Below are 251,558 nucleotides of genomic sequence, written 5' to 3' on the forward strand. Positions count from 1 at the left end.
CAACAGTGAAAAAGAACGCAGTAGATGCAACAAGCACGAAAGTGCAATCCGCTACTCTATGAAACGATACAGGATGTCTCAGCTAACTTTAGTCGAGCTGTTCACAAAGAAATTATTATTATTATTTGTTTTGAACACATATACACATATACACATATACACAGTTAACAGGAAGGGGAAAGCGAAGAGCGGGCTGGCAACTGCCTCCGGAAGGGGCACAACGCCTGCCTACTCTTATGAAGGGAGGTGACAGCAACACAGAAGTGGAAGATAGGAAGGACGGGAGGAAAGATGAAAGGAAGAGCAACAGCACAAATCTAAAGACCAAAGTAGCTAGAACACAGTACACTAGGCACGTTGCTCTGCCGAGTTTCGACTCTGCAGCCGGAATTAAAGTGACGCCGCGTCGAACAGCCTCCGCAATTATCCATCACATCCATGGCTAGTTCGCTATGCGGCTAATTGTGCGCTCCACGATGAGACGCAACGTATGGCTGCACGCAATCACCGTTTCACCGGTAGTCGGTTCACAATATACACTACAAGGTGTTTGAACCCGCCACCTCCCATCTTCGAAGGGAGAAGCGTTAGGACACAGTACAGATCACACACAAAGAAAAAAGGAAATAGATTTAAGAAACAGGTTGCGTGATACGATCTTAAGACATAAGGTGTTTATTCGTCAGACCACTGACGACCAAATATCGTAGGGTTTTATAATTGTATATCTTGCGCCATGTTTTCTTAAAACCATTCCTTTCGTTGAACGGATTGGCTAAAATTAGCCGGAGCACCCTATATGTATATGTTGTACTATAGTCTAATACACTGTGCCACTACAGATTACGCTATGGTATATTGCACTACATTGTAGAATAAGCTCTATACTGAGCGATGCTATACTATACACCATATGTAAGGCTCGAAGTGTGCGCCTCAAACAGAGTACGTTTCGTGTGGAACTGATTGAATGGGACAATAAAATGTACGCTTGCCTTCACTGAATCCGTAAGTAAGCTCAACAGTGAACAGTATTAAGTACAATTACCAGCTTATTGAGGTAGCACGGCTGCGAGAGTCTGGTGTTATCCACGTAAATTTCCTTAGATATATTTTTGTTATTACAAGTTTTATAAGATAAGGCAACACGTTCTTTCATGGCGTGATGTTGACACTGCGTGCGGAATGGAGATTCGCCAAATTTCTTTGACACTTTCATTGCGCTCGCTGCACGATCGACCAATGCGCGTGAGAGTTGTGAGGGTTTCCCGCCATCGTTTATGCTCAAGTTATTACGACAGCTATACAGAAAAGAGAGTTAGAGAGAGATAAAACAAGAAGGAAAGACAGTGAGCTTAACCAGAGAATTCATCCGGTTGTATACCATATATCTTTCAGAAATGAAAACGGGGTGCAAACGACGAGAAAAAGACAAGTAAGATGTAAGAAGGAACTATCCAGGACTATCTGTGTAGGTGCTGCGACGCACAACTTGTCAAAGTGCGGACAGACAGCGACTGTGTGACACTGTGTGATGCTGCGTGATCACTGACACTGCAGTGCCTGACGACAGCGGTACTTCTCTGATAAAAGCTTGCGGTGCGAATTTTATAAAGTTTGAGATCATTTCAGATTGCCTAACATTACACAGCATCAGTTGAGAGTGAAAAGGCAGTAAGAAGTGATATGTCCTGCAATCGCAAAAGAAAAGAAGGAAAAGAGAAGGGGATGGGATATTTACTAACGAAGCAAGAATTAGCACTCTTTTTATGCGATAGTGTACAGGACAAATGCTCTAAGGCCCCCGTTATGCGGCTACGCAGAATGCACAAAGTCGGTAATCCTTAGATTGGCCATTGTGCTTTTTAACTGTTACATGCACTTGCTCAACTATACATCATCATCATCATCATCATCATCATCATCATCATCATCATCATCATCATCATCATCATCATCATCATCATCATCATCATCATCATCATCACCACCACCACCACCACCATCATCATCATCATCATCATCATCATCATCATCATCATCATCATCATCATCATCATACTCGTCATCATCCTCCTGTTTTTATGCTCACTGCCAGGACGAAGGCCTCTCCCTGCGATCTCCAATTACCCTTGCCTTGCCCTATCTGATTCCAACTTGCGCCTGCAAAATCTCCTAATTTCAGCATCCCCCCCCCCTTCCAGTTTTCTGCCGTACTCTCTCGACTGTGCTTCCTATTCCTCGGAACCCATTCTGTAGCTCGAATCGTCCAATAGTTATTGGATTGGATAAACTTTATTAAAGGTCCTGCAAGACGCGCGTCAATGCGCAGTGGGCGTCTCCCACGCAGGGACCGACAGGGAGTACCTGGCGACCGCTGCGCGAGCCTGCTGGACTCCACCAGTTATCTACCCAACGCATTACATTGCCCGCCCAGCTCCATTTCTCTCTATTAGTGTCAGCTAGAATATCGGCTATCGCCTTTTGCTCTCTGATCCACACTGCTCTCTTCCTGTGTCTTAACGTTACGCATAACACTTTTTGTCCCATCGCTCTTTGCGTAGTCCTTAACTTGTTCTCGGGCTTCTTTGTTAATCTACAACTATACTATATATAGGCTTCTAAATACTGTATAGCTCGTTTTGGATAGCTTGTTTTGGTTTGTCTTACATTAAAACGGGTTACAAGAGTCACCGCTATTTGCGCCTGTAAAATCTCTCTGCCATTGACAGGCAGCTTGGATATTCGGCGTCGCCTCTTTCGTTGTCGTAATGCACCGCTGCACGTCTCTAGGAACCATTTGTGTACGAACGTATTCCTGAATCCGGGCTCGTAAGACAAGTTCTGCAGCGTCACATCGCAACTCGTGAGCTACCGATAGCATTAATTTTTTTTAAACTAAATTTTGGCTTGCTCTAAATGTAACACGTTCTCTCGACATTGATGTTCCTTTACTTCTTCTATAGAAATGTCAGAATTGTGCGTGTCGAATTCCGTGTGTAGTTTGCAGTTGCAAGGAGGTCGATGGGAAGGCTGGGCGGAAACCTCCCAAATTCGAATGATATGGCCGTTTTTTTTTTTTTCATCTCGCTGGTATAATAGACTAGTTAGTGTACATACAAACCATGCTTTTCGAGCACTATTTACTGGTGGCATCTAGTGCCACCAGTTTTATCAAATTTAGGATTTTATAAAATTCTTTTTTTTCGCATTCTTAGATGTTGTAATTTAATTGCGTTGTGTGTTTCTTCCCTGCAACAAAGAAAAATGTTTTAGCGCTGTTTCATTCAGTCCTGTAATTGTCGCGTGAAATGCGATTTTATCTGACACACTGGACAAGTTCTGTCGGACACCACTTTGAAACCGGACATTTGCTTGTTTCTAACCGGCCGCACGGTCAAAGCTTTGTGTTGCCGAGTTCGACAGTGTAATTCGTAACTGTTTGCTGCGACAGGTGAAATGGGCATAAAAACTCGGTATTTGCGAAACTGTGAGCTATCATCCAAGTAAACCAGAAAACCAAAGTGTGCAAACTCTACATGTTTGGTTTGACACATAGCTCGTCGCATTCAAAATTAACTTTCGCCAGTCTCACGTGTCTGCTGGCGGGATCACCAGCATTTTTTTTTCTCGTTTCATAAATGTCATATCCGCGGGAGGGCACTCTTTTCACACCCTCGTCAAAAGCACGACGTAGACTATGAGTTTTTGCTTTTGTTCTTCACTAACTTGCTTGCTGTCGTAGACAGTAACTGTCCATTATGAAAGCAATTCTCGCTATACGCCAACAACAACAGCAACAACAACAACAAAAAAAGCGTTGTGCACGTTCAGTTTTATCACTTCACTTTCAATTTCCTCCCATCAGACAACACGAGGACACGGAACTGAAAGCTATGGCAGAAGCTTGACAAGGGTCCCGGGCTCTTTTACAATCGACATCACAGCACCTTGACTGCAGGTTACTCCTGGTGAAAGTAATAAAAATAAAGCTTCTTTTCTTTTAGACAATACATATGACACAGTACCCTTGAAGTACAACACCTGAAGCATAAATTGATTGTTCAATAACAATTCAGCAAAATAACAAGTTAGCAAAAGTTGACAAGACAAGGGAAACATGGAAACGACCTGCTGCGCATCTTACCTTCTATGGTCTTTCACGACGACTTGGCAGCGCGTGCATAACTTCTCACAGCAACCAATCCGCGTAGTCACTCCTTTCTTTCTTAAATAAATCAATTTAAAAAATAATAAAACGGTTCCGTTCCCCCTGTGGTATAGGTGGATGGTGGCGGTGTCAATGACATCTACGCTTTCCGGCCCTGTCTGGGCCTCGCAGGGAAGGGCTTGCTGCCGGATTTCTTTCTCGCCGGCTTCACACCAACACACACACGCACACAAACGATGATGCACATACTTTCGACATATCGTAAACTATAGCGCAAGTGCGCTGTAATAAGCCGCCGCGCGCTGGCAACGAGATCTCCACCACTTGGTCACGCTTTGGTTCCGCGAAAACGCACTCGTCCAGCCACGGACCGTCGTCTCCTCCTCATACCGCGCACCCCGTAACTTCGACGGGACGAACGGTCGCGTCTTCGTAGGGGAACCGACGATTGGGAAGCCCAAGGAGGGCGCGGACGCTGCTTGGCCACGCAGCGGTGGGCTATGCGAGCCCGCGCTGCGTCTCTGCCCCGATGCATGCCCGCAATGCGTGCTCTCACCCGTCCCAGGGTATGTGTGTTGTGTGTGTGGAGCCTGACCACTGCGCGGTGAAAGGGCTGTAGGGGCCGGACGTCGGCTCCTCGGCGGCTTCTCCTTGGACCTTGCCCGAATGACCGGAAGTCCCCGAAGGGGAACACGAGCAAGGAGGCCGGACAGCTAAGGGAAGGGGGGGGGGGACGAGGTGAAGGGGGTAGAAGGACCTCTCCGTTGCCGCCGTTGTCCCGCATTCACGCGTTCGTAACCTGCAGTGCTGTGCTTCGGCAGCTTTGCTCTGCCTTTGGTCGCTGCGCTTGTAACAAAGTATATACCCGCTTCCGAGCCTCGAAATCGGGAATGTCTCGAATGGACTAAAGTGGCCTGGTTCTGTTTTATCGCGTCTAGTTCTGGCCTTGTCTCGTCTTTCTTTCTTTCTTTCTTTCTTTCTTTCTTTCTTTCTTCCTTTCTTTCTTTCTTTCTTTCTTTCTTTCTTTCTAATAGTAGAGAAATTCGACAGAAAAAGAACTCCGTCGAGTTTTGTTCTGCGGCCCTATTCGTAAGAGAAACAAACATTGCGGCTACTACATTTCACTGGGATAACAAAAGTCATGCGAAAGCGTACTCTAACATAAGCTGTGAAAAAGAAATCAATGCAGCGGCATTTCGGAGCACTACTGTGGATGCACATTCATCTAATGAAGCCCTTCTGCAAGCGAATGCATACGGATAAATGCTCTGTTCGTGTCAACGTTGCTTATTTGTACGACGGCCTTTTACGTTATGCGGTCGTGTCGTTAATGAACGCCTTTTTTTTCTTCCACATTGATGGAATCAACGTTTCTTTATTAGGTTGGTTTTATGGGTATATTCTAATGACGTCGTGCGCGCACTGACTGCAACATACTCGTCTTTGTTCACAAGCTCCGTGCGCGTACTTATAGCAATACGTGTTTACAGTGGCGAACGTGCATTTTTTTATCTCTTGACACGGAGGATAAGGAAACAACCCACTCCAGCGGATGCGTGCAAGTTCCGTGAAACGCAGTATAGCTAGCAGCATTGAGATCCCGACAGTTTCTACCCAGTCTCAATGAATGATATGTCTAACGTTCGATTGCACTTCTTTATGCTGAATTTTAGTCTAAATCTTCCCAACATTTCCTTTTCCGTATTCGACAAAAACAACAACAACAATATTAACAAGTGCAGGTGGAGTTTCCCTGAGCGCTAGCGAGTGCTCTCCTGGTGGTTTCCGTGTCGATTCAAAACGTGATAGCTCTCTCCCGATTATTCGCGCAAGATAACAACGATAAGCAGACTTTATTTTTTTTTCTTCTAAATACACAGATCCAACAGAATGTTTGCAATCTAAGCGACGCGAAGCACGCTTGAGTTTGCGAGGCGTAGTAGAGACGGATGACACGAACATTGGCCTCGTCAAGTGTGGCAGTTATAGCAGCTCCACGAGGACCAAGACAGTGCGTGACGCTTTGCGGGGGAAAAATGTTTATATGACAAGTGTGTGCACAGAGAATTTCCACAGATATTTAAGCCCGTCTAATGATTCTGTATCCAACGTGTCGCAGTGGCACACGCCCGGGGAAAGAAAGCATCGTTCTAAAGCAAAATGACAGCTCGAAAATCTCGCACTATTCTGAAACACGTGCTTGAATATCTTGACGACGGTGGTCAACTCGTTCGTTATGATAACAGTATAACTATAAATCATGCAGAGTAATGGTTTCATGAAAAACGAGTTATATTGCAAGCCTACAAACCCGCCTCATGGCTCGCGTCTTTCTCAAGAGGACCGGTAGGTTACCTCTTGGAAGCTAGCTTATGCGCTTCGGTTTTTCACAGCGACGGCAATGAGAAGCTCCACACTGGCTTTGCCTGTATCCATCTGTATTTCCTTGTTTCCCGTGCTCATGCGTAACTTGAATATTTAGTCTATCTGAATCTCTTATTTTCTGTCTACTCCATCCCTGTGTGCGAATAAATAACTTCTTCCTATACACTGAGCTTATTGTGTAGCCTGTGTATTGGAAGGCCACGTGAAACTGTATGTGTCAAGATAGTGTTCCGGAAAATAAACAACAACAGCAACAGCAGCAGCAGCAACAACAACAACAACAACAACAACGACGACGACGACGACGACGACGACGACGACGACAACAACATCAACAAAGGCCAGCAGTCAAAGTTCTACGTGATTTGCTATTGAGGCCAGTTACTTGAATGATTATGTTTTGGGTTGTGTGTACATGCAAGCTCTATCACGTTGTCTTTCTTTTTCTTTGTTTTCTGTGCTTTCGAATTATTCTTGAAGTTTGGGTACAGGAGAGGACGTGTCTAACTGCACGCGGTGCGCCAGTACGAAAGGGAAACTCCAGATTTGGGGTTATATCCTGTAATTATTTTTTGTTTACTTTTTTCTACGCCAAAAGGAAAATAGCTCCATGAGCTGCATTCATCAATGTGGGGACAGTATGGCAAATAGCTGTTATTGAGGTCCTGACGTATTGTGGTCCATTCTCTTCTGACCTGTTCTGAATGCAGTATTTCTTTTTCTTCCCCCTTTGTCTCAGTTTTGTTTCTTTAAATTGTACGCGGCCTTTAAATGTGTTCTGCTATCTTACATCGAGTTGTTCGCTTTATTTGTCGCTATTGTTCTTGTTTCTTCTTTTTTTTTGCGTATAGTTGCGATTTTCGGACAACCGGCCCCCCGAAACCACCGCCCTTGAAATCCTTGAACGGTACTGCTATCTTTTATTTTTTTAGTTCCTTCTTCAAATAGGACCGGCATACAGGCGCCTATGTGCCTTGATGTTCTCGTAATAAAAAGAAAGAGAAAAGATGGAAAAATAACACTGACGCTAGAAGCAATATCCAGACGGTGACCTCCTGGGGAAAAAGGGTATGGTTATACGTATATCCTTGAGGGCCTCCTTTATTCCCCAAGGCAGAAAATAAGCAGCCAGTTCAAAACAAGGGCAAGAAGAAAAGCGTGGAAGAGAGAGAAATGATGGAAATACGGTAGGAACGCCTGACCGGAAGTCGGACCGCCTCGCTTCCGCCTTCACCGCCGCCGCCGCCCTGGCTGGACGCTAATGGAACCAGCGGCTCCCTTTCTTGGGCGGCACGGAGTGCGGAGACCCCCCCCTCCCCCTCCTTTTCTATTTCCTCAAAGCGGAAGTGGCCCGACGCCCTAGGCCGCCAGAGGGCGGAAGGAGATGCCGGAAGCGCCGAGTTCGCGCTCCTGTGCGCGCACCGTAGGCGCGTGCGCTGTCACCGCCTTCATAGGGAGATGGTGTTGAAAAAAAAAAAACTGTCGCTATCAGGCTTTCCTTCTTTCTTTATTTATTTCTTCCCTCCCATCTTCCCTACATTCTTCTACCTCTTCAAGTTCTTCCCGTCGGGGGAGTGCGCTGGTCATGTGTCCAAGAAAGAAATTTGTACGCGTGACTAAAGTATACCAAACAGACCAAAGCACTTTCAATACCCCGTGCCGATTCCGTAACTTAAGACGAGAGAGAGAGAGAGAGGTTCACTTCCCCCTCGCCCTCACACTTCCACCTTTCTGCATCTTGGCATTTCTAAAGCTCTGACCCGCGGGGAGTATACGTGCGACAGTCGCGCGAGTGTAAGAAAGCACACACCGCACACTGAGTGCCGAAACGTGAAAAGAAGGTCTCGTGGCACATGGCGGATTCCGTAACTTAAGAAAAAAAGAGGATTAGGTGAAAGGAGAGAGCGGTTCACTACAGCGAGAAGGAAGTTTCTTCCGCATACTTCAACGCGGAAGGAAGGAAAAGAAGTTGTGTAGAAGTTTCAGAGAGGAGGCTGCGGGGCACACCTGGGGGGGGGGGGGAGGAGACAAAGGAAGGTGAGCGAGACCTGGTCAATCTTGGAGTGGGCCCTTCGTCGAGGGGGCAGCTATAGCGGCCACCGTGTGTATGTATATACATATACATACGAATGAGGAACGGAAGAAAGAAAGAAAAACGTGCAGGGCTTCACAGTGAGCAGACGTAATCTCACGTTTCGCGCACGAGAGGCGGCGGCATTCACGGTTTGCCTCTATTGACGAGGCACGTGCTCGGAGTTGTCACGTTTGAAAGAAAGATACGACGTGCCACGGTCCTTTCGAGGCTTCATTTTCTATTATTATTGCTTGGTTTGCCGTCAGCGAGTCATTATGTTGAATAGACTGTCAATGTCATGGCAGTCAGCAAAAGCCGGTAAAATAGTGACATCTGTCTCTACAGACTTAATCGGAGGGCGAAGCGAAGTCAAACGACGGAAGGTGCCCGAACAGACGTTTTCGATAACCTACCGCGAAGCGATGTCGCCGCGACGTCGTTCTACTTTTTCGTCGTTAGATACTCTGTCGCTGGGAACAAAATGTAAAAACGCCCGAGTACCATGCGCTGGATGCACGTTAAAGAACCACAGGCGGCCAAAACAAACCTGGAGTCCCCCAATACGGCGTGTCTCATAATCATATACGTAAAACCCCAGAATTTAGTTAATACTTAGTCGTCAGGTGACGCCGCTGTATTGTCAATTTTACAAACACTTAACGTCATCCTGAAGCACGCAGAGCGAAGTACTAAGCAATTCTCATAGATGCTGGCTCTGTGCTCTGTTCATCGAGAACTTCGCAACGAATATGCGAACACGTCTTATTTGTGTGTCCTTCGTTCCGTACTCGTCTTTTGGCGCACTTAGCTCCTTGAAGCAATGAAGCAATTGGCAAAAAACCACACCACCCTTTGTGAGAAAGCAACGCGTTCAAAGGTATCGCCGAAGTTTTCAAACTCGAGACCCGGAATTACCCAGCTACACAGGAAACATTCCACGGCGGCCGCATTTCGGTGGGGGCGAAATGCGAAAACACCCGTGTACTTACATTTAGGTGCACGTTAAAGAACCCCAGGTGGTCGAAATTTCCGGAGTCCTCCACTACGGCGTGCCTCATAATCAGAAAGTTGTTCTAGCACGTAAAACCCCATAATGAAAAAAAAAAAAAAAAACAGGAAACATTCGTATCTCGGTCTACAGGACGACGCTAAGCGAGCGTTTGACTGTAGTTGGACACACAAAGCTAAGATCTGTGCGACAAGTGAAACATTTTAGGAAATATGCTTATAAGACTGAGCGAATTGCTTGTTATTGCCGTTGTGCTCCGCTGACCGGTCGTTACATCACCATTACGTTTAACGACAACAAAAATAGACGCCTGGCCTCCTGCTTCGCCATAATGACACTCAAAAACTTAAGGCCGCGATGTACGAGCATTTTGCCTTAAAATTTCATTTGAACTACATAGTCTAGCAGTAAGCAGCGGTTCGGTATAGATTCGTCCGCAACACCGAACTGGGGTGACACGTTTAGGGAGTGGGGCATTTGTACCGCATCTAGCTTTCCGCATTCCTCTTCTGCGTTACCATCATTCCCTGAACCATTTTGCTACCGAACTACCGATTTGTAGCTTCAGACAATAATTTTGCTTCACGCCGTAGTGGAGTAGTGGCTTTGACGTTGCGCATGCTAAGACCGAGGGCGCGGGATCGAATCCCGGGTCCAGGGTGGCCGCATTTCGACGCGGGCGAAATGAAGAAAGAAAAAGAAAAACACAAGGGTCGTGTACTGTGCACTGAGGACACGTTAAACAATATCAGGTGGTCAAAATTAATCCGGAGTCCCCCCCCCCCCCCCTCGATGGCACGCCCCATAATGATACGGAGGTATTTTGGCGCGTGAAACCCCGGAATTAAATTTTAATTTTTAATGATTCTCGTTATTTTTCTTTTTAGCTCTTATGATAGATGCGTGTCATTCATAGGTCCAAGTATTTTCTTTTTCTCCTCCCGATCTCGTTGGCTGGCAGCCCAACCGTTCACTCCCCGAAAAACATGCGGTGCGCGCAGGAGATCTTAACGGCCTCGAATACGTTCCACTTCGTTCGCCGAACGGTTCGGGAACGCAATCCGTGTACATTTACGAACGCGTATATACCTATACGACCACTCCGGCACAGTACACTATATATACGTATATATGTATGTTCGCAGGAACTGCACTACCTCACGTGCTCGCTACGCACTTCTATACCACAGGCGCGGTAAAGAACCGTTCAGGTCTGCTAAGCACGTTGTTGAGTCGTTCCGTTGGTTGGCTGCTTGGTTGGTCGCCCCTTAAGAGGAGTGGGAGGGGGGGGGGGGGATGCATGTAAAGCCAGCAGCTGTGCAACACATAAAGAAAGCGACCGCGGTCGTATAGTTCACGGTGTGTTTTTGCGACGAAGCCATCGAGCGCGTTCAACGAGAGACGACGTGTATTTATCGCTTCCCTTTGTGGAGAATACGCTGCAAGGAAAGCCCGCTGTTTACCGCGCACAACGCGGAAAGGAGGAGGGAACGACGACTGCCCGTTTCTAACTAGTGCAGCTAATGCACGCTGTGTGCGTGTGTGTGTGAAGCGGCACGAGATGTATGCGGTGGCGGAAACGCCGGGAACCTATTTATGGCACTCTCGGAGCGGGGAGAGCGCGAAAGCGAAACAGGCTCACTGTGGTTAGGCGTATACTTGCTGGGGAGAGCGCGGAGTTAGTTTTGTGCACTGTTTTCTTTTTTTTAGTTCCTTTTCGTTGTTGTCGTTGTTGTTTTCGAGCGCTTGAAACGCGCTCAGAGGCTTCTCGCGCTCGTTGGCAATTAAGAGACGTCGACGGTGCATTGTCAACAGTCGTCGACGGAGTAGACATGTAAACGACGCTAAATAACTTTGGTGGCAGGGACGGGAACTCTGTCATTTAGTGCGTGTCTCAAATGCGCTGCTATGAATAAACGTCGAACAGGATTGTGACGCTCGCGTGAAGACGCTTGACCCCCCTGACAGGGTTCGTATTCTTTATCACTTACTCCGCACCTCAGTCTCTTGTAAGACGGTGGCCGACCGAGGTATACCACACGCTTTATTCGAAAGCAACGCGCCAGCGCTTTCCGTCTCGGCACGTTGCTCGGTGGCTTATAATTTGGGAAATAGGGCTCGCACCACTGCGCACGTAGCCGTTATGAAATTTGGCCACTGCGCCCGCTTCCGATGCGCGCGAGCGGTTCCACTGAACTGGTCCTCTGTGCGTGTAACGCGTAAAGAACGTGAAGGAGTCACTTGAAAGTTGAGCGACCCGATGTATAGCGGCGTAACGGAACACCGAGCTCTAATCGGAGCGGGTGGTCACAACGTCGCGATGTCCCCTTCCCACGTGGACACCCTTCTCTGTGATGACGTCACAATGCCCTACACCTATTGGAATGCATTATGTAGCCGCGCAAACGACAACGGACGAAGAAGGAAACACAGAGCACATGCGCGGATCATGCGCTTCGTCCGTTGTCGTTTGCGCGGTTACCTAATGCCTTCCAATATCGACCACCAGCTGGCGCGCCTCTCCCTCTTAAACCATACACCTCCTCGGAAACGAAACTAAAGACAGGTTCGTAGAAAAAGTTACCATAGTAAGTTAGGTTAACGCGCTTTGACGATTACCAGTATTTCTTTTTCCTTTCTTTCTTGTGTGCCGAAGTTCAGAACCGCTCGGAACACAAACGAAATGAAAAGACCAAAATTTCACGTCAGGTATATACTCCGCCGAGAAAACCTCTCGGGAACGGTGACACCTGTGCCGGTCATTCGCACCGTTTCAGTGCACGACTCGACGAAAACCGAATCGCCGCGCACGTCGGGTATCGGTACGAAATTCGCGCGCCATTGAGTGCGTGCGGAGCGCGATCAGGGAGTGGGGGGGTGGGGGGGGGTCGCATTGGTCGTGCTCCATTCTGTACGCTTCGTTGCCAAGTGCTTGTCGGTTGGGTGTTATGAGCTTCCCTGCCGCACGACTGCGCTCCGATTCTGTTGTTGCGGTCGTTTTGCGTTGCTGCCGGCGCGCCGTGGAAGGGCCTCGATCCCCGTCCGCCGGCGCGGCTCTCCCGTCGGCGCCGGTCATAAATTTGCCCGAGAACCGCCGAGGTCTTCGAAGAACGACGTCGCGATCCCGTTGATCACGCGTTCGACACGCTCCGTCGTTCTACGTGGTCGTGATAATAAACCGAACCCAATAAAAAAAAAAAGAAGGAAAAGAAAGAAGAACAAACCCAATCAAAAAAAAAAAAAAAATAAGAGAGAGAGAGAGAGTGAATATAGTATGTGTGCTAGGGATGTACTCAGCCTCGATTGTACTTTCTTTATGCGCAGTTTACTTAACGGCGCGAGCGTGTCGCGCTGTCGGACAGGAAAGCGCCCTTCTCAGGCGTAGTGCGCCCCGATCACTCTTTTTATATCACTGGAACACTCCACAACGCTTGAAACGCGCTCCGAGGATACTATAGTATCCTTGGAGCACTCCTCTACTTAATGTTTAAAAAAATATCCTCGAAGAACTCCTATCCTTGGCACTTTGATATGCTTGAAGCACTCCTTTGCTCTTTTTATCCTGGTATATATATATATATATATATATATATATATATATATATATATATAATACAGGGTGATCATTCGTCAGTTTCATGGAATTTTTACATATAGGATGTTGCAGATAACACAATTCTAGTCCTTGGGGTCGATTATTCGGAGAGGCGGACATCAGTTGCACGAGAAATCGAGCCTTCTGAAGAAACCTTCTGAAGAAACGTAAGAACACTATACAGGTTATAAGAAAAACAAGCAATCATCGATACTGAGGAAATGTTGTCTCGAAGCTGAGGCTTCCGTTGTTCGACTACGCTGTTTATACCTTGAAATCTCTATTTTCGGGTGAACCCTTTATCCTTTCATCGTGGAGCACATATCAAGACTGATCCTTCCGGGCTATAGTTATAGCCTTAATGTGTACAGTAGAAGACTTCATGGAAGGTGGCTTGTGTTGTCCCAGTGCTGAAGCCCGGCAAAGAAATGACAGACTTGGCCTCGTATCGTCCTGTATCACTGACGTCGTGCGTGGCTAAGCTCACGGAGAAGCTGGCAAGTAAGCGTTTATCTTGGTGGCTCGAAGATAGAAGGGCTCTACCAACATCCATGACTGGATTCCGAGCAGGTTTAAGCGCGCAAGATAGCGTCTTGGACTTGATAAGCCATATTGAACATCATAGAGCTTTCGGTCTTTCAACACTAGTTATTTTCCTAGACGTATCAAAGGCTTATGATAGCGTCCTTCAGAGCTCAATACTAAATAGTTTGCAGGCCATGGGCGTACAGGGTTATCTTCTGCGATTCATTCACTCGTTTATCAGTGATCGTAAAATTCAAGTGCGGTTAGGAAGTACCACAAGCACCGAAAGGGCGGTATCACGAGGTGTACCTCAGGGAAGTGTTCTTTCCCCAACGCTCTTTAACGTTGTAATGGCTGGTCTTCCCGCTGAAGTGCAAAAACATTGCAGGCATGTCCATATGTCGATATACGCGGACGACATTTGCTTTTGGTTAACCGGATATCAACACAAGCGTTTAGCTCTGATTGCTCGACAGGCATTACTTTTAGTTCAAAATTACCTTCAAGGTGTTGGGTTGACTCTCTCGGTGGAAAAATCTGGCTTCATCATGTTTCCAGGTAGAGGGAGAAGGTATGCGCGGCTGAAGATAGACCTTGATCAATCTTGCCTTCGACAATTGAAACACAAGCGCTATTTGGGTGTCATTATTGACTACCGTCTACAGTGGCGACGAGCTGTGGACTCGGTTGTGACATCGATATCTTCGCGTCTCAATGTAATCCGTAGAGTTGCGAGTGAGCAATGGGGAAATCACCCTTCCTCAATGATCAGGTTGCACGATGCACTAGTGACGAGTCGGATAATGTATCAGCTCCCTTTAATTTCCCCCTCGGTATCACAGCTGGAACGACTTGAGGTTCTGCACAGAAAGGGCCTGAGAAGGGCTCTTAGCGTTCCGCAGACTGCTCCTAACAAAGCAGTACTTTGTGAATCTCTATCGAGACCTCTTAGCCTAGTCGCTTCACAAAGGTTATTGATGCAAATTAGCCGCCTCAAACAGACGGCAGCCGGCCGAGCCCTTCTACAGCGCCTTCGAAAGAGATCTGAGTCCCGAGCGTACTTGGCACTAAATACTCTTCGTTACCTGGGTCTTGACAGTAGAGGTCGAACTAAGAGGTTGAAACCACCTTGGTTATTCGCGAGCCTCGATTGTTCGTTGACAATTCCTCACGTACGCGCTAAGCGGAATTCTCCTCTGGCGGCAACGCGTTCGCTGGTACTGGAACATCTTGAGTCTGAATTTGCACGTCATCTTCAAATCTTTACTGATGGCTCTGTGGACAAGGTCAAAGGATCTAGTGCAGCTGCTTTTCACATTCCCTCTTTGAAGTATGATTGGTCTGTTCGCTTCACTGCAGTCGTGTCCTCCACAATGGCCGAAAGCGTTGCCATTGAGGCAGCTCTAAAGAAACTACGGTTTTGTACGCCTCAACCTGTTGTTATTCTTACAGATTCAAAATCTTCCCTTCAAAGGTTAGAGCACGGGTTCCCTACTGATGCCTTATGTCTTAGCTCCCTACGCTCGGTGCACAATCTCCATATCAAAGGCTTCTCCATACGTTTCCAATGGGTGCCCTCGCACACAGGTATCATAGGCAACGAGATGGCGGACAGCCTCGCCCATAGAGCGCTGTCTGGGAATCCATTGAGAAGAGTGCCTCAAGACGACAACAGACTCTTCAGAGAAGCAGTGTTGTGCCACCTCAATTCTTTGTGGAGCTCACCTCACAAGCCATGTGTGATCAAGGGCCTCAAAAGAAAGCAAGCCACCTTACTGCTCCGCATTCGCACGGGCTCTGCTCGAACCCCTGCGTGGATGTATAAGACTGGCCTGGCGTTATCACCATTATGTTCAACGTGTGGTGTGTGCGGTGACATAGAACACTACCTAATGTGCTGTACTGTGTATAACGCGGAAAGGAGGGTGTTATTCGGGTCCCTCAAGAAGACAGGAGTTCCTCACAGCTCTTTTCAAGACATTGTTTTCCCGCGCGGGAACCGGTTGTGTAGGAAGGAGGTATCTCGCCTTCTTTTAAATTACCTACAGGACACAGATTTGGCCTCCACATGGTGAACTGAGGAGTGACCATTTGTATTTTGTGAGGTCTGTGTCTGATTATGTGATTTACTTATTTTAAGTGTCGCTGCGGTGGAGCAATTGCCGGCAGCAACTGCAAGGCTAATCCCACCAGTAGCCTACAACAACTCAACTCAACTCAACAACTCAAGAAGACTGAAGTTCGAAGGCCAGACGCAACGAAATTTCTCTTTGGCTAAATTGATTATAAACGAGCAGCTTGACATGCCACGGTGGCTCACTGGCTATGATGTGCTGTGCACAAGGTCGTGGGTTCGATCCCGACCGAGGCGACCGCAAGAACGCTCGTTCACCGTGCCTTGGGGACACATTAAAGAACCACAGGCAGTAAAGAAATTAATCCGCATTCCTTCCGTTACGGCGTTCCTTATCACCAGCTGCAGCACCGTAAAACAATTTACACCCTTAAAATTGAATAAGGGTATGAATCGGAGAAGAAGAAGAAGTGTATCGGTTCGGTCGCTGTTTTTATGTGGTGCTCTGAGGTTTCTGGTTTTTTGGACATTTACGGTTACCATTGACGACGATTGATTAACAAGACGTCGTGTGAAGATTCAACGAGCCAGGCGCCTTACAGGTACGCCATTTCTTTTTTTGAGGACCTGGCTATTACCCTGCCGCTACGGTGGTTGGAAGCCGAGAAAATCGTCACGAGCCTAATGCTCGTCCAAACGTAACAAGCCATATGAATGATGCTACGGGCCGTAATGAAAAGCCTGGGGCCTTGCAAGCGTCACAAAGCTTCATAAAGCCGACACGTTTGGTTCTCCACAACTCGGAATCAACTTTAGCGAATTCAGGAATAATGGCTGACGGTGAAGCCGAGAGCAAGAAACCTCACCTAGAAGACAGCAAGTACGATGATACAACATGGAATTATGATCTAAGTGATGAAGAAGAGATGGGTGAAGATGCACCATTTACTTTGGTCACGTATAAGAAAAAGCGAGCCGAAGGCATTCCGGTTGTCTTTCGCCCAACAAGTGAAGGTACTACTTTTTGGCAAGTAAATCCAAACCGAGTGTCTGCCGAAACAGTTTCCGCTGCCACAGAAAAAGTATGGTCTTTCAGGACGACCAGAGATGGAAGTTTCAGTGTCAGCGTTGCTTCCTTAGCATCGGCGAAACGCCTTTTGATGCTCTCAAGTGTAGGCGGCCTGGAAGTCAAGCCCTTCGTCCCAGAGTCATACACGTGTAACGTTGGGAAAGTAAAACATGTGACTCTGCAGTATACAAACGAACAACTCCTAGACTTATTGAAAGACGCAGGAGTTATATCGGCACACAGACACATAAGGTATTCCCGCCAAGAAGATGGAGCAGTAAAGTCACATCCACTTCACACGGTAATTCTGACTTTCAGAGACGATCGCCCTATTCCAGAAAGAATTTACTCGGGTTTCACCAGTCACCCCGTCGAGGAATACCTAGGACCAGCACTTCGCTGCTATAATTGCCAGAGATTTCGGCACATGGCGAAAACCTGCCGCATCACACGTCGATGCAAAATCTGCTCAGAACATCATGACCACAAGGAGTGCAAGTCGCTTCTTCAGCATAAATGTGCAAATTGTGCGGGGAACCATGCCGCCTCCTTCTCAGGCTGCCCTCAGAAAAAGGCAGCGGCACAAATGCGTCGACATGAACTAATCCATGGAAGACAACCGCGACGCAATGAACCCGCACCACACCTTGAGATTGTTCATCCAGTGCCAGATCATCCGCCTCAGCGGGCACCGGAACCACCACAGCCAAGTGCACCAACAAGCTATCCCTCCTCTAGAGAACAACCAACAGTGCAACCAAGAGACCAATCAAGAGGATCACAGTCAAGCGCACAGTCTTATGCATCAGTGCTACGGAAACCCAGACGACAGCAGGGAGAAAGTAATACACAAGAAAGCTCCAGTATTCGGACAGGTATCTCTCAGCGACCTTACGCATCTACGGCAGAAGTAACACCAGCTAATAGCGAACATACCACAGCATCGGTGACACAACTGATTTTGCCAATGCTTTTCGCAGCTCTTAAGGCACTCCTAACTGCTCTGCCGGAAGCAAACAACCTACCAGAAGTGAAAGCCTTGTTGCCTCTAGAAGCACTATTGTGTCAAATATCCAGGCCGAAACTGCGGCCGGCAGTACATGAATAACCGCTAGAAAAATGTCTCCATATTTCAGTGGAATGCCAACAGTCTTCGAAGGAAGTGTGCTGACTTTCGTAAACTGCTTGTGCAATACAACTTCCCAATACTTTGCATTCAAGAGGTGGGAATCAATGACGACTTTCGCTTCTCGAATTATGTGATATACAAGACTTCTCGTCAAGGTGCTGTTAGCAGAGTGCTCCTGTGCGTCAGAAAGGACCTACCATCTTATCAAATTCAGTTCAGTGATTCAGACTTCCCGGAATTCATCGCATGTAAAGTATCCTTTGGCAAGCTCTGTATAACAGTGATTAATCTATATCTACAACCTTCAAACCGCATTTCAGTAGAAGCACTAGTAGATATCTTCAAGATAGCTCATTATAATATATTCGTATGTGGTGACCAATGCACACAACATCATCTGGGGCAGTGATCATTGTGATGCACGGGGTAACGTTATTGAGTGCGCCATAGATAAATGCAACTTGACTGTTTTAAACGATGGGTCGCCAACATTCCTTCGTGGATATAATTACTCAAGCTGCATAGATGTTACCCTGTGTTCACATGATCTAGTGAATGGTGTGGGATGGACAACAGATATGGAAACGCGCGGAAGTGATCATTTTCCCATCCTTGTTAATCACCCTAGCATGTACTATGATATCAGGCGTTACAGCAGACTAACCAACTGGCAAGCTTTTCGGTACCGCCTAACGGATCAAATTAATCAACATGCAACAGTGGAAAGATTTACAGAATTTTTGCAGGATAATATGAACATATGCACAAAGAAGGTCCCAATTCCAAAAGATTATGCTGCAGTTGACGGAGAGTATGAACACCTAAGAGCCATCCAACGCCGATCCGGTAGAGCTTACCTACGGAGCGGAAGTTTAGAAGCATACAGAAACGCCCAGAATATACACAATATAATGCGCAGACGAATGGAAAATTTAGGCAAACGGCGCTGGCGCGATTTCTGCGGCACGCTGTCTCCTCACACGTCTGTCCCACGAATTTTTCTAGTAATTCGTTCTTTAACCGTACCTGTAACACAGAGCTTCCCATTTCGTGCTCTCGCTGTAGCTCGGGACACGTGTGAAATAATAGTTGCAGATGAATTTTGTGAGCTTATTTCCAGACCTGCTTTTTCATCGCAATGTGCAGAATTTGATATTTCAGTAATGTTGGCTAAGCGAAAAATTACTGCTTGCTACTGGGCCCAACATCCTCAATTAGATCATACTTTCACATTAAGCGAGCTTCAATGTGCAATTGCATCATGTCGCCAAAAGTCCGCTGCTGGGCCGGATGGCATTACGTACAATATGCTAAGAAACCTGGGACCGACAGGTACAAATGCTCTCTTAGACATCTATAATAATTTATGGATAGAGGAAACTGTACCTGACTCTTGGAAAGTCGCTCGAATCATACCAATTTTAATACCTGGTAAGACGCCCTTGTGCCTTGAATCCTTCCGCCCAGTTAGTTTGACAAGTTGTTTATGCAAAGTAATGGAGAAAATGATTGACGCGCGACTCCAATGGTGGTGTAATGAAACGATTGTGTTGTCCAACTACTTAGTAGGTTTTAGAAAACATAGATGCATAATGGATGCAATATTAGATATAGTAACCTGTGTGGAGCGCGAGCGTGCACGTGGAAACATGACTATAGCAGTATTCCTAGACATCAAGAGGGCATTTGACACTGTTAGTGTCGTTCATGTTCTGCTAAGCACGTTGGAACTTGGTCTGTCTGGCAGGTCCTTGCGGTGGATCTCTGAATTTCTATCAGGTCGCAAAATATTTGTTCAGACGGGTGAAGGAAAGAGTGCTGAACATGTTGTCAAACAGGGAGTACCACAGGGAAGCGTACTCAGCCCCTTCCTTTTTAACTGCGTCATGGCTGATTTAACAAGAAGGCTGCCATCACAGTTAAAGTTTTCACTGTATGCAGATGATGTGTGTATTTGGACATCTGGGTCTAATGCTCAACTACTTTAGATGGCATTGCAAGACGGCATAAATAACATCAACCAATTTTTGAGAGAGAGAGAGGAATGGTACTATCACTCGGAGGCAGTTAAAAAAAATTTTACTCTTAATCTGGAAGGACACCCTCTAATGATTGTCACACAGCATCGATTTCTTGGCATAATACTTGATAGGCAGCTATCCTGGGCACCCCACATAAAAAAACTCGAAAACGAGGTTAATGCCATAGTAACTGTATTTCGCAGACTTGCAGGCACATCATGGGGCGGATCAGTATCGTCCATGCTGACTGTTTACAATGCATTAATACGACAAAAAATTGCGTATTCCGCGCCCATCTTACACGGACTTTCTCACACGTCAGAAGAGCGACTTCAAAGACTTTTAGCTAGAGGACTACGCCTATGTCTAGGATTTCCACGAGCGACTTCTAGTTCTCTTGTAATAGCTGAGGCTTGCCAATCACCATTTCCAGTTATGCGAACTACAGAAATATACCGTCATTGTTTCAGTCTTCAAATCCAGCATAAAAACCACCCATTGGCTCTAGACATAATCAAACGAGACAGAAGTTAAGTTCATATAGAAATTCAAGAAAATCTTCACATATTGCCAAGAAATGAATTTTGGAACTCAGACATCGAATATCCTCCATGGCTGCTTACAGTTCCAAAAACCGGATTGTCAGTAGATGAGACATTCCGAAAAAGAGACATGTTAATCCATGCTGCTCAACAACTAGCACTTTACCAGATATATATGCGGTATTCAGGATACACACACGTCTATACAGACGGCTCCAATACAGCAACCTCTTCAACTTCATCATTCATTATACCGCACCTCAACAAACAAGAATCATTTAAGTTATCTCGTGCGACTTCGTCCACAACGGCTGAACTGTTCGCAATCCTATGTGCGATAAATTTTATATTGTGAGTAAGAGATGCGCAAAAATGGATCATTTTCAGCGATTCACAGGCGGCTCTAACATCACTCTGCAGCACAAAGGGGAAAACATTCAGTGACAGTATAACATATGAAACACTTAAAAACCTCACAAAGGCAAAGCGAAGCGAAACATGAAATAGCATTCCAGTGGATACCAGGGCACTGCAGCATTCCTGGAAACACAGCAGCCGATGAAGCAGCACGACAAGTGCACCTCAAAGATGATATGGTTCCGCTCCCAATATCAAAGAATGAATTACGCTGCATTATAAGGACAACGTCTTTCAACATGTCTAGAAACACTTGGTTTGACCAAAATTCTAAGAGCTCGGACTTATACATTTATTGAATTCAAACTTTCATTCTCATTAGATAGAAGTATGGAAACCCTTATTCATCGATTAAGGCTAGGCACTGCCTACACAAAGCATTTCTTACACAGAATTGGCCGAGCGGAAACCCCCGAATGTGATTGTGGATTTGTAGACGAAGATATATATCACCTCCTTCTAGATTTCCTACATCACAACACACCAAGATGATGACTTAAATCAGCGCTAATTAAATTAGACCGCAGACCTTTCAGTTTAAGGAAACTTTTGGGCCCTTGGCCAACAACGGCCTTGCAGAAGAGCGCTTTAAAAGCACTAAAGACTTTTCTTGACGAAATCGGCATTGTTGGACGTTATTAGCGCTTTCACTGTTCCCTTCATTTCAATGTCACTGTATATATGCATCTGTTTGTGAATTATGTTATGTTGACTGTTCTGTTGTGATTGTATGTGATAATGCATTTACACGATGTATGTACCACCCGCTGACTAGACAATGTGTTATTAGGCGACAGTATCGTTTGTACTTTTGAGACTTTTATCTACATAAGGGTGGAGACATTTACCTTGTATATTGTATGTACCATGTGTTCCTTGCGTCATAGTCTTCCTGTGGAAACGTTGCGTGATAAGTCCTGGTGCTTGTGTGAAAAGATTATTTGATATGTAACCTTGAACCCTGTATGATGTATGACGGAACCACTCAAGAGATAAGGAGTAGCCGGCGCCTTAAATTGTGCGCCAACATCTCCTTATATCATGTCAATAAAAATAAAAGGGTATGAATCGGTCTATAACTTACACCCTTACGAAGGGTGCACTCTAAAAAAAAATTACACATCTTGAGGCTTATCTTTTCCCACGACAGCAATCGTCATCTGCCTTGCTTGCGTTTCCTTTCTTGAAAACTCGGGGCTCGCAACTTTCCTGTCGAGAATGCTGCGTCCAGCTGATAACGCGCAAGCCATTCGTTCGTGACTTGGAGGTACCGGGCTCGCAGCGTTAAAGAAAGGAAATCCGGGCATGCCAGATGACGATTATCGTTAGTGGATAAGATACGGCCCAAAGGTGTAATCTTCTTTAAGAGTGTGTGAGTTACAGGGTGCGAAGGTATAAAGGCGTGCTATGTACTGATTTGCACCTTTGAACAATTTTAAGGGTGTACTTTATTTTACAGTTTGCGAAGTTTCGGGAAGTAAAGCCCGGCCGCAATGTGTGAAAATTAAATATAATAAGTATCTACTAATAAAGTAATCGTGGCAGTAATCGTGGTTGTAGGGCTGGTAGTTGTCTAATTTTCTTATGACAGTGCACCTGGTGGTTAGCCGATATGATGTAAGTCTTAGAACGTCGCCTCCGAGATTTCGAACACGTTGCACGCGCGCTGCCGAATCTCTGAGGTCATACCGAGGAACCGCGCAGCTCATCAGCGTCCTACAGGTTCTGCGTTATTTCCAGCGAGTGGTAATGGCAGTGTTTTTTTTTTTTCGCCTAATGTCGCTATCAAAAAATATTTTTGGAGAGCTATTCACAACGTTTCACTCACATTTCAGCCGTAAAAGCTTGCCCGGAGGCCTGCTCGATCTATATTTGCTCGATCTAGGCTTCTTATGCGGTCCAAATTTTCAGTGCATTTGGTCTTTCCATTAAATGGCTGCGCCGTTTCTTTAAAGCAATAGCTCCGGCTTGTAAACATTATATTCATTCATATGAGTGTGTCGTTACGTCATCCACTGGAGTACTCATTAACACTATAATGTGCGTCTTTCCTTGACCCATTTAGGCACTGCTCATAAAATTTCGTTGCTTTCTTGTGTATGCAGCGCGTAAAGACAGAGGTGCTTTCTTTGATATCAGATTCAAGTAATGCGTGGATATAATTATTGGGAAGAACGGTAGACATTCGCAGGGAGCCAGTCGCAGTTCCACACATCTACTACCAGCAATTTGAGAAGGATATGTGGAACCCGTTTTTAACGAATCAAATGCGCGAAAGCTTATTCGTTATATCTGGTATTTTGATTATTCGAGCCGGCATAGCTAACCTGTTTTGGCCATGGTGAACGGCGAATTCGTTGGACGCGAGGTAATCGTAAAACTAAGACATGAGAAAAATGTTTAAGTTACCGTTTAAAGCGGGGGACTTGTATATCGTGCGTCAAATTGCCGTTCAGATAAAATATCGTTGTTTATTTTTTTGCTTTTTTGCGCTTGACACCTGGCTTTTGAAATTGTGAAATTCAGTTGGCGCTACGTGTGGTGCATATGAATATATCGAAGAAAAATAAATATCTATACTGCATAAAATTAACAGAACAAAAGGAAATACGTTTTACACACAAATCCATGGAATTACATAAAATTCATTTATTATATGCTACCGCAGACGAATTGAACATCAGCAAGGAAGGTTAAAGTACCAACATCTGACGTTAACAAAAAGTTTGATTAACGCTTTGACTTGCCGTCTGCTTTTAATAGCGTAGAACTGTGGCATGCAGTTTAGACTCTCGGTGAAAAGTTAGAAATGTCCTTCACGCGTCTTGCTCTGAAAAGTTCTAGTTCATTTTTTTTTCTGTCAGCGTGGATGTCGACTTAGACGCACAAAGATCAGCAAGCGTAGCAATATTATTTAAACTTCAATAATCTATCTTACTAGAGGTCATGTAACCAGTTAGGTGACTATATCTTCAATCACGCTGCAGTAAAAATCTGAACAAAAAATATTTGTGAAAATTTCGCGGAACAAGATTTATGGGTCAATTGAGTGAGCACTGACGACGGTATATAATGGTTCAGAGTTCACGTCAGTCATACTAATCATAATGTTTAACATTTTGGACTAGTTAAAAGATATCGCAATGTGTGTTCCCGTATTTCCTTTTGTATTCGTTTATCGTGTGCCATTTACGCTATACACCGATTCATTCATTATAAAGCAATGCCTTATCTCCCGACGACATTTTCTAGTTCACCGCCGTAAGTGGCCGAAAATATGGACTTTAACAAAGCTCAGGTCAAAATTGCTTAGACGCGTGCTATTTCTGTCGCAGACAGCGATCGTTAGGGGAAGTTATTTTGACCATTACAGGCCCTATTGAAGTAACTAGCTCCATAGAACGTATCAAACACTTCCGCATGGTAGGCTTAGCGCATATACGCACAGTCGAATTTACACGTTTGGTACAGACATTGGGGGATAAGGACGGCGCCTATACTAGGAATGTCTGTGACCGTCACTTCACTTGAATTCACTTTGGTGTATACCTTACGCAATTCCTTTAATAAACGATGAAAGCGGTAACGCCGTCCCCGCTGAAGCCACAGCCGATGTCTTTAATAATTACTTTTCTGAAAATTTCACTAATGAGTCACCTTCCCAGGCTATCCTTGAGCACACTAATTCGGCTCTTCGTCTCCAATGTACAGAAGTAACCATAAAGCAGCAGGCGTAGCCCATGCTATTGAGCGGTTGCCACTTAATTCAAGCAAGCCCTGGTCGTGACGGGATCAACACTAAACTTCTGAATATGAACGTGCACGTTTCATCCATTTTACTGTCGCTTAATTATCTTTCAACAGTCCTTAGACTGTGGGAGCATTCCCAATGACTGGAAAATGGCACATGTCATTCGCATATTCAAATCCGGCAATAGCACAAGTCCTGAAAATTACCGACCAATAACACTGACCTTTGCAGCAAACTTCTAGAACACATTCTTTTCTCACACATTATGACTCATTTAAATACAAATAACTTACTTTCAGACAGCCAGCATGGCTTCAGGCACAAAAAATCTTGTCAAACACAATTGTGCGAACTAGTTACTGACCTTCACGACTACATACATGAGCAAACGAACACAGACACAATATTCATTGACTGCTTTTGATCATGTTCTTCATAACTGATTAACCAAGAAGTTCAGTAACCTAGGATTAGATTCTAATTAACACAAGCCGTTAGTTTGCCGAATTCTTAACTAATCTACATCAACGAGTTGTTTGTTCTTAAGGAATATACATCTGGAACCACGCATGTCACCTCAGGACTGCCACAAGGGTCAGTTCTGGGACCATTGCATTTTCTCATACATATTAAGGATATAGCTAATAACATTGGTACTCAAATGAGACTTTTTGCTGATTACCGCGTCATTTACAGGCAGATATGAACTCCCGAGGATGTCACTAGCTTACAAACGGACCTAGTGCAACTCAGCCAGTGGTTTGAGGTCTGGCATATGAAGATAAACGTAGACAAAAACAAAGCCTATTATATTATCTACACTTACTAATACTCCTCTAAACGTTTACACAATAAGCAATACAGGTATAGAGAGAATGCAACGTTTCAAGTACTTGGGCGTCTATTTAACCACAGAACTAACGTGGCGTACACACATAGGACATATAACCAAGAAGGCATTTAAGAAATTAGGATTAATCAAACATCGTTTGTATCCTGCCAACTAAGAAACGAAGCTTCGCGCTTACACATCTCTCTTCCGATCTTTATTAGAATACTCAATGATAATATGGCACCCGGGTACCGTTGCATTTCAGAACCGCATCGAAACAGTACAGAATAAGGCGGTAAGATTCATACTTTTCTCATATTCACCCTATAAGAGCGCACTCATTCTTAAATAGCAGCATCAACATTTCCGCTCTCAACACCCGAAGCAAATATTGGCGTTTAACATTCTTTCATTATCTATGTTACGGCGAGTCGACATTTGCAACCAAGCGCATTAAACCGCGCATCACGTTTCATCCAGGCGAGATCATGAAAGCAAAGTGCAGCCCATATTTGCTCGTACACTAAAGTATCAATGTTCGCCTCTAGTGCAATCCATAAACGAATGGAACGCGTCACCAGAAATTATTGTCGCTTGCACTGAGGCAGCTAGTTTTCAAAGGGAACCTCCTCCGCATCTTCATGAATAACGGCTATTTTTGTGTGTAGGCGTCTCTTAGAATTACATAACTGTATTTCTTTTGTTTACTCGTGCACATCTACAGGTGTCACACAACCTTTATATTATACTACAGTGCTTACCAATTCCGAGATTCATTTCAGTGTTGCTGTTATTTATGCGCATTCGAAATTGTGTAATATTTCTCTCGTTGCGCCTGATTTAAATATGAATCGCATCCTTGAAGTGTCGTCAAACTTGCTGTATACCATGGTGTTTTCCTTTTACCCAACTCATATCTTTCTTTTTCTTCTTGTTTGTTCAGGTGTTTCTACATTTTACACAATGATATTGTCTTGCACCCCCCCCCCCCCTCATATGTAATGCCCTTCAGGGCCTTTAGGGCACCTAAATAAATAAATAAATAAATAAATAAATAAATAAATAAATAAATAAATAAATACCCTTTGATAGGGGCATTATACATAAGGGGTTAGGAGTACATAAGCACAATATTTAAGTAATACAATATTTATCACGCAAACAACAACAGAAAGAAAGGAAAAAAATCTACGTGCGCTAAAGCGTTAAGTACGCAATTCCAAATACATAGACCCAAATAATACAAACTAAATATTGCACGAACAGATAAGTGCGTTAACACAAGTCAGTTTCAATGTGAAAAGTGCGCATTGTCACTCTCTGTTAACGTGTAAGGGGGCAAATAATGGCGGAAATTTTGGTGGGGCAGGTTCTTCCACTCTGCAGCGGCATGGCAAAAGAATGAAGTGGAAAAGGTGCGTGGGAGGGTGGCCCATCTGGAAAGTGTGCCCTGGGCGACGAGATGTTCCGGTGCGGGGGGAGGGATACACGGTGGTTCAATAAGCGAGGTGTGATAAAGCTTGTGGAAATGTGAAAGGGCTGCAATGCGTCGACGCGTACAAGTCGAGAGAAAGTCCAATTCTTTTTTTTTTTTAGGTGACATATGCTCACGTCATACGAATAGTTAAACTGAATGAACGTTGAGGCGTGGTTTCGTACGGCTTCGAGCGCGTTGATGAGATATATTTGGGCTCGATTCTATATGGCGGATGGATATTCCAGTTTCGGTCGGACTATTGACTGGTAGGCCGGGGGTTTAACGGGTTTTGGGCGCGCGCTTTATGTGACGCTAGAGGAAAACCGAGTGATTTGTTAGCAGATGAAACGATGTTGGTGGCCTGTGTTTGCCTGGATAAGTCGTTAGATATAGAGACACCTAGGTACTTGTAAGACGGCGCAGCATTCAGGGGAATGTTATTGATTGTGTATTTGTAACGAAATGGGATGGCAGCGACGAGAAAATACCATTAAGTTGCATTTCTTCGGATTAAGCTTCATTAACCAGCGGTCGCACCATTGCTTTCAACAGTTAATCTACTCCTAAGTCTTGATTGGATGTGCTAGTAACTGTTCGGTAAATGAGGCAGTCGTCTGCGAACAAACGAACTTGCAGGACATGTGCAGGGGCAAGTCATTAATGCATATCAAGAAGAGTAGGATCCGAAGAACAGGTCCTTGCGGTACACTGGAATTCGCTGATAGGGGTTTAGATAAGCGGTTGTTAACTCTAACGAACTGAGAACGGTTTGCTAGGAACGCTTCGATTCATTGTAAATTGTCGGATTTAAGATTCAGAAGGGAAAGTTTCAGTAATAGACGTTGGTGGTGGTACCTTGACGAACGCTTTTGCGAAATCTCGAAATATCGCGTCCGTTTGGAGTCTAGAATCTAAGCTGGTGTGAATATCATGCAGAAAAATGGCCAGTTGTGTTTCGCAGCACAAGCTTTTGCGGAACCCATGCTGTGAAGAATGAAAGTATTTATTCGAGTCAAGAAACTTTATGATTCATGTGACGTGACGTGTTCCTTGAGCTTGCAGGGCGCACTAGTTAATGAAATGGGGCGATGATTAAGTGAGTAATTCCTGCCAGCTGCTTTGTGCACGGGAACAACCTTCTCAACCTTCCAGTCATGCGGCATTTCACCAGTTGAAAGTGACTGTGAGAACAGCAAGAATAGGATCGCCGCCGTGGTCACATGTTTAATATTCTTCCTTCCTCCTAAATGCAAGATTCGCACACTGGACATTGCATTACTTTACTAAATATATAACACGTAACGCAGAAAAATGAATTGTACGTGAACAGCTACCGAACAATGTCGGTGAACTCTCGTATGAAGCAAATGCCCTTCAAAACAAAAGAAGAATGAAGTCGGGATGAGCGTCGGTGTTAGAAGGTAACCCACCATGTATACCCCGTACTGAGCTGTAAATCAATAGAAAAATGTTAACACAAATAAATTTATGTCTTTCGGTATATCGCCGTTTCCCCGTCACCTACCCTCTCTCGCTCACATAAGTAGCCCTAATGTCCGCGTTTCCTGCCACCTTTATGAACCAAATATTTCGAACGCTTAACATCCGAAAAATAACCAATCATATCGTCTCACCGTGGAGAAAATCGCAATCTCCAGGAAAAAGACAACCGACGGGCACCACACTGAGAGAGCTATAGGCGTTAAACCGGGGCCTTTAATCTTTCCTCTAACGATCTCTGGGGCGTTCCCACACGATCGGTCCCGTTTATCGGCACAATGGCGCTCACGGGGCCGCCAACAACAAAGAGCACGCGATACCCCTCCAAGTCGACGTCGTCGCCGCCAGCAAGTGCACGCCGAACAATGCGCACCTCGGCGTCTATCCGAAGGCGAGAGAGTGGATGTGGCGAGACGGATGGCGGCAGGGAGCGCAGCCAGGAATAAAGCGCGAGAAAGAGAGAAACAGAAGAGTGAGTGAGAGAAGCGACGCACCGATCGGTTCCACGCCTTCAAATATGGCGGCTTCCTTCCCCGGAGGAGGCTAGCGGGCGCTTTTTCATCGCGTCGCCGTCGCCGTTACGCGAGGAGAGACCGCCCGCGCCGCTCGCTCGCTCGCCCGCAAACTACCGCCATGACGACGACGACCACGACGCCTTGCGGCTGCAAAGCGGAGACGACCCGAAGCGCGCCTGCCTCGCCATCCTCCACTAACGCCGCAGTCGGCGCAAATAAATAAACAAACAAACAAAATGGAGAAGCGTCTCCGACGCCGGCCGCCGCTTCGTCCTCCCTCGCTTTCTCTTTCTTTCAAACGTTGCGCGCGCGCGACGACGCGGCGCAGCGCGCGAAGGGCGCGTGCCGCACGTGCCGTTAACGTGCTACCAATAGCGTTATGGCGCCGGCGGCCATCTCGGCCAATGGCTGGCGCCGCGCGGGCGCCGGTAGCCAATGAAAAAAATGGAAGCGGGAGCGGCGCGGTGCGGTGGGGGGAACGAAATTGAGGCGGGGAGCGCGAGGGGGAGGACGAGAACGCGCCGCGTGCGCGGCCACGCGTCAGCCTCTCGCTCGCTCGCGCGCCGCGGGCCCGCCGGGTCAGGCGCCGGCGAGGTAAAAAAGAAAGAAAGAAAGAAAAAGAGGGAGAGAAAAAATGAAGGAAGGAATAAAGAAAGCAAGGAAAGGAGAGGAAGCGTGCGCGTCGGCCTCCGAAGTCAGAGAGGCGCAAGACCTGTAGACAGCGAGGCGAACGAGCGAGCGTCCGGCCGAACCGCGGAATACCAACGGCGATTGCGGGTTCGGCCACCGAAGGCCCGCACAGGACGGCACAGCCATGAGTCAGCAGGACAAAGGAGGTAAGGACGCCGCGAACGGGGGAGAGAAAGGATTTGGAGTCCCTGAACGCGCGTCGTTTCGAACGGCCGTTTTCCTCGCCTATCGGGGAGGCCTTCCGGAGAAACGGAACGCTAGCCCGGGAAGCGCTGCCGCCGATTGTCTCACGCCTCGCGCCAGCCACGTGACTGGGCACCTTTGTTTTCTTTCTTTCTTTTTTCTTTTTTTTTTTTATCTTTCCCGAGGAGCTTGCGATCGCGCCGGTACGTCGCCTCGTTTCCTTCGAGAATTCACAGCTTGACAATTTGTGCGCGACGCTTTTAGCGTTTGTGCGATTCCAAATAAATTGCGCAATCCCAAAGCGCTGTCGTGACACAGCGTCGAAGGATTGCACTCTGTGATGCATCGCTACGTGTACGAAGCATGTCATTCGAGAATAACGGCAATGTGACCTTGACGTCTTGCGCGTATATGTGCGTGATGTGCTATTACGTCAAACACACCTAGCTGTGCTGGATCTGTTACAAGAAAGAGCGCCAAATACAAAACAACCACAAATCGATGGAATCGAGAAATGAAAGACTTGTGCAGGTATCTCAATTTCATTTATATTTCCTACAAGGCCTATTATATTTCAGTACCCTGCAGTACTTGTAGCTAATGACCTTACGTTTTTCTCTTAACAATATTTAAACGTATAAATCATAAGCGTGGTGGACGTTAAAATGCCCAGAATTTACGGCTGCAACCCCAGCTTCAATTTAGAAACTGGTGCTCAAACGAAGTGTTTCAGGTGCAGGCAGTGACAGTAGTAGCTCCAGCATTGTTTTTTAACTACTACTACTTTTGCCATAAATTACCAATTAGGCTTTACTATTATTATTATTTGGAGATAGCGAAAGCCTATACCACATAATAAAGATGCAGAGTTCGTGGTCGATGTTTATCGAATGCCATAAAATTACCTTGGTTCTCATATATACATGAAAAAACAAACGGAACGATTTGCAGTTAATATACGTGCGTAAGTAGTTGCATAGTGCTATTCCTGTTTATGAATTATCCGTAGCCTTCGGCTATCATGCACTGAATGCAATAGCTGTAGGTTGATTTCGATGGCACTAGCAAATTTGAATTTATTATAGCAAAACACCAAATCGAACATAATTTATGCTTCATGAAAGATAATTACATGTAGCGGTATAATAATGGCACTGCAAATGTTTCGATGTTTAAATGACGAAGCTTATTTAGCGTTGTTCTCTGGCTTTCATGGGAGCGAGCCAGAACAGGTCCGTGCAACTCTTGTGTGCTCCTCCTTTTGCATTGATGTCATGAGGTAGAGTACCCTTGCGGGTTGTAGCGTTTGCATTCTGGAGGCTTTGGAGATCACGTCGATTATCAGATTTTGATACTGTTGATGTTGAACGATTAAAGTAAAATGTGCGTAGCTAAATTCGTGAAAGACCTGCGGTATGTTTATTAGTACACGATTAATGTGCAAAATGCCATTAGGCATACATCGTGAAATACGAGTGCTTTCTTTCTTTTTTCTTTCTTTCTTTTTGAGAGCTCGTTTTGTATTTCAGTTATCATGAAGCGATCAAATAGAGTGATGCGAGCTACAGTATATAACTTGATTTCGAATGATTTCCGTAATTATGCTACTCATAACTATATGTGAGTGAGTGAGTGAATAAACTTTTATTTGGTCCAGCAAAGCGCGATAAAACGGGCACCCGGCTAATCCCACGACGGGACTGACAGATCTAGTCTGCCGGCCCGATCGCGGGCGCGCTGGACGGCCAGGATTTGATCCTCAAAGACAGGACTTCGCAGGAGCGCGTCCCACTCTTCCTTGGTGAACTTCGGGCCCAGCGACCCGCACTCCCAGAGCATATGAGGCAACGTAGCTACCTCACCACAGGCCACGCAAGAACAATTTGGATAAATCTCTGGATATATGCTATTAAGGGACGCCGGATTTGGGTACGAGTTCGATTGCAGAAGTCTTAGTGTGACCGCCTGCGGCCTGCTTAGCTTGGAGTGAGGCGGGGGGAAAACCCTTCTCTCTAAGTAAAAGAATTTCGTGATTTCGTTGTGTGTGAGAGGAGCGTCTCTGTGTCCGGGGAGAGAGTCGCCCGATCCGAGGGCAGCGCGGTCGGTAAAGCCACGCGCAGCCTCGTGGGCAGACTCGTTGAGGTTCAGAGGAACCCCCTCAATCGCCCCGACGTGTGCAGGGAACCAAAGGATCGAGTGCATGGAGGTGTTGCCCTGTTTGGCGCCTTTCAGAATTTGAACTACCTGCCGGGCTACCCAGCCTTTCTGGAATGCCCTGATGGCGGCTTTCGAATCGCTATACACCCTGTCTCTCCGACCGTCTTGCATGGCGAGTGCAATGGCCACTTGCTCGGCCACCTCTGGGTTCGTCGTCCGGACAGAAGCACAGTTGATGACTTTGCCCAGCGTGTCAATGACGGAAACCGCAAAAGCCTTGCCGTCTCGGTATGCAGCTGCGTCCACGAAGCTTGCTGCGATTTTGTCTTTGTTTATTTGCTTTAGTATATTAAATGCTCTTGCCTTGCGACGACCTGCGTTGTGAACGGGATGAACGTTGCGGGGCAAAGGGGCGACCACGATCTTCTCCCCAATTTCTCTGGGGATTTGGGTGTCTTCAGCCAAGTTCTTGGTTGTTGCGAGTCCGATCTCCTCGAGGATACGCCTGCCGGCTGGCGTGGTGGACAGCCGAGTTAGCTGGGCCCGTTCCTGAGCCTCGGCCATCTCCTCCATGGTGTTGTGTATGCCGAGCCGGAGGAGGTCCTCTGTATGCGTTCTGGCGGGCAGCCCGAGGGCTCTCTTGAAGAATTTTCTAATGAGGGCATTAAGCTTTTCCCGCTCGGCTCTGAGCCAGTTGTGCATGGCCACCGTGTAGGTGAAGTGACACAGCACAAAGGCGTGTATATATAACTATATATAACTATATGTGCCCAAAAAACTTCTTGCAATTCTTAAAAAAAAAGGCTTGGCTCAGAAGAACTTGTGCTGTCTCTTGGTCAACCTCTCGGGCGATCATTTTTGTTTACCTCATACTTAAGACAATTTTGCATGACGTTATTTTCATACTTATACGCACACCTGCTTAGTACGTTACAGCCTGCACAGAAGAACAAATCTTGTGCTGCGAAATAAATGTAAAATTGCGGTTGCGATGTGCATAAGTAATACCGCTATTCTGAAGGGCTGGTTGGTTGAAACGTTGACATATTGAACAGCGCAGATAGTCAGGGATAAATGAAGAGGAGTTTTCATAGCACATTATGTGTCTGCAACCACTCATACATGTTTTACTAAGCCAGAGAAACATACGTTTGCGAAACGTTTTCAAGAAAGAAAAAGAAATGATGATAAATCTGTGAAACGGGCATAAGATGTGCAGTTAGATGACTGAGTGTCCAATTTGAAGGCCTTAGTTATGTGTTCATTGCAACACACAACTAAGGTCTTTAAATGCAATGTGTGCTTACGAACGTAAATACCACGTCGCGCTTCAGAGTGGGATGTGTCTCCAATGTTCCAATATCCAAACAGACATTGAGTCCACAAATAGGGCACAATTTCGTGCAAAGTGTGCACAGAAATGAGAAAGAACAATTATTAGCATGAGGGCAAACAGCGGGATTTCTGTAAAATTACAAATCGCGGAGCCACGCTACATCTGTTTTAGCGCGTGCCCGTTAGAAAAGAAATTCGGGATGTGGTAACGCCAATGGGGTAGCCGAAGACATGAACTCTAAACAGAAGTATATCAAAGTGATTAATCTACCTACGTCATTTCTGATGCGTCGTAAAAAGAGACTTGACTACTCATACACGCATGACGAGCGTTTATTGCAGTGAGCATCGCTCGATGAGAGAGAGCTATACTTTGCGTTGTCGTGGACCGGTACGCTCTTTTAAGTTTGAAGAAGCAAAAAGACGGACATTTTCTTGTTTTGTCTGCTCTCCAGCGACATGTTTTCTTATCTCTCTTGAGGAGGAGGCGAGAAGCCGCACCCACGCTGGCACATCTACTTGTGACTTGAGTTAATTTAAATATAGCCACAGCTGGGGCAGTTGCTTCCACGGGACATTTTTTTAGTGTGTTATTTGTGGGATCCAGTACTTAGTGGTATCGTCGTCACGAGCTATCATACCTTCGAGAAATACGTCTCAAGGAGCGTATTTTCTTGAAGGCATATTCTAACGCGGTAGCCCACAGATCAAAACAGACGCCCTGTGTACCTTTCAGCCGCAAGGCCTTCCTGTTTCGTTGTACGTTGTATTATGCGTTATAGATCCTTGTTATACACAAGTAACGGTGGTATGACGTCACTCTAAACTGTCTAACACAGCGAAGAAGATGTGGCTGGTTTAAAGCATGTGTAGCCTCCCGAGTCTCAAGAAAGGATTAGCGACACAATACCTCTTACAAAAAAGTTCTTATTGCGAAGCTCTATCTTTTGAACATGGAAAACCTGCTGGTTGGTTAAGTAGCACGCGAACGTGCACGCAACATCTTCATGTACGTTGACAATGTGACAATCTCTCATGTAATTCGTTAAAAAAAATATTTAAAAAGTGTTCCTAATGGCCTTATTCCAAACTAGAGACGTTATTAACTAGCACAGAAAAAATGACGTCGGACGACAGCGAGAAGCGCAAAGGACACAACGCTAGGCTTCAACTTCTTGTTGGCCTGAACACATATATAAATAGGTGTAACAGAATAGCTGCTGTGTTGCTTGTTCTTCGTAGATAGCGTCCACTCATCACATTATAAATAAACTTCACTCGAATTTTTCGCAGTTTCTGATGATGCAGTTGTATCAAACGAAGTGTTATCTATGTTCTGAACAACCATTGGTAACAAGATGGACAAGTCATTGATATTGGAGCTGCATGCATAAGACTTCAAGTTAGAGCACTTTTTTTTGTTGTCGTTTATGGTAGAATATTGAAAAGGATCAAAGCCAGTGTCCCTGTTGATGCACAGGCTGTCTCGTGTTGTTCGTGTCAAATGTCAGAAATGGCAAGCTGTACACACACAATGCTCACCGAGTAAGCACATTATACCACAGCGGTCCTTGTAAACTGTATAGCAATTTGATAGGGTGACCACACATACATTTATGCGTTGTTATACACAAGTAACGGTAGTATGACGTCACTTTAAACTGCCGAACGTTTTATGCACCATGACCCCTGTAGATCAGACTCGTTAGATCACGGCACTGATATGCATATAATATCGTTAGAGAGTATAATAAGGGAAAACTGAACACATTTTTTTTCTCTTTAGAGCTCTTACCTCTGGCGCTGTATATGGACTCTATTTTATTGGCTTACAATATCCCAAGAAATAGCGAGACGAGCAGACGCAATGTAACGCATAATGCTACCAGCATAATCACTGCAGATGAGTGTGGACTCGACGAATGAAACATATCGCACATATTATTAAGGCAGTGTTATTCAAGTGGCCGAGGATGGTTCTGGTTCATTTTGGCCAGGAACATATAGGAGATGCCCAATGCGCGGACTCTTGTGAATTCAGTGCTTTTGCTTTTTCGTTACGCTTGCGCCTTTGCGAACTCTTAAAACAAAACTCTTCTGGTGCCGCATTTTCAATAGTACGCATGTTATAGAGGGGTGCACACTACCCTGTATGACATAGCGTACAAAAGTCTCGACTTTGCCACGGCTCACTAACACGGCAGGAGTAGATGTGCCCGCTAAGTACAGACGGTCAAACCTGCTCTTATCTTAGGACCCTACTTCAAACGATTATTTCTCGAAGATAATATTTTTGTGAGCAACCTTGTGAAACATTTCGTTTGACGCTTTTTAAAGTATAAATGTTGCTCACCGTGCCACTGGTGCTATGTCAACTTGTTTTCTGCAGGTTTAGAATTCTAACTGCAATAAATGTGCACTTCAAGTGCGAAAGGATAACGTTCTTCGTGAAGAAAACGTATTTTCAGCGATGGGACTACTTTCTCGAAAGATAAAGCTGTAGTATCCAACTGTAAGTAACCCAACACTACAAAGAAAATTCGTACGAGTTGCTGAGAATTCAACTTATTTTTCTCCTTGCCGATCAGCAACTTTCAGGTCATTAAAAGAGTTCTTTCTTATAAAACTTTTTCCACATGGCATATTTCAACAGAACTTATGTTCTGCTTAAATTTTATAATATTTTGCTTAGTCAAGGCAGAGTCTTGGTCAAGGCTACTTTCGTACGCACGAAAACAAAGAGCGTCCTCCTCCTCCCGGTACACTTGTTTAATATATTCATTGTTTAAGCAATTGTTCCTAGATGCAGACGTCTGAGTCAAACGGTCTCTTTCATGGTTACCATTCTATCCTGCCGCAGTTGTGGGGCCTCGAATGTTGCATTTAGATGTAAACGCATTTTAAGAGGTTACCAGCAGTTAACGAAGTTCTCGCCTCATGGTATTTTCGAGAAAAGAAAATGAATGCACTGACTTTCGAAAAGTAGTCGCCTGCTTCATCTGTCCACTATGACCAGTCATAGTACTTACGATAGTCATGCTGACAATGCACGCAAAGCCACATAGATAACCGTACACTGTATCGGCTCCTGAGAGGAATTCACAAAGCTTTTACCATCAGGACTGGCTGGAATTCGCTCTAATGAACAATTCCAGTGTAAGGTATTTTCGTGAATGTGGGCCCAGGGGCCTAGTTGATATACTTTTGTTCTTTAGAACTGCATTATTGGCTGGCCGCTTTCGCTGATAATACATAAGCAACATCGCGACTGGTCGGCATCAGCTATTACGAAATGTTCCAGCGTAAAAACATTTTCTGTGAGCCCAGATTGTAACGAACTACCCTGATTTTGTGTGTTTCTTTAATGAAACAAATAAATCCCAGAAAGTTCTTTTTCTTTCTGTTTGCTTTCGAGTAGAAACTTTGATGCCAGATAGCAATGCGTCACGTTCGCCTTTCCGGTGCTAATATGTATACAAGAATTTGCCTTCTTAGGTGCAATAACGGAATACCTTTATTATAGAAACGAATATTATTACACCCTGAGCGCTGAACAAGCAGCGTTGTGGCTTTTTGGCAGACGCACATGGAATAGCAAAGCGGCAGTGAATTCATAGGGCGTACGTTATCGTTGCTGCTTCACATCTATGTGCACCTGGTGCCAAATCCAAAAAGATTTTTGCTGCGCAAGTTCTCTTTGACATTGACCAGTCGCCTTCGTTTACAATGCGGTCAGCGTCAGGATTGGCTGAAATTGGTTCTTACGAACGTTTCTAGCGTAATAACGTTTTGTGAATAAGGGCCCCTGATCCGAACTAAAAAATAAAGAGAACTCTCAATTTAGTACTTTTCGTAGGAACAGCTACAGGTCAACCGTGATGTTCGGCATATAATTACCAATTGTGGTCGGTCACTGGTAACAAGCACCAACGAAAGAGAATCGTTATGAATTTGTCGCCTGTTCGGCTGTTTGGTTACGTCACTACGATGCACTACATACAGCGAGACGTACAATGCATAACAGGCGGTGTCTAATACGGGTTTCGTGTGTGCACGTTCGCTGACTGCGTGAAATGTTAAATAGCGACTAGCTAACATTGACGAAAAGAAGTTTCCATTGTCGGAGCGTCGGCTGCGGGATTAGGCGTCGATCTTGTTACTTCCACTGTCGAACAGTTCAACAATAGCTGTAGCGAAGGATGTCATATAGCTCCTGTAACACTAAGTCAATTCACGAGGGCTGACGCTAACGTTAGAACAAAGCAATTATGCGAGTCTATGACACGGCTTTATCGTTTTGACGCTAATTCTATGAACCTTGTCATATATGGAGTATTCCCCCATCCACAGTTTCCTATCGCTGCTGCTGCCTGATACAGACCCTCTCATTCATGGTATCGACTTAGAAGTGCTCATATACAGGTAGCTTTTCCTATCGTACCTGTATACTTCGTTGAGCTATGCTTTCTTGCACGTGCGGCCATTCATGGGAGAATGTAGAACACGTTCTGTTAAGCCGGTCTCAGGTTCGATCAGCAAAGTTGTGCTTTGAAGGCAACGTTGATGACCATTGATAATCGTCACTTCAGCATGGAAAAGTTGCTTGATTCCTGGGTTTACGCGTCATTACAGCGATCACCTCGGAAAGCGTTCACAACATGCTTCACTGAAGGCGACAATAATTGTATGTCTGTGTTAACACTTTTGTACGTTCATGTGTGTTATGGTTATGTCGTAGCATTGTGCTTGGGTTGTAGATTCATTTGTATGCTGTTTTCTTTTCTATATTGGCTTGTTGTTGTTAAGCATGTTTACGAAAAGTGCTTTTTTGTTCGCTCGTTCTTTTATTTTTTTTATATTACCTCATGGTTTGACCCTTAACTCATTGGGTATTCTACTGCTTGTGGGGAAGTCGCCAACGTTTCCAATATCGTCAGAATAAATCACTCGCTCACAGTTCAAGTATTCATTTGCAAACACGTTACTTAAACTCATGGGAAATCTAAAAAGAAAATATCCTTTACTTTTGTTTCCCGTTGTAAATAGTTGTTACGTACTACTTTTTAACGCTTCCAAAATTATTTCTTCATGAAATCGTACTCAACATTGTCAAGCCGATTGCCTCTCGTTGACAGACTCGTGTTTTAACAAATATTAAGCAGCCATGTGCCCGTTTAGAAAAGCAGACCAAATGGTGTTCGCCAAATAGCCTGCATTCGGTCTCTCGAAAAAAAGAAACCATAATCATCAGCTATCCGTGTCTTAGGGCCTTGTGTGGAAATATAATGAAAACGTGTAAAAGCACAGCAAAACGTAATATACACAAATAAAAGAAGCGGGATGCATACAATTCAATACGAATAACAGTGAAAGGAGAGCACCAAACTAATTGTGTCTCAAACGAAAATATTTTCGCAGTTATTGTTCCTGTGTATTTCGTGTCTGGGATGTTTGGGGGGATTCAATGTGTAGGCGTGCGTGTTACGTGCTTGAACCTGTAGAACACATGCATAAACTCGTTTTCGGGAAACCGCACAAGCATATTAATTAGCCCGCCGTGAAATACTTACTTCGTAGATTTGATTTTTAGTTGACGAGCACCCGGTTTGCTACCCTACACTGGGGGTGGGGGAAAGGGGAATAGAAAGAAGGAAAAAGGGAGAGAGTAAGCACTGAATGCGTGTGGGAGGATGCGCAGGGACGCTATAAACGGTCTCTTAAGCCGGTGCACTTCAATTATTGTACTAGTGCACGAATCGCTTTTCGCGCCAGTGACGGGTGTGGCCACGGTCCGAGTATCTTTGACTCGGAGAACGATCTTGAGTCCAGTCGGTTTAAAGTTGCCCGCAGAGAGAGGCGTTGTACATCGTAGCGAGGGCAGGTAAACAATAGGAGCTCGATGGTTTCCTCGCACCCACAGGAGTCGCACACCTGGCTCTCGACCATTCCCATACGATTGCAGTAGGCGTTCGGGAACGCCACTCCCAACCACAAGCGGCACAGCAAGGTTGTTTCGCCGGGGGAAAGGCTAGATGGCAGTCGTAGCCGTAGCGTGGGATCCAGTTTATGGAATCGGCCATTGGAAGGCACTTGAACGCTAGAGATCTTGTGATTTATTTCGTGCAAATAGGCGAAGTTCCCTGGCAGCGTCCGACCTCGCCAAAGGTGTTGGATGCGTCTGGGTGTCTTCGTGGGCAGACCGGTCAGCCTTATCAGCAAGCTTCTTCCCGACAATGCCACAGTGAGCAGGAATCCATTGAACGATAATGTTGTGCCCTCTTTCCAGAGCATAGTGGTGCACTTCCCTGATGTCATACATCATCTACTCGTAAGTTCTGTGATGTAATGCAGACTTGACGCTGTGAAAAGCTGCCTTAGAGTCATAAAATACGACCCATTTCTCTGTCGGCTCTTCTGTGACGTATGTCATAGCGGCGTGGAGAGCTGTAAGTTCTGCCGACGTAGATGTAGTCATGTGTGACAATTTGTATCTAACTGTAACCTGCTTAGCTGGAACGACGAATGCAGCAGTTGAGCTGGTAGGTCGGGTCGAACCATCGGTATATATACATATGTATGCGGTCATGATACGTCTGGTGCAGTAATAGGAGCGTCAGTTGCTTCAGAGCCGGCGATGGATGATTGGCCATGATGAATGCTACGATATATATATATATATATATATATATATATATATATATATATATATATATATATATATATATATATATATATATATATATATATATATATATAGTGTGCATCTGTTCGTGCAGTCATTTGTATTAGTATTACAATATGACTGGTACTTTGACGATTCACGGTGTGTTTGTGTTCGACATATGGCTCACTGCACGGACCTTCCCGCTTTAAGCAGTACGGACGGGATTCTGTGCAAATATAATTATACATTTTGGTATGCGTACACCGCAGCAAGTTAAATTTGATCTTCGGTATACCTGCTGTGCTTGAGACCAAGTTTGTAAACATCGTGCAGCGGGCTTAGTGGCGCAAGCCGATCAGCAGCCTACATATACTGATGTGACCATACATTATGAACGTGAAGGACTTCCACGCGCTGAGTGTTTTGCGCATTTAAGGCAGGGGATGTCGTGCACCAGTTTCCATCGCATTCGCTTAAAACTTCGCCTACGCGGAACAATACCTTTCGTTCAAACTTGAAATTAACCAGCCTGTATGACCGCCTGTGAGTGACTCAGTAGTGCTGTATTGTGGGCGTAACAGTGGAGACTGTGACCTTCTTCCTTCCTTCTCCTCTCTCAATCCCCTTTCCCGCTTCCCCGCTGCAGGGTAGCCTACCGGGCTCAGCCTGGTTAACCTCCCTGCCTTTCCCTTATGACTTCTCTCTCTCTCTCTCTCGTTCAAACTGCAAATCACGCGTTCGCCACAGTTGCAATGCGTGTGCCGTCTGTTCGGCGACTTGAGTCGTGTACATACTTTATTCGCTTGCATGGCGGCGCTTTTGACGAAGTTCCTCTGCTTTTACCGAAACCTGCTTTAACTTGCCGCGACAGCTCCTTCGAATCGCAGCGTATTGCTGGACCTAGGGGCAATGCTGGGAGTCTCTTGAAGTCAGCGAAGGGGGCTTTCGGTCATCTACCGGGACATTGACCTCGAACCACACACTCTAGTCGTTTGTTCCCGTCGGGCTTGTGCATGTTGCCTGCTTTCGTGTCACCGTCGTCATCTGAATAACATGTCTAGGCGCATGGCCAGCAAACATCACCAACGTTCATAAAAGAATGTCTCTCTCCCCCACTAGGCCTCTCTCGTTCTCTGGCACGTACTGCATTTCTATCTTTTATTCGAAAAAGAAAAAAAAAGAAAACATCGCCAGTTCTTACTAATTTGGTGTGAACAGTAAAAGAAGAGACAGCGGAGGCGTGAATAATACCTTTTTTTGTACGTTTAACTGCGTCGTAAATGCCTCGTCCTCATGCTCAGGCAGATGCTATTGTTTAATGAATGGGAAGAAGACGTGTACAATCGAATGATGAATTGATGTTCAGTTTGAATGTAGTTTGCTTCCAAATAACTACTTACGGAATCACAGCATTACCAGTTTATTACACAGCACAAGTTATAGGCTGGCTTGACATAGACAAAGCGGCGTTAAATAATTGAAGACTCCGTATTCCTTCTCGGTGGCGCAAAAGGAGGCGTTTCTTTGGCGACTAGCTCCATCTCGTGATCAATCGCGGCAACTACAAGGCAACGGTGCTGGCACACCGAACTACACCCGCTCCAAACGTAATGCGAAGTGGTGTTTAATAAAGAGTTTTGACGTGTAGGGTCATCATTTCCGTCCGGCAAAACGCAGCAAATGCATGGCAAAGGATCACCATATTACTGTAGGCTGAGGCAGAAACAATGCAGTTCTGAGGGAGAAATAGAGAGAGAAGGAACAAGGAAGAACAGGGAAGCTTAGGTTAACCAGGCGGGTGTCCGGTTGGCTACCCTGTACGAAAGAAAAGGAATTGAGGGATCTGAAGAAAGGCTGGAAAAGCAAAAGGATAGAGAGAGAGAGAGATCACGTGCACAGCAGAACGTGTACGTGATTTTACCAAAGACATTAGCGCACGCGTATCTTTCTGGGTTGAAGATGCGTGAGGCGATGACCTACGTATTTCCTGCCTCGTACTTGTCAGTTCCTTTTTCTTTCTCTCACTCACTCTTGAACTACTATGTTGCTGCTTGCTGACGATCTCTAATTGTAGCAGGGGCAGAACGTGCCATTTTGATGCTGCTTCTTTTTTTTTAGTATTTTACTTTCCGTGCAAGTTCTTTTTCTCCCGAGAACTGCTTTATAGTCTGAATGCTTTCATATCGTGGCGTCGATGCTGCTACAATATCTTCTCATAATATTAACCTTTAATCAATATTTCTTGACAGATTTATTGCTTGTGCGGAGCCAGCAACCCACAAAAGTAGTTGCCAGAATTTGCAAGAAAATCCAAGGAAATCAACCAATCAATCAAGCACGGCCGAATCTACTAGGCCTTGTGTGCGTGATTCGCAGCTAGAACAAAACTTGAGTTAACATTTAAGACCTCAGTATAAAGTCGCGCTTAATGCGGTTTTAAGGGCGCAACGTTCAGGGTCACGTTCGATTTAAAATTTACGCGGCGTTTAAGCGGAAGTGCCCCGTGAAAATCCACAAGTTATACTCAGAAAATTTAACTTATTGTTTTTTTTTACCTGAAAATATTCGCAGGTTTTCAGATGAAGTGCGTGGGAAAGGCCAGGCTAGATTGTACCAATTAGCAGTGCAACAGATTTCACAATTTCGTCTTCGCGAATTCATAACTTTCATCGGATGAAAGTATTTCAGCGATAGCCCGTAGGCATGCAACGCTCAGAATATGCTTAAAAACAATGCTGTTCTTTCATCTTCTCCTTCATTATTATTTTTTTTTGCAGCTTGATGGAACATGCAGACGCTCCAGGTTTTTACATCTCCCATGTGAAAATTCGAATTTTAGCTGCAAGGAAACTGGAGCGTTCGCATAATCCATCAAGATGCAAAAAAAGATAATAATAATAATAATAATAATAATAATAATAATAATAATAATAATAATAATAATAATAATAATAATAAAGGAGAAGAACAAAAACAACAGGCATTGTTTTTACGCATGTTCTGAACGTTGCATTTCTTGTGGATCGCTGGTTTCGGCTTCGAAATTCCAGGTGAAGGGCAAGCTTTGCGTTCGCTCTTTGGTTGTTCGCACCATAGTGCACCAACCTTGAATGCTTTAAGCCGCTAATTTTCAGTGATTTTCTTTTTACATCAGTCAATCACTCATTATTTACTGAATTTCTTGCTGCTAAAATCCTCTACATAACTGCCTTGGTGCCTCTTTTTACGTCGACATTCATTTCTCTTTCTACCGTAGTCAGCTGTCCTTGCCTTCTTAACTGTATAACTGTTGTCTTTTCTCGCTGCAAAGGTGATAAACACCGCATCCATTTATTTTAATCTTTGCTGCGACGTATGGTGATGGCATTTTCTTGCACGTGGACTATTGTATGGCCTACCAATCTTTTTCAGCCTTCCACTAAACTGATTTCCTGCGCTGCAGGCAATGTGCTCCGTTTGTCGATGTACTCTTCCTTCCTTTCCATTTTATGTTCTCCCCTTGCCCGCCTCTAGTTCTGGGTAGTAAACCGGATAATCTCATCTGGTTCCCGTATTTCACTACGAAGTTCGTAAGGCATGACTACGGCTAGAACGTTTCGTAAGAACAAATGCAAAGCAATTTACGATTGGCCAATGACAAACCACTCTTACCAACAAAAAGGCTTCGTGAATTCGGCTCCTGGTTAACATCTCTGCATTTCTCTGTATTCCTCTCTCTCTCTCTCTCTTGCTGATCCTCAAACGTACGGGTACTCAGCTTACGGGGGCTTACTTAAAGTTCTTTTACGATGGCGAAATTTTCGCGAGCGTGTGCTTTAAGAGTTTGGTTCTGAATAATCATAACAGTTGATAAGGTTTTATTGAGGCACAACACTTGTTTTGATCTACGGGGGACGCCTTGGTGTGGGGCTTGGGGGATAACTTCGACCTTCTCCGGTTCTCTGACGGGCGCTGTAGTTTCAGTACGCGGGCGTTTTTTCTGCATCCCTCCTCCCTCAGAATGTGGCTGCCACGGATCAGAATCGAACCTGCTACCTTGTGCAAGGTACGAGAACGCCATAGCCGCTAAGGCACAGCGCCGAGTGGAGTGCGATCGTCTACTTAAGCTCGCATAGCACATATTTCGCTTTTCTGGTGCATATAGTTACGAATACTGTTATCATCTCTCACATTTGAGTATGTGCAAGATGCAACCGGATGCGCCTTCGGATTAGCGTATAAAGAAAACGCTGTGAAACTTTCCGAAAGACATGCTGATACATTTGAAGAGCATATTGATCGCCTAGAGGTTTTCCTTTGGTTCGCGGGTGATTTACTTCGTTAAGTAGACCTTCTTTTGTCCACGCAAAGGTTCGCGAGCTGTCCACAGGCAAAAAGAATTGTGACGAGAGCGTTTCCTATGATCTATTCGCAGACTTCCGAGTGGGCCTGTTTTTTTTTTTTTTTTTTATTAGAAAGTATATAGACAACAGTCACCAAAAATTCAAGGGATGTAAGTCCGCTCGCTGTCTACAGACAACTCATTGGCTTCATTTAAAAGCAACTGTAGATTTTTCGTAAAGCTGTCTCACTCACACCTTTTAGGGAATCGCATATGCGAGAGAGAATAGCTGAAGTTTCAACATCCTGAGCTTCCTTGGCATAAATCTTCGCTTTTCTTACAGATGTTAGGCGTGTATGCACTGAGCAATACGGAACATAAAATAGCGCACGTAAGTGAACAACGGATCATACAGGAATTTTACTCGCAGGAGAATACGGTCCTCGTAACGACTTAGAGGTCTCCTAGAATTTATATAACTCTAAAGCTCTGTAACAGCACAGAACGGCTTGGAAGGCAGGCATTGCTGGCAAAACAGAAACACAGGTGTAGAAAACAAAAATATGTTGCATCTAATGTGACATCCAGATCTGTGTACCCAATTGATTGCTTGCAGTTCACCCTGGCGCCACTATCAACGAACAGATGACGTTTGACACGATCTTAGCAGAGCTCTTCCTGCGTTTAAGCGGACGACAAAGAACCAAACAACCAAATTACCTAGAAATCCTACTTGCCGTTACACCGCACGACTCGAGATCTCCCACTGCGCAATCAGTCCTTTGCTTCCTGCCCAGGGAGGAGTGGATCGCCGCACGACCGAATGAGCAATCAGTTCTTTGTGCCGTCTATATTTTGAATGAATTCAAGTTCTTGATCCCGGCTCTTGAATACAACCGCATCGAAACCGATTTAGCCGACACTGAATACAGACGTTACCTCAAGAGTTCTCTACGGCTGTAGAATACTCAGAGGAGTCTACATCACGCGGAATGAAAAGAAGAAAGTTCTACCGGAAGTCTAAACAGGGTACGAGGTTCGCTTTTTCCATTGGACCGTCGACAAACCCTCTCGTTTTCAATGCTTCCCCAAACTTCTCGGGCATCGGTCACGTTGCGCCCCCTCGGTTGTCGCCGCGGTTCCCGTAACGCGCAGCCTAGTTTCCCCGCTGTCCACCAGCAGTCGCCAGCACCACGCTCCGACCCGTGGTCAGCACCCGCTGGAAACGAGAGGAAAGAGGAGGGCAATGGAACGTCACATCCGGTCATCGCTCTTCCGGCGACAAGATGGCGCCCTCCCCCGACGGCTCCGCCACGCGTCGGCGAGAGGGGTGGGGGTGGCGTCGGGCGAGCGAGCCGCGGGTCGGCTGCCGGAGGGAGCGGCCGGTCAGTTCTCCGCGCGCCGCCGACCCGAGCACCACCCAGTGGCCACCGCCGCGTCCACCGCCACGATGACCGCTGCCCTGGCCGCGTCGTGTCACGCCGTCGGTCCGAGTCTCGTGTCCCTGCGCCTGGCTCCTCTGCCGTCGCCGCCCCCGCCGCCTTCTGCAGCCGCGGCGGCTTGCTGGGAGGTCCTCACGGCACACCGCCGAAGCGTCATCATCAGTACGTACACGACGGATGCGCTTCAAGTTTCTTTTTCTCTCTTTTTTGCAAAGCCCAGAATAGGTTCATGTTTTACAGAGCAAGAAATACGGATACAAGCATTAAGTAGGGTCGACACGGACGCTATCATTCGATTGAAGGTTTATTGTCGGCATGCTCCGATACGGCATCACGAAAGAAACGGGACACAAAATGAGACTTTCTTTAAACGAGGTGACAAAATCAGCTGTCACGCGGGGCGAGTTGTATACTTACGTGTCATATAGAAAAAAAATTGCCCCTATTTACTTCCAGCTCGCTCGCGCATTCCATTCCTGTTCCAGATTAGGCTGTTGACAGGACCGCGACGCGCCTCACAGTTGTCGATCTTGTGCAGTATGGAAGACGCTCGGCGCCATGTGCGTTTCTCGAAGGCACCGGCAGATCCTTCCCGCGCCGTGTCTCTTCGTGACGCGTCTCAATTCGTTGTCAGCTGTCGTCTTTCTTTCGCGTAACACTCAGCGCGACATCTTTCGGAACGCGTACGCAAACCAGGCGAGCCGAACTGATGCTACGCTAAACCGTGTCCCTGTTCGTATTGCGCGCTTCGTCGCGTCTCCGTGGACTCGGCGCCAATATTGAAGCGGTGGCTGGGCGCGCGGACGCTCGCTCACTTGTTGCTATAGCTTCACAGTGCGCCTCGTCACAGTGCGGAATTTTGTTGCATTACATTGACAGTGCGCGTTTTGACGCGTGGATTTCGGCAGCAGCTGACTATCGCGTGCCGATTGTTCACTCGCAAGTCTCTTTTCGCGCTGAATCGAGGGCCGAGATCGAGAGAGAGATGCAAATGAGAGAAAGGCAGAGAGGTTGACCAGAGTTATAACCACCGGTTTTCTAGCCTGCACTAGGGGAAGGGAAAGGGGAAATAAAGACGGAGATAAGAGCGGTGACAAAAATAAAAGCGTGAAAAAAAAATGAGAAGGGATGGAACGGGATCATTATAATCTTTCTAATAGTCCACTGCGGCGTAAGAATGTCAACAAAGGGCCGAGATCTAAGTGTAATACTAGTCAATCGACAATCGGCTCGACATCGAAGTGCAATACTAGTCAATCGACAATCAGCTCGCATCCGTCGCACGTTCTCACGACAGTGGTGTCGTAAAAAAAAAAAAAGAAAAAAAGCTGTACAGTCGTTGTCGCGTGCAAATTACGTGTCGGAGGTTTGCGCGCATCTATAGGTGCGAAGACTTGATGTAGTCGGTGTGAAACGTCGGCATATTGATTTTATTTGTTGTCGAGCTCCCTCCCGTGAGTAGAAATCCTAGAACGACAGAAAGCTGAGCTGATTGGTGAGGATTCATGATGCAAAAACGCGTAGGCGTGCAGGCACGGACGCGTCCGAAAGCGTTACGTTTTGGGCAAGTTGGTCGTGCATGCTTCTTATTAGACTTCTGCACGCACAAAGACAGGACGTCGAACGAAGAAGGGACACAAAAAATGCGCAACACAAATGTTCTTGTTGTCCACTTCTGTTCTCTTGTGTCCCTGTCTGCACGCCTAGCGGTTTTTGCATTAGAAATCCTAGTCTGAAAAAGCGAACCCGGCGCTCGCGAACTTAAACGTGAGTAGCGTTTCAAATACACGACTTCCTCGGTCGAAGATTATATTGCCGAGCGGAAAATCGACGTGCCCAATCATTTCAGGTTCACACGTTGCGAACTCACATAAAAAAAATAAAGGAAGTGGCCATGGTGTATGTTACAATGCCTAAGAGGTTGTGATAGGCCACATCATCCACATGCATGCAAAAAAAAAGAATGAACAGATGTTAGAGCAAGAAAATAAGTTTAACGCTCGAGACTTTCTCTTCACTTTCGTTGAATGGTTCTGTAAATAAAACAATTAGAATTCAGTGAATGTTGCATTAGCGTTCAGGTGTTCTCAAGTTGCAATATCTTTTGAATACTCTCTCGGTTCAAAAATACCTTGCGCAGAATTCATGAAACTTTTTCCTTACTAAGTGCTATGAGACGTTGGCCGGCCACCCCCAGTCACAATATGCCCTGCATGACGATTCACTGGCACCTTTGTCGTAAGAAGAGTCTTAGCGTAAGAACTGTTCTCTTAAATAAGAGCCCTGGAGATTTTGCATTCACTTCTCCATTGTGCCCGTATTTGCGGTGTAAAAGTCATGCCTATGCACGGTTGCAACTGTTAACTGTTTTGTAATTATTCGCCGTTTTTTTTTTTCTTTTCTCTTTCGCTTTCTCGTGCTCTGGGTAATGGTTCCTGCTCCCGTTTTTGCAGTGCGCATCAATGTCCGATACGCAGTATTTCACCTTTACTGTTTTGTGCATGTCGCGCAGAATACACGCAATTCCAAAAAAAAAAAAGCAATGTTTGGTTGGTTTTCGCTCAAAGCGGAATCTTGTGGTCATCACGATCCATGATCACAGGCGTCTCACAGCTCTGGAATTTAGGCGCAGTGTAACGTTTAAAATATTCTATAAAAGTAATCGCAATTTCGACGGGCGTGTACGCGTATATATGGCGTTGGTCGCATAGGTATCACTCGGCTATAATTAGTTATCATTGTTGGAAAAATCGTAATACGCCTGTCATAAACGGGTGCTGTTTAGAATGTTTTATTTTTCAGCGCCTTTTTTTTTTCGGCGCTCGGCCAATGAAAACCTATTCGTTACTGAATCGTTGTCTAAATAAGTAAGTTATCGTAAATTATGATCAATATAATTTATTGCATGCTAACTACTCTCGGCTCGCTTGCAGATTTCACCAGCGTTCATCAGCCTGTATACAGCTAGCTGAAGGGGTCACACATTTCAGAAGTTAAAAATAATAATAATAAAGCATTCACTGCAGCAGTTTAAACAACTTGTTAATTGGGTTAGTCGTGTTTCTTCTACCTTTCTACTACTTCGTTTGTCGTCGCCGTATGACAACCTCCTGACTCTCAGCTTCTTCGCCTTCACCATACACGGCAGTGAAAAACAAAACCTCGTCCGCCACTGCTACCACCGCGGGAATCGCAGTTATAACCCTGTGGCAATGTGCGGTTGGGAACCAGACGTACTATAAACTCTGAAACAAGCAAAGTAATAATCTCTCTCTCTCTCTCTCTCTCTCTCTCTCTCTCTCTCTCTCTGTGAGCTTTAGAACAAGATTAGTGTTTGGCAACTTGTGCGGGCCGCGCGGACTCTGCGAATGGTGGCGCCCGCGCGCGCGTTTCGGAGGACACGTGGCAGGCAGTATATACTGTGGCGGACGAGAAAGACGTTGCTGTGTGTCGGGTATAGAATAATGTGTTTTTTAAGATAGTGAGAGAGAGAGAGGACGAAAAAGAAAGCCTTGATCATGATTATAAATACAGCCGCGAAGTGATCGCGAAGACGCCGGTGATGAGAAGCGCTGCGGTGTCTCGTGAATGTATGTAACATGTAAAAGATTGGATACGCGCAGATAAAGCGGTTACAGCGTTGAGGACAGCGCCGTTATTAGAGAAGCGAGTGAGCAAGCGGGTAAATTGGAATAGTGAATCTATTTCTTGGCCAATCCCACCATAGTGGGTAGGAGCCCACATGCTCGACAGGAAGCAGCAACAACAACGACGACGACAACAAGGTGCCAGTGTCCACATTTAGGGCCAGCTGCTACGGCAGCGAACGAGTTCAAAGACGGAAAAAACATCGGAGTCTGTTGATCTTTAATGCGATAGCGTTATAGGCGGACCGCACCCGCGTTGTATACGTATCCGTCTGACGAAAAAAAAAAAAAATGGGCCGAATCCGAAGGCAGTGCGACCTCACACAGCGTCTCGAAACGCTAGCTGTCACGTGGGAATCACGAGAGAAACGTCTCGGAGAGCCACTTTCCCAAGAGAGAAGCGTGCGTGCGATCGTAGCCTAATGGTCCACTGGGATTGGAGAAACAGCAGGATTCGATCGCAACATCGGGTCGCGCATTATTTCACAGCGTTATATAGGCGCACTTCACCCACTCTTGAAAGTACCTAACAGACGACGGACGATGTGCGTTTAAGAGTACGCGAGCGCATCACAAACGTGCGCGAAATCGCAAGCTGGTAAAAAAAAAAAAAAAAAAAGCGATGCGACGTTTATATAGGAACGTCGCCTTGGTAAATGAGAGTGCGCAAGTTTGCCCGTGTGACGCACGCGCGTGAAGCCAGCCGTCGAGGCGTCGTAATCGTGGCCAATCTAAGTAAACGCTATTAGAGAGTTGAAAATTATACCAGCGCTAACACATGCATCCACAAAGGAACAAGGACAAGACACAAGCGCTGACTGTCAACTTGAGTTGACAGTCAGCGCTTGTGTCTCGTCCTCTTTCCATTGTGGTTGCACGTGTTAGCGCTGGTATAATTTTCGAATCTCTGATGGCGTTTCTATAATTTCTTCTTCTTTTGTTTTTGTTATTGCGCTTTCAAATCGGCATGCATGTTTTTTTTTACCTCGTCTGAGCGGCAGAATGCACGCCGATAGCGCGAAATTACCATTGCGACGCCGCCCTATATAATGCGCCGCAAGCCGCAGAGTTTCCCACTAAAATTGTTAGGGCGAAACTGTCGGCGCTGTGATTGTTCAGATACCGTAGGAATAATGGGTTGCCCATGTACTTGTCTAATCTTCGTGCTTGATAGCTTCAGACAGTTTCGTCTCGTCATTTATCACGCTTTTATATTTATTTACTATTTATTGGATCAATTTACGAGGAATCGTGTTTTTTTTTTTAATTTTTTAATACGCCAAGGCAATGAAAGCCTGTGTTCGGTAGGCATGAACAGAATCGCAACGTATCGCGCCGCGCGCGTAGTGCTGTATGCTATGTTACAGAAACGGGCAATTCGCAAACCCACGAAGCCGTTTGAAGTCCGCGAAAGATGAAATTTAAGCCAATTCTCCACGTATAGTGTGCGCACAACATTCCCGCGGTGGTTAAACCGCTATAACGCAAAAACGCTCCATTACCCTCGCGCTGTAGCGAAGTGACGAAGTAAGTAATGGCGCCTACGTTGGCTGGCGCCAATGCCGAGGGTGACCCGAGTGTGCTCGGAGTCTGCACGCGAGCGTATGTATTCGCTTTCAAGAATTCGCATCGTAAAGTTCGTAAAGCGTCAGACAACGCAAAGTCCAATTGTGAATATTAATTATGCCACCTGCTCGTAGCCTAGTGAAAAACAAAAACAAATTGTTGTTGAAGAAGGGTAAAAGCAAGTATATATATAGGCATGCGGTGCCATTTCTGAGTGGCTTTATCGCTCGACAATGATTTCGTTGTTTTTACGGTCAGCAATGTCAACTGTAATATTTTTTAAGCAATCTGCAGGTATTATGATCGCTACAGTAGTAGAGCGCAAATTAGTACACCGCTAGCTTACAGCAAACGTCGGCGCGAATGAATTATCTCTTCCATATACTGGAACATTACGTATAACGAACAGCCAGACCAGTCGAGCTATTCGTATAACGTGCACGAACAACGTTTACAATACTGTGCTACCCGTGAGAAAGCGCGTATTTTTGAGAGACCACTATAGGAGCCGATTTGGCAGAGCTTTCCGGTGGTTATTAGTATGACCGCCATCGTCGTTGTATGACGCCAGCTGCTTTTACGAACAGTTTTTAGCAAGAACAAATGCCAGAAAAAAAAATGCGATTTCGGATATGTGATTAGCCAAGGCGGGCGTCCTATGGCAAACAACACTTGTAAACGAAAAGCTTTGTGAACATCGCGCATGGTCAGTCGCCCCCCGTTAATGGCCTCCACTGCGCTTGCAAACATGACTTCTCCTAACGAAACGACTCGACGTTTCGCCCACAGAATTCAGGCAGAGTTCTTTTTGTTGTTCTCCTGGACAGCTGTTTGTCGCTGGAAAAGCTCTAGTAACCTTAGATATCATAATTTTCACTGCCTCGTTTAGCCTCCCCCGTTACTACACGAACGACTGTCGTATGCACTATCGACTTCGCAAGTCGATTACGCTGTTTCTTCGTATATTTTCCTTTTAATAGCATTTACCCACATTCATCCGTCTGTCACGATGTTATAGCCATTATATGTTAGACGAAATGGATGCAGACTATACGTTATCGATAAATTGAATAGGTTTGCCTTCATGATCGATAGTACATACTTTCGAGAGCCTACAGCCGCGTATTGACAGTACGGCGGTTTTTCCACTGGAAAGTCGGATATAACAAGGCTTGTCGCTGTCTCCAGACCGCACCAAATAAACCCGACGCACTTCGGCGTCGTGAAGTCCGGCGGCTACTACGCACGCGCAGACACCGAGCTGAACTATAAGACTACTACTTCCTTATTATATGCTAATGTTGCTTTGAGATGTTAACTATATGATAACTGTTCTTGTACAGGAGGTCCCGATACAGTCTTTGACTACGGGATCTCCTTCTGCATACTAAATACTTGTAACGTGACCCAACTTCTAATAATAAATTCTGATTCTGATTCACTATACAGAGTACAACACAGCAGGCCGCCGCTTTACCGTCGCGAAGCCGAAGGGGGTAAGAATATATATACCCTCCGCTTCCACGAGAGGACGTATATATTATATAGCATTTACCCATTCGGACTCTTGACTCCGTCTTTTATCCCTTCTCCGAAAGGCACCAGAGACACTTCGACGTTTACCCGGCCCCCAAAGAACGGAACGAGTGTATAAGCCGGAGGCGAAATGAAAATGGACTATACCCCCCCCCCCCCCCCCCCGCGTGCCCGTCCCCGCGGCAGTGCATATAGAAGCATGCGCAGGCGCGCGCATTTAAAGAAAGGGCGATCTCGAGTGATTGCAGCTTGCGCAGTCTCGCATCGATGGCTTTTACGCGATGGTGTTGTCGGTCGCCGCTGTGAGCGCGCGACGCAGGCTTAGAACGAGCAATGTTGGGGGGTGAGGGGGGGGGCGCCCATTCCAATCATTTCCCAGAGGGGAGGGCTCTATGCGAAGGAGGACACAAACGCACACGCACACACACATGCACACACACACGCACACATATATAGATACTCCGCCGGCCACGCGCGAAAGCGCCGGGAATCTGCCGAACAAAAGAAAGCAAGAAGCCAATAACGAGAAGGAACAGATTTGCCTCATGCACGAGAATCTATTTTTTTTTTTTTTCCTATTCGTGAAAGCTTATCTGCGAGATTCCTCGGCGTTTCCACGAAGTCTCTTCGAGTCCCACTTCCAGACTATAGCGTATATATCTGAGATGGGAGTCCTTGTGAAATTGACGACGAGTGGAGCTATCGCGGAGTAACCCGAGCCACCACGTGCAATGGACAAAATGGCGACTGGTCGCTGAGCGTGCGCGGATACTTAAACCTGGCACTTCCTTTGTTTTTTTCAATTGTTTCGCTGTCTAGGCGTCAAAACGCATTCGGAAAATTCAGCTCGCTAAGAGTAACAAACCAGTTAAAAGTTCCAAACTGGGTTTGCTGTGGCCCACCGTCCATCCGCGTCTTGTCTAGTCGTCAGGTCACTAGAACTCCATCCGCAGCTTCACCCTCCCCCCATGGTAAAAAAAAAAATCCTTAAAACAATGCTGATGCACCAGACATAAAGAACCGAGTGATCACGCCATTCGGAAGTATTAGGGGTATGTTTGGTGGCTCTTCTTAGTGATGATTCGTAACGGATGCCCCATGGTCATATATATACGGGCGTGTCGGGCCCCCACGCAGGCAGCGTTGCAACTTGAACCCACGTGATCAGCGTTCTCTCGCTGCCACCATACAAACTCCAAGCGGAGCACCAAGATGGAGTCGAATAAACGCGACGTGAGAAACAAAATTTACAGATTACTCTCAAAAAAAAAAAAGAAAGAAAGAAAAGGAAAGAAACGCGCAGTGAAGGTGTTGTTCCTTCGTGCATGGTACACACAAGGTAACATTTATTTTATGATCATGTTTCACAGTAAAAGTACAGCCTCGAGTTGCGTTTGCTGTCTGTTGTTCTGACGTTTTACGGTGAGCACGCCACTGCACGTTGGCCTTCACCGCCGCACGAAAAACGGTCGCGGAACTAGATTTTTAACAGCTTCGCTGTAACACGAAACACTGCCCGCCGGTGGCGTTAACCAATAAGAATGCCGAATGTCCTTCGAGATGTGTTCATCCGCGCCTTCTGTTCAGCGGACGCTGAACTCGCGGTATACGACGTCCACGCGCAGACGTCCCAACGTTTCGCGTATCGCTGTAATGTGTCACGTACCAAACGAAAACAAACACTCTCTAATCTCACCAGTAATCAGACAGTTACGCCCGGAACTACATTCCGCCGCGCAAGAATGTTGCCAGTGCACGCCTGGTACATCCGGCAGCGCTGCAAGCGGAGCGCGCTAAACACATGTGCAATCGCGCATGCGTTGACGCTGCAGTATATGCGATTTGTGCGAGTTTCTTGTGCGTCACGCAGGCTTCGAGACTTGTGACGTCTGTGCATGTATTTCGGAGGCCATGGCAAAACAATGCCCTATAGCGGACGAAGACGACGTTGTGGGCGTCACAATTGAAGTACCGTGTAAGAGTATGTTAAAAAATGGCTGTGGCTTAGCTAAGGTTAAGCCCAGGATGCGAAGCATACTAGCCTTTATTTTAGTTGTTGAACCACTGTTTAGCCTGGTGAACTGCTGTTGCTTGGCTATATTTGGTTCGGCTAGACGAAGAAACAACTCATGCAGGCGAGCGCACGAGCTGAGACCCGGCTATGTAGCTACGCGGCCGCAAGCGAGCGCACGAGTTGAGTCTCCGCTTTTGCAGCTGTTATGACGTCATATGGTAGCTACGCGGCCGCGCGCGGCGCAGCAAGGAAGAGCGTGGTTGTGCGGCTAGTATGCTTCGCATAAAAGGCGGGAGCGTCCGCTGCGATCGAGTAGCGCTGCTGCTATCGAGGTATAGATGGGTTCAGGAGCCGAACTCACGAAGAAACCTTTCGTAGGCGAGTGACTTTTTCCCATTTCACTCGCCTTCGCTAATAGTAAATCCGGCATCAGGATTGCCTAGAATTCGCTATCACGCCAAATTTTGGCATAAGAGCTTTTTTGTGTGTGCGAATATTTATTTATTTGTTTGTTTATTTATTTCACAATACCGAAAGTGACGCGAACGCCCACGGGTAGCACGGTGGCCCTCACTGACACGACTAGCTACTCTAACTCGTCAGCACCTCACGCTGGCATATATATATATATATATATATATATATATATATATATATATATATATATATATATATATATATATATATATGAATAGGGAAGATGATGTAATCATCTTCCCTCTTCTTCTTAGCGCGTGAGCTGGGGCGTTGCCTTCTTTTGGAATAAACAGCGCTGGACAACTTGATCGGTCTCGGTATTATAATATATATATATCAAGCCTGTATACACATGCCGCAGTCCAATTCGTGACAGTATACTGACGTCACCGGTGCTGCAGTTTGGCGCGAAATTCGAAGAGTGTGGTAAGTTGTTCGGCCTTCACTTTCTCCTCAAATGACCGATGCTATCTCTCTAAACAAATGCAAAACAAATAACCTTTTTTTTTAAGTATTTCTTCACCATTCCAAACCGACTTAGTTTTTCGTTCTCCTCAGTGGCAAACGCGGCCGTGCAGCTGCGTCGTGACATTTCGTTTATATGCATATCATTTTTGTCGTCAGCATCGCGACGTGACGCTGACCGTACAGCAGGGAAAGCTATATACAATGGGTGACTATATACCTATACACGCGATGCCCCCGAATGAAACCGCACCGTCCTTATAGCGTTTGTCGCCGCTGTAAGACGAAAAAAAAAAAAAAGTTATCAGACGACAAACCTCGGCTTCGTGCGTGGTACTGAACAAATCCTCTTTTCGCCGGCTGTCCGAACCAGCCGTCACCATTGCATTCTATTCTGCTGCACGTGTTCCAAGCTCCGCGGTGAGCACCGTGGCGCTGAGTAACGCATCCACTCTCTCTCTCTCTCTTGTCCGGCACAGAGACACACCCCCTCCCTCTCCGTTCTCTGACTTGTCCTCGCTCCGCCGCGTGCTCTACTTCTGGCTTGGAGATGCAGTCGGCCAAAGAAATGCCCTATATATATATATATGTACAAAATGGCATAAAAACAACAACAACAACAATAAGAAAACCCACTGTCATCTTGAGATTGTTGAGGATCCCTTGGAGTTGACTTTTACTTGGGAATCTTGTATATGCAACCCCGATCGCTTCGTTACTTGGACCGTTTAATTTCTTGTTTTGGGTCTTACCCGTTCGGAAGTCCTCGATCTTCGTCTTCAGCCCGAGGGCGGGCAGGGGCTGGAAGTACGATAAAGAGAAATAAAACGAGAGAAAAGAAAGGAAGACACGCTGTTGACGCCAGGAAATGCAAGCGAAATGTAATCTCAACCCCGTGGCGATCAATAAGAAAGACCGCGCGGTTTCAGGCATGCCCGATTACGTAAAATGAATTTCTCTCTGTTTCTTTTTTTTTTTCTTATTTTTTTTTTACTGCCTATCCCGCCTGGGAAGCACGGAGAAGCGAATCGCGTGGTCTTTATATGCGGAAAAATGTTGTAGCACGACATATTTGTATTTCACTTTTATTTTGCTTTGTCTTTTTCTCTTTCTTGAAAGTGTATATGCGACCGGCGTTTTCGTGTGCCAGCGGCGTTGTGCAACACGAACATGTTGGCGGAGTAGTTATACGCTTCGTCGGTCGCGTCGCGCTCCTGCGGCGTCGCTCAACATAATAGATTTTAGGTATACAATAGAAAGCGTAAGGATGAGACAGCACGACGCGAAGGCATATGCTGCACCCGGGATATGCACGCTATACGTAAGCGCGGCATATTTATTGTCAATTTGAATAGAAACAGCTCGCTTCCAGTACTTTGAGAGAGAAAGAAAGAAAAATATATAAGCGACGGTGCAGCCGGCTCGTTACGCAAGTGGCGGGTATGTAAACGAATTCTGTCGCCTGTCGGGGAGAGAAAATGCAGGCCGCGTTGTTCAATGTAGCTCCCTGTGTATAAGAACTCGCGCAATCTTATATTGCACTTATTTATGTCTTCTCGCCTTCGTTTTTTGCATGGCACGCATGTGAAATAAGTGCAGGTTACGGGCTGAATGCATTCCTTGTTTCCGGGAGTAATAACGGAGAGGTTCAGCCTGTTTCGTGTACGTGTGTTGCTGCTCGCGGAACACTGAAAGACTGGATGCGTGGATCGTAGATTATTATTATTATTATTATTATTATTATTATTATTATTATTATTATTATTATTATTATTATTGATTGATTGATTGATTGATTGATTGGCATCCCTTTTGAAACTGGGCGGTGACGAATAGTAATTTAGCCTGCTTGAATTAATCAGGTATGCTATACGTGCTTTTCATACTCACATTTTTTTTTGTATACGTCTCCTTTGTCTTTCTTTCTTTTTGTCTCGTCTTTCGGTGCCGTCGCTCCGAGCGTCGGCATTAGCAGCAACATCCTGTGGCACTTAGCTCAACAACAACAGATTAGGAACGGTTTTCTATGTGGCATGACAGTTCTCGTCCAACGAAACGAAAAAGAAAGAAAGAACTTGTGTTACAATAATAGTTATGTCCCTGCTTCCGGTAAAGAAAAAAAAAAGCACATGCGCTGGGACAGTTCTTAAAAAACAGAAAACAGCCAATCGCGATGACGGACATATCATTAGCGACGGCAGCTGGCCAATGGCAAAAAACTCTTACGAACAAAAAATCTCCGCGAATTCAGCCCTCGATATTCTGCGGTGTGTCGACATTCATCTCCTCCGAAACGGCGTGGGCGACTGCTACGTTTCCTACTGTCTTTACGGCCACCGCACATTCGTTGTTCGGGCTAACAAACGCTTTAGAAGAAATATGTGGCACTACAAAATACGTGTGTCCTGCTCATTTGCGCCACCAACACTCCAGCCGGGTTTTTTTTTTTTTCTTTCACTTTTCTCCAGCACATATTTATTCTTCCATCATCTGACACCTCTAAGCACGAGGCCCCAGGAAAAGTTAATCCGTCCTCATTTATTATTATTATTATTATTAATTATTATTAATTATTATTACTTGGTTTAAATATATAGATGTACTTGAAATAGAGGAAATGGAAAAGCGAGGACCAGGCTAGTAAATGCCGCCTGTCTACTGTCCAGAGAGTAAGAGACAAAAATATACAGATAGAAGATGGGAATTAGGGAATGAAAGAGGGAAGAAAGAGGAAGATGACAGCTGGACGAACAATGAGACATGACAACAAACATGTTCAAGGAAGCTGCTTGCCGCATTACTCCTACAGCCAACACGGCAGCACAGCTAAAGCTCTAATAGAAGTGCAAGAGCCGGTTTCGTATACAAGTCTTCGCCCACGCGCTATTCAGCTCTTACATCCTCAATTCTGCTTTCACCTTTCCTTATATTTTCCCCTTTCTTTCTTGCTTTCGAACGCTCATTTTCCATTCTCACTCCGAGAGAGGTCCTTCCATTTTCTATGCCAGCGACGACAGAGCAAGCCGAGTACCATCAGCATGCAGCTGAAGAATAATAAAAAAAAATAAAAAAAATAGAAAACTGCGAACGGAGAGGCGGCGCACCCGCATAAAGTTTAATAGAACAGGCGCGCACAAGATGCGACGCCGCCGGGGGTTGAGGGGGGGGGGGGGGGGGGAGGGGGCGCCACCGGCGTTTTTCTATTGGTTGAAAAGCTCGCAAGGAGGCGGTCTTGGCGTTATTGGACAACAAGCTCTCTACATGCGGCAGCAGCAGCAGCAGCGGCAGCGACGCAAAGCTATTGCAGTTCCAGGCTTCGCTGCAAGTAGTACAGGCCGTGTAGAAAGAGTGTGCGTTCGGTCGTCGAGAGGGAACGAGAGAGCGCGAGAGATGTGAAATGGAAAAGAGAGGGAGAGGGAGGAGGCAATGTGGAAAATGGAGTACATTGCGAAGGATGGAAAAGGAGAAAAAAAGAGAAATACATGGGCGATAAAGGGCGTTCAGACAGAAATAAGGGGAAATTGGGGAAAAGTAGAAATAAAGGGAAACTCCTGGAAAGGTCTCGAGGAGACGCGTGATCCCCTTTTCCCTCGTTTTTATTTTATCCTGCCGTCCTTCGATTTCATTTCCTCTATCGCCAGAGCCTCCCGTTCGCGCGCGTTCTCTCTTCACATCCGAAAGGAGAGAGGGAAGCGCCGAGCGGCTCTGTTTTCTCCCGCTTCGTATAAAATTGGAAAAATAAGGCCCGCGTCACTTCGAGAAAGGGGAAGTGGAGGGTGAGAGGGGAAAAAAGGGGGAAGCAATAGGAGAAGCGGAGAGAAAGGTTGCAGCTTCGCCGCGGCGCTTGCGTGTTCGCGGAGGAAGCTCGGCTTGTTATTGGGTCGGATCGAAAAAGGAACGCGTCTTTACTTGTTGATTACTTTCTTTTTCTTTTTTTTTTTCGAGATTATTCCTTTCTTTGTATTAATTCTCTCGGTGTTCTTATTTCCACTTTTTTTTTCTATCCTTTCCTGTTCATAGCACGGCGGCTGCAGGCAGCGAAGCCTTACGCTGCGCTCTGTTCATGCTCCTCTTACAAGTTTCGTCTCAACGACGTCTCTGTTTCTTATTATAGTTTCCGCTCTCATCGCTTCAAATTTGTTCCTTGCCGTTCGCTGTCTCTTTCTTATGAGGTCTTCCACCGTACAGCCCATATATGGGCCCGCATGTAGCCTCCTTCTTCGTCTTCTCCACGTGACGCTGCAGCTTGTTTGCGCGTGTGCACCCAAAGCCGATCTCTCCTTGCTCTCTCCAGTCATTGTTTTCTTTGCGTTGCCCCGACGACTCAACGCTCCGCCTGTAGCTCGGATCGTCTCCGGGGGCTTTATTTTCAGAAAAGAAAAACGGGGCCACGCGTTTGGGGAGGAACGGTTCAACCGGGTGAGCATGAACAAGGGGAAGCGGAAGGAGCAAGGGATTGGAAGCAACGAAAAGAGAGGGGGGAGGGTCAGGATGAGAGAGCATATGTGTTTGTGTGTGCTTGTGTGTGCAATATATGTGCCTCTGCAGTGGAAGCGCCCGCCACTTGCTATCTCTCTTCTCTCACCCTCCTCCCATCTCTCCCTCTCTCTCTCGTTTCGTGCTGAGTGGAATGAATTGTGGGCGGATGTCTAACGTCGTCGTCCGCCCAATTATTCCCAGCGAGAAGCTGATCGCCGCTGGAGCGGCCCTCTTGTTTTTCTTCAAACGGGATGGTACTGTGGGAGGACAAGGCATGGTTGACCGGGGATGAATGAACAGCGCCCAGCGCCCGGCCTCTCTGCTTGTGTTGCTCGCCCCGCGCTTCTTCTCCCCTTGTTTATCGAGCAAGACGGACTTTCCGGGGAGACGGGAGTCTTAATGCCGTAGCCCATAGGAGAGCCGCAGGACTGCCGCTTCTCGTTTCGGACCTCTAATCACGTGCGTTTTAATCTCCCTCTAAACTCAAGAGAACTAGCATTGCTTCGCAGTGCGGTTGCTAAAGAGGATATACCTCGTATTAAGCTAGCGCGACTGCGATGGTTTCGACAATATGCAGCTTCTTCAACGCCCGTCGAAAGTGTAGGCGAAATTTGTCTTGCGACTTCAGGCGAAGTGCGTGACAGTTTCACGACGCCTCTGGTGGCCGCTGGAGGAGCATGTGGCAAGCTGAGAGTGGTCCGAGCTGAGGTCTATACGCGCACCCTGAATGCTCAGGTGATAAGAATAGTTTCGCGAGAAGAGGTGGCAAAGCTCGGTTTTTCTGTATGCATGGCCTCGGTGTCATATCTGAGACCGAGAAGCGGCGTCTTACCCCTGGCTCCTATAACGCGGGAATAGAATCCCCGGCATTGAGATTGGGAGAGTCACTCTGTACTGTCTGCTGAGCGCACACTTCCTACGCGCCACGATGTTAAAAATTGGCGCAGGTGTTCAAGTGATAGTACGAAGGGCTTTAACATCGCGGAAAATGTCGCTGAAGATTGAACTAACTTTTTTTTTCTGGCGAGATCACCACGTGTAATTGCATGTTGCAAAGTTGTGGGCCGAAGACGTATCACTACAGTATAAGGTACCGAATAGGGAGCTTTAGAAATATAATCCCCAAGAGACTCTGTGTACCTTTAGAACTCAAACACGTTCGGGCTCTTTCAGTGTTCGTTCGTATTCTTTTTGTGTTATTTTGTACGAGGCCTGACCGATAGCATCCCCTAAATATGGGTCCCCTAGTTTTTGAAACTTCCTAATGAAGCGTGATGGCTGCGCGACACATTGGCGTTCTGTTCACGTGGTTACGGGACAGAGAGCGATGGAAGTCTAAACGACTTTGAAGCGCACTTTAACAGCGGAGCTTTATGATTCGGTGAAATAAACAAATCGGAGCAATGCGAGTGTTTTCAAGCCTCAGCGACGCATCTCAGCACGCATTTCAAACATGACAGCGCCAGAAATAAGACGGTGCCGGCATCAGCCACGACCATCGCGACCCCTACTGTTTACCAAATATTACGCCCGCCGCGGTGGCTTAGTGGCCATGGTGCTGCATTGCTAAGCACCAGGTCGGGGGTTGAAATCGCGGCCGCGGCGGCCGCATTTCGATGAGGACGAAATGCAACAACACCCGTGTCCCGTGCTTTGGGGGCACGTTAAAGATCCCCAGGTGGTCAAGAATTAATGCGAAGTCCCCCACTACGGCGTGCCTCATAATCAAACCGTGGTTTTGGCACGTGAAACCTTCGAATTCAAACCAAATAATATATGCCGCGAGACTCTACGCACGCGCCTATCCTCCACCGTATAGCTCACTCCACCGTATAGCTCATGGAAACAACTGAGACAAAGCATCGTCGTTCGGGTTGCGTCGTTATTGGACAAAAATGCTCGATATCGCCGTCGACATGACCAGTTTGAAGCTCCGTCATGAGACTACGGCTTCTCATCGCAGTGCTTCCTCGAACGATACGTGTTCTACAGCGTTACGTAGCACGCACTCCCGGCTCCTTCAGAATCAAAGAATGCTATTGTCAGTCAGTATTGTACGCGTTTTGATGGGCGCACCACATAAGGAGGGCGCCAGCTACTCTCACACAACGACGTGACCAAATAAGCTCGTAGCAGCGCGCCCATCGAGTGGCTCTCGTGGGAAATGGAGAACTCGGCTATACGTTTTACTGTGTAACCTCTCCGTAATCCGTGGCACAGCATTTGAAAGCGTTCGGGACAAAGTGCAGCGGTCATAGAACGTTGAATGGTCGTTCCTGAAATTACGTCGCTTTAGAAGTGTTGCCTCTTGAGCGTGAGCAATTGTTACTCGTTCCTTCTGTCGATGTACACGGCACGTCTAGGCGTGTACGCACATGCGCGCAACACACTGACGAACGCGCGTTTGCACTACAAGTCCCCCGGGCCGCGGGTTGACTCAACCTTCACGCACCTACCGCCACGCAGCAATTCACTGAGTATACCACGGTGCTGGCCACACCGCAGTAGGCGGCAACTCTGAATTATAAAGAGCGCGCCCACATGGTTTCGCCAAAATCGAGCTTCCTCGCACCCATAAAATTCTTGCGCCGACTGTACGCACATGCACAAACTCTATCCTTACTCTGGGTTCAGTGTCTGTTTTGCTTCATGAGGTCATAACGAAGAAAAAAGAAATCGAGCCCCTCTCTTTCCTCTCATTTTTCTCAGACGTTGCATACGAGGGTTTATGGGTCACTTTACGCGTGCCGCCTGCGGTTGAAAGGATGAATCCGCCACCAAGGCCACGAGTGGCGCTGGCTAACATCCCGAAGGCTAATCCATTAGCACACATACACAGATACCCAATAAATTTGATCGGAGGACGGCCGATGCGGGTTGCTTGACGGTAAAGCACCAAACGCGTAATGCGGAAGATTCGAGTTCGGCTGCCAGCTTCCTTAGGTGGTCTTTAAGTCCCTTATCGTTTCCGTTTGTTTCCACATTTCAATACATTTCCAATACACTGTGTGGCGTAGGACTGTACGGTGACACTGCGTAATACTAGGAATGCCTTTGTGGGCTGCGTGACAGTGCCCACAGAAATAGTTCGTGTGTACGTGCGTGTGTGTGCTTAGGGTTTTTCTTTTCCTTTCTTTTTTATCCTTCTTTCTTTCTCACCTATTGCATCCCCTTTCCCCTCCCCCAGTACAGGGTAGCCAACCGGAGATAATCTCTGGTTAACCTCCCTGTCTTTCCTTTGCCTTTCTCCCTCTCTCTCTCTCTCTCTCTCCACATTTCAAGCAAACGTAACAGTTGATTTCCCCTGCAGTTCGTCTGGCTTCATTGTTTGCTTCAGGCGACTGTCACTGACAAATAATTCTAACGCCTCACCTTTTCCCGCGCTTCCACTTATTCTGCTCACTCGACATACGCGCGCGCGCGCAGCGCGTGCTGTACGTTTTTGTGTTTTCGCGCGTTCTTGTTTTCTTTCACGCCGCACGTGGCGCGGAAACACGCCTTTGCGACCTTGAAAAGGCTGCCTCTCCGATCAGCCGAGGGTCCCGCGCGGTCGGCCTTGCCGGGTCGGCAGCCCCCATCGGTGCCAGGCGTCGTCGTCGGATGCAAAACAACAACCCGCTGCGTGCTGGCCCGCAGATGTGCGACGTCTCGTGTTTGTTGCGGGCTCCCCAGCTGCATCCGCTGTTTACGCGGCACCCCCTCCCTCTCTCTCTCTCTCACTCGCTCCCTATCCTTCTCGCCTTGGTCCGAGCACACGAGGGCCGTCCGAACCGGTGGCCCAGACGCGGGTGGTTCGGCTAGGGCTGGGTGGGTGACGTCCTCCTTTTCCGCCCGTTGACCGTTGCGAGGGGGGCTAGGGAAGAGGCGCCGCGTGGCAATTCTATCCCCGCACTGACCTTCGTTCGTTCCCTCAGCGCCCACCCCTGTAGCCGAGCTCGGTGGGTGAACCTTCCGGCTGACGGATGGACAGACGCGACCAGAGAGCGCGTGCCGCTTACAGCCTTTGCCGCATGCTCTCGCTGTCGTCTTTGTGTTCGATTCTCTCTCTCTATGCCTTCCTAAACCTTTTCTGTTTACTTCTTTCTTAACGAGTTTGTGGGCGTCCATCATTCGCAGGAAATTTTGAAGGGTCGCCGTGCGTGACCTTCCAAGGCGCCCTGGTCGTCTCCTTCTTTCCGCCTGTTAGAATACAAAATGAGCTAAGGAAACAAACAAGCTACGGTAGTTATCGCTGATATCGCTCTTCAATTTTTTTTGCGAGACATCTGGGACTTGGGCGAGGAGTACGTGATTGGAAGAAAGAGCCTCGAAGCATGGTCAGCAATAAAAAAAAAGAAGAGAAAACAGCCCCGGCATCGACTGGAACGAAGACAGCTTGTAGCTTTGAAGAAACGCGCAGGAAAAATAATTAAAGATAACCACCCGTCATGCAGCCTAAGCGATCCGAACTGTTTAAATCCCCTTGTTAAGAACTTCGTGCGCGGGTTTCGCAAAGGCGACGAGTGCGGCTAGTCCTGGCTGATCGGCTCTGCGCGGCCCCGACTGAATGCTTTACTTCGCCGATGGTCTCGCAGGACACGCCGCGAAATCGTGCACAGCCTTACCCGATAGCAAAGAAGCCACTGTAACGCATGACCGCCGTTGACTCCGAGACACTTGGTCGGCAGCATTTTGGTTTGCACACTCCCTCGCAAAAGCTTGTTTAGGCAATAAAAAAAATAGTGATAGATACTTTTCTTTTGGTGCTAAGTCCAGGCATTTTCCATAAGCTGCCTGTCGATTTATGGCCTAACACGCACGTTTTGTCGACTAACGGCAGTTGACACTCTGCGAGCAATCCACCGCGGAATACCGCAATAAACCATCTGTAGGCAAATGTATACTTGCTAGCTACTTGCAGTCTATAGACAGGGCTCATGGTCTACATAGCCAAAGCTACAAGGATTGAAAAAGATGGATAGGTATTAATTTTAGCTACATTAGTCTTTATACGTACATATAATTTTGTCACTCGCGTGTCGACAGCATTTCGGCGCTACTTTGGTTGCTTTCGTTTCATTTTTTTTCCTTTCCCTTTCCGCGAGCTAATTCAATTATCTTAGAGTCGGGGCGATGCATTTTTAGGGGAGGAGATATTGTCACGGGTGAATGGCATTCATAAGTTACATATGCTTAACACATAATCCTCATCATCATGGTCTGAGTCCGTGTTGGGAATGGTTGCACGTAGAAGTAATGTAAAAAAAATAAGCGCTTGTGTTTAGATTTAAGGGCACGTTAAGCAACCTCTGGCACTGAAAATTCATCCGGAGTTGACCATTACGGCGTGCTCCATAATCAAAACGTCGTTCTTGCGCGTAAAGCCCCAGGATGTTTAGCAGACGACGTGAACGACGTTGGTTTGCGGCGTCAGTGGAAAGGTGGCGTTCGCTACCAATGGATTCATTTCTCTGATATTTTCTCTCACGACAATTCGTTTTCAAGTAAGTCAGGAGACAATCGGTGGACTGCCTTAGCTGATTTCACTCTGACAGAGGTTAAACGCTTGGAACAGGGTTTGCTGTGCGCCTCCATCCCTCTTGCCATTTATATGGCGCCACTGTCTTCCGGTCTTTATCGCCATGCCGCCACCTCATCCTTAGCTACAGTCCGGCTAAGAAACTGAAAACTTCGCCCGCCACTACGACTGGGAATTCAAACCCATGCCCCTGCGGCTATGTGCAGTCGGAAACGAGACGCGCTAACCACACAGATATCACACAGCGTCCGCGCTCAGGAATTTCTGCGGCGTTTTGACTCGGCGATGAACGCTTGATTGTGTGTGTACCAGTGCAAAGTGTGAACTTCTTTCTTCCTTCTCATCTGTCAGCCCCCTTGCCCCTTTCCCCAGAGCAGGGTATCCAACCGGGCCCAGCCTGGTTAACCTCCCTGCCTTTCCCTTAAGATTTATCTCTCTCTCTCTCCCCGTGGAATTTGGTGCGCCATCCAGACCCGGAGAAAAGCGGAATCTGTGCATTTATCTCGGCAGCCACAGCGGGCAGACGATCTTATTTTCATGGGCGCCGCCATCTTGGGTTGCGTTACACGGACGATTTCTCAGTGTTGTGCGCAGGGACGTCGAATCATAGTGTTCATAAAATACAGAACGCAGCCGTACAAACGTTTTAGTGCATACTAATCGGCTTGGGTATACCGTGCGCTTGTTTCTTAAGGATAGAAAATGGCAGCGTTAACAGTCCAAGATAGCGGCAGTCAGCCACTTCCCTAAATCCTCCTTGCAAGCGGAGGCGACGTTATTGTGCTGGTCGCAAAAGAAAAAAACGTTATTGAGAAGATGACAACGTGTCTGCTCTGGAGGACCTGTCACATTCATATAGCAAACGTGTTCAGAGCCGTGGGAATCGCTGAACAGGGCTGATACGTTTATAACGCCAGTTCAGAAGCACCGGAGAGCCCTCATCCAAGTCCTCATCCTCAGTTCTCGCATCAATGTATAGTCCACAAAACTCTACGGCCCCGACACGGAAGCCGACGCGACTCCGGAACTCTCAAGCTTTTAGTGGCTTTGTTTTCCGCTTACATGGATTCTACCTGTAAAACAATCAGAGCGTGCCTCTTTTTTATGACCCTACAGACTACATCCTGGCCCGACAAAAGCTCACTGAAGGATTACGAAACGTTTCAAATGAAACTGTCGGAGTGCAGGCACCGGCTAAGCGTATACCCTTTTTAAAATGCGCTTCGATCCAAATTCGAATGGTAGCTCCTCCCACAAAAGAGGTCGATAGCCACGCCTACCGTCCGATTCAAGTGGCCGCGCATGCCTTTTCCTTTATGTAACGGCTCGCCATATTTAAAAAAAAGAAGAAACCTATAAAAATCTGGAAAAGATAAACGCCAACTGGAGACCACAACCTCGACGGTATATACGTTGTCCCCTCTATTCTTTCTTTGCCCGCTCTCTCCGCAACTGTGTCCTGCGTAAGAAAGAAAGCTTTCTTATCTTTTCCGTGCGCGCCCAACCACGCTTTTATTAAAGCTGGCTGAAACCTTAGAAAGCAAAAAATAGCGCCAGAACTCAAGAAAGATGCATCCAAAGACAACCATAGGGAAACTGTACAAGATAAACGTAGTGTTTTTTTTTTTTTTTTGTTGTTGTTGTTGTGGATGGCGACGTAAAATCGATTCGACGGCGGCATCATCCACCCTAGCTGGTTCGCTCACTTTATACCTTTCATAAAAACAGACGAAAACAAAACGTGAAATAAAGAACGTGAAACAGGCGCAGTCGATCTTAGCCGCGTTTCCCTGACCAATGGAAGAAAGAGGACGAGTTATATAGAAACTGGAGCCGTCGTGAAAAGGGACGCGAAAAGAAAGTTGTTAGGCGTATACCACCTCTTATATTATTTATTTATTTATTGCTATTATCGTTGCCATCCTTCCTGGCAATGTTCGAAAGAGCAGAGGGACGCGGTTGTCGTCTTCTCGCTAGCCTCGACTTTCCGCCAACCGAAAGAAACAAGGGGAAAAAAAGGTACTAAAGAACAAAACTAGAAGGTATGACCGTATAGTATAAGTGGGCGAAATTGTGAAACAAGGTGGCCGAAGACGTGAACACGAAACTGCTGTCCTTTTGCTCTACCCTGCCTTCGCCTTCATTATTTTTCTTCGGGAGGACTCGAGAAAAAAAAAGGAGAGGAATGGGGAGTTGGGGAACCGCTCGCAAGACGTCGGCTGCTTGGTGAGTTGCTGCTCGAACTGGCATCGGAGCGCGAACGAATGAAAGTAAAGTAGAATGAAAAAAAATTAAGAATGTACAGGAGTTAGAATAAAGCGACGTATTGCGATGAAAACGGAGGTACAGGAGAAAAGAAGCATCGAGTGGGGAAGAAAACGGGGAAGAAACGCAAGACAAGACAGAGGGACGGCATCGCTGCGAGGAAATGAAAACAGAGGACTTTTGGCGGTATATATAGAGAGCGCTTGCTACGCGCTCCTTAGGACATGGTTGCCGAGCGAGCCGTCGCTCGAGCAGAAGCCCCCGCACCTCAGTTTCTGCCCCCCCCCCCCACCCCAACAACTCCCCTCTTTCCTACAGACTTTTCCATCCCGCTCGTCCAACAAGCCAGGCTGGTTGAAACGCTGTTTCTTTCTTGGCTGAAAAAAAAAAACGCAAGCATCCGTCGCGGGTCCGCTAAGAACAAATCCAATCCAGAAGCAAAGAGGATAGAAAAGCAGATACGGTCTAGGACGGGAAGTATACGAGGAAAAGGGAATAGAGACGAAATTGGGGAAGAAAAACTGGATGCCAGGATAGGTGGGACATCGAGGATTCGCGGGAAGGGAAAAAAATAAAACGGCTGGAAGGGGGCTGCCTCGACGCAGAGGCTAGAAATCTGGAAACGCGGGCCTCTTGGTAAGGTGTATCGGTTGAGGGAAAAAAAGGAAGCATGAGAAAAAGAAAGCAACAATAAGCATAGTGTTCAAAGAAAGATAGGAGTCATAAAAGAACGAACAGCAGGGGTGGGATGAGAAGTCGAAACGGGCCCACCGGATGGCAAGAAGAGATGGCGTTTCGATGTAATTTTAGAGATTCGAGTCACCAGAGGAAAAGGGAAACGTGGGATGGAGGCGCTTGGAACCTCGATGTCTCTCCTCTTGGTCCTTTCGATACCTGATACTTTTTTTTTTTCAATTCGTAGTTTCCCATCTCCACCTTTCTCCATTCTACCGCTTCGATCCTTCTTTTTCTCAGTCCGTGTTCATTCTTTTCTTTGCCGTCCAATTTTCCCCTGCTGCATCGTCTTCCCCTCGCGACACCGACGGTCGAATGAACGCTGTCTTCCCCACGTCTCTCCTGTCTTCTACTTTTTTATATTTGCTTCCCCAGGTTTCAGAAAACTGCCGCATTTCTCTCTGTTCGTCCTCCAATCGCGTGCCTTCTTTCAAACTCCCCCTCTCTCACTTTTCCTTTTGTTCCCAATCTGCGTTTCCACTCTCAAGCGTTTTGTTCTTCGCGGTGCGTTTTTGACGCGCACTCCCGTTTTTCTGTTTTCGAACATGTGCAAGCGCCCTGCTGCTGCTGTTGCTGATGCCGCGCAGCGTCTTTCGTGGCGATATTTATTTTTTTTTCGTTCCTCTGTACCCGCCCCCGCATCATAGCCTCCCCAAAGTTTGTCCCTACCCACCTCTATTTTTCTTTCACTGCCTCGTTCTGCAGTTTCTGCGCCACTCTCTTGGTTTCATCCCAATTCGTTCCCGTGCTCCCTTTATCAGTCGTTCTTTTTATTCTCGTCTGCTAGCTTTCTTTCTTTTCGTCTGCTAGTTTATTCTTTCTCGCCTGCTAGCGGTCCTTTTTTTTCCGTCTGCTAGCCTTATTATTTTTTTCCAAACCAGTGTGCTTGTGTCGGCTCTGGCTGAGACCCGGGCATCTGTTTGTTTTAGCCGCTTCGCGCGCCCTGCGTGAGCGCCCCGGGCTCTTTCTCCGAGCTCACAGGGGCCGGGATAGGATGGGGAATCATGGGAGCGTCTGCCAATAAATGAATTTCTGTTTTCTGTTCGCCCAATTTCATTTTAGTGCTGCGCACCGCGATGCCAGTCCTCCTCCTCCCTGCTTGCCGTTCGGCTCGCGACAGACGTTTCTTGCGCGGATACATCTTCTCGGTGGTTGAGTTTTCTGTCTGTGTATACTTGTTGATCTTGGCCGTTTGTTTTCGTTTTGAAATAGAGGCGGTCTGGAGCAGATTTCTCTTTGTTAGGCGGCGCAGCGGCGCCCAACAGCGCCTACGCTACTCCGCATGGATCGGCATATTTTTTTTAGGTCTAGCTTTTGTACGTCGTCTTTACTATAAATTTTTTTGCAGGCTGAACGTTTACTCCGTTCTCCTTCTTTTCCTATTTTTTAAATCAGACTTTTCGAGCTCTTTGCATCGCGCAGTTTCGTTTGGAGTATTAACTGGGCGAGGGAAGCTAACGAGGTCGGCAAAGATGTTTGACGTATTATATCGATGTGCTTCCGGATTGTAAGAGTTCTGGAACAAAAATAATGAATCGTTGTGTTGTTTGTTTCAACGCTGTTCTTGCACAACGTGTCCTGATGACTGCGCAAGAAAATAAAGAAAAAGATATCAGGCGCACAACAAACATTCAACTTTCTATCTCTTAGTTACGCGTGTAGCCAGTGTAGTACAGTTTCTTCTGTGCTTAATACTTCAGTTTCAACTGATGCGCAAGCACGTATATTTATCATTGTCATTTATCGTGGTCATTAGTCTAGTTATGTATACAGGGTGTCCCAGTTAACTTTAGTCAACCTATTCAACGAAGAAAAAATACCAAAAAGACATGGTGCAAAATACAATTATAAGAACTGCGGTGTTCGGCCTTCTGAGGCCTGACGACCGATCGATAGATTTGTCTTGGAGGACCGCAGCAGAAATTCTAATAGTTTTTCGCTTAGGCGGCCTTGTCATACATAAAGACGGGTCGGAGCCGTGACCCTCCCCAAACTTCAGACATCGCTCACCCAAGTATCGCACCTCATTAAGAGTGTGCCAAACCAAAGAGACTGCCTCCAAGAATAAGAAACGCTATGTATCGTGAAGCCACTCATCACAAGCCGGATCGCGTATGGAACCCCCTATCTGGCCCCGAAGAATGTAGAAATTAAAAAAAAAAAAAAAACTAAGCGTCACGATTAGAAAAGCTACCGAGACCGCATTGGGAAATCCCGAATAAAAAAACGTCTATGGCATGATTGCTCAAACTAGGCCTGCACAATACCTGGGAGGAATTCGCACAGGCGCACAAAACGAGCCAGATTGAAAGACTCAAATTGAACCCCACCGGGAGAAACGCGCTCCTTCGGCTCGATTACGATGTGGAGGCAACTGCGAAATCGGACGAAAAAAAAAAAAATCGAGACTCTCAACACGCGTACGAGAGTCAATCTCAGTGGCACCTGTACCCCGCAACATGCATCCAAACTTTCATGGCGAAAGAAGACGCATCTCAATATAGAATGGCCATCCGCTCAGCCAAGAATTACTTTCTTTTCTGAAACACTACCTCATCTGCTCACAACTAAACCTAAGAAGTTTTGGAACATTATTAACGTACGCAAACCCACAGAAATCGTTCTGAAAACTGACGATGGATTTCCTGTCCCCCGTGAGCTTTGCTCAACGGTATTTAACAACACATTCTCGTTGTCTTTTTCTGACGCTCTAATAGATACTTCACCGTCCGCACGTGCCTTTACGTACCCTGAGATGGAGCCGATTTCGATCGACTTAGATGGCATATACAACATGATTAAGAAAGCTAAACATTCTTCATCGGCGGGTGTTGATACCATAAATTACAAATTCCTTAAGAGTACTGTAGCGTATCCATCTGCTTTCTTGTCATACATGTTTATGCAGTCTTGGCAGAGTTCAACACTTCCGGACGACTGGAGGACGGCGAAGGTGATTCCAGTCCGCAAATCTAGTGATACACATAACCCCTTAAACTACCGGCCGATCTCCTTAACTTCTATTCCATGCAAATTATTAGAGCACGTAATCTACTGCAACCTGATTAGGTTTCCCGAGTCTAATAATTTTTTTGCGTCACAGCAGCATGGTTATCGCAAAAATTATTCTTGTGAGACTCAATTATTAACCTTTACTAGTGATTTGTCTTCCGCTTTAGATCGAGCTTCAGTTATTGACTGCATCTTCCTTGACTTCGCGAAGGCTTTCGATACCGTCTCACATCGACTACTATTACTGAAACTTAGCACACACCATCTTGATTGTAACTTGCTTAAGTGGATTGAATGTTTCTTGCAGAACACAGTACGTTTCTGTTAATGATCATGACTCTAAATCATGCAATGTAACATCCGGTGTTCCTCAGGGGTCAGTCCTAGGGCCTCTTCTTTTTCTAATTTATATTAATGACCTGCCTGATTCTGTTACTTCTAACATAAGGCTCTTTGCAGTTGACTGAGTTCTGTACCGCGTAATTTCTAATGAGTCTGACTTCTCCGTTCTTCAATCTGACCTAAATAAAATTTCTTCTTGGTTTGATGCATGGCTTATGCAACTAAACATTAACAAATGTAAAGCAATGAGGGTGTCTCTAAAGATTAACCAGTCCATTTCTCAGGGCTATGACCTTAACGGTTGCCCTCTTCAGTTCGTCGACAGCTACAAGTATCTAGGCGTCCATATCACTAATAATCTGTCATGGCAGAAGCATATCCACCATGTTATTAACAAAGCTAACAGTTCCCTTGGTTTTCTTCGGCGGAATTTCCGCCTCGCTCCAGTTCCGTTGAAACTACTACTATATAAAACACTCGTGCGTTCTAAACTCGAGTACGCTTCATCGATATGGGACCCGTACACTAGCTCGTTGACACAGTCCATAGAATCGGTTCAGAACCGCTCAGTTAGGTTTATCCTCTCTAACTACTATCGCTTAACCAGCGTTTCTCGCATGAAGCAAAAGCTTGAACTACCTCTCCTTTCTACTAGACGTCGAATTTCCCGCTTATGCCTGTTTCATGAAATATACTACACTAGTAATGAGCTAAAAATGACACTTCTTTCGCCACCAAGCCATTTGTCATTTCGTATTGATCATCGAATGAAGGTGGGGGTGCCTCAGTGTAAAAGCAATGTATACCTCGAAGCCTTCATCCCGAAAACAAGTCAAGACTGGAATCGCCTTCCCGCATCCATCGTCACTATCACAGACCGTGATGTGTTCAAGTCGGCTATCTGTGACCATGTGCTGCCTCATTGGCCTTTTTTTTTCTTTTTCTATTGCCACTCCTCTCTGTAATGCCTGTACGGCCTTGAGAGTAAATAAATGAAATGAAATGAAAAGAGCAAGAACACTCTACAAGAAATTCTCTGCAGACGCTAACACAAGATTCACGGATGCGGCTAAGTATCCAAGGATACCGGCTTTCGCACTAACCGCAATTAATACCAACGGCAAAGAGAAGGCCGCTGCAACGATAATCGCATGAGATTATGACACGGCCGAAGAGGTGGCCATCTCCACATGCACCGAAAATGCCGTAATACTGAGCGACTCACAATGCGCGTGTCGTAATTTCCGAAAAGGCATGATATCCAGCAAAGCTGTGAAAACCCTGCAGAAAATGTCGAAACGCACGCAAGTTCCCGAGACCTACGCCGTCTGAACCCCTGGCTACGAGTCACTGGCAGAAACCGAAGCGGTACACACCGCAGCCCAAGGCCATACAAGCCGGGCTTTCCTGCCTGAGGAGTCCCTAAAGGCGACAAGGTCTGCGGATATTTCCAAAAAAATCACGAGCCATTCCGCTCTGTGAAGGTGTTTGCCCAGCGAAGCTGTTGAGCACACGACACGGAGGTGACACATAGTTTTCATTTATTCTATTGATCGGGGGTCGTTATTTCACTGCGAACTGCCATCACGTTCTTTGATAATGTCAAGTCGATACATGCACGTACGCCGCTGGGTGGTCGGTTGGGCCCGATAGGTGTGGCATCGAAAGGGATATATATGTCTGCAACACGTAACGCGTAAACTGCTCCCTTTTCGGTACCGACACATACACATTGAAATCACCGACAACTACAACAGGGGTAGTGTCATCCCACTAATTCATGCAAAGTGAGTAGCCATGAACCTTACGGGACTGTGAGTCATTGCATTTTTTGCTTGCTTACGGGGGTATGAGCCGTTGTTCACGGCAGTATGAGCCATTGATGATGACAGTTTTGGGCATGCTGTTCTGCTCTCTCTCTCTCTACCCCTCTCTGTCCCTCCCTCTCTCCCCTTGGGTGACAGCCAAAGCGAAAATCTCAAAATTTTCTAGTCCTTTGTTGGTTGGTCGTTCCCATGGTTTGGTTTAATGGTTGGTCATCCGCGAACGTGCTTGTTAGTGTTGTGTCCTTAGTGTGATTATTGTGGATGCGTTCGAAATTTCGTCGCGGAAGCCCATCTGCGAGTCTGGGAAGCAAACTTTCAGAAGAGCAATGCTTTCTCAATAAGATTTCTTAAGCGGTTCTTGTAGTTCACGTCTCGGCCGTAGCTGAAAACGCTTACGGCGGGCAGTCCCTACTTCGTAGAAACGCGAAGCGGCCTGTGAATGTTTGAAAATCATTATACCTGCAGCGCACTTCGGTTATGCAATTCGTCAAGCACGGCTTTGACGCTTCCTCAGTTGTTGTTGATGGTGCCGATGATCCTCTGTCATGGCTCACTCCCGCAAAGGGAGATGGGCCAAGAATCGGTCCGCAGGAGGTAGGCAAAGGAAATATTTGAAAACGAGAAACGCTCTATTTCATTAAGCATCGCAATCCAGAAGTAGGGGATAATCACTCGCATGAAGATGAAGAACTCTTGAACAGTATCAGAGGGATATTTTCTCAGCCCAGGAGGAATTTTTTGGTTGTTTCAAAGTGATTTTATTGATAAATGGTTCGTACGTCATTTCTCGTGCGTTTCTTCCGAAAAATGTCTTTTTTTTTAGGTATAACTAAAGATTTTTTTTTTTTGCTAAATGCCTCCGACTATTGGGTAATCCGACACAGTGCGTATGCACCATCAGTAAAAGGAAAACCAACTTACTAACCAACAAGTAGGGGATTTTATTAAATGACAACTCTAGTATAGCGTACTATAGAGCTGTAGTCGAAGTTGTCAATGTTTCTGGAGCTGGCGCCCCTCGGTGGTGAAGGTCCTTGAATGTATATAGCAGACGTGGCGCTCCATGAGCAGCCACGCAATCTGACGCAGGCTCTCGGATGGTGCGGCCCAACTTGCCCCATGTGTTAAGTCACCGGGTTGGTCATCATGGTCACCGTGTGTTGGCCATCATGGACGGGAGATTAAATTATGGGATTTTACGTACCAAGACCACTTTCTGATTATGAGGCACGCCGTAGTGGGGGACTCTGGAAATTTCTACCACCCGGGGTTCTTTAACGTGCACCTATATCTAAGTACACGGGTGTTTTCGCATTTCGCCCCCATCCAAGTGCGGTCGCCGTGGCCGGGATTCGATCCCGCGACCTCGTGCATAGCAGCCCGACACCATAGCCAATCATGGACGGGAGATGTTGCGGTGCATATATATATATATATATATATATATATATATATATATATATATATATATATATATATATATATATATATATATATATACACATATATAAAGGGAGAAGAATATATATAAAGGGAGAAGAACATTCATAGACATTAAGGTGGTCGTTTGGTTTAACTTCGAACACGTATTGTGTTTAATGTGCTGCTATAATTGTGCGAAATCCTGCGTCATGTTTGATGTGTCTTCAGCTGGCAACTCGAGACATCATCCGGGACTCTAGGCACGTGACGTGTGCGTCATGGACCTCCTATATATAGCGGCGCGGAGCGAACAATAAACGTTCCATTTATCTACGTTCACATGTAGTCCTTTTGTGTACCAGGGCGCGATGTACCAGTGGCAACGAGGAAGAAGACGAAATCATCGGGTTCACAACGCTGCGAAGAATGAGGCTCGGAAAACCACCCGCGTTCGACGGCATCGAAGGCACATGGGCAAGCTTCGAGATCCGACTCTAGGCGTGCCTGGAAGCGCAAGAGATAACAAACGAAGCAAAACGACGCGCCATCTTGATATCCTCATTACCATACTCGACAGTATACACGTCATCCAAGGAAGATGTCACCCAACGCAAGTCGTCAGTGCCTTTACATACCAAGAAGCCATCGCATACTTACAGGACTACTATGCGCCGGAAATCAATGAAAGCGCCGCAAGTTACACATTTATTATGCGAGCACAGCAACCCGGCGAGAACGTGCAAGACTTCATCGCAGAGATTCGGCGGCTGGCCGAACGGCGCAACTTTGGAATCTCTGTGCAGCGCATGCTACAAGATCGAATCGTCTGCAGGGTGGCAGGTGAAGACGTTCGCCGGCATTTACTCACAAGACGTAACCTGACTTTGTCGGAGGCGGAGGACTTTTCCATTTCCGCGCTAAACGCAAGTGAGAGCGCTAGAAACATGCAGACATTGGAGCATATGGCGGTACACTATACGAGAACGCCTTCTCGGGAAGGACGAACTCCGCATCGTATCCGATCATGCACGAGATGCGGAAGCGAAACTCTTGAAGAAGGAGCATGTGTTATCACCAAAAAATCGTGTGTCGGAAGTGCGGTCGGTGCGGACATCTCGCCCGGGTGTGCCGTTCTGGAACGCGAGGTAAGCCTCGCGGTAGCTACGCCGTGTTGGCGGATTCCGAGCACAGATCGCCCGATCGTGAATCACTTCATACCATGCATCGTGGCGCATCAAGACAGTAACAGACGCACTGTCAAGCCGGTTTTTTAAAGGAAATTACCTGGAACGGCGCACCTCTTCGAATGCTGGTGGATACCGGATAGCCAGTTAGCGTCTTCCCTGCAGCAGTGTTTCGGCAGCACCGGCACAACTGGCCACCGTTTACCACTACGACTGCTCGACTTTCCTGTTTTATTTTTTGTTAGCGTGGGGGGGGGGAGAGCTTCCCATTTGAGGTCAAGCACGCATGACTGCATCGTGTGATGGACAGATGGTAGCCGGAGCTTTATCGATCGTAGACACCCCTGGCCCGGCGCTTTGTGGAAGAGACGTTATAAAGGCCTTCAACCAATGGGGGGTAGCAATGCTGAAACCCTACCTTGTATCGATGTTTCAAGCACAACCGGACCAAGCGGATAAAACACCACAAACTTTACTTGATGACTTAACGGATGTATTTGCCTCAGGACTTGGAAGATTCATCGGCCTGCCATAGAAATTCCAACTCAAGCAACAGGCAGCACCTCGTTTTTGCAAAGCTCGTTGCCTACCTTATGCCTTGGTGGACAAAGTTTCAGAGGCATCGGACCGGATGGTGGCGGATGGTGTTTTATCACCTGTAACGACGGCAGAACGGGCAACACCTGTTGTCCCTGTCGTGAAACCTGATAGATCCATCCGAGTTTGTGGAGATTTCCGACTGACTGGCAACGCAGCTACACTTACTGAACGATATTCCCTGCCACGGGTAGAAGGCATTTTCGCATGACTAAACGGTGGTGAAGTATTCACCACCCTCGACTTGACACAAGCCTACAATCGACTACCGTTGGATGACAAGGCTAAATAGTTAACAGTGCTCAACATACACAAGGGCCTATTCTGCTTCAACAGACTTCCCTTAGGAGTAAGTTCAGCGCCAGCCATCTTTCAAAGACAAAGGGACTTGCTCTTCAGTGATCTTCCAGGTGTCCAAGTTTACCTCGATGACATCATCGTAGGGGAGAAGAAAAACAACGTCACACTGTTGCGACAAATCCTTCAGCGTTTACGAGATAATTTATTTAGGCTGAACCGCTACAAATGTAGGTTTCGCCAAAGGGAACTCACATTTCCGGGTCACCGCGTGGATGCTCCTGGCCTCAAGCCCAAGGATGACAACATAGCAGCTGTCATGAGGGCCCCTACGCCTACCTCGGTGACCGAACTCAAGGCATTTCTTGGATAAATTAATTATTACGCCAAGTTTTTAGCCAAATTTGTCTGCACACTTGGCTCCATTGTACGACCTTCTAAAGAAGGGAGCCACATGAGAGTGACAGAACAAACAAGAGAGCCTTCAAGCACGTAAAATAACTCATCAAGACTTCAAGGTTTCGAGCCCACTTTGACAAGAAAAAAAAAACCTTTGCGGTTGGAATGCGATGCATCAACAGTAGGCATGGGTGCAGTTATCCCTCATCGGATAAATGGAATCGGCTACGCCATACGATTCCGTTCCAGAACACTTAACCAAGCAGAACGAGACTGCTGGCAGCTGGAAAAGGAAGCTTTGGCGCTGGTTTTTGGGGTGACCCGGTTTAACTACTTTTTGTGCGGAAACAAATTTGTCTTGGGGACTGATCATAAACCGCTGACGGGTCTCTTCAGTCCAAACAAAGTCATTCCTCCCATGGCAGCAGCCAGGATACAAAGATAGGCCCTCCTGCTGGACAATTATCAATGTACCTTAGAGTACCGAACTGCTGTGGACAACACCAATGCTGATGCACTGAGTCGGCTGCCACTTCCACCCAGCGAAAATGCCAAGTGTCTTGAAGAAACACCCGAGTATGCGCTATACACTGAATCCTTAGCGAACAAACCATAACAGCACGGGAACCAGTACAGCTGACGAACTCGGATGCTACCTGGCTGCAAGTCAGACAGTGGATTGTTAAAGGTTGGCCCAAAGTCTTAGCAGAGTATCAAGAGCGATACAGCGATACCGACCGTACCTGACCAAAAGACGGCAACTGACACTTACGCAGGAGTTGATTTTCTGGGGACACCGTATTGTCATACCCGCAGCTGCCATCAGACCCGTCTTCAGTGTGTTACACGAGAGCCACTCAGGGATGGCTGCTATGAAGAAGACAGCCAGGTCACTATTTTGGATGGAAAAATTGAGCATCTGGTACGCCCATGTTCAGTCTGTATGGAAGCCGCATCAATGCCTCCACGGCGATACGCCCGTACCATGGCCAGTCACAAATGAAAGTTGGAGCCGCCTGCATCTAGATTTCGCCGGGCTATTGGATGGGCACATGATAGTAGTAATGGTAGATGCAGCAACCAAATGGATCGAAGCGCTTCCTATGAAGACAGGCGCGTCAGAAACCATTGTGGACGATCTAAGAGTCATCTTTGCTAGGTTCGGCCTTCCCAAAACCATAGTGACCGAAAATGGGTCACAGTTTACAAGCACATTCTTCTGGGACTTCGTGCATCTGAACCACATACATCATCTCACCACGGCTCCATATCATCCACAGTCTAATGGCATGTCGGAAAGGGCTGTTCGCACAATCAAAGAAGGACTCAAGAAAACAGCCCAGGTGAAACTACAGACACGGCTGGCCAGATTCTTTTGCGCTTACCGCCGCACCCCAGGAAAAGAAGGAAAGGTTCCTGCAGAGTTGCCACTCGGGTGCCAAATACGGACGAAGATCGACTACATCACACCAAACATTCAAACAACGGATGCACAGCCGCAGAACACGAGTCCACAAAAATGGCAACATGGTCAACGTATTTGAACACGAAGCTGGACGAGATCAAAATGGATACCTGCGACAGTGAGGGAACAACAGGGAGCAAGAATGGCCACAGTAGATAGAGTGCAGGGGGTTCAACGAAGGCACTGGGACCAAGTACGACGACGAGAATCTCCGGCAGAAACAGCGAATGATCAACCAACGGAACAAGATCAAGAGCCGAGAGACAACGCTGTGCCGGGACCGTCCGGTGGGGTTCGGCAAAAACACGAGCCGCCAGAATCGGAAAGCAACGCTGTACCGGTGGTAAAAACTCCAAACCCAGAGACGTCACTCCGAAAGTCAACTCGACAACGCAGAGCTCCTGTGTACCTCAATCTGTAGGGGGGAGGTGATGATGTGTCTTCAGCTGGCAACCCTGGGCATCATCCGGGACTCTAGGCAAGTGACGTGTACATCATGGACCTCCTATATGTAGCCGCGCGGAGAGAACAATAAACGTTCAATTTGTCTATGTTCACCAAGTAGTCCTTTTATGTACTACGGCGCGACATATCGATGTTCATGTACGCTTATCGTTCTATAGGTGTTTGTATAACAATCTTTTTTTTTTTTTACTTGGGTCACCGATGATGCTTTGTCAGCGTGTATTCTTTCTGCTTCTGCTTCTGTGCCCTTTCTTGTAGTACCTTTTCTTCTTTGTTTATAAATCCGCTTCCGCTTGAGTCAGAGTACGAGCTGCAGTTAATTGAAGTATATAAATAAAGGAATATACGGCAGGCGTGACGTGAGTCTTGCTGCGAAACTGAATCTCGCCCCGTTTTCTTCGACGCGGCAGTGGTGGTGCCGTCAGCCGCGTCAGCGTAATGCCTAAATGCTATAGCCAATCGCCCGGCTGCAGCGTCGTCCGGTTTCGGCACGATTTGCGCCTCTGTGTACGCGGAGAAAACACGGACGTGTAAATACACCGAAAGCTCGCGGAGAACACGCGTGTTGCACGTCGCATCAATTGGCACCAAACGCGCCTCTCTCTCTCTCGACATCTTGCCTCGGGGTACAGCAGCGGGTACAGAGCTGCAAAAAGCGCCGGACTGAACAGCCCCGCTGTGGGATGTCATATTTTGCAAAGCTCAGCACCGCGTGTCGCGTTTGCCGCTCAGCAGCGTTTGTAAGACGTGCTGAACGTGGCAGTATATATACGGGGTGGACCGAGAAGAGATGAACATAGGTGGAAAGCGGGCGGCGTGGCTGGGCAGTGGCCTGGGGGTGGTGGGAGTGGTGTTAGAGAGGGACGTAGCTTTGGCAGCGCTGTCCACTACGGTGCTGAGATTGGCACGTCTGTCCACTTTCTTCTTTTTTACTTCCCCTCTTTCCTCATTTGTTGTTCATCGCCCGCAACAACAGGCTTCTTCCTTTCACACCCATTCTTCCCCCTCTACCCTCCCCCTTCCTTCATCTCTCTCCTCTCTGTATTTCTGCACAAAAGGCGCGGGCTAATAGATCGACGTCTTCACCTTTTTCTTCATTTCCACTTGGGCCTCGTCTCAACCGTGCAAGAGTAACGTAAAACGAAACGTCGTTGCGAGCAGAACGAGACAGAAACAGACAAAGCAAAGCGGAAAGAGAGAGAGAGAGAATGATGGGAGACAAAAAATAAGAAAGAGCCGAAGCAGGCGGAGAATGTTTACGCTTCTCGAACGTCGTCGTTTTCCTATCCTGTCCAACAGTGAACGCCTCCGCATCATTTTTCCTCGAACCCCCCCATACCGCGCTTCCTTTTTTTTTCTCTCTCCAACTTCCATCTCTTTGGACCTCGCGCTCTCCATCTTTCTACTCGAGCCGGCCTTCGCGTTTCGGCCGGGCGAGCGAACAAAAGTGAGAGAGAGAGAGAGAGTAAGAGAGAGAAAACGAAAAAGGAAGAGAGCGAAATAACTTCCATGCACCGCGCAGCATCTTCCACATCCTCCTCTCTCTTCGCATCACCTCTCTTCATTCTGCGTGGTCGCTGCAGCAGCAGCAGCAAGCGGGCGAGCAACAGTGGCGGAGGCATCCACGCTTTCCTCCCCTTCCAAAAACCTTCGCGCGCGCGCGCGCCAGCCTCCCCGCGCGTATAGTGCGCGTGTATAAATATAAATAGGCTAGTATAAACGCTCGCCCCTCTATACGTCGCGGCAACATTTTTCACTTTGAAAGCTCCGTTTCTTGGCTGCGCCTGTCTCCCTCGCTCCTTCATCCCGCTTATCTCTTCCCTTCATACCACCCACTTTCCCTTTTATTTCCCCTGGCTTCCCCATCTTTTTCCTCTTTCTTAGAGAGTGTCGGATACCTCCCTCCTTTTACTCCTTCCTGTCGTTTTCTTTTCTTCTTGGGGAAGGGATTTGATCCGGCCGTTATACGCTTCTTCACGTCGCCTTCGCGCTCGCCGTCGCTTTATTTTTTTGTTATTATTTCTTCCGATCACCCCTTCCCCGCAGCTTCTTCTTCTTTTATCTCTTTCGATTCTCCTTCCAAACGGTCTCCGTCTTCCTTTCTTTCCCACCCTATTTTTTTCCAGTTTGAACCAATCCCGACGCCGCTCAAAAAAAAAAAAAATACTCGTCTTCGCGGATAACAACGCCGCAGCTTCTTCCTCGTCACTTTTTTTCTCTCGATCCCCTCTTACGCTCTCGTCTTATTTCTGCTTTCCTCCTTTTCTTCCCTGCACCCGAGTCGTTCCTTATTTTTTTTCTCCCCCTCACTTGAAACTAATACATTTTCCCGACTCTCTATCCGTGCGTTCTCCTTTCCTTCATTTTTTTTTTCTTATCCCCCCTTGTCGCACTGGCACACTTCACTACACTCCAGCGCTACTTGCGCCTCGCTTTCAAGCTTCGCTTCGCGTCGCGTTTTTCTTCCTTTCTTCGCATTATTTCTTCGCCCAGGTCTCCGCTTTTCCGTCTACTTTTCTTCGTCTTACTCTTTTTTTCGTCCTTCACTTCGACTCCATCGCCTTCGCTCGGGCCATCACTTTCTTACTCCACCCCCTCTCCCCTATCCCCCCCTCCTCATTTCACCTTCTCGTTGTCGTATCTATGTATGTATTGCCCGCAGCTTCTTGCTGTCTCCGGTCCTGGGGCGCGCTATAATTTTGTTCCTGTCCGATGGCCGCCCGCCTTACCCTCTCCTATCCCTGCTACCCTTTCTTTTGTTGCTGATGCTTGTTCGTCTTATTGGAGTTTGCGCTCGCCGCCGACGCTCCGCAAAGCTTACGCAGGCCGTTTTCGTTCTTCGATCGCGTTTCGTTTTCCCCCATCTTCCCCCGTTTACCTTCTTTCTCCTCATCCACCTGAGAGGCGCTCGGGCGTTTTGGCGCGCTGCGCCGGGAGAAAGATGGAACTTTAAAGGGAAAGAGAAACGTCTCCTCCATTCCGCTTCGGCGAACTCGTGAGCGAGAGGAATGGAAAAAGAGCGGGTAGGGAAGTGGGCACGAAGTAACGGGAGAGCCGCTAGAAGAGAGAATGGGGAGACGAAGAGGGAAAAGGAGGATGGGATGGGAAGAAACGGGAAGTGCTGCGCGACGGGTAAAAAACTGAAAACGCGGCGCACGCTGCTGCTGCTGTTGCTGCTGCTGCCCGTCGGCTCCCGGCGCGCGGCGGGTTGCCATGGTGATCCTGTTCGTCTCGATCACGTGCCCGGCCGTTGGCAGCCAATCGCGTCTATTCTCAAAAATTGCGCACTTTATTTCCTCCCCCTCCCCTTTTTCCCAATCTCCCCGGCCTCGGACTCCCACTCCAGCCTCGCGGACCACCCGCCGTTCCCCTCTTGTTTCTTCAAGCGCTTTTTTTTTCTTTACTTCGTCCCTCGCCTCGTTTTTCGATATAGCGGCGGCTGCGCGAATGGGATTTTTCTTTCGTATCCCTTTTCGCTCGTTTATCGTTGTTTCCAATAAAAGGGCAACATTGCCACGCGTCTCCCGCCGCCCGCTCGACTCCCATGTTCACCTTCGCGCACAACGCCTCCTCGTGCGCGCTCTCCCCTTCTCCCCGCAAATTCTCTTTCCCCTTTTCAGGTCTTTTATTTCCCTCGCGTTTTTCCAACTCCCCCGCCGCCGCCGTCCACGCCTGCAATAGTTCTCCCAGTTTTCTCCGGCCGGCTTCAATTTTATCGCCGCTTGTTTATGTTCGTGTAGCAGCGCGCCTTTTCCTTTTTTCCTTCGTCCTCGCGTTTCTAAGCGAACTGCCCCCCTCTCCATTTCGCTCTCCGCACGCTTTCGATGGACGGTTCCTTTTATCCGCTCCGCGCTCCTACGGACGCGTTCTCCTGTGTTCCTCTTATTTGTTACTCTCGATTTTTTTTTTTCATCCCCGTTTTCCTCCCTCTCATTTGTTCTTTCCTCCCCACGCATTGCGTCTTATATTGCTTGCGCACTTTAATGCCCCGGAGCTTCGCGTTCCGTCTGGCTCGGTTGTTTCTGCCGTTTATCGCCCTTTGGCCGGCCCCGTTTTCTTGGCCGGCAGTGTTCGTTTCGCCTATTTATCTTTTTTTTTTTCGTTTGCTCGATGGTCGTCTCCTCCCGTAAATTATTTTCGTTCGCTTTGCCCTCCTCCTCCTCCCCCTCCTTTTTCTTTTCCTCAAGCGCTCCATCGCCTTTTCCCTCGATACGCCGGCGTTCGCGTCTTCCTAGCCTTGTGCAGGGCTTCGCAATTTCATTCGATGGCGCTCTCGCTTCCCTTTGGAAGAAGTTGGGGAGTTATAAGGCGTGTAGTGTTCGCGTGCACCGCACCATGGCGCTGCGTTATGGAGGCCACGCATTGCTCAGAGCAAGCCTCTACGCTTTTCTTGCGCGAGGCGCTCTCAATAACGGTAATATCACACCGGAACGAAAGTTGAACAACACACCAGAAAATAAACTTCACATTTATTTTTCCGCGTTTAGTAGTGTAATGTGCGTGTGCGGGCGTGTGCGTAATTGCGTGCTTGCTAGTGCGACTTCGATTTAAAGAGACGCAATATTGAAGCTAGAGCGCACTTAGCGCCGCACCTCGCGTATTTCATTAACTTTGAAAGCCTTCACTGTGGTTGTCTTGCTGTCGTTTCATGCCGGCGTCACAAGTTACATGCGGCGCAACTATAATGAAGATGATCGTGCACGAGCCCACGAGATTACGAAGCACTCATTGACGCTGGCTTTACCCCTCTAACGGACTTTCTGCGGGAAAGCCGACTTGTGCAGTAGTCGTCGTCGTCGTCGTCGTTTGTTAATGCAGTAATTCGGGGAACCGCTTGATCTGACCAAACCACACTTGTAAACATTTCGTCACTCCGCATTTTTTTCTCTCGATTCTAGATTGTGGAAAACAACGTCGCCACCTGATTTAAGTAGTCGCTTCGCTTCAATAATTTCCTCCCGCGATTCCTTATCTACATTCTCTTTTTGTAAACCAGGTACTCGCGGCGTCGACACCAAGACAGCAGAATGAAGATGCGTTCCAATGAGTCATTCTGTGCAGCGCTTAAATATCAGCGCTCGATGAGATATGGAGAAGACGTGAAGATGTGTTTCAGCAAGGTATGCTCATCAGCGACCTGGTGTCCGTCGGAAAAGTTGCCACGTAAAAGTTCTCGCGGCCAGCTTCCACATATCGCCGCCTAACGACGCTGTTGACGCTACCGCTTTGCTCATTTATGAGGGCTCTTGACGGCTGCGTTATCCTCTGCATGCACCCGCCGCAATAGCTTATAGTGACTATGACGTTGCGCTGCTAAGCTCGCGGTAGCGAGTTCTATCCCGGCGGCGGTGGCCGCATTACGACGAGGGTGGAATAAAAAAAAAAAAAACGCTCGTGTAAAAAAAAGAAAAAATTAGATGCGCGTTAAAGAACCGTAGGTAGTGAAAATTCACCCGTATTCCTCTACCACGGCAATCGTGGTTGTGGTTCGTAACACCCCAGAATTATTATAACATTTTTAAATCATCCGCACGCACAAACTAAACTGCATAGTGCAGACACGCGACCGAATTTTGCAGTCTATAGTGTGAGCGCTGCGACCTTGTGTGACAGATATATACCTTTCCTTTTTTTTGCGTTTATATTGCTTCCATTCAAGTGCGTCAAAAATAAGGTAATGGCATTGTCCACCCCCCCCCCCCCAAAAAAAAAAGAAAAAGCTGGCCTGGAGCACTGCACTGATCGTGTGAGTTTCAGCAGCGTATACAAGAATGCAGAACTGGCGCAGTGTGCATCTTGCGTCAACTCGTGATTCATTGGAACACATTCGTCAACCTGCTGGTGTCAGCCTTTTGCGCGTAGTGCGACCATGATAATAAAGGAATGTACATTTCTTTCTCTTGATGAAGTAATACGCGAATTTTAACACGGTTTCGTCCCAGCACAATCCCGCTCGCGACGTGTATGTATAGTGTTATGAATGAATGAATGAATGAATGAATGAATGAATGAATGAATGAATGAATGAATGAATGAATGAATGAATGTGTTCTAGTGGCGTAGGGCCAGGTATGGCGAAAGAACGCCATGTGTTATATAAAGTGTTAGTCTCACAACACGCTATTTTTACTGTCTTACGCCCGTATTCACAAAAAGAAAAAAGACTTCTACTCTTGTTCGTACGAACAAAAAAGCCGTCCAATAGTGACGGCAAGCATATTAATGCCAAAGCCTTCAGTGGCTCGTGCAATGGCTCACCCGAAAAAATCGGCGTCTATATAGTTCAATGAAGCAAGAAACATCATCATCAGGAATGGTTCATACCCCCGTAAGCAAGCAATGATGCAATGGCTGAGTGTAAATCAAGAAACGAAAGAGGGAATGAAAGAAGGAATGAAAGAAAGAAAGGAAGAAAGGAACACGGAAAGAAAGAGAGAACGAAAGAACCTATAGGTTCTTTAAGTGTTTAAGGTTATTTAAGGTTATTTAAGGTTTAAGGTTATTTAAGTGTTTATAGGTTCTGTAGTTTAAGGTTATTAAGTGCCCGCATGTGTCGTTGAGGAGGTCGACCTACAGCGCCGTACGTCTACTTGCACTGCGGCTCGTTATGTCTTGCAAGTAGTCTGACACCTCCGATCGTATAACGTAACGCATTACGACGTGCGCAGCAGGCTTTAGGCTTCACGTGTTACAGAACTATAGGCATGTTGTCGGGCCAGTCGGTTCGTAGATTCAGCGAAATTTATAAACTGCGCGAGGAGGACGGGAGGAAGACGGGAGTGTAACATGCTGCCGAGCTTCCATTAGCGAAGGCTGCCGACACATCACAATAAAAGTTTTTTACGGAAGAAAGGTTTGCGAATTCAGCTGCTGTTGTGTTGGGAGTACATGCCTGCACATCACGGCGGGCGTCACTCGTACAGCGTGGTGGTAGACGTGACGAGTAAAAGAGAGAGAGAATAACTTTATTTATAAACGGCTCTGCTTCAGCAACAAGTTCCGTTCAAAATAGGCCGTCCTGGTTCTGTGCTGTATACTTTCTCGCAATATACACTGTCATTGTCCAGGGCTTTTCTTTGTAAAAGCACGCGGTGCCGTTGATTTCGTATCGTGCACGCTGTGCGCTGATTATTTCCTCCGATCAACAAACAAGATCGTCCCGTCTAAGCATCGCTTTTTTCATCGGGGATCCGGCTTCAGTCTCACATCATAGAGGTCGCTACGCTTGCAGTCTTAATCACCTGAGCATTGGCTAGGTGCATAAGTATACACGTTCATCACTCATCTATAGATATGCATACATTTGTATCGAATACGTATGTATACATGCATTCATCGCGAGACCTACGGTTTCTCTGTTTGCGTGGCCGTATAACGGCAATCCTAAAGGTGGAAGAAAAGGGTGCCGCTGTGTGACTAGCGAAGTATATATTACGGTGCTGAGCTGTTCAGTGCAGTACGGCTGTGAAAGGTTAACGAGGCAAGCCTAACTGACGAGACCAACATAATCGTTTTTGTTTCTCAATTGAACTGAAGCGAATTCACGGGTGCAGCATAACCAGGTAAAGCTAGAATAGCAGCTTACGCTTGTTGGTTTTCCATCCTGGTGTTAGCAGCGCAAAGCGTAGACGGACCACGAGACGAGAAAACGACATCACAGGCGCTGACTGTCTCGCATTCCCGTCTACGTTTCGCGCGGTTAACACCAGGCAACTAAAGCTGGCTTAGGCACAGTGGCATCGGGACTACTTCTGGAACAACTTCACTATGAACGCCTTAAAATTGGGCGAGTGAGGCGCTACCACACCTTTCTCTCTCTTCTCTCTCTCTCTCTCTTTAAGGGTTTACCCTCCTCTAACGCTTTCCTCTCTCTTTCAGCCACGAACAGTCACCCTCCCCGCGCATAGTCAAAATGGCTGTACCTCTTGGCACGCTTCTATTTCGGTGGCGCATGCGCCCCAACGCTTTTCAATGGAGAAGGGCGCGCGCAGCGTAGCGTATCGATCGCATTGAAAAAAATAAGGGAGGGGCGCCCGGGCGGGCCGAACCGCGGCGCTCTCCCGTTTTAGAGCAATGAAAAGTTGAAATTTTCAGTCGCCAATCAAAATGTCCCGTTACTTCACCACTGCAAAGCCCGACGCCCCTCTGTGCTTTGTGCGTGGGATGGGCCTTCTTTCGACCGAGCCCATTTCTGAGGAGCCATTTTTTTTTGTGTGTGAAGGACGGTTTTTGCTATAGTTCGTGCCTCTCTCGGGTGTTTGGTGGAACGGCGTTGCACCGTTGTTGTATAGTACGTGCATCCCTCACAAAAGTCGCCGTAAGCACCTTTGTTGTGTTTCTATTGATATCTTGTTGTATTCAATTGACTTGCTGTTGAGATGAAATTGGATGCCACGAAATATTTGTGCGAGTATACATTTGCACCTCTCAGTTTGCTTATTGCGTCCGTCCTTTCGTGCTCCTTGCCCAGCTGCTTTCGCGAGCAACAGTCTGGTGTAAACCAGTCAGGCCTAAACCGTATTCTTTATTACTTGGGGAGTTACTCTTGCGACCGGCGGTGTTCTTTATAGTATTTCGTGCGTCTCCGGGGTGTGGTGGAATAGCGTTTGTTGCTGCAGCACGTCGATACCTTAGGGGGAAAAAAACGATATAGGAATGTTGTTGAGTTTCTACTGACTTTTGTTGCCTTCAATGTTGGTTTTAATAGGGACATTACAAATACATTTCACCCTATAAAGATACAATTTTAATAACTCGGGATAGTTCTCGCGAAAATGCCTCTGCATTACCTCACGCTATACTTGCTGTACTCACGCATACGTGTTTCCTGCAACGCTGCTTTCTCAGACAGCGGTCAGGCAGCGCAACTCTGGAAAGTTGTGTAAGCCGTATCGTTGGATTATGCAGCATATAAAAGCTTAGTTCTTGTAGTGTGAGTATCTTTTTTGTTTTTTTACGCCGCTGCGAATCGTTCGCTCCTTTTTGCGCGCTTCGCGGTGGAGTCGAGAAAATGGCATACGTATAATTTACGTATAACATACGTATGCATAATATACATTCGTATAACATACGTGCAATATACGTATATAATATATACATACGGCTGACGTGTGCAGACGTCAGCCGTGTGTATATCGAATCGAACTCTCTCTGCATCGAACGTTTCGACGCACATTGAAGGACGGTGCGTAAGTCCTGAAAAAGGCGGAGTCAAGGTGTACGCATTCGAGGAATTTTAGCTTACGTGCAGCAACGCTCAATCTGCGTTGAGTTCAATCTACATCGACTTGCATTCTGGAAAGCACCCTTCTGACTTCAGTTTTCATAAAGCAGGAGATACGTGGTACCACGTGGCTCCTGAAGGGTCAAGCGATGCTTCTCATAGACGGCTGCGCCGACTGTTGAAAACAGGTACAATTTCTTTCTTCGAAACTTAATGAAAGCTGTTGTTGGGGTGCCGAGCAGTGCCTCGATTGCGTCACACTTACGATTTTACCATGGGGTACTTTGCTTGAGAGTTGCTCGCAGATCTCGGAAAGATCGTCCCATTGTTCACTTTTGATGTTTAATTAACGCATCTTGCTGCGCATCTTAAATGTATTTTATTGTTCATTCAATTGAAGAAGCGCTGGTATAAAATCAATATTCGAAATCATATCGCCCTCGTCTTGCCTGTCTGTTATATGCTCACTTACGCTCGTAATATGGGAGGGTGAGGAGGACAGTCTTGGAGAGTGATACGGGCCTCTATTCACAAAGTTGTTCATACGAAATAACTTTTCATAAGAAAATACGTCAGGCATTCGCTGTTGCGGACATATTGGCGAAAACGGTCAGTCAAGGACAAAAAAAGATTATTACGACCGAAATAGCTTTGTGGATTCGGTCCACGATCGTCCGTGACGCCAAATCTCTTTGGTATGCCTTCTCTCTTTCTCTTCCTCTCTATTTGTCTCTCTCTCTCTCTCTCTCTCTATCTCATTTCTTCCTGATGCTTGGTTCCCGTGCATCCCCCCTCCTCTTAATGACGTTTGGAACGATGATGATTATGATTATGACGATTGTACGGCGATAGTGCCGCCACGGAGAGGGACCCAAGCGCGCCGTACAAAAGACGACTTTTGGAGCGCGAGCCAGCCACGCCGTGTGCCAAACGGGCCGTTCAACTGACCCGACACATCACGCGCACGCCGTTTTGCTTCTTTATATTCCCCCGAAAAGTCACAAACGACTCCGGCAAGAAAGAGAGAGAGAAAGAAAAAGAAAACGAATGAAAGAAAATAAATTGGAAGGCTGCATGGCGTAGACAATACAATACTACGTACATATACGCAACGCCCATTTGCGACGAGACAAATGTGGCTTCTCCATCGAGCCGTATACATACATATGGCGCGGCAATTTGCGCCCGACAACTCTTATTTCATTTGTCCCGCGGGCCGACGCCGCGGGTTGGAGCGTGGGATCCAGGCCCGGGGAGTGTGTGTGTGCGCCGTGGTGGGTGTTCTTCTTGCCCGTTCGTTTTCCCCGGATCGCTTATGTGATGTAGCGCGGGATTTCGGTGCTCTGTATACAGCGCCGCGGAAGGCACGGCGTGCCCCCGCCAATGCGACTCTGAGTATCGCGGCGGTGCTTCAAGATTTTTCATCGCACTGCGGAGCACGAAAGCAACTGGAACACATATACAAACGTATACAATAAAAAGAAGAAAAGAATGGCGCGTATAGGAAAGAACGTAGAGTGAGTGAGTGAGCGAACTGCGGCGCATTTAGAGGACACGGCCAGAAAAGACCACAGCCGGCCCATATCGTCGGCCGCGCCGGTCGTGTAAGATCACGAGAAATAAGCGGGAGAGGAGGTGAGCGGCGGGAGCTCCGAATGGGGTCCAAATTGATATTACCCAGTGTAGTGAGAGCGGCCCGCATTCGTCGCTCGCGAAGAGCTCGCGCTTCCGCGGTGTGCTGTGTGTGTGTATCGGGGCAAAGATTTCGGGGGTAGGGGGTAGGGAGCCGTTATGTCCTATACTCGCCGCCGTTTTATTCCCATCACGCTTTCTCGCCCTCCCTTTTCACTCTCTCTTTCTATCTCTCTCTTCCCCTTTTTTCTCCTCTCTTTCGTCACTGTTTGTACGCGCACAGGCTCACACCATGAACACATACACGTAGAGAGAGAGGAGTGAGGGACGAGGGAGAGAGAGAGAGAGAAGAACGGCTGCGATCTCGATCTGTAGCTGTCCGGATCCATCTGCGTCTGACATTGTTTGGGACGCAGGCTTAAAGACGTCGGCTTGCTCGCGCGCCAAGTCAGAGCGTTTGTTGAGGGAAGCCTGCGTGCATGCCGCCTGATGCGCACGTCCTCCTTTGTTTTGTGTTTTTTTATATTGGAGTTCACGTAAAGATTGTCTTACGCGTCTGGTCTCTATATGTACTGTGCCTCGACGCGGACTGGGCAGCTGTACTATAGGCATAAATATAGCCCGCGACGGCTGCGCTGAATATCCCGCGAACAGCCAGAATTATCATCCTCTTTCTTCATTTCACTCTTTGTTGTGTGAGAAGTGATACAATTTCTTTTTTTTTTCGAGAGAGAGAGAGAGGGGGGCGTACAGTTTACAATCGTGATGTTATGCTATAAGAAGGCCAGTACCTTTCCTCGAACAAAGAAAAAAAACAAATGCGTCGTATTGATATTTTTACTACCACAGCATAGACAAATTGCTTGAAACTGAGTTTTCTGTGTTCTTCCTATCCGTTATATACGCTGTTCGTCATCTTGTCACCGTTGTCGTCGCTGTCTGTCCCCCTCTTAATTCTCAGCTTCACGTTCACCACGTAACGACAAAGGAAAAAAAAACACACACTTCGCCCGCCACCTTCAACGAGGGTCGAAGACAAACCCTCCTGCAGGAGTGTGCTAACCACCGAGATATGAGTATATGGTGCGCAACGTTCGCTTGTAGAAAACCATACGTCGATTTGTGCGCGACGCCACGCAAGAAAGTGGCGTCGTCTGTGTGCGCATTTAACAAGACACAACAAGCAGCATATAGGGTGTACCAGCTAACTTTAACCAAGCTCTTCAACGAAAAAAGAAGAGTAAAAAAAAACACGTTGCAAGGCGCGATTTTACGACCTATCCTGTTCAGTCGTCAGAGATATGAAGACAGAACACTGTAGTTGGCATGTATATATCTTGCAGCTTGTCTAATGTTACCTGGCACATCCTGTACAGTTGCAGCGGGTGAATACGTTGTGAACTTCATGAAGGAGTTGCTTTATTATCTCCCGCATCGTCCGATTTAATCCCCGCAGTCGTTCTCGGGTGAAGGAAGTCGGGTATCTTTGGAGACTTCGGGCCTGGGCGGCTTCTCACACCAGCCGTCTCTCTTACCTGAGGCCAACCACATGAAGGCAATGTCCAGTGTCCAAAGTCTATTCGCTCCCGCGTCTGCAGCCGGTGCGCCCACCATTTTCTTTGGATGTACCCAGGCACGAACCCAGCCCGCTGAAGTTTTCCAAAGGGTTTCACGTTGAGCAGCGACCAACCTGAAGACTATGAAAGATGGCCCACGAGCAATACGTTTTATAATTCCAGTTTGCAGTATCTGCATGGAATGGGCCTCCATGCTTATGATTAACTTCATTGCGACATTATATATCTGCGTGGAAACCCAGACGTATAAGAGGGGGAGAGAGAGATCACGAATATTTGAGGAGCAACCAAGCGAGCGAGAAATCCAAGTGACCGTGTCCTCTGTACCAGGCTGTCAATGTAGTAGTAAGTTAATTCAGCGGTGGAGGAATTGCTGAAGTATTCCGATTATTTCCCCGCATACTGGCAACATGGAGAAATTAGTTGCTCTCAGCCTTCTCTCTGTGCAACTGCCCATTAGGCCTGTGCTGCCCGCCACAAACGGCACCGCGCCCACTTTAATACACGAGGGCCAGCTCCTCTGAGAAAAGCCTCTTAAAAAATTTCGTGTTAAGAGAGTTAAAAGATCCTGTGCCTGCGCAGCGCACATTCTGCTAATGCGAGCGTGTTTCTAATGAAACTAGTGCGTGGATATTGTTGCAAGTGATATGATTCGCCAGAGCAAAGATAGACAGACACGTACACGCATTGAGAAAGAGAGAGAGAGAAAGTAAGTAATATGTTTAAGGGGTGGCTCGAGGCCTAGTTAGGGGAGTGGGTAAATGGAAGAAGATTGGGCTGAGCACACGGCACACACACGAGCGCTGAAGTGTACGCAGGAAAGCTGTGAATCGCCGTTGTTTCTCGCGACGTGCGTTCGTTATGTTACTCGCGATCTGCTGGCTTTTTATTCCAAGGAACTGCAAACAACGCAGGCTTTTGTGACGCCCTCTTTAGTCTTTCGCAGCGCAGGCGCCCGTCGTGGGCTTGCACAGACGCATCAGAAGCCGTCGAATATCACGCGTTGTTTGTGCACGTACATTTCGCTCCACTAATGTTTTGCTGTCTGGTCTTTTTTATTATTTTTATTATTATTCTTGACCCGGTGTAATAGGACAGGTATGTGCCTTTAGGTAACACCGCCTTAGTCCTCATCGCTTACCAAAAGAATAATAATAACAATGATATTGTCACAAAATTTATGACAGAACCTGGCACAAAACTATCGCAAGAAACAGTCAGACAATATCGCAGTCACTGCACATGAGTACAGGGACCTACAGAATGGGGAACAAGTATACAGGTGCACATGTGAACACGCGTGTTTCGGATCAAGGCCGACATACGTGTCTTCTCGCTCCGTAACGCTCGGGTTATCATCGCGCATTCGTCCGGGTCGTCGATGCGGTCCGTTGGTCGGCTCCCCCCTTAAAGCTCTCTCCGGATTCCCCGCCGTCGAGAGTCAGGTGTTCGCGGCCTGGCATGGAAGGACAACGCACGATCAACCCAGCAGCTGTCCAGTATATAGCGGGCGACTGCGAGGGGGGGGGGGGGGGCAGCGGGGAAAGGGGGAGGAGGTTCGACTCACGGTGCGTGCGCGCTCTTTGATATACGTGCGAACCGGGCGGGAACGCGCAACAGCAGCGGCGGGCACTTCCCCGAGGACCGACCGTGGCACGAGCCGCGGCGCAGCCAAAAGTTCGGCCTTGGCCGCCCGAGCGGGGTCCGAGCAACGGGGTCCGAGCGAAATGACCGTTGCGGGGGTGGACGGGGTCCTTTCTCTTTTCTCTCTCTCTCTCTCTGTATCCCTGGGGATGCTGCCGCACGCGGCCTCCTGTGCACAATGCGGCCGCGTTCGGCTCTGGCAGACTGCTCGTCCTCGGCGGCGGTGCACGAAACGTGCACGGCTGACCCTGCGGCGGCGATGACGGGGCGGAACCTTTCACACTGGCGCGTGGTGCGTGCGTGGCTCGTGTGCCCGGTGCGCGTGCGTTTAGGACCCGTACACATGCACACACACACAAAAAAAGGGGGGAATCTGGACAATAGCCGAATGGCAGCATCTGGACGGGCCGGCAGCACACAGCGAGCGGTTGCGTTCTCTGACATAGGAAAAAAAGGCTGACGGGAGTGACCTCGAGGACGTCGTCATTCGGTCTCGTGTTTTAAGGAGCAACAAGCAAACGTGCGAGCACTCTGCGGATGACGGGGTCCTCCTGTGCCAGCCCTCTCACTGTAGCGGTAAATGAATTTCAGAGCTAGGCGAGTCGTTGAGGTGTCGCGAGATGAGTCGCGAAGATATAGTGCTCGACAAGGCAGTCCGTGCGCCCGGGGCATTTTACACACTTTTTGATATTATGACGTGTTCCGGAAATACGCGTTCTGCGACTGCTCCGCGTGTTCTTGTTTGCGATAAACTGTGTGCTATTATTAGTCGTCGGGGTGGCGCCATCACGTGACTCCGATAAAAGACAAGCTGGCACACGGAATCTGAAGCTATCTGGAGAAAAATATCTGCAAACGGACGCGTTTACTTTTTTTAAGCTTTCACCATTCCAGTGTCAGTCAACTTGTTGAATTCTGTTGCATGCAAGCAAAAAGGATCACTCATGCATGCTTTAGCGAGTGAGTTAGGCTTCACTTTGAAAGACTGAATAAATTATTCTTCTCACCAGAACTGCACTATTTATCTTTTCATCCGAATGGGTTTCAACGAGTGAAAGACGATTGGTGCTATATAAGTGACCATTGGAACTACATGTAACACCGATATCACAATCTTATAACCAATTACCTCCGCCCCCCCCCACCATCCCCCGCCACCCAGTCCCCCCCAAAATAGTATGTATCTACTTAAGAAGTGCTTTCACGCAACATTATAAATGTGGCTTTCATAATGGTGCAAACTTTCGCACTTACAGCTGGCACCACCGACATTTCTTTGGGCCATCTACGGGGGCAATAGGCAACTGGGGCTCCAAGCGATGTGATATTAAGCTATGGCTGCATTTCACTATGAAACTGTGAACGATTTGACAAAGGTTACTAGGCTGCGGGATTGAATCCCGGCCGCGGCGGCCGCATTTCTATGGGGGTGAAATGCAAGGACGCCTGTGTAGCGTGCATTGGGTGGACGTTAAAGAACCCCAGGTGGTCAGAATTAACCCGGAGTCCCCTAACTGCGGCGTGCCTCATCATCACATCGTCGTTGTGGCACGTAAAACCCCAGAATTTAATTTAATTTAATTTAACGAAGGTTACACCACGTGATAACAGTGCGAAACGACAGACAAGCTTAACCGCACACGGAATTCAACAGAGCGTCACACGTGCACCGCAGCCGGCTATGAATTGAGTTAAACGTAAGAAGATAAAAACAGACAGAGAAAAAAAAGAAGAATCAAAAGAATAAAGGCGAATCAAGGACGTCCTCTCCTCGCAGCTCCGACAGCAGGAGCGTGGTGGGTTCGTGTTTATCTTTTGAATTCGCCGCCGGGGGTTGGTCAGGACCGCGAGAGGCCACCCAAGCCGCAGGCTGGCGCGGCTCCTGCCGGCAATATAGTGGCTGATGGCTTGGACAGGCGGGCAACGGCAGGGCTGCGGAGAGCACTCGATCTACACTGGATGGGAAGTCGTGCGATTACCCACAACGGGGGTAGTAAACTGAGAGCTTCGACTCAAGTACTGTCTGTGCACTGCTCTATACCCCCCTTTCTCTTCCTTCTATCTCCCCTTCTCCCTTCCCCCAGCGTAGGGTAGCCAAACTGACTCTTGAGTGGTTAACATTCCTGCCTTCGTTATATCCCTCTCTCTCTCTCTTCTTCAATGCATGTCTAAAGGTACACTGAAGGGCAGCGAGCAAACCACAGTGAAACAAACCCCTTTATAACGAAGTTAAGGAGGCAGCTAGAATCACTTCGTTGTATACGTTGCGACATGTGCCGCAATGTGAATCTGTGCGGAGATTGCGAGGGGAATTTCACTTACTTTGTTATATTCGTTATTTCTTTATGTACCGTTTCATTATAACGAGGTTTGAGGGCAGTTTAGGATGGCGAAGCATTCTTTCAGCCTGACATTCTCATCAATCTGACGGAAAACAATTTCAGATACTTTCCTTCTAGGAATTTCGAGCATGAATGTCAGTGGGGCGTCACGTACTTTAAAGGTATTCCTCATTTCCCTCCCCACGTGTAGGGTAGCAAACTGGACTCCCTGCCTTTCCTTCTTCCCTTCTCTCTCTCTATTCTCTAGTATTTGGGCGCAGGAAAATAAATGAAAATCTGCTAGGTTGAGTCCTTGGTTCTCTTAGAATGCGAAATGTAGTTTTGGTTCACTGAAGAAACGCTCAACTAAACCGTATGCGGTAGACGTTGTCCGAATTTATGACATCTCGCTGAGCTGACACTGAAACTTTTAGGTGGCGTCGGCGGCGGTCTTCCGTTTTCGTGTTTGTTTTAAAGCTTCTTGCGGGAGTGTAGTTTACCAATACAGCTTAACTAACTATCCTTCCATAATGTGCCGTTAAACGAATATAGCGTGGTCCACACTTCAGTTATCGAAACGCGGTATAGTCTTAACGAAACGTTCTTTGATCAAGGATCGACACAGACCAACGTCTGCCCTCTCTTTGTGGTAACAGAGAAGCTGCCCTTCCGTTGCCAAAGGGAGGTAAATGAAACACGTCGCCGAAAACACACCCCTCTTACACAATATCGCGCCAGCCTCCCCCCGTCGGCGTCACAAATAGTGGACACGTGACCCTACGTTGCCATCGTGACGTCACTGTGGGTGCAGAACGCCGTGCCCGAACACCACGGTAGCACAACAGAGTAAGAAGCGTGGCGGTATCGTTGGGATGAAGAGCGCGGCGTGCCCGCTCTGTGCCAGCGCCTGGTGCCTCGTCGTGATATTCAGGAAATGTGAGCTTCATCTTGTTTTTATACTGCTGTGAGACTGCGGGTATTGTTTTTATGACTTTAAACTACCTGTTAGTGCTTTCCCGTGGTTGAAGTGACGCACTCTGGAGCCTCGCTGAAGTCACCTGAACGAAGCCGCGTTGAGTTCTTTTTTTTTTTTTTCTTGAACATATCTCGTCGAATGTGAAAATAATTTTGGGGGACTTTGATTTTTTTCGTATTTTATTACTGTTTCGCTTAGTGCGCATTCTTAGTGCACCCATAAACGAAATGAACCCAACCTGGGAACCTGGAAATTCCGGAGATTCGCCAAGGCAGGAGCGCACGACAAAAGAAAAAAAAATAATTTTTTTTGTTCCTCAGCAACGTCAAGCACATATATACACGGCCGCCAGTACAGTTATTAGACGTGTCGGCGCTAATAACAACGGCGCACGCTCGCGTGTATAATTAACGAACGTAAATATCCTGTGACATTGGCCCCTTTCAACTGTTTATGTGCCTCACTGCATAACACCTCTGTAGAAAGGCGACGCCGACTTAAGGCAACTAGCCATATGCGACGCAAATTGGACCTTTGCTTCACAGGCACTCCTCAACGCATGTCTCGATCTAAAGCGAAAGAAGTTAGGCCTACAGTGCGTGCACACAAATGGACTGAATTTAAATCTGACTTCAGCTATAGCTACCTAGCGCATAGTGGCAGTTACGGTGCGGTTATGCTGCATGGCACGTCTTTTCTTTTTTTTTCGCGGAGTGTTCAGGCTGATTTTTTGGGAGATTTATGGCAGCTTCCGTATAATCGGGAGGACTGGTGCGAATTAGGGAGTCTCCAGGAGAAATAGGGAGATTCGACAGGTACAGGATAGATAGATAGATAGATAGATAGATAGATAGATAGATAGATAGATAGATAGATAGATAGATAGATAGATAGATAGATAGATAGATAGATAGATAGATAGATAGATAGATAGATAGATAGATAGATAGATAGATAGATAGATAGATAGATAGATAGATAGATAGATAGATAGATAGATAGCGAAATCATAGTACGATCTGGCAGATCTTTACTGTCCGCTTGATTCGGCATGGTAATCGTTCGTTTCGGTTTTGCAGATTCCCAGCTGCTTTCTGAGCAAGTTATATCTAAGCCCCCTCAGCGAGATTGTATATCCAGTCTTCGCCCCCCCCCCACCCACACCTTACTTGATTTCTCGAAGAGATTTCTTCCTCAAAGAGCTCGAGTTTTGAGCCCAAGATTCGAATATACACCCGCTCTCTATGTGCTTTCCCCTCTCCCCTCTTTACTCTTAGTCAGCCATGATGCTCCACTCCTGTTTCCGTTTCATCTACACAACCCCTAACTCTCTCTGTGTCTCTGTCTTTTACTAATCTCTCGTGTCCCTTGAGTATGTCTCGTTGGTGACATGTTAACAAGCCAAGGGAAGCCGAGACTGTCGAAGATAGGGCCGCTTTCCTCCCTTCTACCGAGCAAGTTGAGCAGCGATAAAGAAAGAGAGAAATAGAGGGAGAGAAAGGGGACGGTCCAGCCGTGTGACAAGCTCAACTTCGCTGATCCAGTAGCACGTGCCCGCACGCCGAGGTGCCTCCGCGGTCGCTTCTCGTTTCGCTCGTCGTCACCGGGATCGCTCATTCACAGCAGTGGCCGCGTGAGTCGTGGCACATGCAGAGTAAGGTTCGGCGCCTGTGCGACGGCAGGAAGTTTATGGCGCGCCAAACCGGCGCCGCGAGCGGCTTCCTTTGTTCCATGCGCCGTGCGCGGCTCGTGTTGGCGACGTACTGGGTGTGCGATGATACCGGGCCTTCTATTTCGCTCTCACAGTTTCTGCGCGACGGTATCCACCTTCGCTATACACGTTGCGATTTCGTGGACGGGGTCGCTGCACCAGCTGTACGCCCCCCTCCCCCCCCCCTTTCCTACAACCCCCACACCTCTCTGCAGCTCCAGCCTGCCGGCGGATATCGGTGGGTGGATGATGGCTGTGTGCGTATACGTGAAGAAAGCGCGCCTGTCGGCAAAAAAGTTTGGCGATCATAGTTCGCGTACGCGTAAGGTTTCAACCACAAGGAGCGTATTTTCGGCGCCTCTTTCAAGCGTGTCGCGTCTCTTGGAAACGGCGCTCTCCATGTCAGGCCGGCGTCACCAACAGAGTCTGTCGCAAAAATAAGTTTGGAGACGGTAGCTTACGGGAAGTGTAAGGTTGCAGCAAGGAGCGCATTTGTGCGCGTTGGGACAGTGTGGACAATGGGCTCAAGCATATGCATATGACAATAAACGAATGAATGACAATAAACGCGACTGTGCCCACACTGCAGTTATTTCCACGACATTTATGTTATCGCTTCACTAGAGTTTCGCTCCCCATATATTCCATCATATGTGCATTGGATCGACTTTTTTTGTTCTTGAGAGTTTCAGTTTGGACTACCCATACAGCGTGGTCTAGCACACAGTCGAGCCCGATTATAACGAGCAGGCTTGTGCGCCAAAAGAGGGTTCGATATATTCAGTAACTCGTTATACCCAAACTCGCCTATATAGGGAACTTAAACGAACTTTGGTGATGCGTTCGTTCTAAACGGGTTTACTATCTCCAGTGAAGAAAACAGTAAGCAAACTCATTTGTTGAAAGTAAAACTACGCGTAGTTGGCTGCAGTCTCTTCACTGTCCCTTGAACTGTTCTCAGCGTCTCTAAAACCGGCGTTTGCGATGAGCGAGCTTGTGTAGACGTGCTCCAGTGCACTCTAAAAGAAAAGTATGAAAAAAAATACGGACTATGAAAATATCTGTCCTCAACACTGTGTTCGCGGCATGCGTGCGTTAACCATTGTGGTGTTGGCAGCGGTCGCAAGCGAGTATGATTATACGATGTCTCGTCCATTAGGAAGGAATTACATTACATGGGGTCTGTCGGCTTCGGGTGTTCGACTGAACGGACTCATTCATTTTATCCGACTTCATTATTTTTCGAATTCATCGAGTATGATAGAAAATGCGGATCTACCTGAAGCCGAGGCATATCTGCCCATCATTTAAGCCTTCGAAAAGGGCAGAGTAGGGGGGGGGGGGGGGGGGGGGGCAGGCAAGGAAGCATGTCTCGTGTCCATGGAGTGTAACGTGATTACTAATTCTCCTTATTTATTTTTCACCCTTCAAGACGCCATATATTCGTGACCGAGGAGACCTTTATTTTGAATAAAGGTCTCCTCGCTTAAGCCTGCGCGCTAGAACACAAAAATTCGTTTAGAAGGATGGACATTTGGGCGAGTTGTTACTGGTTGCACATCTTGAAGGGGCAGCGCAAGACGACGAAGACAGAAGGCAAGAACAGGCGCTGTCTTGTGTGTTCCTGCCTTCTGTCTTCGTCGTCTTGCGCTGCACCTTCAAGACGTTAGAGAGCTTGCTGATATCTCCCGGTTTCGCCCGCCTTTCCCGCTCCCGCTTTCGCCTTTCTTGTGTCGGTTGTTTTGCGCTAAACAAAGTAATTGTGGATTCGCGCCAACTAGCCCCCCAACGCATTCCCCCGGTGTAGGGTAGCCAACCGGACGTTATTCTGGTTAACCTCCCTGCCTTCTACTTTTCTCTTTCCTCCTCCCCTACATTGTCCAGCGCCGTCATCCCATTGCTATCATGCCGTCTTGGTCGTGTCATTGTCGTGGTCCCTTCGCCTTCGTTGTGTCTTCGTCACGGCTGTCGTGGTCATCCCATTTTCGCCATGCCATTTCTGTCACGTGCAGCTGACGCAGTCATATCGGTGCGCTGGGTGCCACACGTATCGGCATCGCGCGTTCAAGCTTTCCATACTGATTCAGCAGCGTCGACATAACATAGCGCAATGCGAGCGGAAGAAGAGCAAACCTTATATAAGAGACCTTACGCGCTCGCGGTGCCCGTAGCAATCGTTTATCACAAGTTTACGCGTTCTGCCCAAGGTAGTACAATCGTACATCCGTGTACGATCAAGCGTGAAACGGGCACGCGTCTGTTGCTGTCCAGAGTGTCGTAAATTTCCGCTGTAGTCCAAGCGGGTGGCGTCGGCCGCGTACGTAGAAAGCTGAAGCAGCCGCAACGCCTTCTGGCTGAGTGCGCGGTGCCCTATAATCACTGTTCACTGCGAGACTTTGTAGTAAGGCGGTGGAGGCTCGTGCTAATCTTGATCTTATCTCTTTCCTTCTTGCAGGTTCCGAGGTTATCGTACACACAAACGGATGCACGGAAAGCAGTATCAACGGTAAGTGGAGGTGCCATGTATATTATACAATATGCATGCTACGAATGTGCGCTCGGTGTAGTAAAGCTACACTGCACTGTACTTAACTAAACTCAGTTGAAATTGTGCGTTCTTTCTTCGGAAGTACCAATGATCGGATTTTCTCTGTAACCTCGCCGTGGCTGCTTATTGGCTTTGGTGTTGCGCTGCCAAGCATGAGGTCGCGGGATCAAATCCTGGCCACGGCGGCCGCATTTCGGTCGGGACGAAGTGCAACACCAGCCGTGAACTTAGATTTAAGTGCACAGCTTGTTACGACTTGTACTTCCTCTAAATGATCAAGTTTGGTCATCTTTCCAACAGACCGGCGCAACCGAAAGTCCGCGCCGGACATCGGTCCAAAGACCTCACTAAATCATTCAATCGGTAGCGACGGATGTGTGCAGAAAGGGCAGGGACATAATCAACGCGAGCTTATGACTCGCGCTTACTGGGAATTCCTCGTTCAAGGGGAAAAATTGCAAGCCCCTATCTCAATCACGAAAGAAGTTCCACGGCTTACCCAGTCTTCTCAGACAGGGATAAAGACACGCTGCTTCCTTCAGTGTAGCGCGCGCACGTGCGGCCCCGGACATCTAAGGGCCTCACAGACCTGTTATTGCTCTGCTTCGTGCGGCTAGGAGCCGCTTGTCCCTCTAAGAAGGTTGTAAGCTTCTGGGAAACCCGCACATATTTAATAGGCTAGAGTCTCGTTCGTTATCGCAATTAACCAGACAAATCGCTCCATCAGCTAAGAACGGCCGTGCACCACCATCCACCGAATCAAGAAAGAGCTCTCAAGCTGCCAATTAACAGTTACGTTATATAAAGAACCCCAGATGGTCAAAATTAATCCGGAGTCCCCTACTACGGCGTGCCTCATAATCAGATCGTGGTTTTGGCACGTAAAATCCCATAGTTTAATTGTTTTTAATTTTTCTGTATACACTTCCAGCACGAAATCGGAACGATGGTATACTGCGAAGGAAAGTATAAATTGCAAAATAATAATAATAAGTTTGTCAAAAATGAGCTTGAGATGATTGTGGAAGTCGAGCGTTAGTTGGTGGCGTAAATCTTCCGAAATGGCCGATTGTGTTTAATGGAAGTGCGTGTGACGAAAGCGGCCAGCTGACAGAGGCGACTATGAAATGAAGATGCCAGAACGGTGGCGACGGCATGATGATGGCAGCATGGCACTGACAGAACGGCGACACCGGGATGACAAGAATGGAACGCCGACGTCGAAACCACGAAGAGGGATCTGTGGCGATAGTTTCGGTGGCGTCATTCTCACGCCACCTTCGAGTCCGGCGCTCGAGTAGATGGTCTGCACTGACGTCATCGCGTGGCCGCCATCTTGTCGCGCTCGCACGTCACGAAAGAAGCTGCGTAACGTGTGGAAGTTGAGAAACGTCGAGAAGCTGCGTTAATTAAACGCGATAGCGTGACAGGTGCGTCTTGCACCGAGCGACGAATCGGTATCGGTGATAATCTGTTGAAAAACTTTATCTGTCAGAAAAGCAACTCGATGTCACAGGGCGAAATATGAGCCGATCTCTGCAAGGAATCCGCATAAGATGCTGGATTATGGTTGCGACTTTGCCGATGGTGAGTGAAAAGCCCGCAAAACAGTTTTGAGTCCATCAAAGGGACAGCAAAGACGCTTGTGAAGCTGTATTCCTAAATTAAGTACGCTCCTGCAGTAAAAAAAAAAAAGAAAAAGCCCGCCGCATCGTGATAGGGGGGGGAGGGGGGGAGGGGGAGGCTTGGTACAAGCAATGAAGGCGCAGAAACGAACATCGGGGGCGACGCCGTCCTAAATTCCGCAGCAAATTGCCATATACTGCTTTCGACAGCGCCTACATGGGTCTGCTTAATCGTTGGTCTCCGTGGTACGATTACAGTGCGCTCCAGTGGAACAAAAGACTCAAGTCGCTCAAAGGACCAATTTCCTAGCTAATTTCCCCGATGCCAGAACGGCTCAAATACGAGATAAATTATTCGAAATCGGTCGCTTCACGCTGGCGTATATATCGGCGGTGACGTATCAGCGGGAAATTCCGTAAAGGCGGGTTTCACAATACGCCAGTTGACTGATTTCAAAGTATCCAGAGAAAAGACGGGGAATGCGGGAGATGGAAATTCAAGACGATGAGACGCCTTGAAGAAGACAAGTCCACTTGTCGAAACGTTGGCTCCTGCATTCACCTTGTTCACGTTTTGCTCATCGTCTTGAATTCAAAGTATGCATCACGAGAGTTTCCATAGATAACGTTGTCTTGCGCGCCCTTCTATCTATCGCGCGATTGTTCGTATCTCGTATAGTTTGGCCCGCGCTTACTTCGCTCGGGGCCACCGGAGACGACAACAGCATTATGTACAAACGCCGGCTCATCGCCCTAAGCTGGCAAGCTTCCTCCTCGTATTCTTTGTTTTTTTTTTGCTTATTCACGGTAAAATTTTTTTCCAAGCGATGATGATGGGAGGTGGGCTGGCTGCATCCATTGTCTCCCTTCCCCGCTCCCTGGAAGGTTACGCTCGCGACGAACGGTCTTCTTTGTGCGTCAGTCCACGTGCCGGATTTTTTTTTTTTTCCCCGAGGCTGCTGCGAGATCAATGCTGAGAGGTGGGTCCCGAAACCGTGGCCCTGACGTGAAGGGCAGATGGAGAGAGAGGGCGGGGGGATCGTAGACGGGGGGAGGGGAGTGGGCGATGCGCTGTCGCGAATCGCTGTTCCAACACGCACGCGCGCACGTTCGCGCGCTTGAAAAACGAGCGGGGACGGCTCAGCTCAAAGATCGCGTGGCCTCGTCGCCTGGCTGCACCAATCAGAGGCTACAGCATCACAAAAACGGAAAGGAAAGAATGAAAAAAAAAAAAAGAGAAATAAAGGACGTAAATAATGGATCGCTTATTCTCTCTCTCTCTGTCCTGAAGTCACGTCGCGTAATCTGTCCGCTTCGTTCGGCCTCTCTTCCTGACCTTCTTTCAGTGTGGAACTGATTCGCGTAACATTTTTAGGAAATTACAGAGAGAGAGAGAGAAAGAGAGAAGGGAGGATGGTTTAGGAAATTACACGTATTTGTAAAAGCTTCCTCGTTCCGCACTGGCATGAGTGATGCACCAATATGAGACTCCTACGGAGTCGAAGAGATTATTGAACACCATCACGTGCCTTTGTTCCCATTACTACGTCCAGTGCCGCTCTCTCCGGACAGCCGCGAAACCGCCTTAACTCGAGACCATTTCCGGAAACGAAGATCCTTGGACCACGGTCGCAGCGCGTGTCGCTGGAACAGAAAGCAAGGAGAGCGCTGCTATATAGTACACCTCCAGTCGACAAGTATCCGCGACCTCACTTTCACATGTGCGCACAACTAGTGCTCTCTCTCTCTCCCGCGCTCCCCTCTTTCTCTTTTTGTCCCTATATCCCTAGGGAAGGGGAATCCTGCACTGTGCACCCTACCCTGCACTGGGGAAGGGAATTTCGCTTCCGAAGTGCAAGGTAGCAAACAGTACGTACGTCTCGCTAACCTCCCTCTGTTTCCTTGCTCCTCTCTCTCTCTCTCTCACACACACACACACACAAACACACATGTGCGACGTTTATTCGTTGCCTGCTGTCTCTCGTTGTTAATTTCGCCCTGTAACTGATTTGAAGAGCAAAATATTTTGGACTGGTAAATCACTATCAGTGATACAGTTATCAATATATTTAGCTGTATAGTATATTTTCATTCATACTAATATGAAATGTATATTCACTTGGGGGGAAATTCTTGATTATTACTCGTGAAACATAAGGCCAAACCTACCTCTTCTTTTTGAATTTCGGGCCTCAGCCTCAGCGCCTGTACACCAGTGTATAACGTCACAGATTTTGACTCATGTTCCCGTATTCGGGCCGTTTTTACAGAGATGAAGCTTTTGCAACAGGCTGGATTGAGATACCCCCAACGCAGAGCAGCTGTCTAGAGGAAAGTACCTCAGGCCGACTTCTCTGCATTTCGTATCATTAAACTCTCTCTCTCTTCTATCTATCTATCTATCTATCTATCTATCTATCTATCTATCTATCTATCTATCTATCTATCTATCTATCTATCTATCTATCTATCTATCTATCTATCTATCTATCTATCTATCTATCTATCTATCTATCTATCTATCTATCTATCTATCTATCTATCTATCTATCTATCTATCTATCTATCTATCTATCTATCTATCTATCTATCTATCTATCTATCTATCTATCTATCTATCTATCTATCTATCTATCTATCTATCTATCTAATCTATTTCCGTGCCTCTATATCCAACGAAACGAAATATCCAACAAGACGGACTATCCAAAAGTAATTAATTCAGGTTCGTTGGACGTTCCTTCTCGTTCTATATGGAAGCGCAGTTGGATATTTCGTCTCGTTGGATATTCAGTCTCGCCTTTTCACGTATAAGCAATTGGGTATTCAGTCAGGTCGGATATTTAGGCCACAAACGACCGAGTGTTGTTCACTCGCAATGCAGTCTGCAGTGCACTTCCTTAGCAATAATCGCTATTGACCAGACCCCAGTAAGCGCTATCTAAATCTCTGACGTCATGGCGAGGTATGATGTGAAAGCCGTCGCCGCCGGTGCTTGTTGTTGTTGTTCTTGCTTTTCTTTTGTCCTCTCTTGCTTACAGAGCCCATTCTTCATATGGGAGGGGTTGTTCTACTAATAGTAGAACGTAATTAACAGCAGCGTAGTTAACTGATACTCGTTGCGCTATGTTTGTGCTATAGCAGATCAAAAACGAGCGATGTAGCTAAACATGATCGGTGCATAGTGCTATCACAGCAGCAAAACGGTGGAGTGGATCACAGAGCAAACGGAGGTAGCTGATTTCCGTTTCACATTAAGAAGGGGGGGGCGGGGGGGATTCAGTTGCACATGTGAAGACGGACGGACCGACGGATGAGATAGGTAGACGGATAAATATCGTCCACTTAAACACCCTGTGACATATATCTATGAAAACGTTCACAGGAGGTCCATCTGGTTCAAGATATTAACGAGTCAGAAGTCAAGTACACCCAGACACCGCGAGGAAGGGTCATCCAAGCCCAGGAAGCAGCCAGTGCATACATTAGAAGCAAGCTCGCCTCCGAAAACGTAGCAAGTGGCCTCCATCGATTGAGATACTCTATTCGGGGTCTCATATGTCATCTTATGACAGAAAAAGAAAAGAAGGAAGGAAACGGTGCGGCACGCGTTGGTCTTAAAGCTGGCCGCATTCACCCGGAGACATAAAAAATCTATTCCATTTCCTTTTCTTACTTGCTATCATGAAGCTAGAATTCACCGATTTCTTTTTATTTACCGCGTGGCTCCCGAACGCGTGGAAATAAAGAGAGAGAGGGGGGAGGAAGGTAGGGAGGGAAGACCCACCTCCGAGCTAGGCTAAGGTCGGCTCTTCCGCCATTCATTTGGTATCAGCGCCACTCGCAGTTGCCACAGCTTTCATTTGCTCGCAACGACCGATAGGGCTTCCCTCTCTCTCTCTCTCTCTCTCTCTCTCTCTCTTTCTCTCCTTTTCTCGCGTTCATCTTGCGAGAAATAAATACTTTGCGGCGGCGAGAACGAGCTCGATAAGTCGCGCGATAAGTGTCTCCACGTGTGTGCGTCCACGTCTCCGCGCTGTGGAATTCGGCCCGCCAGTTTGACGCAAGCTTCCTGCGCACTTTTGTGCATGAGTGCGTGCGTGCGCGCGCGTGTGTTTGTGCTTGCAGCTCTCTCCGTCCGTTTGATTTTTGCTGCGGCCGCGCGCGTAAACTCGGCAGCGGGGAGGGACGAACCGACCGCATCGGCGGAGGCGCAGGGCGGCCCGAAACAGGACGGCGTCTCCGCGCGCGATCGTATGTTGCGGGCAGCTTGCAGGGGTCAGTCGCGGAATTCCAGGACGACTGAGAGATAGAAGAGGGGGAGAGGGGAATTCCGAAGCGCTGTGCCTTCTACTTCTTGCTGCTCCTCCTGCTCTAAAGGGGGATTCCCCTTCCTCCTCATCCTCGACATCTAGCCTTGCTGCGCCGTCAACAGCTGGTGCTGTTACCGCTCAGAATGGCAAAAATCGATGATATATATATATATATATATATATATATATATATATATATGCGAATGAAGAATCGGAGGAACAACTCGAAGTGGCGGTTCGAAATTTACGCGAGAACCGTATCATAGCCGACACTGATTCCGGGAGAAGTGTGCGGGAAATAACGTCAAATTTATGATCATACTGACTAATAATTGTATACATGCAACTGTTAGACTTGAGGTCGGTTTTCTGGCTCCTGACAAACAGGGAGAAAGTGAGGGAGAGAGAGTGTATGAAAAGACGAGAGCAGAGATTATAACCGGAAAGGTATCTGATTGGCTGCACTAAAGAGGAGAAAGGGCAGGAGAAAATATAAAGACAACATTCATTCATTCGTGGGACTTAACGTCCCAAAGCAACACTCGAACCATAAGAGAGGCCGTAGTTGAGGGCTACGCATTATTTTTGACCACCTGTGGCTCTTTGAATGTGCATCAATTGTATACGTATCCGCGAGCAGAGAGAGAGAGAGAGGAAAATTTACTAAAGCACTACGGCGGAAGACAAAGAGAGAAGGAGCAGGTTCCATAAACACACGCGGGCAGAAGGTAAGCGTCACGTGGTCAAACGCGATCACACTGTCCGTTGATATAGAAAATAATAAGAAAGAAAGAAAAGGAAAGAAAGAAAGAAAGAAAAGGAAAGAAAGAAAGAAAGAAAGAAAGAAAGAAAGAAAGAAAGAAAGAAAGAAACGCAACTTGGGAGCATTCATGGATAGCCTTCTGTGCCCATGAAGGGCGGCGCCTGTGTTTCAGGATCCTGTGTGTAGAAAAACGCCGATTGTCCTCTCGTGCTAGTGCCTAATACAGTGACTGACTCTGCGCATCAAACTGACGACGATCACGCGTCACATAACCACTAGGTAGTAAAGAAAGGAGGATGTGAAAAGGAAAGAAACGAATGGGCGAGTCGACCCTGTCGTTCGGCGTGACGCCGTGCGGCGATCTACTAAAACATAGTTATAACGAAGTTGAAGGGGGGCCACAATTACTTCATTATAACTCTAAATTTGTTATATTCGTTGTTGCATGCGCTGCGCTATGTATCTCTATAAGGATGTCAAGGGGAATTTATTATTTCGTTATTGATCGTTTCGTTATAGCGAGGTTTGAATGTATACGATTTCATCTACATACACCCGGGTTTCCCGAGCTTTTCTTCGTTTAGGACGCTCACCTCCTCACTTTCTTGCCGGCGAGGCAGGCACGTTAGCTAAGGCAATACAGGCCCATGGTGCACACAACACGCATTTCCTGCAGTACTCGGTCAGTGACCCGCCGATCTGCTGCGAATTGTCAATATTATCCATCCGTACGCGTATGCAAATGTCATTTGCTCTCAGGTTAATGTATTCTTTCGGTTTTCTGATTGAGGCGCATCATGGAAACTGATCTGGTGTCTTCGACTGCAGTGTGTCTCGCACCAAGTGTATACCTATAGCATTTAAGGCGCATAACATCTCAAACTGTGTTTTTCTTACAAAGAAAGAAAGGAAGGAAGAAAAAGGAAGGAAAGGAAACAGCACCCACGGTTTGAATTCTTTGCGGCGATAAAACCAGATGTTGCATGTCACGTGAGCAGGGGCCGCGCAGTAGACGTCTCAAGGAAGTCGCGGACAGACCGCGTCACAGATGGCTCCAGAGTGTCGAAGCACATATCCTCCGCCGGCAGCCCTCACGACGCCTCCTCGCATTAACACTCCTCCCTCCACGCTTGGCGCTATTACTACACTTACCGCGACTACTTTCGTTCATAGCCAGCTTCACAAGCTATTCGTGCCGTCGTGTCAGCTTGTGAGTGCGCCATTTTGAGTTCCCGATATTCTCTGCTCTTCTCGTCTTGTTCACTTGATCCATCCCCTCCTCCCCCAACTTTTCTCGACGCCATTACCATTATCGTCCTTTTTTTTTTTTTGTTCGTTAGTATGCGAGCTAAGGAGATTCCCTGCACCGTCCTTGTCCCTTCTTCCGTCCGGAAATCAAATTCAGCTGTGCGTCTCGTTTACGCAAGTTTACTATACGTCAACGCCGCGCGTGGAGTCTATACACCGTCTCGCTAATTCCGTGCAGCGCAGCCAATGCTAGGTCTCTTTTCAGCGGCGAATCAGTGATGAAAGTCGGCTGCGTGTTCCAGGAAAGGGAGGATGGCATAGCGTAGCTGAAATTCGGGCGAGTTGGCGTAGTTACATCTTAAGCAACACAGCGCGAACAAATACTCCGATAAGAGTGAAAGAAGCCACGGGACAGGCGCTTGTCTTGATTCAGCAAAATTCAGCGAAGTCAAGCTGAACTTGACTTCGCTTTTAAGAATCACGCCTGATCTTCGCTGCACCTATTCTTGACGTCCGGTTCGTGTGAGCATGAGCCCGTAAATTGCATGACGCTCGTTCTTGTTCGTCTATCGTGTCCCCAAAGTTCACGTGACTTGATTGTGTATTTAAATTGTTTGGCTTTCGATAAAAATCCGAGGTTGTGAGTCTGGAACTACTCCAGTTACTTCTTTCGTTCTTGTCCGTGCCATTTTTTTGCTCTGTGTTTCTTAAGAGGAAGATATAGATGGCTCGCCTATTGTACGCTACTTATCCATACGCGACGCTTTCATTCAGTTCAACGTCGTATAGAGGGCGATCGCGAGCCGTGCAATGGAGGAACACCTTCCTCGGTTTCTCTTTGTCAGCTGGCTTACGCGTCCTATGTCTTTCGCTCCACTGCACGGATTTGGTAAGACGGACTTTAAGCTCCTTGCTTGCTTCTTTGCCGAGAGCAGTCGACGGCTGCCTCACGGCCGGTTGCTTCAGCTGACAGTGGCCACCTCGTCCTGCCACAGCTCTCCTCCTTCGTGAACTCAGAGGCATCCCCGAGAGATCGCCTCTGCCAGCGACGCGCTACCATGCACCGTGCTCGGCGAATGGATTAGTAAGATCTTGATGAGGGGGCTAGGTGGTTCATATTTAGAACTGAGGTTGAACAGCGCGAATAAAACAAGGACACGAAGAAGCAAATACCGCAGACAAGCGATGACTGCCAACTGGAAGTTTATTTACAAATTCTCCAGCCATTTTATACCTTTATCAGCATAGACATGCGTACACCAGTCCCATATACATCTGCAAAATTCGCTACATCGTAATCGTTCGTGCAAAAAAGCTATTTATCATCTCCGACAAGGCAAGAGAGGGAGCGCTTACACATGTATCTCCTTACCTTCTAATGTACTATGCCTCTATTATTTCCCTTTCCCTCTTACCTTTTCCTTTCACTCTTACCTTTTCCTTCCCCTAAGAATTTTTTTTTTTTTTTTTTTAAATATGGGAGTGCAGGGACACTTGTTACAATGTCCTGCTAAAGGGCTCCCATAGTCATTCCTTAGGTTACTGCTGTGCTGAGGAGCTCTGTCATTGAAACACTGATCCACTTGCCCTGCATAAGTTTTTTCCACAGCTTATCGGTATCTGATAGATAACGTTGCGCCTCCAGTCAGCGAAACGAGATTTATGATTGGTGGGCACAGGGTCCTTTCGAGTGTTTTCGTACGATTGCATATCGAGGAAAGCTTGCACGGGGCACTGAAAAGCAAATTAACATTAACTATCAGAAACTTTATTTAGATTGTGTGACAACTTGTGCAAGTATGGCACCACGGGCGCTGGTCTCTCGTCTTCATTCTTTTCCTTGTGCGCTGGTTCCGAACTTAATCTTTTTCTTTCCCCAAGGTTGTTTCGCATAGTGAAGGGATGACAGAACGTGAAAAATCTGAGTTCTGTAATCGTGCTATATGATTTTAAAAAAACTTCGCTCGCACTCATGCTCGCACGACTTACCTGGTGCCGCCTTAATGCAAGTGGTTGCTACGCCCCTCTTAATCAATTTAGAGCTGTCATAGCGCAACAAGATTTTCTTAGATGTGGGATGATACGCCCAGCATACATGCTCATCCAAAGAAAAACAGAGATTAATATCGAGAAACTGAATGCGGTTGTTAATTTGCAATCCGTACTTGAACTTAAGCCCTCCCGATGAGTTGATGAACGTGTCCGAAATTTCTTCGAACGCGTCATGCAAATGCAGACGCATATCTTTCTTCATAACAATAAAGTAATCGTAAACGTACCTAAACACTCGCGTTACAGGCGTCTCCGCCAGCTTAGCAGAAATTACATTGTCGACCGAAGATCAAAAAATGCCGCACGAAATGGGGGCTATGGCTGATCCTATACAGATGGCGGTACGTTGGATCTAGAACTGACCATCATCGTTGATGGCTGTTGAATGAAGATAAAAATCCGGAAGCGTAAAAAAATTGTCGCTGTTAACACCGACAGAATTCTGAAAATTCAGTTTTCCCAAATCTTCTATCCTTTGACGCAAAGCACACATCAAACCATCAACGCGGCACAGAATAATATAAGTCCCCTGGTCTTCATTTATCGCCAAGATAACTTCTTCGCAGCTTCTTACCAGATAAGGGCCATTTATCTGCAACTTCTTCAGATGGCCTTGTAGAATCGCCCCGTCTCAGAAACTTCGAGATTATGCTACCCAGACGCGCAGAAACAAAGCGCGCGCATAAAGCTACCAGCCATCTCGGTTCTTGCACTCTCCACAGATTGCCTCCGAGATACGTCCCTGGGCTGCGTATGCGCTCAGCCGCGCGGACAGCATACATAGCCACGGTCACGCTAGAGAAGGAGACGCACGCTCATCTTGTTCACTTTCTTACCTCACTGCGCATCTTATGGCTGGTGAGTTCCAATTATTAATTGATTTGTTATTGAATGTTGGGTTTGACGTCCCAAGGCAACGCAGGATCTCTGACAGCCGCTGTATAGTTACAAAGAGTTTCATGTCCACCTGGGATTCTTTGTCCAGCGCATAAATCTTCGTACGCGAGAATTGTTACGTTCGATCTCCATTCAATGCGGACTCTGAAGCTGGAGATTGAACCTGTGACTTCATGCTCAGCTGCAGAACGCCATTGCCACCGCTAGCAGGACCTGCATTTACAAAACCTTGCTTAAATAATTGCCGTCCGATATACTGGTCCTCGACACTGCATTCGTCTCGCTACGGCGTCCATCACTATCATGACTATAGCGGGCGCTCGAACGCAGACCAATCGGGGAACTCTCTAAGAGAAATTATTTGAATTCGGCTCCAAGGTCTTTGAATTCGACTCCAATTTGGCATCAACAAAAGAAAGTTCTCCTGCCATAACCTTCTTCATGTAATAACGGACGCCTGTCGATCGCGATGTTAGACATGTAATTTGTGAAGACGGTCAGCCAGCGGCAAAGAACGCTTGCGAACGAAAGCGAATTCGGCTCCAGGTCTTTACTCAGGTCATCACGCGCTTTAAGCATGCCGCCTGCCCAGTTCACCGCCGTTCTCACGTTCGTCATTTCGTCGACGGTTAGAAGTCACGCCTAGATTGCGACTGGTGCCATGGCGTACGGTACCGTGAGTCGGCGCATAAAGGTGTCGGCTCACCGACGCGGAACGCGTGTATACGCCGACTTTGCGTGAGCGCCAATTCACGAAGCTGTTCGAGGTAGACAAAGCGCGGCCGTGGTTTTGCAGAATGGCTGCCCAAATCCCAATCGTGTGTTGTTCCGGCGGTCTTTTTACCTAGTATGCACCCGTACTGTGCGGAGCTGCACGCCATACTCTCGTTCTGATATGTGTGTCCATAACTATACGAGGTCGCGACGCTTTGGCCGCACGCAAAACTATTCTCCGCGCTTTGTGATGTACGTTAAATGCGTGCACTAGACATGCAGTACATAGCACCTGCTGTATGCTCAGCTGACGCCAGCAGACGCCAAAGTTCGCAGAATGAGGCTTTCCTCTCCCTCTATGCCTGGAAGTGTTAGCTCTTGTACTACGCGTGGCAGCTTGAATGAGTGGACAGCGAACCCGAACTCAGCCTATGGGACGAGCTTTTATTGTTGAATTTCATAGTCCGTAGAGACAGAGTTAGTGATTAGGAAAGGAACCACTCAGTGCTCGCGTATAACGAATTTAATAATTCATTATGGAGTTTGACGTGCCAAAACCACTTTCTGATTATGAGGCATGCCATAGTGGACGACTGCGGAAATTTCGGCCACCTCGGGTACTTTAACGTGCACCTAAATCTAAGTACACGGGTGTTTTCACATTTCGCCCCCATCGAAATGCGGCCGCCGTGGCCGTAATGCGATCCCGCGACCTCGTGCTCAGCAGACCAACGCATAGCGAATTGAACAACAGGTAGTGAGGCGCTCACAACCGAAAAACGCACACGCACGCGCACACACGCGCGCGCGCGCACACACGCTCACACACACACACGCACACGCACACAAACGTCTGACATGCGGTTGTTTATAGAAAGCCAGGCAGGTTAACTATACACGACTGTGGTCGAGACGCTTTCAAAGTAACCAAAATGCCAGTACAACGTCAACTAACTGCTCTCTTGGTTCTCTATTCTGCCTGCGGGGAAAGGGAACCGGTCGGAAACGAGAGCAGCGCGAACATCGCAGAGCGCGCACACAATGCAAGTTTACACAGCGCTTGCGAAGTCCCTCACGCGGGCCTGCAGAGATCGTGAAACGCCCCCGCGCACAAAGGGAAGCCGACTTACACGGGTCGAGCATGGGAAAAGCGAGCGCATTTAACGCGGGACTGTCTGTGCGTCAGAACGGCGGCGCGTTAACGCCAAGACACCGACGCGGGCAAGTTTCCTTTCTGGGCGTTGAACTCTGCGCGCGCCCGCTTACACAAACTCGAAAGAACGCGCGGACAAAAGAGAAGCTCTTTATGCAGCCCGCTCAAAAATAGACGTCCCCTTTATACCACAAGCGGCCGCGTGTTATTGCACTCGACGCTCTATTCGCGGTTACGGGAAAGACGCTTGTAATGCTCATCCGTCAAAGTGTGCTTTATTGCTCGCGATGCATGCGCTGAGGTCTGGCGAGGGTATACGACTTCTTCCGCAGTTACCTCAATGACCACTAACTGTCCACTTCCTGCGCATAAAATCAAGCACTCGTCTCTTCTCAGGCTGTGCGTATATATATATATATATATTATATATATAAACCCCGCGCCTCGCAATCAGCTATGCAAAGCTTGCCTTGACCCCGTCTTGCTTAGTATACAGCAGGCCCCCCACACTAACCATTTTATGCGCATGTGTCAGATGTTCGTACGTCAGAATTCAGAAGGTTCGGCAGTCTGCGTCTCATGTACACCGTGTTTCGCAAGACATACATCTAATTTATGATACATAGTCGGTATACTGCCATTGTATAAAATGGCTGAAAGTCGCTCTATGTTTCCATTCCAGCCATCACGAGGGAGCAGTTAGATCGCGGCGTGAAATGGTCGTGCGACGCCGGAGCGGCGAAATGTGAAATTTATGCGCGAGAAATGCGTTCCATGTGGTTGCAATTACACTCTGCAAATTTCGACCATTAGTTAATTTTCTATATAGCCCGTAACCACCGGAACAATTTGCGGTCGTCATCTCAGTAACGCGGTCATCATATACTGCGATACGGACGCGTCGACGCCGAGCGACGCGCGCGCCGGAAATACGTCGGAAATACGGTTCTCATGTAGTTACCACTTGACCGTCGCGTTAAGAACGGTGCCGCGCACACCGCGCGAAAAGACGCATAACACTGTGTGTCGTTCACCTGTTCACACGGGAGCCGAGAGAGGGGGACATGAATGGGTGGGGGTAGGTGGAAGGGGGGTCGCATCTTGGGGGACGGAGGAGGCGTGCGGAGCACGTGCCTTCTGGTTGCGCGTCTTCTGCTCTCTTGGGGCGTGCGCAAGCGCTCGGGTCGCGCAATGCGCCTCGCCTTTTGAAATAGCAGAAGTGAGCGGCGGCGGCGGCGGCAGCAGACGACGGAACCGGAAACCAGCGGGCCGTCCCGCGACGACGTCCGCCCGCCCGCCCCCCACCCCACCCGTCTCCCACCTATACCCCTCGCGGTTGGCAACGCAAGCGCAAGAGGAGCCGCGATCTCGTTTTTGTTTCTCGTTTTCGGCGGCATCCTCTCGGAGGGACCTCCTCCTCTGAACAGCGTCGCGCGCGTGCGTGTGCTTGCCGCTGTGTCCCCGAATGTGAATGTGCGAGCGGCGATGAAGGAGGAAGGGTTCGACACTCGGCTACCGTAGCCTGGTCCTTCACCTGCCACGAGCAACTCTCCTTCTCCGGCAAGCTTTACCGAAACGAACGAAGAAGCCGCGCAACATATCCATACTCTCAGCGACAGCGAGACCGCAACGTATATACTCACCGCCGTATCCGCCCCTGTGGTCACTTCTGGAAACTTCTGTCTCGCCAGCCAAGTGGTGCCCCCGTTCCAGAACTCCAGGAACTGTAGTACTAGGCCCTCGGCAACGCTTCTGGTCGATTCCACCGCGGGACGGTGAGCTGTCGGTACAGTTTCGACTCCCGCGAGAAGCGAATCCGCTGGAAGCAAGCTCGGCCGACTGAAGCTTCACGTGCCTTCCGATCTCGTTGCGTGATCCCGACCGCGCGCGGACCTCGGCGTGCGTGCGTGCGTGTTCGTGAGTGCCTCATTCTCTCAGACAAGAGCGTCCTCGAGCGAAGACGTGAGGGAGAGAAACGAGAGAGAGCGCGTGTGTGTGGTGGCGCGCGCTCGTCGAACGCTCACGAGAGAAAGAAGGCAGCTAGTTTTCTTTTCTTTCCCCCTTCGGTTGGCCGCGGTAGCGGCGGCGCATCATCAATGGAATTCGGCGCCGATTGTGGTGGTGGTGGTGTTGTCGGTCGGGGACGTCGCCGGCCCCGATGACCTTCCGTGCGGCCTGCATGACGACGACGACTAGGACGCGGATGATCCCGTCGTCGACGCGTTGACCTCGGCAACGTTTTTTGTTGTGCCGCCGCTGCGGCTCTCTTGGCATCGAGTGGAGCCGCCGAAATGTCGCAGCAGACGACCACCCGGACGAAGAAAGGTACGGAGTAGCAGCTAGCTCGCTTTGCCTATAGATCCGCTAGGTCGCATGCACAGGTGTGTGCGCGCCAGCGATGAAGCGTGGCGAGAGCTTGGGCCACGCCTTGACTGGCCGCGCGACTGGTCTAGCGCACGCACGTGCTGATTCACTCGCGCCGGGGCCCTTTCGTGGCGTAAGCCGTAGACACGCGGTCGCCACTAAAGCACCTCACTTGCCCGGACCGCCGGAAGGCGAGAAATGTTGTTTCGGATTGTAGGTCCGTGGATCAGGACAGCAGTAGATAATTTTTTTTTAACCTTTGCTTTCTTTCGTGTATATTTGAGGGCGTGAGAGCGATTCCGGAGTTTCCGAGCGAAAAGTTTGAAGTGCCACGTGATCGCGGTGCTACGCTGAGGCCATTTCGACTTTGATTTTGGCCGCCGTGTAACATTATTTTAGGTTTTATATTGATCGCGGCTGCCTAACGCGAAAGAGATAAATACTTCGAAAATTAGACGGCGGTAGCTGATGTGGTTTCCCGGTTTATTTCCCAATAGTCGTCCGTGTAGCGCAAGCTCCCAGTTAAAAGGAATGACAAAAGGAATCTCACAGGCCGTACGCTGCGTAGGCAACTGCTGTGAACAAGCACCAACTCTCTCAGATTTCAGTCGTAGTTCAGTTCTTTTTTCTGATCTACACACAAAGAATCAATACGTCATTGAAGAAAATCAGGAGCGACTACTATTAGGGAATAAAATAAAAACTCGCACGTGCTGAAAGCATTTGCATAAAGCAAGAAATAAAAGAAACAAAGAAAAGGTAAGGCTCATGTAACACGTATCTCGATTTCGTTATTTTGGGTGGTCATTTTTGTTCATTTCAACGCATTCGCCCATTCTGTCTGCTTGACCTCGTTAAGATGGATGTGATAGCGCGCGTACTGCAGATAAAATTGTGCCATCGTTTCCAGTATATTGTCAGTGCCAGCGAATCTGGGCACATTGCGTCGAATTGGGAGTTGCAGTCGGCAGAAAAATGTGCGACCAGCGCAGTATTTTTGTTTTTGTTACACTTTCAGACGGGAGTGAGAAAAATAAGAATAACAATAACGTTTTCTTGTGACAGACACCTCCCGCAAAGTTATCATGTCGAAAACGTCTGCAAAACTAAGTGAATTAATGAATAAATGAATGAAATAGTTTGTATGCTACGTTGCGAATGTCAGAGCATTCAACTGCCTGTGAACGTCACGACAAAATAGTGTCGTTTAAATATAATGAAGCTACAGCAAATCTAGCGAAAGTTTTACTCAGACCGTCTGACGCTCATGTAGCCTCCTGAGAACCCATGTTTGTGGCAGTCGACGTCATCTGTTATCCTTATTTGAAGATTGAACCAGGAGCGATAATCATTTTCAGATATCAGTGCTAACTTGAAGCCCGATGCACGTGGTGCCCCAAATCGATAATTTAATCGTCCTCTCGTTGCGGCAGATTATTAAGGAAATTGATGGCTAGTTTGCGCGAGACCACTCTATATCATCACCAACCACGAAAAACGCTTGTGAAGTACGTACATTTCTGAAACCGCTAAACTTTCTCTCTACAAATGGCTTGAAATGCTGGTGCTCATAGCCACGATGAAGAATTAACGCAATTAAACGCTACGTGGAATAAATTTGTCATTGTGTTTACATGCAAACAGAGGAAGCATTTACCTGACGAAACTTAAGACATGGTCACTTACCCACGTGCATGGTTGTGCTACCCACCCTGTCATTTGGTACGGCGATGGCTATTTCTTGTTGGTGAGAGCGCGGTTGTCCGTAATTCACCATAAGAAATACTGCGTCGCTAGGAGCTTTCTAAAGGCTCTTAGAAGAATAGATATACCTATAAAAGCGCTTTGACAACGTTCACCGCCGCCATTTCAATGGTCTCGCGTTTTTATTAAGTATTCAGCCGTACGATATCTCGCGCGCGCATGAAGAATTCACTTTTATAGGGGTTTTAACAACCAAAATGCCCATTCTAGGCTTACATATACATTCACAGAAACGTCGGAATCAATATGGCTGCGGGACAACGATCTCCGCTGCTTGCGGCTTTCTTTAATGCGCAGCGAAATGTTACTGTTTAGGCTAGCATCTTTTTTTTTTCCATTCCTGTGCGCAAAAAGAAGTGTAACCCAGGTCCATGGCTGAGAGCGAACCTGCGATCTTGTGCTCACGTCATCAAAATAACATGCCTGTTCAGTGGACTCGACCGGTGTCGTATGAAAATTTCCTTTTCCTATGAAAATTTGTTTGAGACGCCCCTTTTAGTTTAATTATAAATGTATATATCAGGGTTTGCGGAGAACAGAACACATGTATTAAGGAGAGAAAGGGTGAAGGTCGAAGCCTTCAATGAACATAGAAAGGGAACTTTGTGGTGCACAACATAGAATGCAACGAAATAAGGAAGCATACGAGAATGCTCATAGTCTATGTAATATGAAACAATAGAGAGAGAGAGAGAGAGAGAGAGAGAGAGAGAGGAATATAGGAAGGTGGGGATGTTAACTAGCCGTCAATAAAGCTGCAACAATAAAGAAATAGCTACACGAAAGGTAAAGCAACGAGCACTCCATTAAATATACGAAAAAGAAAATATTCCACCTTAATATCACACCGAATTAGTACCAAATCCCCAACAATGAGACAGTTAACGGTGTACATATCACACACGATGCACCACATTCTGAACTTAGAAACACTTCAACGGTCTTATAATTATATATCGATGTCGCTATCACATATACAGTATAGGCAGAAAGCGGCATAGAGCGTAGCTTTAATTTCGGCTTTCGCTGCAGCGTAAAATCTCACGCGTGATCGAAGCTGAGAATGTGGAACGTAGCCTAGAACGTGATTTTTGAATGCGTTTGAGCGCCAAGTACAGAAGGCCCAAATTTCGAGACAAGCTGTGTACGCGTCCATCCGTTTCGTGTTTGGAGATGGCCAGCGTGTACTCTGAAGTGCCCCTCCGCTCCGTGCTATCAGAGGCGGCAAGTGACCTTTGGACGGACGCCCCCGCCTGTCCACAATAGCAAGGTTAATCTCAGCGGTCAGCGATGATAAGCGTGGGACCTCGGCGCTGGCGAAGAGACTTGTCGATCTGTTGATGCCCGCCTGCAGCTGCGGATAAAGATAATATTTATTTCTGCTCAAGCTGATTACTGGGATGTCCCAGCTGTCTCTCCGTAAGCCGTACACGCGTATTTGTTTTTCTTGTTCATTGCAAACGGGCCATTTCGTAACTTGCCTTAGCTTGGTAATATTTTTTATTAGCTATATGCAAGGAGATCTTGGTGCCTATTAGACGGCTTCGCCTACTGCTACCCTTGTCTTAATTGGTAGGTTAGCTAAAAAAAACGAAGGGTCAAACAAAGAATAGAGAAAATACTATAGTGGCAGCAGTTCTAAATTTAGCTCACACTCAACAAAAAAAATTCTTTCCAGTTTGCAAGTGTTCCAGTGTTCATGTTGACGCAAACGCGGTGACTCTCGTTGGTTTGATATTGGTCTTGCATCTGATAATCAGGGCCTGTATTCATTCCGCTAGAAACATTCGTAAAAAAAAAAATACGACCAATCCTAATGCTGGAAATATTATCTAAGGTGATGGACCATTGGCAGCTGACGCTTACGAACGAAAATCTTTGTGAATTAAGTCACAGAGCTACCTGTCGCAAAGCAAAACCGATATAGTGCAAGGGTAATTCCTTTCGCTCGATTCTTTTCCTTTCTTATCGTCCAACACCGGCTCCTTAAATAAATAATGCACGCTATTCAGTTGCACCTTGACAAACATTATATCAGAGACAACAAAAACACAATACAAACACAACAGTATCTTCATAATGATTTTTGTGATGGGGTTGACACCGGTGATGACGTGGGCCTAGTGCTGCTTGGACTATACTGACGCAGCTCGAACAGGAAACGAATTGTAATACGTGTATAATGGTCGCGTTATTGAACTTGAGTTTATTTTGCAACAATGTTACGGGATAGCAGAAGTAAAAGCTGTTTTAACGGCTTGAGAGGACCTGGCTACCCTACAGACACGTTAAGCCCCACACATACACGTAAAACCCTACACACACGTAAAACCCCAGAATGTCTTAAGGATTCCTGGGCCAGACGTATCCAGCAGCCAATAATAAGGAACAACATACCACTGGCTAGGGTTGCCGACCGGTGTCAAACTTTTGTTACGAGAATGCCCACAAAGACTATAGAGAATTTGGTCCCGCTGTTCCGATACGTTCGAAGCACCTTTCGTAAAATGTAGATAGCAGCAGCACATTCGAGCCGCGCAAACAATCTATCGTGGGAAAAAGGTGATTTACGTTTCAAAATCAGGCATGACAATTATCATTCTTTAGCACAGTCCCACATGGACAGCGTACACAATATAGTAGTAGGCCGGGGCCCGTATATCGTATGTATTGAGTTTCCGTTTTGTGACATGCGGAGAGATTAAGGTAAATAAGTTATCATCGGCTGCTCCATTTCGCTGTTTTTTTTTTCAGAGATAGATAAAGAAACACAAAAGCGGCAAGGACAGATATTGAGTGGACCCTCCGTTGCGAGGTTCTTTATCTTTATTCGTTTTGATTGTAATTTCTTAACTTATTTATTGCGGTGTTGTCGTTCTCGTTTCATTTTTTGTTCTTCTTTTCTTATCATGTGCCGCGCTGAGTGGCCTATCTGAGCGATATCAGCGGCATGGCGGGGTCCAAGTAAATAACGCTGCCCGAGAGGAATAGACAACAAAATGGACCGTTAAATATTAACGGCTCCAGAGACGGAATTCATAAACCTAGCTCGAAATGATGTAACGGTGTTATTGAAACTCCTTTCTTTACGCGCTTGCCAGTTGTCCGAGGATCGACCCATAGTGAGCGGCGATGGACGAAGTTCTGACGAAGTTCGGAGAAACTCAAGTCAGATTCACATCTTACTGAGTTAGTCAGTGGGATGTCAAATTACACGGTGTTGAATAGTACTGAATGAAGTATTAATTGACTGTGCTCAATGGAATTTCAATTCAGTTGCTATTGAGCACATTCGCTGGAACTATCTGCTGAAAAACATCACTGGTATTTTTACTGCACAAGATTTCTTCAATCGGAGGCTGCGGAGATTCCTTCGTTCAGAAAACGATATTGTTTTGGTTTGCGCCGAGTTTTGTTATTGCTATTACTTCAACATGCAATGTAGTGAAAGCTGTGGTGGCGTGAGCTAACCAGAAAAGCGAAGCCAATGATGTCCTATAGTCTGTCTCTCTTATTCCCGCGTTTTTTTCTTTCCAGTTCATCTATTCAACCTAGTCTTTGAGAGAGAAAGAGAGAACAAAAAAAAAATGATATGCGAAATGCAGGCAGATTAACTGGAAGATAGGCATACAGTTTGCTACCCTGCACCGGGGATGGGGTAACGGCAGACAGAAAGGTAAAGAAGAAATACATGCACAGAGAAAGAAATGAGGATAAAAAAATCATGCAGAAACTCCTCTGGGAGTTGTCTCTAAGTATGCGTAAGCTTTGCGCCACCTGCTCATCTCTGCGCAGCCCAGTGTCGTTATCAATCTTATGAAACTTGATCCGGCCAGTACAAACGACAGCGCTGGGGAACTGGTGTGGACGGCGGCGCAAGGAGCATTGATTACGCAAGCGACGTACTGCAGGTGGTGACACCAGGTGCGCTGATGTCGTTCCGATCATTACAAGCCGTTATCGCTCTTTGGCGTCTTACCCTTACTCGTCGAACCATTGTGAGCCGTGACCAAACGTACTCAGACGGTGGCTTCGTAGGCAGCGCCGCGCGGATGGTACCAGCTTGAAGGCGATCTGTGATGCCGACAGAGAGTGCGGACTGCTGATAGCTTCGCGCGCTGTGTTCTCGCCGCTAACTTGGCTTTGAAGAGAGACGCGCGGATCCGTATCTTAAAAGCAATCTGCTAAAGTGGCAGATCGTGGCGTGTGCTGAGAGCTCCGTGAGCGCTGTGTTCACGTATTGACGTGAGCGCTCACGTCCGTCCGTCCCGACGGGCGGAGGGACGGAGGATTTTGTCGTTGGGTCAGCATCTTAGTTGAAATCAAGAAAAAGAAATGGGCATGGGCCGGACATGTAATGAGGAGGGAAGATAACCGATGGTCATTAAGGGTTACGGACTGGATTCCAAGGGAAGGGAAGCGTAGTAGGGGGTGGCAGAAAGTTAGGTGGGCGGATGACATTAAGATGTTTGCAGGGACAACATGGCCACAATTAGTACATGACCGGGGTAGTTGGAGAAGTATGGGAGAGGCCTTTGCCCTGCAGTGGGCGTAACTAGGTTGATGATGATGATGATGATGACAAATGCTTGCGCATTTAAAATAAACTTCCAACTGTGAGGTCATTCTTGCATCCTCACGTCCTGCTAAAGTGGCAGATTGTGGTGTGCGCTGAGAGCTCCGTGAGCGCTGTGTTCACGTGTTCACGTGAGCGCTCACGTCCGTCCGTCCCTCCGTCCGTCGGGACGGACGGTTTTCTCGTTGGGCAAGCATACAAATGCTTGCGTATTTAAAATAAACTTCCAACTGTGAGGTAATTCTTGCTTCCTTGTGTCCCTCGGTTCTCGTCTTAGAAAAGAGGAGATCGCTGTCGGTATACCAAGACTTAATCCACGCTTGCGAGCAGTATAATTTAGCACACAATAGGCAAGCCATTTTTATTGCTATTGGTCAGGTGTAGCAGCTCTCGTTACTAACTGACTGACACTAGGGATGTGCGAAATGTTTCGCACCGAATCGAAGATGAATCGAATGCGAATTAAATGTAGTAAAACCTCTTTGTTGTGAAGTCGTCAGCACCGGAAAGAAAAAAAAATCTTGTCTATATCAATATGTCTTCGCCGTAACCGTAGTTCACCATTTTGTCATCCTGAAATACGATAAAAAATTTTGCTGAGCGCAGGTTGTTGGTTCTCTTTCAAAATACTGCGTGCTCGCTCTCTGTTAATTATGCGCACATTCGCAGGCTTCCATCATTACACGTATGGATGCTGCTGCCGCGTCTCTCTGGTATAGGAAAGCTTGGTGGCCACCGTGATAAGAATTAAAGGCACGCACTAGTCGACATGTTGTTACTTAAATGGTGCGCTGAAACCACAGTTAGCGCGATCATTCTTTACTCCGTAGTCGTCAGGAAGTCATTGCGTTTCGTACCTGTTGTTTTCTTCTTATATTTTTCAGGACGGCAGAGCTGTTCACAAGGAGGCTGGCGATTATTTTCGCAACAACCGGTAGTTCGCTATATGCGTGTTCTCCATAACGAGGTACTATGTTGCCGCGGCGGAGACCAATTGGATCGAGTGTCGCACGCCTTTCAAATAATATTAGAATAACGAACGACCGTTGTCACCATTAATATAAAACGGCGTTCATATCCAACTGCATTCACAACGTTCGCAAATCCCTGTCATTGCATTTTCACCTTATGAAGTGTTACTGAATAAAGCATAAATGGAGCATTGCGAAAATAAAATCTGTTCTTTCGTATACACTCTTAAAAATAAGGTTAATAAATAGCTAGTAAATACACGCCTTTATTATATTACTGTGTATTTTACCACATTCTCACTAGTTCTGTACTAACCAGCGGCTAGTAAAGCTAGTAAGTGCTGCCTTTACTAGCCAGAAAGGCTTCTTAGTAGTTTTTACCAAGTAACTACTAAGCCACTACTAATTCGGCCGGCCGTGGCCTATTATGATGTGACTATTGCTGTCTTATGAAAAATTGAGATTAACTGCAGGGTTGTTCATTATGTTGGACTATGTGCGACGTCGTAGCACAGATATGTACAGACAGTAGGCCTTAGAAATTTTTGCACAAAGGTTTGATTATTTAACTAAATGTATAGGTGCTCATCGGTGCAGCATATTCTCCCTCAATGTAGGGCTATAAATGCTGCCGAAGTCGCCATTTCAGGAAGTGCCGCGAAGCACCTTTGTCGTTCTGTACGTGTGTTCTTGCGTATCTTTGCTTGTTGTAAATATGTAGTACATTCTTATCCGGAGTCTGTACACCGTAATGTCCCTGGTGAACATTACATATATAGATGTCCCTGGTAAAGATTACCTTTAATTGACGCCTTAATGTATAGCGAAAGGACGCGGTTCTCTTTTTTTATATATATTTACCATTTTGCTTTCTTATGCTTTTAAGTTACCATCGATTTCGTATGCCAATTGCAAGCCGCACTTATAAACCAAATAGGCCCCACTGTATCGTTGGTAATTATATTTTAGTTGCGTTAGTAACTGCATTGCCCAGGTAGTATTTAGTTAGTACTAAGTTAGTGCTTTTTGCTAGCTTCGGCAGGTAGTGAAAGTACTAACCATCAGTTTACTACCTGCACTTACTAAGAAGGTAGTGCTTTTTGGAACAAGTAACGTGTTAGTATTTAGTAAGCGAAAATGACGCACTTGTTTTTTTAAAAAGTGTATACTCAGGAAATTTTCGCAGAGTGCTTGCCAATTGGTCGCGATGTGCTATATGCCCCGCTATGCTAGAAATTCTCGTGTTTTGTGTCTGCCAACCAACTTCGGATATAATCATGGCGCACGTCACAGTGGGAAACTGCGCATTAATTTTGACCATCTGGGGTTGTTCATGGAACGGTACACGGGCGTTCTTGCATATTTTGCCGCAATCGAAATGGCGGCCGCCGCGGCCGAGATTCGATCCCGCGCCCGCAGGCTTAGTAGCGCAACGGCAAATCCACGGCGCCGGGTCCAAATTTATGCTTTAGCGCGCAACCGCGGACGACATGAAATATTCGAGGAAACGATTCGAAAAAGAAAAATACTCTCATCTACGAAATGCTGCGACGGCTCCACCGCTTACCGACGATCGGGTCAAAATAGAACGACCACTCGCCAAAGGTGGAAAGAAAACAAGCGTATAATTGACATTTCGGGTCCATCATAGGGGGCTCTTGTTCACAATGAGGAGGTGGAGCTTTCAGATGGTTCGATTGGTTTTGCATTTTATAGGTGGAGAAAGTCTTGGAAAGATCACCCCGCCTTCGGGTTATCGCGTTTAATGTCGAGCGAACCTTAGAAAGACTCTTAAGAGCGGAGGTGAAGGTACACGCTTCTCTGTCGTGATTGCGCCAGCAGAATGCCCAGTCAAAGATGTGATTAGTAGACATGTGATCGTCCGGGCAAGGCATTCGAGCCTGCATTGCCTTTCCTGACGTCGTTATTGTGCTAATGAGTCACTTGTTTTAAGATTTCCGGTTCCGCCCAGGCAGGACGCTCCGCAATTTCTGCGCACGTACATTGTAGATTGTCCCTGGAAACGTTAAGATTTCCCATTGGTCTTTCACCCGTACGAGACGTTGTTTCAGTTTTCTTTTTTTAGTGTCGGCACGTGAGCGATTTTTACGCCGTGTATAAGCGAACGATTCTTGCAAGTGCCTCGCGGATTGTCTGCTTGTAGGGGACGATCGCACGCATCTGTTTCTCTCTCTCTATCTTATTATTTTATTACGCCATTTCACGGTTAGCAATTACTAAAGACTGCAGTTCTCGCGTCCTCAGCAGTTGTGAAGCCTAGCCGTTGCTGGACGGGCCCTTTCTTTACCACGGCTAGCTCTTGCTTGCGCTGTCCAGGGTCGGAGCAGATGCGGAATGCGCGGGAAAAGAGCGCACTCGCTTTCAATTACGCGCTCTTCCTCTGTGGGTTGGTTTCCTACACGCACTGCACGGTTGAAATTTCCCTGGACGGACATCGAGGAAGGCAATCCATACATTTTTTTTTTTGTCTTCCACGGTAGACTCGGTAGTAAGAAGTTCAAGATGATCAAGGAAAAGCAGTGCGCCTAGGTGATGGACCACGCAAAAGCAATCGTCCATATATCCTATTACGAAGGGTTTCGGAGTCAACTCGTACAAGGCTATCGCAGAACTTTTTCCACGTGCCTTTGGGGCCATGTTTGCACAGAAGACAGAAGCGGACGCTCACCCGTCGTCGTTCCAAACAGCGGCTCGTTGCTCTTCCTAGAAGACGAAATACGTGTTTTTCAATAAAACAGAAAAGTAGAAGGCGGAATGGATATTGTGGGCCGAATTACGTGCATTACTGTAGCAAAAAGCTAAGGAAGGTTAAGATCAAGCTCCTTGCAACAATGGAATGCGTAATCGACTGCGGCGCTGGTAAACATGGACTTTAATTCAAAATAAACCTTCACCTTGTCGTCGTTGACGGTCTCGAATAGGTTGAAGTCTCTTACAAGTTAAGCGAAATTTGCAGAATCATTGACGGAGGAGGAGAGAGAGAGAAAAAGAAGATGATAAATGAAAGGCAGGGAGATTAACTAGGACTGAGCTCGGTTGGCTACCCTACACTGTAGAAAGGGGAGGAAGGGTTAAGAGAAGAAGAGGAAGTCCACTGTGGATATCGCCAACGTCGTAGCAGTTTTCTGCTCTATATCCACTGCCGGCGACTCAGTCCGGATCACAGATGGTCGCTCAATCCGATAGTTTTCAAATATCGCAACAGCGCTTTTGTGGCCTTCTGTAGCTGCGCTATGCGAAGCCATGGTCCCAAGATCTTACTCAAGGTGAACGGTTTTCTAGCTAACTGATTTAAGGCTGTGCAGAGGTGATGTCTTTCGTTTTCAAAAGGTGTGCAGAAGCACAGTAGATGTTCTTCAGTCTCCTCGACACCGCAGGCATCGTACTATGCGCTGTCAGCCATTCCAATCACACACGGATATGCATTAGTGAATGCGACGTTCAAGCGTGAGAGGTGCAGCCTTCTTTCCTTATTTCGCGGAAGCCCAGGTAACAGCCGCAGTTGCATAGATGGGTCGAGGGAGTGCACTCGATGCTGGGTGAGTTCAGGTGTGTGCCACTTCTCCAACATCATACAGTACGCTAGCTTCCTTAAGTGTTGGGCTGCGTCAGTTTTCGGTAAAGGTAAAGAAACAAGGTTTGCTCCTTCGTGTGCTTTCTTAGCAGCTTCGTCGGCGAGGTCGTTGCCGGAGATACCGTAATGACGCGGCAGACACTGAAACACGACATCGTGTCCATTCGCGATCATATGATGGTGCGTTTCTCGTACCTCCGAGACGAGCTTTCCACAGGACCCGCGACGAAGAGCTGACAAGACATTGTAGGGCCGCCTTCGAGTCGCAGAATATCGCCTACCGATCAGCCAGTTAGTTGTTAATATAATAACGGTCACCTCGGAGGGCAGCAAGCTCCGAGCCGGTCGATGTTGCGACGTGAGAAATCTTGTATCTGATGCTTATTGATCGTGATGGTATAATCACTGCGCCAGTGGAGCTGGTCTGAGTGGGAGAGCCATACGTATATATTTGGTCTCGGTCAAAGTATAGAAAGTCTGCAAACAATCCAAAGTTGCTTGCTTCAAGGCCGAGGTAGGCAGGTCAGTCTTCTTTCTTATTCCTGGAACCGTAAGACGCACTTGAGGTTGTTTTAAACACCGCAAAGCTGAGGTTGAACGTGCCGAGGGTGTGAAGCCCGATGGCAAGGAGGCACGATGGATGCTGACCTCGTTGGAGAAGGACGCCTGTGGTCGTTGTTCTGGAAGGCAGGCAAGAGAGCTTGATTGCATCCGGGAAAACGTGACGAATATGGGCCCTAAGTGTGTCGGTGGTAATTTAAGTCGTGACTGGATTGTCTTGAACCATTATAGCAGTTCCTGCTGTTGAGGCGTTCCGCAGAAGGCCGAGGCAAACGCGCAGTGCCTGTGCTTGCACGTTCTGAAGTTCTCGAAAATTTGACTTGCGCGTTGTAGCAAACACGTGAGAGCTGTAGCGTAGGAATCCGATAAAATGTGCTCGGTACAACTGTAGCGTAAAGCCCACCGACGATCCCCATGTTTAGCTGGCGATGAATTTGAAGACGCGAACAATAGATGTGAGCTTTTTCTTCAAGTGGGGGGGCAACCTGAGGGCTCCAAGAGAGGAGGAGGCAATAAAGAGAGAAGGTAGGGATGTTAACCAGAAATGCTTCTGGTTTGCTACCGTGCTCTGGGGGACGGGAAAAAGGGAATAGAAAGATGAGTTAGAGAGAGGGAGGGGAGGGAAGCCGCGGTGAGGGGGCTCGCGCACGCACGCGGAGGGCCTGAGCGAGTCAAAGGCGTTCACACAGGCCAGTCGCGCTCAAGAAAGACAAAAGTGCCTTCGCGGGCCGACGACGGAAGGGGATGGTCTTCAAGGAGCACCTGCACGGACAACGGCCGATCCTCCAGCCGTCGCAATGCGATAGATAGTGTTTGTCTTTCCGACTGAAATCGATGACAGTGGCACAATAAGTGTTCGATGTTCTCTTCGCCGCCGCAGCCATTGCACCCAGCACATGTCGGTCATTCCAATCAAAGTAGCGTACACCTTCGTGAAAGCCACTCCCAAGAACAGCCGGTATAGAAGCGATGCATTGCGTAAATGGACGTGCATGCGTCCTACCAAGTCGCGCGGGACACGGTGCATAGCGGGATAACTCGTACAGTGCAGGGCGTGCAGAGTCTATACCGCTATACAGCCTTATAGGGTTATATCTCGAGCTTGTGAATCTTCAGCACACCGTAGATTGCGGTTGCCGAACTGTTGTGGTAAGGTAACTTGTAATACGAGTGTTTTGCTTTCTTGGTGGTACAAACCTAAAGACTTGCGTGAGCAGCTGGTCACGCATGCCGTTCTCGCTCGACGAGTTCTATTCGAACACTTGACTATACGTTATACTGACGTTATGTACGTATTGACTCTTGGGGCTCCACTTGTGATTATTGTTCTACGTGCTATTCAAACAAGCGCCGCTGTTTTTTTATCTTCCTCTTTCGGGGCTTCGTACGCACGTGTGTAGTTATGTTTAATTCATGCAACGTTTTTCTCTCTCTCTTTTTTTTTTTGTTGTTCGATACCGGGGCGCCGAGCTATTTATTGACTCCCTTGATCTTTGTTCCCATTAGCATTCGTATGGTTTCTTTGCGCCATGGTGTTCTTTAGTTTGCAGCGACAGCTTTTATGGTCGTCTCGCTCTCCCGATTGTTTTCATGTCCGACGCTGTTCGTCATTGGAATGCCTATGTACTTTGCCCGAATTTTTAATAAAGATATTTCGTAGAATTTGATAAAGTTGCACTGCTCCCCGCTAGGATTCGTATTCCGGACCCACAGACTTTACCCCTCAGTCACTCCGCTGATGCCGCAGCCAAGAATACCGCGCTTGGGCGGTACATTGCTTCGGCTGTCGAGCTTGATTTGCTGACGCTGTGCGCTGCAGCGTATTCTCAAACTAGCGCCTAGGGGAAACGCTAGGCGATAAAACGAAGCCAGGGGACAGAAAGTGAAAGGCACGATAGAAAAGAGGGGGAAGAAAGGAGTCGTGTCTGTTCGCCTTCTCCTTGCACCGAGAATCGCCACCTACACAAACGAAGACGACCGGAAACAACAGAACCATCCTTGACTGAACTTTCCCTCTCGAAAGGAGATTACTCGCGCGCATCGGCGAGTGTTTACTCCAACCGTGAGAACGCGCGAAACAGCGCAATACTCCCTACGTGAAATATTTCGCCAGCTATAGCGTCACTGCTTCGCAGTATGATCGAAACCTTTCTCTCCCCTCTAATTCGCACTGCATTTCCGTGCGAAATGTCATTTCCATTGATCACGCTGTTTTAATATGTGCCTCTACGTTTTGTATTTCCGTCCCCTCCCCCCGCCCTCCTTTACCCCCTCCCCCTGTAACGCTGTGTAGGCGCTGTGGGTAATAAATAAATGAATGAATGAATGAATGAATGAATGAATGAATGAATGAATGAATGAATGAATGAATGAATGAACAGACAGACAGACAGACAGACAGACAGACAGACAGACAGACAGACAGACAGACAGACAGACAGACGGACAGCCAGACGGACGGATAGACGGACGGACGGATAGACGGACGGACAGACGGACGGATAGACGGACGGATAGACGGACGGATAGACGGACGGATAGACGGACAGATGGACGGATAGACGGACGGATAGACGGACAGACAGACAGACAGATAGACGGACGGACGGATAGATGGATATTTTGATCCTATATTTGATTTGGTGACCAAACGGGAAAGGACAACATTGAACTCGTTATATTTCGAGTATTCGGACACTCGTTACTAACTGACGCGAGCCTAATTCGCTACAGCGAACTGAGCTGGCGAGACGGGAATGTACAGTCGAAAACGACTTGGCAGGTGCGCGCGCGCTGCTCTTAGAGGCCACGGTAAAGGGAAACCGGACCAAAGCCACCGCTTGCAGCCACACCGCCATCGCGCCGCACACTTGGATTCCCCACGGCGCCTCCGGCCCCACTGCGCGCGCCCTCGTCCGTTTTTTTGCCTGAGAAATGCGCGGCATTTAATCTCGTCCAACGGGTCCTCTCGCCCGCGGCCTTACGCAACAAGCGCACTGTGCGACTGCGTCGCCACTCGCCGCGCCTCCCGCTCTCTCTCTCTCTGTTCCGAACGGTGGTTCGTCCGTGCGCCCGGATCGCGCGGTGTTTCCATGCGCGCATCTCATTAATACGGTACGTGTATAACTATAGCCCGTCTGCGGCCCCGCCCGAGCGGGTTTCATGATATTTGTGCGGCACCGGAGCAAAAGAAAGGAGACAAAAATTGTGGATAAATCACCGACAATGATCGTCGATGTAAACGAATAGCCGCGAACGCTTTTATAGAAAGCTGCTCGCTTTGTTAAACGAACGATGCGCTCGAAGACGCGTATGTGTGTTGCATTTTAGGATGTCCAGGTACACATGTAACGTTGATTCTTTCATTGCTCAATTCCGTATATAGCGAACAGAGCCGTTAACCAGTGCACCTGTATCGATATCGTATATAGACCTAGCGCTCCACCACAACATCGAGGCCATCAAGACGCTCCAACGCTCTCGCGGGAGGCATGAGCATGATCGTCTGTTATAAAGGCGTTCGGCGACGGACACTTCCCGCAGCATGGTTGCGCAATACCGTACGCCCTTTGCAAGCACGCCTTCGTATATCGGCGCTTCACTTTCAACCGGCACCCACCACCACGACAACGGGCGACAGACCCAACGAAAAGCTATATTCGCCCATGTTCCGACTTCCCAATCAAGAATCTCTCTCTTTTTTAAAAAAGAGTCCGACACTGGGTTCGCCATGTCCGTCCGCCCTTATGGCTATGCGTTGCTGTCGCCATCGTCGTGCACGTTGTCCTCGCCTGAACGCGTCCCCTTCTCCAGCTTCAACATCGCCGTGTGACTCAAAAAAAGGAGGGGGGGGGGGGGGGATTTGCCTATACACCTCTGAGGGTCGAGTTTATGCTCCCCTCATCATGCGACAGTGCGAAATTGGAAGCCGGGCGCTCTACAACCACTGCTATATTGCGCACGCTTTTAAGAGCTTGGCAATTAGTCCGCCGTTTCTTGTGGCACCGAGAACCGTAGTCCCGGTATGGTCGCGTCCGGAGTGGTGGGAGCGCGTGCTTGCAGGTATATTTTAATTGATTGCTATGTAGCGGATGAAGCCGACGTCGTGTGCGTTGCAAGATTGTTAATGAGAAGGGGGCGCGCGGTATCCGTTGTGTGTGCGAGTAAATGGGTGACGTAGGGAAATGTGAGGTGAGGCTGGTGGACCTGTCAACTTTGCTATGCATGTACACCTAAGGCTCTCCATTTTTTTCTTTTAGATAGACGGGATTGAGATGTCAAATCAAATCAAGGTTTATTGTCATTCTGGTAAGGCACTGAAAGAAGGACTGTGATGAAGAAGAACAAAAAAAAAAAAAAAGAAGCTGTTTCAAAACAGCTTGACTGATACACAGCCCTGCAGTGATGGCGAAGGAGTAGCAGCACTTCAAGTTAAACAAGAAAAGCAACGCATCGACAGACATCGTATTACAATTAGGTGTATTGCACACTGGAAAATGAGAAACATACAGGTAACACTATGTTACAAAGTATTTGTGAGTCAAAATGTTACAGTCTGTGCAATGACATGGAATTGTGGTGTCAAAGATGGCGGCGAACATTCGAGGCGCAACAGCATTCACCGGCCCTGCTGTAGCGAATTGCACGTTCAGGCGATTAGAAGATGCTCTTGGGCGGGAAAGCGACGAAGTTTAATAAGTTAAAGTGCACGTTTTAAGTTGAAGTAGATGTTGAGTAAAATTGTGAGTGAGTGCTCGGCGGCGATTTGTTTGAATGGCATCGAAAATGTTAACGTCGCTTTCGTTTCACGCTCGGCGAGAAGGACCGAACAATCTAAACGACATGGTATTATGGCGTCGTCGTTGTTGTGGCAGACATTCAAGACGCGGCAGCGGTCATTGACCCTGCAGTGCGAATCGCATGGTCAGGCGATTCTTAGTGACTGCCCCTCCCTTTACGAGGCCTATATGCCAAATTTCCCGGATGAATAAAGCACATGAACGACCGAGGCTCCTGGCTGGAAATGTCCTGTTAGTTGCAGCCGTTGCTGAGAACGAGGTTGCGAGTTCGACTCCCGACAGCAGCAGCTGCAATTCTGTGGGAACGAAATATTAAAAAAGAATGCTCGTGTAGTTAGATTTAGGTTAACGTTAGGTGGTCGAAATTAACCCGGATATCTCCACTATACGGCGTCCCTCATGATCAGCTGTTCAGTATTGGGACAATAGAGGCTACCGTATTTAATTTTTCAGTGACCGTATACTTGTCGTGTACATCACGGATAACGGTCAACAGCGACAGATACAATAGCTTACGGGGATTTTCTTACGTTTAAAAAATGCTTAATAAATGCAAATGAAGCTCACTTAAACGTACGTATGAGCCTAGTTAAAGTCGATGTAGGAATTGAAAAAAGAAAAAAAAAATCTACTGAAATGCACTATGTCTTTGTCCTGCCACAATCATTCTCTCTGATGGCGGGTAAAGCATAAAGAACGAGTAAGAAACTAGTGTAAAACTGTGACATCCCTGATGGCGAGCCCTGAGTTACAGAACAAGAATTTTTCTTTATGCAGTGCATGCAGAATTACCTTAAGCGCGTTCTTCTTATCAACATGGCTTACTCTCCATCGTCCCGTTTCCTGTGTCTTCATGGTGGTGCTCTTAATCCTAGTTGCGCTTTCTAAAGATATGGATAAAAAAGAAGATTGCCTAGACCTACACTAGCGAGGTATCGCTGAAGGAAGAAACGGTAACAATATTAAAAACTGCGGATTCATAAACAATGCAGGTAGTTTGGAACTGTTAGAGACATTGCTGCGTTCTACTGAAGGCGTAACTACTAGGAAATCATTACACTGACATGTCTTTTCTTTCTTCTTTTTTTCATATTTCGTTTTCATTGAGCCGAGGCCTGTCTTTGCTTTTTGTTTGAATTCCCAGTTTCTTTATGGTATATTTAATATGTCTTTCCGATAGGACTGCGGTATGTTTAGTTACCACGCCTTACGTAAGCGTCAACAGTAAAGGGATGTGAGCCGAACACCTCGATTCCCACACTGTAACTATTCGAAAGCGTTACGGAGCAGATGCGCAATCTGACAACACCAGCGCTACCGCTATGAATGAAATCGGTGACGCATCGGTGTCTCCCCCAAGCGAAAAGACAACGAGCCGCAAACGGCAGTCGCGCTCGGCTTTGAACGGCTAGATTACAGCCTCGGAAGCAAAGCACCAGGAGCGATCCGGCGCATCCGGCGCGTTTCATTCTCCTCGCTTCGCCTGCTTCATATAAACGCCCGGCAACAGTTTGCCGACACTCGCTGTCCGCAGGGCGAGCGGGGAACCCGCCGAGAAAGGCAACACGTTTACGCCCAATGGATTGCGTCTAAATCGAGCATATAGTCCTCGCGCCGCTTCTATTACGGCACAGCCGTGCTTGTGTAACGCAATCGCACCGCAGTTCGCGAGCCCGTCGCTCCTCCGCCCCCTCGCCCACCATCGCTAACCTTTCTTCTTAACCCTCCCTCCCCTCCCCCCATTCCACCCTCCTTCTCGTTCTCCTACCAAGCCCTCCTTAAACCGCGTGTTACGTTTGCGCACCCTCGCCCACCATCGCTAACCTTCTTCTTAACCCTCCCTCCTCCCCCTGCCCTTCTACCATCCTTCTCCTGCCAAGCCCTCCTTAAAACGGCGTGTTACGTTTGCCTCTGCTTCCCCGTGCAGGCGTCTTGCTCTTCGCGTGGCCGCGGTCGCATGGAGGCTCGTCGTTCGGAAGGCGCGTGCGCCATTCCTTGCCGAAAGACCAGGCCTCGCCGCCACCCCCCCCCCTCCCCCCATCCCATTGCATTTTTCTCTCTCGGCGCCGGCCGCGGAATTTCTTCTCGGGGGGGGGGGGGGGGAGGGGGGCCTTGTTCGGGGTCCCGGTGCATGCCGACGTCCCGCCACCACCACGCGCACGGGGCCTGTGCTCATTTATCGCTTCGGCGGATCGCGGGAGACGCGTGCTCGGTCACCGCAATGCCGCAAACAACCGTCGGCTTATATGCGCCCGCTGTGCATTTTATTATTTCGCGAAAACACTAAACGGGCGCCAAAGAGAGGTATACCGCAAACGCGCCTGAACTTGAGCTTGTTGGTATACGGCTTTATAGTGGATAGGGAGAGAGAGAGAGAGAGAGAGAGCGGTACATTAACGAATTCAGCACTAACTGTCACTCTAAGGAAAGGTTTGCGCTCTTTGAGACTTATACCTCGTCCCCAAACGGTCGCCACGCCTCCCTTGCCTTGGTCTCCTTTGTTTCAAAACTCTGCGCATGCTACTTTCCTGTCAAGAATGCTACGCCATGCTGACACTCGCATTCCGTTCGTGAGCTGAAAGTATCGGCCGCATAGTGTTGAAGTAAGGAAAGGCACGCAAGACGATGACGTGGGAGGCCCAAATAGTGCAAAGTTTCGTTAGAGTGTAGCAACCCAAGCGTTTGTAGCGCGACCACACTATTATTAAATATTCATTAATACATCTGTTCAAATAGGCGTTAGCGCCTGCAGAATGCGTCAGTTACTCCCGTTCCCTTAATGGACAGATAAGCACCAGGCTATCCGCATGGTAGAAGGAAGGAACAATGTAAAATAATGAAGTGGCAACAGTTCTAGAGTCGAGCTATACACACACATCGTATATAGACAAGAACAAGCGTTTCTGAGCAGTTCACAAAAAACGAATGTTCTTGTGGTCCACAATATTGTCACGACGGTAAGTCTGTCGTTTCTCCTGTTCACTCCTTTGTGTCTAGTTTATCGCGCTGTTTATCCTTCATGAAGCTAAAAAAATAAAAAACAGCAAGTCTCTGGGGACTATAGAGTGTTCTATATCAAAAGGTCATACGTGCTTTTTGTCTGACAGTTGAAATAAAATAGTATTAAGTGGTCGGGAGCTAACGGGGAAAAATGAAACCTCAACTTCTCTTTCTTTCGCGCCTAAGGCCCGAAGATGGCCAGGTCGTGACGCTACCTTGACGTCACAGATTGCGCGATGCATGTACTTTCGTTTCGTAGATTATAGCGCAGCTTTCGTGCAGTGAAACTGCACAGTAGTTGCCGCCGTGCCGAGTCGTATGCAGGAACATGACAGATTACACGGGAAATACAGGGAGGTACCCTACAGAAACCGCGCTTGACATTCAACTGCATTTCAAGAGAATGTCTACTGCATGCAACAAAAACTCAATAGAAACGATACAGGATCTTTATAACGGCTTTTGTTAACCGGAAAGGATGCTCTGATCCGACAAAAAGGTCGCAATGAATTTCTCCTTTTTTTGTTTCTTTCTTTTTTTGACAAATAATTGACTAGACTGAAGCAGACGCTGTCCAAATTCATGACGTCATGGTGATGCTTACCAAGCGACGTTCCATGTTCGACCCCTCCTGACGACTAAGCAACTTAGTGTTCCGTACGTGTAGTGTATCAGTCTAGCATATCCTATAGCATTTGCCTCGAGGGTCCCGTTATGCGGCGCTCTGACATTTATCTTCTTTGGCTCTTTCCCAAGCTTTGCACGAACGACTGTTCGGCCGAGTTGAACTGCGCCGATCCCGGAGGCAGTTCAAGCGGCGTCTTTAGTGTTGCCGATCCCAATGCCCGATATGTACCCTCGCAAGTGTATTAAAGTGTGTTTGATTCGCTCGCACCACTCTGAACCCATTCACGTCGGTGCACGCGAAGTTTGGAAATTGCGCAGGTCGGTCGGTGTAGTGCAGGCACAACGCGACACTCGAAACGACCGGCAAGCTATAGCTTCCTGGGCGCGATATCAAGCGATATTGCTTGACTTAACAATAATCCCCTGATGGCTTCCGCTCAATTTTTGTTTCACTTTCTATTTAGTTTCTATTTCTAATGGGCCTACAAGGGGGTATGCGCGATGCCTCCAACACCTGATAAAGCGTATATACATGTCCCCGCGTGCGTCTCCATTTTAATTATACTATTGCTACTTCCATTTCTTCGCAACCTTATCGCACTGCAACTCCTCATTACGGCGAAAGCTACTTGTGAGCTATTTATTTGTTCCAAGTGTTTCGCAGGCCTCTGTTTGAGGCGTCGGGCAATGGGGGGGGTTACGATAGAACAGTAGTGTAGCGCAGCAATAGTAAAATGATTTAGACAGATTATCAAAACTTATCACAGATACCGACATTAGTCATAAGTACCTGCTATAATTTATGATTAAATATGGCCGCGGCTGGTACATATCTGGCGAATACCGGTATGCCGTGGCGACGACCGTGTCATGGTGCTCACACGGCACATCGCCTCTCGCTTCAGGCAAAGTACCTTAATGCGCCGTGGTAACAAAACGCGCATTTGGAAACGAACAAACAATATTAAGAAGCGAAATAAAGCGCGCCGATGCTGCACGTTGGTATCGCGAAAGTTGACCGCAGAGTCTGAAGCGTGGGGACAATATTGTTACGGAGTGACGGGTCAACGGAGGCGACCGTCGGAATAGATGAAGACGGCATTCGGTTCGCGCGAGCTGTCCGCCATTCATTCTACCCGTGCACTTGCATAAGCGACCTGCAACATTTCTGCATACATTTCTCTTTATCTTCCACCTCGATCACACGCCCTCTAAAAGATATACAACGCGCAGAGACGGCCGGCAAGCAACGTGTATTTATCGAAAGCGTAAATTCATTACGTCGCCGCCTACACATTTGGTGACAGCCGACGACAGCGCGACATTTCTTTTCGTTAACTCTTTCATACTCCAACTACGGCCGCATACGGAACGACCGACACTCATAACTCCATCAGCAAGGAGTCCGGTAAGCGTCGGACTCTCCGCGACGTCTCTCTTCATCCGGACGCTGGTATGCGCTTGAGTATTAATGCAGCGCCTGGTTCATGAGTCTCCATAAAATTCGCTCTGACTTCATCTACACGCACAAACACATGCACAAACACACACCATGCAAGCGCGATCTTTCTAAATGATAACAGACTGCCGCACGCTTGTCAGTGGCCTTGCCGACGCCAAACTGCTGCGCGTACCGTATTCTCGCCGTTTCACGTCGCTTCTCGCGTACGCGCCCGAGCCTATAGTGCGTGACGTCGCAGGAACGCGCTAGTCCGTGAAAGATGGAGTGCAGTATATAGACGGCAGGCTTGGCAGGACCGCGCGTGCGGCTTCGAACGCATATAAGGACACACACACACACACAGACCGCGTCGAGGACCCCTGTTCCACTTCTGTTTAGTTGGCTCTGCTTTTGCCTGCGCTCGCAGTATACACTCGTCCCATAAGAGCGCAGAGGAAGGTGGGGGTGGGGCGCATTGCGCTAATGCACGAACCGAAGCGTCTTCGCACAGGCTCACGGCGTTGGAGTCGCGCTCGGGACCTGATATATGCGACGCCGTGGCTTGGGGGAATACCGAGGTTTTCTGCCCGAAAAGAAGACCGAAGCGGGCGGCTGCGGGCGCAGCGCGGCAACCGCATTTAGCGACTCCCTCCGCCGTCGCTCTTCACGTCGCCCGTGCCGCACGTATAGCTGCAAGAAACTCGGGAGCATATAGGTATAGAGAGAAAGGCGGGGGGCCGCGGCAGAAAACGAGCAAACCGACGAGTCATACATCAAGTCGGTCACAAGACGGCGAGCGGACGGCTTGCGCTAGCGCTCCCCTAGCCGTACCGTGCGCGCCCTCTACCCTCTCTGCGAACTCGCCTTCCCTATATGCGCGTGGATTGCGGAGAGGAGACAAAGGCCTCGTTTAACCGCGTCGGTGCCTGCCTGCTACGCGCGCCTACCCTTCCCTCTCCCCTCCCTAATGATGCGTTCCGTCGTCGGGACGCCGGGATGCGCTGCGGCTCGCCGGCTCTGTGTGAGCGCGCGCCGCACAATCGTTCCGTTCTCGCGTCATTCTCGCGCGGTATTCGGATGCGGCCGAGATATCAGCGAGCCTCGGCGCCGAAGGCGCAGAACGGGCGTTCTTCTCGCTCGTCTTCCTTTTTGTTTTTTGTTTTTACTTTCTGCCTCTCGCCCGCTGTCCCCCCTTGCCCGAGTTTGTTGGCTGCTTGGAGTCTAAACATAACCGCGCAACCTACATTTGAGACGCCTGGAGCGGCCCTTAAGGTGTATTGTTGGAGGAGGATATAGATGTTTGTTTAGAAAGACGAAACTGAAGAGCGTCGCTGAGTCCGCCGACATAGCGTGTGTGTTGAATACTGTGGAGAGAGACTGAGCGCCATCCGAGTATCCTCAGTATCCTCAGATGGTGCCGAGTGACGGAGGCGGCTATTTGGCCTCCTTCTTGGATTACTTTAGCGCAATATAAAAAAAAAAGAATTGCTACAACATAGCATTTTCACTTTCTACGGAGCTTCTGCTGTTGTTTATTTCGATATTTTTTCTTGCCATTTACTTCCTATCACATTCTCGACGCGGCTGTGAAAATATGAACATTTAATTTCAATTCTCTTTCGAACAATTCGCTTGTCTCTCTAACACCTCCAAGGCTTCGCTGGTGTTATTATAGTTCATAAAGGGGCGTGGAAGGCACTAAATTCAAAACTTAGCGAAAGGAATCAGGAGTTCCAAGCGGATCGATTTCTTGTTAGCTGCAACCATATACGAGGAAACTATACAATTAAGCTAGATAAAGCACCGAGAAAGCTAATTATGTTTAATTGTAGCATGGAAACAACAAAGAAAAGTAAGTGTACAAAAAGACAACTTGCCGCAGGTGGGAGTCCACCCGCATCTTCCTCATTACGCGTGCAGTGCGTTTACCAAATAAGCTACCGTGGTGGCCATTACGCATTCCCGGCCCTTTCATCAGTATTTGCGTAAAGATTAGCCGTGGGTGTGTTAATCAGCGCCCCCAAATGGCTTTGGCGGCGGATGTGGAAGATGATGCTAGCCGCAGGCTTCACGTGATATACGTTACATGCACTGATATTCAAAGAAATTTGCAGTCCAGAAAAAAAATTCCAACTATTTTCTCACAGCGTAAAATTACCCGCCGTGGTTGCTCAGTGGCTATGGTGTTAGGCTGCTGAGCACGAGGTCGCGGGATCGAATCCCGGCCACAGCGGCCGCATTTCGATGGGGGCGAAATGCGAAAACACCCGTGTACTTAGATTTAGGTGCACGTTAAAGAACCCCTGGTGGTCGAAATTTCCGGAGTCCCCCACTACGGCGTGCCTCATAATCAGAAAGTGGTTTTGGCACGTAAAACCCCACAATTTAATTTTAACAGCGTAAAATTAAATTACACATTTGTAAATTTGCGCACACGTCGCTTTGACCGCGGCGCGAGCATACCCTCGAACCTTGTGCAGCACGGTGCGACTTGAGGGGGCAGGCAACACTTGCGAGGCGCAACATTTTCAAGTGTTGCGCCTTTCGACGTTGATGCTTGCGTTTTTTTTTTTTTACATTCTTTTATAGCTTTCTTTTTTTTTTCGTATTAAGAACTTAGGCAAAGTGAGTTAAGAGAGAGCGGCAGCACAGCACCAAACAAAGGCCCGGGAAACTGAAGGTGAAGATTATACGAAAGAGGGAGATGCTGACACCATGGTTCTTCACCATGGTGTCACCATGGTGTCACAATGGTGTCAGCATCATGGTGACACCATGGTTATGGCATGTACTCACGTGGGCGGATACGCCAGGCGTCGAGGAGCTGGAGTAAGACCAACGAGAGAGAGAAAATTTTAATGCGAGAAGAGCAGAGAGGTCGGCGCTCCCGAGGGCCTGTCTATCTGGCCTGCTACTCTACACAGGGGAGAAGGGAGAAGGGGAAGAAAAGGGAGAGAGATGGGACGAGGATGACGGTGTACAGTGAACTAGATACACGTGCAATATGCATGTATGTTCTGCGCACACACCTCACCCACGACCTACGATTGCTCTAAGGAGCAAGGAGCCGAATCCGCAAGGCATTGCGTTCGTGAGTGCTGTTTGATATCGGCCGACTGCCTTCGCTAATAATATAACCGGCTCTTACGAACAGATGTAGCGTTACAACCATTTTTGTGAATTCTGGCTCAGTTTCCTTTCTACTTTGCTTTCTCTCGCGGTAGGTTGTGCCGCGTTTGTCGTTGATTACAGCTTTGTTTTTACTTTTATAGCTAAGGTGATCGCTGGGAAACGCGCGGCGGACTAACAGCAACAACAAATTTTCTTCTTTTCTATAAATTGTTGTTGTCCTGCAATCGCTCATTCCCTCATTTATATAGGCAGTTGACTGCGAAAATGCAAAAATTCCGTTCCAAGGCGGACGGTCCGTATGCATTCAAGGCAGATTGCAAAGAACTGAGCGTGTTGACGAAAAGACGCCTGTACTGACATCTTGCAGGCCACCTAGTGACTGACGTATAAACCGGAGGTTCCGTATAAACGGGTGCTCACTAAGCCGTTTCGGACGTCCCGCAACCTTCGGCAAGAAAAGGAAAAAAAAAAGCGGGGCGTGGTCGTGACGGTGTGTGACTGCGCGCGACGCTCATACAGACCGAAAAAAAAAACGGAAGAAAAAAAATAGAACCTCCCGAATGTTGATTTTCTGCGCCCAAGACGCGAAAAAGAGGACCCCTGTGCGGAAAAAAAGGGCAATGAGACGGAGAAAGGCCACGCGGCTGCATCCCGTGCTCGCGCGAGAGAGTACAGGTGCTCCCCAGATGGGAGGAAAGAAAGCCGGGGCTCGCGACACGGTCCCTTTGTGGCCCGCCGGAAGAGGGGAAAGAAAAAAATCCGGAAGCGGAACGCGCGAAGGGCCACTTCCTCTGTTCGTGTTCGCGGTCAGTGCTGCTCAATAAAGAAGATGAAAAAAAAAAGTTCCTTCTGGCACATTTTCGCGTTCAATGCTCATCACGCAGTGCTCTTCTGCGATCGACACCATGGGTACGGTCGGATACCTGGCAGCGTGTGGCCGCGGAGGTTTCCGATATTAGTTTTTCGGGGGCTAGTCGGCAATTCGCGTTTTAACCTTGTCAGGTTCGATTGTGAAGAGTGCATCGTCTTTGAAGGAGTATTCGATTGCAAGAAATCACGGGTGATATTCAAGTGCGCTTCAACTAAAAATTTATTTTGAGGACAACAAAGTGCTACCAGAAGGACAACAGCACTTCTTTGATTGTAGCGCGAAGTGACACAGACAGAGACTTGAGGCAGTCAGGGCGAGCGCTTCTAGTCTCTGTCTTCTAGGGCGAGCGCTTCTAGTCTCACAATCCAAGAATATGTTAGCGTACCGACTCGCCCAACTTTCTATCCCTCTGCGTTAACAGAACTTCTGTAACTGCTTCTGTAAGGGTTGGCTATATGGAGTTGAGGTCAGAATTGAATGACAATGGATCCGCTGCTATTACTGTGGTGGTATCCCGTGTACGGCTCCCGAAATCACGGCCCGTATTCAGGACAAAGCTCATACGCTGAAATTCTTCCTAAGAGAATATCCCGACCAATCCTGGAGCTGGACATATCATTAGCCGAGGCGACCGGCCAATGGCATAGAATACTTGCGAACGAAAAAGAGAGAGACACATGAAGGCAAAGGAATTGATGTCTCGGGTTTTACGTGGCACAACCACGTTTTGATTATGAGGCACGTCGTAGCGGAGGACTCCCGTTTAATTTTGACCACCAGGGGATATTTAACGTGTCCCCAATGCGCGGGACAGGGGCGTTTTTTGCACATCGCCCCATCGAAATGCGGCCTTCGCGGCAGGGATTTGATCCCGCGACCTCGTGCTTAGCAGCGCAACACCATAGCCGCTAATTAACCCACCGCGGCGGGTGATGGCAAAGAAAAGACAGGGAGGTTGACCGGAGGGTATCTCCGGTTGACTACCCTGTACCGGGAAGGGGGAAAGGGGTGTGAAAGATGAGAGAAAGAAAGAAAAAAGACAGGAAAAGAGTACATAACTGTCTCTGTGGTCGCTGTCACGCAGTCTGCGAAGGCGTTACATAGTCATGCACAGTGTCAACGTCCCACTAATACATTCTACGTCTCAGAGTGCACAGCCACAACTTGTCACCCAGTCCGCGGTATCTCTTAAATAATGCATCAGCGCACTTATAGTGGCTAGCGCTGGTGTTCGTGTAGGCCCAGTTTCCCAAAAAATTTAATTTCAAATCTTTGTGAGAAAGTGCCCAAGTAACGAGAGGTCAATATTTTTGTCCTACCTACGTTTCCTCGACAAACGCATCTGTGTACATTAGCGCAAGTTCGAGATTACATTTTCTTAGGCAATATTTTTGGGCGGTAAGCTCTACTGTAAGTTAGCGCACCCAAAATTTTCGTCTGGGAAGGTTTTGAAGTTCTAGTAAAAAAAAACACGATTGTTTTTGAAGGGCTGTACTATATATCCTACATGACAGCTATATATTGTGTAGCGAGTAGCAATGTCCTGCCTGTGCGGTTATGTAAATAATTTAGTTTCCCGATAGTTTCTTCGGATGGGTACCTTTCCCTCGCCCTTCCGGTCGGTGCGCCTCTGCTTCTTTGTCAAACTTCCCGCAATCTCGCGGGTGAAAAACGTCAGCACTCTGTAAGGATTGTTACCTTAGATTCCTATCCCCTTCTTAACACCCATCGCGTCGAGTTGGCCGATATTGCGGATATCAATATTGGCGTGGCGTTGCGCAAACCAATGACGAAGGACAAGAAGGAAACACGAAGAAAAAAAATGCTTGCGACGGTGTCGGCGTGGTTGTCAAACACCAAGCCACACTACGTTCGTTTCCTGCAATCGCCAGCCACCGACATCAGTCGATGCACAAGTGGTCTCGGGAACGTTATATCTGGTAAACTTAAAATTGCCGAGCTTGAACGTGGTTAAACCAAGTTTTTCGAGGGATAGCACGGTTTTGCGTGCTTTTGGAAAGGACAGAGACACTGCTCGGTGCCATCAGCAACTACCGCATCTACAACTGCGCCACAAGACAGCACACAGACGCTGCTCGGTGCGGCAGCAGCAGCGAGCGAATTGCGCCCCCCCCCTCCTTCGTACTGCATCTCGCTTCAACACGAACTAAGCGTCGAAAGCACAGCGCATACACGAAGCTACCAGCACTTCAGGCACTTTGTCCACATCGCAAAAAGCTTTCAAGATATGCGCGACCACGAGGCGGACGCAGCAGCCACCGGTATAGTGGTAGGCTAAGTCCCAGTTTGACCTTGGCTGAGGTTGAAGGTTAGATTTATGGAACCAGACATTTTCTGTGTTTGTAACTAGAGTATAGGGCTATCGCCCTAAAAATCGTTATGTAGTTCTCTCCTAGAGCCACTAACCAAAGGCTCTTCGAAGTTGTTAATGACACGTCGCTAAACAAAATTTTATCAGAGGTTTTTAAGCTCCAGAATCGTGTCTAATCATCCCACGAGAGGGGCAGTACTTAGCATGGACTTCCGTACCATGCACCAAGATCTTTGTTTGCACAAGTGTCTCTGTTTTTTTTTTCTTTGCGCTGCGTCACAATGCGATCGTCGCGATACGTAACCAAACCCGCAACCTCGCACTTGCCAGCAAGCTACGTTACTGTTAACGTGTTTAACAGTTACGTTACGTAACTGTTAAAGTTACGGCGAATTTCTGTTGGCTTTTGTTACTTTCAAATTCTTTTCTGTTGATATGTTACGAGACGATGAGTCTTGCGAGGGCCATGCTCAGCCACAAATAAACCAAACCTTCTATAGCCTCCACGCAGGCCTGTCGCTAAACGCTTCCACCGCACAGATTTAACCGAAGTGAACGCGAAAGAGAGAATGTTATGATCATGCTCCTTTATTAGAGGCGTGAGGGACTCTTAGCGCCACCAACGCGGAAATGAACGGCCCCATAAGTACGTGACCCGTTCTTGCCGAGCATTGGGACCGTGCAGCTAAACTACCCGGATTCCTGCTTCTTGTTTCGCGAACGGCTAGACGAAGCCGTTGAAGCGTCTCGCTCTAAGAAGCCCTACGCGCTATACAGTATAAAGGAGGCGATTACTCGAGAACGGTGAAGCAAATAACGAGAAAAACAAAGGGGGGGGGGGGGGCCGAATTCGCACAGCGGGCTAGATTTTCCAGAGGAGAACCGACGCCTACAACACTTTCTCTTTCTCTTTATTTTTAACAGCAGTTCATGTTCTTTCTCTCTTTTCGTCTTCTTTCTTCTCCGGCTTTCACGTAAGTGTAGCGCAGAGCGACATCGTCATTTTCTCGGAACCTCGCTGTGTGTACAGTTTGACGCAATTTTCCCAGATTTTCGGGCCCGGACGTGTCCGCGCTTCGCCGAGTCAAGTCGTCGCTAACGTTTTTGCGGAACGTTTCTCTCGCTCCTTTTTGTGATGCTTTTTTTTTATTCTGCTGTTACAACATAGGCATGCAAGGCTTGAAACGTTCTGTCCTCGTTTTCTTCTTCTTTCTGCTTTACTGCTTCTTGTTTTTGTCCTATTTCTTTTAAAGATTGCTGCAGCATATGGGCGCTATCCGCGTCACTGGGAATAAAGCCGTTAGTTGTTAGTCAGTACGTGTTTTTCTTGCTTCTTTCTTGCTCCTTCGTCCGGGACGTTCTTCACCACGATATGCAAATTCAAAGCCCTCCAGCGTCTGAAACAGCATAATTAACCGATCAATCAGGCCCAGGAATTTTAGACACTGTCCCTTCGCCACCTGTCGAACTTCACCGCAATGCACCAGCGTAACTGAATGAGTAGCATTTTCGAAAATATTCCAAAAGATGGGCCAAATTTCAACAACATTCAGTTGGCAGTATCCCGACAGTGCTCCTTTCTAATAACACACGCATTTACGGCACTTAGTCTTAATTTGCATGTTGTTTTATAGCAGTGATTTAGTCAGGACCCGCCCTGGTTGCTTAGTGGCTATGGTGCCGTGCTGCAAAGCACGAGGTCACGGGATCGGATCCCGGCCACGGCGGCCGCATTTCCATGGGGGCGAAATGCGAAAACACCCGTGTACTTACATTTAGGTGCACGTTAAAGAACCCCAGGTGGTCCAAATTTCCGGAGTCCCCCACTACGGCGTGCCTCATAATCAGATCGTGGATTTGCTACGTGAAAGCCCATAACTTAATTTTGATTAGGTCGGGTCCTTCGGCCAGCTCAGGAATTTCGGCCGATCTTTTACTTTTGAAATATTGTTTTTTTAAAGGATACTGCCCAGTGAGTTACGCTGATACATTGTGGTAATATTTGACCGATCGCCGAAGGGGCAATGCTCAATTTACCTGGGAGTGCCTATTCTTCTTACAGTGGCGAAAACAGCGATAACCTCAAGATTTTTCGGCGACGTTATTGCGCTGAATATACTACTCATGGAAATAAGTTTTCACCTAAAACGTCAAGAAAGAAGCACGATAGGAATTTCCTGTTCCTCGGGAAGACATTCCAGAAAGATAAGAAGACGTTTCTATAAGATTCACTTCGGGCAACCACGGAGAACGAACAGGTTCACCGTGAAAATGATACCGTCTCCGTATACTTCACCACTCGCCCTCGCCGCATGCCGGAACGGTGAGCGTTGCAGGTGGCGTTGCAACACGCAGAGCATCAGACGGCGCACAAAGAATTCTATCGCTGCACGATCTATATCCTGTACTTCGCGTCGTAGAATATGATTCATGTATGGTACATGCGGACGGCGTATATAGGCTCTGTAACAAACCTTTGTGTCGAACTCAAAGGACAGGGCGATCTTGTGGTGTGTCGCATGCTACTTATCTGCGCTGTAATGGCCGTGTTGCGATGCTAACCGTAGGTGGCTAGACATATACAGCTAAGCGAACAGCGGCAGTCGTCAGTCTCGTTCCTACAGTTTTGACGAAGCCGGCAAAGGACACAACTTCGCAAAAGATGGCATCGAAACCCTCCCCCCCCCCCCCCCCCCCCAAGAAAAAAAAAAAGAATAACGACGCAGGCTGTCTTGCTGTCCCAACCAGATGGCGTCTGAACAGAATGCTTGGAAACTCGTCGGGTAAAAAGGTCGCCTGTGTAAAAGAGAACATAGTCGCGCTCTCTCCTGCGCTTGATGTAAATTACGTTGTGTTTCTTAGGTTCGCACACGTAAATTCTTAAGACGGACTTTTTCTTAGCTTTTTCTCATCGGCGCGAGGTGGCGTGAAGTCGCAAAGAAGGGTGTCCAAATGCGCGTTTCGTTACTTGTGCCAGACGCCAATTCTTAGCAGTCCAAGTCGACTGTCTTCATTACCGGCCCTAATTATACTGAAGCAACATGTGATCGTAATTAATTACGCGACACCCGCTATAAACGCCCGCCTATTTCAGTTTCCTGTACGTGGCAAGGTGGTCAGTGAGGTCACAGCTGGCTCAACTTGGCTCTCATATGGGCTATAGCTGAATCTTATCATATTTGGCAGCCACTTGTGGCCGTCGGTCGGCTCAGGCTATCCGATTGCTTCCGCGGTTGGGTGCGTGTGGCTCAACATGTTACGCGGTTCTCCGCTGTTAAATCGAGTAACGGATAATGGCGCGACGACATCATGACAACGACGACGAATCACGAGGCTCGGCCAAGGAGAAGCACTCTCGCTTAATTTTGGTTTGCTAATGAGTTTTCATTCGAAATGTTTGTTGGGTGAAGTGAAAACCCATAAGTCACCTGCGTTGTCGTCAACGTTTCTGCCTCTCTGTATACGTGCCTTGTTGTAGCAGCCAATACGTATTTCACGAAGCTTTTCATTCGTTGTTTTCCCAGTTTTCCTCGCGACGCCCGCGGATCGACATCTACGTAAACACAGCGTGCGTTACTCGAACGAAGCGAACTCATTTGGGTATCGGCTCCAAGCACAAGGCGCGGAGGGAACGACGATGCCGGTACGGCGTGACACTCCGTGTAGAACGGCGAGGTTGTAGCAGAGTCCCTCTGGTTGTCGCTCCTCGATTTCGCCTACAACGCAGCGACGCGCGTGGCGCGTTACCAAGACGCGGCAAACGTGTAGGCACGCGCATATAGGTGCTGGCGCAGTTGGCCGGGGCTTCGCATTCCTTCGTCATCAATCGGCATCGTCGGCCTCCTCCTCCTCCTCCTCCCCTATCCCGGAGGGGCTGACGCGCGCTTCTCACACTATGGACTAGGCGGAGTCACCGAGGACGCGATGACGACACACCTCTGTAACCGCGCGCGCCAGTAGCATGCACAACAGCGTGTGTATAGTGTGTGAGCGTGCGAGCGTGTGTGTGTGTGCGTGCGTGTGTGAGTACGGGCGCCAGGTCCCATTGCAAGGTCAACGGAGAGCCCGTAACGCAATCGGTTTTCCCGAATAGCCTTTCTTTTCTTTTTTTTTTTCTTTCCTTCCTATCTGCGCTGTGGCATGCGCTCGCTCGCGGAGTGGCCGGAAGGCTGGCGGTCAGGCCAGCCAGCGCGTCTTCTCCGAGGTTCCCTCCTCCACTCCGTATTTCCTCCTCCTCTTCCTCATTTACCAGTCGCGCCTCTCGGTCCTGGCCAGCACTGACCTGGCCATTCCGGTCTTTCTCGCGTAAGCCCTCCCCCCTTTCTCTCGCATGAGCTACGTCGAGCTGCTATCGTCCATTACGAGATGCGCGAGGATTGATACACGCAGACTTGTAGTGCGGCGATGGAGTATAGAGGTATATATGCGCACTTAATGGTGCGAAAGCTGGACGAGTTGTAATAGGGGGCTTTGGTGAATTAAACCACTTAGCGTTGATATCAGTAACTCGCATAATACCGACGCCAACACATTTCTGACTGCGAAGACGCTCTTAAAGTTCTTTTTTTTTAACCACGTAAGTTTTAAACATGCTTTAAACAGCTCCTTGAAGAAGACAAGTCCACTTGTCGAAACGTTGGCTCCTGCTTTCACCTTGTTCTCGTTTTGCTCATCGTCTTGGATTTCCATCTCCCGCGTTCCCCGTGTTTTCCCTTAAACATGCGCAGTGTGATTCGCTTATTTAAAGAGCGCTAGTAATTGCACGTGACTTTTTTTTTTATGTTGTGATAGCATGCCTGCATTCTGGATCTTACGTTCGTGCAATGGTGCCGCATTTAACGTAGCAACAACGTGGGCCAGACAACTATGTTCTTGGCATCATCAAATGAACAGTGGCTTCTTCGCGGAACGCCTCGGCGGTCGTCGTCTCCGCGTCGTGGTATGCGTAGCTCAGCCATCTGCGTTTTTGAATGCTTACGTGACTCATTGCCTATTTGCGTCCATGCGCCTTGCGACGTGAGGTAAAATTTTTCCGTGAGTCATGTTATTGTCGCTGTGTTCTGACAGGGAGTGGCTGTACTACTGTAAGGTCCGCGCGACAGGGCGCAGACCGCTAGAGGCGCCTTTGATTACGTCACGAGAGGGCTTTGGGTTTCACAGAGCGTTACATTTCGACCGCCGGCACGGGCCACGTGCGCGCCCGGCGTCCTACAGCATGAAGGGTGCAACACAGCTGCTCATCTGGTGCTCACATGCCGTTGCTAGTTGACTCAACCGAGGAGGGGAGGCTTGACGAACATGTGGCTGCTGGATTGGCTTGACACGTGCCCCGTCTTGCTGTACGCACCCGCGCGTGTCGACGAAAACTGATGTTGTGACGTTTCTCCGGGGCTGGGACCTCGCTGGTCGCATCCTGACGCGTTCTTTGTCTTTGCAGTAGGGAACATCATAATTCGTCGCTGGGCAGCTGATGGCGTCGTAAGCTGTGCCTCGGGGCTATACCGAGGAGGTAGCATGCATTCAACACTATAGATAGAGATTTATGAAAAAAAAAAAAACATAGAACAAGCTCGGACTTATATGTATCGAGGACTCAAACCAACGGCTGCGACAACCAGTGCAGCCAATGGACATAGGTTGTAAGGAACAGATAAATATTTCATCTAGGCAATGTTTCTACCGCGTTCTATGAAGTTTCAGATAGAAAAGTAAAACAGGTTCATATACCAAGTTAGACTGGTCCACTCCACGCAAGAGACATGTCCTGGGACAATTCTTCTTTGATTTATTTTGTTCTTGCTTCTTCTTCTTCTTCATTTTTTTTTGTACATGTCGTACCGAGTGACAATTGTAGCAATAACGGTGGTCCTGCAGTATCCGAGCCAATGAAAGAGGACGAAAACAATATGAAAAGTAAAGATATATCATCACGAGATGCAGTCCTGCAGTCGCTCTTGCTTGAAGAAGAGGTGTTCAGTGCGCATGAAAGCGACTGAGGAGCGCAGAACATGAGTTGTACCTCTGGATGCTCGCGATGTTATATAAAGTGTTACAATGCCAAAACCAGCTGTTTAACTGCGGCATAAAAAATGGTTAATTAAAAGTGAAATTCGCGAATACAGGTTTAGTAAGAACAGATGTTAGCATTTTCAGCAATAGAAATGTCCACGTTCTTCTTTCGTGCAGCACTGTCCCATGAAATACGATCGCTAAATAGCCGCACATTATCCTAACTCGACTGGCGTTGGAGATACAGAGTCGAGCTACATACACAGAGTGCACGTCTGGAACGACGCACGCATGGTTAATGGCCGAGGACCCTCCTTCCGCTCGCGGTGATGCTTTGTTCACACGAGATGCTGGCTTTTTCCATGTTTCGACTTTGGTTTCGAGTTTCTTATTCTTTCAGCTAAACACTTATGTCATAGCTCAGTTTGGAATTCTGACGCCATCTGTGTTTTTTCTCGGCTGTTGTCTATCCGCGCTGGAGTGTTTGCTGTCCTTGGGCAACGAAATTCAGCGTTTGCGTTACTAAACCTAACTAGCGGACTGCGCTGTATGTCGCCATATGGATGGTGATGATGACGTTCCCGCTCTTATTCAGCTCAATGACACGTAATGGATGTTTAGTGGCATCTCCTCTGAAATGGGTTGGCGACGAATTTTCAACTAGCCTGCTTAGTGCACGCGTTGAAAGCGCTGTTTGAATACCTCAAGTAGACAGGTCTTGGCAACCGTGTGTAGACTCTGTGCGAACCTTCAACTGTGCGCGACACTGTGCTCTCTGTCGCTCTCTCTCTCTTTATCCCCATACCCCTTCCCCCAGTGCAGGGTAGTTAAACGGATGTGCGTCTGGTCAATCTCCCTGCCTTTCTATCTATCTATCTATCTATCTATCTATCTATCTATCTATCTATCTATCTATCTATCTATCTATCTATCTATCTATCTATCTATCTATCTATCTATCTATCTATCTATCTATCTATCTATCTCTCTCTCCCCCCGTTGACGTTGCGCGTCATCTTGCGGCACTTTTGCAGGGAGCGGGGGTGGAGCAGCCGTGTCCCCTCCGCCAGGCGGCGTCGTCGGCGCAGACGCACGGCGCCGGGGCAAGTGCAAGTGGTTCAACGTTGCCAAAGGCTGGGGCTTCATCACCCCGTACGACGGCGGCCCCGACGTGTTCGTCCACCAGGTACGTGGTGTCGACGACGACAACACGCGTCGTCACCGTAGTCGAGCATAGATAGGTACAGTGACCAAGCTATGGTGGCTAGCATAACAAAGCTGCACGGAGCGACATCTTGCGCCGGTGGCGACGTCTTGCGCCGATTCGTTCAACCACGACGTGTTACAAATGTTTATGCGATGAATGGGGGTTCTGACCAAACTAATTTTAGAAAAATGTACTGTATGTGAACAACTATGTTGTTGCTCACGTTTTAGATAGGCCGCTAAGCAGAATATGGTTGGTCATTGCAGTTACGTCTCTGTAACAGCATACTCTTTGGTTAAAAGCCAATGCCGCAAGGCGGTGCTATCAACGCGGCTGCTCCCTTTTACGTGTTCTGAAACCCGTTTCCCTGAATATTATAATACGTGTACAACACGCCAGGAAGCGATGCACAAGGAATCGCAAGCCGAAGTTTAAAATCTGCCGACGTAGCCAAAACAAAAGAAAGAGAAAAAAATTCTCCTTTTCCTTTTCTTTGTTCTTTTCTTTTGTTCTTTTTGAAGGCTCCTTGTTGTTCTTTTTATTTCTTCTTACTTTTTTGAAGCAGCCTGAAATATAGTGATATAGTGCACACGTGCGGGCGCTTTAATGCAGAGGTGCCCGGCCACACCAGTGGATAATATTTAATGTTTTGCTGACATGGTGGGTCTTCGTGCTTTTGCTCGAGAATGTCCTATCGCCTTGTCCAATGCTTTTTGCCTCAACCCCCAACTGATGACACTGCTGTCACGTAGCCTCCAGTAGTGAGCAGAAGTGCAATGCGGCGAAGCGAACTCAACAAGCGAGAAAAGAGACCCTCACGGTGGCATTGCCTCAAAAAGAGCTCCATTTAGACACAACCGCTCGTCGAACGCTCACCATCCTGCGCTCACACAGGCTGCACAGAGATATTTATCTCGTTGTCCCGCTTCCTTTTATCTCATGCCTTACCTTACCGCTTCTATCCTGCACGAACTGAACATAATGCGGACTTATGGCTGCATTTCGTCATGACGACAGTGAGCGACTTCATTAGAGAGGTGATGGGGGTAGGTTACTGCGCAACTCGCACTTTCTTCAGCATGCATACGCCTGCGGCCAATATAGGGCTGGACCACGAGCTTCATACTACGCTTGTTACGATTGATAGCCACACTCTAGACGCTTGATGGCGCTCTCTGCCTTCACAAGGTGTGGCGTTAGCAGCGCTTGCACGTGCGCGAGCGTGTACGCATGGTTGTATTATGATATATGTGCTGCGCTCGTTTCTTGCAAGACTCTATCGTCGTTTACGACCGAGTCAAGGCATAGTTGTCCCCCCTACGTGCGTGTGTGCCGGTCGTTCGAGTTATGACCGCCCTGTGCGGCCGTACCTGGCTGGACTTCGTCGACGTGTCGGCACAAGAACGCAGTCATTCGGGCCGCTTTGTGCGTGGATGTGACTTTCACCCTTTCTTGCAAACTCGCTGGAGTGACTCAGAAGGTTATGGCGTTCCGCTGGCTACTGTCGGGTTCACTCCACCACCCTGAGAATACCGCTTAAACTTACTTAAGTGCAAGATTAAGTTGGAACGTACGATGACTGAACAGACGCAGGACGAGCCATAAGAAGCATATTTCCTACGATAAAAAAAGAAATAAATAAAAAGAGAGCAATGAAAAGAAACGATGAAGCTAAGCTCGGCGGAATGGATATACCGAAATTTCATTGAGGCACGGCTGGGGCTTTAGGTTTTATTCTGCAATAAGGGTGCAAAGAAAAGACCTGGCCTTTGCTCTTCTTCTGAATTTAGCGAAACAAAAATAGTGATTACAGGCTAAGTGACCTGTAGTTATTACGGCTGCCACTTATGTATATCGCTGCTTCCTTCCTCACATAGATTAACGCGCTCAAGCGAAGCAGCTCAGAACATGCCAGTTTAATAAAGGGTATGAGGCAGCCATCTTGTAGCCCATAGCTCCCGTTGTAGTTGTGACGTATTGTTCAATCACTGCATGATATCAAGGTGTTATCTGGATAATTGGTGACAAATGCGTGAGTGAGCTGTCGGTATCGCTATTCTTGAAGGAAATCACGTTTCCTTCATACGTATGATAGGCGCCCATGTCTTTTTGGTTTTTATGCTTCGGTCTTCACGTCTATATATCCCTCTCTGTCGTTTCGCCGCCTTTATGTACTAGAAATAAACCTCGATATAACGAAATTGATCACATCGACAATTTACTTCATTATATTGAAATTTCGTAATATTGAAATCGTGCTAAACACACTTCGCTATATTGAGCTTCAAAATACGTAATTTTCTGTGGACAGGAAGTTATAAAAACTTATATAGCTTATATAGCTCGTTATGTCGTGAATTTTGTTATATTGAAGTTTGTTATATCGAGGTTTAACGCACCTCTTTTGCAACAATACTTTGCGCACAGTCAGTGCTACCACAAGTTAGGCAGGCGGGTATTGCCCCACCTCACCTCAAACTGGAACGTTGCCAGGCAGTCGTCTGGCGACAGCTGCAGACACGCACATTCCCCAATTCAGTGCGACTGCGGCGCATTTTCCCCGCGCAGTGCCCGAGTGCTCTTTGTAAGTTATGTCAGGCAACTAGAGTGACGCTCTGGCACATGTTGTGGGAGTGTCGTGTTATATCAGCTAAATGGCAGTAGCTCCGGGGGCTCTTGCGTCGAAGTGGGCCACCGCTCTGCGCAGCTCCAACCTCAAGACACAAGAGTGGGCAGTCCAGCAGGCCCGAGAGGCGGCGACGAGGCAAAGCCCCGAAGTCCTCTCATGGGAGACGTGAGCCCGGGTCGTTAAACTTTGCCGGATTTTCTATAAAGTTGTTTCCCTGCATCGTATATTAAGAAAGTCTTCAGCGGAAGCTGGATATGCATTAAGCTTCGTTCGTAAGTGTACTCGTAGTAGCAAGCTGTCCAGAACAAAAGACAGAAACATCTTTAAGGGTTAGCTGTCGGGACCGAAATCAATCAATAAATAAAAGAGTTCACCGATAAGCAGTCGACGAACAAGGCGAGCTTCAAGATGGAGACAAATTTTCGCAAAAAACATGCTTGTCTACGTCAGGAAAACAGCTGCCGTGGCACAGATGTCTTCGCCAGCAAAGAGACACGTCCCCTTGTCGAAGCATTAGCCTCAGGGTGAGCCTTCCCTTGTTCTGTCAATGTTATTACAAGCCGCCACCTCCCTGTGATCCCTTTGTCTTGTAACGATTCTCCGAATTAGCGTTGCATTCGAAATTGACCTACTTTCTATTTGGAATGTAGACCAGAAAAGCAGGAGCCTCTTTCGGCAGCGCAGCGGTGCATGATGGTGATGGAATGGAGTCGAGCGAGAGTGATCGCATACGGTCTGCGGTGGTGAATCACCAAAGCGAAAGACAGAGAGGAGAAAGGAAAGGAAGGGAGGCTGACCAGACGCATGTCCGGTTTGCTACCCCGGATAATCGCCAAAGTAGGTTCCATTCTATCCTGCCGGTCAATTAAATGCTATAATACTATATGAGATGTACACGCGCTTTCACGCACGGATACTCTCGCACGTACTGCGCGACCCGAAGCACGTGTCAATCGTCTCAAACTGCTACTTTACATTGGCACGTGAGGAGTATGCATGCGATTGTTGCCTTGTGTTTAAAGCAGCGAGCTGCCCTGCCGGAAAACCGAAGTGTCATCCCACCATCGGTCGTGCGATTCTATTACTTTCTGTGTGTACGCTACTCACCAACGCACCAGCAGCAGCAGGAGCCACGGTCAGTGAAATCTGGTAGGGTTCAGAAAGAAAGCGCGACGTTAATAGAAAAGAAACAGCTAAACGCAATACATGACTTTGCTCTCAGCGTTGACTGCGATGTTCGTCTTCCCGTCCTGGAAATCTCGGCGGGCCATAACGGCGGGGGGGCGTTGAGCGAGTAGCCCCGTTCCGCAGCTCGGGTTCGCATCCTGCTTCCACCGACTTGGCGTTTCCTTCCGTTCTTTTCCGCCAAAAACCCCGCCGCACGCTTGTGCAAACTGTTATCAAAAAAACGTCGCGTGCGCTCATGGCCCCATTTTGTTCGTGTCGCCCCCCCCCCCCCCTCCCCGCAGAAAGGTCTCTCCAACTCGCGCATTCATGCTCCGAAGACAGCAGGCGCGTGCTGACACGCACAACTGTCGACGATTCATTTGCGAGTCCAGATGCGCGCACTCCGCGCACTTTCTCGTTAATTCCGTGCACTGCTGCGGAGGTTAGGGAGCCTGGCTTCAACGAATCAAAGATCGATGTAATGCTTAAGGTAGCCTGTTTGGTGCGTTCGTTGGGTGCATAGCTGCTACGCCGTAGCGGTCAGAGCGTCTGAAACAGCGCATAACGAACAAGTCGAGGGCTCAATTCGCAGGGTCGTCCGCTGTTCGCGATTGGTCGGCCATCGTATATCGTAAACGTGGTCGCTTTCTTTCGCGAGTGGTCCCCGCCCAGTCATTACTCGGTAACTAAGCGTCATTAAATTAATGATTTACAATACAGCGAACCACGTGCACCAAAAAAATATGAATAAATGGCACACGCCGACACAATAACTGTGAAAGGAGCCCCGTTGAACCGTTAATGTGTTTAAAGTGACAGCTGGTAGGCACACCTCGAATTACAATGAACGCTGGGAGCTGTTTGGTGACTCCAGTATAAATTTTACCGTCACAACATACCGTTTGAATTACTGCAGTTCGTTACAGAGTTCTGATTCACTCAGGATCCAACCCTTGCGAACCGATTCTAACATACGCATCCGGTTACCGTTTATGCATTCGTAACGCGACGTTCACTTCGGCATTCAACTTTGGCATTCAACTCTTGTCTCCCCTCAGCTCATCCGTAATGCAATTAAGAGCTGACGCCACATGATGCTGCTCGGTACTGTAAGGGGGCGTTCGTAGTAGTCCTTGGAAGGCAGACGAAATGACGTAGTACTTACGTATAGCGCCGGTAGTGAAATAGAGGAAAGGGAGCGGTGAAACACAAACTGCCCTCCCTCCCCTTCCTCCCCTGCGCCCCTCTTCTTATGCAAGTGCTGCAGCCTGGTGGTGATAGCGAGTTACAACACCGCGAATTTTTCTTTCGTGTTTTTCATAAAAGGGGGGCCCACGGCGATGCGTCGCCGGTGTTCCCGCCGTCGACGACTCCTCGCACGTGCGATGCTCCTCATCCCTGCTGCTTAGTTTTCAGCGCGTGCACTTGTGACTGGCAGGTGCTGTTGGAGATGGGGGCGTTGATTGGGCGCAGCGAGCGGGAGGACGGGTGCTGTCGGATTTCGCATATGCGGATGTCTGACCCGACTTGATCGCACTGAAAGAATATATATTTTTCTCCCCATAGTTCTTGCCCGGCAGAGTGTCATTAACCTAAACGACTGCTCTGACACACATTTTCCTCAGCTTTAGAAAAAATCTACTGCACGCTTATGGCACGTGAAGGGATGGTACACCGAGCAAAGCATATGATGGTTATAAAACATACCATATTTCGGGATTTTATACCGAAGTCCATCGCGAAATCCCGGACCTGGCGTCATCAACATTATCGTGACGTCGAGAGACGCCACAAAATTTTTTGAAGGCATCTTGCGATAAGCCTATACTCCATTTCCATACATAGCAGTCAACGCTGTGGAAGCTATGTAAGAAGTTCGGTGAAGAAAAGTTATCGCTCCGTGAGGCTCCTCGCGACGGTTTGCAAATAAAAATCCCGTAAGAAGCAGCAAAAATAAAGATGATCATAAACAACGAATTAGCAGCCGTATATCACAGTGTGTTTGTTTCTAAGGGTTAAAACTTATTTCATTCATGCTGAGCCTATATAAAAAAAGGTTGCGCGCAATTGCGGTCAAAAAACATATCGAACTATATACAAGTACGAACGCAGCCACTGCATGCAGTCTCTCTTGCCTCCACAACGTTGACTGCTCTGTATGGAACGGGGTATAAGTATGTTGGCGTTGTTCATAAAAAATATATCTATATAAACACGCAAGCTGCGCGAGTTCCTTGTGACTGCGCTTGCGTCGGAGCGAGCCGACGTATCATGACGTCGTGAAGCATTCCACCTCCAGTGTACCAAAACATCAACTGGATTGCAAAAACAAGCTCGCAATAAATTATTTAGGGCCCATTCGACGCTTTCCAGTAAGTTTTCAAGGGTTTAGAAGGTTTGGAGCTTCATTTATTGCAGAAGAAGTAGTGATACAAATAAGCTGAAGATATCGTGTGAGCGCTGCTTTAAAGTGACACTAATGGCAAACACTAAGACCGTGCATGGACGGATAAAGTATTCCTGGTAATATAGATTTGCACTTATGGAACTAAAGAATGTCGATTACGGAGTGGGCGAAACGAGAAAGGCCACAGTTTCCGTTTTTTCGTTTTTCCGTTTCCGTTTCTGTCACGGTCCCGGTGACAGCAGTGCTACGGCGCGGATTGCAGCGCATTGTTCCAATTTTCACCCTTAAAGTGGATAAGGGTGAGCAAATTATTTCGCAGTGTAGTTAAAGAGACCTCACCACCCGTCCTTTGTTCCATAAAACGGCGTTGTCTTTGCAAACCCCTCCTGGAGTTTCCTTACCGTGACTGGTCATTATTCTGCCAATGTGTTTCCGAATAGCTCGTAATTGGAAAAAAAAAAAAAACGAATAACATGCCCGGTGATGGGATCGTACCTCGGTTCCACAGCACACCAACCCGATGCTTTATTACCTTTACACCATATTCGAACGTATACTTCAATCGTGCCAACCCCAACTAGTACTATGACATGGTCTCTGCGTTTTTAACACTGCGTAGCACGCGGGGTGTGCGAGAGCGCATGCGCGTGCGCGTTCCAGTTTCACTTAAGCCAAGGACGCAGGAAATGCGATGGGCAAATTTATAGCAATTTAACTAACTGGTTCACCAAAAAGCTTCGCTTCACATAGATTGCGAGATGTGCGTTGGATCTCCATAATTTTTAATGCGTTAGCATTCACAGTGTACTTCACGCGCTTTCCGGGGGGCCAAGTATCTATCTAGCTAGCTATGTACGTTTGCATCTATAACCGTTTCTGCGCCTACGTTGGTCACTGGATAGCCCGTCGTCGTATGGTTAGCGCATCGGGCAGCTTTGCCGAGGGAACAGTGTTCCGAGGGAACAGTGTTCCAAGGCAACCGTCGGACCAACTTGAGTCACTCGTAATGTGGCAATGTGCACATATGTGTGTATCGAACCTTCTTCGTGCCGACATCGGTCTCTGTATGGATGCGGGATCGGGTATAGGCACCGCTGTCCAATGAATTCTCTTTGACGCCGACTTATGTGCGACTCGGTCTGTGCTGGTCTTCAGTGCACCTCTTTGATGCCAACTTGAGTCACTCGGCATATGCGCCAGTAGGTGTGTGGCGCTCTTCAGCGAAAGCCTTTGACGCCAACCGGGGTAACCGGTGACGCCAACCTGGGTAAAAGCAAATGTCTGCGTGGAGGGATCTTAGTCTGGCAGAGTTCATCTGCCTTTAGTCCTTTCAACCCAGAGAGAGAGAGAGAATAAACACTTTTATTGCGTGGATGCAGCTTTGGAGAGGCGTCCTCATTCCAGAAGGCCTTGAGCTCGGGCCGCATCCTGGGCCCTCGCAATCAGCCGTTGCTGGTCCTTTCAACCCAGGCAATGTATGGCAATGTATGCCTGAATAAACTGAAACTGAAACTAGGTGCGTGCCACTGGGTGTGTGGCAATCGAGGGAACCATCGAAGACCGAACGCTAAACCCTTAATGGACCAAATAGCTTTCTCTCTCTCTCTCTCTCGGCGTTCGCGCGGACCGGCGCCCGCCACGTGCGCTTCTCGTCTCGGAGGCCATGCCCGGACTTCTCTGCAGTGCCACTAGATGACGCAGCGTGTCCAGAGAAAAAAGGAATTGCGAGAGAGGGAGCCCGGTGGCCGTTCGCACGCACTGGCGTGTGCCGTGCATTTCGGAGGTCACGCACAGGCTTCGCAGCGGTGGCGCTAGATGGCGCCGAGTGTTCTTAGGAGAGCGCGGGAGACGTATCTCGCAGCAGCTCACGCATAACTCGCTTTGACGGTGGCAATACGTTGTGTCGCGGTATTTATTCGATGCTAAACGCATTGCCGTCGACAGTCATTGTGATATGAGGTTCGGCCAAATTATTTATTTTTCTTGATTTTCCTCTGACTTACCAAGCTCACTATATAGAGGTAATAAGAGTGGGCGAGTCGCACTTCAGCAACTGCAGCACTGAAAACCGATTGACACCCTTAAGCGTCCTTATGGTGCAAACTGGTCTATAACTAACACGCTTTCACCCGTAAAGGGTGTAAGAACGTGAGTTATCGACAGAAAGCACCCTTAGAGGTTCAAATCGGTTTCCAGTGTGCAATCTCTAAATATTTCTAAGTGAATATTTCCCGTAAGCGCTCCTTTGGGGCACGCTCGGAGCGCCATATTTTGGCGCGACGACGATGACGATTGCTGCAAGGAGAGGTGATCTTTCACTGGATTCTTCGGTTGTCATTGAGCATACGAAAAGTTGCTACGTACCACAGCATAGAATATGTCGTGTGGCTTAGAGCACGAAGACGTTGTAGTTAGGTGTATGCGTCCGGTCTGACATTATTCCATCGCTGCAATCGAAGCCTAAGAGGCTTGCTCTAACCCTTGGTACTGCGCTCGAGATTGAGTCAATGATGGTCTCGATCCCTTGGGCAAATAAAGATGCATTCGCAAAGTCACATTCGCGATTGCCTTATGCCGGCTGAACGCCTTATCGTATTTGTCTCGACAGTCTGAAGAAACTCCGTGAAAGGTGTATTGTGAAGTGTATACAATGTCTTAAAAGTCTGTTAACCAATGACCTTAGGTTTTACGTCGAGTGATGCATGAGTGATCGTCGAGTGATGATGCTGCAGTGATGCAGACTTTCCGCAAACAATTCGTTCGCAAGTGTAGGAGCTTACGTTCGGATCAGTCTATTCATGTATGGTCTATATATACTGCAAAGTCTAATTGCTGTCACTCTCTGTGACAGTCACACACACACACACACACACATATATATATATATATATATATATATATATATATATATATATATATATATATATATATATATATATATATATATATATATAATGTCTGCAAGATGGGGAAACGTTCTCCAAGACGTCGATTAACAATCAAGCAGGCTGTCTAAATTCACGCGCGCGCGCATCAAAACGACGAGAAGCGAAACGAGAAGGCAATTAGGATTACAGATAGCGCGTGGCGGAACCGTTAAGACTTTTCGAAGAAGGATTCTTTCCCGCGTCGCTAACGACCCGGCAAGAATGAAAAAAAGAAAACAAAAGGCCGCCGCGGTTTACTGTTTACATACGGGCGCTTTTCGCTGCTCTAAACAACCGCGAGCGCTTTTGTTTTCGAGATACGCGCGTGTGTGCACGCTAGCTGTCAAAGCGAAGGCGAGCCTGACGGGGTTACACGCGGCAGGCCTGGCATTATGTGTGCAAGAGGGCTGCGCGACATTAGGCAAACGAAAACCAGCAAGAAGAGAGAGAGAGAGAGAAAGAGAGAGAGAGAAGGACTTTCTTTATAACAAGGATCTACAAATAACTCTTCCGGCAGGATTCCACGTGCAGGCAACTGCAGCGCAAAGCACGAGATCCGAGCGCGGTTCTGTCCTATAGCCTCGCGCGCTCCCTCTATTTCTCTCTTTCTTAAGCTCTACAAGCTCTCTTCTTGAAATCCGGGAAAACCCGGAGGACGAGACGACGACGACCGACAGACCGACCGACCTCGGAGAGAGGGAGAGGGAGGAAAGCTCATTTTTGGCGCTTATTTTTAGAGGCTCGCGCGCGTACATATATACGTGCGCGAGCCCGAAATGCGGGCGAAAACTCGTGGATGAAGAAGAAAGAAAACGATGATGAAGAGGGGCTCGGATGCTCCGCTGAACGGAAGAGAGCGGCGAGAATTCGCTGTTATATACCGACCGACCGACGGGCGGCGGCGGCAGCTGCCCATGCTCAGGCTCCGTCGCGGACGCTCGAAGGGACGCGAACCTACTACACGACCGACATTCCTCGGCGCTACGGGACTGCCTGCTGTGAGACCCCGGGTGCGTCTCTCGCAGGGCTCGCGCGCTCACGCGCGCGGTTCTTTGGGGGTTGCGGCACGCGTGCCTAAGAAGACCTCGTCTTTGTCAGCGAGTTTCTTTTTGCGTGGAAACCTCCAGAAAACGGCGTCACTGTCTTCCTTTCTCTCTCGCTTTCTCCTTCCTTGCGGTTTCTTTTCTTTCTCTCTCTCTCTCCCTCTTGTCGGAGAGGGCATGCGGGGCGGCGGCAGCTTTGGGAGTTTGATTTCGGAGCGCATCGTAAGCGTCTCAGCGGGATGGCGGTCGACGTCGGCACGAGTTGCTCTCGCTTTTGCTATGCGGTTTCTGCCATGTTTCTACGATAAAGGAAGAAATAAAATGAACCTCGTTTGACGAACTTTATTTTTCTGGTCGCGTTCGTTGCCGCAAAGCGCAAGGACTTGAACTTTTTAGGCGCCTTATTGTTAAAGCTGTATAGGTGCTTTACTTTCTTTTGTTTGAATTGCGGTTGTTTTGTACGACGAGCCGTGGTGAGTGTTTGGGCCGTGAATTCGAATGAGTGATGTGGCTTACGGAAAACAGTTCAGCGCAGCGAGTTTGCGTGTTCCAGGCCGCATGTAACGGAAACGTGGCAGGCGTGAACGGCAGCTTCTCGGTATCATCCAAAAGGAAAGCGTACGATGATGTCGTTTTAACAGAACTAGCCTGCGGAAGATAAGTATAACCTACGAGAGATAACAGGTGGAAGGGAATGGACCTGCTTTTGAGGGCAGCATATAGTTAGATGATGGGAGGTAGTATTAGGGAAACGAAGTGAGCGCATTATAGGACCGAAGTGATCGTAGCTTATAAGCAGGACAGAGGTAACATTACATCTCTGGGGTTCATCAGTGTGGCGCCGTGGGCATCAACAAACCGATTAGGGTGACGACGATTATGATGATGATGATGACGATGATGATGTGCCAGTAAAACATTCCGGGAAGGTATGCACATTTCTCATCTGTCCAATTCGTTTTGAAGGTGGCGTTAAACGACTCGCATGCTGCTCAGAGTGTAAAAGGTTGCCGGCTGCTGCGCCTTGGAGGTAGAAAATGCGCGGATTCGCAAACACGCGTTAAAGATGACGCAGCACGCTACAGCGAAGAGGAGCTCGTGCACCCCCTCGGTTGATTTCATAAATACCATCCCGTCTCCCTCCACAGTTGACGACAGAAGGTAGTCGCAGCCCTTATCCCCCCTCCCTCCATCACTCCCCCACCCCCCCCGGGACGTGTTCCACTCGATCGTTTCAAACCGAAGGCACAACGTCCCAGCCCCACGTTGCGTCTCCAAACGTGGAGCTCGAGTCGGAGCTCCTCAGCAGGGGCCTGAGTAGCAGCAAGACTGGCGTTGCCATTTCTGCGAAATGGATGCCTTTACCACGTGCACCAGTTCAAGTACTTCGCTCCCCCCCCCCCCCCCCGCAGCATCTTCTTCCTGGCAGTTTTTAGGCCCTCGCCAGAAGCGTGTCACCCCTCCATCCCCCCCCCCCTTTCCATACACACCCTTCTCCCTTGCACTTCACCGGAGAAGCTTGAGGCCTACATGCTTTGCTGTCGCCTACCCCTCCCCCCTCCTCCCTTCTTCCCTTCTCTCACTTGTCCTCACGTGGCACAGAATGAGCTCGGGCTCATTGTCATCTCACGGGGCCCCAGAACTGACAGCGACGACCGCGTGCCACGCGACCACGTTCACCCCCCCCCCCACTCGCCTAGCTACTTCTTATGCTTCTCCTACTTCGCGGCGACCGCGCGGGCTTGCGTATTACCCCTGCAGCCTCGCATACATACATCCGCAAACGCTCGAGCCCTCCGCCTCCTCCTCCCGCACCCTCAGTGCTGGAGCTGTCGCGTTTCCTTTATTTTACTCCGCCGTCTGTCTATTCTTATTTGTGTGCCGAGATACTAAGGGCCGTCTTTGTTAACGCTTGAGTTGCAGTTGGCGACGACGACGTGCTCGCGCAGATGTCAGCGTTTTTGAGGCCGCGCGTTTCGAAAAAAAGAGGAGGAGGGGGTTGGGAGGAGGAGGTCGTTTCGTTGCCTTTTCTCCACTGTCGTTTTCCAGCGGCGCGACAACGTTTTTATAATGTCGCACGGTGTGATTTGGGGCTTTTGGCACCGGCGCACCACGACCTCAGGCGCGCACTCGTAGCGGCCGGGAGGTCACGGGAGCCTGTTCAGGCACTCAAAGAATTTGGGGAACGTTGCACGTTAAACTGGGGATTGGTAGATCGCGGTTATGGGACACGAAAAGAGGTCATTCTTATGAGCTCGTGCGCGGAGACTTGAATTCGAATTTTCGTTTCACATAAGATAAGTACAGCAGCGTTTGCACAAATCTATTGGGACCCACAGCCGGACGGAGGATAGTTTCTGGTGCAACGGGGAGCACACCTATAGGGTAAGCAGCGGCCCAGGAAACCTGAATACTGCAGATCGTGTCAAAAACACAAATATAGATGTGAAGTGGATCTTTTTTTCTTTCTGCTGGTGCCGAAGATGAAAGAAAAAGGTCAAATCAGAATGCGGATGGCAACACGACCTCAAATTCTTATATAAACGCCAATGCTTCATGTCGTGACCACATGGACTTAACTCCACGTCGTAATGACATAACTGACACTGCCCGCTACCGACTAAATAAAATATTATTCAAAGTTGTTTCTCTAGTGAAAACTGCAAGAGAGAGAGAGATAATCTGTTAGAAAGGCAGAGAAGTCCGCCTGAGCTAGTATGCTCTGGACTGTTATACTCTGCAAAAGAGTGATGAAAGATGATGATGAGAACTGGAAGAAGAGATGCATATAGCGGGCGCTTCAGCAAATGCTTTTAATTTTTTAGAAGTTTTCTGTGGCAGATAGCGCAATTCTACTTCAAGAGCGGGTCTGCTCGAAGAGACTGGCATTACTCGCAAAAATAAATGAAATACATATTCGACTTATTAACAAAAATTCACCAAAAAGTTTTTTAACTAATTACCTTACGGCACATATTGCAATTCAGAAATTCTAGCCGGGGAGTTCGCAAGGCGGATCCACGCGCAACGAATTCCCAGGATGACATCAGCTTCGAGATATTAATTCCCGAACTTAGCGGAGCAACGCATTGGCTTTCCAGTTACGTTGTGCTTCAATGCATCAAACGACGTTTTGTTAAGAAAATAAGCACAACGACAGTGCATTTTTAACACAAGTTTGACGGCTCATATCTCGTAAACGATGTCATCCACACAATTATTTTCAAGTGGATATGCCTTGCAGTCTCGCCCGCTAGAATTTGTGAAATGGAATATGTGCCGTAAGGTAATCAGTTAAAAATATAATTCGTGAATTTTGGTTAATTAGTCGATTATGCATTTCAATTCTTTGTGCGAGAATGTCCGCCCCTACTAGTAGACCAGCTCATGAACTAGAATTGTGCTGTCTGCCACAGGCAATGTAAAAAAAAAAATTTTTTTTTAAGTGTTCGCTGAAAAACAAGGTATACACTCAGAGTGGTTTCCTTGAAGCCTTGACTATAGTGCGGTGATCTTCAAATAGTCCAGAGCAGCCCTTGCAGCTGTTGTTGCTACTGTGCGATCACACATTGCGGACAAAACACTTTCAGATGACAATACTTGCCTGCTATTGCCTACTAGCGCAGAAGCCAGCTATAGCGTCTTCCGCTCTCTGACGCGTTGAGAGAGAAGTCGCAAAACAGATGTTGGAAAGATAGTTCAGCGCAATGCGTTGGCGGGCTAGTTGGCGCGAATCCATAATTACTTTGTTTAGCGCAAAACAACGGAGACAAGAAAGACTACAGGACAAGGCGCCTTGTCCTGTCGTCTTTCTTGTGTCCGTTGTTTGGCGCTAAACAAAGTAATTATAGATGTTGGAAAGTCGTTCACAGTTCGGCTTGTCCGCACGGCCGACAAGATGTGCGTAGCGGCGACTGAAGACGACGCCCAGGCGAATCAGGTGGAGTAATATGCTCGCTTGGCATGGCTTGGCTTTAACCCGGAGGCGGAACGCACCTGCCAGAGTCTATTTCCCGCATCGCCTGTACCGATGGTCTGGTTGAGCCCAGTAATCTCTGCTGTGCAATCTCGCACGAGCGCAGAATGCAAAGCGCTTACGTCACTCCGCGAATATGGAATCCTTATCGTCGACGGCTTTAGGAACAGCGTTTTTTCTTAGGGAGTCAATCCATCGGGGAAGACCCGTAATATTTAAGAGAATTCGCCAGTTCTAGAAAATTCAGGAAATAAAAAAGAAGGCGAATTTTAACCCCAGTTGCTTTGAATCGGGGAAGTTACCTACGACAGCTATGGTGAAGTTAGTTGCATGGTGTAGTCAGTCGCATGGGTTCGAGAGCTTTGTCAAGCGGTCGTATAGACTGCTTTTTCTCTCTTACCCCCCATTGCTGCTGCAGCACACTGTACTGCAAACTGAAATAAAGCTTTGATTGATTGATTGATTGATTGATTGATTGATTGATTGATTGATTGATTGATTGATTGATTGATTGATTGATTGATTGATTGATTGATTGATTGATTGATTGATTGATTGATTGATATAAGGAAACGTGGTTTTCAACTGAACTTGCGCAGTCCGCGAATAGTGGTGTCGTTTGCTGGTTTTCTTAGTGCGCGAGCCTGGACGGGTGGCTCGAATATCATGAAGCACACGATTCAGTCAAATCCGATCCCAGCTGATTTTATTAGCATGTCAGGCGAAACGCCATGGCTGACATCTCCAACATATCATTGAAGATCGTTTCTCTCTTCTCTCTCTAGTGAGCTGGTAGATATTTGTTGGAATTTTTTGGACTGCCGCAGTATGCCTTGGCAAGCTATAAACCATCACTCTTGGCTTGCAACTGAACCGCCAGTAACATAAACTACGAGATAAGTTTCGTAAAAACATCCAATAATCATCCGGCAAACAGCTACCCACTGTGGAATTTTTGAACATTAAACATGGAAGTTTTTTTTTTGTGTGTGTCTGTGTTCGTTAAAGATCGCATACTACAACGAAGTGAGCGTGCAATGTGCTACGCTCGACATGTCTCTTAAAGCGTATGTGCTGCCTCCGTTATTCGTAAATCTCATGAAAAGTCCATATTTAAATTGAAAAATGTGCGCTGTTACCGTGCACGATTAAACGTCATCGAAAAAAAAAAGGAATGAGGCATGGAGGAAACTTCACGTGACCGGTTGCACTTTTGAACAAACATCTTTTTTGTTTATCTTCGATGACGTCATTAGCTTGCTGTACTCGTCGTTTTTGACTGCTATGGTGGGCTCATACTCCGACTGAACCGAATGATCGCGTGAGAGTCACTCATTATACGCGATTTAAGACGCTCCGACCATATCATCCGATCATATATTCCGGAGCTTCAGCTGCAGGCATAAATTATGCTTATGTTCCTAGAAATGGGAATAATGTTCGCAAAACTACATATGCTCGCACGGAACAACCGCGGCTTGATAATGGTCCTGACACAAGCACATTGTCTTCGCAGAGGATTGTCTGTTTTCATGGGTGCTGTTAGCGTTTCATTCGCCTGTTATTTGCGTTGTGTATGCCTCGGGTACGTTAATATACAAGTGTTCTACGTAACTTGTGCCAAGGATTTAGAAAAAGTGGTTAGCCGCAGCAGAAGGAAACCAGCGGCATATGGTTAGCCATCATGTGGCGCTCCTTAGAGTATATTTCTATATTCAGCTTAATTAGTTAATTAACTAAGATCAATCATGCAAAGTGTTTAATATTCACTTTAGGGCCAAGTGCGTTTCGTTGTGTTGTACAGGGGGTTCAGAAAAGAGCGATCCAAATTTTTTTGTGGCAACGTACGTGGTGCCTGGCGATATATTTCGGCGTTTAAAGAAAGCCCGCGAGATATGAAATAAAGCCACGTGACTATATACGCTCTTGCGCTATCGTATTGCAGCGCTCTCAATCGCGGTTCATGCGATAGAACCGTGCGCGTGGACCGCGGAGAAGTGAGCGGCCGCGGTTCTAGGCATCTGCTTCACAGTGCGTCAGCATCTCTGGCGGTGGCTCACGGAAAGGAAGCGCCGTCGTCCGCGATAAGCGATAGGCTCGACGCACGGTTGAGAGCGCTGCAATACGATAGCGCACGAGCGCAGTCACGTGGTCTTATTGTATATTTCGCGGGCTTTCTTTAAACGCCGAAAAAAAAAAAAAAAGACGCCACGCAGCGCGCACGTTGGCAGAAGGAATTGGATCGGTCGTTTCTGAACCCCCTCTACAACACAGCAAAACGCACTTGGCCCTAAAGTGAATATTAAAAAGTTTGCATAATTAATCTTAGTTGATTAACTAATTAAGCGGAATATAACGAAAATACCCTAAGGAGCGCCGCATGACGGCAAACCATATGCCGCTGGTTTCATACAGCTGCGGCTAACCCCCTCTCTATTTTAATTTTTGGCACAAGTTACGTGAAACACCCGGTATAGTGCACAAGCTGGTGACTTTTAATTTTTTTTAATGCCTGTCTCTAAGTGCTCCAGTCTTAATTCATTCTGTGACTGCTGTCGTAAGATATTTCAAGGACTACCTATAGCTGTACAGACTCCATATGTCCAAAGGCAGATGTGCGCTACATATGCGAATGTACTCGCGTGCTCGCTTTAGGCTAACCCAGTGCAGGAACGAACTCGCTTGGCCTGGCATCTGGGTCGCCACTTCCGGCCGCTCTCCGCGCACGGTATTTCTTTCCCCCCCCCCCTTCCACCCACCCCCCAACTCCGGCTTCTCCTCGAGACTCGTAAAATTTCGCGACAAGAGCATCCGCGAACTGTCGAGCTGTCCGCACCTTCTTGTCCCGACGAAATATTTCACCGACCCCGAACAAAACGTCGCCAAACGAGTCATCCGAGGCCATGGTTTTCTCGCCACTCGTGTCATGGACAGAGAGAGAGGGGGGAGGGGGGGCTTGTTTGTCCGGTGCGAATAGGAATGATCTGTAAGAGCTGACCAACTGCGCTTGAAAAAAAAAAAGATTGAAATAAAGAAATGACGTGAAAGTTGTTGAAAAGAAACGGCCACGAAACAGTCCAAGCCACGCTTGCTTGTTTCCGCCGTGGTTCGAATAGTTGCCGCATTTCCGTTGCATCTTCTTGCGCGCGTTCCTCGTTGCGGTTTGCCGACACTCTCCTCTCCTCTCTGTGTTGAGAGCCTGCGGGAACTGATAGAATGAACGAACCTCCGAAGGCTTGGCAAACAAGCGAAAACACGACTAGACCGCGAGACGAACTACAGAAAAGAGCGCAGAAGAAAAAAAAAAGGGGGGGGGGGGGGCAGAACGAATGGCCTAGACTTCAGCGGTGTACTTTTTTGGGGGAGGCAACGCGTAGTTGGGAGCCATTGTTACGGTTGCGTCAACACGCCGAGACGGGGCCGTAGGTTCCCGGCCATCGGCACCTCGTTGTGCCGATGACCGACACATTGAGGTGCCGACAGTGGGACGCCAAAGGGGCCTCTCGGTGAAGTGTGGACCGGGAGGAGGGCAGTGACCATCGAGGAGTGAGGAGGAACGCTAAGGTGCTGACCATATAGGGACGACAGAAAGGCACGCGCTCTCACAAGCCAGCGCTCCCTCACGGCCCCGTCCCTCCTTCTCCCCCCTCGCAACTTCAAACTTCCACCCGACCCCGAGTTCAATTCAAGCGGCGCGCCGTGAACTGACCACCGCTGTGCAGACACCCAGTATACGCCCAACCAATTGGTATGTAGAAAGAGGCTTTCAGAGGACGCGCGAGTACGCAAGCGGCGGAAGTGTAGTTCACAATCGTCGCGGCGTCGGGGTTCAAGCCTCGCGTACCTCTGCTTCTTATTTTCCTTGTTTTGTTCCTGTTTTCTTTTTTCGCACGTGTGATGGTTCGTTCTCTACTGGAGGGTCGGACAGTAAAGCTCGGCGAAATGAACAATGCGGTCCTGGGTTCGCGTGTCGGCTTCTCCTTTTCTTCATCTCCGTCCGGCGCGTATGTGCGTGGCGAGTTATGTGCGCGTATATACGGCATATGCACGCACTTCGCTGCTCTCACCACCTCCGCCGGTCCGTGTATAGTCCAGTTCCGAGGCGCGGGGTACATATTACAATCAGTCTTTACACTGGTTCTTCTTTCTGTATCTTTTTTTTTTTTTTTCAGTTCGTTCACCGTTCGTGTGAGTCGGTCTGTTTGATTGCTTCCTTGCTTGGCCGATGGACGCCCGCTTGACCACCGTGGTATAGTACGCCCTCTTCTCGCAAAGCTCCTCGCAGTTATACACTGGCGAGAGAAAAAAAAAACTGGGGGGAGGGAGTCCTGCACTTCCCTAGCCATTGTCAAATCCGAGCTTGCGTTTTATTGTCCACTGTGACCTCCTTTAAATCCCTGTTGGACGGGGGAACTTGCGTGGACAGTGTCCCTCTGCAGGGTTTCTACTTCGCTCTCGTTTATTCCTTCCTTTCTTTAGGGTTCTCTCTTCTTTTTTCATTTTCTTATTTTTACGTTTGCGCTTTGACATCGGACCCACGAGCGGTCTGCACGCGCCCCGTGTCCGGCTTCTGTGCGAATTAATGACTGAAGAAAAAAAAAGAGGCTATTCTTTCTGTTAGTCAATCTTTCTCTGTCTGTTTGTTAGATTCGGTCCAAATAGTTGGCGTTGTCCGGCTTTCACTTCTCGTGCGCTCTAGCAGCGCATTGTCATGGTGATTTGGTCAGTTCACGCGCGCTGACCGCTTTCAACGCCACTAGCGCGGCTTTTATTTTTTATTTATTTATTTTTTTTTTCTTGCGCGTAGAACAGAGGGCGTCTGATCTGGAACGGTGACGGTTTTTTTTCGGTGCCACAAACGACGGGTCGGCAGTGCAGTTGCGCCGTCCTTGCAGGGAAACTCGCTCTCCCGGGGGTCCCTTCTTTCTTCTCTTCCACTCACACACACACTCACACACACGGACTCGCTTCAGTGTATTGTGAGTATATGGGGATGTCCGGTCCAAATCCATTGGAGATGGACACTCTTCATGCGACCATGTCGCGTACGCCCCACAACGTCTGCACAAACTGTACACCCGACGAGTGTTTCACGGCTCTCACTGGTACGCTGTTTTCGGTTTAGCACGGCTTTCTGTTGGCATATATATATATATATATATATATATATATATATATATATATATATATATATATATATATATATATATATATATATATATATGTATGTATGTATGTATGTATTGTTCGTGGCACGCATGTTCAGCTTGAAGAATGACGCGCAAGACAAAAATGAAGCACGCGAGCGCATGACTACAATTAAAGCGTAGAGGAAGGGCACTACAAAAACTATCATAGAACGCGTTAGCGACAAACACGGAGCGAGAACGAGGAGGAAGGAAAGACAGGGAGGTTAACCAGACTTTGTCCAGTTTTGCTACACTACACGTGGGGAAGGGAGTGAAAGAAAGAGAGAGAGAAGACAAGAGTCTTCATCGCACTTTCACATGCACTAAGCCAGGTGTAGCATGTCTATAAAGTCGGGCACCCAATTCTGTCGCCTTCCGGTGCTGTATAGAAGAGCTCGGATGGCTTTCTGGGTTGAGGCTGCATGCTCCCAAGACCTTTTGCTTCCGTAAATAGCCTATCGTCCAGTCTATTCAAGGCACACTGGAGAGTCTGGCGTTGTTTATCGAAGCGAAGACAGTGGCACAGAAGATGATCGGTGGCCTCTTCGCAGTTGCACGTAGCGTACGTGGGTGACTCCGCCATTCCAGTACGATAGTTGTAGGAGTTATTGAAGGCTGCTCTCACCCGCAGCCGACACAGCTGTGTTGCGTCACGTCGTGAAATGTTTGTTGCTAATTGCAGTTTTAGTTATGCATCGAGGCTGTATAATCGATGGTTAGAGTTCTGCGGAGGAGGAGGAGTAGATTTAATGGAGAGAAAGGAAGAGAGGTCGGCCTGGAGAGCGTGTCTCTAGCCTGCTACTCCTCACTGGGGAATGGGGAAGTGGGAAATACAGGGAAAGGTAGGTGGCGGGTGATTATGATATGGTACAATGAGATACTATATACACGTTGTCCAATATGCGGATGCGCACTGGAGACGCAATACACGGAAGAGTAATCTTGTCCATACAAAAAGTAATCTTCCCACAAAAAGTTATTGCGCAAACACATTTCGCACTGACTACACGTCTCACAGCTTCTAGAGGCGATCGTCTAAACCAGTCTCACTTAAAAAGTTCAAAAGTGCTTTTATGGCACGTTGGGCACAGTCAACACTCCTCCACGCGCCCAAAAGCTTTTCTTCTGAAAAGGGGCGGGAGTCCAAGCTGTCAACAGTAGATTTGAGTTTTCTTCGTTCGGCCGCATATTGAGGGCACACGCAAAGTACGTGAGCTATTGTCTCGAGAGTGTGACAGACGCTACATTCAGGGTCCAGTGCTTGTCCAATCTTGTGAAGGTATCGGTGGGTGTATGCCACACCCAGCCGTAATCGATGAATGAGTGTTTCCTGCCTTCTCCGCAACCGAAGTGGATGCCGGAATTGTAATCCAGCGTCAAGTCTATGGAGGCGCTCTTGCCGATGTTCGGGGTTGTCCCAATGTTGCGCCGTAGAAGTTTTAAGGGAGGTATGGAGCAAGGCGTTAATGTCATACCGAGAAAAATGAATTTTTATAATAGTTCCATCAGTGTGCGCCTGTTTTGCTTCTGCGTCAGCCTGTTCGTTTCCAGCTATTCCACAATGGCCAGGAATCCACTGCAGCACGATGGTGCGCCCGGAATGAGACGCCTCAGCAAGCAGAGACATGATGTCATAAACCAGAGGACTATATGCGGTTCTGTCATTCATATAATTGCTGATGAGTTGCAGTGCTGGTTTTGAATCACAGAACACTGTCCACTTCTCGAGACTCTGTTGCTGCAGTATGCAGCGAACTGCTTCTCGAACTCCGGTCAACTCAGCTGCTGTAGACGACTTCCTGTGTCCTATCTTGAACCGTTGTGCGATCCCCATTCCTGGCACCATGTAGGCTGCCGCGGAAGAGGTCTGTGTCACGGAACCATCTGTAAAAACATGTTCGTAATGTCCATACATGTAAGCAATGTATGATAGCGCGAAATGCTTGAGACCAGCAAGCGGCATTTTCGACTTCTTCGTTATTCCAGGGATTGAGAGTCTGCGGAGTATGCCAGTAACTCAACGGGATGGTATATGCGCGAGATTGCGAAGCTCTGTTGCCGCGTCTACTCCACAAATTTACAAGGAGTGTCGGTGCTCTAGCCTGGGCACGGCGGGCACCGTCATCGGCGAGGTGATTACCAACGATCCCACAATGTCCAGGCAGCCACTGGAAGAGCGACAAAGACAGCGTGACGGGTAACTTATGCACTACTATCAGGTGCGCGGTATCGCTTGCAACGAAGGTACAGAGAAGCGCGCTAACGATTTTCTTGTTGTTTCCCTCGCAAACGTGGCACGTATCCACCATGGGGGATATCGGCCAAGAATCGAACGGTTAGTAGTAAATCCGTTGGCGTAGGTGTAGAAAATATTAGAAGACGATGTACTGGGGACAGAACGGTTATTGAACTTGAAGTCAAGCTGTTTTCAGGTGTCTTAGCGGAGTTAATCGATAAAAATAAACATAAAACACAAATCATTTTTCAACAAGCCGGACGATGTAGGTCTAGAACGATACCTTTCGAACTTCTTTGCAGCACAACGGTTTCTGCTTTCTCAACTTTCTTATCCAGTGTTTCACTTAATTCTCCCCGCGCCAGCTTTGATGAACTTTCCGTTTACTTGTAGGTGCATGTTTAATGACTGCCTCGCGTACGATATTGCAGGTCCATAAACACTGACATTTGGGGTAATATCCTTTAATTCTGTTAGCCATTTGACATTTTGGCATCTTGCGTGTTAGACCGGAACGCTGAACTAATCGTTACTTTAAAGTCGCAGTTTGATCGAGTGACTCTGTACCTGAACTATTCTCATAAGCAATACGACTTCGAACCAGACTTTTATCCTCCGTTGACAAGCTGTTCGCGCTTATGCGCCTCTCAATTTAAGCATTCGAGGTTTGAAAGACATTCCTCATGAGCGAAGGAGATGTTCTCTGCATCGTTAACTGTCCGGCGCATCGTTTATGTCGTGCTTGTAGACCCAGTTTACGCAGATGTTTCGGCCACTATGAGTGAACCTGGAGCGCGTGTCTAATTTCACCTTTATAATATATACCATTAAAAAGGTATTCCTAGCAGCGCAGTACGCTTGGGGCTGCAGTTTTAACTAGAAGGGACACGCGGATTCGATAATCAACTGAGATGCCTTTCTACTGACTCAACTTTTCACACATGCCTTTGTCTCGTTGTCGCCACGGTGGCTTGACGATGACAATATTAATTAGCCGGAAGCTTTTATACGACCAACTGCAACGCCAGTGAAAGCGGCCTGCGGCAGTAAGGGCCCCATAACCGATGTCGATGTGTAATACTGCAAAACCGTGTCCAACTGCAAACTTTAATTTCATTTATGGGTAATGAAATACATAAAATGTCGCCAGATTCGTGCGGTGTTACGTGATAAATGTTATGGTGTTCGCACAGAGCGGCAATAACGATGTGTGTAAAACTAAAGGACGCCAAAAAAGACAAAAATAAAGGATGTGTCACAGTGGTTATGCAAAAGGAGTCCTTTCATGAAAAATACTTTTAGATATTTGTGGTGATGGTCTAAAACATTTTGATCAGGTTTGCATAAATAATCAAGTGGCATATCTATGCGAATTGTGGGCTAGACACGAGCAAGATATGAATAATTTGCCACTAAATACCATGCCGGAGCCGGATGAACGCGGTGATCAAGGCGGTTTAGCCGAGACAATTTTTGTCGCTTGCCACGTAAAATGCATAGCAGTTCTGTATATAAAAATAATAAACGACCACTTCGAAATTCCACAATTTTCAGTGTTAGATTGGCGTTGTTTTTGCAACGTCAGTTTTTCTTGGTCTTTTTTCCTAGGATTATGTTGTACTTCTTTCCCATGTGGAATGTACGCATTGTGTTATGAAACGCATTCCATTGTGTTTGCCGAAATCATGAAATTGCTTATATCCTTTCTATCCAATTATATTGTGTACTTATGGAACAGCGAAGTAATGATAGTAAATTCCAATGTCATTCGATGCAAATTACGTCTAATCTTCCAGCGCGATAGGGGGCATGACACAATCGATGACAGCAAACACACCTCTGCAACTGGTTACTAGGTTGAAAGCGGTCGAAATATCGCGACCCCGCCTGCAAACCGCGGCAAGGGCGGTGTCGTGCTTTCGCAAGCTGCGATCCTTAAAGCTTGGAAAGACGACATGGCCGGCACCTTCTCCGAGTTAAGTTGCGCACTGCGAGAAAGGAAACAACGTTTTTTACTTATTCATTTTTCAGTCTGTGAGGTCTATACGCAGCCCGACGCATTAACGAACGAAATCGCATTACGGGAAGGATAGAGTAGCGAAGCGAGCAATAAAAAGCAGAGGAGAGAGAGAGAGCGTGATCTCATCTTCTTATTCTATTTTTTTTTTTTACTCTTCGCTCTCTCCCTCTTCCGGCAGCACTGGCTACAGCGGTGATCGAGGCCGCCGCCGCCGCCGCATTATAGGCACCGACCAACGCTGCCCTGCGGATCCGAACCGCTCAAACTGGAAAGCAGGCGAATCAAAACTGGCCGCTTTGAAAAATCGATGACGCAGAGGGGGGGATACGGTCTCCATGGCAACGGTTCGGAATTTTCTCGGCCCGCCGCCGCTGCGTTGAGAGAAAGCGCGCGGTCTTCTCTTGTCCAACCGGCGAGAGCGCCGCGCGCGTTTTCGTTCGCGATTTAGACCGCGCGGAGAGGGAAAGAGCGATTGAAAGAGAGAGAGGGCGTGTGGCGCGCCGCGCGCCGACAGGCGAGGTTAAAACGCCGAGGAGGAGTAGAAGGAGGAGGGTCGAAAAAGAAAAGGAGAGGAGGAGCGATTGGAGAGGAGGTTGGGGAAGCGGGAGCGGTGCTGCGTTGGCGGCGTCCGCGGCCTGCGGCGGAGGATCGACGCCTCCTCCCCGAAAGGTGGAACGCGCGACGCGATGGGGAAGAAGAGATTCCCGAGATTCTGAAAAACGTGTCCATCGATCGGCTGGCCTCCCCATTCTCTTTCCCTTGTTTTCCCGATATATGTTTTTTTTTCTTCTTCGGCCATCGGTGCCTCCTCTGTAGGCTCTGTGTAAGCGCTTGTCTGACCAAGTCTTGCTGTGGGAGCAGGGGCGGGTCGAAGTTATACAGATTACCGCGGACTTTTCAGTAAGTCGTTCAATCCAGCACTTTTGCGTTGTCAGTTGTTAAGGGATCTTTAGCAAGGAGCGAAGTGGGCTTGCTCGCTTTTATGTGTTACCAGAAAATAACAGCGCGCGGAGACCTTTTCTTTCAGTGCACGGTCCCCTCTTGAAGGGCTCTTTATTCTCTCTAATATGATATAGGGACACTAAACATTAGTATTAAATTAAATTGGATGTTTAGTTTACTCTTCTCGATCATTAAGAAGCGTCAGTTTTACCCTGAGTGGTTTCTTGCTAAACCAGAAGAGACGGTATAAAGAACACCAATGGATACAGCTAGAATGAAGTTCCCACATTGTAGCATGTTCGTGACAAGTTAATAGTTTATCAGTAAACACGGATTGCATCGTCTCCTAAAGGGACCAACCGAACAACGTTGAACCTTCTGAGTCCTGGAGAACATTTTCTGAACGGAAATAGCTCGGACTTGCGGGAATTACATCGAAATCCGTGACGTCACACTAACCAAGTATAACGCGGCAGTTTGTCTATATGTCGCTCGTTAACTAGCTACTATTTCCCGTCAAATAAGTACTTCACCATACTTTCATAAATACTTTTGGCTGTTTCCCGTCTTAATACTTTGCCAGATGAAACTAATGGCGCATTGTTATTTAGTGTTTCTTTAAACGTTAAAGGCACGTTACGCTTTGCGGCATCCATCCTGCTTACTCGATGCGCGCGGAGGCGATTTCAAAGCTCAGGACAACATTCATTTGGGCTAGATGGTGCATACTTGAATTCCTAATTCCTAATTCCTAATTCGATTTTCAAAGAATCCATCCAGGACGGCGATCAGAGGCTGCAGGTTCAAAGTTTGCAGATAATAAGTGGCAAATGTGCAAGTAGTGGAGTCGCTCTAAGTTGTATCTGAAACGATCCTGAAGAACCGTAATTAAGTGACATAATATCGAACAACGTTGGAAAGGTGATCAGGCACACAGGGGTTTAAAAAAAAATCACATGCTATCTTATCTTGTCCCTGAGACGACTTGAAGGCGAAAACCCAAATGTCAATCCATTAAAGGCGGGCACACGACGTACTACACATTCGCTTTAATTCGCTTAGTCTACTTCGCTTAGCCATCCCTTTCAATTCGCCTAGTGTACATCGCTTAATCATCACTCTGAATTCGAAAGGTTGGGGGTTCGAATCCCACCCAAGGTCGTCGGTTCTAGTACCTCAATTACAGATCCCTTAATTAACTTTGCCTTAATTGCCATCAACGGTCTAGGCTTCGACTCCCACCAAAGGCCGAGGTTTCGACTCCGACCAAAGGTCGCGTGTTCCAAAAGTTGTGGGTGTGAGTGCCTTATTGAAATCTATATTAATTAACTTCGCCTTCATTAACACCAAAAGTCATGAGTTCGACTCCCATAAATGGTTGTGGTTCGACTCCCACCAAAGGTCGAGGGCTCGTAGCCTTTTTGTACTTTTCGTGTCGTCGACGCGTTTTCACTTAAGGTCGACTGACCTAGGAGACACATACGGCTTTCGCCTTAATAACCTTCGCTGACCTCACACTACGAGCGTGACAGGGGGTGTGTGAGAGAGAGATAAAAGGAAGGCAGGGATGTTAACCAGTCGAGAGTCCGATTGGCTACCCAGCGCTTGGGGAAGAGAGAGGGAGAATAAAAAGAAGAGAGAGCTATATATATAATGTTCGTAAAAGCTTTACAATAATACTCGCAAACAGGAGAGCGGACTGGTATATTTATGTGAGATTTCGTATATGTAGTGAGTAAATTAAGTCTTAAAAACTATAGTGATTCGCATAATGTGTATCCGGTGTAGACCCGTAAGTAATGAAGAAGCTTAACTTAGATCGCATTGAGAAATCCTCATGAGTCTTTCGCGATTCACGCTCACCTGTAGTTGTTGATGTATGGCCGCTGACTGGTTGCGTAGATTTCCTAAAGTGTTATTGTGCACCTCATAATAAAAGAAAATGCGTGTGCCCACCAGAACCCGGCCCCCACTCCGTAATGTTAAATTAGCCGTGCAAGCGCTATTGCGCTTTTTGCGATCTACCGGCCTGTGTGAACGACTTTAACTGGAACGCTTTTTGTGTGTGTGCCTCCATGTGAGCGTGTTTTTTTTTTTCCTTTTTTTTAGCGTTTTCCTCTCTGTCATCTTTCTAACCCCTATCCCCCATCCCCAGTGCAGGGTAGCAAACCGGAGACTCATATCTGGTTAACCTCCCTGCCTTTCCTCTTCATTCTCTCTCTCTCTCTCTCTTGTAGGAGCTCATGTAATATATCATTAGGTCCTGCGCTCGGCTCATTGATCGATTAACTTCTGCTTGATCACTTAACGCATTTAACGTGATTAAGCTACCTAATTCGGTTAAGCTGGCTGTATACACTGGGGCGCTATTAGCTTGTGCACCTAAAATTTGGGCAAGCATGCAGCTGTGCGTGCATATTTTCCGAGCTCAAAGAGCCTATGCAATCTGGGGTTGTCCTGGACGCTACTATAGCTGTGTACATTACTTTCCTTTTACGCTTCCAGTGCCTTACGTGCGTGCGCTTTTCATACCCGCAGCGCTGAAAGGGCACGTTTTGTAGAAGATAGAAGTAAATTTTCCTATATATTATGTGACGCGTACGTAAGCATCGTACGTAAGCTCATACGTAAGCATCGTTTCCGTGAGAAACACAAAAAAAAAACGTTGTTTTGTCCATTTCTTTATATATGTGCATGGAGGTCAAAGTAACCGATGCGATGAACCAGGTGGAACCCAACTAGATTATACAGTTTAATGAACACACAGTCCTAGTAAGCATGAAGAACATCTTGCAAAGCTCCTTGGTTCGTGTTGCGGTAGCTATAGAGAACTGATGCGTGAATGCAAACGTAGACGACAGAGAGAGAAAATAATGCACAGAAAGGCAGGGAGGTTAACCAGAGGTAGTTCCGGTTGTCTACCCTGCGCAGGGGGAAGGGTTAAGGGGGATAAAAAGAGAAAAAAAGAACGCTTAGAAATTGTAGTCGGTAATACGCGCTTTCACCGTTTCTATGCTCGGCTTCTTGCTCGGTGCCCCTTTATATGCATTCGCGCAGTAATTCCCTCCCGTGTTGCGTGTAAATTGCGAACTTCTACGGGCATGACGCCTCTCCAACTGCGAAATAAAGAACATCGAGCGTTGTTATTATACCACTATCCGCAGATCTCGAAGCACACCGGACTGACTCGCTATCTTGTTGCGGCGGGTGTACGTTCCTGTAAATATGGTGGGACGCTAAATGGCTTGCCGCTCGCACGGAAGTTTCGCCATAAGAATGCTACACTTAACATGCTACGCGCCTATTCCGCTAAATAAGGGGGCGCTGTACGAACGCGTTGGTGCAAATCTGCTCCATCTAAATCACGTGGTCTCTCTCTCTCTCTCTGCCTCCCTCTCTCTCTGAAACGCTTCACGGCTTCATCTGATACGCATTTTTGCAGCAGCAACGTCACGCTTCCGCCCGTTATAGCTGCGATACCGCATCAATCCTCAGCTCTAACTGAGCGCAAGAAGACATGTGCGACGCCACATAGACGGCCGCACATTTTTATACCCATATACAACATGAACTCGAGATCGCCCCGCTTGTGTCTTCAAGCCGAACGGCAGCTGTCTGCCCCAAGCCCTATGGCGCGACAAGAGCGTATATGCGGAAAAAAAAAAGAGACATACCCTCGAAAGACAGACAAAGAAAAAAAATCTAAAGGGGGTAAAGCAAATCCACTCAGACGAAACGGCCGTGTCTGTAAAAGCGTAATATTTCACCGGGTCGATAAGGGTGTTATAAAAACGGTCCTGGGAAGCCCGAGAGGAGACTGGAAACAAGCGGAAATAACCGGAGAGAGAGAAAGAAAAAAGATCTCGAGGGAAGGAGGGACTGATAAAGGAGGCCCGGGATAAAAATGCCAGGGAAGGGGAAAGGGCGAGCTTCGGGATATTGCGTCCGCTTCGTTCAACGCAGACAGAGCGGGAGAGGGTAGCCAACTGCGCAGCATCTATACAACGTTGCGCTTCTTTTCCCGCTTCTTTTGTAACTTTATTTTAGCGGGACGGGGGGTGTCGCTGGCGAAAGACGTAGTATATTAGACGGATAACGGAGAAAGGAAGGAAAATGCTTGAAACTTTTACGCCGGTATTTCTTTCCCTTCCCCCTTTCCGTTTGCCCCCCTACCGCGCCTTCCTTGCAGCCTGTTAGCCGCGTGCTTTCCGCGTATTCATTTTAACTTTGGCGCGCGTCGTCTCGCGATGTTCATTTTACTTGTTTTGAATAGCAGCGTTCGATAGTTTTCCAAGCCCGATGTGCGTTCTCCTCAGTACGAGCGCGAGACAGCAGAGCGTTGACCAATCGCGTCTCGGGAGCGAGCCTGACGTCACTGCACCACCTTTCTATACTGCAGCTTCCTCAGCCCGCCCTGCACGCCCATTTGGCGAGAAATCGCTCAAGCCATTGTTTCAGTGTTTGTTTGCGGCTGCATCGTGCCTTCCCTTATCCTATATATCTCGCTTGGGGTGGTTTTTATCACTTCTCCCTTATCGTTGCCGTTACATTGCGAATTGCATCACTGTAGGTCTAGAGGGAGTTGTGTACCTCCGCGCGCTTTTACACCGGGCAAATTAACGCAATAAAAATTTATTCAGAGAGCACTATCCTTGTAGGTTTTATATTTCTTAATGCTTAAGTACTATGCCAAAAGTTAGCACACCTTAGCTATTGCAAGGCGGGCAGATGGGCGATAACTGCGTACAAATGCTATTCGCTTCTCCTTTTGAACGTGAAATAGATTTGTTAAAAGCTGCCTTGCATTGAGTGTGTAGCGCTACTGCACGTTGGCAGCCTGTGTTTATTCTTTGTTGTTCTTAATGCAATCTAAATCGTTAGTCAGCGTCTCTTCTATGTTCTTATTCGTTGTGCCGACGTCCTTCCTTGCTTACAAGCAAAACGGGTCACTTCGCTAATACTGACGCCATTGGGAGCGACAACGTCACTAATTCCGCAGAACGACGGAAGCCATTCGTTTCAAGGGTGTATAGCTAAAGAGTAAGATGAACATTAAATAAAGAGAAAATCCACCCGTTCGTAGCAACTGCTACAAAGGATTACTTCTCTCCACCTAGCGGGTTTCCGCAGAACTATTACGTCCGTAAGATGAACAATGCCGATGCATTGACACTACCCTCGAAGCCGCCACGGTTACAGCTACGAGTGCGTCGTCGCAACGCAGAAATTTTCGGCCCGCGCCGATCGTCAGGCTTCATGGCGTCTTTACTGCGTTCTACAAGGGCGCGATTAAGTCGGGAACAGAACGCCACGACCTCGCGTCACAATCCAGTCACGTCGGAAATATGCCACCAACGTATCGCGTCGTCCACGGCCCGGAGGGCTCGAGCCACTTGTCTCCACCAGCCGTTTCTTTCCTTCCTCCGTCTTCCAGAAAAAAAGCGTGCATGTTATGAGCGTGCGCGTTAAACGGCCTATTCGGCACAGGTGACGCCTCACCATAGCTTTTCTCCGTCCTTTATCGCTTACGGCTTCGCCTCCTTCTTGTACATTTCCTTTCTTTTCGCTCGCACGCCGCCCCACTTGACGTGCTCGGCGCGTCAAAAACACGGCGAAGTACCCGAACCCAGCGCGCGGCGCACGCTGCTTCGCTCTGGAATCTTTCCCCCTCACCCATCCTTGCTTCCTTGCTTCCAAACGCGCGCTCGCGCGCGCGCGAGCCCCGGAGATGTGGCTTTGCCGCGTGGCACAACCATCGCGCAGTGGAGCACGCTTTCCCGCTGCTGCTGCTGCTGTTGCGGAGCTCTCGACCGTCGCCTCCGGGCTTCCGACATGTCGCCGCTCTTGGGGACGCTGTAAAAATTTATGGCGATAAATAAGGCGGCCGCCTCGGAAGGCGTTGTCGCGCGAGGGCTGCCTCCGAGGAAAGAGGCGATATCGAGGACGACCTGGCTCGCATTTTCTTTTCTTTTTTCTTATTTATTTTATTTTTCTGCTCCTTTCTCTCTGTCCCTTCACACCCCCGCTTTCCGTTCTCTCGAGAGGAGCGGCTCCCGAGCAAGGCACGCTTCATCTCTCACCCTCTCCCTCTTTTTATTTGTTCCCCCCTCCCCTCTCTCTAGCCTTCAAGCGCGCGTTTCTCTTTTGTCGAGTCGGGAGTTTTTATCGTTGACGCGCCGCGGCAGGCGCTGTGAGTCTGCCGTGGCTCTGTGTTTGTTCTTGTCTTTTCTTTTTTTATCTCGTTCGCAACTTTTCGTCTGCTTTATACTTCTCTGTTTATCAAGCGCGGTTGCTCTTAGCGGCGGCTGCTTTCCTTCTGTTTCTGAAAGTTGTGCCTTCTACTGCTTGCTTGCATTTTTTTGTTCTTTCGCCTGGGACAGATGGCTGAGCTTTTAACACGTGGCCATATTTCTTTTCTGAAATCGATGTTGTTCCCATGGCGACCGAGCGAAGCGGCCCGGCCGTGTCTCGAAAGACGCTGCTGCAACTTCAGACGCCGTTTGCCGCCTTACAAGTGCGGCAGCGCGCAATCCCTCTCTGCACTCCCCCCCCCCCCCTTTCCCAGTTTCTTTCTTCTTCTTTCCTGGTCTGAGGTGTCGAAATCGTTTCTTATAAAACGCGCAGTAGCCACCCGATATGTTCTTTCCGTGTGCAGTTTCTAACTTTCAGCATAATCCCTCTCGCTCTGCCTTCATTTCCCGCAGATGACGAAGTGATGTGGGTGAGCAAGTGATAAGTGAGTGAGTTGGTCGGTGATAGTTGAATGGCTGAGTGAGTTACAGATCAGTGAGCAAGCCGGTGATGGTATTCTGGGTTGGTAGATGATGATGGTGAGTGAGTGAGTGAGTGAGTGAGTGAGTGAGTGAGTGAGTGAGTGAGTGAGTGAGTGAGTGAGTGAGTGAGTGAGTGAGTGAGTGAGTGAGTGAGTGAGTGAGTGAGTGAGTGAGTGAGTGAGTGAGCGAGCGAGCGAGCGAGCGAGCAAATTAAGCTTGTTAACGAAGGAGTGAGATGATTAGACACTCGGTAAATTGAGATGATTCTCTATAGAAGATATCCCAATCGCCTGAATAAGATCGCAGATTTTCTAGCTACACTTTATGAGTATCGTTTGTGACATACAACTTGCTAACGCTAAATAATAAGATGTATTTTCTTTCTTGCGTATTTCTTTTGCTTGTCGCTATTCAGGCTGCCTTCAAAACATTTCATCTATTTCGGCCTGTTTACATGAGCAGACAAGATGTCAACATTGGAAGATAAATCTCAAGATATCTTTCTTTTTTTCTTTGCCAATGTCGCAGCAGGTACTGGCCTTATTTGCTTTCACTTTAGCAACAAGATTGCGCTTGTACGAGGCAAGAAAACATGCCTGCTCTTTGCTTGAACAGCTAATTTCTCCCGAGAATTCCCCAGTTGTCCCCCTTCGAAGAGGAGCCAACACTCGCCCGAAGCCTTCGAAAATCATAATCTTCGGCTAACGTCGCACGGTAGAGCGAATAGTATTTGCGCAGCCCGTCGCTTGTTTTTCTAGCGCGACATGGAGAAGGGACGTTGGTCTCAAACGACTCGCAGGAGTACGACCGGGGACTGAAGATTGCGGACCGTGGGGGGGGGGGGGGGACGACGACGCGGCATTGAAGTTGCACCCGCGTAATCCTGGCATATAGAAACTTAGCGATGTGCTACGACGCTATACCAAACAGATATTGTGCTTTACAATTGTTCATACAAAACAAAAAAAGCAAAAAGAAGAAGCAATTGCGCAGAAACCATCCACGATGATTACCAAGGTAGTTGATAGCGGAACGCTTCGAGAAAGCTGTTCGCTTTATGAAAGCGCCTTTTCTATGCCGTGTATCTCTTTTAAAGAGACGTACAAACTGTGACACACTAGCAATGCACACCTCGAGTTTTCTGTTAGGTGTACCTCTAGTGAGTGAAGTATATCTCGAAGACCGCTTGTCTTCGAGATATGGGGGGGTCTCATGGACCAAAGAAAAACTATTCGGTTAAAAAACAAATAGCGTCGGGTTTAACGTTGCGAAATTGCGCAGCCGGTTATGAGGGACACCGTATAGTCGAAGGCTTCCCGATTAATGTGGCCGCCGCGGCCAGGACGCGAACCCGCGACCTCGATCTCTGAAGCACTACGCCATAGCAACTGAGCCACCATTCATGGCAAGTGTTAGTTTGTTAGTTACTTACCGGTTCGCCCGAAAATAAATTTCTACAGCTGAAGGTAGAGCTGTCTGCGTGTGTCTATTCCTTTCTATGCGTCCTCGTTCAGTCTTGCTTACACATTATATCAAGATTTCTAACCGGCTAGCCCAGCAACGTGTTTTCGTTAGTTCAAGGCCGCAAGATTTCGTTTTAGTGTGTTTTTGTTTACTTTATTTTATTTTTGCTTTTGGAGCACGTGAAAAGAAGATGCAGCTTTATCGTCGATGAAGAAAAAGCAGACGCCGGCAAACTTTAAACAGACAACTAATACTCGTAATACTAAAAGCCGTCGCTTGCGTTGGCTTCCAAACACGACCCCGCCTTCTAAGATCTGTGCTTCGCGGCGCCGCTAATAACGGTAAGCTTTATTTAGTATTATTGTTATTGCGACGATCTCAGAACAAATTAGAAACTATGGGGCATGTTCACAAAGAATTGCAACTCTAACAAAAGGCTTCGTACCTTTGGAAAAAGAAGTAGTAAATGAAAAAAAGGTCATTGTTAAGACAACCTGAAGGTGAAAGAGAGAGAGAGAAAGAAAAGCAGCTTGCTCGCCGAGACCGTGGTAACGCAACGGCTCCAAACGTAATGGACGCGACAAGCTGAAGTAACGGGTCGAGAAAAAAAAAAGAAGTGGCCACGCAGAAACGTTTCCAAGACGACGAAGAATGGTTTTCATTTCTTATCCGCGCACGGGGCCGTATTATATACCTCTATAGGTGGTTTCTTCGTACCCTTCACATCACTTCTCGTGTTATTATTTTCTTTTGTTCGCCCCTATTTCATATCACCTCGCTCCTATCTCCAGGCCTCCGTTATTAATTACGTGAGTTATTGTTTGCGTTACCTTCGCTATCCTTTTCTGCGGTGAAGAAATATAGAAGAGACAAGAAAAATGAAAACAAGAAAAGAGCACCGACAGCGCTCCTTAAAGGGCCCCCTGGACGCGCTGCTGTCGTCTTTCATCAGAAGTTGCGAGCCCGTGGTCTCCGCGTTTCTTGCGCCCTCTTTCGTCCTTTTTTCGACGCGACGTTTTCATTCCTCCATACGCAGAATCTTTCCGCACGCTCTTATAGTTCAGCCTAGTTATCTTTAATTGCTTGCTTCGGACTGCAATTCGAGAAAGGTATGTGAAGGTTTTGCTCAGGTAAAGAAATGCATGACTGTCAAATGAGCCGTACCATGCGACTAGAACGAGTGATATCGCTGGGGCAGGCATTTCTACCAGAATACCTAAATAATTCACAAAATAAATAAAATCAATCAATCAATCAATCAATCAATCAATCAATCAATCAATCGTCGTCGCTCATACGAAGGCACCCTTGTCGAAGCGTTGGCTCCAGAGACATCGCTTGTTCGACAACTGTAGATCCCGTTGAAGTGTCCACCTTCGTGCGAGCCTCTCTGTCTCGTCTACACTGTTAAATTGTTGCTCATTATACGGTGTTGTACTGCTGTGACAGCGGCTTGGAAGCTCGAAACTGTGCTTTCGGTGTCCGTCCGTCCGTCCTTTCCGTTACGCCATCTTCGTCAAGTAGTCGTCTTCGGGTGTCCTTCTCAATCCCAGACTTCCCATTCTCGCCATAGATATAGCTAAGAACAAGCATAACGTCGCTTGCCACTGTCAAGGGATCGTACCCACGACGTTGCGGCAACGTATGCACATGTGAGCAAGAGGCGCCATAAACCACTCGGTTCTTGCGCGACATTCGCCCCTCCTCTTTCCTTCGTGCTGCCATCGGCTCCAGCGCTGTTCTTAATTGTGCATCCTGTGAAACGCAGGCTCTGAGAAAGCCAGCGTCCGTGCACGTGTTTCGGATGGAACAACTGTTAATGCCGCGTTATAGCGAATGCGGACGACGCGCGTAGTATGTATCGCAAATGCGAAGTTGTTCTTCGAAATTCGACGCGCTGTCTGTTGTGGCACAGTTAACATCTCTCGCAGTGAGTAAGCTTTTTCTTGCGGTAGCAAACGCAGAAGTCTACGCATCTTTTTTTTTTTTTCTAACCACACTCGTAGTCTGCGATTTCACTGACGTTATAGGAGCTTATATAGCTTGGCCATCCCAGCTAACAAGCGTGGCCATATGAACCCCCCCCCTCTTACACACGAGGTGCTCGCCTCACGCTCACCACTCCATTCTCCTCCGTATACGTAGTGCACACTCATTGGTGCTTCCGGTAACACGCCGTTAAAGAAGAGAAAAAAAATATTAAAAAGCACACGTGTATCGGCAATCGCTCGCGCGGCGTATGAAGACGATTCGCAACCAGAGCGCAGCAGAGCAAAACGGTGCACAGTGCAAGAGCCATGCCGCCGCAACTACGCTCGTCGGCAGCAACGTTTTCCACGTCGCCGCACTCTCCGCACGCCGTGCCGGCGCGCAGTTTATATCCATCGGCCCTCTCGATGGAAAAGCGCTCGCTTAAACGAAAGGCAGACAAGCAGCACAAGTGTATTTCTTGCGCGCTGTGTGTTTTGTGTTAGCGCAATCGTAGACGCACGTTCTTTGTTCCCGGTGTTTCGAAAAAGCGCACATTCTTCTCTCTCTCTCTCTCCTTCATGCTTCCCGCAACTTCCCCCTTCCCGCAACTTCCCCCTTCACTACAAGTGCCCTTCGTCCGTGGCAGCGCGCTCAACGAGAAACGAACAGTGCGGCCGACAAAAGGGAGATACCAATGACGCGCGCGTATAATAGGTGTAGGGCCAATGGGCGAGCCGCCTCGGCCGGACGCCCCCGCGCGTTCAATTTCAGAAAGCGATCGGGGCAATGAGTAGGATAAATGGTTCACACTTGCCCGGTTTTCAGTTGCCCTGACCTCTCTCTCCCTCTCTCTCTCTCTCTGCGCTTCCTCTGCTCTTACCCGCCAGCTCACGGAAACGCACCATAGCCTGCGTCCACTTCTTCGTTTTTCATCCCAAGGCATTTTTTTTCTCTCTCTCTCTCTCTTTTCTGTATCTGCTTTCCAGTAACGTTGGCCATTTGACCACTTCTTTCTCGAGAGACGATCATTCGCCGCCCATCTTGTTCCTGGTATCTCCGGACTCGAGCAGATAAATGCTAAAAGATAGAAAGTTGGGCGACGGTTGGTACGGTAACATATTCTTGGTTTGTAGCGCAAAGTGACACACACACACACACGGACTGTCATCTTCTGGTCTCTGTGCGTGTGTCACTTCACGCTACAAACCAAGAGATAGGTGCTCGCGAGAGGAAGAGAGGCGAAGGTTGGCGAGCGCGTATTTAGAGTGTATTGGGGGCGAGCTCCACCACTGGAAAAGCTGGCGCCACCGTCGGCGTGACGTGGCATGAGGCATCACGTGGGCGCAGCGGCCGCGTCGGCTGCTTCGGAAGCGCCGAAGCGAGTTGAAAACGAAAGTTTAAAGTCACACCTGCGCTGCGGTTCTGATTAAGTGGTGAGGGTTTCCCGCCTTGGGGCTGTCTGCTTGACAACATTTGAAATCAGTATAATAGGTAGTGGCTGCCTTTGGAGACGTGCAGCTTGGTAGGCTACTGCTCGGTGCCGCAGTGCCGGACGTTCGCAACGGAGCCCGGTGTCAGCCTTATTCACACGTAGCCGCCGGACAAGAAGCTGCGTGAAGCTTGGCTCGCGAAATTTAGAACCGGCAGACAGCCATCGGCTACAGCTCGGGTATGCAGCAAGCCCAAACGCGATGAAGATTTCTGCTACGGCGTCGGGACTGCTATGTTCGGTGAGTAGCAAAAAACGCGCACTGAGAAGCTCGCCCGCGCCCGCTGCCCGGCTAATGTCATGACGCTTTATTTGGACTATGAACTTGTTGATGCTAGATTCTGGCAACTTCACTGGAATGTAAAGGGAGCGAGAAGAAGAACAATAAATAGAGGCTTGGCACATGGTCATGTTTGTGCTATGAATTAATGTACTGGATTACGAAAAAGAAGCAGCGGGAAATCGCACGCCGGGAATACCGATAAACATACAGTGTGACGCCAACTTTAGAAATACTATTAAAACGTCCAAGATTTACAAGAAAAAAGAAAGGTTGAATCGTCGCGCCGACAGTCGCCGTAGGCGTCGAAGTCTCTACAGCGAAATTATTTTTGAACAGCTCTGATAGCGTCCACGCAACAATGGTTGCTTGTGTACTGTCAAATTCCCATATTCTGCGGCCTAAACGTCACGGCACGGTGCGAAAACGCGCTCGCAGCGAAAGCAAACCATTGTTCGCGGACTGCGCAGAGACTGCAGACGCGCAGTCAGTCGCTGCGAACCCACGCGATCGCTGTATTGAGGCTTTATTTCGTTATGCTCCATCCGCTTATACAGACAGCCCCACTATAAGGACATATTTCACATAGTCTGCTCTCAGCGTTTGCCTACCTTTCACGCGAGAAGCCGGTTCGGGAGACTCCATCGTGACGACCGCGCGCAGTGGCGTTCACTGCACCTATACGGTAAAGTTATAGCGTCTGTAAAGGATTCTGTGCTTTCACTTTGCCCAAGATTATTATTTTCACACTAAAAGGCTTCCCTCGTTGTGAGAGTACTTACAGAAATGTCCAGAAGCGCGCCGCGTTATCCCTCATACTACGTTATCCCTCATACTACGTTTCCGACAGATGGCGACTCCGTAAGTCCTCGCCCCCAATATACCCTGCGTATACGCGTCCCTCTTCGGGTTTCGTTTTTAGGCGTTCACGCGTGAAGAAACGCATATACCCATTTGTGAGTGCTCATGGCGCGTACCATACCGAATTAGGCGCGTACCATACCTAGTAGGTGGTGATAAACTTTATTGAAAGGGGGAAGGGTAAAGAGGGACGTGGCTGAGGGTTAGGGCTCAAGTAAGGCCCTGGGCCTGCTTGGCCTTTTCCGCCCAGTCCACCAGTTCAAGTTGTCGGTCGACGTCCCCGGAACTGAGCCAGGCTGTCCAGTCAGTCTCGCTGCTGACGGGGGCATGAGAGAACGGGAGCGAGGTGCATTCCCACATTATCTGTGTGAGTGTTCCTGTTTCTGAACAGAGCCTACATTTGTCGCTTTCCCTGCCCCCTGTGATTTTGTTAATGTATTTTGGGTGTGGGTATGTGTTTGTCTGAAGTCGCCGAAACGTGACCGCTTGCGTTTTGTCGAGTTGCTTGGCCGGTGGTGGGAGCGCGCGACGCCTCAAGCCTAGTATGTCGTCCACTCTCAAAGGAACATGAGCCCCCTCAAACGTATATAACTAAATCCAACACAACGACAACATATTCTCAGGTCGTAGGTACCGGAAATGTCGGATTATTTTCTTCCACGTTTAAAAGGGTTTCGCCCAACACTTTTATTGGGCGAAATTTTGGTCGGCAAGCAGAATAACGCTATTAAAGATAGCAACGAACGTATGTGTAGTCGGCGGTCGTTGAACCTATAATCCCAAGGCTGCAGTCGTCCCGGTATCTATTCATGCGTTACCGTACATTCCAGAAAAAAAAATTGATTATAGGTTCCAGATTGTACGACACTGCTCGCGCCCGCTGCGAATCGGTGGCGTTGCGGTGCCGAGCTCTAGGTCGTGGGTTCGATCCCGGCCAACGGCGGCCGCATTTCGATGGGGGGAAAATGAAAAAAAAAAACAATCACGCTCGTGTACTTAGATTTTGGTGTACTTTAAAGAGCCCACAAATGGCCGAAACTAATCCGGAGTCTCCCCACAATGGTGCACACCTCATAATCATACCGTGGTTTCGATCACCACGCAAGAACTCAAAAATTAATTTTGTTATCAACACTGTTCGCGAATTCTTCGCGCGACCTCATTTGTGCAACACGCTCTTCATTGTCATCGGAATCGCGACAAACGTTCACGCAGCATATCGGAAGCAAAAAGCGCGTTTTGTGATATATATATATATATATATAACAGTGACAGTTTGGTGAGACCGGCCGTCGTCTATGTTATTACCTACGACGCGTGATAATACGCTCAACATTATCGGTAAAATGTGAGTACTGTAGCTCGTCAAAAAGGCATAAATACGCATGTCATCGCAAATCGTGCGCTGGCCTTCGCGCATCTTCTCGGCTGTAAACGATAGCGATATAGTGAGTGCTCCCGTTAAGACGGTATCAAACTGTACATGACAACTGCGGAGAGGAAATCGTCAGGCATACCTACACGCTGTTTGTGATCGGCCAGTCACTATACCACTGCGTGTCAAATATACATTGCAACCAATTGCCCCAAGTGTAGATTTTGGTAAACGCGCGAAAACAAGGTGAGCCCCCACGCATGGATACATAAACCACTTTGAGCTGATAATAAACTGTGGGGTCTTTTCGAACCCGTTGGCTTCTTTCATGCGAACCAATGCTCACATGATCTAACTGTTTCGTTCGATATCAAAGTGCACCCATAACGGGTGCTTACTTAGCAGTTGGGGACCAGTTAGTCGCATGTGACCTCAGACCTCAATCACCAACATTTCAAAAAAAAAAAATACTTTCAGGTCAAGAAATCAGACGCTTCGTGGTATCCCGCCTGTAGGACAGTATCTAAAAGATGACGCAGTTCTGAATGTAAATATGATCTTCAGCATTGGTCTGCATGCATTGAAGTATAGCAGAGAGAAACGTGAAACTAATGTGACAAAGCAAGGTACGTAGACCATTTGTGTGCTCTAATCACTTGTGCTGCCGGGTCGAAAAGGCCAGCTGGTTTAGTGGAAAGGATTTTTCAATTTCTGTTCCTAAGTGCATTGGTACGTGTCACGCACAAAGAGTGATTGAAAACCAAGATGGCTTTCAATAGCTACGATGCATAGTAAGATCGTCTTTGCTTTCTTTTCTTTTTTCCAAAAGCATGGCACGTCACAGCTAAACGTCACAGCTAAACGCGCACATGTTTTCCATCTATAATGATAACTCTGTTGCATGTCGTCGCTGCGGCGAAGTCGACTCACGGGGGGTCAACTTGCAACGCGGATTTAAGTTACACCGCGTTGCCTTTTGCTGCGCTGTTGAAGAGCGACAGGCAAAGGAAATCCTACAGTTCTGTTACTTTTTCTTTTTTTGCAGAGCTTGCCCCTGTGTAGCGACAATGTTCAAGGAAGCTCAGCTTGAGCCCTCTCGAATTTCGACTCACGTCAGCGAATTCGCGCGTCGGCTCAGTGTGCTCGTATTGCAGTGAAGTTTGTCCGCTTCACTTCTTCTTTCCTCGACTGTTTCTCTTCTTGTGTTTTACTTTTTTTTTCTTTGACGATCCGCAGCCGTTTTCTTCCCACGATCTCCATCAAGGTACTCGGAGCTCTCTCCCCTTGGGGTTCGGTCCGCCGGGTCCTCGCGAACTGTCGCTTTTGCCTCGTCCGTGATTGATCGTCGCAGTGGCGTTTCGCTTTCGCGCCAAAGATCCGAACTTGTGTGAACGCGCCAGCGTCGAGGGCTTTTTCGCCGCGCTTGGTCGAGTTTTGCAGCGGATTCTGTTTCCAAGAAGGTCCCTCCGCAGTCCCCCCTCAACCCCCCCCCCCCCCTGTCTCCGGAACGTGCGAAGAATTTTTTGCCATGTTCCAAGCGTCCGGACTGAAACGCCAATTTCTTTTCTTTTCTTTTTCATTTTTTGATTGGTTGCCATCCTCCCATACTCGTTTCTTGAAAATAATAAATTGCAGCGATAAACGGATCAGGCCAATTCTTCGTGTCCGGACGTTATGGATGGACTTTCTTGACGGAGTGCCGCTCGATGTTTTCAGAATTGTCTTGGCGTTTATGCGCTGCGTATTTCGTAGATTAAGTGAGTGCAATGGAAGCACTGCAGCCTGCGTGTAATTTGTTCTTATTTTCGCTTTTTGTTTTTTGCACGAGATGTCAAAAGGCCGCTACAATATACTCCACTCCTACATTTCCTTCGCATACAACACATCGAGGAAGGAACAAGGGCACTTTACCTACGTATTCTGGTCTCTGTTGTATGCATTAATACTCATTTAACGCGCCCTAGCTGTAGTTGTTGTTTTTAACGCGCACTCATTTAACGCACGCTAGCATTATTAATGTTGCTTTCATCAGCTAATCAGCTAATGTATATCGACCTCTTATGCCAAGTGCGCCAGTACAAAGACCAATAACTCGTTCCTGGTCACTATAACGAACATTGATTTATTTATTGACGGCTTATTAAGCATTAGTAGTAGTAGTAGTGGTAGTGGTAGTGATAGTGGTGGTAGTAGTAGTGGTAGTAGTAGTGGTAGTAGTAGTGGTAGTAGTAGTGGTAGTAGTAGTGGTAGTAGTAGTAGTAGTAGTAGTAGTAGTAGTAGTAGTAAACGTTAAAGATAGTAATAAAAGAAATATTAAGTTAAGGTGCATTTAAAAAGTTACGCTTCTGCAATATTAAAATCATCACTCTTACCTTAAGTTAAGGTGAGGCTTGGTAAGCGAGAACAGAAACGAAAGGTAGGTCGACGCCTTATTGAAGTTTTCTTACCACCATACCGTGACGTCACGGATCGTCAGGGATTTCGATAGCGTCTGCTCACGTATGGTTATAGTAGGGGAGAACTGCATTGAATTCTAAAGCAACAAAGGTGTTAACGGGCCCACCAAGTCCAGATAACTTTTCCTGCTTCAAAACGGCCCAAACACTCGAGAAAAAAAAATAAACATACGAAATGCTGGCGTCATTCTAGGATACCGGTGCCGAGCTTTCGGCGCGAAAATCTAGAGAGAGAAAAGTCACACTCAAGTTTTCCTTTCTTACCAGATGGGCAAAAATGTGCCTTTGAAACCGGCGCTTTACCACTCTAAATTTGTAGCATTTCGGTCTTCGATGTCTCTGAAGTACGGTATGCAGAGCAACGAATAGTCTTAAAAAGGAAATTTAAGTGCTTGTGTCCTAACGTTCCTTTATAGTTCAGCAAAACCCGTGCGTGCGTGTCCGTTTGCACTTGTTAAGTTTTTCGTCCCCCAGAGCGAAACGCAGAGGTTCGCCTCTAGCGACATTATTTTTCCTCCAGACAAGGGGCAGCAGGTATTGCCATCATCCACACGATTTGTCTTCCTTCAATATGCCCGTGTGGAAGCCCTTTAGTGCCTTTATAATCTTTCTTGCGCACTTTACAGAAGTTCTTTGCACTTTTGTCTTTCCATGCAAGAAAACGAGTTGAAAAAGAGAGAGAGAGAGAAGTAGAGAAAGAGGGTGGGAAGCGAGCGGACTATCTGTCGACAAACGCAGTCTGTCCTCGGGGGGAAAAGCCTGCCCGAACTAACGACATGTCTTCGAGCTCGAGAAGCAGCTCCTTTTTCCTGCGCCGAGCTCGTAACAAGCGACACAGCCGCACACAGCCTTGCACGAAGAGTGTGAGATGACTACGATGATGCCGCACACGCACGCAGACACACACACACAAACACACACACAACACACACAAGCACGCGCGAGCCAATATGGATGCGAAGGCCAACCACCCTTCTCCGCTCTTCCCAAAACTCTGCGGCTCTCTTTTCCTTCCCACTCCTTCCGTAAAAAGCGAAGACCGAAAAGACACTAAAAGAGAACGCTACTGCCGGTTCTGCCGGGGGCTGCGATAGGTTGCAAGCCGCGCTCCACCGCTACATAGCTTCTTGCTGCAAGGGTCGGCCAACCCTGTGGGTTGGACGGAGAGTTGGGAGGCAAAAAGGGTGGGGGTGAAAGGGGTGGGGGTGAGGCTGAGGCTTGTCGCGGAAACAATAAGTGCGAGAACCCCTGAAAGGGGGTGAAGGGTGGGTGGGTGGGGGGGGGGGGGAGTAACGGCAGCAGCGGCAGCGGCGGACGCTGCAAATGACGCGCGGGGTCTAAAACGGGATGGGTGATGTACGGGCACGCTTTTAGGAGAAGCCGCACCGGCTGCTACTGCTGCTGCTTCTGCTGTTGTTGCTCCGGGGGAACACGTAACTCAGGGTGGGGGGCAAAGGCACGGCGGCGGCCAAGGCCTTCTCGCCGCTGAAGACGTGTGCGCGACCCCGGTGTCGCCGAAGGATGGCCCCGGCGCGCTCGGACCCGGGGCTCCCCTATTACGTCGCGCCGCGCGTGGCCCTCGCAGGACCCACCGCCGCCATACGTCACGTTTCCTCTCGGCGCGACGGCGTCGCGCGCGCGATTCATCAGCAGGTCGAGCGCTCGCTGGACGACACACGGCCGGTGCGGACGCCCCGGAGGCGGTCACTCACGACGGAAAGGTCCGCGCCGAGAGATATGGCGAGCGAGACGAACTGGACGAGGCTTTGAGAGAGAGGGACGGGGAGAGGGAGAGAGAGGGAAGGCAGGGATGTTAACCAGTCAAGAGTCCTGTTGGCTACCCTACGCTGAGGGTAGGGAGAAGGGGGAGAGAAAGAAGTGAGAGAGAGAGAGACGTGCACGGACAGTACTCGAGTCAAAGCCGCTCGTACGAACCAGGCGTTCTCAGAAAGCTCAAAATTGCCTTCTGAGCCGATGATCGATGGGGACGGTGTTCTAGTACTGTCTCGTTTGTACGAGGTTTCGAAATCTGTGTATGCAGCTTTGCTCTGGGAGTCTGCTGCGGAAGCGTTTCTTTCGTTCGCTTTTCGCCCTGTTGCTGCGTGAGGAGGGATGAGGAGACAACGGTGCAACTTGAAGGAGGGAACGTAATATTACCTAGTGTAAGATATGAGAGAAATGTCTGTCTTACTTGCGAAGTACGAGAACTACGTAATTAGTACACGTTGCGATGTCTCTGCACTATCAATGAATGCATGAATGAATGAACCTGCGAACGAATGAATCGTTTGTTGTAAACGTGTGCATTCAAATTTGCGACATCACTTTGCTTGTTTGTTTTTCGGAGCACCATACATTAGTGTGCCTACGCAGTATACGTATATGCATATAGTATATACATATTTCTTTCCTTTTTTTTTCTAGCAGCATACGCCCCGATGAGCGTCGCCGAGGGGTCACGTGTACATATAGTTCACGTGAACGTGTGTCAGTTCGATCGCTGCATATACGCTGGTCGAAGTAGCATGACAAACAGCTCTACGCTTAAACGCCATAGAGAGCGAGAGAAAGCAACAGAGGGAAGAAAAGGCAAAGAGGTTAACCAGACGCCCGTCCGGTTGGCTACCCTGTGCTGGGAGAAAGGGTAACCGGGCGAAAAGAGAGAACGAAGGAGAGAGAGAGAGCACCAATGCCGGACACTCGAAGGAGCACATTAAGTTTACAAACGGTCGCAGAGACCAGTAGACTGCAAATGTTATTACAACGCCTTCATGCTTTCCGCGCCAGCGACGCAGACGGCTGTGGTCCAAGAATCTTGGCTTATGCAAACGGTCTTTAATCTAGTCGGTTTAAAGCTGTCCGGAGAGGGCGGTGCGCTGAACGTCATATCGAGAACAAAACGTCATAATTGTTATGGAAGCAATACGGCGAAAGTTTCGAAGGGCACAGAGTGCCTAGGCTTTGCCCGCTGCTCAGTCGCAGAGCCGTAATAGGGAGTTTTAGCGCTCCACGGTTAGCGCTATACCGCCGCCAACAAAGCCGCTATGCATGGCAACTTAGCGCATGCTATAGCTGATCGCACTGCTTATCCACCTTGCGGGAGCAACGCGGATACGCATTCTACCCGATGGCCACGAGTAGCGACAAAGCCTTAACATTGCGCTAAAGCTCTTTATCCAATATGAACTAACGTACGCCAGTTCAACTGGCTTTTCCTATACATTTACTGGTCTTAAAAAACTCAGCCGTTTTGCCAACAGTCTCCTTCTCAACACACAGTCAGTCCGTTTCTCTCTTTTTCGCTTGTAACGATTGTGCTCTTTTGTATCGCTGCTTGATTTGCGACCTTGCCGTTCTTAACAAAACTGTATATCTAGTCTGCTGCTTCTTCCTTTTAAGGTCTGCGGGGCTGGTCCTTAAGAGCGGCCATGAGCGCCTTCTACAGCGATGCTGTTAACCTCTAGTTGATCTAAATTTTTCGTGAAGTGCTAACTCAAAAAACAGTACCGCCGCCTAGCGGCCGCGGCCGCTCCGACATGCCTGAAACGGCAGCTGGAAAAGCATTTTGTGTTTGAGTTCCCGCGTAACAGAATTGCGTTTTCTCCTATATTCGAATTACAGTCCGATGCTATCATGTCTGCAGATTGTGTGTAAATCGTACTTTACGCATTTTTCTTAGATAATTTACTTTTAAATATTCATTTAGTTCAATAACGCCCTCGCGCGTGGCGGAGGGCCTAGAAGATTGAGGATTTATGCTGCACTTCCGAAGACGGGCGTACGCGTGTGACGTACGTCGCTTGTGGTGGTGGTGCTTGTGTAGCGTCGTCTAACGCCAGTTTGGGGTGGTGGTATTTGTCTAACGTCGGCAACAGCTCCGCTGTACATTCACTTTCACAGCGTGGAATGGAGACGTTTTTTTCTTTCTTTCTCTACTTTTCCCTCCTCAACACTCCGCTTGTGCACTGATGAAAAATAAGCCATACCGTTTACCACGTTGTCATCTATTCCTTCATTCCCTCTCAAAACTTTGCTCTCTCTTTTTTTTTTTTTTTTTTTTTGTTGCTGTTTGTTCCCGCGTTCCTCTTCTGCGGTTATCGAAAGACCCGAGTTGACGCTCCACGGCCTCCGCCCAGAAACGGCGATATCGAAGGGGGTGCGACGCGCGCGCCGCGCACGGCGCCGTCGGCTGTGGTGGCTGTAATATACGTACGCTGCACTAATGTGTGGGCGCAAATGGGGCACATTGAACGGGTAATTTCGGCCGCGCGCGCGACACGACCGCTCGCTTAACTGGTGGCGCCGCCTGGCACTCCTTGGCGGCGGCGGCGGCGGCGCGCCGTGCCATGCGCGACGCAATGGATGGCTCGTCCGTTGGAGCGTGCGAAATAGCCGCGACAAGCCAACGCCAGCCCAGCCAGTTTGTGATCCCCACGGCCAGACGTGCACCGCTGCAGCTGCGCGGAGCCGTCGCACTTGTCGCGCCAGAGACCACGCCGGTGCACGGCTCATTTGTCGAGCGACACGCTTCTGGCTGTGTTTCGCCGGGCGGAGGTGGGGGTGGGGTGGGGGGGAGGGGACAAAACGAAGTGGCGCAATTTTGAACGGCGCTTACTCTTGGACGTGAGACCTCGATCGCTGGCTTCCTTTCTTCGTCTTCCCTTTTATAGGAAAAGGAGGAGCGCTAAGGGAGGGCATTAACGAGGACTTCGAGAGCGACTGGCTTCGACCGCACGGTTCGGGGTCACGAAGGAACGTTCCATTAGCGTGTACAGTATAGTACATCTCCAGAAGTGGGAGAACGCAGCCATTTTTCGACTGCCGGCAAGGAAGCAATGCTGTCGTATCGAAGATAGAACTCGAGCGAGTTGGTCGGTGTTGTTGGAATAAAGAATTTATCACGAAACACTAGACAAAGAAACACTCATCGGCAATACAAGTGGCAAGGATCAGTTGGTTTAATTCCTTGGAGATGTAGAACCCCACATGTGACCACAAGAAAAGTAGAAAGTTACCTATCATGGAAGGAGTCAGGCAAAGAGACACAATCTCTCCAATGCTATTCACTGTACGCTTAGAAGAAGTATTCAAACTGGTAGACTGGGAAGGCTTAGGAGTGAGGATTAACGGCGAATAGCTCAGCAATCTTCGGTTTGCAGATGGCGTTGTCCTGTTCAGGAGCACTGGAGATGAAGTGCAACAAATGATTGAGGACGTTAACCGCGAAAGTGCAAGAGTGGGGTTGAAGATGAATATGCAGAAGATAATGTCGAATAGCCTGGCGAGGAAACAAGAATTCATTACCGCCAATCAACCTATAGAGTCTGTACAGGGGTACGTTTATCTTGGTCCATTACTCACAGGTAACCCTGACAGTAGAATAAAAATGGGTTGGAGCGCATACGGCAGACATCACCAAATCCTCACTGGGAGCTTACCACTGTCGTCGAAAAGAAAAGTGTACAATCATTGCATTCTACCGGTGCTAACATATGGGGCAGATACTTGGAGGTTAACAAGGAAGCTCCAGAACAAGTTAAGGACCGCGCAAAGAGCGATGGAGCGAAAAATGTTAGGCGTAACGTTAAGAGACATGAAGGAAGCGGTGTGGATCGGAGGGCAAACGGGTATTGCCGATATTCTAGGTGAAGGGAAAAAATGGAGCGGAGAAGGCCAGGTAAGGCGTAGGACAGATAACGGGTGGATCATTAGAGTTGCAGAATGGCTGCCAACGGAAGGGAAGCGTTGTCGAAGACGACAGAAAATTGGGTGCGGCGATGAAATTAGGAAATTTGCAGGCGCAAGTTGGAATCAGCTTGCGCAAGACAGCTGTAATTGGAGATCGCTGGGAGAGGACTTCGTCCTGCAGCGGACATAAATATGTGATGAAGATGATCATGATGACGATGACCACATTTCTCATGCGATGTCGAACACTGCACTGACGAGGGTAGCAAGATAACATAAACACATCAACGGCAATATAAACACGTGCATTAAAACGTAAACAATTGACTTTGCAAAAATGAACATTTTTTTCATCAAGGAAGGAAAGCTTTACCTTACTGACGTAGGCCCATCGCTTCGCTTTGGAAACCCTCAGAGGCTTCCCTTTCGGTCACAGACCGTTGTTCTTTTGCAATGAGCTTCCCGTGTTCGGACTTCGCATGTAGGGTGAGCTTGTCCTTATACGGTATGCGTTTCATTGTCTATGGTTTCTTCACGCCATATTCCTTGTCCCAACGTATAGCAAGCTCGGTACAGTGTTTAGGGGAAGTCGTAGAAAGGTAGAGTATACATAGTTTTACAGGCGTTTGAGCCCGCGCATGGACGTTGCACCGAGGAAACTGTGCTATAATACTGTAGTTAGAGAAGTTCAGCACGGGCTCGAAACCTTTAGAGCTCTATTTTACATACCGGCACTCTTTCCGGCTTGCAGATGCATGCAAATATGTTCACTTGGAAAAGTATTAGACATTTAAAAATAAAATTGCAGGTTTCAGTGTTACTCAGAGTCTGGACTTATTGACTTTGACAGCAGCGTGCGCTCACAGGTAATGCTTACGGCCATCTTGCTAACCTTAACTTGGGTCTGTATCCGAGCTAGTCCGGGCTGGTTGGTACGGCGACATATGAATGCAGGTAAAGCGCAAATAGAACTCGCAGAGCGGACAGAATGAGGACATACAGAGCGCCACTTCAAAATGTTGGAAGTAGCGCTCTGTATGTGCTCATTCTTTCCGCTGTCGGTGTTCGATTTTCGCTCTGCCTGCCTTAAATTTTGTTAACATTCCTCGCTTCTCAAGTGAATTGTTCAGGTTCCTCCTTATTCACTGCATAATTCGTGGCAGTACTCGTTGTGAGAGCCTGCTGTTTCTGCAGCGCGCCCAACTCAGTTCCAGAGCAATCGCTCAAATCTCGGCAGAATTGTTCGATATCCAACTTTGAGGGGTTATTTGAATTCATTACCCATAACGCGCCATGCTCATAAAGTCTGAGAGAACTGCGAGCTGCATTAACAACCAGATGCAAGCTATAGATATGTGCGCGAGCAACAAAACCTGTCGCTTTTGACGGAATGAAGTGCGTACGCGTATAACAGTTGTAGACTGAGAGTATGACGCTAACATAACATATAACTATAAGTTACCGCATGTAACGCAACAATATATTAGCATAATAATACGGTATAACGAGTATATGGTTCGCCGTTCCCGTTATTTGTTGGACAGCGAACGAAAGAAAATGTTAGCAAACGATCTTGACAGAAGCCCGTCGCGTTGGCTCAGCGCATGGTCGTGGCGTTCTACTGCCGAGCACGAAGTCGCGGGTTCGAATCCCGGCCGCGGCGGCCGCATTTCTACGGGGGATAAATGCAAAAACGCTCGTGTATTTTGGATTTGCAAGTGCTTTAAAGAACCCCGGCTAGTCTAAGTTAATTCCATTCGCTACGGAGCCATTCGCTACGGCGACCCCCATGCATAACCCACTCATCAGTTTCGGCGGGCGTCATACCCTAACGATTTCGTTGATTGAGCTCTTAAGCAATAAATGACCAAGTCGGAAAGCCGTGTAGCGCGCGAGCAAACGGGAAAATTCCGGCGTAGAAATTCAGCCCCCACGTTAAACCCGCCTTATCAAATCTGCCAACTATCCGAAGGATGCAGAGAAGAAAGACCCTCGAAACGAAGTGAATGCACGGAACTGCCCTGCTATATATGCGCCTGCTTCAATTTGTGCCGACCGAGCGGACGTTTACCAGTATTCTCATCTCGGCGGTTCTATATCGCAATCATCCTAAAGCAAGATATGCACGGAGCCCGTTCTTCGGCAGGGCCTTTATGTAGACCCCCCGCATCTCTCCGGTATTGCAGTAAAATGCTCGGAAGACGGATGGTACATACGCAAACCACAGGACTGTATACATTCACATACGTTCGCATCGTCCGAAGATATAAAAGTTCGAAAGCAGCCGAAGGAAGCTCTCACATATCCGGATGCACCGTCCACAGAACACGCACGCTGTGCCTCATGCTGGATCGGTATTCAATCTCCACAAAACGCTCCTTCAATCTATCGCGTTCCTTTTTCTTTTCTTTTTTTGTGTAATATGGTGCAGTCGTTACACAGAAGCAGCGAGAGGTTGTTATACGCACGTGCGCGTGGGCAGCGTCCACTTGATTACGCCCTCTGCGGGAGATTCAATTTGACAGGATGCTGCGGATGTATATAACCGGCCGCGTATACACCACGGCAACGCGTACACTCAGCGATTGTACACCCTGTAGTATACGCTTGACTGACATCTCGCCTACTGCGTTTTGTGTTTTCCTCTCTAGATTAAAGTAACGAAGGTAAGCACGGGGCGTGATTTTTTTTTCTTCTTTGTGCTATGTTTGCCTACGCACGAGAACGTCGTGTCGTGCATGTCTCATATGGGCTTCAGTGTGGTCTCAGGTCTTAGCTTTTGCCGTTTTTCTTTCTTTCTTACCTCGATTACTAGTTGCATCGGCAGATGACATCTGCTTTTGCGGAGTTGTCGAAACGCCCGTCGCCGTATATAGGACTTAACCTAACCTCATTGATCCTGGTGTCGACATGCAAACAACAGACTAACACTTTCAAAAAAAATGCGGAACAAAAAAAATTGACCACTCTTCCACTACTGTGAAGAGGGGTGCAAGCGAAGCTCGGGACCCGCGGCTCTTTGTCGTGCCGCCTCGGCTTCGCGCTCCCTCACGGCGAGGTCGGCATGTCGACGACGAGCCCTTTCTCGAGTGAATTCCCGGCGGCATTCATCAAACTCCGCCTGTTCTTCGGCCAAACGCAAGACGCGCGCCCGACACATCGCAGCTCCGATAGTCTTCCAACACCATAAACACTCGTCCTCTCACGTTACCGAGACGCACGACTCCTATTGGCAGAGAGAATGACGTCAGTAGCGCGGCGGCGCAGCGGGATTCTCCGTTCAATGGGTCTGTTGCTTGTCTTTTTTATAGCAATCCGTGCGCGTGCGCACCTCTGAGAGCAGCTTACATCGCCGGCGCAGGCTAGCCTATATAAGCTTGGCTTGAAAAGGACATCTCAGCTGGTATCGAACCTGGAGCCTACACAATCCCAGATTAGATAGATAGATAGATAGATAGATAGATAGATAGATAGATAGATAGATAGATAGATAGATAGATAGATAGATAGATAGATAGATAGATAGATAGATAGATAGATAGATAGATAGATAGATAGATAGATAGATAGATAGATAGATAGATAGATAGATAGATAGATAGATAGATAGATAGATAGATAGATAGATAGATAGATAGATAGATAGATAGATAGATAGATAGATAGATAGATAGATAGATAGATAGATAGATAGATAGATAGATAGATAGATAGATAGATAGATAGATAGATAGATAGATAGATAGATAGATAGATAGATAGATAGATAGATAGATAGATAGATAGATAGATAGATAGATAGATAGATAGATAGATAGATAGATAGATAGATAGATAGATAGATAGATAGATAGATAGATAGATAGATAGATAGATAGATAGATAGATAGATAGATAGATAGATAGATAGATAGATAGATAGATAGATAGATAGATAGATAGATAGATAGATAGATAGATAGATAGATAGATAGATAGATAGATAGATAGATAGATAGATAGATAGATAGATAGATAGATAGATAGATAGATAGATAGATAGATAGATAGATAGATAGATAGATAGATAGATAGATAGATAGATAGATAGATAGATAGATAGATAGATAGATAGATAGATAGATAGATAGATAGATAGATAGATAGATAGATAGATAGATAGATAGATAGATAGATAGATAGATAGATAGATAGATAGATAGATAGATAGATAGATAGATAGATAGATAGATAGATAGATAGATAGATAGATAGATAGATAGATAGATAGATAGATAGATAGATAGATAGATAGATAGATAGATAGATAGATGGATGAAACTGCAGTTGCTTCCCTAAAATCTCCTTCCATTGGGAATCAAGCGCGGCTTGAAAGTCTACGTTCGGAACTCTGTGGTCTTGCATAGTATCATGCAGCATCTCGGAATTTTGTTCATTGCGGATTCTCTCAATTTAATCGACGGGGCTGTTCACGGCAGATGGGGCACCGACCAGCTATCCCCAGAAAAGGCGCGTGCCCGTGAGTTTCGCACCGAGGTCGGTTGCATGGTGCGCATCTCTTTGGAAGGGCCGGTCCGTGGCCGTGACGTTGACGGATCGCCGTGTGCGCACACATCCTCAGCTATACTGCAACCGACTTTTCTCCGTTTGAATTATACGAGCTCCAGCTACTGCGAAGCGGCACCAGCGGCACACCCTGGAAGCACAATTGGTTTCTCTTGTTCCGCTCGGTGGTGTTTGCCTTCCCTCCCTTACATGTTCCTCGCTTCACTGTGTGCGGGGCCCCCCTCCCGTTTTACTCGGCTCCAAGCCGAGTGAAGGCGCTGCTGTTGTTTTGTGGCTGGGCTTTCTCTCAAGACTACCATGCCGTGCGGCAAAACCAGACAACGGAATGAGGAGATTGAAAGGATCCAGGTTGAGCTGAACGCGATTCTTCTCTTCCTGTTTTTTTTTTTCTTTTTTTTTGCCTCGGCCGACAGGGTGGTGCCGGCCACCCAGGCCGAAAAGGCAGTAGCAATGAGAAATGCTTGGAGCATGAAAGAGAAAGCGCTATGCAATCATGCGTTGACCCTTCCGCTGCAGTGTGGACTGTTTTAGGACGTGAAGGCAGGGCTTTCTTGAACATGAAGCGCATTCTTTTCCTGTTTCCATTTCCGACATGTGCGTAGGTTCTTAAAGCTGATGTATCTATAACACTTGACTGGACAGCTTCGTCACCATCAGCCTATCTACGTCTACTACATGACAAAAACCTCTCCTATTGTGGTCTCCAGTTGCACACGTCCTATATCGAGAGCCGCCTCCGTCCCACGTGATTCACGTGACGCACGCCTTATTTGCCATTTCGTTGGCGCTGGTTGGCGCCAGCTTGTGGCTGGTGTTTTATCAGCGGTACAGCTCATGGCACGGCAGACATCGCAAGCAGCACTGTCGGTCATTCCACTTAGCGCATGAAAGCCTTTGTAACGGCAACTCCTAACATCATAGTCGACAAAGAAGCGATGTCTCACGTCGATGTAATTCGGATGGAGGTGATGTTGCAGCGGAGTTCAGTTAGTGTGGTTTGACTCACCTCAAATTTGGGGTATACCACTCTGCTAGCGAGAGCATGCGTATACCAGGTCGCGAAACTGTCTTGCAGCGTCTGTCCTAGAGGGTGGAATGGGAATGCTGTGTTCTTGTTTTGAGGCTCCAGCAGCCTTGTCCGCGTAATTATTTCCACCGATACCACAGTGGACCGTTAAACACTGAGAAAACAATTTCGGGGCATTTTCGTTTTCCGCGGCGGTGAAAAGATTGAAAAGTATTTAGTGTTCTTTTCATGTTGTTGAATTGAGTCTATGTACGCTTAATCGTTCCTCGTGTAAAACCCCGCAGCAGGGGTATTTTGAGGTACGTAAATACAACATGCCTGCTTGGACTGGCGAAAGTCGAAACCCGCTGTCGGTTCTCGGACGTGGATCGCACGAACAGGTACGAAATTGTAAACTTTCACCACCACATGAAACTGAAGGGCTGGCCACTGCGGTATCGGCGGGAATGATTACGCGGACAAGGCAGCTCGAGCGTCAAAACAAGGACACCCTCCAGGACAGACGCTGCAAGACAGCTTCGCAACCTGTCACGCACGCCCTTCTCGTTAGCTTTCCGACGGACCCTTTGACGCATCGGATGACTTTGAACGCGTGCGCGTTGATACAGCTTAACACAGTGATTGTATTCCGGATTATTCGAACCGGATGCTGGATTATACGAACCTGAGTCCTTCGTCATTGGCTCAGGCGAAGAGTCCCAGCCATGCTACATAAACCTGCAGGTTCGGCCGGCGGGCACGGCATATGACGAAATATAAGCAGAGTAAAACGGATTTGGCGAACAAAATCAAGTGTGTATATCATGACAGTCCTTCTGAGCTAACAAAAGCAGGATTAGGATTATCAGATCAAAGCTATGTCATTGGATTGCCAATGCCAGAGCGCTAGAGGCTTCGGCAGTTTCACCAATAGGACAAATTGTGCTATTCTATCTATAGCTTTTCTCAAAGCCATTCCTGTATTCGGCGAGGGAGGTGCATCACGTGCGCCTCCCTCGAACGTATAATGCGTCGATTCGGGGTCATTCGTCGCACCGCCCAAGGCGACAGACAGCGTTCAAGAAACGCGATTTCGTCGACGTACAGGGTTCTTCCATTTCTCTACTATATGCGCCGATAGCAAAAGCTCTACTTCAAACATGGGCTTCTGCGGTAGAGGGCGTGCCCGCCAAAGTTATCGCGGGCGCTGAAAAAGAAAAAAAGAAAAAAAAAACGTAAGAGAAAGCAAAAATCAAACAGCAACTCGTCTCGCTTTCTGACCGAATAAGGCTTCGCGACGTCGAAGAGAAAACAACGGCGTCCCGGAATCAGCAACGCCGATATATATACGATCTCGAGAGCTGGAGAGTCGCGTCGCAGCGCGTCGCGTTCCGCGCGTTGCTGTTTTCTCTCGCGAGATCGCGCGGGAGCTAAGCTTCTCGGAGACACGAAAAAGCTTCCAGAGCGACTTGGAGTCGCTCGCGCGTCAGTTGTACTTTTCTTAGCTTCCCCCCCTCTCACTCTCTCTCCCTCTCTCACAATACCCCGCGGGGCCGTATTCATTTCGCTCGCCCAACGTACGGTCGACGTCCCGGCAAAATTTTGATATAAACTCGAAGGTCTCCCACCAGCATCGAGGAAAAGCAACGCCGCCCGCGGGCTTTTCGCCACTTTACCCGTCTGAAGCGAAAGAAAAGCCTCGCCGAATCGGCTTTTCGATTGCGATTTCTTCGTTTCTCTTCTCTTTCTCGCGTTTTCACACAGAAAGCCCTCGCTGGGTCTTATAAGCTACGCTCATACCTGAGCGGCCGAGTACAGAGTTTGGCGATGTCTATCTATCTATCTGTTATGACGGCGATTCTCGGTCGCCGCTGAAACCAGCAGACTCGACGCGAGGCTTAGAATGGAGCCCGGAAGCGAAGCGGTTGTGGGAGTGAAGCGCTCGAGCGGGCGTGGGACTGGACAAGACAAAACAATTGTCACGCGAAAACACGTATCGCATGTGTCTCTTCATCCGTTCTATAGTACCGGGGCATCCGTCGTCGCTTAATCTGTATTTATGTCACAATCGGCGCGCAAAAGAGGATTAAGTGCGACCTCCGATAGAGGGGGCGCTGCGTACGTGAGTTTTCAGCCCCGCACGAGGCAGTAACGACAGCCTTTTGCTCTTAGGGAATCCATGCAATTCAGAGATAGACTGCAGCTCAGTCAGTTCTTTACCGTCGTAATGGCCTTTCTTTATTGTCGGTTCGACAAAGCTTCATCAGTGCAGTCCGGAATCACCATTAAATAGTTAATGTCATTTTGTATGTCACTGCATTTCCCATTATAACGTCATCATCTCATTATGCGGTTATGCAATCATACCGCAACAGCGTCATTATACCCTAGTGCGACACCCGCGCTTACATGCCAGCAAGCATAATACCGCTCTAAGTAATGTCATCCGAATTTTTACATACGTTCGCCGGAACTGATTCGTCCGTCTGATCCCTATAGACTTTCGACGTCACTGCTCGCGTGCATCACTGCGTCGTTGCTCTCGACATCACTGCTTACGCAGCTAACGCACGCACGTACTCTTTACGTTGTTTTAACTGCTGTTTGAGTGTTCCTACAGATAACTTCAATGGCGAGAGCACAATGCATGTCTTATCTATTCCTTTTTTTTTTGCCTCCTTTTCGTATTCGTCGAGCCCCGCTGCCCATTTCGGCTTCAGAATCGACACCGACTTGCCTCGTCTTCAATTTCGACGTGAACGTCGACGATATACTGCACACGCGTTGTAAACCGATGCGGACCGCACACGCGCTCATAGACGGTCTGCAAGTAGCCCCCAACTGTATAGGTGCACGTGGCCAATGAACATGCCAGGTGCATTTAAAGGCAGAGGGGCGGCGGTGCCTTTCTTTTTCGCACCTTTGAATTCTCCTTTTCTTTCGGTTTTTATTTTATTCCCAGCTTCCAGACGTGCCCCCATCGTTGCAGAGCACGCGTTCCGCACGCGCCTTTTCTTGCGGTTCGTTCCGCGCCGCTCGGCGCATTCACGACGCACCCGCGTGTCTTTCCGATTTCCCCATTCTTTCTTCCCTACCTCCCCATAATGGAGGCGCACTTCAAGGTTGCGGGCGCGATCGCTTTCACCACCCCCCAACCTCCTCCCGAAACTGCCGGCAACGCCAGGCTGTTCCTTGCAAAGGTCGCCACAGTTTTTTTTCTTTCTTTTTTGCCGTTTGATCGCCTTCTGCGCTGCTAGTCATGCTGCCGCCCGCAATACCCTCCTCTTCCCTATATCCCTGTCCGCCTTCCCAATCTCCTGTCGCTCTCGTTCTCTTTTGCATTCTACCTTTCCGTTGTCTCCTTTTCAGCGAGCACAGCGCACTGTGCGTTTGGTGGGGCTTTTGGATTGACGGGGGGCCATTTTATTGCGCGCATTCCTTTATGCGCCGGCACTTGTATTGCTGGACTTTCAGTTTTCGTTTCTTCGCCCGCTTCCTTTACATGCTATTTTCCGTCTTTCCTTAAGCTTCGCTCTTCAGATTGCCTAATTTTATTTCGTTCGGGAACTTCATTGTAACTTTTTTTTTGTACTATCGCCGTTCTACAATTGCAAAATTATCATGTCAGTGACGAAAACTCAGTACAATTACCCTGGTATTAAAGGCCCCTTAGCCTTCTAACATCGGTAAAGCTGGAGTGCGCCGAAATGAAATTCAGTAAGAAAAAAACCGTCCTTCAAGTTCACGGCATTGTTGTTGTTGTTTTGCTTTCTTTTATTGCTTTAACTACTTCTCGCGGGGTACAATGAAGTTCTCAATTTCCATTAGACGGCGCGACTTCTCGTAGCTCAGGTTTTTTGCACGCGTTTTCTTGCTATATCTATGCGGTCGAGTGTTGCGTTTGCCTCGTCGTTTGAAACTGTTCCCGTCAAGGCGCTTGTTCATATAAGTGCGCACGCTATATGACTGGGCAGCTGTATTGGAGCATTTGAAGAAGTACTCGTTTTTGCGTATTGGATACGCACAAAAAACACGAAAGAAGCATTACATTAAAAGTAAAAGATGAAAGAGAAGATGGGCATAAACAATCCAAAAATTATGCAATCAACATGCACACAAAAGCAACACGATAAGTTACACGTGGTTGGCTCGATATCAGCGCTCGCTTGCGAGATAATCTTCACGAGGTAGCCGCAAGATGGGTCCGCATGATGTGTTCCAAAATGCGCCGTGTGCACATTTGTCGAACATTCGCCCCTGGACATTGATCCGTTTGCTATTCATTTTTTTGCTAACAAATGCGTTCTTGCTTTCGCTTGGATCGCACACTCTGGCTGTTCTCCGAAACGGCGTTCGACAAATTTTCATTTCTGCCGCAGCCTTCTCTCTCTCTCTCTCTCTCTCTCTCTCTCTCTCTCGCACTGCGCACGCTTCTCCTCCGCTCTAAAACCCCCGGAGAGAGGCGGAGCTATAAAAATAAAGGTCGCTGACGCGCACCCCCCCTCCCTGCTCCCTCCCCCCCCCTGTCCCGTCCCCCAAGCCGGCCGTCCGCGCTGACGCCACGCTCGCCCGACAAGCCAAACGCATTCTCATTCACTCGTGAGCGCGCATAAGTTGGGCGCGGGCGGCAGACGCGCGACGGGGTTGGCGCGGTCGGCGGCTGACGCGCTCAAAACGCCGACGAACGACGGCGGCCGCTCGTTGGGGGTGCACTCCGACGCGCGGGGATATCTGCACCGGGCTCCTTGGTGTATCATCATTCTTTCGTTAATAACACAACGCTCTTTCGTTGTGTGACTCGCCCACGCTTTTATTTGTTTCGGGTTCGAGATTAATTTTGATCGCCGGGGGTTCTTTAACGCGCACCCGATGCACTGTACTACACTCGAGCGTTTCCGCAATCCGCCGCCAAGGGAATGCCGCGGCTGGGATCGAATCGGCGACCTCGCAGTCAACAGCGCAACGCCATACCCAGTGGGCTATCGAGATGGGTGGGTACAGTAAGTAGAAACGCTATAAATTGATTTACTATAACTATAAAATATTATTCCGGAGTTCTATTTTCTGTTAACTTTGCGGTTATATGTTGATTACTAGAATTAAAAGAGAACGTCAAGATTCTTTTATCCTTTTTTTTTAATTTTGCTCCGAAACCCCATTCCCATTACGTCAGTGTGACGTCACAACTTCGTATTATTGGCGCCGTCGCGGCGCACTGATCGCGGTTTCGAAACTTCCGAATTTCAGTCCTTGGCTACATTAAAATGCAGTATAATTCATCTTTAACGGTAAACAATGAGCTATTCCCGTGCAGATGCCGTCAGAATTAATGACGTCATGGCGTGCTATAGGTGCGGCAACTTCAAGGCGGCGTCGCTATCCGCCTTTCACGGCGCTCTTTGGCCCAAGATGCTGTTGCGCGATTGAAACCCATCAATTGTTATTGCCTGTCTTTCGGTTTGGCGTCTTCTCTAGCTTACCAAGCCTTCTCTTACAGTAAGAGTGGATTTTATTTACTATTGTAGGAGGATTTTCTTACTGGTATAGGTCAAATATTACGTTTCTTTTTAGAGCATTTTAAGACAGCTTGCTTCATTTGCTGTTTCTGATCGTAGCTCATCTCTGCAGAATGATTGTTTGCGTAAAATAATAATGCATTGCAACGCATGCGGCAGGTTTTCGCAACCCTTAAAAACGAAAAACCCGTACAGTCGCTGCATCCTAACAGTACAGACATACGGAGCAGGAACTTTGCGGTTAACCAGAACGTTTGAGAGAAAGAGAGAGAAACGTTTGGTAACCAAAACAAAAACAAGAAAGGCGATTCTGTGGTGCTTCCAGTGAGGTGGCCTAGATTGATTCGACTGTTCCGCTCCCCAACGGGCACAGCAGCAAGCTGTCGTATATGCTTTTCCGGTGGGCATGGGAGTGCCTCTTGGAAGGATATAGTCGTTTAACCTAACTACTGAGCTCCGTAAGCCCAACAAGGCCAAGTTAAGAGTTAAGGACTACGCGAAGAGTGATGGAACAAAAAGTTATAAGCATAACGTTAGCAGACGGTAGAATCCAATACACTGCAAACTGATTTACACCCTTAAGGGTCCTTGAGGCCGAGAGTGTAATTCGGCCTAAAAACTCGCACTGTAAATTACACTCGTAAAGGGGGCAACGGTGCGAGTTATACAGAGAAAGCAACTTCAAGGGTGCTGTTTGAATGTATTCTAATTGGGATTAGGAACAAGAAATCATACTCGCCAGACCATGTAATGCGTAGGGGAAGCGACCATCATCTTTGCCAATGCCTCCGCCCCGTTCTGAGACTAAACGCCGTACGCAACAGCCGCGTCAAATCAGGAAGGGGCTTTGCACTGATCCTAACTCTCTTGCATGCGTAATCACGCGAACGACAATTAAAATTTGTAGTCGTATATCTCGGAGCACAGAACGCTAGAAGAATTCTTCCAACAGATACTAACTTTTCAGTGCAAACATACCCACTTACTGCAGTCAAGAAAAAGTTAATGATTCAACTTTAGTTAATTGGGTTGCTGACAGCAACAATTATCATCTCACTTAGTGTCCCCCTGGCCACATAACTTATTTGCACAGCTGGTCTTCACGTGCCTCCCAGTTCCTAATTTTAAGAAAACCATATAGCTTAATTTTAAACACCCTGCATATGAAAAATGAAGGACCGGTCAGCTAGCCTCGAGTTCTGCCTTTTCCCATATTTGTGTCTCGTCTTTGATCAACCTTCCTTGTTTACCGAATGGAACAATAAATGTGTCCTCTTCTTCCCGCGTAATTGGAGATTATGCTATCAATTAAGGCGTAATTTTCCAAGCTGCATAGTCCAACGTCGAGCTGCCGGTTTGCAATAAGGCGACGGCTTGCGTTGCAGCTGCTACGGGAATTACCTCGCGTAACAGGTGGCATCTCCGCCCTGTCTACAGGCGCGAAGTTTCCAAGTCGCGGCGAGCTCCCGACAAGCGACCGAGTTCCCCACGCAATAACAGCTGTCATTTTAGAAACGAACACCGCACAGGCGTCATCATGAAAAACTAAAGGGAAGTTGATTGCAAGAAAGGAAATCACGCGCTGTGAAGAGGTTTCCAAAAGCGTTGGCAGAGAACGAGGGGGAAGGGGGAGGAGAGGGAGGGGGGTAAGGTTTCAACTTCCCCCCACCCTTTTTCAAGTGTCCCCCTTTCCCTCACACCCTGGGGACAGCGTCGCGTCCCCTTCGCTTACGGTGCTGACGCGCACGTTATCATCGCGGCGGCCGATTGTCGGTGATGCGTCTTCGCCGGCACCATCTGCGGTGCTAGGCCAGCTCCGCCCTATACGCTGTGGCAACCGTGCCGCAATCTGGCATTCCTGTCGCCGGCCGCTTTGCGGCCGAGAATTCGTCCAGCGGAACGTGACTGGCATTTTGAAGTCACATTTCGCACGTGCCTGTAGAGTTTGCTTCCGCTTCTAAAAGCGCTCTCGCGCGTGGGGCCGCCCCCCGTCCGAGTGTTTCTCTCTTTCTTGCTTTCTCCACGTGGTTGCACTGTTCGCTTGTGTAGTCGTAAGCTTTATTTATTTAAGCATATTTATTATTTATTAAGCGAAGACTTGTTTCGTTCTCCTCCCCCCCTCTCCCTACGCCTACTTTGCGTTGATGGCCGTCTGACCGTATTAACCGGGCCGATCTCGAAGACAGTGTAATTGCTGAATGTGGCGACTTGGTGTGCTAGTCATGATACCAGTGCTTGTCCCCGCAAGTGTGTTAATGTGATTTATAACGCGGGGCGATGCTGGGTGCAGTTAAGTATCACAACACCCTCAAAACATGCCATCTATGAGGTCTCCCGAATCGCTTCCGGCGCATGCAGCCAGCAAAATCATAGCCTCAGAGACCTGTTTCTCTTATCGAGAGCGAGAGAGTGAAAGAGAGAGCCATCACTGGGGCGTTCATTTGGACACCAATTATAGCATTAACAAGTAGAGCTAATCACAAAGTGTCCTCAGCAGCACATCTAATAGCTATACCACGGAACTATCGTTTGACTCTGAGAAACATCCTCTGACAGTTTCGTCCCATTTTTTTTTCTTTGCGTGATTGCGTTGTTCGCTTCTTTAGTTGTTAGCGATATTTTTCAGGTATCCTTTAATTAGGGGCGAAAGAGAGAGACAACCGAAGAGAAAAAGATAGGAAGCCTTCTTTTTCACTTTTTCCCTTCTCTTTCATAGATACTTCAGACACATGACTCAATCTTAGTATAGATATAAATGTCGCACAACAAATTCATGCGCTGATAAGTTTGAATGTGCTGTGAGGCGTGCCTTAGTGTGAAAGCATGACGGACCACAGTCAATGGTAGTGTACCGCCCCCCGCCCCCTTTCTCATTCCTCATTTCTCCGTTCGCCATCTTTTTGATGAGGGACCCCTCCTCGACTTCCCCCTTTCTCAGTCCTCGTTCCTCCATTCGGCATCTTTTTGATGAGGCACCCGATGACACCCCGTCTGCCTAAACCTGCAGTTGAAGCGAAGTAATCCGAGCTTTAGCTTGAGTCAGCCCCGGTTCCTCGCATATTAGCAAATGCCGTGCTTGCTATACCGCGGCCACACGGTTGTTGACGTCGTCGTCGTCTCCACGGGAAACCCGACCTGCTCGATCGGGACGCAAAGTATAAGGCCGCACACACCCCCGCGCAGCTTGGACGAGACGTATACGTATAGTTCTCTGATTCGGCGTATTCTCTTCCGCGTGCAGTGAATCGAGTCAGAGAGAATTGATGACGGCGACGACGACATATACCGGCCGAGTCGTCTCGAGAAACGCGAGACGGTCTTCCTCTGAAGCAACCACGACGGCGGGCACAGAGTCCGAAAAGATAAAAAAAGAATGAAGAACAAAGAGAGGAAGTAAAGAAGAACGGAAGCCAACCAGGGGGACGAGATTTGTCCTTATTCACCGGCGTATAAGTAAGAGGTAGATAACGGTTGTTCTCCGGTCGGCATCGCGGCCGGAGTTATGGAAAGCGCTTTGGGGACGCGACTCTCAGGATAATGGGTCGCCGACGCTCTCTCTTTGGCTCCCGTTTGTACGCGCAGGGAAAAAAAAAAGAAATCTCTGCTCTTCCATTTCAATCATGTGCAATCGTATACCTCTAGATTCTCCGCGAACAGCGGCTCAGTCGCGGCATATAGCTTTTTGTTGTTGGCGTTCTGCGATATGTGCGGGCATTGTATGCAGTGTATTTATTGACAACGGCTTCATATTGGTTCACTACTTTTTTTTGTCGGTTTGCTTAGTATCTGGCTAGCTTTGGGGAAAGGTGTACACACGAGACGGTTTCTCGACAGTGCAGGCAGCTGAATGATTGTGCTTCTCTCGTTCTCCCGAGAAGAGACGTATACGTGGTGACTCTATGTAGTGTCCACAGTCATGCGCGTAGCGCGCGCAGCGGTCTCTTTGGTGTGACGCAAGCCTTCAGTACGGGCTCTTCTGTAAAATCGATCCGTCTCGTGTATTTCGGCCGCCGCTGTATATATCTTCAAAAAAAAGGCAAAAAAAGAAAGGAAGCACGCCTTCGCCGCATCACAACCAACGTGTAATACAGGAACTATGCTCTGTTGTAGTCTATGACAATCTGAGGTTAAAAAGGTTATATGTACGTTCTCCAACTCAAGTTGCAATTTGCGCATAGATGCGCCGGCCAATTAGGGTCGCTCGTTTCTTTGGCGTCAAGCAGTTTTGTATGTTAAAACGGCAATTTTTTTTTCATTATCGTACAGATATGTCCTTATGTCACTGGTTTTAGGATGAAACCTGAACATCTTGTCAGATTATATAGGGGATACTGATATCAATGTTAAAAAAAACAATAGTTTAGCTTCAAACAACGAGCTTTTATTTTCCAATTAGCCGAGCATTTACATTAGCAGAGCAAAATCATTAAGCTGTAAACTGACTCCAGCTTCCTGGCTCGGCTCTCTTTCGGAGGCGAAGGGCCGCTGAACTGCGTTTTTGTAGGTGGAGCCTGTATTCAATTTTCTGGTTGTCAACGACTGTAGGCGTAAAATACAGTGAACGCACTATAGCTCCATGGTGTGTTCTCCTTGTAACGTCATCCGAGGACTCGCAACGTGTTACAACGTCCCTGCGGCCGTCGTTACCTGTCTGATAGACAATGGGAATAATCAGCTTGTCTGCAAACGAATTAATGCCTACGCAATAACGGGTTACCGGAGAGGCGTACGGTAGCAACAACGCTGGTGGCGACATCTCGTGGCGCTTCGTTTAACCAGGGAGCGAACAAAGCTAATAGTACAGTGTGCTACTGTACTCTACTTCGTAGCTGGTGTAAAGATTCTTTAGTGACAGTGAATCGCTAACATGCGGTCATGTTATGAGTTTTCTTCGACGCACCACTCAACGTTAAAAAAAAAACGTTTCAAACGATTTGTAGTTGAACAAAGCGTCGCAAGATGTCACTACCAGCGTCACTTCTGCCGCTCACGCTTCCGGTAACGCCGTAATCCGCAACCGGTGATAACTTTACGGACAATGCGGCTTTCAGAAGCTCTCGCACCTCTGACAGCCGCACACCCCTTCATAGCGGCTGTATACCGTAATGTGAAACAAGGACGAGCATCTCATTCCTAGTGTTGTTTCTTTGTTGTTGTTTTTCGTGTTCGTTTCTTTATTACAAGGTTTCAGCAGAAAAACTAACTTGCGAGGATTACGAGTTGTATACCGGGGACATTAATTGGCGAAAGCTCGGCGCGTGTCTCAAGAGCAGCGTATAAGCGGCTCGTTAGGTTGCCAGGATTTGGGCGATTCTGCGTTGAGTATATAGCGTCCGTACGTTTTCTTTCGTCATGTTGCTGTTCTATACATATATGGTCTCTTTCTTTAGAAGCCATTCCAGGTGATCAACGCAATTAACTTGAACTGTAGCCATACAACAAAGGCACGAAACCACCTAAAAAAATAATTCGACAAGTGCTTGTGCATTGGTTTCTGTTTTCCCGTCAGGCTCATTTAATGACTGCAGGAAACCGTTAATGAACGTCTGGCTCATACTGTACCATGTACCTTAACGACTGGCGTAAATACTTCCTTGTGCTGTGTTCCGCGATAAGTAGCCTGCTTCTCCTTTTTAGCCTGCAGTTTTCCCAGTAAGACGAGGTAGCGAGGCGATCAACGCGGGTTACGTATAGGATCAAGCTGCTTATGTTCAGCTCTTGACGAAGGTTGCAGGTGACGCAGAAGTAATGCACGCGACAGCACTCGAAGTCTCGAAATACTAAAAAAAAAAAAAAAAAAAAAGATAGATTTAACTCTTGTCAGGAACGCTTTACGCTCGCTGACAACCTAAGGATTCAGTACCGGCTTCTAAAAGCACACTGCATCTCCCATCCGTGCGTCTTCGCTCCAAAACGTACACAGTTCCCGAGAGGCAAGGAGTTCGCCTCCGCGGTGACGTCACGGAAATAATCTAACGTGATTGGCTCATGTATTTTTACAATTCTTTTTGAGTTGAACAGCGGTGTATACCTGTCACTTCATTCTTCGGCTTTCGTCGACTGTGTTCGCTATGCGTTCCTGGTCATGTCAACAGTCTACGTGGAAGGGTCAGGCGGCATAGCGAGCCATATAATAGTCAGATATCGGCTTTGAACATCTCGTCACGTAATGGCGTCTTATGACTGGCTAAGTCAAGAGACAGGGTATGAGCGAATAAGTCACCGTGTGTACACATTTCGTTAAAAAAGAAATGCACATTTCAGCAGCTGAAGGAGATATCACTGTTTTCTTTGCCTGAGCTTTCAAGTGGCGCGTTACACGCCATGTAGTCTTGCCTGTGTTATCTCTCGGTCAGAATACCATCCCACTGTTCAAGTTAGATCACCACGTACTATTGGTGCTCGGGCACGCGATTCGTAAATTACGTAAGCAATGCGTTCCACTTGCGATGCATTGCATCCTGCATGCTGCCGTTCAAGCTACAATGACCGTTGTAATTCTCCCATTGCCCCGTTTTTTAATGTAGTCTTTCGCCATTCGCTCACGAGAATGCAATCAGTTAAGTTTTCTTCGTATTTCTATGGCAGGGCCGAGCGGTAGAGCTCATCCTGCGCTGCCACCATTTTTCCACCGCGTGACATTCGGTAACATTGGACCCATTCACACCGCGAATCACGTCGGCGCCATGGTTAACCACATGTAAAAGAAGCATCTGTTATAACGATACGTGCTAAGCTCACGGTCTGCCTCGTCATACTGTGCCGTCTGAAGTAGTCTACATTAGACTACAGGGGATGCTTGCGTACGCAAGGCGCTTGGGGTATGTCGCCCAAGTCGCCATTAGATTTTCGGTTCTTGCGCATACGCAAGCTTCCCTGCGTCCGCTAATCCAAATCTCTCTGTTGACCCAAGAAGAACGCGAGTCCATGGGCCTGCAGCAGGCGGCAAGACCAAGGCAATCGGAGAGTCGGGGGACAGGGGGGTCAAGGCAGACCGTGACCCCACCGGCGGCAGGCAGCTGGCCGTGGATTGTATGCACAACTTTACGCTTTCTCGCTCGCTCTTATACGGCACGCGCGGACACGCGCGTGCGTGCGTGTCTGTAGACTCGGAAGAAGGATCGCCGCGGGCTCAGGTTATGCGGCAGTTGCGACGCTGGCGCACGCGCGCGCACTCGCACCGGTCCCGAGCTTGAGACGCGCGTATACACACACAAAGCCAAACCCCGTGTTGTCCATCATTAGGTGTAGAGGGGCGCGCGGGAGAGAAGGACGCCGACAGAATGGCGGCGACGAAGGTGGCGGCGACGAAGGTGGCGGCGGCTGCAACCATGACCAGTTGCTGCCGGCTATGAACGCATTGGGGAGTGGGGGAGGGGGGAAGACCTTGAAAGGGAGTAGAAAGGAGGGAAAACGGGAGCGGAGGTCAGTGGTGGCAGTAGTGGCAGCGGCGGCACGCTTTTCGTGAGCAGAGCGAAATAGGAGTTCTGGGACGTAAATAATGCCGGCTTTTCAAGGAGCGGGCGCTCGCGCTCGCGCCGTGTGCCTTCGAAAGTATAGAGGGCGCGGCCGTCACACACGCGTGCGCCTACTTTCGTTTTCTTGCAGCATTCTCCTCGCCGTTTCTGTTGGCTGGTGGCAGACGAGGGGTAGCAATTTGCCGATAGGCGAAGAAGAAAGTAAATATCGACGAAGGCAACAGGTCGCTGTGCAGGGAAAAAGTGTGATAGAAATACAGGAAAGAAAGAAAAGGAAAGTAGACGGGCGAAATACGAAAGATGCGAATCGAGTGATGTAAGCCTGCGGCCCAAGCGTCCTTCCGAAAGGTTGGAGGGAGAGGACCCAGGGAGAGGAGACGGGGAGAGGAGACGGGGGAATCGCCAAACGGTCAGGAAAAGACGGTCTGCGAGCCCCCTCTTGTTGACGCCCGCTTGACTGGCGGCCGGCAGCGGCGGGGGAGGACACGTTCGCTTTCAACGGTCACTCGCGCCCTGGTCCAGATGTGGACAGCTGGCCCAAAGGTGGCTGCCAAAGCAAGGTCACGGGTTTTAGTGCCGAGAGGAGAAAAGAAATCGTTCCCCCCCTTCCATCCCCCTCACCTGCGTTCCATCCACTGACGTGCCCTCCCCCCCCCCTTCTCCACTACCTCCCACTGTGTTCCTAAGCCTCAGTGTTCGAGCCCGTCGTCGGTGGGGTGGCGTTGTCGGCGAGTGACCACCGCCGTTGTGGTGTGCTGCCACCTTGTGATGACCCCCGTCACTCCCGACTGTGCGTTCGTCTGTGCCTTCGTTTGTGCCTGTCAGTGCGCCTGTGTGCTCAGCTTACGTTCTCCTCCGGGTCCGTTGTTCCTCGAACAAGCCAGCCGTCTTCTGGAGAGTCCTTTACGTCTCATAGGGCGGCGGGCCTGTAACGGGAGGGACGTTTTCATCGCGGTGCTTTCGACCGGCGGCCTGAGCGCGCGGGTGCGATCTCGAACCAAGATTGGCAGGGACTTGACGAAGATGAGATACAGTTCCCGCGCCTCCGCATGCAGACCGCATACGAGTTCCCATCTCCATTTACAGCACCGTCGCTGCATGTATCGGATCGCGCCCGTCCCACAGACTCTTCTGGCGCGGTCGCTTTCTGTATATGGTCGCCGGCGTTCAGGGATTATACAGTTCGGTGTATAGCTACGTCCTTACGACCGATTCTAAATCCTGATTGGCGCCACTTGAAGGTCCTGGTTTGAAAGAGACGTGATCCAAGCTTTGTGGTGCTGTGCGGTAAACCTTATGTTCGGTACAGATAATCTTTGCAGTGACCCCACGTGTGCGAATTGTGGTCGTGAGGGCGGCAGACGCTCGTGTCAGACCCGCAGTGTGGACTAAGAATGGGATTGGGACTTTGCGGCCAGTCGGTACAATCGCGCGCGTAAGAGCATTGATTTATCGTTGTACACGCGCCCGCTTCGTGTCGTTTGCTGCCCCGTAAAATTTAAAAGACAGCAGTTGCTCGCACGTTCTGCAGATACACACCGACCCGCCGCACAGCTCGGCATAAATTACCGGCCCCACTTATTGCACCACTTAATTACATCTTTGTGGTCAGTGAACAATTCGATTAACAAATACACTGAGATCTCATCATCTGTCGTGTTCAATTTCTCCATGTATGTTATAATATATTTACCTGCACACCATTCCGTGAAAAAAGTAGAAAGAAAGAAAGAATATAGAAGGCCATATATATATATATATATATATATATATATATATATATATATATATATATATATATATATATATATATATATATATATATATATATATATATATTGTAGTGGGTAATATGCATGTGGCACTGTGCGGACTGCGACCGCTGCGGCGCGAGACACGAGCGCGGGTTGTTGATGCGAAGCGCTAGGACTCGTGATCTAGAGCTACCTGCGATCCCTCGAACGAGCTACAATAAACCCCATTTCATTTGGTGGAGCTGCGGGGTGACCTCGAAAACTGGAACTCCGAAGCCGGACGCTACCGACTGCTGCGACCATGCCTGACGAAACCACCCAGGAAGATGCACCACAGCCTCCGACGATCATCGTTTCCGGTGCATTGCGCCAGCGTGATCCTGCCATCTTTAGCGGCACCGATGATCATGACGTGGAGGATTGGTTGTCATCTTACGAAAGGGTGAGCCAGCATAACAAGTGGGACGACATCACGAAGTTGCACAATGTGCTGTTTTACTTAACCGGCGTCGCGAACCTCTGGTTCCGAAACCATGAACACGATTTCACAACGTGGAGCAGATTCAAGACAAGTTTCACAGAAGTGTTCGGGCGCCCCGCTGTGCGCAAGCTTCGCGCAGAACAACGCTTACGGGGGCGCGCGCAACATCACGGTGAAACGTTCACAAGTTACATCGAAGATGTCATTGACCTGTGTAAGCGCGTGAATCCGTCAATGGCGGAACAGGACAAGATAAAACACATTATGAAAGGCATTGATGAGGACGCATTTCAAGTGTTGCTAGCGAAGGATCCGCGTACCGTGGCCGAAGTTATCAACTTGTGCCAAAGTTTTGACGAGCTACGGAAACAACGCATCTTAGCTCGGCGCCCACCGCCTACGGAAGATTCGTTAGCAGCATTGGTTATTGGCGACAACCACACAACTTTGCTGACGCAAATAAAAGAATTTGTGCGCGAGGAGGTCGCGCGACAGCTCTCGATTTTGCCGACCACGGAGAAGCCTTCTCAATATTTGGCTCCAGCGATCCGACAGGTAATTCAAGAGCAAGTGACCGAAGCTCTTCCACCTCCGTGTCAGCCGGCTCCTGTGGCCGCGCCTCTGACGTATGCTGAAGCCGCTGCACGGGCGCCTCGTCTGCCGGGATTCTCACCTCCGCCTTCAGCGCCTCTCCAGCCGGTGTTCTCTCATCCGCCCTCGCCTCGCCAGCAGGTCGCTGCCTTTTTCAGCGCACAGCAGCAAGGTACAAATCCTTGGCGCACTCTTGACAACCGCCCAATATGCTATGCCTGCGGTACACCGGGACATGTAGCGCGCTTCTGCCGCCGGCGCTTGCCGGCCTTCGTGGGCACCGCGCGACCACCCAGCTCCGGCTTCCGACCTTTCCGTATGCCTTCACGACCACCACCGGAAGTCTACGCTGCTGATGACATACCAGCACCGCAGTCACAGCTCTACAATACTCGTCGCTCACCTTCCCCTCGTCGGCGCTCACTCTCACCCATGCGTCGTAGGCCCAGTGCCAGTACTACTGAGGCGGAAAACTGATTTCCGCAGTTCCTGAGGCACGAACTGCGTCATCGTCGGAACATCAAAGTCCTCGTTTTTCCCCCGCTAACGTTATTGAAGTGTCTGTTGATGGCATCAAATGTCTTGCGCTCGTCGATACAGGTGCTGCTGTATCTGTGATTAGTGAGAAACTTTGCCGTGAATTACGGAAAGTGACCATGATGCCTTCGGTATTATTGCTTAGAACAGCCAGTGCACAACAAGTTCAGCCAGTCGCTATGTGCACTGCCAGGGTGTTGATTCGAGACATTTTGTATTCGATTGATTTCTTTGTGCTAACTTGTTGCTCCCACGATGTGATTCTCGGTTGGGATTTTCTGTCGCGCCATCACGCGGTCATTGACTGTGCACGTGCTGAGGTTCAGTTCTCCGTTCTGTGCGATTTGCCATCTCACGACTTTCAAGTTCATGATGTTACCAGGATCTGTGTAGCTTCAGATACTGACCTTCCCCCTCACAGCGCGGTATTTGTCCCTCTTTCATGCGCATCGCTTGCCGAAGCGACGGTCATGTTTTCACCCGCTGCCATCTTCATTCGCCGCCAGCCTATATTGTTGCCTTTCGCCCTCCTCACGGTTCACCATGGGGCTGCAGAAATACTGATTTCTAACCCAAATTCGTACACTTTGGCTTTGCACTGTGGCGAGACTATTGGTACCATCCAGACTGTGGACGCTGACGTTATTGTGCAGTTCCCTGTTCCCGACGACGTGGATACTGCCAACGTAACAGCACTGGCACCCCATGTGCCATCTAACCGAGTACCACCGGATGTTTTTTGTCGCTCTATTGCCGATGACCTCGAGCGACACAACGTGAGCGGCTTATTACTCTTTTAAATGATTTTCACGCCTCTTTTGACTGCAACCAAGCATCATTAGGCCGCACGAGTACCGTCTCTCACCACATTGATACGGGACACCACGCACCATTACGCCAGCGTCCGTACCGCGTGCCATCCACCGAGCGTCGTGTCATCGCCGAGCAAGTTGAAGACATGCTTGAACGTGGTGTTATCAAGCCATCCTGCAGCCCTTGGTCATCTCCTGTAGTACTCATTAAGAAAAAAGATGGCTCGATTCGTTTCTGTGTGGACTATCGTCGCCTCAACAAGATTACACGAAAAGATGTCTATCCTCTACCGCGCATAGATGACGCCCTGGATTGTCTTCATGGTGCCGAATTCTTTTCTTCTTTGGACTTGCGATCGGGCTATTGGCAAGTGCCAGTGGATGAATCCGACCGCTCGAAGACAGCTTTTATTACGCCTGATGGCCTGTATGAGTTTACAGTAATGCCATTCGGCCTCTGCAATGCACCCGCGACATTCGAAAGGATGATGGACAATCTTCTACGAGGCCTCAAATGGAAGACGTGCTTGTGTTATTTAGACGACGTGGTAGTTTTCTCCCCTGATTTCACCACTCACCTCTCTCGTTTCCGCGAAGTCCTTACTTGCCTTACCACCGCCGGCCTTCAACTTAACTTGAAAAAGTGCCGCTTCGGAGCCCGCCAGCTGACCATACTTGGCCATGTCGTGTCCAAAGACGGCGTCCTTCCCGACCCTGACAAACTTCGTGCTGTCGCAGAATTTCCGCGGCCGACTACAGTGAAAGAGCTCCGCAGTTTCGTCGGTCCTTGCTCTTATTTTCGCCGCTTTGTGCGCAATTTTGCCTGCATCATCGCTCCCCTGACGAAGCTCCTGGCTGGCTCTAGTGACCTTCGTGACTGGACTCCGGCATGTGACCAAGCCTTCACCACTTTGCGTCGTCGGCTTACCTCACCGCCTGTTCTACGCCACTACGACCCGAGTGCACCGACTGAAGTTCATACCGACGCCAGCGGCGTTGGTCTTGGGGCCGTCCTTGCACAACGGAAGCCTGGCTTTCCAGAATATGTGGTTGCATATGCGAGTCGTGCTCTCACGAAGGCAGAATCCAATTATTCTGTCACGGAAAAAGAATGTTTAGCTATAGTTTGGGCCTTAAACAAATTTCGCCCTTACTTGTATGGCCGTCCGTTCGACGTTGTGACAGACCACCACGCGCTCTGCTGGCTTGCGTCACTGAAAGACCCGTCGGGGCGTCTTGGACGTTGGGCTCTTCGGATCCAAGAATTTGACATTCGCGTCATTTATCGATCCGGGCGCCAACATTCTGATGCAGATGCGCTCTCCCGTGCGCCCATGCGATCCGACGAAAGGCCACCTTCATCCATAGAGTGCCCGGTTGCTACGCTTGCTGTTACTGACATGCCGTCTGAACAGAGAAAAGATCCGTGGATTCTGTCTCTCATTGACATTCTTAGCAGTTCTTCAACGTCTACATGCCCTCGAGCCATTCGTCGCCAAGCCACCCACTTCGTGCTACGGGACGCCATCTTGTACCGCCGAAACTATCAGCCCGACGGTCGCAAATGGCTGCTAGTCCTCCCTCGACATTTGCGTTCCGACGTATGCACGTATTTCCATGCAGACCCACAACAAGTTCATGCTGGCGTCCTGAAAACCTACGAGCGGCTCCGCCAGCGGTACTACTGGCGCGGCATGTATTCTTATGTCCGCAAATACATTCGGTCATGTGCAGCCTGTCAGCGACGCAAGACATCTTCTCATCCGACAGGCCCTCTGCAACCTTTACCGTGTCCTGCACGTCCTTTTGATCGGGTTGGCATCGACCTTTATGGGCCTCTTCCGTGCAGTGCTGCCGGAAATCGTTGGATAATTGTCGCAGTAGACCACCTGACAAGATATGCTGAAACTGCTGCACTTGCTTCGGCTGGTGCTCGCGACGTCGCCGCATTCATCTTACGGCATTTCGTCTTACGGCACGGCGCACCGCGAGAACTACTCAGTGACCGAGGCCGTGTCTTCTTGTCCGAAGTTATTAATGAGCTACTCGCCGCGTGCCGCACTATTCACAGCACCACTACGGCGTATCACCCACAAACTAACGGTCTAACGGAACGATTCAACCGCACCCTTGGGGACATGCTCACCATGTATGTTGCGTCGGATCATTCAAATTGGGACGATGTCCTCCCTTTTGTGACGTACGCATACAATACCGCCGTTCAGGCTACCACAAGCTTCTCACCATTTTTCCTTCTTTATGGGCGTGAACCATCCACTACCCTCGACACCGTACTACCATATCACCCGGATGCCTCTGAATTCACCCCTCTTTCCGAAGTTGCTCGCCATGCTGAAGAGTGCCGCCAACTGGCTCGCTCGTTCACGTCGGATACCCAAGGAATCCACAAAGATCGCCACGACAACGATCAGCCCACACAGTCCTTCGCCGTGGACTCTCACGTCTGGCTTCGGCTGCCCTTCCAAGCTCCAGGCCTTAGCCCAAAGCTTGCTCCGAAATATCAAGGTCCGTACCGGGTCGTCGCGTGTACTTCGCCTGTAAATTATGTGGTCGAACCGGTGACACCATCTTCGGACAAACGCCGCCGTGGCCGCGAGACTGTTCACGTCAGCCGCCTGAAGCCGTACCACGACCCCCTTATCGTATCATCGCCTTAGGTCGCCAGGATGGCTCCTCTTCGCCCCGGGGGTAGTTGTAGTGGGTAATATGCATGTGGCACTGTGCGGACTGCGACCGCTGCGGCGCGAGACACGAGCGCGGGTTGTTGATGCGAAGCGCGAGGACTCGTGATCTAGAGCTACCTGCGATCCCTCGAACGAGCTACAATAAACCCCATTTCAATATATATATATATATATATATATATATATATATATATCAAACATGATTCGTCTGCGTATTGTCGTGCGCTCGAAGGTGGTTTTCTGGACGCTGTCTACAAATTATTCTGCTTTGATGAGTGCTTGCGTTTTGAGCCAATCAGAGAGGGTGTAGCTGCGCTGTCCGCCAATCAGAGTTGGCCAGATCGCAAGTTTGACAGCATAGGAGAACTTGACATTGTTAACAATAAGTGGTGTCTAAAAACATGGTGGCTCTGACGTTTTGTCAGGTCTGCATTTGCTTCCGGCGCGAATGCTTTGCAAAATCGTCGCCTTCGACATGTGTTTCTTTTACTCCGAGGTATAGGGTTGGCTGAGTGCTGGATTTGGATACTACCTATAAAATCCCGGGCCCGCGTTCACAGACTTTTCTGTATAGGAAAACGCTGCAAGTGATTAGCGATTGCCGTGGCGATCGCATCTTTATCATTCTGATCAATCAACCAATCGATTGATCGCTTCCGTGAGTGGAAGGCGACAGAACGCCGCGCGCATTGAGAACGCGCACCTACTTGAGGGAGTGCTTTCTTGAATCTGCGATTTCCTTCGCAACAGAGACATTCGGCTTACGCGTATCACGTATTACCATTCACCGAATACCGCAACACGGGAAATATAGACGTCGACAACAGCACTGTAATCCGCCGCGGTGGCTTAGCGGTTATATGGTGTTGCGCTGCTATATGCACGAGGTCGCGGGATCAAATGCCGCGGCCTCGGCGGCCGCATTTCGATGGGGGCGAAATGCAAGAACGACCGTGCCCCATAGATTTTGGGCACGTGAAAGATCCCTTGGTAGTCAAAATTAATCCGGAGTGTCGCACTATACAGAGTACCTCATAACGAAATCGTGGTTTTGGCACCTAAAACCCAAGAATTCATTCAGCAAAACTGTATAGGCGCCATCTTGCTACGTTGAGTTCAACTAGAGCACGCAAAGCTATTATTGCTCCGTGCAACTTAGCTTGGTGGCGTGAAGGTGTCGTTAAAGAAATGCTGATGAGTATGGCAGTGACTCGATTTTCTTTCAGCTATAAAACAGCGTCGGTTCAGCGAATCCCCACAAGATGTCACTACCATCGTTGCTGCCACCGTCCGTGTCCCCTGTGTTCCGGTGTTCCGTAAAAGGCGATACATATATGCGGACACACAAGAACTATCCAACCTCTACAGCACACCCACATAACGTGCAAACGATCTTGATTAGCGTTTGTTTTTATTTGTCCCGAGCGGATTCTTTATCCAACAGTGTCGCGCGCCGTGCTAAGCACCTAATGAGACGGGCGGCAGGGTACTGTCGGAAACCGTTACTGCCCTCTGAGGGATCGTTTGTGTGGAGATACACTGACGCGGCGCCTCTTCTTAAAGGAGATAAATTGAGGGTTGCCAGACCTTCATGATGCGGTCGAATCCGATTAGGCCTCTAGCCCCATGGAAGGCTCTCGGACTACTACTCGCTATATATGGCTTGTCGCGCATGCGCATACGTACGTGTTCGCAGTTTTGCTTCTTCATAACGCACATATTGCCGCACGAAAACGATAATGAAAGAACACCAGACAAAAGAAGTGGAGCTTGCGCACCACCGAGATCTGGTGTTGAGCCCTAATCGAGCGTGGGCCGACGAGGGAATCTGCTGAGACTGAAAGTCTCGTCGGCTTCCGCCTGAGCGGGGTGGCCCGCCCGCGGAGAGCTCGGATGTGGTGACCGGAACTTTGAAACAACCGCCCCCGGAAGCGCTCTATTTCCGCGAATGGCCCGCTCGCCGAGCGAGAGCCGGGCACAGCTAGGCCCGCGCTGTGTGGTGTTGGCCGCCGCTGCGTATATGGCACCCACCCGCCGGCCGGATCTGTGCGTTCATCACTTTTTTTTTCCCCCCATCCGGAACTTCCCAAATCTAAACCTCGAGCGGCGGCGGACAAATGGAAACGTATGCAGCAATTCTACGGTTTATGTACATGCGGAGTTCGGCCTAAAAAGAAAGGACCGCGCCGTCACCGGCACAGTATCAGACTCAGTGTTGCGCGTCGAGCATATAGAGTTTCTTGCAAAAATCACTATAGAGGAAACTCTAGCGCATCTTACTTGCATCATACTTGCATCGCTATATGGGAGATGGAAGTATCGCGGTTTATGCACATCCATGTGTATGCACAAAGTTCGATCATGCACATCCGTGTGCCTCCAAGGGGGCACATGGATGTGCAAAAACTTTGTCCTTCTGCGCAGCTCCAAGCGACATTCCAAATCGATCGTATTCATCAAGACATCGCGTTGTAAATGCAACAATCGGCAATGATTTGCGCATGTACGCATATACTTATTGCCTCGATGGGTTTAGCGAATTATATTAGTGCTTGGAAATTTAGAAAGCTAAAGCGTAATAAATGACTTCACGAAAACTTTGAAGCCGCAAGAAAACATGACAGACAAGTCCATGTACACTAACCATCATTTTCTTGGTAGCCGAACGATAACAATTTTAGATCAAATTCTGGAGTTATATACTAAAACATGTGCTTACGCGCCACTCGCTCACCACTCAAAGTTCATCGCACGTTGTCCTACACAAAAAAAAAAAAAAAAAGTTACCAACGTCGAACTTTCGCCAGACCCACCGCGATGGTTCAGTGGGCATATAGCGTTAATCTGCTACGCACGAGGTTGCAGGTTCGAATCCTTGTTATGGCGGCCGCATTCTGATTGGGCACAATGAAAAACACTCGCGCACCACTATACCGTATACCGTGCTTTCGGGAGCACGCTAATCGCGTATAGTTTTCCCTTGCGTTTAAGTTTTCGTTCCTGCATGAAGCATGGAGGAAGCTTCCGCGCAAATGTTATTGCGTCACATGTGGCATGCTTGGAAAGGGAGCGTGTATCACTGGGGAAACCACCCCGCGACGAGATTGTTCTACACGGCCAGGTCGCTTAATGACACGAGTGTTCGACGCGAGGAACAGAGCGTGATCAATAGTAGAAACAATCTTCTTTTGCCTTCTCATTAATGTGCTAAACCTGCTAAAGATATGGCACTTACCCACTACATTCTCTTACGTTCCATAACTCCCTTAACTTCTTCCACCTCTTCTTCCGCTCGCGCAGCTTACGAATGTTTAAACACACAAAAAAAGAATATAGTTCCGTCCGCATTCTCCACGGCGGCAGAAATACTTCCGCTTGCATCGTCACAAATATTTTCTCTCTTGAACGTGTTTTTATTCACTCGTAGTGTTTGTAGACATCCAGCTATCACACCTAAAACAAATTAAGACCCGTAGCCAAAGAGGCATCCGCGGGCGAAACGGCAGGCGGCTACATTTGCCTCATTTTCGACGAAGACGACGATAAGGTACGCACCGCAGTTTTGTGATCGCTCGTAAACTACCAACAAATTCGCCTCTGTTTTACCGATTCGCATGCTTCTCTCGCAATGAAACCGTTTTCCTATCGTGGAAGCGTTTGCTTTTTCTAATCGTGGGTTTTCCCTTCGCGTGTTACCTTCTTTTCTTGGCGAGGAGTCAAGCAGTTCGACGCACGAGCGAGTCAGGCCACGGGGACAGCTCTGGTGCCGTAGTTCGATCGCTCAGCGAGATCTCGCGTGACAGCTACAACTTACCCGAGTTGTATACTTCGGTCGAGTGGTTCCTAACCGTAACGAGATTGTACGATGCGCGTTTAACTCGACCCGTCAATTAAACATGCATGTGAACGTCTAACGCGGGCTCGAGGGCAGGAACCTGCTCCCGCCATGTAAACTGTCTGCGCGTGAGAGGTGTTTACAGCTGCTCCTGTGTTTTGCCTCTTGATGCGAGCGTCATGAAAGGAAGAGTGCTGGATTTTTCACGATTACATCGTTGCTACAAGGAGGTTGATTTGCTAACGCAGTTTCCGTTTTTCTTCTTTCTTTTGCCTCACCGTCACGAACCGAACTGCTCGCTCTACAACTATAATGCTGTCATATATATATATATATATATATATATATATATATATATATATATATATATATATATATATATATATATATATATATATATATATCCCAGAACGTGGATGGAAAAACGGCGCGCCGCGGTAGATCAATTGGTAAGAGCATTGTACGCGTAATGTGAAGGCATGGGTGTGTAACCCACCTGCGGTCAGTTGCTTTGTCATCCGATTTTGTTTCCATTTATACCTAAGCTTAATTCAATTAAGAACTGCTAATAATTTCCCCTATGCTGTCCTTGGTGTTATTGTTTGTTGGCGTCTTATGTGTTTGTGTAGTATATCTGTAATGCGTGTTATTCTATCTATGTTAGTTAGTTTGAAGACGAAGCTTTTCCTTATGGCTTCCAAGGACAATTTTTTGCCAATGGCCTGTCGCTCGCATGTGCGTGCTCTTTTTATCGCGTGCCAACAGTAGTAACAGCGGATCCCACAGCGCGGAGCTGCCTATGATAAGTGAAGAACGGGCAGCCGAAGCAAGCTCTGCTGATGACATTGTGAGAAATCACTCCGCACTTCGAAGTTATACATAATGAAATCGATGCTACGTTCGACGTTGTACTGGTGTACATCAGGTAGATGGACATGTAGATGGTCCGAAATCAACTTAGGGTTGGTCACTTTAGTCTTACCGGAGGAGAATTCATGGGTCCTCATGCTACGCAGTCTTCGCTATAAGTAACATCGCTGAAAAAACGAAACGCGAACGTGTAATTGCAAAGTAGAACTCATTTCACAAGTAATAACTCGAGAGGACGATCTCGCTTCGCCATTTATTCAGAGATAGAATAGGCCTTACCTGAATGCGGACAAGGTCACGTGGTACAAGCCGAAATCGTGCCGACATTACACGCGTTGGCGAAAACTGGAAAGCACGCATTCTAGTTATAGCCCTAACTTGTTCGGCGGTGCAATTGTACGATATAGTAAACCTGTTTTGTAGCATGTTGTTTGGCACTGCAACGCTTTTAACAAAGAGGGATGCTGCTTTCAAGTCATGTCGCGATTTCAAGCCACCGTGGATTGTGCAGCCTTTGTCAAAAGTTCGCGAGTCAGAGTGCACGTCAACGAAATTATCACGGTGATGTGCTTTGAGGCTCGTTCAACCTCCAAATGGTGATTTAGGCGAGTTGGTTACGCATCGCGAAATGGTTTTTGCGCTAGAATAACTGGACAAAGGAAAGGGGTGGGGGTACAGGGTACACGAAACGCTTCGCCTGCCCTGCACCCTCCCCCACTTTCTTAGTCCACGTCTTCTAACGCAAAAGCCATTTCGTTTCAACCTATCGAGTGCTCCAAAAATTTCAGGAGCGAAGAGGTCACGTTGACTTCGTTGTCTAGAGCAATTCCGAGGCCAAGGAATCAGACAGGAGCCTACCACTGTTTGGTTACACGGCAGCGACAGCTCCTCACGTTGTGTACTGCTGGGCGACGGCTGAAAGACAGCGACAATTTAAGAGCACACGCACGCGCGAGTAACTGGATATCCTGGCCCGAAATTTTGACGAAACTAGTGGAGTTGGGTGGCACGTAATAAGTCGGACATGTAACCCATGTCACTACGAGTAAACGAACAGATATCGAGGGATGGCAAACACAGCCGATTGAGCGAAATTGACGTGGACTGATGACGTTGCAGTTTTAATTTTAGTTACGAGCTTCGAGACAGCGCGACTTTTTTGTCCTACAGTTGACGTAGTTTGATTGATTGACTGATTGATTGATTCGGACTGCTCAATCGACCTATCGATTGATCATTCGACTTTACTGCACTGTGTGTAGCCTATATAGGCTTTCTGCTGTGCTTTTATGAGGTTAGGTTTGGCAATTTACGGGCATTTGATAGAGTCAACTGACGCTAGGAGTACTTGGAAATCACTGGGAGATGCCTTCCTCCTGCAGTGGACATTACATAGACGGATGACCATGACGGTGATGACAATGACGACAATGACGTCTTTATGAAATGAAAAGTTACATACGTGGCTTTCATGAAACATTCGTTATTTGTTCTTCTTGTAACCGAAACCTGTCTGGATTTTGTTCTCCGCAGTCGGTGATCCAGATGTCCGGCTTCAGGAGCCTGGGCGACGACGAAGAGGTCGAGTTCGAGTGCAAGGCCTCGGACAAGGGCGTCGAGGCCACGGCCGTGTCGGGACCCGAAGGTGGCGACTGCAAGGGGTCGCACCGGAGGCCCATGTCCAAGAAGCGGTTCCGAAAGATCAGGTATGTATATGTGCATGCCTTACGCTGTCCAGGTCACGTGGCTAAACCCCATGCCGATCACACGACCACGCAGCACCACACTCCTATACACTATCATCTCACAAGTCGTTTGCAGGACTGTGGAAGCCACAGGGCTCCTTAGCCAATAGGAATGCCGAATTCCCCCTCAAGATGTGTGTTCATCCGCGCCGCATCGTATGCTCATGACCGTCGCGGTGATTCACGGTACACGACCTGCATGCGCAGAGGTCCTAACATGCCGCGTGTCGCCGTCACGTGTCATAAACGAAGCAAGAACAAAACTATAGTCCTGCCATTAATCAGACAGTTATGCCATGAACTATATTCCGCTGCGCAAGCATATTGCCTGTGTACGCCTCATACATGGCACAGTGCTGCAAACGACTGACGAGATGGAGTGCATAGGTGGCAATTAACAGACTTAGATGGGCTAGTTGGTTTGCTGACTTGATGGAACATGGTTATAACGGTGCGTTTTGAGGACAGGACACAGAAAGAAGGATCGGCGACTGTCCTGTATGCATTCTTTCTGTGTTCTGTCCACAAAACGCGCCGTTATAGCCATATGGGTGGCAAGTTCGAGGCATCGTGGTTCGCTTTCTTGCCACGTAAATCACCACGAGGAAAAAAAAAAGGTGTTAACGATCAGAGTGTAGGGTACACCGAAAACACCACCGCCGGTTTTGTGCACCCCGAGATGCGGGGCTAATATCGTATTAATGTTTCATACTACTGCATTGCGTGAATATTCCATTATTTGTACTGATGCTTTTATTTTCCTTTCTTGTTCCTTACGAATATGTTAACGCATTCCCCCCCACCCCTTACACAATGCCTTCTCGAAGGCTTGTCAGGTACTTGTAAATAAATAAATAAATAAATAAATAAATAAATAAATAAATAAATATAGTTTGGAAGCATGTGGTCGTTGACAAAACACGAATGAACTTGCAAAAAAAGAATTGAGGACGTCCTGTCCGCGCAAGTAAATCTGAGAGCTGTTACAATGATACAGTTTCTACAAAGCAGAGAACTGGATTTTAAGACATATGACGAAGCGAGGTGGGGCCAAACATTTTTTTAGCGATTGTGAAGTGTTGATGACAAATTGTTCTATTTAACAATTTACGGGGTTTTACGTTCTAAAACCACGATCTCATTGTGAGGCACGCCGTACTGGAGGACTCCGAAAATTTGGACCATCTGGGGTTCTTTAAACGCGTGCCTAAATCCAAGTACACTGGTGTTTTCGCATTTCCCCCATCGAAGTGCGGCCCCCGAGGCCGGAATTCGATCCCGCTACCTCGTGCTTAGCAACCCAACAAGCCACTAAGCAACCACGGCGGGTAGAGTTAATCACCACAAAAGGCATAGAATCGGAAATAATTTATATTTTTTTTATAGTTCATAAGTACGCTGCTGTGTTGGTAACCAGCATTAAATCGTGCCACTACCCTATCATCGCCTTCCACTCCTCTTTCGTTCATATTTTTTTACCCTTTCACCAGCGCAGAGTTTAGAGCGCGCAAGACGCAGGCCAGACCTGTCTCCATATCTACAAATATAATTATTTATCTTACCCAATGTCTCAAACGCCTGATCTTTCACGACGCTTAAGCTAACCTGAAACAACCAGCAACCGCGGGATACCTTACCGAAGAGCACTCGATCTAGGGCACGTTATTAAAGTTTCATAACGTTTTGTGAAGTGTACGTATGCGCAGCAAAAAGCCACGCAAGCCATCGCCCTCTTTCTTTCCCTCGTCACCTTTCCCCCCAAGTCACGTGGTCGCGTCGGCACTACAGTCTGTCTCGCCGCGATAAAAGGGGACAGCGGACACGCAACAAGCGGCCGCATGGCGCGCTTTCCGCACGGCTGATGACGATCGCGCGGCTTCTGCAGTCCTCTTCGGTTTGGTTCCCGGTTTAATGGCTTCCACGTCGATCGGCTGTCGAGAAGTGGGAGGAGGGAGAGACGCAAGGGGAGGGAGGGGGTTCTCTAAATAACGACTCGCAAGGGTGCCGCTAAACTACCGTCGTGTTCGCATGGCGCGCGGGTAAAGCCTGCAGCGTACATGGAGAGGCCACCGCCGTTCGCGTCCCTCCGCGTGATCGCTCCCGTGCCGAGGCAGGCGAGTGCGAAGACGCGCGGCTCCGTCGACATTCGATCTGCGCGAATGTAGACGCATCGATCACGACCAAAATCACGCAGTACATACCCACTTGTATAATTTTACTTATTATGACTTTTTTTCTGGGCACACTTTGCTCTCGCGCCAACCGCCGAGTCTCTCTCTCTCTCTCTCTCTCTCTCTTTATTTTTGGTTGTTTCCTGCGTTAGTCATTGTCGCTACGTGCTTCCGATGCAAGGATCGGCTGTCTGTGAACTTCGATTGTTATTCTGTTCACAGCAGCTCCGTTGCTCGACGCGACTGCACTTCGTCCCGTCCTCTCGTTTCGTTTTTGTGTTTCCTTGTTCTCCTCCACTTCTCTCGACTTGAGTCGCTGCCGTCTGCTATCGCGCCGTGACGAAGGCTCCATAAATCTCGAGCTTCTAACGGCTCCGCGAGGAATTCTCGAGTGGACACACAGGGAGGACGGGCCGCGCCGTACCCGTCCTGTTGCTATAGGCTCGCGTGGGACCTTAGCTTTCGAGCGTTCCTGGTATATTCCGCGTCGCTGGCGGGAAAAGCATGCGATAGTGTAAGTCTCGCGTGAACTCGCGTCTCTTCTCTCCACGTTGATATTGCGACTTTTCGGCGTACGGGAGGCGGGGGGGGGGGGGGGGGGGGAGATTGCGTAAAGAACAGCTAGAAGAATGGTTCCGGTGGTTTGTTTGTTCTCTGAGCAACGTAACATCAACAGACGAATTGCTGTACTTCCTTCGAAGTTCTCAATGGCAAAGGTCATTTTCTTCCTTTCTTTTTGTCCAAACATAGAAAGTGTTACATAGCTTGCGAAACCAACTTTGATACCGCTGAAACGTTCTTCTCTACCTTTCCAAAAAATCCAAGAAATATCCTAACTAAGCCAGCTAAGTTAAGACTACAGGGATAACGATCCTATCGCGCGTGACTGCGCATGCTTGCAAATGCTACATTCAAGTGTCCCTGTTACCCCTTTACCTTTGTGGTGCCCATGGAGTGTCGTTCCATCTAACATTTTCTTTTAACAACGACGACTCTCTTGTGCTATCGTGAACTGGTGTTTCCCTTTGGGTTAGAGCGAAGCTGTGCCTGTGCCAAAGCCATTGCGTATGTCGCTCGACACAATCCCAATGTGACTCGTACACCCGCACAGCCACGTGCATGCGATGATTCTCCTTATTTTGTTGCAGCGCAAGCTGAACAAGGACAACAGAAAGGCACGTCTAACACACACAGCGCCATCTGTTGTTGTCCTCGTTCAGCCTGCGCTACAACCAAATGAGACATGCCGTGCCAACAAGCCCCTATCCTCATGATTCTCCCTACCCACTCTCGCGCAGGTGCTACAACTGCGGTGAGTTCGCCAACCACATCGCGGCCAAGTGCACCATGGGACCGCAGCCCAAGCGCTGCCACCAGTGCAAGTCGGCCGAGCACCTGATCGCCGACTGCCCGCAGCGCGAGGACAAGCGCGCCAAAGGAGGCGCCGTCGAGTCCGCGACGCCGCCGACGCCGCCGCAGCAGCATGCGAACACCAACGGCGACAGCAGTCTTCCAGAGGAGCCCCTCGACAACGCCGCGACGGGGGCCGACGAGGCGGCGGAAAACAACAACAACAACAATGGCGCCGCGCCCCTCGCCAAACACGCCGAGGCGTAGAAAGATGCCCCTCGCACTGTCTCTCTGTCTCTCTCTCCCTCTTTATTTGTTCCCGCTTTTTGCGGGCCCGTACACACACACACACACCGAGGCGGCACTCTAAGATTCTGAAGTCCCAGCGCTGCGGGTTACGTGCTGCTCGCGAAAACTCGCCGCGGACTGGAGAGTGTGAAAGCAACGTGTATAGAGAGGTTGGGTCTCGTTGAGGAAAGCCGTAGAAACAGCGGACGCTAAGTGTACGCCCTGCGCACGAACGAAGCTCAAGCAGTGCTTTGGTCTCCGGGCGTGTGCAGCACCGGTGACGCCTATTCACCCTTGCGTCCGCTGTTTCTAAAAGCTCTCAATTTTCCGCGCAATCTGTCACCAATGCGTGAGCTTTAAGGCACCGTCAGCGCAGATCTATATATATACCTCATAGGGTGTTGTTTCCGATGGTACGGCAAGCGAGCTGTTCTTTGTTTCTGTCGCGTCGACAGCTACGTATCCTCGCAGAAAGATCACTCAAGCTCGAAACTCGGGGTTACTTGCACGAGCCAGTGGCCGCGAGAAAGTTCAAACGGCTGATTGTACTATTCGGTTACTACATAGAAGTTGCCAGGACTGTTGGAGGCCCAGACTGGGAGCTTGAGGAGTAAATAGAAAGTATGTACAGAAAGGCAGGTAGTCGCTGTTGGCTACCCTGCACGAGGAGAGGAGGGGGTAAAGGGGTTAACGTTCAAGTATGGCTTTGAGAAAGCAACGTTGCCCGAACAAATCCGGATAGCTCAATGGCGGCCAATTTTTCACCTTGTAGACGATCATTCGAACCTCCAACCCGTGACACTTCATCCAACTTTGCCAATTAGGCTCTGAAAACCACGCAGTATGCTGATAATTCGATTATGCAGGAGTGAGCGTTCGTGCCAACTTTAGCTCAATTTTCCATAGTTCTCGTGCGGCTTGAATACGTCTACTCCGCTTGTGCACAGTGGGAGTGAACGTACTCCATTGAGAGGTGCGAGGACTGTCGAATATTAGATGTTCGAGGAGCAGTGCAACCTCGCAAAAGAGAATGGCTCGCCTTCTCTTTTTCGTGCAGTAAGCTAACCAACTGCCGTGCTAAACTTATCTGGGCAAGCGAGTGAAACCATTTCCCTTTAATGGCGAACAAAATCTGGAGAAAGCAGACGGAGAGGGACCGCAGCGAAGTGTCAGCTTTAGTAGATGTCGCCAGTCTTGCTATCTCATAGCCTGGCAAGCCTTCAGGAGCCTTGGCCCCACGAATGTGTGACCGACCATCAACGCAATTGGAGGAAAAGAAAACAAAGGAACCGCCTTCATACGTGCACAATCAGAACAACGACCTTGTTAAGTGATCCATGGATACTCGTTCGCAGAGCACCGTTTTAAACCACTCAATGAGACAGAGTGCCCGAGAACCGCGCATAAGGCAGCTCGACGTATCCAAAGCAGCCGCAACTACACCATCGTTACTGCATAGTGCTCTGGCGTTTTCATAAGAGTAGAATACACGTCGATCATTGATAGGACGAACGCTGAAATTGCTAAGGAAACACCTGGTTGTTAGCGCGACCCGAAAATACAACAGGTGTATACAGAGAATAATTATCTTGTAAAGCTGAATTGGACCGGGTAGTCGAATGGATCAGACGATTCCATTGGTGTCTCTACACACACCTAAATTGAGCATCTGTTGGTATACCGTACTTAAGAGGTATGGGCGAACAAGGCATGCAAGTCAGTTTCTTACGTGGTCTTTCTGTACTGTCGATAGCTCCGAGAGGACTTAACGTGAGCGCAGTTGTGTACGAGGTAATCATCCGGGTTCCTGCACGCGACCGTCTTGATGGCGCTTGCCTTCGAAGTGGTCACGTGGCACAGGATTCATAGTGCCGGTCAGTGCATTTTCGCTCCAACATATCACTACCAGGGCATTCTATCTGGATCACACGGGGGCATTCTGCTTTGGTATATACGCAGTGCAGAGCGACACGATTATCATAAGTGTTGTAGACCTATAGATAGCAATCAGCAAGGTGCTCGAAGAGCATGCTTTGGTTCCCACCCCGGTACGTTTAACACGCTGATTGGTAGACGGGATGTTTTCTCAACCTTGCTTCCATAGTTTAAAAACAAAAATATAGGGCACGAGGGCTATCTTTAAGTAGCCTTTTTTGTATTTCCAATTTCAGCAATCATTTAATTCAAAATTTGCTCGCAGGAATAGCGAGCTCTTTATCAGAACAGTCTTTAAGGTTCGCTGCTGCCTGACTTCTGCATATTCGCACGTGTAGACCTTGTTGTGCCAAAAAAAAAAAAAACTATTGTGTATGCTGGCGAAAATTAGATTTCGAGTCATTTCGTATAGCTACAAAAAGTGGACATAAATCTGTCGTTGAATGCAATGCGGGCTGGCTTTTCCCGAAAACAGCGTTTCCCGAAAGTTGTCCTTGCATATGAGCGTGCAAGGAAACCCACGTGTTAGAAGAAAAAGAAAACCTCAAAACGAGTACTTCGCCGGGACGTTTCCATTTAAGATGATGGGCTTGCTTCCTATCGCGAGACGCAACTCGATACGCTGCCAATCTTCGGGGTAATTCAATCGCGCCTTGTGTGCATATGTCGCGCTGACTGCGCCGGTAAATTGTACAGACTATATACACAACCTTGTTGCGTGGTGACCACAGCTGTGTAGGACCTTTTCTGAGGCCGTTCTTTCATTTTTCTTTTTTTTTTTCGTTGACTCGGCGAGGTTGTTGCTTTCTTCTCCCGAGCCGTTGTGTGTGCGGTGGTGTGCAAAAGAGAACAACACTTAATTTCGTGTGCGTGTGCGTGTGTGCGCATACATGGCGTGATGATGCGCGTTGTGGGCGTATAGTAACGATCCCAAAGAAGTCTATAAGTGTGGTCGAGAGACGACCCTCCGTGTTAAGGCTTCAACCGAGCGCAGCCGGTTTCGCCTTCTTCATTAATGCCTTAAAGGGACATTATTGAGAAACGTTGAATGAGCTTAAAATATATATCCCCGTTAGTTTGCGGTATACATAAGGGGCTGGTTAGTAGAAGAGAAAATGAGGGCCAGATTTTCATTATCTGAATGTCGTGCCAATAGAAACCCCCGCGTCAATAAGTAAGTCAGTGTGACGTCATACATTTTGAAGTTTACCTGTTCCTTATTTGGAGAGCTGTGGCTCAGTGAATGTTCTTGAAATCTGCTAGGTTCAGTCTCTGGTACCTTTCGACTACAATGCAGGTCATCGCTGCCAATAAAAAAAAATTAACTACACCCGAGCTGGCGCCGTCAAAATTCATGACGTCACGTCGAACTAGTGCGGGAACTGGGAAGGGGCGTCGCCACCGGCGTTTTCTTAAAAAAATTTATTTTCTTAATCGAGCTCAATGTACTTTTCTCTTCAATGTCCCTTTACAGTGCAAGTATACTTGCTTATCATTCGACAAGCCTCTTTAATCTCGTTTTCTTTATGTGCCTCCTTAGAAATGGTGTGCGAGTTTTAGGTTTCATCGCCCTTATAGCATAGCTGATCTTTCTTTGCGTTCAATTCTTTGACCAGCTTTGTTGATGACAAACTGTCCGTTGAAAGTTTAATATTGCTTGTTAGTTGAAATCCTTGACCTCCGGTGAAAAGTGATAACACGAAGTGATGTCTGAGTTGATTTCAGAAGGAAAAAAAAAATCAAAGTTGAAACTTTGGCCTTGCTTTCTTTGCGAAGAAGCGCGCGTTCTGGTTATTCCGCTTTGGGGTTGTGTATACAGCTTTTGCCAACGCAAGCATCTTGCGAATGAAATGCTCAATGATCCCCGTCATTTATACTGACCAATCGACTACAACGACCCCTCCATGTTCGGATGGGCATTATATACCCGGCACGTGGTTGGTATTATTTCTCAGCCGGAGGCCAAGGATCAATCATTATAGTTTAGATTAAGAATGAAAAAAAAAGGTTTTCTAGTTTGTGTACTCTTATGTACTGTTCGTTTTCTTTTTGTTAGAAAAAAAAAAGATATATTGTATGTGCAACTGCCATGTGACCCTGCCATACCGCATCGCTGGGCCATTCACACGTACCCAATCAAACCTGTGAGTGTATAATAGAACACCGTTTTTCTGTAGGCGGAAGACAGGTTGTAAAATTGTTTATATGAGAGGACTCTACTGTATAGGTGTTTCGTCTTGGTGTCTCGCGCGCAGCGCCATCTATAGAATGGCGCAAGAAGCGTGCTTGAACGAGACCTTTTTGGGTGGCCAAAACAGGAACAAACTATATATGTATACAGAGGGGTGTCTTACTAACGTTTCGAAATCTCGACAAAGTGTTCCGCCGGCACGAACATTGCGACGCCGAGCAGCAGTGGAAGTCTGGGCGAACTTGTCAAGCGTGATCGCCTCATATTGGGATGTGGTACTGCTCTGAATTCAGTTCCTAAACATAAGCTGTGGCAGGGTTCGGCGGCGCCTTAATCGCTTTGATAAAACGTTTAGTATAGCGTTACAGTTCTAACGTTAGCGTTAGCGCACGAACCAGGTTACATCTGCGCATGCGTGTTACGCATGAGCGAGCGTATCTGCAGTTGTACTTGGCGAGGGTGGTAACGGTAGCTGTAAGCGGCAATGCTATGCTGGAACTTTTCAGCAAACGGATTTAGCTTGAAAGTACGCGTTTTAGCTTTATCGTAAAGCCTGGGGGCGATGCCGCGAACAGCAGCATTTTTGGCAAGACCTTGTGACGTTGCATTCAGCCAAACCTTAAGCGCAGCTCGTCGTATTGCGCGACTTTTGGCGTAAAGCTTTCCAACTACTTCCGTTTGTTCATCAAAGATGTCACAGGAACGATGGGCGAAAATACCAGTGGTTTATTTTCCAAAGATTACCGTGCAACCAAGGAAAGCTTTAGTAAACTCTTCTTAAACACAGCGCCCCACAAGTTATCTCCAGAAGCACCACCGTTTGCGGGTCCGTCCCTGTAGTAAGGTAAAGCCTGAACCCTACGTATATCTCCAGCGTAAACATCTGGAATCCGGAAACGAAAACCAAAAAAACAAACAAGCAAACACAAATACGTGCTCGCGCTCCAGTTCGTGCCGGTAGAAACCTAATGATCGTTTCCTCAATAATCGTAGCTTCTCTTCTGGCCTGCTTGGTGGGTAATTAAGACATAGATATAATGATGCAATGCGCAAAAATTGTTGCAGACTGTCCCTTTCGTACAAATTGACATTCGATTTGAGTAATATTTGTGCAGAACACGTACTTTAAGGCAACAGTCATGACAATCTGATGTTCCGGCTTCACCCGTTTGGCATTAGGTAACTTCACCTATGCAAGTTGAGCTAGGGACAGCAACATTATGCTCCAAATTATGCCAGCGATTGGCTTCACACACCGTACGACAGCATATTCAAACTTCTTTTTTCTTTTTTTTTTTTTTTTGTAACGTAACAGAGCAGCTTAAAAATTTGGAACTGGAACGTTTATCGGCAACGTACGCAAGCAGGCCCAAAGAGAAGTAGCGGTCGTCTGTAATGCTCGGAGTGCGCAAACTGATATGTCTTGCGCACACACCCACTAATGTGTTAATTTATGTATTTAGAGAGTAAGGGGACAATGGGCAATTAGCTATGAGGACCTTTGCAAAATGTTCGGTTGACATTTCTAAAGAAAGAAGAAATAACGGACGGTCTACTACGCGTCAACGAAATCAATTGCAAAGGAAGGCTTGAGCGTGTATCATTCTCAGCCGAAGGCCCACAAGGTTAAACATCATTGAAAGGAGAAGTGAACAAGTAAAAGCAAAATGCCCATATTTTGTAAAGACGGGCAAAACAAATCTTTCCCTGCATTATGGCGTGTTTTGTATGCATTTTTTCCGAGAAATAAAGAAAGATAAAGAGAAATACTATATATGGGTTTGTTATATAGAAAGGTGAATATGCGAAAGCATATACTCTTGGCGGTGCTTTCTTTTTTTCGTGTTTGGTTGTGCTACATTTTATACAGCGAACAATCCCTTACGAAGAGTAGTAGTTATGCTATTGTTTCGCAATCAAATAGCTTTGTTTCTTTTTATCTGTGCAGAGGTGCAAGACGCACGATATTTCATTCGTCTGAAAATACACTACAGCGGTAAAAGGATCGTGCCGACGTACACTGCGTTTCCAAATAATGCGCACTGCAGCTGAAGCGGCCGGGCGTCCTCTGGCGGTCAGAACTGAATGATCACCTGATGGATGATCACGTGATGCTTCGACGGCAGTCGAGAGGCGGCGTGCATTGAAATGACGAACGGAGTCACAGGCAACTCCGTCACGCCGAAGCAATGTTGTGCCTTAATCGACTCACTTTTCGAGACTCCGCTTACTCCCCAACTAGTTAACGTGCGTTCACTGCATTTGTACGCGCAAGCAGAGTAACCAATTACGCCGATAAGGAAGTGTATCAACTCTCGAAAAAAGTGCTACAGTGACACCATAGCGTCACTTTAAGAAGCGAAACCAAATCACCTTTCACCAAATCACTCGCGAAATTGTTCTTTTTGTTTGCGCGGCGAAAAAAAAAGAAGAAATGGTTGGTTACAAACGCAGAAAGCAAAGAAGGTCATAAATTTGCCTCTTACTGAACTTCTCGACCAAATCGCAGCACTGTAGCTACGTCAGTGTGATGTCACAAGTTGTAAACTATTTTCATTCGTTCCCCAGCGGTCGCTTTTTTCTTTCTTCAAAAAGAAGTCAATACTCGCAAAATTCATTATTTCGTCCTCTTATGATGCGTTATAATCTTCTTTTTTACCGGCCAACGATTAACTAGCCGCAAGCAGACGCCGTCATAGATCAGTGACGTCACTTGGGACTATTGCACGTAGTCCAAGACGGCGTCGTGAACCGTCAGTCGTTCGCTGAGTTTCCTGGCTTACGAAAGGACTGTCCCCGTGACTTTTTACTATTGTTTCAATAGCGTAACTTACGAACTCAGCTCAACCCAATGTTCTCATCAATGTCCTTAAAACGGCATAACACATGCAGCTTTCTCTCATGCAATGAAGCCGCCAGCATTCCATTGCTTTTAAAAGGCTAGAGAAATGTGCCATCCGAAGAACGCTCGCCCCACTGAACCCTTGAAAAACACGTTTTCTGATTGCACGATGCCATCGAAAGCTTCTGCTGCAGTGTCGCACTATTGGGAAAACGCGAAGCTCGCTCATATTGGCCGTGTCCACTGCCCCAATGTCCGCGGCTATGTAATGCCGAGTGGGTTTTGTGCCACGTCTGGTTTCGAACCTGCTCGTTTGCAGCACACGAACAACGCGGTGACGCATTTGCCGTGAGAGCGCTAAAGTGAGAACGCGGGGTGACTTCTGTTTGTGTTAAATAGTGACCGGTCAATAAAATCTGGAAGACACGATCGCAAGCGTGTTTTCACTTTGTATGCCTGAGAATAAAGGCCGTAACAAAAATCATGCTGTCACTTGTTATTTTTGGTGCATAGGTGCATGCTCTTTTATCTACATAAAACAAGAAAATTGCCTGCAGGAAAACTAACTACTAGTGTAATCATTCTTCCCATATGAGCGCGCACAGACCGCGTAAAATTTATAGAGCCCCAATAACTTCGCTATGAGCTCCCGCAGAGGAACTGCAGAAATGGGCAAAACATAGCTGTAATCTGGCATTTTCTTGTGATAATATTTCCGGGATCTTGGCTATCGTACACAGCAGAGATTGAACCACAATAGAAGGCTCTCTAGTAGACGTCTTTCTGGTTGGTTAGGCTAGCGTGTCTACCCGTGAACTTGAACAAGCCGAATAGTAGCTTTACATTTCTACACGCAGTCCAGTAGCTCAACTGAAGGTCCCTCAGCTTGCAGTTGGGAAACGTCTCAGTTGCTAATCTCCTAGTTCTAAACTATCTAGGTAAATTACTTGCAGGTGACCCTGCCCGTGAGAAGAAAGGTGCATACGGTATGTATTATCAAATCCTGATTGAGTGCTTACCGTTGTCGATGAAACAAAAAGTTTGAAATCATTCCATTTTGCCGGTGCTAACATATGGGGCAGAAACTTGCGGGTTAGCAAGGAAACTCGAGAAATATTTGAGGACCCTGCAAAGAGCGATGGAACGAAAGTGAGCGAAAGAGAGTGGTGTGGATCAAACAGCAAACTGGCATTGCCGATCTTCAGGATGAAGAAACAAATAGAGCTGGGCAGGCTAAGTAAAACGTAGGGCAGACAAGCGGTGCACCAATACTTAGAGAATGGGGGCCAAGATAAGGAAAGCGCAGTCGAGCACTGCTGAAAGCTAGGTGGGCTGCTGAAATTAGGAACTTCGCAGACGCGAGTGGGAGTCGCCTAGCGCAAAGATCGTTAAGAGAGTTCCTCGTCGTGCAGCGGCCATAAACATAGGCAAAAAAATAACTGAAAAGCGTTGGTGCGGCGCATACATCAGTCCCCACGATAACGCACTTGCTGACACCGATTCACAAGATGAATACACCGATTGTCGCCGATTGGTTTGCAGGTGGAAAACGTAAGCACATAGCCCAATAAAATATCCGAGCTGCCAGGTGCACTCATTTCTCTGGGAAGCTTTGGTTCAGCGCACACAGCAGTTCCCATGATAACGCCCTTGCTGACTCCGATTCACACGATGAATACACCGATTTGTGCTCATTCAGGGTGAAAAGGTAAGCATGTAGCCCAATAAACTGTCCGTGCGGCTAGGTGCACTCATTTCTCTGGAAAGCTTTGGTTCAGCGCATACACCAGTCCCCATGATAACGCGCTTGCTGACTCCGATTCACACGATGAAAACACTGATTGGCGCTGATCGGCTTCAAGGTGGAAAAGGTAAGCAAGTAGGCCTATAAACTCTCCGTGCGGTCAGGTGCACTCACTTCTCTGGAAAGCGTTGGTTCAGCGCATACACCAGTCCCCATGATAACGCACTTGCTGACTCCGATTCACACGATGAAAACACTGATTGGCTTCAAGGTGAAAAAGGTAAGCAAGTAGGCCAATAAACTCTCCGTGTAGCCAGGTGCACTCACTGCTCTGGAAAGCTTTGGTTCAGCGCATACACCAGTCCCCATGATAACGCACTTGCTGACTCCGATACACACGATGAAAACACTGATTGGCGCTGATTGGCTTCCAGGTGGAAAAGGTGAGCATGTAGCCCAATAAACTGTCTGTGCGGCCAGGTGCACTCACTTCTCTGGAAAGCTTTGGTTCAGCGCATACACCAGTCCCCATGATAACGCACTTGCTGACTCCGATTCACACGATGAAAACACTGATTGGCGCTGATTGGCTTCAAGGTATAAAAGGTAAGCAAGTAGGCCAATAAACTCTCCGTGCGGCCAGGTGCACTCACTTCTCTCGAAAGCTTTGGTTCAGCGCATACACCAGCACCCAGCATAACGTACTTTCTGACACCGATTCACAAGATGAATACACCGATTGTCGCCGATTGGTTTGCAGGTGGAAAAGGTAAGCACATAGCCCAATAAAATATCCGTGCTGCCAGGTGCACTCATTTCTCTGGGAAGCTTTGGTTCAGCGCACACAGCAGTTCCCATGATAACGCCCTTGCTGACTCCGATTCACACGATGAATACACCGATTTGTGCTCATACAGGGTGAAAAGGTAAGCATGTAGCCCAATAAACTGTCCGTGCGGCTAGGTGCGCTCACTTCTCTGGAAAGCTTTGGTTCAGGGCATACACCAGTCCCCATGATAACGCGCTTGCTGACTCCGATTCACACGATGAAAACACTGATTGGCGCTGATTGGCTTCAAGGTGGAAAAGGTAAGCAAGTAGGCCAATAAACTCTCCGTGCGGCCAGGTGCACTCACTTTTCTGGAAAGCTTTCGTTCAGAGCATACACCAGTCCCCATGATAACGTACTTCCTGACTCCAATTCACACGATTAATAGACCGATTTGCGCTGATTCGCTTCCAGGTGGAAAAGGTAAGCAATTAGTCCAATAAACTGTCCGTGCGGCCAGCTGCAGCAACTTCTCCGGAAAGCTTTGGTTCAGCACATACATCAGTCCCCGTGATAACGCACTTGCTGACCCCGATTCACAGAATGAATACACCGATTGGCGGTGATTGGCTTCGATATGGGAAAGGTAAGCATATAGCCGAATAACCTGTTCGCGTTGCCAGGTGCAATCACTACTCTGGAAAGCTTTGGTTCAGCGCATACACCAGTCCCCATGAAAACGCACTTGCTGACTCCGATTCACATGATGAATACACCGATTCGCGCTGATTCGCTTCCAAGTGGAAAAGGTAAGCAATTAATCCAATGAACTGTCCGTGCGGCCAGATGTAGCAACTTGTCCGGAAAGCTTTGGTTCAGCGCATACATCAGTCGGCATGATCACGCACTTGCTGACTCCGATTCACAGGATTAATACACTGATTGGCTTCCAGGTGAGAAAGGTAAGCATATAGGTGAATAACCTGTCCACGTTGCCAGGTGCACTCACTTCTCTAGAAATCTTTGGTTAAGCGCATACATCAGTCCCCATGATAACGAACTTCCTGACACCGATTCACATGATGAACACACCGATTCGCACTGATTGGCTTCCAGGGTGAAAAGGTAAGCATATAGCTCATTAAACTGCCCGTGGCTGAGATGATATTTTCATGGGCATTAGGCTCACCGTTTATTTTCATTTTTTCGAGAAAATTAATCTGTGCCTATTCGTCAATTTATCGCGTAAAAAAGCATCAGCGCGTGCGTGTGGAGTGATCTATACGACGAATCAGAGCTTTCAGGATACCTTATTTAACGTGGCTGAGACGCTATTTTCATGGGCTATAGGCTTACCATTTTTTCATTTTTTCGAGAAAATTAATCTCTGCCTATTCGTTCATTTATCGCGTAAATAAGCATCAGCGCGTGCGTGGGGAGTGATCTATACGACGAATCAGTGCTTTCGGGATACCTTATTTAACGTGGCTGAGACGATATTATCATGGGCTATAGGCTTACCATTTTTTCATATTTTTGAGAAAGTTAATCTGTGCCTATTCGTCAACTTATCGCGTAAATAAACATCCGCGCGTGCGTGGGGAGTGATCTATACGACGAATCAGTGCTTTCTGGATACCTAATTTAAAGTGGCTGAGACGATATTTTCATGGGCTATAGGCTTACCATTTTATCATTTTTTCGAGAAAATTAATCTGTGCCTATACGTCAACTTATCGCGTAAATAAGCATCCGCGCGTGCGTGGGAAGTGATCTATACGACGAGTCAGTGCTTTCTGGATACCTAATTTAAAGTGGCTGAGACGATATTTTCATGGGCTATAGGCTTACATTTTTTCATTTTTTCGAGAAAATTAATCTCTGCCTATTCGTTCATTTATCGCGTAAATAAGCATCAGCGCGTGCGTGGGGAGTGATCTATACGACGAATCAGTGCTTTCGGGATACCTTATTTAACGTGGCTGAGACGATATTTTCATGGGCTATAGGCTTACCATTTTTTCATTTTTTCGAGAAAATTAATCTGTGCCTATTCGTCAACTTATCGCGTAAATAAGCATCCGCGCGCGCGTGGGGAGTGATCTATACGGCGAATCAGTGCTTTCTGGATACCTAATTTAAAGTGGCTGAGACGATATTTTCATGGGCTATAGGCTTACCATTTTATCATTTTTTCGAGAAAATTAATCTGTGCCTATACGTCAACTTATCGCGTAAATAAGCATCCGCGCGTGCGTGGGAAGTGATCTATACGACGAGTCAGTGCTTTCTGGATACCTAATTTAAAGTGGCTGAGACGATATTTTCATGGGCTATAGGCTTACATTTTTTTCATTTTTTCGAGAAAATTAATCTGTGCCTATTCGTTCATTTATCGCGTAAATAAGCATCAGCGCGTGCGTGGGGAGTGATCTATACGACGAATCAGTGCTTTCGGGATACCTTATTTAACGTGGCTGAGGCGATATTTTCATGGGCTATAGGCTTACCATTTTTTCATATTTTCGAGAAAATTATTCTGTGCCTATTCTTCAATTTATCGCGTAAATAAGCATCAGCGCGTACGTGGGGAGTGATCTATACGACGAGTCAGTGCTTTCTGGATACCTAATTTAAAGTGGCTGAGACGATATTTTCATGGGCTATAGGCTTACATTTTTTTCATTTTTTCGAGAAAATTAATCTGTGCCTATTCGTTCATTTATCGCGTAAATAAGCATCAGCGCGTGCGTGGGGAGTGATCTATACGACGAATCAGTGCTTTCGGGATACCTTATTTAACGTGGCTGAGGCGATATTTTCATGGGCTATAGGCTTACCATTTTTTCATTTTTTCGAGAAAATTATTCTGTGCCTATTCTTCAATTTATCGCGTAAATAAGCATCAGCGCGTACGTGGGGAGTGATCTATACGACGAATCAGTGCTTTCGGGATACCTTATTTAACGTGGCTGAGACGGTATTTTCATGGGCTATAGGCTTACCATTTTTTCATTTTTTCGAGAAAATCAATGTGTGCCTATTCGTCAACTTATCGCGTAAATAAGCATCAGCGCGTGCGTGGGGAGTGATCTATACGACGAATGAGTGCTTTCGGGATACCTAATTTAAAGTGGCTGAGACGATATTTTCATGGGTTATAGGCTTACCATTTTTTCATTTTTTGAAAATTAATCTGTGCCTATTCGTCAACTTATCGCGTAAATAAGCATCCGCGCGTGCGTGGGGAGTGATCTATACGACGAATCAGTGCTTTCGGGATACCTTATTTAAAGTGGCTGAGACGATATTTTCATGGGTTATAGGCTTACCATTTTTTCATTTTTTCGAGAAAATTAATCTGTGCCTATTCGTCAACTTATCGCAGAAATAAGCATCCGCGCGTGTGTGGGGAGTGATCTATACGACGAATCAGTGCTTTCTGGATACCTAATGTAAAGTGGCTGAGACGATATTTTCATGGGCTATAGGCTTACCATTTTTTCATTTTTTCGAGAAAATTAATCTGTGCCTATTCGGCAACTTATCGCAGAAATAAGCATCCGCGCGTGTGTGGGGAGTGATCTATACGACGAATCAGTGCTTTCTGGATACCTAATGTAAAGTGGCTGAGACGATATTTTCATGGGCTATAGGCTTACCATTTTTTCATTTTTTCGAGAAAATTAATCTGTGCCTATTCGTCAACTTATCGCGTAAATGAGCATCCGCGCGTGCGTGCGGAGTGATCTATACGACGAATCAGTGCTTTCTGGATACCTAATTTAAAGTGGCTGAGACGATATTTTCATGGGCTATAGGCTTACCATTTTTTTTCATTTTTTCGAGAAAATTAATCTGTGCCTATTCGTCAACTAATCGCGCAAATAAACATCCGCGCGTGCGCGGGGAGTGATCTATACGACGAATCAGTGCTTTCTGGATACCTAATTTAAAGTGGCTGAGACGATATTTTCATGGGCTATAGGCTTACCATTTTTTCATTTTTTCGAGAAAATTAATCTGTGCCTATTCGTCAACTTATCGCGTAAATAAGCATCCGCGCGTGCGTGGGGAGTGATCTATACGACGAATCAGTGCTTTCGGGATACCTAATTTAAAGTGGCTGAGAGGATATTTTCATGGGCTATAGGCTTACCATTTTTTTCATTTTTTCGAGAAAATTAATCTGTGCCTATTCGTCAACTGATCGCGCAAATAAACATCCGCGCGTGCGCGGGGAGTGATCTATACGACGAATCAGTGCTTTCTGGATACCTAATTTAAAGTGGCTGAGACGATATTTTCATGGGCTATAGGCTTACCATTTTTTTTCATTTTTTCGAGAAAATTAATCTGTGCCTATTCGTCAACTAATCGCGCAAATAAACATCCGCGCGTGCGCGGGGAGTGATCTATACGACGAATCAGTGCTTTCTGGATACCTAATTTAAAGTGGCTGAGACGATATTTTCATGGGCTATAGGCTTACCATTTTTTCATTTTTTCGAGAAAATTAATCTGTGCCTATTCGTCAACTTATCGCGTAAATAAGCATCCGCGCGTGCGTGGGGGGTGATCTATACGACGAATCAGTGCTTTCGGGATACCTAATTTAAAGTGGCTGAGAGGATATTTTCATGGGCTATAGGCTTACCATTTTTTTCATTTTTTCGAGAAAATTAATCTGTGCCTATTCGTCAACTAATCGCGTAAATAAACATCCGCGCGTGCGTGGGGAGTGATCTATACGACGAATCAGTGCCTTCTGGATGCCTAATTTAAAGTGGCTGAGACGATATTTTCATGGGCTATAGGCTTACCATTTTTTTCATTTTTTCGAGAAAATTAATCTGTGCCTATTCGTCAACTGATCGCGCAAATAAACATCCGCGCGTGCGCGGGGAGTGATCTATACGACGAATCAGTGCTTTCTGGATACCTAATTTAAAGTGGCTGAGACGATATTTTCATGGGCTATAGGCTTACCATTTTTTCATTTTTTCGAGAAAATTAATCTGTGCCTATTCGTCAACTTATCGCGTAAATAAGCATCCGCGCGTGCGTGGGGAGTGATCTATACGACGAATCAGTGCTTTCTGGATACCTAATTTAAAGTGGCTGAGAGGATATTTTCATGGGCTATATAGGCTTACCATTTTTTTTCATTTTTTCGAGAAAATTAATCTGTGCCTATTCGTCAACTAATCGCGTAAATAAACATCCGCGCGTGCGTGGGGAGTGATCTATACGACGAATCAGTGCCTTCTGGATGCCTAATTTAAAGTGGCTGAGACGATATTTTCATGGGCTATAGGCTTACCATTTTTTTCATTTTTTCGAGAAAATTAATCTGTGCCTATTCGTCAACTGATCGCGTAAATAAACATCCGCGCGTGCGTGGGGAGTGATCTATACGACGAATCAGTGCCTTCTGGATGCCTAATTTAAAGTGGCTGAGACGATATTTTCATGGGCTATAGGCTTACCATTTTTTTTCATTTTTTCGAGAAAATTAATCTTTGCCTATTCGTCAACTGATCGCGTAAATAAACATCCGCGCGTGCGTGGGGAGTGATCTATACGACGAATCAGTGCCTTCTGGATGCCTAATTTAAAGTGGCTGAGACGATATTTTCATGGGCTATAGGCTTACCATTTTTTTCATTTTTTCGAGAAAATTAATCTGTGCCTATTCGTCAACTTATCGCGTAAATGAGCATCCGCGCGTGCGTGGGGAGTGATCTATACGACGAATCAGTGCTTTCTGGATACCTAATTTAAAGTGGCTGAGACGATATTTTCATGGGCTATAGGCGTACCATTTTTTTTCATTTTTTCGAGAAAATTAATCTTTGCCTATTCGTCAACTGATCGCGTAAATAAACATCCGCGCGTGCGTGGGGAGTGATCTATACGACGAATCAGTGCCTTCTGGATGCCTAATTTAAAGTGGCTGAGACAATATTTTCATGGGCTATAGGCTTACCATTTTTTTTCATTTTTTCGAGAAAATTAATCTTTGCCTATTCGTCAACTAATCGCGTAAATAAACATCCGCGCGTGCGTGGGGAGTGATCTATACGACGAATCAGTGCTTTCTGGATACCTAATTTAAAGTGGCTGAGACGATATTTTCATGGGCTATAGGCTTACCATTTTTTTTCATTTTTTCGAGAAAATTAATCTTTGCCTATTCGTCAACTGATCGCGTAAATAAACATCCGCGCGTGCGTGGGGAGTGATCTATACGACGAATCAGTGCTTTCTGGATACCTAATGTAAAGTGGCTGAGACGATATTTTCATGGGCTATAGGCTTACCATTTTTTCATTTTTTCGAGAAAATTAATCTGTGCCTATTCGTCAACTTATCGCGTAAATGAGCATCCGCGCGTGCGTGCGGAGTGATCTATACGACGAATCAGTGCTTTCTGGATACCTAATTTAAAGTGGCTGAGACGATATTTTCATGGGCTATAGGCTTACCATTTTTTTCATTTTTTCGAGAAAATTAATCTGTGCCTATTCGTCAACTAATCGCGTAAATAAACATCCGCGCGTGCGTGGGGAGTGATCTATACGACGAATCAGTGCCTTCTGGATGCCTAATTTAAAGTGGCTGAGACGATATTTTCATGGGCTATAGGCTTACCATTTTTTTTCATTTTTTCGAGAAAATTAATCTTTGCCTATTCGTCAACTAATCGCGTAAATAAACATCCGCGCGTGCGTGGGGAGTGATCTATACGACGAATCAGTGCTTTCTGGATACCTAATTTAAAGTGGCTGAGACGATACTTTCATGGGCTATAGGCTTACCATTTTTTTTCATTTTTTCGAGAAAATTAATCTGTGCCTATTCGTCAACTGATCGCGTAAATAAACATCCGCGCGTGCGTGGGGAGTGATCTATACGACGAATCAGTGCCTTCTGGATGCCTAATTTAAAGTGGCTGAGACGATATTTTCATGGGCTATAGGCTTACCATTTTTTTCATTTTTTCGAGAAAATTAATCTGTGCCTATTCGTCAACTAATCGCGTAAATAAACATCCGCGCGTGCGTGGGGAGTGATCTATACGACGAATCAGTGCTTTCTGGATACCTAATTTAAAGTGGCTGAGACGATATTTTCATGGGCTATAGGCTTACCATTTTTTTTCATTTTTTCGAGAAAATTAATCTTTGCCTATTCGTCAACTGATCGCGTAAATAAACATCCGCGCGTGCGTGGGGAGTGATCTATACGACGAATCAGTGCTTTCTGGATACCTAATGTAAAGTGGCTGAGACGATATTTTCATGGGCTATAGGCTTACCATTTTTTCATTTTTTCGAGAAAATTAATCTGTGCCTATTCGTCAACTTATCGCGTAAATAAACATCCGCGCGTGCGTGGGGAGTGATCTATACGACGAATCAGTGCTTTATGGATACCTAATTTAAAGTGGCTGAGACGATATTTTCATGGGCTATAGGCTTACCATTTTTTCATTTTTTCGAGAAAATTAATCTTTGCCTATTCGTCAACTGATCGCGTAAATAAACATCCGCGCGTGCGTGGGGAGTGATCTATACGACGAATCAGTGCTTTATGGATACCTAATTTAAAGTGGCTGAGACGATATTTTCATGGGCTATAGGCTTACCATTTTTTCATTTTTTCGAGAAAATTAATCTTTGCCTATTCGTCAACTGATCGCGTAAATAAACATCCGCGCGTGCGTGGGGAGTGATCTATACGACGAATCAGTGCTTTATGGATACCTAATTTAAAGTGGCTGAGACGATATTTTCATGGGCTATAGGCTTACCATTTTTTTCATTTTTTCGAGAAAATTAATCTGTGCCTATTCGTCAACTAATCGCGTAAATAAACATCCGCGCGTGCGTGGGGAGTGATCTATACGACGAATCAGTGCCTTCTGGATGCCTAATTTAAAGTGGCTGAGACGATATTTTCATGGGCTATAGGCTTACCATTTTTTTTCATTTTTTCGAGAAAATTAATCTTTGCCTATTCGTCAACTAATCGCGTAAATAAACATCCGCGCGTGCGTGGGGAGTGATCTATACGACGAATCAGTGCTTTCTGGATACCTAATTTAAAGTGGCTGAGACGATATTTTCATGGGCTATAGGCTTACCATTTTTTCATTTTTTCGAGAAAATTAATCTGTGCCTATTCGTTCATTTATCGCGTAAATAAGCATCAGCGCGTGCTTGGGGAGTGATCTATACG

General features: G+C 47.8%; 1 protein-coding gene across 3 annotated transcripts; it reads left to right on the top strand.

Annotated features, from left to right (window-relative positions):
* Positions 1 to 29,487: 29,487 nt before the first annotated feature.
* lin-28 (protein lin-28 homolog) lies at positions 29,488 to 241,282 on the top strand. 3 transcript variants are annotated; one of them, XM_050171686.3, is made up of 5 exons: positions 29,488 to 29,922; positions 101,129 to 101,179; positions 151,063 to 151,214; positions 229,813 to 229,985; positions 233,494 to 241,282. In XM_050171686.3, exons 1-5 carry the CDS (start codon positions 29,901 to 29,903, stop codon positions 233,810 to 233,812), a joined length of 717 nt encoding a protein of 238 aa, XP_050027643.2. In that variant the 5' UTR covers positions 29,488 to 29,900; the 3' UTR covers positions 233,813 to 241,282. The 3 variants fall into 3 exon arrangements, with proteins under 3 accessions (XP_050027643.2, XP_050027642.2, XP_050027644.2); XM_050171685.3 differs by lacking the exon at positions 29,488 to 29,922 and adding an exon at positions 45,668 to 46,040; XM_050171687.3 differs by lacking the exons at positions 29,488 to 29,922; positions 101,129 to 101,179 and adding an exon at positions 115,465 to 116,311.
* The last annotated feature ends 10,276 nt before the right edge of the window (positions 241,283 to 251,558 follow it).

The sequence above is a fragment of the Dermacentor andersoni genome, chromosome 6 (assembly GCF_023375885.2).
Source record: "Dermacentor andersoni chromosome 6, qqDerAnde1_hic_scaffold, whole genome shotgun sequence".
NCBI lineage: Eukaryota > Metazoa > Arthropoda > Arachnida > Ixodida > Ixodidae > Dermacentor > Dermacentor andersoni.

Bases quoted from the DNA above. Each gene is read 5' to 3' on its own strand.
- lin-28 (XM_050171685.3), top strand. From the start codon at position 45,683: ATGGAACGTCACATCCGGTCATCGCTCTTCCGGCGACAAGATGGCGCC. The intron at 46,041-101,128 runs GTACGTACACGA...TCCTTCTTGCAG, and splicing joins CCGCCGAAGCGTCATCATCA to GTTCCGAGGTTATCGTACAC. The intron at 101,180-151,062 runs GTAAGTGGAGGT...GCACTTTTGCAG, and splicing joins CACGGAAAGCAGTATCAACG to GGAGCGGGGGTGGAGCAGCC.